This window comes from Rhinolophus hipposideros, assembly GCF_964194185.1.
Source record: "Rhinolophus hipposideros genome assembly, chromosome: 17".
In the NCBI taxonomy this organism is placed as follows: domain Eukaryota; kingdom Metazoa; phylum Chordata; class Mammalia; order Chiroptera; family Rhinolophidae; genus Rhinolophus; species Rhinolophus hipposideros.
In genome coordinates this window covers 5,658,926-5,902,718 of record NC_138063.1, presented here as the reverse complement: position 1 = coordinate 5,902,718, position 243,793 = coordinate 5,658,926, and the positions used below count along the sequence as shown (strand labels likewise).

General features: G+C 40.1%; 2 protein-coding genes across 6 annotated transcripts; one reads left to right on the top strand and one right to left on the bottom strand.

Moving 5' to 3' along the window:
* Positions 1 to 446: 446 nt before the first annotated feature.
* RTTN (rotatin) lies at positions 447 to 132,681 on the bottom strand. 4 transcript variants are annotated; one of them, XR_013995298.1, is made up of 50 exons: positions 132,429 to 132,681; positions 131,918 to 132,105; positions 130,898 to 131,075; positions 129,141 to 129,230; positions 126,843 to 126,933; positions 125,426 to 125,540; positions 124,393 to 124,543; positions 121,435 to 121,600; positions 119,405 to 119,583; positions 116,887 to 117,002; positions 110,087 to 110,257; positions 104,318 to 104,530; positions 103,013 to 103,125; positions 101,774 to 101,900; positions 99,473 to 99,598; positions 98,816 to 98,932; positions 97,685 to 97,824; positions 94,797 to 94,968; positions 93,348 to 93,447; positions 91,161 to 91,249; positions 90,641 to 90,758; positions 87,623 to 87,719; positions 86,912 to 86,980; positions 82,988 to 83,176; positions 82,115 to 82,354; positions 80,805 to 80,949; positions 77,468 to 77,622; positions 73,531 to 73,750; positions 69,220 to 69,348; positions 68,646 to 68,756; positions 66,724 to 66,882; positions 65,431 to 65,502; positions 55,707 to 55,896; positions 54,208 to 54,299; positions 46,090 to 46,183; positions 42,073 to 42,265; positions 41,000 to 41,090; positions 37,649 to 37,802; positions 34,946 to 35,083; positions 32,301 to 32,518; positions 25,716 to 25,821; positions 24,925 to 25,022; positions 23,710 to 23,787; positions 20,491 to 20,617; positions 17,912 to 18,114; positions 14,304 to 14,571; positions 10,166 to 10,269; positions 9,032 to 9,101; positions 7,765 to 8,032; positions 447 to 1,115 (listed from the first exon to the last, which is right to left on the bottom strand). XR_013995298.1 is itself a non-coding variant. In XM_081078984.1 (49 exons), exons 1-49 carry the CDS (start codon positions 132,472 to 132,474, stop codon positions 7,947 to 7,949), a joined length of 6,702 nt encoding a protein of 2,233 aa, XP_080935110.1. In that variant the 5' UTR covers positions 132,475 to 132,681; the 3' UTR covers positions 6,281 to 7,946. The 4 variants fall into 4 exon arrangements, 3 of the variants coding, with proteins under 3 accessions (XP_080935110.1, XP_080935111.1, XP_080935112.1); XM_081078984.1 differs by lacking the exon at positions 447 to 1,115 and having other exon boundaries at positions 6,281 to 8,032; XM_081078985.1 differs by lacking the exons at positions 447 to 1,115; positions 65,431 to 65,502 and having other exon boundaries at positions 6,281 to 8,032; positions 132,429 to 132,677.
* A 51,419-nt stretch (positions 132,682 to 184,100) lies between these two features.
* SOCS6 (suppressor of cytokine signaling 6) lies at positions 184,101 to 216,159 on the top strand. 2 transcript variants are annotated; one of them, XM_081078361.1, is made up of 3 exons: positions 184,101 to 184,315; positions 187,888 to 188,066; positions 210,488 to 216,159. In XM_081078361.1, the coding sequence occupies exon 3, from the start codon at positions 210,617 to 210,619 to the stop codon at positions 212,222 to 212,224; it is 1,608 nt and encodes a 535-aa protein (XP_080934487.1). In that variant the 5' UTR covers positions 184,101 to 184,315; positions 187,888 to 188,066; positions 210,488 to 210,616; the 3' UTR covers positions 212,225 to 216,159. The 2 variants fall into 2 exon arrangements, with proteins under 2 accessions (XP_080934487.1, XP_080934488.1); XM_081078362.1 differs by lacking the exon at positions 184,101 to 184,315 and adding an exon at positions 187,522 to 187,775.
* The last annotated feature ends 27,634 nt before the right edge of the window (positions 216,160 to 243,793 follow it).

Sequence of the window (243,793 nt, the reverse complement as noted above, 5' to 3'; positions counted from 1 at the left end):
CCCTGGGAACTTCAGGCGAATACAGTGAAGGCCAGCCCGTAGTCTGTATGAGCCACAGACAGCTCGGTGGTGGGGGGCGGTGGGGAGTCCTGGGCACAGTCCACCACAGGCAGCCGCTTCTCACTCCAAAAACACCCCCAGGCGGTCATCACCCTTCGTTCCCCCGTGAGAAGCAGTGTTAGGAAGAGACACTGTTGAGACTGCAGTGCCTCGGCCTGGGCGTGTGACGTGACAGGGAACAGAAGGGCATGGTGGGCATCAGTGAGCTCTACCTGTGATCCAGTGGTATCGCACCATTCTCCTTCCACCCTGGGAGTGGATTCTGCAGGAGGGATCAGCAATCCTGATAGTTCAGCAATTTGGTTAGTACTGGCCCCTGTGGGTTTTTTTTTTGTTGTTGTTGTTTGTTTTTAGAGTGACTTGAATAAGGATAAGTTTTTTTTTTAATTCATTAAATATTTAATTTATTTATTCACAAATATGAAACAATCCTGACAAAATATTGAAAGTTTAATTAACTAAACTGTTATTTTATACAATAAGATATATTTTCCATTTTCCCCTGTGTGTTCAACAATTTCAAATCTTTAAATCATACAGGCAAATGCTATACATGTTGGATTAGACTCTGTACACTTAGTTTCCCTACCTGGATCAAAACTCACAATCACTGTGCAGGCGCTATGGCAGGCTCACCTTGCAGACGGAGCTGTGGGTGATCAGCGTGGAGAAGACATGGGCATGGAAGATTTACAGGGATGCAATCAGACGTCATTCCCTACTGCAATGGTACCAGTAGAAAAGCCTTCTCCCCAGTTCTCATGAAGTCAAACTATGAAAATTGCCTTTCGGCCTCTCCCACTGCCGCCTCTTCTAGTTCTGTGCACAGCAATGTCACATTTCTGTGAACTGAAGTCAGGCTCCTTCAATGTCTGCTACTGCCAAATGTGGGCACTAAGAAACAGGAGCTGGGAGGAAGCTTGCAGGTTATACGTTGATTTGTGCTTTCCACACAGCATCGCTGATGCAACCTGGCTTCTGTTTTTTCCACACTGCTGGAGTTGCAGCTTACACAATTTTCAGAATTTACAGTTCAGGTATCAAAAAGCTGGTACCTAAAAAAATAAAATAAAATAAGTTCATCCAAAAAAAAAAAAAAAGCTGGTACCTATACTCTATCTCCCAAAAAGAATGTCCTGAGGAAGATTCCTAGTAAGCAGTGGATCTTGAAAGTTTAGATTAGTATCTTTGTTTCATGTCGGTGCTGGTTATATTTTCAAATCATATCTAAAATATTTTTTTCTCTTTCTCTACTGTATTAAAAATATTCTAAGAATTTTAATGCATTTTTAAGCAGTGCTTTTTGGCTTTTGTTCTTTATGTTTATAACTTAACAAAAACCTATTCTCAAAAAAGAAGTATTTATGGATGTGCATATTTGGACAAAGTCAATATAATTTTTTAGCCTAACATTCATTGATTCATTCATTCATTCATTCAAAATAATATAAATTGAGCACCTGCTTTGTGCAAGGCATTGTGGGAGGCAGTTACAAGTTGAATCAGAAGTCACGTCAAGCAGATGGTGGGAACAATGACTATATGCAAATCAGTGTAATAAAAGGGGGAAAGGACTGATATAAAAGCTTAAAAAAAACTAAGCTAAACTGAACTGAACTGGTGTGAAAACTCAAAGACTAAAGAATTTCCTCCCAGCTGGGGAATCTGACACAGCTTCATGGGAAAGGTGACATTTGATCTTGGCCTTTTAAAACAGGCAGAAAGGAAATGTGAAGGTGGGTGGGGGCACACTGGTGGAGGAAAGTTAGAGAATTAAGTCACAGAGGTAGAAGAAAGGGCATGGATTAGCAAGCTAGAGGATGTGAAGAAGGTAGGTGAGTCGAGAATGACATCTGAGCAAGTACATATATACCCTGGCAACCTTTGTTCCTAATAATCAAGCCCAGCAAGAATGAGCCACAAAAACAAACCAGAAGTTCAAGGTTTCAAGACGTCTTACAAGCTCAGAGTGTAATAGAACCTCTCTTGATTGGCCACCCCTTTAATGAATTTGCTAAGATTGAACAATTCTCTCCATTCTCCCAATAAACACACTGGCTGATGCCAGACATGTGAACTCGGGGGCTGGCGGAGGCGAGTTTCATGCTGACCGAGATCTGGGTGGACTTTTTCCTAAACCGTTGGTACCACTCAGGCTGGAATTACAGAATTTGGTTAAATACTGACGAAAAGTAATTCTGTAAGAACTAAGCTGGCCTCTTTGCAAAGAACTGGTAACAAAGGAGTCACAAATTGTTGTTGAATTTGGTGCAGTGAGTTAACTATAAAGTCAGAAACAGTAGAAATCTGAGGAACCCCTGGATAAAATAGCAAAAAAGAAAAGTGGGAAGAGGTTGGAGTTTTGATTGCTTCATAACTGTCTTAGTTTTTGCTCCACTTCTAGAAACTGAAACTGGAAGTTGTCCAGATACATTAGGTGTGATTTATGCCAAAAAAAAAACCACTGTGAACACCACAGGAAATATATTCAGAAAAGGCACCAGACCTTAAACAAGAGATGAGATACTGAATACACATTTACATATTTGAAATAAAATGCTAAAGGCACACATATTCATTTTTCAATTCATTTTATTTTTCAATTAGCCAGGTTTTCGTTACTGTCTTTGAGAGTGCCGGGGTCTGCCTTCCCAGCCATGTTCCTCCACAATACGCCAATGAGTTCTGACAGCTGAGGCTTCCATGTTGTGGGGATGAAATCCACACAAGAGTGTCCGGCTTCACATTGGAAACTCATCTTACTTCATTCTCTGACATTAATTTTTCTAGTTCTAAGTGCACCTAGAATTAATCACCAATTTTACCCCAAATTATATCATATGTTGTTCTATTAAATTAAGTGGAACGTGGGCCCCTGGGGCAGAGATGCGTGGTTCCCTGATGGAGCGCCCATCCCTTTTCGACCAGCCTGCACTACTGGATGTGGCAGGGAGCCCAGGTAAGGCCTACAATCCTTGGAGTGACCACACGACTGTGTTCTGTCCAAGAAGACACGAGGGCAGGTTATTGGACCAGTGTTTCGGGGAAGGCTCCTTAAAAGGGCAACAGAGCCGGGTAAATCCTCTTCTGTCCTTTTCCTTCCGCCATCCACAAGGTATGTAACTGAAGGAATCATCAATGATTCCAATGAAGGTACATCGATGATGGCAGAGCAGAAAGATGGGTGCTTGAGTCCCTGAGGACATCGTCAGCTAAGGACTGCCCCCGGGGGCTTTCCTGGCTGTGGAAAAAGCAACCAAAGAGAAAAAAGAAAAAGAAATTTCTCTTTTACTGAAGCCGTTATTATTCTAGGCTTTCTACTCTGTGCAATCATGGCTTCGCCTTTACAGATATAAAAGGTAACTTTAACCAGGTGTCATACCCATAAACTGATTCTTTGCAATCCCATCTTTGTATCATCAGAAAGCGATTAAAAACAGTAGTTTTCCATTTTATAATGTCTTTTCCCATGGTAAGCCAAAGGAAGAATGTTCCAATAGCGTATCTGAAGAAATCACATTTCAGGCTTTGCCCAGAGCTGCGAGCAGTCTGCTACGAGAATGGGGACTGTCGCTGCCCAGATGAACCCAGCCACGGGCAGAGGTAAAACCGTAGGGGAAGCCTCACTGAGGAAGGAGAAATGCATGGGAAACTTACTGCCTTGGAATAGACATTAAAGCACATATTTTTCTCTTGGCTTTTATGCAAAATGAGAATTTATTGAATGTTACTTTATTGATCCTTTGTGGACCATCGTTTTGAAAGAGCAGATTTTTTTTTTTTTTCCTGAAGCCTATTTCACAAATGCAGAAGAAACAGACGAAGCACAAAGATGAACGTCGTCGGGAACATCTCACACAGGATCAGGCTGAGGATCAGTGCTCGGCTCTGGCTGCCAAGTCTCAAACTCCCCGGGTCTTGGCACAGACTCCCGCACACCCCGAGCCTCAAGCCCAGCGCACTCTCCAGTCCCAGCTGACTTCCTACTTGGGTTTTGTAAGAATTTTCCTGTGAGGAATAACTCTGAACTCAGGAAAAAGAAACTCTTAGTTCCCCTGAACTAAGTGTCCTAATCACAGGAACAAGAGCATTTTATCACCCCTTCCCCTTACGTGTGTGGAGCACACAGGTCAACAACACGTGGAGACAGGAAGATGGCTACTCCCAAGCAGAACGATTCTTTAAACTCGGGTTTTCTTTGGGTTACTAAGGTTATCATTTGTTGTCTTTTCCATCTCCACAATTCAAATGGACACAGCGCGATATTCTACCAACTGACAATCAAGACAACCTGACAAGCAGAAGAATAAAATGTACCAAGTCACCTAAGTGCATTTAGCACAGGGCGCAGGCCCTCCATGCCGACCTGCTGTGAGCCAGCAGGGACCTGAGGACAGTGGCCACACGCATCCGCCAGAAACTGACCATCCTTTCGTCACATGGGGACCTGTGTTCCGACCACACAACTCACTTCCCAACACAGCGCCCTCCCCACAGGGATAGAGGATGTCAGGACGCAAAAGATTAACATTTTAATCAAAGAGGATGAATTTTTGAGAACTTTACAGGAACAATTACTATTGATCACCTAAGGGGCAATCCACCATGTCCCAGGTAGAACTTACAAGGCAGGCATCCTTCTCCCCAGGGACAGTGGAAGACACGGTCTCCATGGCTGTGTGCGGGAGGGCAGGGCTGAGTCCAGGTCCACAGGACTCCAGAGCCCACAACCCTCACCACTCCACTACCATGTCCCGCTCCCTGCGAGGGCACCTCGTTATGGCAGGAGCAGGGGTGCTGGTCACTTCGTTCCCCATCAGCCTGGCAAATTGGAGGAACCTTATGGTTCCTCATGGGTCAAGAAGCAGATCTCGGGAAAAGAGAGACACACAAGGCGCAGCCACAAAGACTAATGACGGAAAATTATTGCAGATGATGAATATATTTCACACTACAAAGGAAAATCGGTGACCTGCAGTTAAATGGGCGAGTTCTATTTTTTACCCATTCTTTACAGAACACCAAAGAAAAGTATATCCAGTATTCATTTTCGAAAGCGATTTTAGGAAGAGTGGGGAAAGGCTTTAGCTAGGTCGCTATTCTACTTGTTTCCTCTATTTTCAACAGCAGTGGCTGCCTCCTCCCCCAAACTGCTCCAGCTGAAATCCAGCGGCCTCAGTCTGTGTACGTTCCTTGTGTGAGTGCATCCCTAGCTGAGACACCCAGGAACCCAGCCAAGCCAAGACGCCAGGAAATGGGAACTCTGCAGACCCTAAGGCATGAACTACCGTGTTTCCCCGAAAACAAGACGCAGCCGGACCATCAGCTCTGAGTCAGAGCAAAAATTAATATAAGACCCGGTCTTATTTTGCTATAATTTTACTATCTAATGTAATAATAAATATAATATTAATATATAATACTGGGTCTTAAGTTTTGCTCCAAAAGATGCATTAGAGCTGATTGCCTGGCTGGGTCTTATTTTCAGGGAAACACAGTAGGCCCCTTCCCGTTTTCTGGCTTTTCGCCTAAACTAGGGGTGTACGATAACATTCGGGAGACCCACATTCAAGTCCTGATTTTATCACCGAGTGGTTGAGTGACAGGAAGTGATTTTCATGTTCTAAGCAGTTTTCTGCAAAGTCAGGGGGATTCATCAATGGTTCTCAAACCGTGGGGTGTAAAGCTTACCTGGGAGTCTGCTAACCATTCTCCTGGACATTATGACTGTGGTCTGGTGGGCCCACGCATCTATCTGCCTTTCAACAAACATTGAGGGGGGGCTTTTCTGAGGCTGTTGGGTCCCCAGGGGAGCACCGTGGCAGCTGGGGGATGGTGGGCCAGTCACTGCAGGGCCCTCTGCTTACCGGATCCCCATGGACTAGCTGGACATGGTCTGAAGAGACACAGGTTGTAAGGACCAACATCCTCGACCTAGAGCACAACGTGCCTGAGGTTCATGTCCCTGGACACCAACAGAGGTACATGCAAGTCTCCAGAAGCCGTTACCTCTCTCCTCTTTCCAGGGGCGGTGGTCCTTCTTGGCAGCACAGGTCCCTGCTCTGACTGCTGGGTTCCAAACCCCTCTGTGGCACTATCTCAGACTGCTATGGAAAATGATAAATTACAGTTCTTCCTAATTCCAGAGACATGAGGCCACACATGCCCCGATATGTAAATCAACCAACCAATCAATGAACCATAAAGGAAATGACCATTTCCCTGAAGAAGAGACCCAAGTTTTATTTAAAAAATGGTGTGTCATCTGTAAGATCCAAACACAAAGGCAGGAATTTCAATGAGGAAAAAAGAAAAGGAGGAAGCATAGCACAGTGGTTTAAAAACATCGGGCTTATTAGCAGTGACCCTGGGTTCCAATCTCAACCTCATATTCACCAGCCACAAACATATCACCCAGCCACTCTGAGCCTCCGTTTATTCACCTCTAACATAGGGATAACAGAAGCATTTTAGAGGAAAATTGGTTAAATTATAAACATTCTCAGATTAGTGCCAGTCACATAAAAAGAGCTCTTGAAATGGAAGTTACAGAGAAATCCAGCACATTATTCACCAGTGAGGGCTTACAAGGTAATATCAAGAAAATGACATAAAATGTAAGAAACCAGGAGAAAAGGCAGAAATAATTCCTAAGATTCCTGCTCTTAGAACTGGTGAATTTTTCAGACTACAGGCATGTCTTCTGTTTCAAATTAACTTGGGCTTCCCAGAAACCTCTGAACCTCCTAATCCTATTTTTCAGATCTCTAATCAATAATTTTCAGACACTACAAATTTATCTGCTTCAATTTCAGTATTTAACATATATTTTGTCCTCATGCTTCCAGCTTAAATAACATCACCTGGCTTATCTTATTAATGACAGCAATTTGCTAACAGCACTTAATAAAAAAATATTGATTTTTTTTCTTGTTACCATAATTCAATTAGAAAACTTCTTCCTAAATGAATGTGTGTATCTGTGTGACACACAGATACACACACGTATCAGCTTTTATTTTTCATTTCTTAGACACAATTATCTCACTTTCCAAAGTGTTAGGAAACCTGCTGAAAGTGATTACTGATTGATTTGATTTTGATTTAAGTTCTGAGTTCTACACAACATGCTAGTTCAGAGGGACGTCACAGAGTACTCGGCTGATCTGCTGCTGCTGGATTTTTCAGTCTCGTTCCTATTTTGGGCTGAGCTAGAATTTGAACCCAGACCCATAAACACTATTCCTTCCTTCTTCATTACACAGCATTTCAGAAGTTGAAAGGTAAAAAGAATAAAATAGAACAGATTTACAGATTGAATGGAAGGAGTTAATCACTAGAAACTACAGAAAAAAGCTACTCACAAAATTATACACATTTACATACAAATATCCCTTCACCACTATGTATGTTCTGGACAGTGTAAAGGTTCGAAAACTAAGCACTTGTATTGACAAGAGCCAAATTTCATGGAAAAAAATTTTTAAAAAAGAATATCAGAACATGGTGTTTTATTTCAATTCCTAAAGTTTATATTTATGACACTGATAAAAGTCTGCAACGATTAGCCAATTTTCAGTTTCTAAAAATAGTTTATTAAATAACTGTTAAATAGGATTTTTACAAAGCAAGGTGCATAGAAAAGGGTAAAAATGTCTATGTTCCCAGAACTTTCTATGCCTTTTTGCATCATCTTCTAGTCACCTGCTCTGACTCGGAGAGCTGGTCCGAAATGAAGGTGCAGAGCTGGACGTCACCAGGCCACTTCTCGTCAGGAAGGAGTAAGGCACCCCCGCTTGCAGAGGCTTGGCCTGTCTTCAGGCAGCAGCTGTGCACGACGCTCGCGTCTGGACGGCTCATCTGTCTGTGGTGGGCAGCCCGGGTCCTCAGGAAGAATTCAGCTGTTGGGCGAGGCTTTCGAGACATTTCAAATAATAGGCATTCAGAGGGTTTTCTTCCGAGCTTGAAAAAGCTGAGAGAAAAATAAGAATATGGAAGAAAGAGTTTATTAAACTTAGTACTACATGTACGTGTGGAAACACATACACCAACATACATCAACAGGATTTACACGTAACTTCAAGTTCTATTTAACGTCTTGATGTACTAGCATTATAGGAATACTGTACATTGTAAAAAAATTAAGAAATCTCAAAATTTGTATTTATTTTTTATTAATGGTGTGGCCGAAGAGCATAAACAAAAATAAATGCAGCTCCATAATGGATCCCATTATCTATAATCCCAAAGGAATGCCTGCTTCTTTTATGTACCATTCCTCCTAACACATAAACGCTAACATAACTCAGTGACTCACTACCTCCAGAAGTTCATCATCACAGCTAGAAACAAAACAAAAAAGCCCACAAGACACTTATGAAAAATCGGACTATAGACCCCACATCCAGTACAGCACAGGAAAGACACAGCTCAGTGTATCAGCATTAAAAAGGTTCAGAGAATCATGTTCACTGAAAACGTGTCACTTAAAATGAAAAATGCACTTTGAGAGGAAAACCCTGCCTCATTGTGATTATGTCACTTGGGGGGATGGATTCTGGGGAGATGGGATCTATTTTTGGAAGATTGTGACTCAATCCCCGGATGTTAGACCCCAGTCTTCCGTCCAAGGTCAGTGCTATTGGGGCCGGCTCTTATCACCTGAGAACACACTTTAGCAGAGTGGTAGCCATCGGCAAAGCAAGTTTCGTACAAGAGAAAAATGACTTGGAGAAAGATGACAGACATGTTTTGAGAAACTATTATATTTTATTATATTGATGAAAAGCACAGACCAAATACCGGCTCACAGTACAATGCTTCAACAAAAAAGCTCTCGCACATCAGTGTAAACCGTCAATGTAGAAAACTGTCCTTTTGCTGTGAACTGTCCAGCAGACATTTCATTAATCCAAGAACGCACTGAACAGCTCCCAAGTTTAACTGCAATGCCTTTCATAATGACACTTACTTTTCTTTGCTAAGGAATACGCTTCATCCACTCTTCTTTTTATTGATGGGTTTTTCAAAGTCGTTTTTGCCTGGAGATAACAGAACAATCCATTCATTAGGTCTGTTTCTATGTGTTAGGGATCAGGAGACCACGTTGCTCATTCTGCCACTGCTGACTACAGTGTAAACAGGATATTAAAAGCTCTAAGGACGTCGCTAGAGAATTCAGATTAGCACGTCCTGACCGTCCATCGCCACATCCTTCCCTAACTTGATTCTCTCCTTACCGTCCCATTTTCTTTCTTCCCTCTCCTCTTACCCCTTCTCGCCCAGCCTCAATTTACTATTTTAAACTTATTACCTTATTTCATATTCAACCTCAGATTTCAGATCAAGTATATCAAACATTACCAGTCGGTCAACAAATATTTACTCAGTGACTACAAAGTGCCAAATCCTGTGCTAAGCCCTGAGGGACCCTGGGTGAAAGGGATAGCAGCAGCCTCTGTCCCCGTGTGCAGATGCCATCCAGCGGGGAGAAGGCGCTGTGCAGATGAGGGACAACTCGCTGAGGGCACCATCAGGGAGGGCTATCTATCCTAACATTGTCACTTGGCCACTGTTTAATCACTAGACACACGCGGGCACTTCTCTCAGGAGTGACATGTCTGCAATGAAAGAGAAGACCAGAGGCCTGGGAGAAAGCAGGTGCCGAGTCCCCACCTGCCTGCGGGTCCCCCAGGGAGGGTTGGGTGCTGCAGCCCAAGACCTGAGCATATGTCAGTGATGACACGTACTAGGGAAAGGCAAATCACACAATGGGATAAGATTCTGTTACTTGGTTTTCTTTCAGGATGCATTTTTCCTTGACACATCTTGTAGTAGAAATAATCTACAATAACATAACACCAATACGGCAGATCAATTTATATTCACAGGGAACATTCACTCACTCAAAAGAGAGACACTTCTGAAATGAGACAGTCTGTTGAAATTAATCAAAACGATGTCAACGGAAGGTTTACTAATTGTATGAACTCACAGGGCAATATGGGTCTTTGACTTCCTTTTTTTCTCTTGCTGATGCTCCTCTGAGGTCCCTGGATACGTCCTCAGAGGCTTCCCAGATATGACAAAGCTTTTAAAAACTGACCTTTTGGTAATTGTGAACGAGAGCCCAAAGCGCGGCAGCTCCAATCCTCTGAGCATTTTGATTCTCGCTTTCCAGACAGGCAGCTAGCACACTAACGACTTTTTCTAATAATAAGCACATAAAAAAAAAAAAAAAAGTTCAGTCGCAGACATTCAGTGCATTCTTACCTTAGACGCATCAGACAGTCGTTTGGTACCCCATCACAGAACATACAAAGCTGGTGTCACTGGACTACAACAAAAAAACAGTTTTACACCGTGTGCTACGTGGGAGGACAACTTCAAAACAAACTGCTGTCCTGATGGGCAGAGACTGTCAGGGAAGCAGCAGCTGCCTCATTTGTTCTGCCCCTAATTCAACAATGGTACACTCATTTAAAGACAACAATAGTGGAGAAGTAAGTAATTACACAATGAGTTATATTAATGAGCTCTTCAATTATGGCTCATATTTTGGTGTGCAGGAAAACAGATTGGCTCTTGTGATACATTATAAAGGCTGTTATATGAACCTATCAATTGGATGAGCTACTGAATAAAACAGCCATCAAGAAATACCATGTGCGGTCAGTCTTTAAAAAAGAGTATTAAACATTTTAGAGAAATGTGTGTATGTGTGTTTGTGTATGTGTGTGTGTAAAAAGTGATTTAAACGCATGTCAACACACAAGATGCGTCTCTTTTTCTGCAAAGCTAACCAGAGTGTGAAATCAAGACTTGGAAATTACCTGCAGCAGCCTACTCATTTCTAAATGAAGATGGAGAAGTCTAGTCCCAAGCAGTTGGTCACGATGTTTCAGAACAACATATGAACCTACATTATTATTTATTTTTTATACCATTAAACTACCAAATTATTTTTCCTCTATGTGATTTTAAAATCGTGTTGCATTCTTAAGGGTGAAACCCTTGTTACTGGGAACTCTCTCACACACGTTAACCACTTCCCACCCACTGGATGCCTCTAATTATACTGTCACCTGGTTGAGGGCAGCCTGTGTCCGCTGTGGTGGATATTCCAACCACAGTGGCAGTTTATTTTAGGGGCTCAAAAATACTAGTTTGGTGAAAGACTCTATAATTAAAGCAAACAAAAATGCTGTTTAAGTGATTTTATTTCGATTTTTTATATACATTTTAAGGAATTTAAAATCTCTTACAGAAAAAGAAGCTGCTCTGTGAGCTGTGTAGTGGAGAGACAGTGTGGGGCCGCAGTTTTCCTACCAGCACCCCTGCTGCCTGACCACCTCAGCTGCACCCTCTGGTCCCCTGCTTCTCCTGTGTCACACACTAGCCCATATAGTCAGCTGGTCAATTCATCATGTGAGCTTACAGGTGGCGGCTGATACTCTTAGGGCTCATCATCAAACGGTGTGTTCTATCTGATAGTATTATCGAGGGATATTTTTATATATCGTCCGACACTCAGAACATATTCCCCATGATCAAAGAAGTTCATGACAACTCCTCTTGCCAGTTACTAGCTCTCAAAAACTTTTAAAAAGTACATATATAGGTCAATTAATGTGCTGCCCCTTTGGATAATGCAAGGCGATCAATTTTTAAAAATTTTTAAAAATGTATTATATTTCACACATTTAATGTGAAATATAACACATATACAAAATGCACATAAACATGAAACTAATGATATTGTACGTCAACTATACTTCAAGTTTTTTAGAAAAGCACAGAAAACATTTTTAAGTTTAACAAACAAGTATGAAGTAAACTCCCACATAATCTCGAGAGAGTAGATAATAGTAAAACGTAGTTAAATAATTAGGAAGTGAAGGCTTTTGAATATGTATTACCTTTCTTCTTAATGATATTGATTAATTATAAGGTTAGGGACGTCATGTTGATAGCCTGAAATTAACTACAGTAAGAGTATTTACACCATGAAAATCAACAAATGCTACAAACCAGAGATGAATTAGGGCTAAAGCTACAAGAGGTTTCAGTTTTATGAATGTTTCTTTGCATCAGGGCAAGAGAGCATTTTAACAATACAGTATACAGTATCCGATACAGTACAATATCGGATTTAACGACAGTAAGTTTCTTGGGAGAAGAGCAGATTGGGATGCAGTTCCATTTGTCAAATCATGATTGAACTGCAACCGCAGACTGGCTACGAATACGAGAGTCCAGCTGAAGTCAATGCAGGTATTTTGTGAGAATGAGCTGGCCATACAGAATTGACAACAAAGAGTATCACATGCTGTACCATAATCTGTTAAATTGTATGCTTTAAACCAGTACAATTTATCAATTTATATATTCATATAGTATAGACAAAGTAAAATTTCTACATATTCAATATACATCCAACTCTCTCTTCACCCACCAAGAGCAAGTAGTGAAACATCCAGCAAAAGTCGTTGGTGTCCTGGTCAGGTTTTACTAACAGCGTTCTGCCAGCTTCACAAAAGGAGCGACTACCGCCTCTCTGTCCCCCCTCTGTAAGAGTTGGGGTCTGTTTGGAATTACCTGTTGCTAAAACGTTAGGTAGAACTCACTTGGTGAAGCCATCGGGACCTAGGGTTTTCTATGTAGTTAGATTTCCGACTAATACAACGTCTTTCATAGTTATTAGACTTTGGGTTTTTTGTGGTTTTTTTCTCCTAAATAAATTTTTCTAAGGGCAAGTGTCCATTTCGTCTTTTTTCCTTTAGCTTTTTTTGCTATCTCACTGCCCTACGAGGCAGGGCCCATGATCGTCTTCATTTAACAACTGTGGAAACTGAGGCAGACCCAGGGAAGGGGGATGACACAAAGGCCGTAAAGCACGCCCCACGGGGCCTCGGAGCCAGGTGTGGGGTGGGGGGAGCGGCATGCAGAGCTGCAGTTCATCTCGTCAGTTAAAAGCTGACCAGACTTCTAAACCCTTTCCCTGCGTTTCTAGCGTTTAATAATGATTATCAGAAAAACAGGATCACGACCACACCCATCGCAGAGTGGAAGCAGTCATTTCTATCCACTTGGAAAACTCCGTGTTTCATAGAAAAACACTTCTAAGGAAAGGTTAAGTGAAACATATGAAAGGAAAAGATAGTATTAAATGGCACATCTGAGATGTCCTCTAAACTGCGCTCGGTGCTTTGCGTGTGTTTCCCAACTCATCTCTACCAGAACCAGTCCAGGAGGGATTCCTTTACAGGTGCAGAGCGGGAACCAGAGAAGCTGCCCCAGGTGACGCAGGCGTGAGCACCGAAGGGCCTGGCGTGCAGCACTGGCTGTGGGGTCTAGAGCCCACCTCGTCTTCCTTTACAATAACACAGCGTCTGCTATGAAAGTCACAGTCCTCACCGAAGCAGCACGGTTCCAGAAACAGATCTTTCCGTTTCTGTCTGTTGCAGTGTTTCCGGCTGCTCGCCAGTGCACACCCATCCAGCCTGCGTCTCAGAGAAAGTCTCCCTAAGGCTAACTGCCCCCTGCGGTTTTGGCTCTGACAGTTCCTCCCTGGTCAGAATCTCAACCAAACATCACTGAGAGCTCACGCGTGACAGACAGTTCTAAGTGCCACAAATAAACGTGAACAAAAGAGACAAAACCTCTTGGCCTTGTTAGAGCTTCTGCTCTAGTGTGGGCAGACTGGGAACACACACACATACCGAAAACACATACTGTATGAGCTGGTGGAAAAGCTGTGGAGGAAAATTAAGGAGATAAGAGAGTGAGAGAGAAGGGAGAGGAGGCTGGAAGGGCATGGCGGCCATTACAGCTTCCACCGACCGGGCAGCATCTGCTCAGAGACGCAGAGGAGCAAGGGGAGGAGTGGAGTGAAACCACAAAGCGCCCGCTCACGCTCCTCCTCCCGCCAACTCCTGGATCCAGTGGGCTCCTCAGTGACGTGACCTGTTAACCCTGGGAGACTCCTGGCAGCTCCTTGATGGCTGGAGCCACGTCTGGCTCATCTCTGGGGACAAGAGTCCGCCTGATTCATTCTCAGCCTCTGCCCCCCACAGTGCCTTGAACACAATGGGTGCTTAATAAGTAAGCACCTGGTGAATTAGTTATAAAACCATTTTGTATTTTCATATGAGTAGAGTACGCTGTGAATAACCACACGTGGAAATGGGCGTGTGTGTGTGTGTGTGTGTGTGTGTGTGTGTGGTGTAAACGCGAACACTCACCGTTAGCCAGGACCTTGGGCTTATTGGCAGGACTGAAACAAATGTTATGAAAAATGAGGAGAGGCAGGTGAGGGCTGCTCTTCTGCTTGAACTTGCTCAGCTCTGTAAGCAAGTCCAAGCAGCCATCGAGCCTCAGGATCATCTGCTGCCCATCTTCTCGCAGGGACATATTCAGGAGCAACTTCAACCAAAGGACAGCCAGGTTACTGAGATGTCTGTTTTCTCCTTTTGGCAATGTTACAGACAGAAAGTTCTGTAAGAAGTTACTCTGCGGGGAACAGAGAGAACGTCATTTTCTTCTTGAGTCTTGGCATTATTTTCCTAGTCCCCTGGAGACCAATCAACCAGCACTCTGCTCTTTTCCTCAACTGTAATGTCTCCTTCCCCCAACCCCTTCCAAATACTCCACCGATACTGTTTCCAGGTACAAGTGGAAAAGCTAAGGAGAACAAAACAGTACTCCCATTCTAACTCTTCCTCATTCTTTTCTGATGATGGATAAAGTAACCATAGTTCACTCTTAATTACTTAGGATTGATAATTCAGTTTGGGAATTATGTCAAGCCTCCCGAGTTTTCTCTATCTATTTGCCTTCTGGCCATTTTGCTGCTCATTAAAAGCTATCCTGTAGGGAGGAAAAATAAGTAAACCCACTGATGGTTGCCCCAGGGGAGGCGGGCGAGAGGATGGGTGAAAAGGTGAAGGGGAATAAGAGGTAGAAGCTTCCAGTTATAAAATAAATAAGCCACAGGGGTGTAACGTTCAGCACCGGGAAAACAATCTAAACTATCGTAGTAACTACGCCTGGTGACAGAGCGTGGTGATCATGTCACAGGGTATATAAATGTCAGCTCCCTGCAGCGTCCACCTGAAACTAATATTACACTGTGTGTCGACTACACTTTAATACAAAAATAAATGAAAGATAGATAAATAAAAGTTTATTTTAAAAACTCACTAAAAATGTATTAATAAAAAAATTATTAAAAATGTTATTAAAAAAGAAACATAATCCAAGTAAACCGTCAGCCCCAGTTAACCACTCTGGCAGTACTGAGGATGTTTGAATCTACAAGTGTGCTGAAAAGTAATCTGTGGGTGCGCCTTGTAGTCAATGTATCCCAGCCGCTTATCATTACAGATGACTTCTCAGGGCTACATGTCATTCTAGTAAACTTACAGATGCGACAAGTCTATTCCTGGAACTCTAAGAGTCATTTCAGTGTCCAAATAATACCCCTCCACAAAACCCCGCCGAACTCTTATGTAGCTGAAAGACAGTAACGTACTGCCTTGAATAATCTGTATGCAAACAAAGAAAGAAAGCAGGAAGGGACAATATCCAGAAGGAGTCCAGGGAGTGTGGCAACCCCAGCCATGTACACGTCTCATCAGGAAGCGAAATGTGACAACTGAAGTCTCCTAACTGTCGAAGAGATCTCTCTCTCCCGGTTTCATAACCTATCTGGCTTCGTTCTTGGGTTCTCCTGCACTTAAATCAAGACGATGGCTCGAATCTACGATATAAATTTAACACTTGTATGTGAAGGGCTCTGAGCACACGGATGAAGCAACCTACAGAAACAGCAGCAGCATTTCCCAGCAACAAAGGAACCATCCACTGTGTGCCCTGCACGTGCCGCCACCCAAACCCACCGCCCACCTGTCCGCCCAGACTAGTGCTTTTGGGATCCATCCCTTGTTTTTCCCATTCAGCTAGATTCTCCAGGGTACAGGCACTGTGGGGTTGACAAGAGTGATAAAATACATGACAGTGCTTTACACTGTGAATATGCTGTGGGCGCTCCTTCTTGCTGCTGGGCCGCAAGATGCACTGAAATGATTTCCTACACCAGGTAGAACGTGGCCATGGCAAAGAGAAACCAGGCCTTTGGGAATCTCAGTTGTACGACAGCGTCAGCTACGTTTTCTAACGTCGGCAGACGAGTAACCGAGCGGTACCAAAGTGTCCAGGGCTCATTGTAACTCAGTGCAGCAGAGAAGGATCAGGGGGTTCATCTTTAGGGCAGACGAAACAGAGTCTGACCCCCTTATGTCAAAATTGGCTTCAGTACAGTTCCAGAATCAGAAATGGGGACTTCAAGATGCTAAAGCGGTCATTTTGTGTAACCTAAAAATGAAGGAACTGAAGCTTACAAAGAGTCAGTCTCCAGCTCAAAGTCACACCTGAGCCCAAGGCTGGCACTTACATTGCATTTGGGCGTTCCTACTTTGCTCCCTACCAATGTGCTTTGGAAGGAAGCGACCAAGAGCACTGCCCCTGCCCCAGTTTGGGCGTACTCGCTCTCTCTCTCTCTCTCTCTCTCTCTCTCTCTCCCTTTCTCCTTCTCTCTCTCTCTCTCTCACTCCTCTCTCTCCTTCTCTCGCTCTCTCCTCTCTCTCTCTCCTTCTCTCTCGCTCTCTCCTCTCTCTCTCTCTCTCTCCCCTTCTCTCTCTCTCTCTCTCTCTCTCTCTCTCTCTCTCTCTCTCTCTCTCACACACACACACACACACACACACACACACACACACACACACACGAAGAAGACATCAGCTGTGTGCTGGTAAGTAGACGGCTAGCTCCAGTGAGAGGAGTCAGCCCTGATTTGCACCTTTTGCCTATTAACCCGGTGTGACGATCACTATGGCTGATTTCAAGACACCGTGGTGATGCCAACCGGCTTACAAAATTCCTGAAAATTAACGCCGACACTCCTGAGCCCACATGCGCTAGCTCCAACACACCACTGAAAAGATCTTCCCGGAGTCAGCCTGCTATTTATTTGGCAATTGCCCTCAAAGTGCTTTGTTGTTTTTTTGTTTGCTTTTTGCTCGGTGGGGGTGGAGATGATGCAGCAGAGGAAAAGGACACTCAATTCTTATGAATACTGCAAACTTTTGCACTTTATCTTGGCTTTTATGCGAAAGAAACAAAAGTACTCAAATAACCATGTTCTAGTACGTAATAGGTAATCTAATCATTAAAATTTTAAGGGATCTTCCAAATTAGGGGTTCTGTTGACACACACCTAAATACAGTCTAACTGAATAGCTGTACTAGAATTTGACTCAACCAGTCAATCCCTTTTGAAGGACCCTAAGATAAAATCAGTGATAGGAAGTCGAGTTTGGGTGCCGGGGACTGATAAAATCGCCTAGTATGCCATAAGGAAGTTAGGTCTAACTTGGAGAAAAGGGCTGTGATTGGATTTCATAAACCACTTTGACAATGTAAAGGGAACTAAAAATATAACTGTTCAGTGTGGTCTTGTTTAAAGGCCAATATATTACTTTTATGATTTCAAATAAGCGGAAGACAGCTGTCTTTCTAAAACGCTCATTTTTGAGAGTGATAAAATATAATCCAAAGCTAAGAAGATAAACTAAAAGAAATGGTTTGATCGTATTCTACCTTCTGTCACTTGTCATGTCCCAAATGGCTTTAAACAAAGTGAACCTCTTAATCCTTTTGCAATCCTTTAAAATAAAATGTCTTGAAATCATAATAAATGAATCCTAGAAAATGAGTTCTAGGCGTTTCACATATATCCTTGATTGGAAGTATTTTACTATCCTTTTTATGATATGAAGGAAGTTTCAGTACTTACTTTTTGAATCACTCCTTTGCAGTCGTGAGAGAAAGCCACGTTTGAAAGACACAGAAAAACCGTGTGCTGCACGGCAGTGTTCTCGAGCGGTGTCTGGGAGGCCAGCCTCAGGACACACAGCATCAGGGAGCTGCCGGACGCTCCTCGGCCGACAGCTTGCAGAGGATACTGTCCAGAACTTGAGCAACAAAGAGAACTGCAACCTTGAAAAAGAACAGCCTATCACAAGGTCCTCTCAGTTTCACTGCTTAGTTAGAAAAGAATCAAAGTGGTAAAGCCTATCAGTGTATCAGATGACCTGTGAACTGCAAATTAGCACCGAAGGCTACTGGTGAGGAGCACATTCCCATAATGGATGGACTGTCCTCATTAACGGCCTAGTGACCACAAGAAAGCATTGAAAAACACTAGGTTTATTTTTTTTAAATAATAAAACAAACATAATAGGGTTTTTAATAGTTCCTAAAGAAGACATCTAATTAAAGGCCTATATGGAAGAACAGAATTTTAGAAATGGGAGGTAACTTGGTCTAATGCCTTCATTTTACAAAGGGAATAAAAAAATAAGAAACAATAATTCTGGGGTGGGAAGATGGACAAATGCTACCAGCCACATGTGCCAGATGAAGGTACAGAGCTCAGAGAAATCAGTGACTTGCTCAAGGTCAGAGAGCTCACAAGAAGCAAGAACCAGCAGTGGTGTCTACTGGTTTTCCAAAGTCTAGTGTCTTCTCAGTAAATTAAACCATAGGGGATTTACCAAGGGAGAAGGATAATCACAGAAGAGTTAGAAATACATGTGAGTGTATTGAAATGTAAACCAAAGCTGTCCTTAACTTGGGGAAGTCCATGCAGCAGAGGCCAGCTTAAGTATAACTAGATTAGAATCAAATACATTCTGTAAAATAAACTCACAAAACACAAGTAAACACAAATAAATACAGTAAGCTTTCTTGTACATTATATAAAAGTATCCAAATACCGCTGTATGCATAAAGTATTACTTAAAACTGTCACTAACACTGCGATTTTGGTTGCAAACAAACCAGACAGGAGGGTAGAAAGTTTCTTCCTCCATTTAGTAACCTCATCACATACTAGTAGTTATATCAATTCTAAGAATAAAAGTAACATAGATAATAGTTTGAAAAGGTTTAGATACTAAATGTTTCCTCTGCTCAGTACTTAGCAACGGATTATTTTTCCTCCTTATTTCCCTAAACCCTAAACTAAGGAGTGAAGGGCGGGGTACAGAAGAACCATGTGCAGACACGCTTCAGGGGCAGCCACCCTGGCCTGCTATGCTGCAGGAGAGGAGGGCGCCGCCTAGGGGGGTGGGGACAAATGGTGCAGAAGCAGGGGGGGCACAAGGCCCCTGCACTGTGGTGCATACCACACCCAGCAGTGCCAGCTCCGAGGCGCCAGGAGCCTGAAGGACTGCTGACGTCACGTCATCCAGGCGGGACACAGCTGAGGGGCTACAGAAATGGACAGCTCCCGAGTGGAGGCCAAGGCTGGTGCCCAACCATCAGGAGGAAGCTGAAGCCAGCACAGGCAGGGGACTGACGACCTGGGCCCTGACCTGTTCCCAGGTTCAGTCCTTTCTCTGTCGTCGCTATACTGGAGAGCCCAGGTGCTGAGCTGCTGAGTTTGCTGGGGGAAAGCACACACACCTGCAGACCAGTTAAGTCTTAAATTTATGCCCGTGAGTTTGTTTTTTTTTAAGATTTTTACATTTCTCAGTGACAGTGGACAACAACATTACATTAGTTTCAGGTGTACAGCGTAGTGGTTAGACATGAATATAACTTACGAAGCAATCACCCCGGTGAGTCCAGTACCACTGACACGGTACCCAGTCATTACAATCTTACTGATTAGATACCCTGGGCTGTACCTGATGCCCCGGGGCTGTTTTTATAACTGGCGTTTTGTATCTCGCTGAGTTTTCAATGGGAAATTAACACCACCAGCAGACCTATTTCATCTCCCTAGCAGGCTTGCTTTTTCCCTCCGCTCCAGCAGCCCTTTCACACCTTCTCCTCTCTCCTCAAATCACCTCTGTGCCCAAATCACCCTTCTCTGTGCTCACTCTCAGCTGTTGGCCTCTAAACATGCAAGGCCCACAGTAGGTCCTCAAGAAAATGTCTGTCAGATGAATGAGTGAAAGAGGCACCCCAATGACACCCGCTGTCACCAAACCAACCGTCTCCAGACCACCTTTCATCGTGCCAGTCTGCTGCTCTACAATCTAGGAGTTTTAACCTTTACCTGGTTTTTAAGGTCTTACCATCATAATTTTCACTCTCTCCATTTTCCTACCAAATTTAATTTCCCACTGAAACAATCAGGCCAGTTTCTTCCTCTCTACTTCCTGAGCTGTGTAAAGATCCTTCCTATCTCAAGAAACTTACTAATGTACGTTACAAGAAAGTGCAGCTTTAACCACCATACCCTCAATTAGCAGGAGAAACACTTCAAACTCTGTATTCATTTCTGCAGTCCATTTTAACAACATTACATAAAACCGGCACGTGAGTGTATTATGTGACTGGAAGGCAGCACTGGGTTCCCCTTACCATTGGGAAAATTTGCAGTATAGACACAAAGTAGCTGCAGGGCGATGTGCATTAGTGAATCATCCATCAGAAGCCACGGCCAGAGCGAGTGCAGGACAGGGACGAGGTGCGCTTCCAGGGCTGCTTCCTGCACAGGAAGGAAGTAAGGACAGCCTTAGTCTGACTCTATGAAAATGTAAAATTAGAATCAAAGCCAAAACCATCGTCACGAACACAAGGAGAAAAACTGAGTTTGTGTGTTCTGGTCAGTGCGAGCTGCCATCCACCCCCTTGGGCGGCCTGAGCACCTTGCCCAGGTGCCAGGTGAGCCTGGCCAGTGTCAGAAAGTCCCTTCCACACAGGGGTGGCCAGGACATACGACTTAGGTAAGAATGTAGAAAACCAGCTTCTGAACATGGAAGCCAAAGCAAGACAGGGCTAGCTCACAAACTGAATCAACGGTAAATACTCTGATATGGCTAAGAAACGGGGTTTTCTGGTTAATCCAAGGTCCTCACCAACTCTGAGCTCCCCCTTGCGCCCTGTCTCTCCCTGTGTGTGTGTTCATACAGCTGGTATATGTGGACAGACAGAAAAGGATCCATCAGAGGTAGGTTACTGTTCTTAAATAATCTGAATACAGCAAAATTCAGTCAAAGGTGATATTGAATCAATAAACTCTTAAGTAACTCGTAGTCTCTATTAAGCAGATCAGTTACCACATGGACAATATTATAGATAAAACTATAACTATCTGCAATAAATGCAGCGACTTTAAATGAACAGTCATGGATAGACATTTGCAGACCCACGGGCACGGCACACCTGTGGGCCCTGCACGGCTTTACGAAGCATCAACGGCAGAAGAGAATGGAGAGCCCTTCCCCAAGTTCCCCACACTCTCCACGAGCCCGGAAGTCATGCCCAGTGTTATTCCCAAAGTCCTTCCCCTTGCCCCCGCCCCTCCATAAGCTTGGATCACAGCCCTGCGACTGCAGCAGACGGCCTTGCTTCCGGCTCCACAGAGAAGACAGAAACAATGACGTGAGAGCTCCTTCTCTCCTCTCCCATTCTGTCCAGAGTTTGCCTGTGTTTCCACCCACTCAGCCTCCTGCCCAGTAGTGAGGGCAGCTGTTCCCTATGTTGGACACCTGTATGTCCATCTGGGCTCTGGAACACATCCCCGCTCGCACCTTCGGGGAGGCTGGTCTGTCCATTAGTGCTTTTCTTCCTGTCTCTTTAGTAACTAGTCCCCAGCTTGCTCATTTCTGTTTACACTCAAGCCGTTTACAGGTGAGGAGAAACAAACACGGTCTTATGTTAATTTTTGCTCCAAAGACGCATTAGAGCTCATGGCCTGGCCATGTCTTATTTTCAGGGAAACACCGTAATATCCTGTTTCACCCCTCCGAGCCCCAGATCCATGTAATCTACTGATTACCAGCCATTTTCCACTGGGATATCCCAACCCAAACATTAGGCTCTCATACTTAACGCTCTGCTCTATTAGGCACTCTTGCATTAAACTAGAGCCTGGGAGTTATTCCCCATTTCTCTGCCTTCTCCTCCATATCTCAGATTTACTCTCCCCTCCTTCCGCTTTCCAGCTGCCCTGGCTAGGGTCTCCTCTCTTGCCTGGACCGTGCTTGCACCACAGTCGCCTTCCTCTAACCTTACCCAGCATTCAATTCATTAACTCACAGCCACCAGGATCTCCCCAGTATGAAAACTCCTCAATGTCACACAAACACAGACACTGGGGCGGTGTGGGAGTGGGTTACTCGGGTACTTTGCACAAGAGGGACCAACAATGAGTAATGGGACCGTCATAAAGCTCAGGTAAGTGGGGGCAGAAAAAAGAAATTAAGAATCTTTGCCCCATCAGACTGCATTTATACTCAAGAGTAATCTAAACATTCTTCTTTGGATTTACTCCTTATCAACAACTTGGAAATGCAGAAATGCTTTGACTGATTGAGAGATTACGCTTTTATAGACATCTCATGTGTTACAAACACGAACACTACATTTATAACCATTACCCAAGCTAGCATCTCATAAACCTAGAGAAGCAGATCCCACCTAGAAAGTGTTCCAGTTAGCTGTATTATTTAATAACAGCTGAAAAATAAATATTGTTGGTTAAAAAAAAACAAAACAAAACAAAAAAGACAGTGTTCCAGAGTATTCCCTGAGTAAGGTGCCATGGAAGAAGGAAGAATATTAACTGTATCCAGTCACAAGGATACTATTTAGCACAAGGGATCGTAAATTTAGTAAATGATAGAATATTCTGAGTAAAAAGTTTATACTTGGGGAATTTTAATGAAATGTATAAATAGTTAATTCCCATCAAACTTTTGAAATATAAATTGTTAGTCATATGTCTTGCACAAATCATTTAACACAGCTTAAGGAATATGTGTTCAAGATATTTATTTGCAGAGACAGTATGTTTTTTTTCCAGTTTTATCATAAGTAAAAGCAAAAATTATAAGAATTTTTTTTAAAGGAAGCTTTTATCATTTCTCTTTGTCTTACTCATTTTCTACATTAGTTGTGTGAAAATCAGTGCTTCAAAAGTGTTGTAATACTGTGACAAGCAAATCAAAGTGTTCCAGACGTTATATCCTGTATAAGGGTTAACACAGTGCTTTTAAAGGACGACATCAAAGCTCACAGAAAACAGACAACGCAAAACACGTCCGTGGTTCCCAGGCAGAGCGGCTGAGCGCAGGGGCCCCAGGAGCGGGCAGAGCTGGAAGTGGAGCCTGGCTCCCTGAGATGGACGGGGCCACACTAGGCAAGAACTGAGGGTATTCTGACACACTCAAATTCTTTCCTTATGAACACAGACACCTGCACTTACCCCCGTGGACAGCTGTCTGACAACCACCTCTGAAAACAGCCTGTCTCAAAAGACACACACAGCCATCCATTCCATCTTCGTAGAAAAGCTGAAGAGCAGAAAGAAGCTCAAGAATGCTTGAGCTGCCCAAAGTCAGTTTCAGGGACAAAGCTAACATGCTGACTGAAACAAGAAATGTACCAGTGTTGAAGAATAACTAGATTAAGTGCACTGATTTCGAGAATTAACACTGATTCTGAGGAACAATCAACTGTGCATCTAAAACAAAATCCAAACAGTTTTCCATTTTCCCTCCTACATTATCTCACATGGAAATTAAAGTGCTCAGTGCCAGCACCGCTGTCAACATTTGGAGAAGGAACTCTACTTACCTTACATTCTTCGTTTTGATAAAGACAGTTTCTTAGAAGCTGCATGGCAATGCTTAACTCTTTAATAAAACCATCCTCCTGTTTAAACAAAAAGCAGGTGAAAGACGTGAACACATGGCATATCCCACTTTTCACAGATAGTAGTTCCTTTCCTCTGGCTCCCATGACAGTGAGCCATGCTCTGTGCACCTGGACAGCGTAACTGGGAGTGGACTGACAAGCTAATGATCTCTGAAAGATGAGCATATCTCAAGAAGCGCAGCCACCGTGAAAAAGCTATCTCTGTTCTATCAAGCATGGAGGAACTGAGATATATTACAAGCTCCAAGTTTCATCTCTATAAAGTGAGGCAGGTACTGACTGTTTTTCAATCACATCAGGAGCTGCTTATTTTCTCAGTGATGAAGGGCCTTTGCCAAGAGAAGAAAAGAGGCAAGAAAAGAACTGAAAAGCATGTGACCCCCTGCGTCAATGAAATTATTAATATGGCTTTTTCTTGGTTGCTAATCAAATGCAGCAGAAACTAGTTATGGCACAGATCACTGCTCTGTGGCCTGCGCTACGTACACAGAAACACGCAGGCACATTCATTTTCCCGGTAAGCCGTGTGGCGGGTCTTTTTAACCATAGTTACTATTGTTAAGCACTGCTTTACATAAAAACTGTGTTATTTACAGTTTCCATGAACATGCAGTTTGAACGTGAGTCCAGCAGACTCTATGCTAGAAAGAGACATTCAGAAGTCACAGAAGGAAAGAATCAACCACCCAGCTCTGGGCAAATACTGGCTTTATGAATTACCAGTTAAAGGACTGCACTGTCCTAAGTGTACGTGAGATAATAAACATGAAATGTTTACAGCAGCACTTGGCATGGAGAAAACACTACTTTCTCTCATTCCTGGGGCACCTCTGCTCGCTTTGGAAGCCTTTCATTTTGTAGCATATAAAATTTATGATGCACACTCCGGAATGTTTATTAACAACCAACATGTAATATACAAATTTCATTTAAAGTTATTCACGGGAGAACTAAGACACACAACCCCGAACCCCAAACCTGCTAATGTGGAAATCCTATTCAACTTCTCTGGCTGCCTTTCTTCTAAATCAGGCCCTCATGTCAACCCCACATCGGTCATTCACAAGCGTCCACACATGAGAGCGACGATCTGGGAGTGGCCCTCCGTCCGTCCCAGAAGTCCCCGCTGCTCACCTTCTTCCTGAGTGCAGCCTTCCCAGGCCTCAGAGTGTCCAGGCTCAGCTGTGCGTTAATGTGCTTCATCCGCTCCATGCAGCTGTCTATCAGGGCAGCTAAGAAGCAACACCAGCACAATAAAAGGAAACTCCGTCTCCAAGTCAGTTCAAACCACATGCAGCGATCACACTCTCAAAAAAATGTTTTACATTTCTGACCAATTTCATTTTCATATTTTCGGTGAGATTAATGAACCAGAGCAAAAAGCTGTGCGAGAACCAAAAATGCTAAAACCTACTTGTTTTCAGGTTGGTACAATCCTCCCAACATCTAAGTTACATTTTGAGGCACGTACACTTTGTGGGAGGAGCAAATCACAACTGAAATTAATGGACCTGACATTGCTGTTACTCTGATTCCAGATGAGAAATTATAACACTTTATGGGGGAAATTGATATAAAAATATAGGATCATCTATTGTTATTACTATCAAAACTATGTTCTTTTTCAGGTATGCCACACGTGCGCGTAGTTATTAAGATTTAATTATTATAGAATTAAGTGATGTGTTTTTAAGCCTCTATAACATTTAGATATATATTTTCTAGAACAGCAATCATTGCACAAAAATAATCTACATGTATCTTTTTATTTTAGAAGTAATACATGTTTGACTATTTTTAGCGACCCTGAGAGTATAAGCTTTTTTACATTTTGAGTCCAAAGAAAACTAAAATGAAAAAGCAGTAAAGTCTCTGAACTGAAAATAGACCACAAAAGCATCTGACGCATCCGTCATGTGGCTCACCTTCCAAAGCGAGCTTCTGGGCTCTTCTACTGACCGCCAAGAGTGACAGCAGTGCATTCACAGCGACTCTTCTCAGAGTATCTCTGCCGGATTTCCCTTCATAGCTCTGCAAAGAATACATATCAAACTGCCTTGAAGGAAAGCTTACTCAGAAGCAAGAGCGTTGTGAATAAGAGATGTGTTCTATTTAAAAGGTATTGCTAGGTTTAGACTAGTCCATGGAACCCACTGGAATCTGGTCAATCATTCAGATTTAAGAATGCTCTGTGTGGATAAGACTGACTAAGAAACTTACAATATGGCTAAGACCAACAATCAGTCTCAAAGACTTATCATCTAAAGAAAAAAGCTACATTTTAGTATAACACAGAGCAAGTCCCTGCACTTACTCAAACTGACCAGAGAATATACATACACATGTTTAACTTATTTTAAAGGGTCCTTGGAAAACTGCTGAGCAGGAGAACCGTCATCACATTGCCCTCCCTCGGTTTCCACCCAATGTACCCCTGTACCTCAGGTGATTTGGTTCTTGCCATCTTTCATTTCTACAGTAACACTTACCTGTCATGTGATACATTTTTCAAAAAAGCATTATTTCTTAATATTTTTACTCTAATGTAAATGAAAAGTTACTCGTAATTTTGAAAATACTAATATATTTTGATATATTTCCTTTATGCATTTGAATTTATGAGTTTAAATTTTGTTTCATTACAAAAAATTCTTATAACAAATATGTTATAAGAGCAGAGAAAACAGAGTAACAAACCTCCATACTGTCTTTTAAAATATTTTTGGTTGAAGTATTTTAAAGTGGCACATTCCAGTATATATAACCATAAAGCCAACATTATGCTTAACATAATTAACAAAATTTCTTGGTATTAATTAATATCCAGTCCAAATTCAGATTTTCTCTTTTGCTCAAAAATGTTTTCTCACAATTGGTGTATTGGAATCAGGACCCAGTGAAATCCGCATATCATATCTGCGTGTCTTATCTCCCCCAGAGAGTGAAGGGAGGTTGTTTGAAAAATCTCTGAAAAGAAGTTAGATAACCAGATTCTGCCCACCACCCACCAATCTCTGTGCAGCCAAGACACTCTTCCTCCTCAACCCTTAAAATGACTGGAGGTTCAGTATCTGAAGAGGATGAGTTAGAAGGATTCTATGCTGGCAGAGGTCAAGCTCATTTGTGGGTGAGGGTATTCTACTGAAAACAGGAAGGATTAAGTGAAATTCTGCAAATTAAATCCTAATACCCTAGCTCTCTTCTCCTACTTTGCTGCAAAACACTTGACAGGAGGGTTTTCACCTCCATTCTGGAGGTTGGGAAATTCTTCTCTAGGGAATCTGAGAAGCTCAAAGGAAACAGTCATAGAACAACCCAGTACAGCTTACGGGTGACCAGTTCCACTCATGCTCAGCTTCCAACCTGTGGTTAAGTCTCCCAGTTTTGAATACAGCAGTCATCCAAGGTGACTAGAACCCGAGAGAAGCCCCTAATCAGAAAACAGAAACAAAAATAGAGGAAAAAGAAGAAAAGAGAGACTCTCTAGGAAGAAGCAAACCTAAGAGGACTTGCAAACATACACAGCACACAAAGTGGAGGAAATGTCAGGTAATTACGGTGGAAAGAGACCAGCACAAGGGATAAAAAGACACCCATTCCACACCTAGGCACTTCATCAGGAACGTGTACAACATTAGAGACCAAAAAAAAAAAAAAAAGATTCTGAAAACTTCCAGGAGAGAGAAACCAGGGATCGTGACGGCGTCAGAATTCTCTGCAGTAACCAGAGAAGTGAAAGGGAACAGACAGTGCCTCCTGAATTCTGAAGTGAATGAGCTCCAGCCTAGAACGCTCACGTGACCCAAGTCTAAAATGTGAGGGCAGATGAGGACGCCCAGACGCCTACATCTCAAAAAAGCCTCCTCTGCAGGCTCTGGAAGAGGCTGGAGGACGGGCTCTCCCAAAAGGGAGCCCCGGGACATGGCACACAGGAGACTGCACAAGACAGTACAGACTAAAGGGACTCCCCAGGAAAAAGGGGAACGGGACCCCGGATGACACCGGGCACCATGCAGTCAGAAGGAACTGGGAGACTTCTTCCAGGATATGAGCTGATGTCAGTTCTGGCATTTCTAAACACACTGAGAGGATATTCGATGGCTGGCAAAGAACAGGAGCTTAGAAAAAGAAACGTAAGCATCGCAACGGGGTTCAACGGTGTACATTGTTTTCACGGATTTACCACCACGTGCTGTGTGATCCCTAGGCAACGTGAAGATACATAACACAGGGGTAATAAGAAGAAACCCACTGTGGTGGGGTAGGTGGGGGGGAGGTGGAAAGATGGTTCCAGTCTCCTTTTCCACAGAAGGAACAGATCATGTCCAAAACTGAATAACCCCGCTAGAGAAATGTAAGTACGTTATCTGGAGACACAGAAGGGAAACTGGCAAACAATAAGCTCAAAGAGGTGTAAGGAGTAGCCTCTGAGATGAGGAAAGTGAGAAAGGAAATGAGAAAATACCCTACTTTGGCTAACAAAACTTATAAAACTGTATACATGGTAAACCTGACATGAAAGCCCCAAACTAAAAACAAACAAGAAATAAACAGGACTGACCTATAAGAAATCTACACACTTTTCAACGTATGCTGAAGGTCAGAGCATAGGATTTAATTCCTATGGTTTTCCACCTAGTACGTAGCACAGACTGAAAATTAGGTCTGAGCGTCAGTGCAGAGCAGGCACTGTACAGCGAGTGGGAGCAGCCTGGAGGCGGGACGTGGAGGCTAGGAGCCCACGTCCAATTAACAGCTGAAGTCACAGACCACTAACTACTGGAGGATGCACTAAGAAAATACATCCAGAGGATACAGAGCAAGAAACAATACGTCTTTGTGTTAACCATAGGTAGAAAGCAAATAAGAAGACTCAATGTAATTTAAATGTTAGGCTCTTTAATCCAATCCCGTCTGTACACTAAGGGATCTTGGAATTCTAGGTCAAGACTTTCTGCTTTCTTTCCAAAGGATACTAAGATAAAGAAGAGGCTCTTCAATTACAGTAAACATTCATTAACACAGCAGGATCTCAAGTACATACGCCTTATCTCTAACAGATTTACTCTAGAAATTTTATCACTCACTAAACACTAATGCAAAATATACCTCCTAAGTTGGGACGTAAGAGTTTGTTTCCTTGCATTACTTTCCTTGGATATTAGAGCAAATATAAATAGTAAAAATCCGACATCTCAGTTACAGACAAAACTCATCAAGATCGTGTTAATCTTGTTATCTCTACGTATTTGCAAATGAAATGTATTGAGTATCTCACTAGGGAAGGCAAAATCCCCCATTAAGTCAACTGTGTTCAATATTTTGTGGTCAAAACACAGCTAATAGTTTCTTAGAGAATATTCAAATCCTGTAAAACTGAATTATGAAAAAATAGAATTATGCATTATTTAAAATATAACTATCAAAAGCAAACTTCGAACATGTATCCCCAATAGGATACGCTGTAAAGCAGCCATCGAAAAGATTCTATGCCAAGACAGCTTAATTCAAGTTATAGTACAATAATTGATTAGGAGATGGGAGAATTTTGGAGCCAGCCGAAGCTTAGCAATAATGCCATACAGACCTCTCATTTTTGCATTCTGAAAAACTGAATCAGAAGAGCTTAAGTGATATACGTCTAGGGTCACACATCTACCATGTTTTAGCACATTTTACAGAGGATTTAAATATTCCTTTGAAGGGCACCAATTTTGGAATACTTTATCTCTTCTGCTAATTTAAAGACACTAGTTTACTTTGCTTCGCATAACACCTGGCACTATCCAGGTGTATATTAAGAAACGTATATTAAGAAACACAATGTGTGGCTCTTTAATGTAGTCTAATAATATTTTAATTCACATATCACGTTTATATAGGGCAGAGCAAAGAAAACAGTGTTTGCAGCCAAATAAGCTCATTCGTGAGCGTCCGTTTTCCGTCAGGCATACATTTCCTCCCACGTGTGTCGTAGGTCCCATTCCCATCTTTACTTTCTTTGTCTTAAACTCGCCTGTGCCCTGCTAACAAACACTGCATGTCCCATAGTCTCCTGTTTCCATGAACAAGAAGAGTATGATTTATTAGGAAACACAGTATAAATAATTGGTTAACGTCTCCATATTCACACAGAATATTTTCTATCTTTTGCAATTTGTAATAAATGAAGAGGAAAATTAGCAAGTCATTAGGAAAATCACGGAGATACCCTGTGGCTCATTTTCCTGGGCCAAGGCAGGTAACAGAGAAAGATTATAGACAATAACTTTTATAATAAATAATATTGTAAACTATTAGGGAAAAATAAGGGCAAGGTAAATATAGCAAAATCCGGTGGCAGTCTTTCATACATACACTATTTTAATCTGGTTCGTCATCCCTACGTGGACCCACATTTACCACAAGTTGAACTGTGGTTCCTTGAAACACAGCACCAATGACAAGCAAGATAAAACAGGAGGGAAATCAGACACCGTGGCTTGGCCTGAGTGGAGGGAGGCCTGGAAACTTCACGAGGTCCAGAACTGGCTGCAGGAACCATGGCCATAGCTGTGGTCTGGCTCCCAGAGCTGCTGGGCATTCTGGCCCAGGCAGAGAGGGGGCAGGCACCGGCCTCCCTGAGGGAAGGAAATAGATGGGGGCTCCACGATTCATTTAAGTTCCCTGAAGAGAAAAGCACCTGGAGAGCAAAGGCCCCTCCCGGAAGAAAAGCATTCCACCAGAGCCAATTAGGAACTTGGTAACACTGTGGACTGGGGCTGGGGAGGGCTTTTTAAAGGTGTGAATTTGAGTTTTCTTCTTACAGTATTCCTTAAAGTGTAAAACAGGGCTCAGTCAACCACCGGGGGAACAAAGCCTGATGTTCTGAGGGTGAATGAGAACACTGGGACAGTGTCCAGTTTGGGCACTAAACTAGGAAAAGCTCAGTGAATGAGAATAGGGTGGTAGCTATTGGGAAGCTCTGGCCTCCCAAGAAGTGACTTCGAGAAATGCTTTAAGGACATTTTTCCCTACAGATCCAGCTTCTGAAGGACCTGCTGGAGACAGCGGAGAAAATGACGGGGGATGCCTTATCAGGGCTGGGAAAGCAACTACCACCTGTTAGGCAGGGAGGCAACACTGCCCGCTTGCTCAGGCAGGTTGGAGCAGCCCAGGCAGCTGTCCTGGCCTCCACCAGCCGTGTCTGCATGCCAGCATCATCAGGGCTGCTGGGCAAACGCACAAAGGGTCAGGTCAGAAAGAGGTGTATTGCCATGAGTCTCACAGGCAGAAAAGCGCAAAAATCCCCAAATCTGGAGCAGCAAAGCGACAGTTACAAGTCAGAGGCCAGGAAGAACGTTGTCTGTAAAATGCAGAAACAAATCCTTCAATGTACAAGCCTACCATTTTCCACCTTTCAGTGAGAAGACAAAAACCAGGAAGCCATATGATTATTAAAAAGGACAACTGTGAATATTGAAAAAAATCTAGTAGGGGCGGACAGGTGGCTCAGTTGGTTAGAGCGCGAGCTCTGGGCAACAGGGCTGCAGGTTTGACTCCCACATGGGCCAATAAGCTGCGCCCTCCACTACTAGAATGAAGTCAATGAGCTGCCGCTCAGCTCCCAGGTGGCCAGATGGCTCAGTTGTTGGAGCGCCAGCTCTCAACCACAAGGTTGCCAGTTCAACTCCTTGACTCCCACAAGGGATGGTGGGCAGCGCTCCCTGCAACTAACAATGACAACTGGACCTGGAGCTGAGCTGCGCCCTCCACAACCAAGACTGAAATTACAACAACTTGACTTGTAAAAGTCCCAGAAGTACACACTGTTCCCCAATAAAGTCCTGTTCCCCTTCCCCAATAAAATCTTTTAAAAAAAAGAAAGAAAAAAAATCTAGTAATATTCCTATTTGTAAAAAATAATTCTGCAACTTAGGAAACAATTCTGTGGTTTTTTATTATTGTTAATCTATTTATGAAATAATACTTTAGTGATTTCATAATGTTTTTTGATGAAACAAAAATCTTGGTTCATATTTTAGGAGTGAAAAAAATAAGTTAGATAAAATAGGCCTCAGGGCTTGGAAAGGGGACATTTTCTCACAAATGTGACAACATAGGTCTGCCTACCTCTATATACATAACCACCTTAAATATAGGTAACTCGTTTCTATAAATTAAATGTCACTGAGGTGAACACATTTTCAAAGATGTAAACTGTCTTTAAAATGGCAGTAAATTATTAATTATACCTGCATTCCTGAAATCCAACCAATTTGGTCATGATATGAAACACTATTTTGATAAACTGATGGACTTAGATTATTAATATTTAATTTTGAATTTTTACATCATATTCTGGTCAACATCAGAGGGAAAAGATGGGAGAGGAGATGGTTCATTTAACTTGACATTTTCTTCTAGTATGTAAATGGTCAAAACAAGCATTATTTTTTAATTCAAATGATTGAAAAAAATTTTTTACAACACCAACACTGAAAGTTTTAAAAAATCAAGAAATCACATACCTGAATAATTACTTCATTAAATCGTTCTAGAGATTTCTGATTTTCCTGCGTTTTATCAAGAAGTGAAGCTATTGTTGGACTGTGACATGAATTCGTCTTATCCTTATCCCGCAGACATCTTTTTGCTTCTTCAGTCAAGAGAATAGAAAGGAACTGCAGGCTGGCAGTATACAGGGAGGGGCATGTGGTAGACAGCCCCACACAACTGCAGAACATATCTAGAAGAGGAAGAATTCCATATGTAAATGTTTGAAAGTTTCCTCAAAATAATAGCAGTGGTTCAATTATCACAAGAATAACCTCCAGTGTTTAAAGGCAATTTAAACAGCACTAAGACAACATACTGAATGAAGGAATGTATTTCATTTTCCTTTTTATAGAGTTATTTTTTATATGAATAGGGGTGTGTGCGTGTGTGTGTGCACCCAACATGTACGAATGCACATGTACACGATATCGGCTAAGACTCAAAATAAGAGGATTATGTACAGATGAGCATTGATCCATCTGGGATATACAAAGTCTCTATAGAGTTTTCAACTGCTTAATTTTTATTTCAGTGCTAATCTAAAAAATAGTAATGTAACTGTAGTCTGGATTACCTAGATTACCACCTCGTAAGTGTGACTGTGCCTCTGCTTCAAACAAGTTGATGGCAAACTACTGGGAATAGGGCTTAGCGTGCAGTGTCGGCACGCTGGAGAAGAATGGCGTTGTGGCATTTCCGAGACAGAGCGCGAGTGGTGATGAACCAAATTGCAAATATAACCGAGCGGGAAGAATAGGCCAACCAGTATAAAAGAATCTGCACTGAATCACTCATTCATTTCCTGTTGTGAGCACGGATCTCAGGGAATCAAAAGAACATTTGCTGCATTACAGTCATTTTATTAATTTGATAGCACTGGTTTATAATTTTGTTTTATTTTTATATTATTTTGGATTCATACTTGTGTTAGAGTTATAACCAGAGAGTTTCTGCCTAGATTTAGGTTACAGAAATTCTTATGTTCTTAAGTAATGGGAGAAAAATAACTTAGTCAGCATGAGGTTTCAGGAGAATTATGTTCATTTAAATGTCTAAATATTAGTCAAGTTTGAGAAAATATTGTTATACATAACCTAAGTTACAGAGTGACCTTATGATATTTTAGACGTGTATGGGGATGAAAAATAAGAAAAACAAAAAACAAGTAACTCCATGGCAAGGAATATCAATGATCATTTTTATTAGTTATGTTTTCATTAACATGACTTATCAAAGCTAACTGTTTATGCAGTAGGTTATTTTTGATTGGCACCATTATTATATAAAACTGTGTGCGTGTTGCATAGATTTTGAATTTAATATGTCTTTATTTCATCACTAGGAAAATAGTGTTGGGTCAACAGGTTGAAATCAGGGGCCAACACCCTTTTCCTGCAAAGAGCCAAAGAGTAAATAAATACTTTATGCTTTGTGGGTCACAGGCCTTCGTCACAAGTATTCAACTCCACCACTGTGACATGATAGCAGCCCTGGGCAGTAAGTAAATGAATCAGTGTGGTCATGTTCCAATAAAACTGGGTTTACCAAAACAGGCAGTGGACCAAGTGTGACCAGTTGGCTGAGGTGTCCCATGAGTCCCATTAAGCATCTTGCTTCACAAGACTATCCCTCCCCAACATGATGCAAGAAGAAAATCTCAATTTCAATCACTCAGTCAATCTCTTTCCATTTTAATCTCTTTTTACAAAATAATGATCTCTAAATGGATATATTTCCCCTTAGAATAAACTCAGAACTCCTATATCCAGCCACCTAACAATTGTTTCTTGTTCAACCTGTGATTTCCCCATAAATCTTACTTCATAACTCTCACTCTGGTTATAAGATATATCATACATCTAATTTATAGAATGACCAAATGATAAAATAAAATTGGGAAAAAGTTAACTGAATAGTGAATTAGTGAAACTTAAAAAACCTCAATTCTGAATACATTTAAACTGGTTATTTTTTAAAAAGTAACATACATTTTTTAAATAAACATTACTGTAAAAAAAGGCTTTTGCTATGCTAAAATTTAGAAGAAACTATGAAAAATTAAAGACAGCTAAAAAATCATGTTACAAAATAATTTGTTTATTCTAGCAGGCAACTAGTACATGGAAAACATACAAATCATTAACTACACTGTACTCATTTCTGTGCTGTAAGAAAAGCCCTGTGTCTTGAGACAAGACACTATTTCGACTGTAACCTCCCACGTCATCATGTACACAGGCTCTGATATTTGCGGATTCACCCACTCGCAATAAGCGCACACCTGGGAAGAAAGAGACTGGTTTCTACGCCAACATAAGAAAATCGACCTCCTTGTTTCATAATCATATCATACGTATCATCATTATACCACAGGCTTCTCTTACCTGTTTTTATGGTATCTTGAAATGGATTTCAATTTTTCAAAATTTACACTTTTTGGGCTCCTCAAGTGCACTGCAAAATCTCAGAGCAAGTACCTGGTTTCTCTTTTATATGCCATACCGTAAATACTTAATGTTAGAGACTATACCCTATCTAAAATCATAAATAATGCTTATCTTAACTTTTATTTTTTATTAGCAGACAAACCCAGAGCCTGGCGAAAGAATCTTCTTACCAATCACTGCCACCCAGTGCTTGGCCAGGCCCATCGTAATCGACAGGAGAGAGGCAGCACCAGCCTTCCTCAGGAGTGTGGCCAGAAGGTTAAATAAGTGTGTCCACATCTGATAAAATGCCGATATTAACTCTACATCTATAAAATGAACCAAAACATTTCAAGTTATTAACACAAAGAAGAAAAAGAGCCTTTTAAAATACAAAACTCACTCGACATTTCATTACACTTAAAATAAAAAGTATGTACTTGTCAAATGAACACAAATGTTTTTAGCAAATCCAAAATTTACTTCAATTACTTTTCCATTGCTTCTTAAAGAAATCTCCCACCACCCTCCTTTAGACAAATACACATTCATACATTCTCTTCTTATTAAATCATATTCAACAACAAACAGAAAGTGTGATAAACTGAATATTAAGCCATAACTTCAGAATTACATTTTGTAAACCACTGTAAAAACAAGTCACTGTTTGTGTGACTTCTATAAAAGTCAAGTTTCTCCTGTTTTCTTTATCCCCTCTAGCAACTTTGAGCAGGGATGAGAGAGGAAAACACACTGTGCCCTGGTCATGGCAGAAGAGAATTTCCTTAAAGAATCAAGGAGAGTATTGCCCCACAAGGGAAACCGATACAAAAGAGGATTCTGCAGCTCTGCCCAGGGCTGAAGATGCAGCCATTACCCTTCGAGGATACGGACAGCTTTGCCCTTCTCTGTGCTTGGCCAACGGGAGCTGAGGGCACTCGCAGTCTTAGGACTGCCCTCTGCGTCCACATCTGCCAGCTTTTGTCAAACTCCATCGTCACGCAGACCAAAGACTCACCTCCGAGTTCGTCAGCACCTACGAGGCACCTGACAACAGTACCTTCCAGGGAGCTTGGATTATAACAGTTCTTGGTGTTTCTCAGCCTTTTTGTTATTATCGGCTCCGTAAGTCTTTTAGACATGTTTTCTCATCCCCAGCCCCATGAAATGTTAATTCCACAGATATCCTGTATCTGTTTATATAATCGACGGGAGAGAGACAGCACCAGCTTTCTCTACCAACAAACACCTATATGTCTGTACTTTACATGTAAAAACAGTACGTGTAAAGCTTACTGATGATATACAATACAGGCTTAAGAGGGCCAAACAAAATATTTAAGTTGGAAGTTAAATTGAAAGTTCAAAAGCTATTAACATTTAACTTTATAACTGTGCTTGCTGACTAACTTCTAATGTAATTTATTTATTCATATACATTAAAATGTAGCAAATTATATATGAAAATTGCAAGTCATATAAATATATATACTAGAAATATAATCAATTTTTTATAAAATTATTCAAAACTTTTTTCAAGAAAAAAATAATTTCTTAAAAAATATTTCAGTGAACTTTTAACTTCTGCTAGATATGAGAAAATAACTTTGAACCACTTACTAGATATACATTCAGATATCAGTTTTCTTTTCAGCACTTGACATGATTAATGATGAGTTAAATGCTTTTACATAACTAAATAATAAAATATACACTACTTTTGTATGTGGTTTTTATGTAATTCTCAAAGCCCAAGTCACACACAAAAGCAACAGAATCAATGAAAACATCCACAAGGCAGTCAATGGCCAAGCAATACAGGCCACTCTTGCCATGTGGCTCTGGGATCAAGCATTGACTCAAAATTCCTCCAGTGACAGCCATCAAACTTTTAGCACTGATCTTGCACATTTCTTGTGTACCTTCCATGGGTGCAATGTCAATGCTTCTCTAGGATAACCAAGAAAACCCAACAAGAGAAATTAAGTGCTAAGGAGTAAGATGCCATTGGGTAGAGCTGCGCTTTGGGGGGCCACAGACCACTGTGACAGCTAGGATATTGTCCCCTGTCCCTTTCCCCCAAGAGTCAATTTCTGCTCGTTTGGGGGTGCTATCACCCTGGTAGCGAATGCACGGCCTAAGCTAACCTAACTAGCTCAATTAGGACACCACTGCTGCTTATAAAATCTCCCAGTAAAGAATTCCCGTGCTTCTATTATAGCACTGGGATAATTTTTAACACTGGTGAGACACTGAGGACCGGCTTTGCTGAGCATCATAAAACATTTCACTTACCAGGCCTAACGCCAAGCAAATCCATAACATTCAAAGGACTACATAAGAGTGAACTGACAGGCAAAGAGAATTACCAAATGATCAACTATTTCATTATAAACTATTTTAGACAATTGTAATACGTTAATCTTGATAAAGATCCCACATTGTTTCTACTACTAAGCACCATATTCAACTTTTCATCAGTTTATCTTTCAATAATTTCAGACCTTAGGAAATCTTTGATATTATATGCTAGATTTGCTTACCCTTGTTATTGCAAATGAGTTACTAGCATGTCATCTGGCCTTAGCCATAATTTATAAGAATAGTTAACACCTACATTTCATTGTACATTCTAACACTGCACGAAGAACTTCCCCCTCATTTAAGCTGACAGCACAGGGGAAGGTGTTTCATGATACTACACACTAACCTCAAATGGTCTCCTGGAACCACTTATAACATCCAAACTACAAAATACACTATAAAACCTTCCAAAATATTGGCAAAGAACATGAATGTAAAACATAACCCTGAAGTGAATGTCTGGTGCAAAGTAAGATTTTTCTTCCTCAGTATTATTTACGTCCACCCCAAACTAAACTAGTAAAGCTTACCTAACAGGTCTTTGGTGCATATGGTGAGAAGTCCAATGATGTTTGTGGTGAGAGGTTTCAGAAGCTCGTCCTGAATCACAAGGTCAGGATCTACCAACAAACACGACTGCAGAAGCCGGAACAAGGAGCACAGGTATTCAAGGAGAAAAGAGACCTATTGGGAAAAGAAGATGAAGGAAAACAGACATATCATTGGAAAAGGCCATCTCAGTGACAAAGGATTTTACTTTTCTATGCATTATAATCACTCACTCCTTTGTCACTTAATAAAAAAATTAATAAAACATGAATTGTAATTTTTAAAGACCAAATGAATACATAGAAAAAAGAAGCATTATTTTTCTTATAAGCGTGTCATTAATGGCCACATAAACACCACCAACTATAATATTAATGATATCAAACCAAGGAATATTTTCAAAGCTAAATTTTGAATTCTATTCAGCAAAAGAAAGGCTTATAAAAGGCTTATAAATTTAATTTTTCAAATAGCTATATTGTGGAATCAATATTCTGGAAAAAGCAGAAAAGGGCATTCCAAAGCCATAAAGCCTACAATTTTGTAAAGAAAGGAAGAAAGGTTACAAAATACTCTTCCAAGGGCACAACTGGGTGGTGGGGGAAGCTGGCCTAACAGCCTCATTATTGCTACAAATAAAATGCAGATTGTTCCACATTTGCCCTCAACTATCCTTCAGCATAAAAATACTACTCTTAAGTATAAAAGGAAAAATCCGTTTTACCCACTATTGCCAATAAAACCAACTCTTGATACTAATATTATAACAAGTATTAACTGGCAAATGTACTTAAAAAAGATAATTTCCTGAATAATATAGAAAAAGCTGTGATTTATCCATTATCTTCAGGCAGTAAGAGAGTCCATAAAATCAAATTTAGAGAGATATTCTAAACCTTCTCCCTCTGTGTACACAAGTGTGTACACACACACACACACACACACACACACACACACTTTTCCTCCCATCGTATTATTCTGCAGTGGTGTAAGTCAGGGGCTGTTATGAATTCACGGAGGGACATGCACCTCTAACATAAGTGGCCTCAGACTATTTCAAAATACAGTTCTGTACTACTTCTCTGAATGCATATGTCTCCCCCTTCATTTAATCTGCCCAATTAAATTACATAAACGTGCAGATGGCTCTACACTTCCCCTCTTAGGGAAAATGTGAAACTTAATTTCCTTACTGCTGTGAAATCTTCTGTGATCCCTTCATATTCTACACTATTGAACTTACAGCAAGTCTGATCTCTGGATGTATGAAGTGCTACCATAAATACATAAACCATAGAAAGTGAGAGCCAATAAGGAGCATCAGAGAGACAGAACCGCTGAATTGTTAAAGATTCTTTTGTAAATTACCATGTTGAAGATTTAATAAAATATTGGTACAGTTCACAAAGGAGCTCTTTATGTCTGAAATGCTTTCGTGAGTAAAACAGACCCCTAACCAACCACATACTGCAGCACGCACGAACCTGGGCTGACAGGTCACCACCGTGAGGAGTTCTGCCCACACTCTGCCCAAGCCACCCACACCGGTTTCCTCCCTCTTCAGGTCTCTGTTCAAATCTCACCTTCATGAGGCCTTTTCCGACTACCCCATCAAAAATAAACAAGCTCTCCCACTTCTACCCATCCTCATTTATTGTTTTCCACACCACCTGTCACCATCTAATAAAATACTTCACATTTTAATGACCGTTAACTGTCTCCGGCACCTACGACACAGACGTCCTGTAGAGGGGGGGGTGTTTGCTTTGCTCAGATGCACTAGCACCAACAACACCATCTGGCAAAACAGACGCTCCAGAATTTTTCTGGAATGAATGAATGATCTCGTGTAAGGAAAAAAGGCCAAGAAGCAATGAGGCTACATAAAACCAGGTAGTGAAGAGTGTGTTCTGGAACCAGCCTGTGTGGGCTGGAATCCTGGACCTGCCTCTTACTGTGCGAGCAGCCCTGAACAAGTTACTCATCTATGGACGCCAGTCATTTCCTTTACAAAATGAGGCTGCTAACGGCACTTCATGTGACTGTCTGGAGGCTTCCATGAATTCATACAAACAAGCACCCCGTAAATGCTTATTGCTGCTACTCTCCATCATCCCACGAGCACTGAATGAGCACCTGTCCCTGGGCTGGCACTCGACACTCAGGATGCCATGGCCATGCCCTGCCCTCATGGTGCCCATTGTGCCCTCTGACCTCCCCTCCCCTCACGGAATCCGCGCCAGCCACTCTGACCTCCCTGCTGTCTCTCACAGAGGCCAAATAGACCCCAATCCCGGGCCCTGCTATGGCCGATAGGACCGGCTTCGTCACTTCTTCAGGTCACAGGTCACTGTGTGAAAGACCCTCTTCTTCTTACGTGGAAAAACCCTACCCTCCCAACACTAACGTCACTTCCTGTCCCCGCTTTAGTTTCTCTCTATCTAAGATGTCATCAGGCATACATGGATTTGCTCATGGTCTGCACTCCCAACTTGAGGGAAGAATCTTAGCTTTATTCCCTTAGGGAAGAACCTGGTATACGGTAGGGCCTTGATAACAACTGTTGGCTGGACAGACAGGAAAATGGAGGGCATCACCATTATGCAACAAGCAGACACAAATGAGAACACTGCACTGGGACACATGCTTCAACGATGACCGCATAGTATCCCCCAGCCTTGTAAGAGGGGGTCTCCCTTATTCAGAGAGCTCAAAGAAGACATCACCAAGCAAGAGATACTGGTCTAGTCCACCTTTACTTAGCACCCCAAATAAAGCTTGTAGCCCTTCTTAAAATTTGATTTTGAGGTAACATTTCTGTTAGCAACGGTTAAACACACTTTACAGACAGACTCTAGCTATAGGCCAGGACTTAAAAATACTTGTGAAGGAACAAAAGTTAATGTAGTCTTATTAGACTGGGTTTTGAAGAGACACAGAACTTAGTCACTAAGTATTTTAACAACTCCAATGTGGGTGAAAATGACAGAGATAGCCTAAAATCACAGAAGGGTAAGGGAGGGGGGCTACACAATGCCCCCCCTTTTTTAATATAGTGCTCAAAGTTAGCTGTTTAAACATCTATCACTGGTTAACGATGGAATCAGGAATATAATCTAGGTCTTCAAACCCCACTGCTCTTTTCTCCCATCCAAAGGTGTCTCATTGAAATGTTAAGTAACCTATATCAAATAACCTCATCATACCACGTATATCCTGAGAGACTTCCCCCCGTCTCCTATGGTTAGTGTATCCTCAGCAGAATTTATGTTTCTGCCACACAGCAAACAGACACACAGACAGGAGGCCACAGGGAGAGGGGAGACGCTCACCTGAGCCTGAGTGTGTTCAACGGGCAGTGACGAAGGCAGCGGGACCCTGAGTTCCTGGACACGTGCCGCTATGAAGGTGGCATCTGCAATACTGTGGAGGGCAGAGAAAGAACACCCTTCCGACGATTAGTAGGCTTCTAATTAAAGATTAATAAATCAGAATCTGAAGTTTGGATGTAACCTTGAATAGAATTCAAGAGCACGGATTTTTATAAATAAAGACAATGTTTATGAAAAAATATCCTATTGCAGTTTAAAAGGTTAAAAGCAATTGCAAAAACTGCAATTACTTTTGCACCAACCTAATACTATCCAACACGGAAAAATCTTATCAGATACATGCGGGAAGAATTCTGAAGAAAAAATACCTAATGAAACCTTATGAAAAGCATCACTTTTAGTCCTCGCAGTAAGCTCATTAAGTAGGTGCTATCAGGGACACTCCTGAAATTAAAGTTAACTTTCCCAGGGCTGCAACACAAGTGAGTGAATGACCTATAACTAGATCTTAGGTTGGACTGAAATCAGTATCTAAGGCCTTTTTCACTACAGCATATCATCAATGACAAAATCAGAAAGAGTTATGTCAGAGGCTTGTTCATATCAGACACTGAAAAAACCCAATCATGATTTTCCTAAATTTTACCAGAATACGTTGTAATAAAAAGCTCAGTTTCCTATTACTAAATAACTCCAAATGAATTTTTAAAATGATTTTTCAATCATGGACATAATTCTGGAATGACCACGAGGGAGATAAATCCCCAAATTCCTTCACTTCCGTTTGGAATGACCAAGGGGACTGAATAGTCCCTAAGTGAGCGGGAGGACAAACAAGGTTTAGAACCTCTGCATTTCAAGAACTCAGGATTTTTCGAGGGGAGGTGGGGGGGGCCTTACCAGTCAACACAGCAAACCAATACAAGCAATTTAACAGCTCTGAAATAAAAGCTGTCGAGACGATTGTGGCAGAGCCAAGCCTGCCGTGGAGTGAGCCTACACGAGGATAGACCAGCACGTCTGGAGGTGACCAGAGCCTGTCCATGCCATGGCTCTGGGAGCACTCGTCTTACCTGCACAGATGCTCCACCAGCCGCGCGTGCCGGACAGCTTTTGCCGTGTCTCCTGGGGCGACCACCAAGAGGCTGTCGAGGAGGCTGCACACGGCGGAAAGGAGCGGCGGGGTGACCAGGACACACTGTCTGGGCAGAGGAGCAGCCAGGCATGGGTCGTGAGCAAGCCGTGGACACGCAGTTTCGCGCTGACCTAGTGTTGAAGATGAGCATACACACGTCACTATGCTTTTACCTCATGGTTACGTACAATATTCCCGAGTGCTGACAATCAGAGGCAAGACCCTGACCATGCCCACAAGAGACGGCTGGGCAATTCCCCGAGTGCTCGCCTCATCTCAACCCTGTGGCCAGGAGCTGGACGCCCCGTCCTCCACTACGTGTCTGTGTGTCTGTGTCTGTGTGTGTGTGTGTGTGTGTGCCAGTGTATGTGCACACGTGTGTGTCTGCCTCGGGTGCAAGTGCCAACACCTAGACAAAAAGGGCAGAGCACAGTTTTGTGTCTCAAGCATTCAGACACTGAGGAACAAACAGACGGTCCACAATCCTTCTTCTGAAACTCTGGGGGCCAGAGTGTTTCGGAATTCAAAATGTTTTTGGATTTGAGAAAAATACTAAGGTGCACATAGCATACATTAATGAATACCTCCAATGGGGTCTTGGGCAACTCCCCACAGTACAATCATTATTTCTGCAGTGTAGCATATGCACAACCACAGTAAGATGATGACCAAAGAAGCAAAAGCAACCAAACCAGTATTGGTCAGGTGTTGCAACCAGATGTCTTCCGGTATGGGCAAGGGTTACTACCGAGTGAGTTTGAGGAAACTTTCAGTCTTCAAGATTCTGGTTTTAGAACTGAAGATAGGGACTGTGGGCCTTTTTTAGAAGACAGCAGGGGACTGCTAACATGAGCTGCTCTGCCTCAGACCTTCCTTCGTGACCCTCACTCATCACGTCTCTTTTAAAGAAATATTATATTTTGAATAAATTGAGACTTACAAAAAGTACAAAGAATTCCCACATACCTTCACCCAGATCCCGAAATATTAGTATTTTATCCCATTTTAGCTATCTACCTACCTTCTTATGAACTATTTGTAAGTTGCAGTTTAATGTCCCTTTAACCCTAAGTTAATCTCCTAAATAGGGACTCTGTCTTTTATAATCACAGTACAGTTATCAAAACTAGGCAATTAAGACGGATGCAGTGGCCTTATCTAATCTATGGACCTTTTCCAAATGCTGTACATTGTCCCACTACTGCCCTTTAGAGCAAAGCAAAAAAGTTCTTTTTCTTGTTTGGCTCCAATTCAGGATCACACTTTGCATCACGCTGCCCTGTCTCTTTGGGTTCTAACCTGGAAGGTTCCTCAGACTTGCTTTGTCTTTCAGCACCCTCATATTCTATGAAGAACACAGGCCAGCTGCTTTGTAGGATGTGTGACATTTGGTGTTTCCTCATGATCAGCTCTTCGTAGCATGACATCAGGAGAAACATGACTCTTATCTGTCCCACTGCTGGCGGTGTTCACCTTGACCATTTGATTAAGGTGCTATCTACTACGCTTCTCCATTGTAAATGATCACCTTTCCCTCTGTAATTAACGAATTACCTGGGCAGGGGTGGGGGGCACTCTGGGACGATATATTGTCAAGAAAGATTTGATATTTGAAACCAAATTAAACCGGGAAAATCCAATTTAGGTAATTCCACAGAACTAGTTCAAATGGTTTTAAGGAAAAAATTTAAATACTACTCACACAATATGTATTACATGTCTTCAGCATTTCTAGGGCAACCATATAGAAGGAAAGAATACCAGTAAAGGGGGAAGAGCACAGCATTTAGGAAATTCAAACTCATTCAATACATTCAATATAATTTTTATATTTTATCTGGAGAGAATGATCCCAGTTACTTCTATGTATAGGATTCAAATATACTAACATTTTTATTTGGTAATGATTCAACTTTGTAAATCAAATGTAGCTTTATAAATCATGAGAAACCTGTGAAAGGTTCTCTTATAACATAAAGGAATTTTTCTTTTATAAAAGTTAGAAACTAATTTCAAAATGAAAAGTTGGATGTCTAAAGTGGCCCTAATGTACATGCGAGAGAAAATTCTTCTTATCCTGTTTTAAGTCGCTTTGGGATGTGATGATTCCCAAGTTAATCAAGAATTAACGGAATAAGATGAGAAAGGAGTAACCAGCTTCACTGGGAAATCCTGCTAGATGTTCCAGTGGAGAGAACGAAAATCTCATTATCACCAAAAATAATTACATCTAAATGTTACTGTAAAGAGATGGAATTCAGAAAGACATCTAACAAGACAACAAATTCGCTCTAGTCTTAAGGCTCATCAACAACATAAATTTAACACTATCCACCACTGTGCAAAGATGTGTGGCAGGTTCAACAAAAAGACTAAAATGCTTTTTTTTTTAAATCAAATACACACAATAAAATGATAATCAGTAAAACTGTGCATAAATATACATTCTAAGCATAATCCTTGAAAATAAAATAAATCCAAGAGTCATAAAAACAAAAAACTCCATGAAAGTGTATGTACACAAAAATCTGTACATAGATATTCATAAATTATTCATAATAGCCAAAAAGTAAAAAAAAAAATCCAAAAGTCCATCACTGATGAATGGGTAAATAAGATGTGGTCTTATCCATGCAGTGGAATATTATTTAGTAATAAAAAAAAAAAATGAAGTACTGATATATGCTACAACATGGATGAATCTTAAAAACATGTAAAGTGAAAGAAGCCAGTCACAAAACAATGTATGATTCTATTCATAGCAAATGTCCAAAACAGTCAAATCTATAAAGAGGAAAAGTAGATTAGTGATTGCTTAGGGCTGAGGAGAATGGGGTGCACAAGAGTGACTGCTAATTAGGGTACAGGGTTTTGTTTCAGGGTGATGGAAATGTTCTAAAATTGATTGTGCTGGTGGTTGTGCAACTCTGTGAACATACTAAATGGGTGAGTTGTGTGGTATGTGAGTTATATCTCAATAAAGCTGTTCAAAAAAGAATAATGTAACATACTTCTAGAGATAAATGTTCCTGAAATTTGTTACCAAATTTCATTTCATGCCCTGTGTCTGCAGCTATATAAACGAATCTGAGTTTGCTCCTTTTGTTCTTAAGAGAATGGAGTAAGTACTTTCACAATTAAACATGTTTGTATATTGACAATATAAATTACTAAAAACCAAAATGGGACGTTTAGGAAGGTATGGAATATTGTAATGAAAATTCAGAGTAAAGACTTAATGAAGCAAGTATTTCTGAAGTTTTAGAAAGCACTTTCTCTGTAGATGCTTATACTTCAGTGTTTAAAATTACCTTCTTTTTAGATAGTCTATTCGTTACAGTTAGGAATTGAATACTATGTTGTAACCTTCAAATATAATTGTGTGTGTGTGTGTGTGTGTGTGTGTGTAAGCATAATAGAGTTGGAAGCAGTCCCTAATACAAAGTGTAAAATTTATATACTGCCATTAATAAAAATAAATCCTACACGACTCATCATGTATTTGTGATAAAATAAAGACTCAATACGTTCTGTGTACTTTAAAATGGAAGCATAGCTTTTGAAAAATACTCAGGACCAAATTCTCTTCAGTTTCAAGTGGACTACTATGATAAATTGAAGTGTTTTCCCAAAAGAGGGGAGAAAATGAAGTTAACTAATATCCATCAGTTCCCCGAGTCAAACACCAAATATCTATGCTTAACTGATAAAGAACCATATGGCAATCAGACTACTTATCTGCGGGCCAAATTCCTGTTTGTTAGTTAAGAGGATTTGTTTTGTTACTTTCTGATATATTTATTCTAATTTATTCTATCATGTTCCGTGACATTTCATTTTGTTCTTATCTAGACATTTTGTTCTGTGACTTATTTAATTTTGTTCTTTCAAAATATCTGTCTGGACCGGCTTGTCATTTTCCATTTTGAAAGTAAAATATCTCCTAGAAGAATACCTTGAGCCACAAACTGGTCATGTGAGACTTCAGGGAGAGGTGCTGCTGAGGGCACAAGGGGTGAAAATTCTGCACTCCCGGATGAAGGCGTCACCTATGGATCAGCAAAAAAATTTCTTTACTCACAACAATCACTCAGTGTTACATGGAAAATGAAACACAACTAATACATACTAATTCATGCACACTGACAATATACAGGAAAGATATCCCTAAACAGGTTTATAACAAAACCACACCCGTTAGTCTAACTGGAAAACATTCCATATCGTGATAGTTCTAATAGTTTTTGAATGGCATTGTCTACTTCTTCTTATAGGATATGATAAGTTTATGTAAATCAGTAACTCAAAGGAGTGAGGTTCTAATTTGAAACCCACTAAGGATATTAAGGTCCCAATAAGGCCTATTTTATTACCCAAATGTTGAATAACTAAAATATACTACTTTTAACTATCATTCACTGTGTCCTTGAGATATTTTTCATTTTATTTTTTATAAGCTAATTAGTTTATTTATTTATTTATTCATTCATTTTTAGGCTCCACAAATAAGAGACATCACATGGTATTTGTCTTTCTCTGTCTGACTTATTTCACTCAGCATAATATCCTCTCGGTCTATCCATGTTGTTGCAGATGGCAAGATTTCATTTTTTAGGGCTGAATCATATTCCATCATATGTATAATTACATTTTATTTATCCATTAATTCCTCGATGGACACTTAGGTTTTCATATCTTGGCTATTGTAAATAATGCTGCAATAAACATTGGGGTACAGATATCTTTTCAAGCTAATGTTTTCATTTTCTTTGGATAAATTTCTTGCATTTCTTGACGCCTAATAAGAGTTTTTTAAAGTTTCAAACGGCAAACACAAATTTTAATAGTGCCTATGAAAAAATTAACAGCACTATTAAAAAAATGTTTCTCTACTTCTCCCCATATCGCAAAAGTGTTTAAAAAAGTAAGCCATATGCCGACACTGCAAAATGCAACATTTTTTTAAAACATTAAACACAACAGAAATTCTGTAGAAGGCAAACAGTTTCACTACAGGTTTATAGATGAGCAGACTGTGTGGTCTCCTAAAACTGCAAAAACCCAAACTGATGGGTTGGGCACCTCCTCTGTGAAAAAAATACCTTATTTAGAGGGGTGATATCACTCTTTCTTACCATCAGTTTGTTTTCTCTGAGATGGCATGAACTTCCCACACCTGGGTAAGGTCCAGGTCAGTGGGTGCCACAGCAGGGGCTGTCAAATGAACTTTTGAATCAGCCCTACACAAACTCAGATACTCTACTGTGCATAATATTTGTATAGATTGCATATTTATCCCAAAACTTAAGTAGGGTATCTTAGATTAATATAATAGAATGAAAGCGAAACCAAGGTTATTTTCATTTGCAGTTTCTGATAGTAAAAAAAATATAAATTTCAAGAAAATGGGAGATGAAATTAATAGACAGCTTTTCAAATCCTTCTTTCAGCTTAAGGCCTTAATCATCTCTCACCACTTAAAGTATATGCTACAATAACAAGAAATAAGTGAAGAAAAGTGTAGTCAAAAAAAGTAAGCTAAGTATATAAACTCATCTAAAAAGTAAATCTAGATAAATTTCAGTCTAAATAAATAACTCATAAGCAGGAATGTATTATATATGCTTTATTTTATATATTAGATCCACATAATAGAAAAAAACACCTAAAATTTTCTTTTTTAATTATATTTGCTTACAATTGGCTATAAGAGATCTATAAATATACATATTGGTTATATATATATAGCGGCCAACAGACGTGCAGATAATTTTACAATCATACACCCAGATGGATAGCAGAAGATCTGCAGGAGCTCACTAACATATTTGGCTCCTGCCACCCAAGCTCCTTTGCTTGTATAAGAAAATTTAAGACAGTGAGGCTGGAATCCTTTATCTTTTCAGGGAGCATCCTTTCAAATGACAAACACATGAGCAGTCTTCACTATTGACAAAAACAGAGACAGCATCTAAAGCAGGAAGAGAAGTGTTAAAGGGCCCATGAGAAACCTGGCTCGTTAGAAGAAAGCAAAGTTGTGATTCGTGACCGAAGGTCAAGCATTAAGAAAAGTTGTGATTTCCCTTTACAGGCCAATGAAGGGATACACAAATTTAGAAAATAGGATTCTAGAAAGCACCTAATAGTTGTATTATAACTTATCCCACATGGTTGAGATAACGGAAGGACTTCTTTATAGAGCAATGTACTGTTTTAAAAATTGATTATGTGTGATTTATATTTCTACGAGCCATCCACATTTTTAATTTGCTGTATTAGTATATTTTAATAAGACAAAAAATATTAAACTGAACTCTAGTTTTATGCTCAAATCCTTGCTTGTCTGAAAATAATCTTCAGTGGATATGTATTTGATTATATTTAACAATACGCATTGATATGTAAATATCTTGTCACCTTGAAATCCAGGTAACAATTAGTCAATTTTGAAATTCAAGTATTAGCTGCTGGAAGGTGGAGGTTCAAATGAGTGTCCAATGCCACAGGTAGACAAGACCTGATCTAGTCCAGGTCCTCATTCAGAGGTAAGGATGACAAGTAAGGGACGTGCCCAAATGTAAACTCTAATTAGGATTCTGAGACCAGGGCTGTAATCGTGACAGCACAAACTTCCTCCAGTCAGAGGAGGCCCTCAGACACACCTGCAGAATGCTGGCCAGCCTTGTTCGAGAGGACATGCTTCTTTCTCCCCAGTCTCCTCCTTCCATGTAGAAACTTCAGCGAGACTGAGTTCCAGCCTCATTACCAGGTGGAGGACTTGGGCGTTGGCTCAGTTTAAGAGCAAACTGAGCACGTTCAGTCATCCCTCCTCTTCCCCACAGCGGAGAACACGCATTCTCATTTGCTCTCTACCCCACAGAAAGTACGAAGCCCCATGTGGGGAGCCAGGGTTGTCCTTTTGTAACAGTGAGTCTAAGTCCTGTTTTATCACCTGCTCTACTCATTCAAACGGCCCCAGTGCAAAATCGCAATCTCGATTTTTCCCTCACTTTCACATATGCCACAGGACACATCCTGAGATTTTCAATTTATGTTCCCTTGATCAGACAAATAACACTGAGCCTTATCAATACCTCCTGGTATTACAGAAGGCAAAAAAAGCCTGTTAGTGCAGATAGATTGATACTGACACTACTTCAAGCTACTGTCTTTAAAACAGTCTCCAATTTTGCTCATAAAAACTAAAAAAGATAACCTTTTTGTCAATGTGTTTATAGATTTGATAACTAAAGAAGCTTTCTAAATCATGCTTCATTGTAAAATATGCAGTTATAATTTTAAGAGTTGCTTTGAAATAGCAGGAAGTAACAAAGTCATTTACCATATCAAAGTAGAATTTGAGTTTAAAGTTTTTTTTCTTTCATCTAAACAAACTACATCAAATGTTCAAAGATAATTTTCTTTGTATTCTGCCTTGCAGAAACAAAAGAGTTCACTAGATACTTTAAAGTATTTTGAAAGTTAATTTAGGAGTTGCATATTTTATTTGTCAGAATGACTTTATAATACCTTCCATCCTCTTTCATCAGAAACAGTATTGGTGCCTAAACTGGCAGTTTGATTTTTTTTTTTAATTAAAAGAGAACAAAGGAAGAAAATGAGGATTTGTGGTATAAATAAAAGAATAAAATCTACTCACATTTTTAACACATAGCAAAAATAAGGTATAAGAAGTTTCTAGGGGATTTTAGGTCTGCTTCCCAACTTATAATCGTTAATTCTAACCAAATTGTAAGAAGTTCAAATCACTTTAGTTGTGCAGATTCATGATTCAAATTAGACTGTGTACAATATAAAATTTAAAACAAGCTCAGAAAAACACCACTGAAGGAAGGAGCAGACGATGACAGAAGCTTCTTGCCTGCCTAAGGCTAAGATCGCTTCCTCACAGGCAGCGGTTATGACCGGGACGCTGCCCTGGGCCCCTCAGCTGGACTGCACCAACTTAAGAGAACGCATTTCCTAGCGCTGCTCCTATCCCACCCCTACTGGCTTTGTGATCTCAGGCCACACAGGAAGTGCTCTAAGACACGGTTTCTCCATGTGTGACAGGGCACCGCACTCAAATGGTGCAGGCTGGACTGAACCCATCTGTGGCAGGTCACAGGGGCTGCAGGTCACAGCAAAGCAGCGGGTGTCGTCATCTGAGCTCTAACAGCCAAGACGCCGGCTCTCTCCACACGTTAACATTTCCTATATGAAATAATTGATTTTTACCCAAATTAAGAAAGTATATTTTAGTCCAAATACATAATGAGACTCAAAGCCATTTTACTTCAGTCACAGTCTCTGCAGAATATTACTGTTGATATCTAGTTCAAAACATTCTGATCGGCTTCTTAACTCTTTGCGCTTGACAGAAAGTGCTATCAGTCGATAGTAACTCAGTTTGGAAAGCTTCACACACACCAAAGTGAGTACCACATACAGAAAAAGACAAAAAAAAATATTGTTTGCTCCTTCTAATAATTTTTTAAAGACTATTTATAGACTAGTATGTGCTATGCACAAGGAACAGAATAATACCCTATTCTTATCTGCCATCGTATTCATTCTAATGTCACATACAAAAAATTATATTAGAAAAAAAAATATTGAGGTATCACTAAACATCAATACCTAAGCTTTATTAATACACTTGAGGTTTCATACCAAAAACAAATCACTTGTTAATTTTCACTGTACTACAGCCCAGGAGCCTGTATTACCAACACTTAGAAACTAGAATCTCACTTGATTTTTCTTTTAACAAAAATACGCAGGTTCTTAGATCCCAGGTAATCTGTAGGCAGTTGAAATTTATTTAAACAAATACATTATTGTCTTTCTCTCTCTCCATTCTCATGCAAACTGCCATCTCCCCAGGATTTCCTGGGGTCACCACACTGGAGGTATGTACAGGCCCTATCGCTGACCCCTACGTCAAAACTACTTTCCCTGTCATATCCCCGTGGCAATATTGTAGTTACCAATTTATGCTGTCTAATCCTTTCCCCTTCTCCCTCATCCCCACTCTTTTCCCTTCTAGTAACCATTTGGGGAATATAACTAATAATGTTGTAAAGATTTTGTAGGGTGTCTGAGGGGCACATGTCTTATTAGGGAGACCACTTCAGGGACGGTGCAGATGCCTGACCACTGAGCTGTACACCTGAGGCTGAGGTTGAATAACATTGAATCTCAACTATAATTTATTATATATAGTCACAGGATATGGAGTACAGCATGGGGAATAATAGAGTCAACGGAATTGTAATAGATATATACGATGTCAGAAGAGAAATAGGTTGGGAGAGGGGGCTTATCACTTTGTGAGGGGTGAAACGTCTATTGCATTGTTTTGTACACCTGAAACTAATAAAGAAAACAAAACACAAAACAACAAAAAACTGCTTTCCCTTGTAAAAGCCTCTTAGATCCATCCTTGCCGTAACTGTCCTCAACCTACTCTCCATTCTATAACAAACTTTCAGCTATCACCAAACAAGTGTCCATTGTAATGTTTCATGCCATGTTACTCTGCTGAAATATCTTTAGATCTTTATAGCTATTATCTTTTACCTCTTCATACCCAAAAATAGACAGCTCTCCTGGCTAATCCCCATCTCAAATTCCTCAGAAACTTTTCATACCCCATATTTTGCCATGTTTTAAGTATGGGAGTAGATTTGTACCCTACCTTTTTCCATAGTACAAATCCTTATTTTCTTCCTTTGTTCTCTCTTAATGTATTTTTTAAAAGACTACATTTTGGTCACAGAGCTGTCGCTGCACACTGGTATGTGCTGGGCATAAACACCTATCTAGTCTGGGTATTCTGAGAACCGGAAATGAGATTTCAGGAGGAAAACAACTAACGCCTGACCCTACTGGGGAAGGAGAGATTTGGTTGGATGGAGGCCTCTGAAGAGCTTCTTTACAAGGGCGATGCCCCCAAGGTGACAATGACACTCCTTACTCTATTTGTAATTGACAAAACATACAAGTGGCATCCATGCAGAGCTTGCCAAACAATTGAACCAATATTCAGTAGCTAGACCATTCAAGTCCCTACAGTGGCATCTGCAGCAGACAATGGATAATGACCCAGCACACTGGAGGACAGGACGCAAACCAAAACACTACGCTTTTCTTGGAAAGACAAAATAGAAACACAAACTAACCACTCAACAAATTGCATCTTTTCTCAATCCTAGGAGATACACAAAATAATTATATAAATAAACAGATGAGTGTATTAGGAAATTTACATCCACTCAACTGATAGCTCAGTTTGTAATTTCAACATTTTCTTATACCTGAGAAAGTTTAGTTGGTCTGGGTACTGACAGTTGAGGTTAGAAGTAATATGGGTATAATAAATAAATTCTCTATATTTTTCTCCTGTTGGGACAAAGGTACATAGTGTCTCTGGCACAGAGAGGAAAACATTGACAATTAGAACTGGTGTAATTAGACTACGTTTGTGACTAAAAGTCACCAATTTGGTGAATTTGGTGAAGCCACCATTGCGAAAACTATTCTGTTTGGAATCAAAAAAAAAACAAAGAAAAAAAAGAGTTGACTATAAAAATTCTAATAGATAATACTAGTCTTTTGAGGAACTACAAAAAATAAATCTTACATAAAACTATATATATAACAATTCCAAAAAACAGATTTCATTAGTATATTTCTAAAAGTGTATGTGACATCCTAACCCGAATTAAAGACATCTACATTAATAGAGGTGCTTCTATTTTCATCATAGTTACAAGAAATAACATTTTCTTGGAAAATCTAGTATCCTTGTCTATAATATTTATATATTATTATAAAGAAATACAAAAGTTCGGTTTGCTTTTTCTTTTTGTACTTCAGCCTTCTTGTATAGGATAAATACAACTTGATACCTACAAAATAGCTAAGATAGCTCGGAGTTAATTACAGCAATTGCTTTCTACTGAGTACCTACTATAAGCAAAGAATTGAAGAATGTAAAGATTTCCAGGTTAGTCAATAGCCCCTTACACAAACAAGGTAATCTAAGAATTACTTTTAAGCATATGTTAATACTGTCGTTCTGTGAACTAAATAACCATCACTCCTTTTTGCACTTAATCATATCATTATTTCTCTTACTGAGACAAAGATATATACTGTTTCTAGCTTGGAAAGGAAAGCATGACATCTAGTGGAACTGGAGTAATGATTCTATTTTTCCAAATAAAGGTTCAGGCACTCAAAACAAAACAATGTATTTATTTAGAATGTTCAAAAACTCTTCTGAGTCTAGAAAAAAATAAAGACTTTTAAAACTGTAGCAGAAAGTACCAGCCTCTTGAGAAGCTGTAGTAAGTGCGTGTAATTAACCACTGTATATTCTTTATTCTCAGTCTATTTTTGCTCCTGGAAGCAGGGGTGCCTTCCTAATAGGTTCTACAACACAGTAACAATGTTCCAAAAACACTTTACACTTCAGTAATGTTTCCCAGTTGAGAATAAATGATTTTGTATGCTTGTAAAAGGAATGAAACCAGGTATCAGTTATTATTTACAAATACTTAGTGTCTCAAACTTTTCAGAACAAAGTAACTTATGAATGAAAAGAAAAAGGAAAAAAAAGACAAGCAGAGACACATAAATTTCAGGTGTTTCACATAATCAAGACGAGCTTTCTATCTGATGCTGTAGAATTAGAAACGTGTTCATCAGTACCATAGCAGAATCACTGAAATGGGAACTTTCTCCAAAGTGCCTTGTCCTTAAGCAAAATTTCAGGGTAATCAAACATTAAAACCACATGAGATCTGTTTTCTTCTTCAACTACTACTGATAAACATTTTTAACTTTTGAGTCTATCCAAAAAGGTAGGGACAGGGTTGAAAACCCATCTGAAAGGATACTGGGTTGACGGTACCAGCAAGGGAGGCCCTAGTTCTGCAGACAGCACTTGAAATAGATCACAGCCGTTATCAGCGGACCTTATGCTTCCTGTCCATTCTCATCTCTCCACTGTGTGGACTGAAACTGTCAGATTCACCACGAAGCACTATGAATTCTTTGGAAGTACCATTGTCTCCGAGGTGGAGAGAGAACTTGGAGCTGGATCTTGATTGGACATCCTCGATGGAGCCCTCCAAAACTTGAATGACTCATCTAAACCTGTGACAACAGGAAAACTGTCAGCATGAATAGTCTCCTGGGGACTGTAACAATTAACAGAAAAAACACTCATTACTTGAAACCAATCAATAACTAAGGCAAGAGGTTTGCTAATTTTTATTTTCTTAATCAATTCATATATAAAATTTGTTTCACAAAAAGTTTAATGACAATTAGTTGACTGTGCTTTAGCTTACTCTTACGCAATTCTTCAAGAGCACCAGCTCCCAAAAACTAATGTGCATGAGAACCACACAGCTTGTGAAAACAGTGCCTGGGTCCTATTCCCAGAAATGCATTTCCCCCAAACCAGTGTGGGCGCCATAAATGTGCATTTCTAACAAGCTCACAGCAGATTTCAATGCTGTTGGTTCAAGGGCCATGCTCTGAATAACACAGACAAACAATTAAATGGGTCCCTTTCCTAATAGGGGCACTTATTCCGAATGTTCAAACAGTTCATCAAATGTCATTTTCCTTTTAATTCCCCCAAGAAGTAAGGAGAAAAGTGAATTAGAAATTTACACTTAAATATTTCAGAGTAAAGGAATTTCATGTCTGCAATTTACTCTTTAACAGTTCACACACATATATACATACACAGATACATGCACATAAATAAACTTTATTTATACACACATACACATATACATACATACACCTGGCATGGAGGGGCAAAAATAGTAAAATGTGAACATTTGGGAATTCTCTGTACTATTCTTGTGTTTTTTCTGTAAGTGTAAAATAACATCAAGATTTTTAATAATTACTTTAAAAATTAATTTTAAAATTCAATTTATTTTTATTAAATTATTATCAATTATTATAAGACATAATTATTATTATATGTGCTAAGATCTCATACTTGGGAAATCCAAAGGACTCCAAAACAGAAATTAAAAGGTTTCAGCAAGATATTTTGACAAATGAGTAACATGACAAATACAAACAACTCTTCATTAGGAAAACAATTAGAAAATTTAGTAGGAAAAGGTCTCATTCTTGATTGCCTAGAAGGAACCTTCCCAAAGTTCAAGATAATAATAGAGAACAAAACTATAGAACTTTGCTGAAGGGCATGAAATAACTTATGAAACATTTATATGATTTCAAAAATGGTTTCCATGAAGAATTTATAACATAGAAAAGTGCTGAGGCAATGTTTGTGAAAATGTACATAAGATGTGAACACAATTATGCAAAACAAACAAAAGCTATACAGAGAAAGAAGAGTGGAAGAAAATACACCTAAGTTAGCCAAGGTAACCTCTGGGTAGTGGGACTAGGGATGAATGCTTTTCGTATGCACTTGCCACTATTTTGCAAATATTTTGTAACAAACACATGGGTCTTTAACTGTTTAAAAAAATGTTACATGTTTTAGAAATGTAAATATAATGTACTTACCATTTAAATCACTGCCTTCCGAAGTTCCATTAAGAGCAGAACAATTCAAATCAAATGTATACCGTCCCAGGTAACAATGTTTTACCATCTGATTCAAATGTTCATAAAAACGGCAGTGATAGAAAAGAGCCTGAAGGGCAGGTTTTCCCACGAGTGACAGGCCAGAGTCCTCGTCATGCACGCAGGGGCCCTACAGGAAGGAGGAAGAAAAAGAGAGACACGGTGATTCATGACAGAATTCCTTCGCAAAGACCCACAGGAGCCCGACATCCCCCAGGCCCCCTTCACCTGCCTCCAGCCCTCTACACTGGCAGCAGCCTGATGAGGGCATTATCTCACAGGAGCCTAAAAATCTAGGGCTTTGAGCCTAAAAATCCACTGAAGGCAGAAGGCTGATCTGTCTCCCGAGGGGCCATTTAGTTTTAAATTTTTCTATGAAATGGCACAGCTTTTAAACAATTACATACTTGAGCCACATATACAATAAAAGCAATATTCTGTAACCTACACAGAACAATAAGTATTAAAATATCTGAAATACTATAGTCTAAGTAATTATATTCAAAAGTATTTTTATACCTATCAATAAGCTAGATAAGATGTAAAGCCTCATCAATATCCAAGTCTGTTTGTCACTTTACTTCCCACCGAATGAACTCTGCAAAGGAAACGACCACAATGCACGCACATCAGACACACTTTCCACCAGGAGGTTGAAAAGAATCTGTCATTACTCAATTTTAACCTCTTTGTACTTTTCTTCAAATAACTTTTTGCACTGCTAGTCACTACTTTTCTTGGAATATCCAACAGTTAAAAAGTCAAGCAACAGGATTAGTTTCAAGTTTGCAAATAATCCCAAATGCTTATAAATATTTCTATTTCTTGGAAAATAAAGATTTTAAGACAGACAATAAGGGAGAGAAAAGTAAAAGAAAACAAATCTAAGTGCCAACAGGAAAGGTATGGTCAAAACATATTCAAAATTTATCATTAACTGTCAAATTTGTGTAAGTGTCTCTACTTTCATGCCTCCTTTGTCACCAAGGAAAGATGGGCATTAAAACTTACTATCCAGGAAGACAAAATAATTTACAAGTTAAAGGTAGAATTACATTAATAAGATTATTTCAGTTAACCCTCTTTTCAAAGATACTATCATTAAAATTAATATTAAATACCTTTTATGGTTTTGAATGTTATTGTTCTGTTCTAATAAACCTATCCAATACTATGAGCGTACTCTTTATAAGTAGAGGAATTTACATAATTAAGAAGAAATAAGACTATTTCCTGGGCAGCCAGCACGTGATGGTCACTGTGTAACTTTCACAATGCTGAGGTCCAGAAGAAGCAGGTAAAACAGAGAGAAGGACAGGAGAACAGGGTTGCGTACTCCCAATTATTATGTTCCAGGCAGCGGGGCCCTTTCCTGCATCACCTTAGCTAATTACCCAGGATGAAGTAAGCCATGCACAACCTCCGAGCAATTCTAACAGTCAGAGCTTCAAAACGTCCCATCTTTACAGCCACTTACAACATCCTTAAACGTATAAAACACGTCAAACACACAAGAGATTCACAATAGTTGCCAAACACCACACTCATTGTTATAATTCAGGGAAGGACTTCACCACAAAATGAGAATTATAAATATTTCCACTAAGTTTACTAGCTTACCTCTCACCACATAACAAACCTCAGAAAATCAATAAAATAAAATTGTGAAACAAAGTAGTGCAACACTAGTTTTCTAAATATATTTCATAATATGCCTAGAAGAATGTGAAAATATTTGATTACATAGATTATGTGAAATTATTCAGAACTTTTCCATTTACAAAATTGTCTATAGAATTGCTTCCTGGATGAGTTACAGCCACAGTCCAAAATTCACAAGGGTTTAAGAAAAATAGATGAAGGAATGCAAACTGTCAAAAGCAAGCTCTTCAAAAGCTCTTAAATCTGCTGATCCTTTATTCCATAAAGGCCTGCAGAGGCCGGGGGTTACACCCTCTGCTGAAAGGACAGCAAACCCACTGTCGTCTAAAACCCATCTTTATATATGAGCTTAATGGACGAGAAGCAAGAGAAATGAAGAAAGACACACAATCACAAAATTCTACAACATCTCAGAGAAAGACAATGTGGCGAAAGAAAAAGTGAGCCATGAAGAGGTAAGAAGCAGACAGGTATCCAACTTCTCAGCAGCAGCACCGAATGTCAGAAGACAATGAAGCAAAATTCTCATAAGCACCAATTTTAATCTAATACCTGGTAACTGGCCCAAACTGTCACTTCACTGAAGTTGAATACATTTTCAAATATGCAAGCACTCCGCAAGCTTATCACTCCTGCATTTGTTTTAAGTGTAGAAATACACTTATTTTGTGTATTTTGTGTAGAAACACACTTACTTTGAGAATAATTACTAGGAAATGAAATTCAAACTAAAGAGAAAGGATGCTTAAGGGCGTAGAAAAGCTTGAGATATAACATGGATTAACAATGCAAGAAAAAATAAATAGAAACTCTAAGGGGAAAAAAATCACCCAAATTAAAATTTTTAATACACACACGCATGCATGCGTGCAATATATACTCATGTATGTACATAAATACCAGGACTCTTCATCTGCGTGCCAGAGGGCTCAAGGTCCAGGAAGCAGAGATAACAAAGTGTAACACAGCCCACCAAATGGCTCTGTAGGGAACTGCTGGTTTTCACTTTTTAAAATCAACCTCTCTGTAGATAAATGGAGGCTGTGGAAGATAATGTGAATGTACTCATCCTTCACAAAGTAAAAGTAAGAATAAAACTGGCAAAGATGAGCAGAGTGGGGAGGAGATACGATGAAAGGATAGCAACAGCTTAGCCACATGTTATCTTGTACACGAAGAGCCAAGAAATAAGATCCACAGAGAACACGAGCAGAGACAGCAGGGATGACCAGTGGAGAAACTAAGAAAGGTAACAACGATATTGGCAGGACATTGTTTAAACGAGATAAATACGATGTATGGACACAGTAAAGGAGCAAACATATTATTGCAAACATACTGAAGAATTAAAATCCGTCAGAGGTACAGCTGTCTCTGTGAATGCAGAAGGGTAGTGAATTTCATTATAAGCTATATGAGCTTTTGTAAGCATATGTATTTATCACTCGAAAAAAATAATTTCTTTTAAAAATTCAAAACATCCATTCAAAATATTTTCAACTTCTCCAAGAAAACCACATGATCTGGACGATATACATACTGCATAACCATTACTTATTTTTTATTTGATTTTTTTTAACTAAGCATGAAACCTGGATCCCCACTCTCCACATGCCCACGCTTCCTACTAGCAATGGCCTATTAGCACCAGAGCCTGACTTATGGCAGTGCAGCCAAGCCTAGCATATGCACAAAAGATGGTCTGAATCAAGCTTTGCACAGATGACTAATGGTCCAAGGGCCGGAACAATAAAGTCCTTCACGCACAAGCCAGGCTCCACTCCGCAACCATCAGGAATGGAAGGGGCTGTCTCCCAGCGTAGTGGGGAACTCAGCATGGTCTAATTACTGTGTCAAGATGTCTCCATCCTTACCAGCTTTGCCCTCAGGTGAGTGCTGCGGCTGCCAGATCACCCACAAAACTGCCAGGGAGAGCTGAGGAGGACAGTGTACAAAGAAAGGAAACTCTTCAAATCATTACAAATTTGCAAAGAAAACAGCAAATTAAGTAGGTCATAGAACACTCCAATTAATTTTAAAATATTGTTCTCAAGGATGCAATAAGCTATAATGTTCATTTTCAAACATGTATTTTACTCCTAGTGTCAGAGTACTAATATAGCCATTAGCTATGATTCAAAAGATACTAGAAGCAAAATGAAAATTACATTTAAGAAGTATAAATTAATATTTTCAAGAACAAAAAAGAAATACTTTGATATGTAACAAAGTTTTTAAATGCTGTAATGTAATCCAGACAGAGGGGGAAAAAATGACACTAGTTACAGAAGAAATCCTTAACTACATACAAATTACGAATGTAGTTAAAATGATATTGCTTCTCAGACACCAAGTATTTATTGTTTTGTGAAATCAATACTCCGGATGATTCATGATGAACACATCAAAAGGTGAAAAATATTCATTGGTAGTTATCACATCAAATGTGAAAATGACGTATCGCTATAAATGAGTCAACAGGCACACACATGCCGACAGTGTGAAGCCGAGGCCACTGGGAGCGCACGGACACAGTGACCCCCAGTACAATGAGCATTTACAGACCCCAGCTCTCACTCCAGAGTACCATTCTGCACTGAAAGAAATCAGGGCGTAAGAGAGCGTCTGATTCCAGGCTGGGACCGGGCCGTGCAGCTCACCCTGCCATGCCGGACGGCAAGGAGATGCTGCGAGACTGATGAAGACGTGCTACAAGGACACGTCTTCACGGCGGCCCCTCCTCGCTAAATCTGGGACAGTGGGAACATGTAAACAAATACTGACGGACAACAGATTCTAACCCATGCAACAAACCAAGTTTTCTTGAGTCCATACTAGTGTAAATTTAAAGAGTGAATAAATAAATAAATACATAAAGGGGGAAGAATAGAAAGCTCTTCCTTACAGTAAAACAGAATAAATGTAGAAGAAATGATGGAATTAGAAAATCATCATTCGGCAATCATTCTGTAATAATTGTTTCAGACAAGAATCGTGAATGGAAGTTAAAACTAGTGAAAGAAGGTTGATGAGAGATAGATATTTAGTCTCCAAGTGTCTCCCTGCACAGGAAAAACTATAGCTCCACAATGATGAAAACAGGCAGGCTTTACCTGAACCAAGTAAGCAAAGCTAGTATCACCAGTGATGGGACAGAGACATTGCATGTCTCCCCATACGATGCAGTAAGAAGAATGCACCGGCCAAAAATGCATAACCTGAGTCTAATCATGAGGAAACAGAAGAACCTAATTAAAGGCATATTATGGGAGTCGGCCCGGTGGCTCAGGCGGTTAGAGCTCCGTGCTCCTAACTCCGAAGGCTGCCGGTTCGATTCCCACGTGGGCCAGTGGGCTCTTGCTGTTCAATTCCTCGAGTCCCACAAGGGATGGTGGTCAGCGCCCCCTGCAACTAAGATTGAACACGACACCTTGAGCTGAGCTGCCTCCCTGCCTCCCAGATGGCTCAGGTAGTTAGAGCACGGGCTCTCAACCACAAGGTTGCCAGCTCGATTCCTCGAGTCCCACAAGGGATGGTGGGCAGCGCCCCCTGCAACTAGCAAGGGCAACTGGACCTGGAGCTGAGCTGTGCCCTCCACAACTAAGACTGAAAGGACAACAACTTGAAGCTGAATCGCACCCTCCACAACTAAGACTGAAAGGACAACAACTTGACTTGGAAAAAAGTCCTGGAAGTACACACTCTTCCCCAATAAAAGTCCTGTTCCCTTCCCCCCCCCCCAAAAAAAGCATATTACAGAAACAATTTAAATACCATGCACACCTCAAAAATGTTGAGGTCATAAATGCTAGAGATTTAGGAGCTATTTTAGATGAAAGAAACCATACATACATTCTTGTATCCGATCCTAGATTCTGACTGGGGCTTTTTTTTCTGCTTTTTTCTATTATATAAAGGACAGCAGTGGGATAATCGGAAAAATTTGAATAATTTCCTAGTTTTGATAATTATATGGTGATTTTGTAATAAAATGTCCTTGTTTTCAAGACACTCATACTTAAGTGTTTATGAGGGGAAAAAGTGTTATGTCTGCAACTGAAACACTTCCGAAAAAAGATATTAGATAGAGCTAAAGGAAATTTGGTAAAATTATAACATTTGGGCAATCTGAATGAAGGGTACATAAAAATTGTACTGTTTCTACAACTTTTTCATAAGTCTAATATTTTTCAAAATAAAATTTAAAAAAATACATGTGTCAAGTCAAAATCCTATCACAAACATGAAAAGGAACTAAATAAAGCAAAAACAAGTATATTTATATCACAAACTGACAATTCACTATATTACTTAAATGCATGAAATTACCTTCACATTTAAATGTGGTACAATTTTCAAATAGAAAGAACAACTTTCATAAACAAAAGCTGCACGTAAACTACTACCATCACACTGAAACAGTGTAGTGATGGTCCCTGGGCATGTATGTCTTGCCCCACCCGCCGTAAACCCCAGAGCATTAAATCTGATCATCGGTAAGTCCCCAATATTCAGGTACTCAACAAAGGTTTAGAGAAATGAACTGAAACAAACTACACAGATAATTCCTATCTACCAACAGACTCCTTGCATAAGCAACTCCAAAATTCTATGCTGGTTGTTAAAGTTGCAGGGACCTGGACTTGCGACAATGGTCCCCAAACAAAACCCAGCAGTACGAAATCCACGTCAGACCGTGGGAAACCGATTTAAAAGACTCTAGGCCTGTGGGTCACATGACACAGTACAGGGTCCCTTAGACAATGTCTCTGCTTTTTCTCCCTGAGAGAGGAACGCAGCCTTGAACGAAGAAAGACCGGTATTTATAAACACCACTCTGGACAAAGCGCCCCGAATAGAAAAGATGTGTGGTGACCACGGGCTGAGGCACCAGAGCTGGTTCTCAGGCAGCAGGAGCCTGGTCTCCAGACCCCCATTAGGGACGCCAGCACCAAGGGAGGCAGTGCTACGACGGGCTTCTACTGGCCCCTACTCTCTGGGATCACCCACCTCGAATACGTTTCGGCATCCATGAAAAAAATAAATGGAGGATTGTGCTATTACAAAAATTAGGACCCAGTTTTTAACTTTATTTACTTAGCAACATCAAAGACTAATGGGCTAAATGGAATGCTTTGCACATTTTCAGGCATTAGCAAAGACTGATGGAGCACTATCTTCTCTGCAGTGGGGCTGAGAGAAACACTTACAAAACATATTAAAGATATGGTCCTGAAACATACATTCTACTTAGAAAGATTAAATTAAATGGTAAGAAAAAAGGCTGTAAAGGTAACACATGGAAAGGAACCACTTGAATGGTGTAGACACTAAATGCTAGTGCCTTTCAAAGAAGACGAAGAGTAGGGTGGATTATAGCAGCTAAACATTTTTAATAAATATATGTTTTTAATTTTTAAAAGTTTAAAATGACTTATGTCTCACCTTGTTCCAGAAAAGATTTAGGGCCTATTATGAGGAAAGGTAAATCATAACTCGACTGAAAAAGTACAGCAGGGATGAAAGAAAGAAAAACAAAGGTATGACAACACTGGAACCAGGAATAAAGCAAAAAAAGCCTAAATAGGAGAAGAGCCACATTGGATAGGAAGCCTGTAAACTTCCAGCACTCAACAATAAAAGAAAACCCATTATGTAAATTACCTAACTCACAGTTTATATATGCAAATTATTACCACCGAGAAGTATAGTCCCAGACAGTGACACAGATGGAGATGTACATGGGGGAAGAAGTGGGAAGGGCAGTCACAAAGAGGACACTGCAGAGTGCCCCGTGGGGCGAGGGACAGGAGTACAGAGGCCATCGGTTTAGACTCCACCGAAACTGTGCAAAGCAGTTAACAGCAATTCTCGGTAAAACCGTTCATCAAATATCTACCTCAACCAAATAAAATATTTACAAGGCTCGTAGATACTGGTGCTACTTCCTGCTATGTCCTCCAAAATACTGGGAAATGTCCACCGAGGTAAGTTAATGAAATATTGTGTAGAATAAGATTTTGCATCGTTCCACCAAAGATAGTTTCAATTTTAGAGTACTGGATATGTAGTACCTTCTTTCTGGCTGTATAAACTGGCAAAGGTCACAACTTCCTAGCGACGATAAAATTCCATTATCTAGCTTTGAGGACTACCATTCTCCTTTCTTAGAGCAGCTGTTTCCACTTTGGGATTTAAAGTTTCACTACATGTGTTTCAAAATTGGGGGACAAATACGAGGTTACCAGTTATTTATACTGCTAAGTGAGGACACTTAAAAACAAAAAATAACTACAAAGAGCTCAAAAAAGGAAGAAAACAAATCTAAATTTATTAAAAACACTTTCAATGAGTAGACTTATTTTTCTAATTGTGCTTCAGATTAGCAAAAGTGTCACCAGCATCATCAAGCGCTGTGTGGGGTAAGAGTAGTTCTCAAACATTTTTGATTCTGGCCAACAGGCAAAGCAGAAGACTCCAAAAGCTCACTTAAATCAACTTTTTAGTAGAAAATTAATTCTGGGATGAACAACTGGAGATGAACCAAACCCACGAGCTGCAGTAAGCATGTTGGCAGCAACACAGAGGAGCTGTACAGTCTTTAACTTGTAAGAGAATATGATCATCTACATGTGGTTCTATGGTGTCGTGTCCCAAGAGCTTTCCCAGAACCCACAGATCTTAGTACCTTGCCTTTATAGTCCATTTCCTTGAAGAATACAACATTCGTTGGCAGTACATCACCAAGCTTAGAGTATACAAGTGTCAGCAGTTTAACAAGGGGAATAGCAATGATGTGTATATGAGCTAAAAACAACACATGCTTTAAGATTTAGTTATTGGGTAACGGGCAGCAAAACTACCACACTGTTAATATAAATATTAATCCTGTGTACCCCTTCCGGTTTTGTCTCCGATGGTTGTATTACAACACAGACTGTGAATAAGCAATCATGATCAGAAGGCAATGCTGAACAAATTAGAGAAACCTGCGGACAAGTGGCCTGGCATTTTCAGTAAGTGACGGAGATGCCCTGGGTTTGGAAAAGTTTGGAAAAGTGAACCTCCCCAGAGCTAAGTAAGATCCGGGCCTGACAACCACCAGGGTTCACGCTGCAGGTGACTGCCTGGCAGGCTGCTTTCACCGCACCGCCACTAGATTCAGAAAGTCCTCCAGATACACTCTAAGAAAATCTGAACAGAAACCTTTGATTTGTCTGGGACCCTGGGGAGTGAGATACAACCGTGTGATAAATACACACACATAGAGGATGAGGATCGATGGACAGGAAATGGGGTAAGGAAAAAACCACGTGTCTCATCTCCCCAGGGAGAGCACTTTTCTATCCTCCAAATGATCTAAAAAGTAGCAGGCTGTTAAAAGTACCACTAGACTTGATATTCAGGACGTGAAACAAAAAATTAATCCAGTAGGAACCAAAGAAAGATTATCACCTGAACTGTGCACTCACCCAGAAAAGGAAAAAAGATGCCAATATCAATGCATTTTTAACCATAAACACATTTGTTATTATTAAATTAGAGAGGCAACATAGTGAATGGGTAAAAAAGAGTATACCCAGCATGACAGCAAAGGTGTGTGATTCAGGGCAAACAATTTAAACCCTCTGTGCTAAAGTTTCTTTAGCTACAAAATGAGGATAATAATGGTTCACAATCAGTTACACAAGCTAATACTAGTTAAGCTCCTAGAAGAGTGCCTAGTATATAGTAAACACCATGACAGCTATTACTAATTCCACTTAAAATTATTTTGAACACTACAGAATTTATAAATGAATTTATAAATGAATGAATTTATAAATCTGATCAAGCATAAAAAAATTCCTATATTTTCTTTTGAGATCCTGTTGCCCTGTATAAAATTTAATCAGTAATTAAATATATATATACTCAATTAAACTCAAATTAATCATAATTAATCTCAACTTATCATTAATTAATCTTAAAAATCTAGGCTGATAATTGTTTAGTCACCCACCTGCCAAGTATAATCCTTTACAATTACTGAAGGCATTGGAATTACAAGGAGATTCTGAAGAATGAATGCAGCCTGAAATATATTTAAAAAAAAAAAAGTCAATACTGCCATCTTGTTGTCATCTCTGAAATAACCAATATATTATAATTTAATAAAAACTTATCACTGGCCAACTGCCCATGCTGACACGTCATTATGAGAATGGCCAAACTGCACTTCTTGTTAGGTAATGACCTAACAAGATAAATTGTTTCATCAGAAAGTATAGTTCTTCCTATTCCAGAATTTTGTTTTTCCAAAACTGATGTGTAAAATATAAACTGTTCTGGTGGCATTTAGGAAATACATTTTTATGTTGCTTTCATCCCCTACAGACCACACACATACTCCTTCTCTCTCTCTCTCTCTCTCTCTCTCTCTCTCTCTCTCTCTCTCTCTCTCTCTCTCTCTCTCTCTCCCTCTCTCATACAAAGGCCTCTGAAATAAAAATATTTGTTAACTAGAAATATAAAACACAAATGTTCCACTAAACCTCCTAGGTCCTAAAGATGACCAAATTAAATAATCATAAAAAGTACGAACACTGTCTATTTAGTGAAAGATTGTAATATAATGGGAGAATAACAGGTAACAAGGGATCCAAAGAGAGTGAAATTTTCAACCATCTTAACTGGAAGTCAATAGATAAACTTTAAAGTTGGTCAATCAGGAGGATACTACAATTTCAAGCACTGCATTAAAAAACAAACACAGCCTTTGTATTTTGAACCAGAAAGTGGCTAATGATGGCCCAGGATCTGCTGTTGTCTTTTATATGACTCCAAGCATGGTTTAGTTACTGTTTTTAAAACTATTTGTATCACTCATCACTTTGATAAAAGAATTAGAATAGGGTTTACTTTTCCTTTTACATGGCACGTGATAAATACTATAGAGTATTTGGACAGCCCCTTATCTTAACTAAAGCTTTATAAACATTAGAGACTGATAGATACTGAGATAATATAAAAGATTTTTTTCTGTGAACTACTTTTCAATGTGTAATAAAAGAGAAGGGCTCATATTAAAATATACCACATTCTGCTTTAACCTTATCAGAATAAAGGACTCTAGTACTTACTGTGAATACCTTTTTCATTCCCTACCACCATTTTATTTGGGGTTTTTGCAGGCAGAAGAGACAAAGGACAGTGGCTAGTCCACCGTGTTGAACAGGGCGTGGGGTGGTTTATGAGGCCCCGCCCAGGGATTTCCAGGGGAGCGAGGACATCGGTGCCAAGCACACAGGCATACCTCCCGGCGCACCATGCTGCACTCCCACTGGTCCAGGAGGATGTTCACCACAGTTCCCCAGAGCCCACCTGAAATGTTCTGACAACTATTCGCCAAGGCCGCACAGCCAGATTCAAGGGTGGTCAGTGCTGATCCTAATCCCAGGGACGTGAACCTCACCTGTCCAAGTTAAAGAAAAGGCTGTCATATCAAAGAATGGGATTTCCTAACGTAAATTATTAATGTTTATGGTATATAAAATATCATAGTCTAATGATATTGTCTTGATGATCCTAAATTATAGAAAACAGTAATAGAAAACAGTGTCCTATAAGTTTATTAATGAATAAAATTCTATTCCACAATTCAAGAAAGCAATAGTATAGAAAATAAAAAAGTTAAATAAAAGCAAATGTCACAAAAAGTCAAAATCAGCTATAAAAATTATACCTCACAAGCTTTTTCTATGGAAAGCATAGAGCACTTATATATCTTTTTATAAACCTAGTCCTATTCATTTCTCATTTTTAAAGAGAATATCTATCATTTTGTTCTCCTTAATTTTTTAGTGTTTCTTGCAAATGGTTTTAACTTTTTTGAAGCTTCTTTTCAAAAGGAAGTAATGGAATTATCTTTCTATAAAACATTTAGCATTATCCCAAAAATTATTTTAAAGGAAAACAAATGTTTCAAATAAAATTGGCATGGTGTAATACATCTGCATAGTGCCACAGCCGCATTTTGGTAAACGCATTTTGGTAAACTTCTGAATCCTGATACCAAAATAGAGTTTCACTATTGCTATAAGAAAACAAAAAATAATGTAGTCAGAATATAGTCAAGCAACAAGTCCAAATTCAATCTGTCTGGAGAATGTAACCTCTAGGTTCAAATGAAATAATATTTCTACAAATCAAGGCTTTATTATAATAGGATCTAATCATTTCTTGCTTAGAAATTAATGGACTGTGTATACAGTTAACAGTACTGTATTAGGTACTTAAAAATTTGCTCAGCGAGAAGATGCTATGTTAAGTGTTTTAATCACAAAAATAAACAAACAAATAAAGAAGGCAGAAGGAAGCTTTTGGAAGTGAAGGATATTGTTCATGGCATTCATTGCAGTGATGCTTTCAGGGGTGAATACTTATCTCCAAGGTTAAATATGTACAACTTTTTGCATGTCAATCATACGCCAATAAAGTGGTTTGTTTAAAAAAAAAGAAAGAAAAAAAAATGGTGCACAAATGGCTAAAACTGGAAAATTCATTAATAATATAAAACTGCACTGTAATGGTATTATTCTACTAAACGACGCTCAAATGTCACTTGGCAGCTGTCCTAAATTGTTTGAAAAAGGCTGGGCTTTTCCAATAATTTTTCACTGTCCTTTCAAAAAAGTGATTCTATAATCTTTTTCTATTTTTAATCTGTACTCTAAGGAGTCTGACTAAAGAGAGGGTGCTATAAATGAATTGTGTCCCCCAAAATCCATACACTGAAGCCCTCACCCTCAATGAGACAGTATCTGAGGTTAGGGTTTTTAGGAGGTCATGAGACTTGAATGAGGCCATACAGGTGGGGTCCTGATCCAATAGGATTGGTGGCCCTATAAGAAGAGGAAGAGGGGAAAGGTTACACGGGCTACACTGAGAAGGAGAACGACTGAAAGCCAGAAAAAGAGCCCTCACTAGAACCTAACCATGGTGACATCTTGATCTCGGACTTCAAGACTCCAGAACTGTGAGAAAATAAACTTTTGTCATTCAAGTCCCCCATGCCAAGTCTATTTGTTATAGCAGCCCAAGGGGGTAAATAAAGCTTAAGGCAGAGTCACTAAAATAGTCTCGTTTCGGAGAATATGAACATGTACCTGCATGTATGTTTTGTTTCATTTGTTGTGTAATCTACACGTAACGGATTTGATTTTTCTTCACACTGACCTCTGGGTCTCGATCAACCCATAACGGAATTAACCAGGCCAATCCTTGTTGAGTAGGAGTGTGTTCTTCACTGTGACTACCCAAAGGCAAGAACCAAAGTGACATCCACTCCTAGAACACACAAAAAGGAAACAGAAACACAGTAAGTTTCTAAGGATAAAATACAGGGAGTTTTAAATAACTCTGAATTTTTAAAAATCCAAGCAAAGTAAAAAATGTACTTAAGACTTGGTTATAATTCATTATTGAGCCAAAACAAGGCAAACGAAAATCTCAACTTCTTATTAAAAAGTTAAATATAACGCTTTTTCTTCAGAACAGCTATTTTCCAGATCAGATTTAGAAAAAAAACTGTAGCCTACAATGCAGATTTCAATCAAAATAAACTTCAAATAAAATTCAGAGTTGTGCAACATACAACTTCTAAGAAATGTCTTTGTAAAAAATCATTTTTGTCTCCTAAAAAGAAAAGTCCAAAGAGACATTTTCACACAGCAAACTTGAAATGTGTTAGACATCGCACATTCTTTTTCTAGCAACTGTTCGGAAGACAGGCAGCCTTTGGCGCTCTCACCGTGCTCTGGTCCTGGGCCATCATCTCATGGGATAAGTGAAGCAAGCAAAGAATCGTGCTCTTGGTGACACCTTTCCCCATGAAGGACATGGCATTTCCTCCTCGTTCCACATAAAAAGAAGTAATGACCTGCAAAACAAGTGTAAACAATTTCATGGTGGCTTTACTCTGAGGGGTAAATAAGGATAAATATACCACTTTCTACTGACTTGTCTAAATTGAATCCTAACCACATAAAGTATCCCAGTATATGATTCTCAGTTTATACATTTAAAAATGGTTAAGATGGTAAATTTTATGCTATGTTATTTTATGACAATTAAAATATTCTTAGCTTAAAATGTTTTCCCATTGCAATTTATACAAAAAAATGTGTGCTGTCCTAGATTTTTGTGATTTAGAATATGCTCATAACATTCTTCAAATATTACAGTATCCTTTTAGTAAAAGAGTTTACAAATCTTGTTGAAAAGTATACTTAAAAATGATTAGCTATGTAAAACTCTTATTTACTACCAAGGTTAGGATAGATTTTCCAGAATTATGGTTTAAATGTAAATGAATATTTTTCCCACTTCTGAGCAATCTTAGATTTCTAATCCATATTTAAGTATACATTTATTTAAATCATTAGTTGTCAACTTTTTCTCTCCCCCATATCTGAGCCTGAGGGATCTGACACATTTCCATCAGTAATAATAAATGCTATAAATCAGGTACTTGTAAATTGATTTATATTTTAAATGTATTAGATGACCTTACTTTTTCAAAAAATATTATATCTTTAGCTAATATCCATTCTAAAAATTCATACATTTCTGATCACGGACATCTGGAAGCATGGGATAACTAATTAATATACTGACAGTATGCCCTTTTTCAGCATTCATAATTATTCAGGAGAAAAAAATTTATTTTGTTAGAGTAGTTACACTAAAATTCATATTAAATTTTATAGTTCAGCTAAGAGTATTTAGAATTTTGAATTCTTAAAAAGCAAGATCTACTCTGGGGAAGAAATTCTAGATATCATCTGAAGCATGATTTATAGCTGAATATAAAAACATCATCCAAAGCAAGATTTAATAATGAAAGCACAAAAATTTATACTCATTTATGTCACATTCCAGTTATTTAAACTGCATTCTAATTTAAAAACCATATGTAAGACAATACAAATTAAAATTTGTTACCTGTCTACTATGTTCAAATCACTGTGCTAGGCTAATGAGGAGCTATGGGACAGTGCAAACGATCCAAAGATGATTCTTACAAGCTCAGATTCTAATCACTCAATTCATAAAACAAAATAAGAATACAACATATCGAGCACCATAACAGTGGTACATTCTAGCTGCCGCAGGTACATAATCTATAGAAAAGACCAGTTAGTCAAGTAATATATCCTGAGTGTCTATGTCTGAAAGTATAAAACAAGCCTTACTAAAGGAAGGTAAATGAATCAGTGAGATCTTAAACTTTGTGTAGAGATTGTCAATCCCTCCCCCAAATAAAGAAAGGAAACTATATGAAGGAAATAGATCTTTAAGTAAGCTTTTTTTATATAATGAGAATATCCAAATATAACTGAAACTTCAAGAGATATGAAAAAAAATTAAAATGGAGATTAAGACTCAAAATACAAGATTATAAAGAGTCTTATACACTTGAAAAAGGATGTTTGAACTTAAAGGTTTGTTTTTGAAGGATAATCTGGTAGGGACAGAGAAGGTTTGACAGCAAGTGGTAACGTGCAGCATGACAAAGACAGGAAGATGTCAATACTTTTGGTAAATCATCCCACGACTGGAACACCCATGACTACCGATCAGTTCCTTTATCTTTCAGAACCTATCTCTACCCCACCTCCTCCAAGAGCCCTTCCTGAACTCCTAACACAGTTACCAGTCCCTCTCTGTCATTCAACCACTGGCTGTCACTGAACCCAAGCAGGCAGTAATGAAACAAGCAGCCATGTTTAGAATGAGACAGTTCGTTACAGCAAAGCAAGAGCAGCCAAAAGTGCCAGCTCCCAGTGTCCCTTGTACAGCAACATAGATGGTGGGGCACTCCTGCAGCTGTCCCCCAAGAGAGTCAGGCAGAAAGCACCCACCTCCTCCCTGCCAATCAGAACCCAGGGGCAAAGGAAACAGGCTCATGACAGACTTCCTACCAGAGAGTGATGCAAACGAGAAAAGGCTTTGTAGAACTTCCTCGCAAGCCTCTAATGTTCCAGAAGGATTACAGAAAGTTCTGCCAAGACTTAGACGTGCTGCAGTTAGCCCTGCCTCTGTGGACTGCGTGCATTCATGTGAGGCTGGCAGGGCCCCGTGGCAAAGCTGCTCTCTTACAGAACCCCACCTTTGTTACACTTACGACATCAGACTGAAAACATACCCAACAAAATGATGATGGAAATGGGGCATTTCAGAATGTGAGGCGTAAAGTTAATGTCATGCTTAGAAGGTAGTTAGAGCTGAAAATGGATATTTGAGAAAAGCTAAAAAAAAAAAAAAAAAAAAAAAATCAATGAAGACTTCACCTTAAAATGTTAGGAAAAGAGCCATAAATTAAATCAAAATGAGAAGTAGTACAAGCAGAAATTAATAAAATGGGAAAACGTTAAGGAAGGGATCTACAAAGCCATAGGCTCATTTTCTGAAAGGACATATAAGCCACTAGTAAAACCAATCAACAAAACAGAGAGAAGAAATAATTAATGTCTGGAATGAAGTGGCACCTCACTACAAATCTAACAGATATTTTGAAAATCAGATGATCTGACGAATAATTTTAGGGCAATGAATTTGAAAGTTCAGGTAAAAATCAAGAAAAACGTAATTTACTAAGACTGACACAAAAAAATAAAAAATCTGAATAATTCTAGATTTAAAAAATTCAACTCATTTACAATCTTCCTAAAAAGAAAACTCCATGACTAGATTGCTTCACCATCTAATTCTCCTAAACATTTAAGAAACAAGACCAACTCAAATAAACTCTTCCAAAGACAAAAAACGTTATATAAAGGAAAAGAGAAAATAATATACATATAAGAGTGGAATGATTTTTGATATTAAAACCTAACAGAAGTGTTATAAGAAAACAAGATGCAATAATTCCAAAAACATTATTTGTGTAAGAAAATAGGCAGAATAATTCTTAAAATATTAACAAAATTGTTAATATGTAAAACGAGTAATACATCACAGCCTAGTTGAAATTTTTTCCAGAAATGCAAAGTTAACATTTTAAAATCCATCATCTTAATGGAATAATAGAGGAAAAATCATCTAATTATTTTAAAAGATACAGAAAAAGCAATATATATTTATGATTTAAAAAACCTTAGCAAGATAGGACCAGAATTAAACTTCATAAATTTGATTTTTGTTTAACTAACTGAAAAAAACTACCATAAAGAGCATAATGAAAAGTGAAAAATTAAAGCCTTTCCTTTGTGGAAACAAGGATTGTTGGTACATGTTAATGTGTAAAAACTGAGTGTATTTCCACAGATCAACAATAGTTTGAAAACAAAATTACAAAACTTCATTTTCACTGACAGCCAAGAATGTTCACAGCAGCAACATCCAAAACCTCTCTAAGAAAAAGAAAAACCAAATGTCCTTTAACATGGGAGTAGGAAATACTCCACAAAAATGACATTAAACTAACTCCACCTACAGGCAGCAAAGTGAACAACTCTGATAAGCATGAGGATGACAGGAGCCAGACATGCGATTCCACTTTACAAAATCAAACAAATTAGCAATTGTTGTTTATATACAGACACAAAATTAAGTGGCAAAACTACTAAGAAATGCCAAGAAGTGATTAGCATAAAGCTCACATACTAAAACCCTTCAGGAGAGGAGCAGAGGTTGGTGGGTGCTGGTTATGTTTAGTTTGGGCTGGGGGTGGTTATATGGGAATCACTGTGTGCTAAGTGATTGAGCTATGTATTTACATTTTATGGATTTCCTGCATAATATGTGTTGTATTTCACAAATAAAACTGTTAAACAATGTAAGTAAATGAACAAACTACCCTAATGAGAAGACTTAAATGTAAGCATCAGTCTATTTTTCCTGAAAATGAGTGCATCGTAAGTGATCTTACATTAAAAATCGTTAAAACATTTAACCATTATGATGGGTCATATAAACACTGACTAATAACCTACATTAAATACAGTCATATAATAATGCACTTGTGCCTGGCACACAGGAAGCAAGCAATAAACAGAAAACAATTATTATTTAGGGGTGTTTATTATCGTTGCTATCGTCATTGGTTATTGTTCCTTACCTCCAGAAGCCCCGACAAGTACTTCACACAAACTTCCAGTGGCTTCGTGAGAGGAGAATGTGAGCTCCAACCCGGAAGTGCTGTGAGGTGAGCCATCCCACGTAAGGTCCTCTGGAGGGAAGGCAGGCCATAGAAGTGAGGAGCGTCCGTGACTCTCAGACACTGGAGTAGCTTCAGAGCCAGCTGCGTTTGGAAAACGTAAAAGAGTTCCAAGCATTTCCTGCATATGTAAAGAAGGAAAGAATCAACCACAGGACAAGTATGATGGGCTTAATGGGTGGTTGTCTTGCTGGCAGTAGAGGATTCCTAACAACTTTCTGTATCAGAAAAGTATCATCTCGGAGAAAAGGCAGAGGATATTCCGTCTCAGAGCAGAACTTTTCAAACAAAACACAGTTAAAACACCATCTGGGGTATATGATGTAAAATACCAGTAATAATTGCACTGAAATACTACATAAATGGATACTGGAGTTGGAATGAAAAATTAAATGCATATTATAAGTGAGTTTAATTGGCACGTATTAAACCTATACTTTAATCATTCAGTATCATTAAAAAATTGAATTTTTAATTGGCTAAAATATATTTTTTTCCAGAAAGCTAAGATAAAAGGAAAAGAAAGATTTTAATGAGTTTGACACATAATTTATACAAAACTGTCAGAACAATCAAGAGACATATTCTATTAGAAAACAAAATTTCTGAAATTAAGTAGCTAGGCATGGATCCAAAGATGTAATTCCTGGAAGAAGTGATATCATTGTATATCATTGAATAAAATCTAAAACTTCTTCAGTTTTACAGATCTTTAGACTCCAAAACTGATAACTACTAAATATATTATTTCCTATTTCAACCCAATATTATGTGTATAGATATATGATATTTAGAGATCATAATTTTTATATACCTGTCATCCAGACTTTTCAAGTTTTAGAAATGCTTATATAAATTCATATATCTCACAGGTCAACAACAAAGTAATCTAATTAATACCACTAAAAATGTTCTTAGTTTAAAACATGTAATATGCATATATTAATATACGAATCAGTCTCATTTTCTCCTTACCTTAATCAGCACAGGAGAATAACCATACAACCAAAGGCTTCGGTGCTACTGCGATGCCTAACCTCCAACCCCAGGTAAATTCTGGCATGTCTGTAATGAGCTCCCGCTCCTGGTCCCTGCAAACTTTCCCCAAGCTCCACAACCACCCTGTTTTCATCCCCATGCAAGGTCCGCTCTTGGCAACTGGCCTTGCCTTCCATCTCATAGAGAAAAATGAAATTACCAGACGTTAACTCCCTGACCCATCTTATCCCATATTTGTCTTTATTCCATACTCTTTTCTAATGCACTGCTCAATTCTGTCTCTCCTCAATATACATCTCTCCCCGCCCCTCATTTGCTCGCTTTCTCTCCTCTTACCTGCCTCTCTACTTACCTACCTACCTGCCTCTTCTTCCTTCCACCTTTTTCCTCTAATTTCCCCTTACAATAGGCACCTGACCAACAACCTATAAGCATACATACATATCTTCCACCCTAAAACAAACAAAAATCCTAACTGCTCTTGACCAACACAAGAGAAGGTGTCTCACACATTCCTTTCCTTGACATCAAAACTCACCTAAAGAACAGTGCATATCATTTCTCAAAGTCTAGGCCAACGATCGCCTAATACTTATTTAATATGCAGATTCCTGAGCAACAGATGTTAATATTTTAACAAATCCCCGAGGAGAGTCTTACACATTCTAGGTCCAGATGCACAGACTCTATCATCCTTGGATTCGCTTTGTTCTTGTCTTCAGAACTTTATTGAGGCATAATTTGCATGCAGCAAAATTCACAAATTTTATGTGCACACTACATGATCATTTACATATGTATATAATCATGTAATCAAGCATATTACAAGCATTACAAGCATAACAAGATATGACACATTCTCAATACCACGAATGATTCCCAGGTGTCCCTCTCTAGTGAAATTTGTACTGACTTGTGTTCTGAATTCACTAATTCTCTTCTACTGTGTCTAGTCTGCTGTTAAGCCGATGCGATTGTTTACTTTAGACATTGTTATCTCTCAGTTATACAATTTGCACTTAGTTTTTTTCAGCCTCTATTTCTCTGCTGCTGATATTCTCCATATTTTTATTAATCCTGCCCATCTTTCCCTCTACTATCTATTTTATTTATTGTTTAAAATATCATTATTTATAATGGTAGTTTTAAAGTTCTCATATTTGACATCTGTGGACCTGTTTCTAGTGACTTTTTTCTCTTAATCATGGGAGATGTGGTCCTGCTTCTTCACAATTCTCTTCCTTTGTGACTGTCTATCAAACATTTGTATAAAAGAGCACTGAGCATGAAGTACCTAATAATTTCTCACAGAAATGGCTTGCCCTTTGGTCCTAACACTTGGGTTAGGGGCTGATCTTCTGGATCCAATCAGGTGTTGAGCTGAATTAGGGCTGTTTTGACACTTCAGTTGGTTTAAAATGTCATGTGTGTGGGATCAGGTCTTCCCTCCAGCACAGTTTTGGGATTTAAGCACAGGAAGATCTCATCAAATAAGGAACTTTTGTGCATCAAAGGACACTATCAAGAGAGTGAAAGACAACCTACAGAATTAGAAAAAATTTTGCAAATCATATTTAATAAAGCATTAATAATGTCCAGAGTATATAAAGAAACTCAACAATAACAACAAAAAAACCTAGTTCAAAAATAGGAAAAGGACTGGAATAGATGATTCTCTAAAGACTTAATAACAACAAGCCTTGGTAAGGATATGGAAAAATTAGAATACTCATACATTGCTGGTGGGAATGTAAAATGGTATAAACAGGGGTGACCAGTTAGCTCAGTTGGTTAGAGCGTGGTGCTGATAACACCATGGTTGCTGGTTCAATCCCCACAAAGGCTACTGTGAGCTGCACGCTCTTTAAAAATAAATAAAAAAAGAAACAAACAAATAAATAAATAAAACGGTATAAATGCTGTGGAAAAAAGTTTGGCTTTTCCTCAAAAGTGAAACATAGTGACCACATGAATTAACAGTTCCAGTCCTAGGTATATACTCGAGAACAGAAAACATGTTCCTACAAAAACCTGTATACGAATGTTCATAGCAGCACTATTCAAAATAGTCAAAGACGGAAACGACTCAAACGTCCACCAAGAGATAAATGAATAAACAAAATGTGGTCTATCCATACATGGGATTACATTTAGTCATAGGAAGAAATAAGCACTGGTATGTGCTACAACATAGATGGACCTTGAACACAATGTTATGTAAAAAGAGTCAAACACAAAAGGCCATATATTGTTTAATTCCATTCATATAAAATTTCCAGAACTGCCAAATCCATAAACACAGGAAGAAGATTAGTGGTTGTCAGGGGCCTGGATAATAGGTGATTAGGGAGGGACGCCTTAATGGACACAGTTTCTTTTTGGGGTAATAAAAACGTCTGGAATTAAACAGTGATAGTTGCACAACATAGTGAAAATACCAAAAGACTTCAGTGAAAATACCAAAAGACATCAATGGTTAAAACATAGATATTTTATCTAATTTTAAAACCTAAAAAAAAAAAAGAAGTCAGAACCACAGATATACATTTGAAAATCAGTAATGCAAAACTAATCTATGAAGTCATAGAAATGGATATGACTACTCAGGTAAATATGAAGAGAATTAAGAGAGGACCAAGAACTAAAACCTAGAGAACAACAAAATGCTCTGTGTGTGAAACTGTAAACAGGCCACGTCAGAAACAGACCCCCACAACTGATCAGTATTCAAGTCTTTCCTCCTCTTCATTTGAAGCAACTGAAAAGTAAAAACTCTTTGGAAATCAAAAGAAAACTCAGTTCTATAGCTGTCCCAGAACCTTCCAAGTCACAAGGGTACCTGTCAGTAACGGCCGTGAAACTGAGCAGCAAGGTGCTGAAAAGAGCAATCAGTTCTTTCTGGAGCTGTTGCCTGACAGCAGTCCGGATGTCATCTGTTTCCTCTCGTGCCTGTGGCTCTGTCAGAACCAGCAGGTCTAACAGTGGGTTTGGACTCTAAGAAAATGAAATTGGTAAAAAAATATCTTTACTCTCAATTGAGCTATACTTTGTTCCCAATACAGGTTTTTATTGCTAATCATGGTCTGGATTAATTGAGAGTTTTATTACCTAACTAGTAGGTGTGGATCTGTACTGCATTAAAGGAGAGTTCTAAACTCAAAAGGTGTGTCATATGTCACCTCAACAAAAGGAAAGCATATCTGATACAGAAAACGATGGAAAATACAGAGACACACAATGAGAAAACAAAAACGCCCATAATCACATGTCACTGAGATGGCAGCTTTCAGTATACTGGTACACACTCCTCTTTTCTATGTGTGTGAGTATAAATGAACATAATGTAATTCTGTATTTTTAACAAAACTGAGATCTAGTGAAAAAAATCCACTATAACCATTTCTTACTTAAAGTTATTATCAGTAGTTCTTCAAAAACATTTTAATACCTGATTGCTGTGCAACCATGAGGATTTCCCACACCAGCCACTGGGTAATGAGTGACTTCCGATTTCACTGAGCTGCAGCACTCAGCGCTCAAGCCCGACTAGGTCCTGTGTAATCTCTAAGCAATGAAATGACTACATCGAAACACTGTAACAGTTTCATGCTGTCCATATATAGTGCCAAATTGTCCCTGCCAAACGTGCACTAGTACACGCAGCTAAGCAGGGTGTGACGAGGTCCACAGCATCCAATCAAGGCTGAGGATTATGACTCGTAATCTTTGCCAACTTGATAACCTAAAATATAAATAAAACTAATGCTATTTAAAATTTTTCCTGTTTTCCATTTTTAAAAATGTGGTACGATTATTTCTAATATTTAGAATAGAAAACATTATATTAACCCCCAGCATCGACTGATACACGGAATATTAACCGTCATAATGGCACAGGCAGTGTGCTAAAAGGAGAAAGATTTCATGTAACTTTTTGATTAAACTAGACGATTTGCATTTTCTTATTTTACACGTGGGCAAATGAAGGTTTCTAAAGAGGTTAAGTAATTTGTCCAAAGCCATAAGAATGAACAGAGCAAGGACTTCATCTCAGAACCATTTTACTTCAAAGCTAGTTAATGTTCTCTCTCCAGCATTATGTCACATCAGTAGTGCATATTACAACATATAAAGAGAGATAAAGCCAAAATTTTATCACTGCTGTTACAAAATCCTTCACCTAAAGAATTCAACTCAAAAATAACCACGTTCTCTTTCGGGAAAAGAAATGAAAAAAATGGGAAGAAAATTCCAAGTTGTTTACATTATATAGTATGTAGCGTTATACTTCAATCAGGCACACACAATTACAAATAATATATTTGAGAGCCTTTGCAAAGTATTGGGGAGAGATGTTGTGCTTGTTAACTTACATTACTGTTTCACCCCCAAGCATCTTTGTTTTTCCAGCTTTTCCTTTCATCTTGAACAAGAACTGCCTCATTTGGATCAAGTAAAATTAGATGAAACACAACTACAACTTCCATGTTTCATACATGAATGAAACAACCAACATACACATTTAATAAAATCATAAAAATATATATTCTATAGCCTCACAAAGCTAAAAGCTGACTTCCACCCACTCACACTCCCTCCAATTCCCGTAACACTGACAAAATGAATAAGCTGCTTTTAATGTAAATCCTATGTTGGTAAAATATAATTATATTACCCAGAATTACTCATTCTGATACACAGATAAAAAAATAAATAGAAGCTACTGATTCCTACATGAACATATTGATGCAGTATGTATATACCTAAAATTAAGACTCCTCCCAAAAATCTCATTCTAGTCGTAACTTGTTGCTTGTAAATTGTTGAGACATGTCCCCTTGATGACATGTTAATTAACATTCGGAACCTTAGCAACATCACTTCTAAAATAGGGGATGAACTGCCATCCCTCAAGTACAGTAGAGAGTGGAACAGATGTCTCTACTGATGGCTAATAATCTCAAGTGCTTAATTAAGTCTGAAGGTTTTGTCTTCAGACAGTGGTAGTCAGTCCTAATTTTACGCCAACTACTTGGCCCACTATTTTGTCGCTGCTAACCTCCCAAAGGCAGCCATTTCTGTAATGATGGCTCATTTTCTTCAAGCACACAGGTACCACTCATCGAACCCAGCTCTCCATCCACCAGCAACCCACAACAGGAGGATGTGCGATGCCCCCCATGGACTCTAAGTGTGCATGTGTCTGTGACAGGCGGCCAGAAAAGAGACAAACGCAGTGTCAGTGTCGTTTGGAATAGCCTCCCACCAAAAGGTTATGGCCTCACTCTATGAACTGCCACCGAAAAAGAATTCTGTAAAAAAAGTACTCAAACTCACTACTTCTAGGTTATTCTACATATGAACCAAGTATTATTACATTAAAATATAGATTAGTGGTACAACAAATTCCTAAAATGCCTAAGAATTAAAATGTTTGTAATAAATGAATATTTTGGTAAAACACATAAACAAAATTTTCATAACAGAAAGTTCCTAAATGTTCCCTCAGTAAGTTACCTGGTTTTCTTTAGGAAAAGCTTCACAGAGATTCTTTTAATAACATTTTAGTGCTCAGGCTGTGTTTTTTTCATGATTACTTGTACAAAGGTTTATCTTTGCAAGATTAAGTAAATACATATGGTATTCACACACACACAAACAGACCAACAGTGGATAGTGAGCCAGCTTCTTAGCACCTTCTTAGAACAAAGTCCGCTAAACCCGTTGAGGAGTGGGCGCTGCAAGTATTTACTGCAGTAAAGTGCCACGCAGTCCGAGCACTGTTGGACTTATCCTTCCCACCTGCCCATCATTTACCCCTCACTCCTCCATCTGCCCTGCTCCCCCTCCTCTCCACAGTCCTATCTGTACTACCCCCATCTCGAGGTCCCCACTTAAAAACACAGTGGCAGCAGAAAACTCACACACAGAATAATAGGTTTTGTTAAACACCCAGACAGACGGTCTCATTCATTCTGCAGATTTTTAGTAATAAGCCTAGTCACGATCCCATCAAGAAGGCCATGTTGCTGTGAGCTATCTCTTACAACACGAGAACTACTTTACTCAGCACACGTTATATAAAAAGGATACCTTTCCATAATGTAGTATTAATGATTTTCAAATAAACCACTCATCAAACCTAAAACCCAAATACCTCAATGACACTTACTTACATGTCTAAGAAGTAATTCTAGAAGCCAGGTTAGAAGTTCCACTGATGAATTTTTCCTTTGTTCCTTCAATAACTTATTTAAAAAATGTATGATATCTATTAGCAGTTTCTCATCCTCGGTGCAAGCAGGAAGCACTTGTAAAAACCTACAATAAAGAAGACCAAAATTGTGGTTTCTAGCTCTTAGAGTGCTATGGTATATTAATAAATATGGAACACGACTGAGGAACGGGGTGCTGATTTGCTGTTTGCCAATTCCCATAGTGTAAATATCCCCAGGGCCGACTGCAAGCCCCCATGTGACAGAGTCGTGGCGAGATGCACAGTAGCACACTGTTCATAGCAGTTCTGCAACACAGCTGCATAACAGATACAAACTACCTCCAGAGTACAGAGCTGTAAAATAATTAGGAGGAACAACGTCTGCATAATCATTACCTTTATTTTCATATCATTTAATTGTAAGTTCACATAATTTAATTTTAAAGAATGGCTCTGTGTAAACCAACTAACTTTCAAAATTCCTGACAATTTAACCACCAGCCAGGGTGGCTGGCTCCAGCCCACCACTGGAAAAGCCAAGTCAGAAGTCTAAATGGCGAGAGCTCACCTAAATCAACGAGTTAACATTTCGGAAACTCATTTAACCTCGAATTTTGAAAACTGCACACTTCTTTATTTAATAAGAAAGTTACACATTTTATAACAGAGTTACATGAAGACTAAAATGTAACACTGCTGCCAACCACTGCGTGTCAGTCTTATTTGTTTCAAAGGCAACAACCCTCTGCTGCCAGGGACAAGCTAGAGCCTTTTCCATAGCTACTCATGGACCTCCACATGGTAATCAACGTCATGAAATTCAAAGTAAAAAGAAAAATGAGATGATTTATTTATGGAATAAAAACAAAAGCAAAACAAAACAGTCTGCTGCAGGGGCACCAAGCCTGCTAGCCAATCTACTGCTGTCCTGGGTCGTTTGTAATACGAACAAAAATAAACATTCAGTTTGCTCATTCATGTCTTATCCTAGTCATTTACCTTTATAAAAGTTTCCATGATAGGATATTTTTTAAATATGTTTATTAATAATTCCTTCCAAAATGCAGAGATTAAGTTAAAATTGTTCTTTTTTGCTATTATTAGATAGTTATTACAGATAACTATCATGGGGTTTTTCTTTCTATAAAAACATTTCTCTCATGATATCAACAGTAAGAATTCATGCTCTTATGGTCAGAGGTATGGAGACGAACCCAAACACAATTCAATCCGGGTCTTTGAAACTGGCAGACGTGCGCTTACACTGACCTGTTCAATGTGGTGTGCCAAGCCAGGGACTGCAAGGTAACGCCACACAGGCCAGTGCCACCCTTTAGAGACAATCTGTCGTTCAGAAAATAAAAACTCATCCTTGTGACAGCAGCCCTTACTTCCCTGTGGGCTGCAGCCTGCACAATGGCATGGAGACAGTCCTTCAATCCACTGGCTGTGTGTGTCACCTTCAGAGCAAGCGTGTCCTCTGAGGACAATGTCAACGCATCTAAAAATCTAAACAAATAGAAAAAAAGAAAGGAACATGAAGCTAAGTAAGTAAAAGCTCACTTTTATTCATAAGCTCTCGCCCAAAAATTGTTTCATCTTCATTTTCTTTTAATTAAAGGTTGACTCATAGCCAAAAGAGTCAATATTAAGTGTATACCTATCAATATGAGGCTTTTACACCAACATCTTAAGAGTTCATACTGACATTTTCCTGGTTGCACAGATATAATTTTCATCCTAATAAGAAAGTACTGACAGATTAGACTATTAAGATATTCAGAAGTATTCATCATTATCATCACAGTTATGATAACATTTGTACATATAGTTACTGACCTTTTACTCTAATCCAAAACACTCTTCCTAGTGATTTATATCTATTAACTAACTAAACATTATATAATCTCTAAAATAGCATAGGTGAACTGTTTTTTAATTTCCTTGTGTGAGAGTTTTTAAAAAGTAATGAACACCTGTAATCTTTAAAACAAAGTAAAAATTATAATCTTCAGTGCAAAAGCAGAATCAGGTAAGTAAAAAAAAAAAACTACTTGACCTAAAGGAAACATAAAACCTAACTAATTAATTATGACTAGTTAAATATGAATGCTTTTTCAACTACTATACGTAACAGCTTACTCTTGGATTTTTGTTTCGGAGCTCATTTGCTTCAACAGATTGTCACTCCCATGATACCATGACAGGTTCCAAGCTATTCTCAGCATATCTGAGACGGGCTTCAAGGCTAAACAATCAGCGGATAACGGCAAAACTATGGCATAAGGACTCACAGCATGGTGGCCAAGTACATGGACTGGCAGGTGATACCTAAAGAAAATGTATAAAACAATTACCAACTGTTAAATTTTTAAATGCTACTCAAAAGGATGAGCCACAATGAGGGCTAAGTTCTATGCCTCCCATTCTATAACATGCAAAGATCTCTCATGGTCCCCATTTTTAATAGTTATCATGCTTTATTTATCTATATACTATTTCAACTATTCTTTTGTCATCCACTAAACTCCCCAAAACACTTTATTAACTCTTACCTGAGGACCTACCATATTCTACGTTGTACCAGAGTTGTTTGCCAAGATGACTAACACCCCTTGAAACCAAGACCCACAGCTACAGTGAAAGGTGTTCAGCTAAAACATGAACGCCCACTTTATACCAAACACTGTATGTTATTTATCATTCATTCAGTTACATGGCATATCAACAAGGTACCCATTTTACAGAAGATGAAAATGAGTCTAACAGAGGCTACATCAATTGCCTAAGTGCACTGCATCACTCAGTGACAGAATCACAATTTACCATTTTCACATGATAACACAGTTGCATGATCAATATGCTTGATCACTGTGTGTCACCAAGAGAACCCAGGAGCATTTTTTAAACCAAAAACAGATTTAATAGCCGTATCTTTTAAACCAGTCAAAATTAATTTAACAGTGTTTAACAGGACAGCAATGTCTACTAGTATGTTCAAATGTTAAAAAATATTGCTAATAAAACATATCCCAAACCCCTAATTCACACATCTGTGACTAATGTTAGATAAATACTAAAGATTTCTATGGGCAAATTTAGTGTTGCTTTTCCATTTCATGCATGTCAATAAACGAGGCTAAGGTAGAGTTCTATATACAAATCAGGATGCATAATTTAAGTAAAGATAATACTTTTTAAAAATTGGAATATTCAGACAACAATATAGTGGTTACCAGAGAGAAAGGGGGAAGAGGGAAAGTAGAAAGGGTAAAAGGTGATGGAAGGAGACTTGGCTTTAGGTGGTGAGCACACAATGCAATATACAGATGATGTATTATAGAATTGTACACTTGAAATCTATGTAATTTTATTAACGCATGTCACCTCAATAATTTTTTTTAAAAATTGGAATTATCCACAAATGTAACCAGGGCTCCTTAGAGAAATGGTTAATGCTAGGTCTGAGACTGAGAAATCAAAGGTGAACCCTGGACATCTCTTTGTCCCAGAAAGCAAGAGAGTATGAAAAAATTCATGGGGCTATGTCAAAAGGACAAGACAGGCGCCTACTTGGAAGGACTTGCACTAAATGGAAAGAGGTAAGACTATCAATCAACAGTCAATCCTTTAATAAGTTAGAAAATAACTACAAATTAAGCCTAAAGAACAAAGAAGGAAGAAAATAATAACAAGCAAAGAGTACCAGAAACCAGTGCACATCCACCAGATGGGCAGCGATTATAAAAATGACAACATCACAGTGTGTGAAGCAATAGCAAAACCCTTTAGTCCCCCTGGGGACAGATACGGTCTTGCATAAAACTCTCTGGCTCTTTCCCCCAGGACAACCAAACAGATATGGATACGGACAAGGTCACAAGCTGCTGTGCTCAATAAGAATGGCCCTGCGTGTGGCCTGGGAGGTGTGGGAACCGTGTAAATGCACTGGGAGGCCACAGCGGAGCACGCCCCAGTGCTGTGCTCGGGTGACGCAGTCTGTGGGCCCTGGACACTCACTGGGGATCACGTTTCCTACTGGACGTGGGGCTTCTCAGCCAAGGCAGCTCCAGCACCCACCCGTGTCATCTCATCCCCAGCACGACCTCCTGTCGTCGTGTTGTATTAGCCAAACCTGAAGACGATGAAGACCGGGCCATGTCTACAACCAAGGAATGCATCCAAGAGGAACTCTTACACGCATACACCCAGAGACACATACAATAATGTTTGCAGGCGTGCAAACAGGGGCAAAAACCCAGAATCAACCCAAGTATCCTTTGACAGGAGAATCAACAAACTGTGGTACAGTCTAACAATAGAATATTATAGGCAATGAAAATGGTTATACTGTATGTAATATATCTGCTAAGCAATGAAATGTTATTTTTAAATTAATCAGTTTTCTTAAGATTTTACACAGATTTTAAGTGGACAGCCTGATGAATTTTTATATTATATATGTATTCACGTGTAACCACCACCCAGAATAAAATACAGGACATTTCCGTCCCTTCAGAGTGTCTTTGTCTCCTTTCCTTGTCAATCACTCTCTTCACCTTCCTGCAAGAGGTAACTACTATTCTGACTTCTCTCACCATGGATCAATTGATCTGTTGAGAAACTTTAAGTAAATGGAAATGTATGTTCTTTTGTGGCTTCCTTCAGTCAACACTATGTCTATGAAACTCATGCCACTGTGAGACGAGTAGTTTTTAAAGATTGTGTAGTAATTCGTTGTATGAACATAGCACCGTTCATTTATCAGTTCTCCCTGTTGTTGGACATGGGGATGTTTCTAGCTTGTGATGACTGTACATAAAGCTGTTACGGATGTTCTTACACAAAGACAACCAGAGTGGGTGATGCAAGCACCAGGGCTGGGGAGGGTGGAGCAGCTGGTACTGGTGCTGTCACACAGCTGCTGGGATTCAAAGCAGCACAGCCACTTGGAAGACTGTGGAAGCGTCTACTACATAGAGAAATACCCTCTGACTCTGTGTGTCGAGGATGCTCTTAGTCATTTGTTCGCTTTAGCTCCAAACCGGAAACAAAGCACACGTCCATCCGCGACAGGACGGACAGTAAAGCAGGGCTGCCCATTCCTACACTGGACACTACGCAGCCATGACAATGACCCAACTACTGCTTCATGCGATGACACACAAATCTCTTCAAGTGAGCAGAAGAAACCAAATACAAAAGTATACTCCATTTATAAAGCCCGAAAGCCAGCAAAAATAATGTACAGTAACAAAACTTAAAATAGAATTACCTCTGGCAATGGTAGAAAGTAATAAAGAAGTCTGAAAGGGTTTCCTGGCATGCTAGTAAGACTGTGTCTCTTAATCTGTATAGTAGTTACATGCGTGGATTTCTTTGGAAAAATTTATGAACAATACTCTTATGATTTTTATACTTTGTATGTGCTATACTTCACTAAAAACAATTCACTTTTTAAAAAGTCTCAAAAGAGACGGAAACCAAATGCAATTCAGGACCTTGATTAGATCCTGCATTTTAAAAAAAAATCTATACAGAATATTTGGGGTATAACAGGAGAAACTGAATCATGTTACAGAATTATGTTTAATCTTCTTACATGAAATCCTGCATAGTATAGTGGTTATGTAGGAAAGTGTACCTTAATTTAAGATTTAAGCAGGTACATGCTAGAACAATTAGGAAGAAAGTAAAATTATGTCTGAAACTTATTTTCCAATGAGTCAGGAGAAAAAATTATATATAAATAAATAGGTATATTGAGAGAGAGACAGAAAAAAGGCCCATGAGTTAACAACTGCTGATTCTAGGATGAGGATATATGCCGGTGCTCATGTGTAGTTCTTCCAACTTTTCTGTAGACGCAAATGATACCAAAATAAACACTTGGTGGTGGGGACATACACCCACTGAACTCTGCAAAGCACCACTAGAAGGGGGCATTAAAACACTACAAGTCATGTGGTTTAAATGCTATACAAAAACTATCACAAATTATAGATTCTGATATCCATTTCCGTAACAATAGTTTACTTTCAAGAAAATCAAAGAAATAAATGTTACCTTCTAAAAACTGAAACAGGCAAACTGAAGACTGATGGTGAAGAAGGTTTACTGGGAGGATTAACAGACCTATTTCATGAAAGAAAAAAAAAACACACATACACACACAAAAGGAAAGAAACAACTGAGTGAAGCAGAGCTTTGTCCAACAAATACAACTTGTTTCACTCCCCTGACTGAAACTCAAATCACGAGTTGCAATTGGTGGTACCATTTCCTACAGTCAGAACGTGTTTGCTGCTACCTGGATTTGCTTATGAAAAGTAAATTACGCTTTTCTTTGGGAAGTCTATATAATGAAGGACTCACGATGAGGGTGGATCTGTGCCCTCCCCCCAAAATGATCCTGCTCACGGTCACTGTAAATCAGGTATTGTCATCCTAAACATCTTCCTAAAGGTTTTTTTAAATAAGATATTAAAGAAAATGCATGCAAACTTGAAAGTATGGACGAAAAATGTATTACTGACAAAAATTACTGCAATGTTTAAATTTGTACTTAGTAATGTTCAAAAATACAAGTTCAGGAAGATTTTTTTCAGCCAATGGGCTTTTCAATGCTGCGTACTCGACCAAAAATCATACCGTGGTGTATCCACCTTCGACAGCATAAGCTGCGTAAGTCAGAGATTTCCATGCGTCATGTAAGATTGCATCAGAAACCTCAGATAAATCATTGAGAGTAAAAACGTTTTAAGTCTTAGAGCTCACCACATATCCATTCTTGATACTTCATCAAATAAAAGAAGGCAAAATAATGCTCCGACCTCAGTCACGATGGTACAATCCTCGTGAAATATCAAGGAAACTGGGAAATAAAAAGAAGCATAACTTCATGAAATGTTTTTACCTCTAGAAAAAATGAACTTCCAATTTCAAATATCTTAACTCGAAGGGAAGGCACGCCATACTCATTAACCCAGGTAAACTGACATCACTAAAACAGTGGCTCTCAAATTTCCAAGTCCATGTGAATCATCAGACCGGCTTATGCCACACAGAGCTGCTGTCCCGTGGGTGTGGGTGGGGCCGTGAGGCCCAGAGGACCAGACCCATTCACCAGATACCGCCTGGTTTCAGTTCACCAGAGACGCACACTGACCCAGCGTCTAGGAAGGATTTGCCAAGTCATCTAACTAGCTAAAGTTCGCTCACTGAAAGCTCTCCTTATTTTATAATATCTGCCCTTTCCTATACATATAATCCTAGAACGTGGCACTGACTTTAAAAGGAGCTTGCGCTGGTGATGTTGTTTCAGTTTGTATGTCCTGTTTATTACAATGAGCTGATGGAAAACGAAAGTTGTCTAAACTAATACACATAGTGTGGGTACCAACCACTTCCTATTCAGCTAAGCGGCCTGGTCAAATCCTTGACATTAATAAGCCTCAGTTTTCACCTCTGTAACATTCCCAGTGCCACCATTTCCCAGTGTTTGAAACTTAAGAAATTCTAACCAAATACGTATGGTGATTAAACCAATCATGCAGGAATGGCAACATGACACAGTTAGCAAATACAGGGAAGCCACAAAAAAATTAGTTTTGAAAGAAGGTACTTTTCCTAACTACAAGGAAAGGAAAACATCGTTATATCATTGGCATAATTAAAAATAGCAATGAAATCAAAAGTAAAGAAACAGAGATACATGTACGAAATTGTGATAAAGTACATTTCATATCAGTGGAAACAGAATGAGCCATATATCCAAATACATAAGAAATTATTGCAATACAACTGCCTACAATATGGAAAAAATAGATTCAGATCCCTGCCTTACACTATATACCAAAATCGATTTGAAGGAGACTAACGATGTTTTTTAAACAACACTATAAACATAGTACGAGAAAGTACAGAAGCATATTTGGAATTTTGAATTTGGAATCAGAGTCGGCCCTCCTTTCAGAGCATGACGAAAGCCCCACTTGCTGTAACAGAAAAGCTTTATATATTTCCATAAAATATTTAAAGTTAAAAATATACTAAATACATTTTAAAAGATAGAAAAGTTAGGAGAAAATAGTCACATAAAATCAGGCATAGGTTTTCTATTTATGTTACAAAAGAAATCCTGTAAGTCACTAAAAACAAATTAAATTTCTTACTTTTCTCTTATATTTAATTTCTGAAATTCCAGCTTAGATGTCACATTTCCCAGAAGCATTCTCTGATGTTTCCCCACCACCCCGTCTACTGAGGAGCACTTCCACTGGGTACATGAATTCCACTATTATAGGTATTATTATTACACTGCATTATGTAGTTATTTTTCAGTCTCCACGAGGGTCACTTACCAGGCTCATCAAACTATCCCAAGGGTCTAATGTTGCCCCTAACACAAGGTATGTGCTCAATAAATGTTTCCCAAGGAATGCATTTTCCTGGGTGAGCAGCTGGCTGAAAACTAGTTTGGGGGAACACACGGTCTTCTGCATCCAGCCCCGCTGCTGCTGCTGTTGCTTCTGGAATGGGCTTCACACCCCAGGACATAGCCCTTTTTCTGGCAAGCATTGAGCTCAATAAACCCTTTCTTTTAGGGGAAAAGAACAACAAATTAACTAAATTTACCCTAAAACTAAATCCATTAATGAGAGATACTGTAACCCATTTTCAGACTCACTCATTTTTGCAAACATCAACGAGACAGAAAAATTGTTAAATACCCAAAGGGCAAATGATGGTGCCTCAGGAAGAGACTCTGACTCTAGTAGGTGCTCCTAAGAAGTAATTACTCACAGAATTCAAGAAAACCAGATACTGAAAGCTGCTACTCTTCCAGATCGATCTATAAAATAATTATAAAATTTTACACTCTATTCAAAATGTTATGAGTCTGAACGCACTAAGTCTGTGTAGAACTTTATCTGGTTTGGATTTTTACCAATGCTCTTAAATAAACTGTGTCCTGTTCACTTGGCAAGCAGAAACCATTAGAAGAAAATGCTTAAATAAAATCACTATGTTCTAATCCATATTCTGATAATATTTTGGACCATACAAGTAAATCATTTAGCTCTCACATATCTGACAATTGGTAAGGTTAAGCCTATTGAGACCCTTGATCAAGATGTCCCTTTCAGAATATTTAAAAGCAGCGGCCTAAACTTCTAGGGAAAAAAAGAGCCAAAAATGTTACCAAGCTCTCTATTGAGAATAGTCAGAAGAAAAGAATAACAAAATTGCATGGAGTTTTTCAATCTTAACACATTATTAAATTATAGCCAAACCACAATAAATAAAAATAATCACACTTCACAAAATGTAGTAAATAAATGAATGCTCAGAGTCATTCACTTTGGTCCAGTCCTCACTCCTTACAGATTGGGTCTACTCTAGGCCAGTTTAACAACAGAATCATGTATCATACCAAAGGGTCAGGACATAGAGGCACAAGCAAAACAAGAATGAGGAAACATGCTAGAGAGAAGGCAGTAATGACAGCAGCTGCACTTTCCTCTTTACAGATAACAGTTAACTGAGCACCAAACTAGCTCCATCGAAGCACAAAGAACAATGGGGCTTTAGCCTTTCTCAGCTCAAAGGTCTACTCAGTAAGAGGATTGTCAGGAAACTTCCACAAAAGTGGGAAACATTTTCTATTGCGATGGCTTTTTAGTGACTAAAAACTTTGCTATTCTGTTAGGAAAATGGAAGTAAATGTTAGCTACAGGTAAAGAACACTTAAAGCTCAACACTGATTGCATTAGAAGAATGTGTTTTGTTCACCTCTAAATAACAGGCTCAGGAGAGAAGACTGTTGTGAGAGGGAAGCACGCAGGCCAGGGTCGCCACAAAGAACTTTCCTCAGGAGCGTGAGGCTCGGCTGTACTAAACAGTCTACGACCTGGCCAAGAGGGGAAAACACCGTTATTTTATTGACATCTGTTCTAAGGTGAGATAAAATATGCTATAATGTCTGTACATTACATTCTTATTATACTTTTATTCTAAATTTTATGCTTTTATCAAAACTGTGTGAAACAAAAATGCAAATAAATATTAAGAATTATTTTTCACTGAAAATAAGCTTTGTATATACTTCTGCTACGTATGTATTTTATAGAAACGTTAAGATTAGTTTTGCTTTACAGAGAACCTACTCTTAAAAAAAAAAAAAAAAAAAAGAACAAGGCACTGGGTGTTATTAAGGATTTAAACTGCCACGTACTTACCCAAATGCAGCTGAATTCACTTTCAGCTCTGATTTTAAAAAATAAAAATCTGTAAAAATACACATTAGTCTTACCTCACCATCCTGACCCACACATTCATTTAAATACTCAATTATCTTGTCAATTAAGCGTAACTTTTTCACCACAGCATGCATTTTAATATCTGTAGACAAAAAAAGTGACTAAAGGTTAAAGAACATTTTCTGTTGTTTTAAAAATACAGAACAGATATCCACATAATTTTCAAACTATTAAAAAGTTACACCTGATGCTGAAATTAGAGGATGAAACTTTAAACTTTTTACCTAATATACATCTGAACAATTTGAAAACTTTAAAGTAACAAGCACATCTTACTCCTATAATGTAAACAATAAAACTGTTAAAAGAGAAAAATGAACTAGTTGACTCTGAAAAGTACTAGAATTTTACGTATACAAATGAATCCTTTTATTTGTATATGACAAATTATTTTCTTTATATTGTTTCATTAACAATTCTCTTTTCTAAATCCATCACCTCAAAATGTTTAGAATTCTCCAGTTAATGTGTAAATACATGTACTACTTGCAACATGATCATTTTTCTATTACTAAAAGATCACTAACCTCAAACTATCAGTAGCAAAAAAAAAAAAAAGGCGGGGGATTGTAACATACTCTATATACTTCTGAAGAATTGAATTCTTTTTATAAGCACATACGTGTATCTGTACATTGCTATGGACTGAATGTTTATGTCTCCCCGAAATTCATACATAGAAACCTAATTTCCAACGTGGTGGTACAGGAGGCGGGGCCTTTGGGAGGTGGTGGGGTCATGAGGGTGGAGTCCTCGTGAATGAAATCAGTGCCCTTAAAAAAGAGACCCCAGAGAGTTTTCCTGCCCCTTCTCCATCTTTTCCAGGGAGAAGTAGACCCTCAGCAGACACCAAATCTACTGGCACCTTCTTCTTGGCCTTCAGCCTCCAGAACTAAGAGAAATAAATTTCTGTTGTTTATAAACCACCCCGGCTATGGTATTCTAGTATAGCAGCCTGAACAGACTAAGACATAAACTAACTAACTAACTAAATAACTAAATAACTAACTTTCTCTCTCTCTCTCCCTCTCGCTCGCTCTCTCGCTCTCTCACTCGATATTACTGGCTCCAAATACTCTAGTTGCTTATGGATTAGTTACAAGTATTCAAAAACTTGCAGACAAATTTTCTTAATTTGTTCTCCTATATTCCCAATGAATACATACATTAAGAAAAACATATACAAATGTACATACTCATATTGAATTAGAAACTATCACTGTAACTACCTTTAGCTGCCACTTTAACAAAAGAAGTTTCCCCTGCCCCCCAGTGTAGCACATACCAAAGGTATACACTGTATTTTTGAAATGCTAACACTTAAAGAATATTACCTAAAACAATTTTTTGATACTTTGAGCCAAGGCTCTCCACATTTTCTAGAGCCTTATTGTCTGTAGTCTGTATTATTGTTATTAAAGCCAAAAACATATTGCATATACTTTGTCAAATTACTCTCTCATTGCAGTTTCCACTAATTCCAGGATAGAAAGGTTAACCATGCTCCATCTTCCAAGTTAGAAAAAAATATTTTTATGTAAGTACAAAGCTATCATTTCTCTCAAACAGTAAAGATAAATTACATACATCACATATAAGGAAAAATAAAAAGCAACCCAAAGAATGGAATAACCTAGGGAATAACAACACTACAAAGTTAACAGTATGTTTTTCACAAGGTGTTTTTAACAATAAGCCTTTAAATGAAATACATAGTTATAGTACATTCTTTTTATTTTACCCACCCACAAACTATTGTTTGATTGATTTCTCTAAGCAAGAAGAACAAACTGAAAACATGTACTAGGTAAACTGAGAAAGGAATATGCAATTTACTATATCAATATTTTAGAAGGAAGATAATTCTATCAAATGGCATTCTACAGCTCAAATAATGATAATGAAGACCCGGAGTCAACAAACTTTTTCTGTAAAGATCTAGATAATAAATGGGTTAAGCTCTCCTGGCTATAGATGGTCTTTGTAGCATATTCTTTGTTTTTGTTTTTTTAACAAAACTCTTCAAAAATGTAAAAACCATTCTTAACTCAAGAGCTGTAAGAAAGACTGGCCACAGGCCAGCTCTGGGCCACAAAGCCTGGCTCGCCCACCTGATACTACCACACAGCAATCTAAAATCCCACTGTCAACAGGGCAGCCATTGTTTTAGAAGACATTACCTTGCATAATCACAGCTAACTGTTCCGCGGCCGACTTTCTCAAAACAAGGTCAACATCATCTGAGACAAAGATTTCATACACCTTTTCAACAGCCTCCAACTGCAAATCAAAAACAAAATAAATTTTTTTCATCTACTTCCAATTTCCCAATAAAATTTTATAGTTCATACCCTAAGAAGAAAAGCTCAAAAAGTTAACTTATTTAAGTAATTGATATATTTACATATAAACTTGCAACAATGATGTGCTAGGTCAGGGAGGAAGTTAGGACCTAAACCAAAGAGCCATCCTGTCAAATGAGCCTCTGCTGATGTATATTTTTACTAGGAAGTCATTCCTAAGCCATTAGCCACCTACATACACAGGTTACATCTGCAGGTAGTAAGTACCATGCAACCCTGAAACCAGCAACCGCAGACATGTGACTCGGAACTTTCTGCTGCTCCAGGAAGCCGCCAGCTGGAACACCCTTGGCCCTCTCGCTTTCCTCCCTCTTAGAGACCACGCAGCAGGCAGATCTCTGGAACACGTTGCCAGCAGGCCCACCTAGCCACCCCCAGTACCAGTCCCTGACTGTCTGTTCATGCCAGGACAGAGCCTGAGGTGGCAAAACTCGGGGGCAAAGTAGAGAAGAGAACAAAGACCACACTGCTCCTTTCTCGGCCCCACTGCTATCTGCTGGCCCTCACATGGACTCACAAGGCAGTCCTAGAACAGCCCCTCCCCGCCTTCCTCTCTACCACACACAGTGCACAGGAGTGATGACCAGTGCTGAGCGCTCAGGGAGTCCCCAACAGGATCTGGTATGTGGTCGGGGGAAGGTTCTGCAGGCCTCCTGCCAAGGCTGTCACATGGCCCCAAACATCGAGTAGAAGCACACTGAATGTGTTTCCCATTCTTAAAAATCCACTGTGTCCCATGAGGCTCCACAGTACTGCCACAGGCTGGGGGGCTGGTCTGCACCTAAAAGAGAACCTGCCTTTGCCGGCGTAATTTGTTTTCCACTCATAATGAAGAGGCTGAAAATTTTTATCATAGAAACCTTTCCTTTTTTGCTGTTATAGGCAATTTCCAACATAATAACAAGAAGAATCCCCAATAGTTTTATGTGAGGGACAGGTATTTTTAAGAGTCATCACAGAATTTCTTCCCACTAGGTTAGCTTTATGTTGAACCTCAGATACTGTTCCAATTCATTGCATGAATGAAATGGGACATACTGCCTGTCACAGAGCAGGCACTCAAGTAATAGCTGTTTCACACATAAGTGTACCCAGAAGCCAAACAGTGTCAGAGCGCAGTTTCTAACTAGCCATGAATAACCACCCTTGAAGCGACCACTGCTTTCCCTCCCTGGTGCAACCACCCACTGAAGAACGAAACGTAATGTACAGCACATACAAATGTATCAAACAACCACACAGTACAAACTCAGAAGGCACAGTCACCTTAATAATCAGTTCTCTTCTGTCATCCAATTTGAGTTCAATAGGTTTTTTCACAATAAATAAATTAGTAACTCGGGAGAGAACTCGGGCACCGATTAAAGGGCGCTTTTTATCAGCCCCGTCTTCCCCCGTGAGATGGCATGCTAGAAGCTTCAATGCCAGCGAACGGACCCTGAAGAAACAAAGTACGTAAGTCAGCATTCTGTAACATACAAACGTCTATGAGTTAGAAAGCCCCGTAATCACTACAACACAATAATTAGCCATACTTATACTATTACTGCTAAGATTTCACCTCTTCTTTGAAAATATTTAGTGTATAACTACAATTATTCTTTCAGTTTTATATTTACAAATAAACATCAGGAATAAAGACCACTCAATAATTACAAATAAAGAGACAGACTCCCTGAGTATCACTGTGAACTTCATGAAGCCAACCTGCAAACTAAAGTGTAACTCCTCACGCCAAGGCTAGTGATCTGTGTCAGTCATGAAAATTACCACCGGCCCATGAACAGAGTCTAAACATGAGGCTGAACCTCCAGGGCAGTAATCACACTGACAACTACAGTGTGATATCACAACAATGTATAAAAATGTGACATTGGAGATCAAATAGATTCCCTCAAATAGGAAAATGGAAATACTTTTGATTCCCATCAAAATTCTATTTTATCTGGAATGGATCAGGATTAAGGTCAGTTGAGTGCAAGGTGGGAGATTTCAAAAAAAATTAAATACTGCATGACATCAGACAATGAGAGAAAAACAAAAAACCCATCAAGTGGACAAAGGGCACTGAGCTGGAAGCTACTGAGAGAACCAGTCACCTATCACTCCTCTGACAGGTTCTTGAACTACATGGAAACTGAGCAAATTTTAAGAGATAATCCAAGTTCTGGTTTTTAACTACCACTTATAAGACAACAATTAAAACCCGGATGCCCAGGGAGGCTCCGCCACCACAGCCACGGCTGGGTCACCTTGCTGTGTCCTGTCACCCTATCATAACACTGTTGTGAAGTCACCCTGTCACAACACTGATCTCGCTTTACTGCAATGACTCGAGTCTAACTGCTAAGCTTTCTCTTCTGAATTACACTCCCCATTCAGGAAGGGCAGTGCCTCCTGCTCTGTTCCTACAGCCAATCACAGCTCCTAGGTACACAGTAGACACTCGATAAGTGTGGCCGAAATCTAAGCAGTAATTTACTATAATATTAATATCAACTTCAGAGGACTAATATTTACTCCAAGAGGGTGTGGGAAGTCAGGCAAACTCTCTCCCTCTCCCATTTGCTGTTACCTCCTGCAAGCTCAGAACAGCTAACACCTACATAATGCTCTGCCTTTGTGCCTTTCATTATAAGCCAAACCTATCTGTACTAAAATCTGAGGTTTAGGGACAGCCACCACCCCCAGTAAGACAGCTAGAGAGGGATATGTAAAGCATGTATTTAGGCATCTCCTCCACTGAATGCAAATTTAGGGTCTTTTTAGGTTTAGCCTAAGGCACCAGAGGCCGGTTACTCCTTTACACTTAGTTCTTTCCACGACTATGTTTGGAGTATATTTATGTCCAAGGTAGTCTGCAGTGCTGAGGATGTAAAGATTAGCCAATGGACAGGGTTCCTGTGTAACGGAGTTTATGGTCAGGTGGGCTGGGGGAGAATTCATCAAATAATGAAAAGAAAGACAGAATTCATGTTGTCCCAGTTGTGTGTAATAGAGCCGTGCCAAAGAGAGGTCTGGCCTCGCCCTCAGCTCCTGCGAGGGATCCCCAAGTCCCTGGACCATCCTGCCTGATAACAACGTCTGTATTTACCTGGACACCTTGGGCCCTCAAAGGTGAACAGGAAATTAACTTCTATTGGACTCAATCACCAAATTTCAGGTAGGACGTACTGCAGAGGCACCTCGCTGAGGGTGCCACCCAGGCCCCGGGGCGCACTCACTCCACCTGGCCTGCTGCTTCCTGCGTCCCCCATAACTGCACTCTACACGCCAGGCGCTTTTACACTCTCTCCTTTCAGCTTTCCTCCTCCCATTCTCTTAAGATTTTATTTTCTTTCCACCTACTTCCTTTTTTCAGTCTGATCATCTACTTATAAATAAGCCGCTGTGTTACCCTGATGTGAGGACTGGAGAGAACAAAATTGCCCATTGTCAAAAGAACAGCTATGTGTTCCTCCTAGCCTTTTCTACCGACTCTTCTCTTTCTCCGTCTTGACTCTAAGTTTTGTTTCTCTTCTCAGTGAGGGAAAATCTAACCACTGTTAACGGAAAGAGAGTACCAGAGAACATTCATGCTGCACTCACAGAGAGAGAGGAAGACAACATGCTTCTCCTTTTCTTTTAGTTCAAACGATGCTTACATTACACTAATGGTGGTGGAAAGGACACTTTTTCAGTGTCCTCAAATAAGAGGACAAGCCAAACGAGATTAAACTACCTGCGTCCTCTGGGATAGGAGGCAACTGGTCCACTACCCTTTTATGAAAAACTTAATTTTCAGAACAAATATTTAGAAAAGGATCCCTCCGGAGGCTAACAATTTCTAAAGAGAAGAGCCAAGACGAATGCTCTAATATAATTTCGCAATCGGTTTGCCTCCTGGCTCTCCGCCTGCCCACAGCACTCCGGAGCTGCACTGAGCCCTGCTGTAACTCCCTGATCTGACAACTGGGCTGGAAGACGCAGGCACGTGGCAGGAAACGTGCAAAGCCCCTGGATCTGTTTACAACCTCACACACGGGTGTCCTCTGGTCTCACAGTGGAGACTCACGTTCCTTTACCGTCTGCAGTCCTGCTGCCTCAGGTTGACACAACGGCCATGCTGCACCTTCTTAGACTCTCTTACACTCAGAAGACTCTGCGGTACTTACAACGGCTTCTTCACTAGCAGGAGTCGCAGCAGGGACTTGAACTGGGTGGTACAGGGGAGAATCCCCTCGCCTCCCTCCGAACTCGCTTTGCTTAGAAGAAGAATGCAGTTACCCAAAGGGTCTTCTGTGTCAGCGTAGCCCTAACATTTCACACAAACACAAAACACCATTTGATCTGATACATTATTTCTTAACTTCTTAACTTGAAAATAAGACTTTTATTCAGTTGTCCGGTAACTCAAATTTCTCTCAATTCAGTTGAAAAGTCACTTTTCAAAATAACCTACGAGGTAAGAAGCCTACCTAAAATTGTATTTAGAAAATAATAATGAAGAACTTCAGGAAAACATGCCAACTCTCTTGATACTTGTCAATTTTTCTGTTTTCCAAGATTCTAGAGGTGGCACTTTCCCGAGCTGAGGTACTGCCCACATGTGCAGACCTGTGTCCACAGCACAAACGTGGAGTCTCCAGACGCATCCTCGTGGAGCTGAGCCCAGTGGGCGTCACCGCAAAAGGCCCGGCTCTTCTAAAGTTAGGACCACTCCTATAATGGCGTTTCCCACCTCCACCTTCTCATCCAAGTGGGGAGGGACCTGACTTCCCTCACTCCTTTAGTGCCCAGAAGAACTGCTAAAAAAGCTGTTTCATCCGAGAGTTTATTCCTCAAAGTATCACTCTAGTCACACAGACGCTCGGGCAGAATTCACGAAGCAAGTTCAGTTATGTCAAGTCTGCGCAGAAAGCACTGTTAGCTTTGCCCGAAAGCCTTCGTATAACGCTGAATTCTACTTCTCCCAGTCACTGCTAAATGCCTGAGCGCATTCCTTAACCTCATGCCCAGATGACTGGGTGTGACTTAGCAGTGACTGGGAAAAGTAGAACTCAGCCTTGTATGAAGGCTTTCGGGCAAAGCTAACAGTGCACGTAGCTGATATACGGTGCACACAAATCAGCTACCCTGGTCTAACCTCCTGCCAGAAACATGACAGCCATCTACTTCCTGTTCACTTTTCCAGGGTGCCTTCATAGCTTCTCCCCCAACAGGACAGCTCTGATGTTTGCTGCACTTACACCCATCACACTCACCAAGAATAACTGGCGTTATAGCCAAGGAACGGCAGAGAGTACCTGTAGCACAGGAACGACGGGACAGAGAGCCTCAATAAACTTGTTCCAGGTCGGAGCTGTCATCACCAACCGTCCCTGCAGCAGGTAGAGCAGGATGGCCTTGGCGGCAGCATTCACCTGCACAACGACACAGAATAACCAATGGAACGATGGGTCCCACCGAGTCACCTTACGTATCTGGAACACCATACAAAATCTGGAAAGCTGCCATAATTAATATCTGTTCCTTCAAATGTTCATATTGCCATAGCACCAGCTTACATCCTGCTCTCAACCAGTCTCTCCCCCCTTCATGATTTCCTTTTTTTACCTTTAAGGTATATTGTTTACTGAATAAAAATGTCACTCAATGACATAAACTGATTATTATAATTACCATATAGTTTTCTACATCTTAGGTGAAAAACATAAGTAAACAGTTTCATCTGAATTCTTTGAGAACAAGTATGCCCTGTATTTTGATTCTCACATTTTCTTTAGCATTTCTTTTTCTTAAAAAAACAAACAAAAAAAACACCTCAACTAAACCCATGCATCAAAGGCAAGTTTCTTTTCCATTTCTCATCATATTATCTAATTATATTAGGATATTACCTTGATTTAGCTGAGTATCTAAAGAATTATGAAGTTTTGGCACTTACTTTAAACAAGCCATACCTCATTTTTGGGCTCTTGAATGCCGAATGCAGAGATTTCATACAGAACTTTTGGGTGGAGTAGAAAATGAATTCCATTACAAAGTGAAGACACAGGTTTAGCGACAGTATGGACACCTAAACATTCCTATAAAATAAAACAAAAAGTTTTTAAAAATCAGTGTCACTGATTATTTTGAAAGAATTCCTATCTTCTGTTTATAATTCAATTCCAATTTTACTTCTGACTTCACTGAAACTTTTCTTTTACCTCAAGAGGAGGAAAAGATTCTCTTGCCTAACAGTTTTTGAGTCTATATGAGATATGCATTATGTTACTTTCTGCCAACAAGCAGAGTTTTGATAAGTTAAATAACCAAACTGCTGAGACAATCATCTTAAAGTTGTTCATAATATTAGACATAAAAGAAATAAAAAACATAAACTATATACTCAAAAGAATCAGAGCAGGAACTCAAACAGATATTTGTGCACTCATGTTCACAGAAGCATTGTTCACAATACCCAAAAGATGGAAATAATCCCTATGTCCACCAACAGATGAAAGGATAAACAAAATGTGGTATATACATATTAGGGTGGTGCAAAAGTAATTGGGGTTTTTGCAATTATTTTTAACCTTTTGAACCACACTTTTTCACCAACCTAATACAACAGAATATTATTCAGCCTTAAAATAAAATGCAATTCTAATCTATGCTATAACATGGATGAACCTTGAAGATATTATGTTAAGTGAAATAAACCAGACACAAAAAGACAGAATTATATGATTCTACTTAGATGAGACACCTATAATAGTCAAATTCAGATAAAAAGTAGAATGGTGGTTGTCAGTACCTGGGGAAAGGAGGAACGAGGAGCTATTGTTTAATGGGTACAGTTTCAATTTCGGAAAATTGAAAAGTTCTGGAGATGAATAATGTTGATGGTTGCACAACAGTGTGAATGTACTTAATGCCGCTTAACTGTACACTTAAAAATGGTTAAAATGGTAAATTGTATGTTATGTATATTTTACCACAATTTTTAAAAAGCATATTAAACATAGCTGAGGAAATAAATAGTGTACTGAATGACAGCACTGAGAAATCCCATCCAAACAAAACAAGACCAGAGACAAGTAAAAGATCTTAAAAGCAACTAGGAAAAAATATATAAGAAATCATAATTTAACTGATAGCAGACTTCTCAACAATGGTAGAAGCTGAACAAGGACAAAGCAGTATCAACAAAGTGCTAAGGGAAAATAGCAGCCAATCTATAATTCTATATCCAGCTATACTATCATTCAAGAGTAAAGGAAAATCAAAACATTTTCAAACACATATACCATTAGTCATTGAAAATATTGAAAAATTTATTTCAGTAAAAAGTAGATTGAACCTAAATATGTATCAATAAAGGAAGTATATTCAAACTAAAGAGCAGTTAAAATAAATGACCTAGATAAATATCAAATCCTACTAAATGAAAGGAATAGGCAGCAAAAATGTATATACAGTATGAAAAAAATCCCTTTTTTTAAAAGACAAAACAATAATATATATTATTTATAAAGACATGTATATATAGTAAATAATCTATGAAACAATGGATGGAAAGAGCGAACACCAACTTTAAAAGGGTGGTTATCTTGGTAGAAGAAGAAGGAAGAGAAAGAAGATTCAGTTATAACTGTAATATTTTTTATTTCTCTGAACAAAAAAGGATCAGAAGTAAAAATGGCAAAATGTAAACATTTGTTATATATAGCTAGTACTTACAAGAGAATTAAATGCAAAAGGACAATTTCAAGAGTACATAGGAACATATATAATTTTCAATATTGTCCCATGTACAATGTTCTTTTCAATATTCAAACAGTTGATATTCGATGTACTATTCTACAATGCAATATTTTATTTAAAAACACAGAAAATATGTTTCAAAAGAAAAAGAAAAGTATTACTAAGAAAACAGACCTGAAACTATAAAATTTAACACATAATAATCTAAAACATTTCCTGAGCATAGAGATCACTTTTGAATACCTGGTAGAAGTCAACTTTTACTTACAATTTTTCCATCATTAAATAGCACAACATAAATGTAATTCTTAATAAAACTTCTAATAAAGCAACTCAATTGCTAGACTTACTAAGGGAATTTAACAGAAATTTCTCAGAGTTGACTAATAATTACCACCTGTTTTTATGGTAACAGTTCTTATAGCTCATCCAAAAGGTCAAGTAGTTTAATTTTGGAGTTATAAGAGAATTCACTGTTAAAAAAAAAAAAAAAAAAAAAAAAAAAAACTTACCTTAATAATTTCCAGACAGCAGTTGTAAGTTTCAACTTTCACTTGCAGCAATGGGTGAGACAACATACGTAGAAACACCTTCTGACTTTCTCCTTGTAGTAATGGACTAGCCTGTGCAGATTTCGAGCTGGTGAAAAGATAAAACATCCAAAACCTCTAAGGCAAGGAAGTTACTACACAAAAGACGTTGAAAAGCATAATAGAAGGGATTTCTTCCTATTCCAGTTTATCCAACTGTGATATTATGTAACTCACCCAATATTACTATTTACCCAAGCACACGCTTGTTTCAAGGCAGACTATTCTCTCAAAGGGTACCAAAAAAAAAATATTTTTAAAAATCAGTGTCTGGAATGTAAACTGGTATAGCCATTATGGAAAACATACAAAGGTTCCTCAAAAAATTAAAAATAGAATGATGTGATCTAGCAATCCCACTTCTGGATACACATCCAAAGGAAATAAAATCAGGATGTTGAAGGCATACTTGTACCCCCATGTTCACTGCAGCACTATTCACGATAGCAAGATATGGAAACAACCCATGTGTCCATCCATGGGGGATTAAGAAAATATGGTGTGTACACACAATGGAATATTATTCAGCCTTAAAAAAAATTAAAAAATAAAAAATAAAGGAAATCTTTTTATTTGTGACATGAATGAAACCAGAGGACATGGTGCCAAGTAAAATAGGCCAGACACAGAAAAATAAATGATGCATGATCTCACTTATATGTGGATCTAAAACAGTCAAATCCATAAAAGCAGAGGGTAGAATGTAATTGCCAGGGGCAGGGGGTTTATCAATTAAAAGATAAGCAAATAATCAAATGTTCTTGAATACTTGGCTTGAATGCATATCAAAACAAAAGTATAAAAATCCAAGGATAATTCATTTTGATTAGAGGATGACACTTTTAAAGTTTACTCTTGAATAAAACAGTTAACTGTCCTAGTGCATGTGTACATGTACAGTTGGAAGGTCAGACACAAAAAAATTTAAATTGGAATATAATCATAATAAAATTTAAGACCAGTTTGAATTTCATTGCTCCTAAATTCACACACACACGCACGCACTATAATAACACTGCTGACCCTTGAACAATTCAGGGGTTAGAATCACCCACAACCCACTCAGTCGAAAATCTGCCTGTAACTTAAGTTGGCCCTTCACATATGCAATTCCCAACTGTGGATTGAAAGCACATAATCATATTAAGAAAAAAATATTACATCTTTGAACAAATGCAGATGATTTCCTTTATTAGGGGGAAATGCTGATGATAGGAAAAGCTACGCAAGGCTTGGTCTGCCAGCTCCACTAATTCTAAGAGATTCTTCTCTCCCTAAAAAAGAATAAAATGGTAAATGTCAAGTTCATGTACAACAAAATTCTCTACAGCTAACTAAGCAGCTGCAAGAAATTAGATCATTCAGAGACCCTGAGATTGTTCACATTTGCTTAAATCCACTTTTTCAACAAGCAAACTAAAAATGTCAGCCCAGGAAGGAAAATGTGCTATTATTTACCTCTAAGAAGCTTCGAGTTACAACCAAGTGGACTGATCCTTTGACTACTTATGTGTAGCCCTATCTCCCTACTAACTATAGCTCAAGACAGGGCTCAGGTTTGTATGATCCATTTCCCCCTTCTAACATCCTGACCTTTTCTAAGGACAAAAGGACAATCATATATGTATGGTTATTTGACAATGCAGAATGACACAGAAAGAATTCAACTTAAAGACAATTCAAAATTCTATCATGAAGGAAAACAAGAAATCAGTGGCATCAAGATGTGGCAAAAAGAAAAAAGTGAGTAAATAAAGGAAAATTAGAAATATGAGGTTCAGATAGACTCCATGTAGAGTACAAGAGAAGTAATCATTTTGTCCCCAATTTTTCAAGATTTTCAGGGCCCATTTTGGTATTTTCAGACAGTAAACAACTATTGCAGTCAATGTTTAGGACTCATTAAGCCTTTCATTGATACTAAATAATATCCTAACGGTATCTCTAAAAGGAATAAAGAATTATGCATAATTATTGCTATAATATTGCACCTAAAGTCACCCTACTACCTTACAACCTTTAATTTTAATTTTAAAAATCATAACTTTAATTTTAAAAATCAGGCTTTGTGTGTGAGTTATAAGGGCCTATAAAATGTTAAAGGAAAGATGTGTCTATAAGTAAGCAATGGCTCTTATAATTCTGTTTATATCAACTGTCACTCTATTCATACATAGTAAGCCATTTCGAAGAAGAGAACTCGCTGTAAAATATTACGACACTAATAATTACTACTGTTTTTAATACCACTGGCCTCACTAATATATACTACTCATTAATCTGAAGTCTTCATTTTACTGTTATACAAATCCTAGTCTTTAATCTGATAATTAACCCACTCTGTAATAAGGTATCCCATCTCTAACAATTCAACAATTGTCTGTCCATCAATTTGAAGAGTATAGGTTAAATTTTCTAAATATTTTATCAAAGAAACGGAAAAGAAACATTAGCAAAATGTTTTACCTCCTTCCCAACATCAGACAAGAAGTTACAAGTACATTCAATTGAATAAACAGCCTCGGCAGTTTGTTTATAAATACTGTAGTTTTCAGAATTCAGCTGTTCCAAATAGGCCACAACAGCATCATGAATATTTGGATACTCCAAAGAAATAGGCATGTCCAAAGAAACAAGAAACAACGCTGCTGACAGAGGCTCTGGTATAAAGTGGCTTGCCTTGATAAATTAAAAAAAAAAATTTTTTGTTAAATTTCTTTTAGAAAAACAGTTTTAAATAAACATGGTAAACTATAATCTTAACGTGGTTCAACTTTATTAATAATTCTCTATCACAAAGTCTATTCTTTTCCAAAGAAAATTATCTTCCCGAACACATCATCTATCTTTATGCTTTTGTTCACTGCGATTTTTCTCTGCCCAGAATATCTCAAATGCAAATTTCAATTCTTTCCCAAAGCCTGGGATACAGGACACTTCATTCTTCCCCATACCAACACCCAGGACTCTCTCCCCCGAGGCCGTGTATCCTGTTCATACCTCTGCTGCTGAACTTAAGTTACAGGCCTTTTTCTCCAAGTATTTGGTACATATGCACACAAAGCGCCAAAAAATGCAATAAACTCCTGAGGACAAGAACAGCTCCTCACCACAGCTGAACATGTGACCCAGGGCTTAACAACTACACATTGAATTGAATAATACTCAATCAGTATAACTAAAGATTGATTTGAACAGTATAACTGAATCAAGTATAACTAAAGATTGATTTGAACAGAAATTGATTTTTTATTTGGTTTTGTTTGTGTTTTAGAGGGGAAAGGGGAAATTTAACATAATATTTAAAACAGCTCTAGAACATCAGAGAAGACTGACCCTTAATTAGTATAAAATCAACAGGCCCGTTGAAATATTATATCTTTTATAACCTTAAATCCATTGATTTAAACTGGAAGACTGTTTGGTTTGTTTTTTTCTTTTTTAATAATTCTAGCTTCATGAGAGGATTCTATGTATCAATTAAGACAATGAAAAGGATTAAACATTCAACATTCAGAGAAAATCACTTGGCAGAGCTCACTATTATGTCTGAAACATTATCTTTATTAAAGTAAGTTTGGGCATGACTTAATTCATAGATAACCTATTTCACAGATAATCATTAACTGCCTGCAAGTCTAAAATTAAGAGCTGAATCAGCTTTTAATTCAAATAAAGTTGCCAAATGACATATCACATACAGGAATCAAATTTTTAGGTTGCAATATATATATATATGTGTGTGTATATATACACACACATGTATATATACATACACACACATATATAAAGACTATTAAGACAGCAGCTATCAGAAAGGCAAGAGAAATTTCATTATTCTGTGAAGAACTCTCCTACTAGGAAAAAAAGAGAGAAACTGAATGACCTGATCACCTATTATCCGCTCACCCGGCAGGCAAACACGTATTGGGTCCCTGCTGTATGCCAGGGACCATTCCAGATCCCAAGAAACACCAGAGGAAGCAAAACAGAACTTCTGCCCTCATGAAGCTGACACTCCAGGGGAGAAGACAGAGTAAACCACTACACTTCATAAGATGTCAGGTGTGCTTAGGGGTGGAGAACATTTTCACACAGGATGGGAGAGATGGAGAGAAACAGAGATGTGATGGGGAGTGGGCAGGCCCTCTGATGAGGCAGCATTGAGTAGAGACCTGAGGGAGTCGGCCTTGGGCGTATGAGAGGGAAGAGCAAGTACAAAGGCTCAGAGATACAGCATATTAGGCAGCAAGAAGGTCAAGGAGCTAGAGCTGAGGGACGGAGGCGGGGGCAGTGATGGTCAGATCAGGTAAGGCTTCCGGTCATCATAAGGACTTGTCCTTGAGAAAGTATGGCAAGGTTTCAAGCAAGTGTAAGGGTCAGTCTGAAGAAAGTAGATGGGTGGAAGCTGAGAGACCACTAAGGAAGTTAGTACAATAATCTAGGCAACGTAGGATGGTGGCTTGAACTCAGTAAGAGTGGACATGGTGAGAAGTTCAGATTCTGGACAGATGTTCAAGGAGAAATAAATTTTGCAGGGGATCTAAGTGTGTGTGAAAGACAGGAATCAAGGATGACTTTCAGGTTTCTGCTCGATGAACCATCCACTGGAATGAAGGTGCAGTTTACTGATACAGGGAAGATTACAGGAAGAACACACGGTGAGGGAAGTAAAGAATTTGGTTTGAGATAAGTTAATTGGGAGACATCAACTGTTTCCAAGTGAAGATGTCAAAGAGAATGGGGCATACATATGAGCTTGGGGATCCGATGACAAGTGTGACCTGGACATACAAATTCGGGGTGTCAGCAGAGAGATGGCACTTAAAAACTATAACTTAAAAACTTAAAAACTCTTAAGTGGGATGGTATTTCATGAGGGCCCTGGGCAGTCCTGGGGTCCTCCCCTTTAAGAGGTTAGGAAAACAAATAGGAATTAGCAAAGGAGACTTAGTGAGTTGGGCACTGTGCTAAGACAGTAAATCTTCATGCATCTAACTCCAAGGCACTGTGTTCTGCTTTAAAAGAGCTTTCTCTGAGTCCCGTCAGAAAAATAAGAATGGCTAATGTGAGGATTCAACAAGCACTGAGCAGGGCGTCTGGCATATCACACTCAATAAATACCAACTTCCTTTCTTTCCTCTTCTCCCACCTCTGAGGACTTCTGCCGTTTTCACTCCGCACACCTTATCTGACACTCTGTCCTCTCAGCAACTCCCAGGGCCATGCTATGGTCCTATGTCTAATCCTTGCATGGCCCCATGGACTGCCCACAGTTTACGCCACAGACTGAAGACAGCTGTCCTACGTTATAGGCATTCGTCATATTCAGTTGGGACTGAAAGTGAAGCTATCTCAGTGCAAATCGATCACCACTATTGGATAAAAAAAAGAGTCAACAGCATCATCTCATGTGTGTTGGAGGGGAGAGAGATAGATGTTGTGTTTTCTCTAAATCTTGCCACTCACCACCCACGGCATTCTCTAAGGGCTTGTTAGAAATGCAGACTCTCAAGCCCTAGCCCAGACCTACCTAATGGATCAGAATAAGCAAGTATATTCGCAAGAGCTCTAGGTGACCAGGTTGTACATTACACTTTGAAAAGTGCTGCTCTGAATCAGTCAGCTTTACCAAATTAATAGATTTTATAGACCTCACTGCAAAAGCCACAGCCTTGAAGAATACCTCCTGACCCTCAGTCGGACTGGCTAGCTGAAAGGGTCACAAAGACTCCTGGATGACGCCCTGGGATCCCGCTTCCAGCACAGGACCTGTATTTTTACCCCTTAATTCCCAGATGTTTCCCCCAAATAAAGTTCCCTTCATTTGTTTTACCAATTGGGTTTATCCAACCAGAATATTTATATTACCAATGCACTATTTTCACCTGTATATGGGTATTCTCCAAAATCATTTAAAGTGAGTAATTATCAATTTCAGAACAGGCCTTTTAAGGTCACTTTCAAACTCAGGAAATCTTCACATAGATTCATATTATTATTTTCCACCATCCAAATTACATACTTGATAAGTGGCAACTCAAATATTTAAAAACCACTTTCATAGTAGAAAGTTTCACAGTCCAAATTCTACTTCAATTTTTGGTGGGTTAGCAACAGGCAGAGGGCAGCATAACCCTGTATTTATATAAACTGAAGGAGAAATTTTAACAGCAATGAAATAGCATTTTTGTTTAGATCTCATTTTAAAGTTAATCAAGTTTAGCAATTATAATCATTATAAATCAATACCTTAATTACAATCTTTTCAATGACCTTATCTACTTTTCTAATGAATTTCCAAGTTATATATTTAAAAGAGCTACCAAAGATTACAGATACTGATTTGCCTTCAAAAACAGAAATAAATAAATAAATAAATAAATAAATAAATAAATAAATAAAAACAACTACCTTAAAAAAAAAAGTATGGAGAATTGACTTTACATTTTTCTAACACTAAAGTAAGTCAAAATAAATTATTGATTTCTATATAACTGATTCCTGTCCAAATAAGCACATAGATGAAAAAAAATCTAAAATCAAAAAAGTAATAGGGGCGGCCTGTTAACTCAGTTGGTTAGAGCCTGGTGCTCTTATAACAAGGTTGCCGGTTCGATCCCCACATGGGCCACTACGAGCTGCACCCTCCACAACTAGACTGAAAATACTACTTGACTTGGTGCTGATGGGTCCTGGAAAAGCACACTTAAAATAAATAAAAAGTTTTTTTAAAAAGCAATAAATAAGCTACAGGATACAATAGGTAAGTTTTCCATCAATACTTCAACCTATAGATAATTGGATCATTTATAATACAAAATAACAAGTTATTGTAGCACTACTAATTAGCACGACTAATTTTTCAGTTATATATTATTATGTTTCAGTTACATATTACTATGTAAAGTGAAAAACCTATATTTTAAGTGGAATTCCTGTCTTATATGACTAGAACTCTTCAATTTATAATACTTATGCCTTATATCACTCCTTAAAACAGAAAAATTCTTCAAAAACATGAACAATGAATAAAAGTTAAAAATTAAAATTAACATAAATGTCATTTTCCCTAAAGCAAAATACTGTATTTAAAACTTAATGTTTTATCCTTGTTTTCTCAGATGACCTGATAATATTTCATACGTAACTGTTATTAAAAGGTGGAGTTTAGGGCGGCCAGGTGGCTGTTGGGTAGAGTAGGAGCTCTCAACAACAAGGTTGCCGGTTCAATTCCCTCATGGAATGGTGGGCTACGTCCCCTGCAACTAAAGATTGAAAAGGCTTCTGGACTTGGAGCTGAGCTGCGCCCTCCACAAACAGATTGAAGGACAACGACTTGGAGCTGATGGGCCCTGGAGAAACAACACACTGTTCCCCAATATTCCCCAATAAAATTTTTTTAAAAAATGGAGTTTAGACTCTCTGCTCTGCAGAATCCTAGGAAACAAAAGGGCAAATGGCTACAACAAAGGGCAACAAAACACACAGGAAACAGTTCTTTAGTTGCAGTAATGTAAGCATGCCACACCTTTCTTTTTGCAATAAGTATACTACCAAACACTTGTCATTTCACATATTTTTACTACTAACATTCAAATTCAGAGATATAATCTACATTTAAAAATACAGTCAATAAGACAATTTTAAAGAATTATTTACACTTATTAAAATCACCTTTAAGATAAAGTCATCTAATGGAATAATATTTTGCAATAAAAATAAACAACTGCTACAAGCAATAACAGTGATGAATCTCAAAAAAAAATGTCTTGTGTGAGTACAAACTTTATAGTTCCATTTGTATAATGTTCAAAAACAGACAAATGATCTATTGTGACAGAAGTCAGAAAGAAAGAATTCCCTCTGAGAGAGGAAGGAGAGGTAAGGTACGGGAAGGGGCCTTTGAAATGCCAGTAATAGTCTATTTCACATTCCAGGGGGTGTCACTTTTTAAACACAGATATATTCACTGAGTAAAAACACACTGAACTGTGTTCCTTTCTAAATATATGTTACACTGCAATTTTTTAAAGTTCCTAAAAAAAAACTAAAAAAACTCTTTACCGAATTGTTTTTCCCTATCAAGTGATTTGTTAAAAATGTTAGTCATTTATCAACGTCCACATTTCCAATGTAATCTTTGTACACTGTGAAATGATCAGAAGGAATTTACAACAGAGCACTTACTGTAACATTCAGTAAACTACAAGTAAGCAACATCACCTGCCTTACCTTTTCCACTGGGAGAAGCGTCTGCAGCAGCCGAACGGCCAACAGAGAAATGCTGACAAAGGCCGTCCTGTGGTGAACCAGCACTGCCTCCGGGTGTTCCAAACTCACACTGCTTTTGTGGTGGCACATGGCTTCTCCAAGGGACCCCAACACCATGAGCAGTCTCTCTTTCTGCAAACATTTAAACACCAAACAGGAAAACAACCAATTTTAGGGGCCAGTAGGTAAAGGTCCTAGAGAACAAATTTTGAATATTATCGTTAAATAACAGAAACAAACCAAAATACAAATTTATTCTCTCTGTAAGAATAGCCAATACCTGCTGATATAATTTTAAAAGTACAAAAGAATAATAAGCATACCTAATTTTTTTTAAAAAAAACAGCAATTTTTAAGTATTTAATATGACTTCTAATAATGAATAGAAATAAAATACAAAAGCTTAATGAACCATAAATTTCTCCTAGTTTTCTGTGTTTAATTGTTCCAATTTTAAACATTTACATGTAAATCTCTCAATCAAATATTTATTAAGCTTACTGTTTAACACAGTGAGTGGCAGGTATAATGGGAAAAACCCATACTAGTACATACAAGACATGACCCCTGCCCCCAAAGTGATCCCCAAATTACTAAAGAGATGAAACAGGGAAAATCAAATAAATAAAAAGCAATTAAATATCAAATTGTATGAGTTCTCTCTCGTCAAGTATTAAGGTTGTTTCATCATGAATTTCTAGATAACTTACTACTTAAATAGAAGTTATATTTTTAAATTGAAAGGCATAAAATATAAAGAAAAAGCTAAAGTGTTGTAGACTAACTTGCAAGTCATAACAGCATAGACCAAAATATATCCTAGATATGCTGACATGCCCCATAAACTAGCTGGTAAAAGGACAGCACCAGTGAGATACTAGAACAAAAAGAGCACTGGAGTTCTCACTTTCACCTTTCCATTGAACACACATGGAAATAAAAATGGGATCTAACTTGTAGACTAAGGATGCAAAGAGTGTATGCCAGAAATTTTTTTATTCAAGGATAAACCTACAGGAAGCAAACCTAAAAGGTAGGAGCCCTATCAAAATTACATCAAGGATCAAAGACACAATGAGACACCACTTCACATCCATTAGGATAACTAGAAATTAACGGGAAATCATCTTTGTGCATAAAAGGCTAAAAATTAAATGTGTAGTGAAATATTAACAAAACATCTATGAAATGTGAATAATAATTTAATAATTCGGGGCAAAAAAATTGGATAAAGGGGGTCATTTTCTATTGACGAAATGAATTAAGAAAAAGACCCATTATGAATGAGACTTTGTGGACCAAATAACACAAATAAGACCTGTTATTGAAATGAAGATGGATTTTACCAGTTTTAACTCAGTCTTTTCGAACCTAATTAATAAAATAGATATAAACTTTGAACATTTCAAAGAATACAACTCCTCAAGTTTCCAAAGACATTGACAAAAACTAACCATTTACCTAACTAACTGCAAAGAAAACTTCAATATATATTTAAGGCTATATTCTCTGATCCCAAGGAAATAAAAACAAAAATGTAAACCAAAAAAAAGTAGGGCAACCTGTACAAAATTAAAACAGAAAAATTTAATAGCCATTATATTAATAACTACTGGGTTAGAGAAAACAATTTAGAAACACAGTGACAGTTATATTGACAGGCAATTCTTCCACAGTATTAATCCATTAAAATAACATTTTTATATACCTACAACAACATATCTCTGTTATTCAAGATGAAATTGGACAATTCACAATCTAAAGCAATGAACAGATTTAAGATCTCAGTATTGCAGGGCTTTTACTAGAAGTCTGTGTACTTATGAAATTATTTCAAATAACCTTGCTGATCCTAATGATGAACTGAGTGTTTCTCAAAATAGTATGAAAAGGAAGAACTAGTATTATGTGAATCAGCCTTGTGATTTTCACTATATCCAAGCCAAATAAAAGTGGGTTTGTTTTTCAATGTTTTAAGAAAAGAAAGATCAAAAAAAATAATAAGTGGTCCAGTTTTAATTCATTGGGCTGAAAAATGTTTAAATTCCTGTGAAGTAGTTGATGAGGGTGGCAGTTTTCAGAGAATATTTACAGCTTTTACAAAAGAAGGTACAGAATGAAAATATCATATTACCTAAATATTCCCAATAAAACAGAATTTATAGTACACACATAATTTCTCCACTATGTGCACATTACAAAACAGACTGTGATTCCGTAAAGTAGCTGAAGTCCACGACTGGCACAGGCTCTCCCCCACGTTTCCAGTTGCACACGCAGCACCCCGCCCCACACACTGCAGCCCATGCTGTAGCAAGTGCAAACCTCACCAGACCCTCCCTGCTAAGGACAGGCTCACCCTCCCTTCAGAACGCCAGCGGATGGCCCAGCTCCTCAGCACCATGTGCAAGAGAGAAAGCAGAGCCTGGCCAAGCGCAGCAGCCTCCCTCATCACTGCTAGCTCTCGCACATGCCGCGCTCCAGTTGTTTGCATCCCCCACTAGCCCTACGCTGCACCACCAGCCAGCACTACCCACTCCCCCTCCTCATTCTCCTCCCATCTGCTAGATTAGAAAGCTTACCTTTACTTGCTTAGCCAAGTCATAATCATAACATAAAACTCAGTTCAGTCATGACATACAAAAAGCCCTCCCTGAGATCCTACGTTGGGAGTGTTTTCAAGCATCCTTGGCAATAAAACATGATTAAAAACATAGCAGTGACCTTGAAAAAGAACCTGTGTCTCCATTGCCTCATCTATAAATGGGTCATCTGCCTTACAGGGTCATGATGATTAAATGACCCCATAAACACAGAGCGCTTGAGGTCTATGACACAGTAAGCACTACATTTAAACTATGACTGTTTAACTATCCTTCCTCTCTGCTTCCGTCTGTTTTACTCATGTCACAATGAAAGTATCTCCCACAAGAGTTAAAACTGCCGCTTATTCACCTTGTACCCTCAGCGCCTACCATATAACAGGCAATCAAACAATGGTGAACGAAATTAACTGCGGACTGTGGCAATAGGAGGGAAGGCGTATGCTAGTTAGAGATCCCACTCACCCAATTATAAACTTGCAATCTAGTCCAATCACCCTTACTGAGCCCTTACTGGATACAAAGCCCTTCCTCTAGATGCTTTCACAACCCTCTGGGCCCCACTTGAACTCCAACCAGCAATTCTTCCAACATGTCTGGTATCTAAGTTACCAGCTCACCGCAGGTCAGATGGAAATTTAGAAGCAGCGAGTCATAAAGACGACGAAAAGGCTGCTTTTCATGACATTTTAATGACAGGGGTGACAGAGAGAAGGCAAAAAATGAATAGAACACGGCCCCAGGAGTCTGGGGTTATGTGCACGGTTGAAGATTCTTCCTCCTTGAACCTCACTTACCATGTGAACAAGGAAACACCAGACTTGATCTCATAGGGAAGCAAAGAAGCGGTGACATACTTCAGGTCAACCTAACTTTCACAAGCGTTTACCAATAAATATTTTAACAAAATATAAAAATTTCAGTAAAAATATTTTTTCTTTTATTTACGTCAAGTGAAATAACAAAATATTTAGTTGGGGGGTGGATTTATTTGACTATGCTTACACAAACTGAGTTAAGAGTTCCAGACGTGAGTGTTATTACCCTGTTTCCCCGAAAATAAGACCTAGCCGGACAATCAGTTCTAATGTGTCTTTTGGAGCAAAAATTAGTATGAGACCAGGTCTTATGTTAATTTTATATTATAGTAAAAATAAGACCGGGTCATATTAATTTTTGCTCCAAAAGACGCATTAGAGCTGATTGTCCAGCCAGGTCTTATTTTTGGGGAAACACGGTAGCAGTATTTTTGAAAGATCTAGAGATTTGATTCTATATGCTCAGGTATTTAATTTCTGAATTGGTAACACCACACTTATCATTTTGTCCCTTTAATGACTCCCCAAAAATAGTGCTTCTTCCTTTTTAAACTTGGCAATAGTAAGAAATTCTGTTTGTTTCTTTTTATTGATATAGTCAACATAATGAGATTTTTTTTTCTAGGAGGCATTTTTTCTTTTAAACAAGTAAAAGTAAATCAAAAATAGTTTCAAGCAGTACTGTTTTATTTAACATTTCTAACATACCAATTGGCACTTGTACCACAGATTTAACCTTTAAAGTAAAAATAATTCATTGAATCATAAAAGATCAGCAGCCAAAAGCTAAAAGTGAATGACTAACTTTTACAGATAAATGTTCTGGCCAAGAAAATTTAAGTTAATTTAAGAAGCAACTGATAAAACAGTCTTCACACTTCTAAGGAAAAAAATCACTTGTTGAAAACCTTCAATATGTGAAAATCTACTAAAAGTACTAAAAAATAGTGTGATAATCTTAAGGACTACAGAGAAACTAAGATTAAGAAATATCATCCCTATTTTATAGATAAAAAAATTGAAAGACTTGAAACAATATACCTATTATAAAATATTTAATTTGTTTCTCTACTCAAGAAATTTGTGTTATTAAAAAAAAGTTTGAGGGCGGCCGGATGGCTCAGTTGGTTACAGCACAAGCTCTCAACAAGGTTGCCGTTCAATTCCCGCATGGGATGGTGGGCTGCACCCCCTGCAACTAAAGATTCCAAACGATGATTGGACTTGGAGCTGAGCTGCGCCCTCCACAATTAGATTGAAGGACAACGACTTGACTTGGAGCTGATGGGCCCTGGAGAAACACACTGTTCCCCAATATTCCCCAATAAAATTTTTTTAAAAAGTTTGGGTTTTTCACACATGGATACTGGTATCAGGTAAATATCAGTATTTTGTTTATTTTTCATGTTCTAATCTCTATTCACAGGGATTTCAGGCAGCCTATAATAAAGTTTAATAAAACACAGACAGACCTAGGTCAAAACAACATAAAGAGAAAAAATTAGGTAATCATGAGAGTCAAGATATATTTTTATGACTAAATAAATTTTGCTTCCACTTCTCGGACAATGGAAGGGAGGGAAGAAGGGGAATTAGTCACTAATTTACATTAAAAGACAGAACACCAGTTCTTCAATGAAAGCGAGTCTATCAGATGGTAATTTCAAAATAGATATAAAATGACAAATGATTTATGATGCATTTAAATGTAAAAAAGGATTTGATTTACAATTCTATGGAGACATACTCTGATAGGTCACAGATTCCTTAAATATTATGTTGTAATATCCCTAAGGCTCTTGTACATGTGTTAATTAATCATGCAAAATATTACATATCAAAACACTTCAAAAAAATAAAATACAATGCCATATTTTCCAAAAATATCTTCTCTAGTGAAATACCAATAGCAAAGAACAAGGCTATCCAACAATAAAATGAACCACTAATAAATTCAACATGGCTATATCTCAAAGTAATCATACTGAAAGTAAAAAATGAGACAAAAAAGCATACAAACAATGAGTTCATTCATCAAATTCTAGAAAAATGCAAATTAATCTATATCCTGGGTGTACCCATTGTCAAAATGTATGCACAAACTTTAAAAAACATATGCAGCTTAGTATATGTCAATTATACATCAATAAAGCCATTAAATGTCCACATAAATATCTTTATATACACAAATATGAATGAACAATAAGAAATGTGCAAAAGCTATATGAGGAAAATATTCCTGAGACAAAAACTTCAAGACTTCAAAAAATGGAAAGATACAGCATATTTTTCCCAAAGTGTAAAGAGTATCTTTCTAACAATGATTCAAAATCCAGAACCAAGTTTTTAAAAAGAAAGGAACTGATAAATCCAACTACATAAAAATAAATAAATAAAAGCTTTTGCATGACCAAAAGTATCATTAGGAGAGTAAAACACAAACAAAAAAACTACCAGGGGAAAAAATTGCAACTTGTTTCAGAAAGCCAATATCCTTAATATATAAAGAGCCTAATATATAAAGAGCTTAATATATATATATAATACATTAATATTATATTAACATATATTAATATAAAGCTTAATATATAAAGAGCTCTTAGAAATCCAGAAGGAGAACAAATGACCAATCAATGATGCAAGAAAAAAATGGATAAAGGCTTGGACAATTTAGAAAAAAAGAAAGAGAAAACAATTCCCAAAAGTGAAAATAAACTGAAACAAATCTGACTGTATATTGTATGTTGTGTTGGTAACACAGAATTCTTCCAAGGAGTTTAAGACACAGTGTTTTGACTATATATTCTTAGTTTGATTTACTCTAAGTCATAAAGAACTGCAGGAAAATCTTGAACTTTATTACTTATGGACCATACTAATATTAGTATTGCTATTCTGAAACTACTTAATGTATCCTGAGGGTAAAGCTAATAAGCAATTATGTTGATATTGCTAAAATCAGACTTTCTATCAGCGACAGTACAAGTACAATCAAAAAACTACAAGTTTACAATCAGAGAAATAGCAATTTAAACTCATAACTCTTTAAAAATACGTATTTTCTAGTTCTATTATGAGAAGGAAAGAATGATATAACAGTAAGTAAAAGCAGCTACATTGGCCTGTTTTAGTCTTGATGTGCATTCCCCCACTGAAAGTAACCAGACTCTGAAAAAATGGCCTGTTCCAGACTATATACAAAATAAGCTTGGGACATACTGTGTCTAAAAGAAAGAAAGCTTTTAAAGGCTAATGAGACAATGATACAACCTTAAAAAAACCAAAGTAAAATGAAATGTAATGCTATTACCCACATCCCAAGGAAAACATGGACTCTCACCATATCTATAGCAAAAAGGCTGTTGTCATCCCAGATATCTGCCGAAATTGCTTCACCAATAAGTATCACATCCTCTGCAAGCAATTCCAGAACTCGTATTATCATCTGTCTACTACCTAGGAAAACAAACAGGAGAGAAAAGAAAAAAAAGTGAACTTTCAAATAAACAGCTGAATATCACACTGCTCAATCCTCTAGTCACACCCTCAAATTATTATTTCTCTTGATGTTTTTAGAATTGTTGAAAGAGATGAATAGGAAAGTCACAGTCTACAACTACCATTAAAGATTTCGTTCTGATCATTACAGTATTTAACTACAGCAAATCAAATGTGCTCATAAATGGGAAAGACGCTCGAGAGTAGCAGGGCGACCGGTTAGCTCAGTTGGTTAGAGCCTGGTGCTCTTAACAAGGTTGCCGATTCGATCCCCACATGGGCCACTGTGAGCTGCACCCTCCACAACTAGATTGAAACAACTACGTGACTTGGAGCTGATGGGTCCTGGAAAAACACACTTAGAAAAAAAAAAAAATAGAAGAGTAGCAATAATCTAAGACAAATTAAAATATTTTTTCATATTCAGAGACCATCCACATTACATATAATACTCGTATGTGACAAAGCACCAGGTCAGTCAGAAAATGTATTCTAAGAATTTCCTATTTAGTACTGAAGGCTTAATTAAGTCTCACCATAAAATAGTATTTTCTCACACAGGAATTGCCTGGGAAGCTAAGCTTGGACTGGAGCGACTAAAGTATAAATATCCATGCTGGCATTTGCTGAAGAAACGTCAAGAAATTCCATCTGAAACAGGTTCTCAAGCCTATATTCACCTTCAGCTCTAAAAAAAGTCCAAAAGAAACTGCTCAGTCACACACCAGAGCCATCTCCTTTCTCTATAGAGATAGAGTGACAAAGGCATACCACGGTTCCTAATTCTAAGGGAGGAGAACATTCAATCAAGACCTTCCTGTCCCACATTCAAAGGTCAATTTCTAATGAATAAAAGTAAAATAAACTACCCGATCAAAAGGCTCCAGATTGTGTCATTAGAGCAGCTGGAGAAAGTTCTTTTAGAAATCGCTTATGATTTTGAACAATTACAAATTATGCAATAATTTACTACAAAAGGGCAAGAGAACATTTATAAAATTTAATGGACCAAGGTACAGCTTTATAATTATCAATCTGACTTTTTACAGCAAATTAAGAAAAGGTTAAATGCAAAATCATTAAATCTAAAAACATTCTTCTCAGTACACCATGCTGACAAACATATACATAATACATATGTATACATAAATATATATATTTATGTATATATTTACGTACTTCATGATGCCACAGTTCAAATTTTCCTTCACCACCTTTTTAGTACGTGTACTTAGCCTCCTAACTCCCGGAAGCAGTCAGTGAGAAGTCAGGGTACACAGCTTTCCTCAGGATGGAAAAATCGGAACACTTCCCAAATAAATACCTACCTCCTGCTTTCCTGCCCATCGCCCTCAAGCGGGACTTAAAAGAACCATACCCATTCAATGTATTTTGAACTCAGCCAGTATAAACAAAAAAAGGCAAAACTCATCTATCTTGCATTTCTATTTTATCTTCAAAATGCTACGTGCTCAAGAGCATGGACTTTGGCTTCAGAAGCACCTTGGTTCAAGTCTCTGTCCTTAGCTGTCTGACTCTGGATACATCAGGAAACCACTCTAAACCTGTTTCCTCATTTGTAAAATGGGAATAAAAGCAGTAACCATCACTGATGGAAGGATAAAATGGGTTGGTGGGAGGAGTACATTAAATAATGCCCACGAAACTACGTACAAGAGCCGCGCACAGCAGAAACGCAACACACGGTAACCATTGTTTGATTACTAGGCTGCTGGGCATTGGCCACTGTGCTACCATTCTTAATCCTCTTTACTAACATTACAACGATAATCCAGTGAATAATGAAGTACAGCTTTCCTACTTTACCTGGCACATTTGAAAGACAATGTAAAACGTTCCAGTTTTTTTAATTTTGTTAAGAAAAATTACTGCAAAGGTAAGAATCCAGTTGTAGCCTCGTTTTTAGCATGTTTCATAGCTTAAGTAACAACCGAGTAGGAAGAATGAACAACTCAAAAAGTTTCTAAAGAGCAAAAGCCAGCCTGTTTTTATCCTGGTCTACTCATGCCGCTCCACCTTCTCCCCCTTACTGGAGCTGCACTGACTTTTCCGTGCTTCCATTTAAAACAGCACACAGACGGGAGTGAGGCCTGTGCAGAAAAAGCCATAAACGGGCGGGGTGGGGGGGACGACTCAATGTGAACAGTGCTCCACGGCACTCACGTTTCACTAAGAGATTAAATTAAACACCGTGTTAGGTTCTTAGGAACTGGTAACCCAACAGATAAGGGAATATACATCCGAACGGTCCTAACACAGATGGTGAAAAAAAGAATCCTAGAAACTGCAAAACAAACACAAATTATGTAAAAAGAACTATGACGTCCAAAACAACTCACCTGTTAAGAGAGGGGCTGCTGCTTCCAGGATGGAGACACAGAACTGGGGGAGGCTGAGCTGCTGGAATTGCAGTTGCAGGGTGTCCTCGGTTTCCAGCTCCGGAAGATCTATGTGCGTCATCTCCAAGGGCGAAGGGACCGAGATCCTGGAGTTCACGTGAGCGTGACTGCTGCTCCCACTGCAAAAGAAACAATGACAACCCTGGGACACGGAAACAGTCCACACACACGTTCCCTGCATCTGCTGCCTGGTGCAGTGCAAGCCTCATGGTGGACACAGCTAGACTGCTTCCTGTGACAATTCTGGCCAGATATGCAGAAACAATGACGAATTTATGAGATTAAAACCACGAAGAGGGCTCCAAATTCTAAAGGAAACCAAAAATGCATTTCTATTTTGCTTTTCAAACTGATGTTCTCGACATGTGCCAGCATTCCTGTGCAGCAGTCAACATTAGCACTAACCATCGTGCAGTGACTCTCACCAAATGTGAGAGTCCAAGCAAGGCAATGTCAACAAATGAAGAATGCTAGAAAATGCCAGAAAAAAATGATGAGAAATAGATTACTTTATTTAATACCTTCAATATCACGTGATTTGGAAAATACACCAAAAACTGGAACATCCCATCCTTCTTGGCTTTCTTCATAAAAATATTTCCCCTTGTGTATAAAGTGGTGGGGTGGGGATAAAAGTGCTACCGAAAGGCTGGAATCTCACATTTACCAAGAACCTAAAATTTTGACTTTTGATGCCATCCACAATTGAAGCTGAGTCACAGGGATAGACTAATGCTATTGAACACGTAGCATTCCCAACATGTAATACGTTTTGTCATTTCTTCCTTTTTCACACACCAAGTACCCCATAATATGCAAATGAGCCAAGCTCCTCTGAAATTCTGAAAGGCCCGGTAAGGACGTTGTTCACTCAGGAGTGAAAAGTCACAAGCAGGCAGCACTCTGGATAGAGTGTAGAGAGTGAGGTAGGAAGGCTTTCTAAGAAGCAAGAGAAAAGCCATGCACGATGCACAGCAGCTACCAGAGAAGAATTAGGAGACAGGCTTCAGATCCTTCTGTCCACAGCCCGCCCTGCTCTCTACCAACTGTGCAAACTAGGGTAAGGCTTGTGGCCTCTCCAAACCTCAAGTCTGCCTGTGAAACGACCATCGTCATCATCATCATCACCAGTCCTACCTCGGGATTAGTTTGAGGACGACTAAAGGAGATAAAGGACAGCACTTGGTCTGACGCCAAGCAACAGGAAGCATGAATCAGGGTTAGTTTACAGCAATGTCACAGGAAAATGATGGAGCCAACAGACATTTATTAGAATGACACCAAAGAGAGTAACGATTTTAAAATGCTTGTAGCCTAAAGATATGGTAACAAACACCATGCCAATCCCTTTAAGAAAAGCTGATATATAAAAATCTGCATTTACACAAACAAATAAGTAAAATACCATAAATTGTACACTTTGAAGAAGTCTTTGTTTTACAGATTCTCCAATCATTCTCTTTAATAGTAAACACTGATGCATTTAAATTATTAGATTTACAAAAATGGGTTTAAAATATTATCAAAATGTATCTATCACTTAAAGCTGTAATTTTAAACTAAATCACATTCCATTTGGATCTGGTAAAAACAATTTAGTGGGTCAGAATCATCATTCCTTTTTTAATGAAATAGAATGGACAGAAAATGCCACTCTCTTCGTAGCACATGGAATCTGTACTATTTTGTGAACATTTTGTTTTGGTGGACACACTCACAGGCACACGCAGGTACACACACGTACACAGACGTACACACACACATACACAGAGTATGTGTCTATGTACTGGGGACTGAGTTACAATGTAATATTTACTTCTCGCTGAGGGTCATGGTCAACAAAGTATGAAAGCCGTGGATTTAACACAAGGCGGAACCTGTGGTAATGTTTCAAAAGAGAAGACAGAAAAATAATGATCTCCGTCAGAAAGTAAAACACACACACTAGTTAACGAGGCTTGTCTGGTCACCTGGAAGACGCTGCATCCCAATCCTGGCCATCTCCTCTGGGTCGCTGGCCTGAGCGTCCAACCACAGACGGCCGGGGGCTGCTGCTCCCAGGAGAAGGATTCTGAGAATGGCGAGTAACTCTGGCGTCATGACAATAAGACACAGAAGAATTCTGAGAAACTGTGTCTGGGAAAAGAAAAAGAAGAATGTTATCCCTTAGTAGAGACAGATTACTGATTATGTAGTATTTCTAACAATATTAAGAGAGTAGAAGCACTTCTATAGCGGTAAAAGTAAAGGTCAACATTTTCTGCAAGTATTCACTTAGCACATTTAGGTTTATATTTAAGTAACCTGATTATACAGAACCTTCTAGCCAATACTATTTGCTTATACAGTAGAGACTGACAAGGCAAGAAACCCAACCTCAACCATATGCAAAACTTAACTCAAAATGGATCAATAATCTAAAGGCGAGTTAAAATCATAAAGCTCTTAGAGGAAACTATAGGAGTAAATCTTCATGACCTTGGGTTCTTAGATATGACACCAAAGGCACAAACAACCAAAGTAAACATACAGAAATGGACTTCATCAAAATTAAAAATGTCCATACATCAAAAGACATCAAGAAAGTCACAACCTACACAAGAAGAGAAAGTATTTACAAATCACATATCTGATAAGGATTTAATAATATCCACGATATATAAAGAACTCCTAAAACTCAACAACAGCAACAACAACAACAAAAATAACCCAATTGAAAAATGGGCAAAGGACTTTAATAGCCATTTTTTCAAAGATGATATATGAATGGCCAATAAGCCAACATGAAAAATCACTAGGGAATAACTAGTCATTAATTAGTAGTCATTAGTGAAATGCTAATCAAAACCACAACGAGATCCCACTTCACAACGACAAGGATGACAATGATTAAAAAAAGCAAAGAAACAGTGTTGGTGAGGAGGTGGAGAAATTCGAAGTCTCACACATTGCTGGTGGGACTGTACAACGGTGCAGCCACTGTGGAAAACAGTGTAGCAGTTCCTCAGAAAGCTCTTCACAGAATTAACATCTGACCCAACAATTCCACTCTTCGGTACATACCCAAAAGAATGGAAAACAAGAGCTTAAACAGATATGTCAGTGTTCACTGAAGCGTTATTCACAACAACCAAAAGGTGGGAACAACGTAAGTGCCCACTGACACATAAATGAATAAACAGAATGTGGAATGGACATACAATGGAACACTATTCAACCATAAAAAGGAGTGAAGTTCTGACGTGCTACAACATAGAAGAACCTTGAAAACATTACGCTAAGTAAAATAAGCCAGACATAAAAGGGCAAATATTGTAAGATTCCACCTGTATGAGGTACCTAGAATAGACAAATTTAGAGACAGGAAGTAGATTAGAGGTTATCACAGCTGCAGGGGAAGGAACAATGGGGAGTACTGCTTAATGGTTACAGAGTTTCTGTAGTGGTCAAAAAAGTTGGCAAACAGATAATAGTTATGGTTGTGCAACAGTGTGAATGCAATTAATGCCACCAAATTGCACATTAAAAATGGTTACAATGACATATTTTGTTAGATATATTTTACCATAATTTTTTTAAGTAGGTAAAATAAAGCCATTTAATTAGGTAAAATAAAGGCGAAAAACCAACTCTCCAAAAGCTTCTCACTGCACTTCAAAGAAAATACAAAGTCCTACCGAGACCTACAAGTCCCAGTACACTCTGACCCGGTACCTCTCTGATTTCCCCTCACTGCCCTCTCTACACCCCCACCCACCCCAGGTTTACTATTCTCCACTCACACCGGCCTAATTTCTGTTCCTCAAGAATGTCTCCCTCATTGCTGAGGCCCTGATCTCCTGGAAGACTCCTCCTGCAGCTCTTGAAGTGGGTGGTTCCTTCTCACCCTTCAGATCTGCTCGGACAGGCTTTCCCTGACCTTCCTATCCACGTAAGCCACGTTTCCCTGGTCATGTTCTGTCAGTCATCCTTTATTTCCTTCATACACTTCTCCTTATCTGAAACAAATCTGTTTATTACCTGTCCCAAGTTTCTAAAATATAAGTTCATAAAGGCTGGAACCTCATCCCAGTTTTGTTTTGTGTTATCCCCCCCCCCAAAATTGGCATATAGTAGGTGACAAATAAGTATTTAATTCCTGGATAAATCTTCAGAGATTTAATCTATTTTTATCAACATTATAACTCTTTTTCGGATGAAGTATAGGGTACCTGGCAGCTCTCTGTTATCAGTCATTTGCAGAATGCTATATCTCAAGGACAATGAGGAAACCCCATACCCTAAGATCTGTAATAAAGCTAATGTAAAGTATAAATATTGAAGTAGCATAGGATCAGTGAAACTCTCAACAGAACAGCGATTAACTGTGAAGCATGATGACAAATCCCTGTAATTTAATATCCAACTTTCAATGCATACTGTGTAAGTGCACAGAAGCCCTAAATTATAAACAGGTTTGACAAGGAAAGCATAGTGCTCTATTTGGCCATTAGGTGGTGCTTTTTCCCTGAAAAGTGGGGTCCTGTGATCATGCAATATTGACAGCATCACAAGTTACAGCGTTTTCATACAATACAAATTGGCATTTTTCAACTGAAGCAATTTATTAACATAACATATAACTTGCTGACATAGCCCAAATCCCACATAAATAGCTGGATTGAGAATCCTAGTCCCTAACTTCCAGCACTATGTACACATGGAGGAAAAAGATAAACCCCTTACAGATGTCTCTTATCAAAAAGAGAGGGGGGCAAGGGGGTTGGCTCATGAGTGGTTCTGTCATGCAGTTTGTTTTCAAAGCTGATGATTTGATTACATCAAGGAATGGGGAATTTGCCTTGTGAAAAATCATACATAGTAAGTGTAACAGGGCTCTCAGAAGAATCTGGAAACATCGCCAGTGACAAATAAATAAACATCAATACCTTGTTTACTAGAGAAAAACCCTGGGTCTCGGTGGAAGTTAAGTCTGTTTCTTAAATAGGCGCACAGCTGCTGCAGGCAGGATGCTGACTGCAGGGCCAGGCGATGTTTCCCATCTCCTCCGAAGGCCAGTTTCAGCAGAAACAAGAGGCTCTGAAGTGAACGAGAGCAGTGTCAACCATCAGGGAAAGAAGACTGGGCTTCAGAGAAGGATGTGCAGCTTAAGTACGGAAGCAAGTTGCCAAATTTTATAAGACATAAGAAATAGACGATTTAGCATCATGCAAGAAGATGGGTCAAAACAAGATACAATTTAAATACAACAGCAGTGTTGCATATACTCAAATCTGTTAGGTGAGGACCTTTTCTGAGAACACAGGAATTAGTTCCCATTGGAGACATTAAGTTTCAAGTACTTTTCAGCAATCACACCAAGGCTTCTGCATCGCAAACAGCTGCATTTTAGTAACAGCACTGACAACGGCCACCTATGGACTAAGCTGCCACTCACTGGCTTGCTTTTCAGCGCTGTGATGGCAGAGCCAGGGTGCTGAGCCCTGCCTAGATGCTGTGGATATACCCCATCCCCGACCCTGGGTCCCAATGGCTCTACTGTATCAGCAGCAGACTAGACTGCAAGGAATCCAGCTCTGCTGCTCAGAACCACCATCTGGTTCTTCCACAGCCGCCAGCACCAGCTGTACATGTGCCAGACACACACAGATGCTACTCTTAATGTTCAGAGGGGTTACTGCTGCCCAACCTCAATCTCTCAAGTCTGTTCTCCCCTTGAGGTGACCCAGAACGGTCAATTCAAGGGGTATAATTGGACTGCATGTGTCCAGTGAGACCACCTCCCGTCAGAACTACCACTTCCCAAATAAGTTAGACAATAAGTGGTTTAAATCACCCAATACTTCAGTTTTTAAATATGGTAGTTCACAGGTCCTGCCTGAGGACACCTATATTGCAAATTTGTTTCCTTGCTAAAAGTTCTCTATTTCAAAGCTGAAAACAATTACAGACGATACATACCTGAACGATTTTTGGCCTTTGAAGGAAAATCTCAGCAGGAAAATCTTGCATGATGACATCCTTTAATAGTTCACAGGTGTTCCAGATTAAAGTGTGGTTACTACTTCTCAGCGAGCTACAAAACACAGTATTATTCATTTGCAGGGTTTCCCTGTACCAGATTCTAGGTAACCGAGTGGCGTGATGACTCTGTTCAGATCCTTTGGGTCTCAGCTGAGACATCACTTCCCCTGGGAAGCCTTCCTAGATCTCTTCCCTAATCAATAAACAACTCTGGGGTAGGTGCTTCTTCCATAGGCCTAGCGTGTATTTGGTACCATGGTAACTACACATTCACTCTGTACCCCCCATTAGAGCCTCCTTGAAAACAGGGACCACGTAGCAGCCCAGAAACTATCACAGAATCCAATGGAATCCGCTAAACGAGTTAGGAAATAAGCCAGAAAAAAATCTTAGTAAGTATAGAGTAAAATCCTAGGAATTAGATTCCTTACTGTTCTTCCCTATTCTGGTAAATCACACTGGGACACCCCTCAATATTGCCCTACTAGGGACATAGCAGTTGTTCATCCCCCACCCAAGACACTGAACCCCCTGCCTCAGCCCAGCTCCAGCCCACTACCCACCACCCACCACCCACTACCCACCACCCACCACCCACCACCCACCGGAGTGCACCACAGATCACGTGTGTCCCTCAGGGACTGACTCACACTGACCCACTGTGTCCGTCCTGCCCCTCCCCCATGTACACGCCACCTCTTCATGATGTTGCTCCAAGAGAACATACTGAGCCCTCGGAAGTGCCACCATCAAAAACCATTCATCAGCATCACCTGTCTCTGGCCCTACCTCTAGCAAGTTGCTCTTTATTTTCCAGATTCTCACCAAGAAAAGACACACTCATTTGTTGTGGAATTCACATAAATTAAAAGTTTCAGCAAAAAAATGAAACTAGACATTTAGACACTCTAAATGTCTATAAATCCACTATCTACTTTGGGGGGTAACAACCAACTAACATCCATTACTTGAGATCACTGGTCCCAACCTGATCACAGAACGCACGTTTTAAAATGTACTGTCTACTAAAAATACTGCATTTATGTTTAATTTTTCCATTTTTCTTAAGCAAAGGCATCGCAATGGCCAATCAGAGACTCTGGTAAGAGATGCCTCATGTCACCAAGGAGCACATAAGATTCCAACCACAGAAAAGAAACTCCATGTGTGACCTGATTAAGGCAAACAAATTTTCTGGCTTGCTCTCGAAATACTGAAAATCATTCCCATGTTCCCATCACTACCTTTCACAGCCACTTAGTATCTTTTTGACTGGTGAAAATGAATAGAATTAACAACCAGATTTGATGGCTATCAATGAACCCAAATACCTGAAATACATCAGGTACCGTACCTTTCATTAGAGGAGAGAACGTGTCTATCAGTTGTGGTCAGAGGTAGCCAAGGAAACGTAGAAAACTTCAAACACTTCACAGTCTGACTCACTGTTAATGGAAGAGCAAAACTTACTCCAAAGAAGACACTGTTGACAGACGCACAATGCTAAGAGTAAGGCTTCTGCTTTAAAATAAGTCCCCAAATAAAGTTACCTCGTACAGTAACTAAAATGTGTGAAACAAGTCAGCTGCGCATTTATTCCCTCACAGGATAAATAACAGAGCTCTTTTTTCTCAATTTAAACAGAACTCAATATTATTATGAGAAGAAAAGCATTCAAAACAAACCAGTGTTGAATAACATCTAGAGTTTCAATTACATTTTCTATTTTACTGGTGGCCCAGAACAGAGCTTAAATTTAACATAAAAGGAACTGGCATTTGGAGATCTTTAACTGGAGAAATTAAAAATGATATAAACATAATCATACACTATATTTCATTAGTTATGTTCAAGTATCCTAAATGGTGTTAGATGTTTACAATTCTTTGACGACAACTTGAAGACAATAAGGCTGAAGATTAAACATCAATGCACCAAATTTAAGAGAAATCAACACAATCCTAAATGACTACTGTTCACATTACTTTTTAACAGGTTTTCCACACACCTCCCCCCCCAGTTTATTGAGATATATCTGACATATAACTGTATAAGTTGAAGATGTACAACCCGATGATTTGATTCACTCACATACTACAAAATGATTATCACAGTAGTTAGTCAACATCTCCATCCTCTCACATAACTACCAACTTTTTCTTATGGTAAGAACACTGAAGGTCTACTCTCTTAGCATTTTAACAATCTTAGATTGCACGAGTTAAGGTGGCAACACTGAGAAATAGTACCTACATAAGCCCTTCGAAATGACAGTCTTTCTGACAAATGCTTTGAAAAGAGCATGGTATCATTAAATTCAGATAACAGTACTATAAACTTCCCAAATACAGCACAGTGGCTTCTTTCAAAAATGCTAACATAAAAGCAAGGTTTCCTTTCTAAGGGCAAAGCAAGAGGCGTGAAGGGAAGGGCAGGCTTACGGTGCACACATAGAGGTGTGTTCCAAACAAGCCATAGCATCAATCCACAAGCTGCAACTCAGAACAAAGCATTACCATCTCACATGTCCATACTGTTTTCAACAGCTTCACTCCAATACCCACGTTCCCATCCCTGGAGATACTCGATCCCTTCAGAAATCTCTCACTGTCACTCAGGGAAGCCTCTTGGCCACATACACAAAGAACTACTGTCTCAAAACCGAAGCCTCACAAAACTTTTCCAGAAAGGAAAGACAGAGCATTTTAACAGCTGAACAAGCTTTCTGGTCTTTCTTATACTGTTATTCAACCTGACAGTTTCTAAAAAAATTTTAATAACAGAGGGCTTCCAATGTGAATTAAATTCAATCCCTGACATCAGGCAGATGTACCTTGAACACAACCTGTTCGTTTCAACTTCGCAGGCAATAAACTGTGAAGTGTGTGCTTACTTAACCATTGCCTAACTGTGTCCCCTAGGAGAAAGGTTTCACCCTTTCTAAGCCTCGGTTTCCCCAACAGTAAAATGGGGATACTGATACTATCAACCTCACTTATTCAAAGAATATATACTGAGTACCTAAGTCCTTTTTGGCCTTGTTCTGCACGTGGGGGATAAAGCAGTGTTTGCAGCTATCACTACGCTTATAATGAGGGAAACAAGAAGTAAATACGAAACTTCAGATCACAGTATCTGTTAGGAAGCAAACTAAGCACAGATAGTTCTCAGGAAGCTCTCTTTAAGGAGGTGGCATGTGAGCGGAGACTGGACACAGCCACGCACGGAAAGAACTGGATGAGATCTCTTAAATCAGAACTCTAGAATCGACTGGATGTTGGGGTACAAATGAAGAAACGAAAATGCCCCTGAGTCTTTGACTCCAGTGACTGGATGGACAGTATACTGAGTGAGCTGGAGAATGAGATGACAAATGCAGACTGCACAGCACAGCGCCTGACAAAGAATCTGTGTTGACTAAGCACTAAGTACTACTGCCACCATTTCCATGCACCTAGGTGGTTGCTCAAATGCACTTCAAATAACATTTTACCACTTAGACTCTATATTCTAAACTAATTTGAGGAAATGGAAACATTCAGTTCAGTGCTGAGGCATTTGAGTTTGACCACAGTATAGCTACACAATGAGGAAAAGTACATTCATTTCTGACTTACCAGGTCAACAGACCTACGTCCCTACATATACATACCCACTGGCCGTGGAGGCACTTCCGTCTGCTGGAAATTACTTTTGTCTTGAGGAAAATATCCCGTTAAGATTTCTGGTGGTTGTAACAATTCTGAAAAATATATACATATTACTACATTATTATTTGATAAAAGAAAAATTTATTCTTTTCAAACATTAATGTTTTCTCTTGAGGTTTTGAATTATTTTAAAAATGAGAAAAATAATCCAGTGTTTTTTCTCTGAATAGCCTGTCTTCCTAAAGAGAATGAAATGTGAATGCTGAGTGAATTTCAAATTGAGGGTTTTTGTTGGTTTTTTTTCCCTGTTTTACTGTTAAGTAAATACGATTATTAGGATGAAAATATCCACAGTGACATAAGGAATCTGTTACAAAGCATCTATTCAAGGAGACTGTTCACCTCTGCTTCTAAGGCCAACTCCTTCCTCTCTTTTACTCCAATTATATAGTTCCTGGTCACCTCAGTTTTCATTAATATCTTTTTTGAAAAGTTGTCAAAGACAAAAGAGCCCAGCACTATCTTCCAATACCTTTGGCGACTCCGTCACACATGATACATATTCAGCACTTCAGATGCAATGCAATGAGAATAAGAATGAGAAAAAGGCTCAAACTAAATTTCCTAACTTTCTGTTTGAAGTGTTCATACTAGTTCTTAATACTAATAATACAGATAAAAATTAGCCCTAGACCATAGCTCTAATCTCACCTGCAAGGAACTAGGTGGAAAATTCATAATTCTGGATTCTACTTTGTTGTGGCTTAGACAGAAATTGTAAAAGGCATTGTTAAAAATCACAATCACACAAGAAGTCCATAAACGCCACCAGCTACTGGTCTTCCTGTGAACAGTGGCACCAACAGTCACAGCAGTAGCACAACAGCATTGGTATAGAGAAAACCATGGTCCAACAGATTAGGCGGGCGAAACCCGTTCTTTCATACTTTTACTTCTCAATCACATACATTTCATTAGCCTTTTCTTTTCTTCACATCAATTCAAATGCCTCCATGTGCAAGGCATTACACTCAACACAAAATAACAAGAACACAAAAGCAGCCGCCCACAATGCTGTGCCTGGGTAATATACGCTAGGCCTTGTGCTGAGCTCTCTACAGGCACTGCCTCATTTAATCCTCACAACAGTTTTACAAGATGTTCTTTGGGACAAAAATATTGTCCCAAATTTTTGGCTGAGAAAACTAAAGCCTGGAGGGGCGAAGTACCTTAGCCAAAGTCACACAACTAATGGTAGAACTGGGACTTAAACCCACATCTCCTTGACGCCGAGTACAACCAGTATACCATGTGTAGCTCATTTTGATTGAACCCCGCCCCACACACACATCCCCCAAAAAGATCATGAGCTGAGGCAGATACCACCACCCCCCTAGATGAAGAACACAGTCCGAAATGCACGCAGAAAACATTTAGAACGACATCTGGCACATAGTAATGAGTGAGCAGTGAAAAGTTATTGTTAAAGAAATGATCTGTCAAACTGGTCTCACAAAAAGAAAATCGCTGGCATCTTTTAGGCCCCCTGACCAAAACACCAATAAATACAAATGTATCCTCCTCTAAAAAGCAGTGGAGGAGGGGGGAAAGGTCAGGCTCCTGTAAGTTAACAAGAAAAATAAGTTCGGGGCGGTGGGGGGGGTTGGCGTTAAGCTAAGGCCCCTTTCCTCAGAATTAATCAATAGAAGCAATATGTTTATATTTTAACCAATGAACCAGATTGATTGCAAAGAGTTACCAGTTTGATTCGTTGGGTACGATGCAGAACACGGAGCAGGACCTTCCGAAGGGAGAATGAAAAGTGCGTCCAGGATGCCATCGATTTCGGCCTGCAGAGCTGGCTCCACGTCAGCACGAAGTGTAGACAAGAATTCAACGGCGCCAAGATCAAGTAAGTGCTGACCGGCCGGGGGGTACTGGAACAAGAGCAGGAGAGGCCTGAGCATAACTTGGAGCAGCACCAGCTCTAGACTCTACGTTCCCGCAGCCCAAACACAAAAGTGCTTGCGGTGGACCAGACGTTCCTTTATAAGACAGTAAGTCGTGTGCTGATACGCCCAATAAAGGACGTTCACGAACAGGACACGGATTACAGAGCCATACATGAAACACGGGATACCATTTGTGAGAGAGGAGCCCAGAAGCCGCACAACAGCAATGCACATGACCGGTTCATACTTTTATTATTAAAAGGTCACTACTCCCCACTGACACTCAGCCGGTCCCCTCCTGCAACCAGTCACACCGTGTCAAACAGTCGCCCAGGCCCGAGTCGCACTTCGCAGTGTTGAAAGGTCCCATTTGCTTTGACACCTGACAACCAACTAGTCTCAACTTAGGCGGAAGAAGACACGCCTGAAACACAGCCGAGGGAAAGGCGACGTAACACCCTGGTGCCATCTGTTAACCACGGTCTGCCGCCGTTTCTTGAAACGTGTTCTCTCCCACGCCCACGCCCACACATGCAACTTTTAACGTGTGAATAACCGAACCCGGAGCAAAGCAGAATGCCCGACAGTCACGTGCCGGGACGCCCCCGGACTCGGGGCCTCGGGGTCGTCTCAGCGCCCAGACCCCGTGCGGGTTCACGTCACCCACGAGGGGGAAAGATGGGCGTTCAACCACCCGAAGGCCTTTGCAACTTCCCCAGTTGTTTTAAACAATAACAATACTTTTTTTTCGACTGGCTTTGCAACCGACGCCCCAGCGACACGCGCGGGAGACGGCCGCGCCCGGCTCCGCGCGCCGGCGCCCCCACCTTCGCCAGGCTGCTCAGCAGGCTCAGCACCTCCTCCTTCATGGGCGCGGACGGGAAGCGGAACCAGCGCAGCAGGTGCAGGAAGAGCGGCGCGTGGTGCGCGAGGTCGGCGGGCCCGAGCAGGCCGCGCTCCAGCTTGCGCAGGAGGCTCCCGAGCGCGCGCTCCCGGATCTCCGCCAGCCGGTGCCCTGCGGGGAAGCCCGCTCAGCGTCCGGCCCGGCCCGCGCCCGGCCCGGCGCCCACCCTCCCGCCCCTCGTCCAGCTCGAGGCCAGCGCGGGCTTCCCAGGGGGACAACCGAGGCTTTCTCCTCTGGCGAAGCCCCGTGCACCCGGGATGCGGGCGGCGGAGCTGACGCCCAGCCCGAGAGGGGCCCCGGGGGCTGCCCTGGAGGAGCCAGGGCGAGAAACGGAGCCGTCCTGGGGGGGCCCGCACTCGGAAACGGGACACGTCCACGCCCGGCCAGTGGACAGGACAGGGGAGCGCCTCCCGCGAGGGGCAACGCAGAGTTACCGAGTTTCCCGATGAGCCCACTCAGGACCATGTCTTCCCGCTTCATCGCCCGCCGTCGCCGGAGAATTAAACGGCCGCGCCACAGCGTCGGGCCGCCATTAACGTCCCCCCGGAAACAGGGGCAGTCGGACAGCGGGTTCCGCGAAGCCGGGACGAACCACCCAACGAGGGAGAGGCATTCCGGGCGCTGTGCCCGGCCCCCGCACCGCGAGAGAAGCCTACTGTCTCTCTATAATTACTACCTACCACGCAGTGACTAGACAATAGTTTCTGAGCTAAGAACCGGAACGAGACGAACACGGGGAGAGACTGCTTCAGCCGCGGTGCACGTCGGGAGTTGAAGTCTTGGCGCAGCCGTGCTCCCTCCCCGGAATTCCGGACCCGCCACCGCGCCCGCCTGGCTGGGGTTCCCGGGTCGGAGCGCGGGCTCCTGCGCGGGTTTCGGACGCCCGCATCCGGCGCTCCATCCTCGCTCTGCGGGGGCTTCCTCTGTGACCCTGCCGACCTGCATTCTGAGGTCCCAGAACTTCACAATTGAGAATGCAGCAATTTTTTTGGTGTGGTTTGGTGTCGATGCCCCCATCCCACGTTACTAAAGGACTTACCCTCTAAGTGTGAAACGTACCTGCAAAGTCAAGCATGGGAGTGGGCGGAGAGGGAAGGCAGGGGGCGAACAGAAGAGAAACGCGGGGACTTTGGAAAGAAGAACGTGTGGGGGAGGGCTCGAAGTAGTGTGTGAACGCGCCGCACTTGACTTTTGCGCTGCGGTTGATCGGAATAAATGGGGGGGGGGGGATCTAAGCAATGGAAGAGTAACAATGACAAAACCGAAGGGGTGAAATAGTTTGCATTTCAGAGAACGTTCTATCTCACTGATCTTTTCAATCTCCCCGGGGATGGGACGTCCAGGCAGCTCTTCCCATTTCTATTTTGCAAAAACAAACGGGAACTTAAAATCTCAAAGTAGTGACTCGCCCAAGGTCCTATCAACTAGGAAGTGGTGGGTTAGGGCCCTAACCTTCATTTTCCTTGTGACATTGTTGGTCGTTCTCCATCCTTCTTCAGCCTCTTGGATCCATGGATCCATGGCAGTCATCTGCCGGGTCACACCATTCAGATTGGATGAGGATATTTTGGCCCCAAGTCACAAATATTCAGTTACCCTGGGGAGTCAAAGGGCTGCCCCCTTGGCTCCTTCCCGTTTTATCTTTACTGTCTTATCTTTACCGAGCTAAGAACTCATATTCCTCTCTGTGGGGTTTTATGGAGAAAAATGATGCCTTGTTTTCTCTTGGAGAAGTCCATTTTTGCTCTTCCTCATAATTTGGACATGAATTTTAATATTTGGGGTCATGGACAGTAGTTCTATGAGTTGACATCATAGGCATTTCATACCCTTCAGTTCTGTTACTTGACTAAATATAAAATATCTGCCTCACAGCCCTGTAAGCTAAACAAGGTACTGAAGAGAGCACAGACTTTGGAGCCAGACAGGCATAGATTTAACACTAGCTTTGCAACCGTCTCAATTTCGTGTGTGTGAGCTAACTTTTTTCTTGCGAATGATAAAGGTCTAACTCAAACAGGTAAGAAAAAATGAGTTATCATCTCACGCTAGGAAAGGATCTGGCCTCAGAGACTCCAAAAATATCAATATTCTTTTTCTCGGTTCTTGGTTTTCATTCTCTCAGTGTTTGTCTCATCCTCTTGTGGTACTGGCAGGATTCTCCCACGCTGTAGGGGAAGAGATGATTGTGGTCCAGGCTTCCTCTTTCCGTGTAATGACCCTAGAAGGAAAAAAAAGCTTCCCTCTCAACACCTGGATATAAAATCCACGGTAAAGTCCCCATCAGAATCGTCATTAGGAGATGACCCGATCCTAGGTGACTTGTTCACACTCTGACCCATGCCAGAAGTTCAGGGAGTTGCACAGAATAGTTCTGTTAAGGAATGAGGTGCTAGCAACAGAAAATAGGGGGGAGGGAAGAAATTTGGGTACAAAAAAAAAAAAAACAATGCCTCTATAACCTCTAAGCCTCAGCTTCTATCTTTTTTTAAAAAAATTTATTGGGGAACAGTGTGTTTTTCCAGGGCCCATCAGCTCCAAGTGGTTGTCCTTAATCTAGTTGTGGAGGGCGCAGCTCAGCTCCAAGTCCAGTCCCCATTTTCAACCTTAGTTGCAGGGGGCACAGCCCATCATCCCTTGGGGGGAATTGAACTGGCAACCCTTTTGTTCAGAGCTCCCACACTAACCAACTGAGCCATCCGGCCACCCGCAGCTGTGCGGCAGCTCATTGTCTTCAATTTAGTTGCGCAGGGTGCAGTTCACTGACCCATGTGGGAATGAACCGGCAACCCTGTTATTCAGAGCTCGCACTCTAACCAACTGAGCCATCCAGCTGCCCCTAAACCTCAGCTTCTACAAGTAGAACTGGGATTAATAAAACTGCCTACGGATAGGATTGTTTGAGGTTTAAAGGAGATAACTTAGAGAAAACACTTATCCCAAACCTCCATAGTAGGTAGTTACTAAAAATAATAGCTGTTTTAGAGTCTGTCAAACTTAATAATGCCTCTTTGCTAAGGACTGAATGTTTGTGCCCCACCCACCCCCACCCCCTCGCCCAGAATTCATATGTTAAAATCTAATCCCCATTGGTATTAGTTGATGGGGCCTTTGGGGGGTAATTAAGTCAGGAGGGTAGAGCCCTCATGAATGAGACTAGTGCTCCTATAAAAGGGACCCCAAAGAGTTTCCTCCCCACTTCTGCCATCTGAGGACACGGAAAAGAGACTGCCATCTATGAACTGGGAAGCAGGTCCTCACCAGATACTGAATCTGCTGGCACCTTGATCTTGAGCTTCCCAGCCTCTAGAACTGTGAGAAGTAAATGTCTGTTGTTCATAGAGCACGCAGTCTGTGGTATTTTGTTATAGTAGCTGGAAAGTACTAAAATAACCCTCTTTCTAGGAATCAAATGCAATGTCCAACCACATCTCAGTACTGGTTACAAGTGTAGCCACAGGTAGTAGCCCCTCCTCTCGTGGGAGGGATTCTAGGGCCCAGAAATGGCCTTTCCGGTCAGTGAGAGCCTGACAGCCGTCAAAGACAGAAGCGCTACAGCCTTTGTGCAGCCTATCCAGGCAAAATTTCCAGCCAAAAAAGGGAGTGCTCTGACCCTTTCGTCCTCATTTTTCAGAAGGAAGAAATTATTGGCCCAAGAAGGAAATCCTTTTATAAGCTACTTGTACATTTAATTGGGATACTAATTTATTTATGAAGACAATGTATAAAAAGAACAAGCAAGCAGGATTCCTAAACAAAGAGGGATCAATCCAATAGATGTGTGGAAGTTATTCATGGTCCCCGAAGGCAGGCAAACATTTTGTGTGCTTTCCCAGAAAGTCACCTGGACCATAGTCTGTCTTATTTCAAAATAAAGATCATGATTATTAATAATTCTGATCTCTAAGAAGGAAAAAATGGTTGTGGCCCAAGGTTTTGTTCCCCACTTATGAATTTTCCTAATCATACTTCATAACATTGTCCCATGAATTTACATAATATTTCATTTTTAAGGAAATTATAAAATTCTAGTTTATCTTCCCAATACCAAACTAGGAAGTTAATAAACATTTTATGCACTTTTAGAGTGGAAGGATTGAAACAAGGTATATTCATGTCCCATTTCAAATAGCACAGGAACATGAATTTGAAATCTGTTCTCTTTGCACAGTTTAATAAATAAGGGTCTTAATTATAGCAGTGGAGAAGTGGACAAGGGTGTCTGCCGTCACCATTTCTGCTCAACACTATACTGGAAGTTTTATTCAGGGTAGTCAGGCAAGAAAACAATAATAAATGACATCCAGATTAGACAGGAAGAGTAAACCGATTTCTATTTGCAGTTGAGATTACTTTATATATAGGAAATCCTAAGAGATCCACAAAGATAAATTATTAGAGCAAAGAAAAGACTTGAACAAGGTTGCAAATTACAAAATCAATATGCAAAATTAATTCTGTTTCTATACACTAGCGATAAACAATCCAAAAATAAGAAAAATAATTCCATTTACAATAACATCAAAAAGACTAAAATATTTAGGAATAAATTTAGCACAATAAATGAAATACTTCTACACTGAAAATTACAAAACATGATTGAAAGGAATTAAAGACCTAAATAAAATAGAAAGACATACTGTGTCGTGGATTGGAAGATTTTTGTATTATTAAGACAGCAATACTCCCAAATTGATGTACATATTTAAAGCAATCCCTATCAAATACCCAGCTGCTTTTGAAAATAAATTGATGTTTATCCATCTGGAAATATTAATATTATATACATATGGAAATCAAGGGAATCAGACTGGCCAAAACAATCTTCAGAAAGACCAAAGTTGAAAGCTCACTTCCTGATTTTAAACCTATTACAAAACTACACTCAACATTGTGTGGTACTGGCCTAAGGACAGACATATAGACTAATGGAATAGACTTCAAAGTCCAGAAACAATCACATTTACAGTCAATTGATTGGCAAACAATTTGCCAAGATAATTCAGTGACAAAAGAATAGTCTTGTTCTACAAATGGGACAACTGGGTATCCACATGCAAAGAATTAATTTGGATCCATACCTCACATCATATAAAAAATTAACTCAAAATGGTTCAAAGACCTAAATGCAAGAGCTAAAACTAGAAAATTCTCAGAATAGAACATAGGCATGAATCTTCATGAACATGAATTAGGCAATGGTTTCTTAGACATGGAAGCAAAAACACAAGCAAAAAAATAAATAAATTGGACATCATCCAAATTTAAAACTTTTGTGCTTCTAAGAATACTATTAAGAAAGTGAAAAGAAGCCAGCATTGCAAGAAATACTAAAAGGACTTCTGTAAATAGAAGAAAGATGAAAACAATTTACTACAAATCTAAAAATGGCAATAACTATGTACCTATCAATAATCACTTTAAATGTAAATGGATTAAACGCTCCAATCAAGAGACATAGGGTGGCTGAGTGGATAAGGAAACAAGACCCTTGTATATGCTGTATACAAGAGACTCATTTCAGATCAAAAGACACACACAGGCTGAAAGTGAAGGGTTGGAGTAACATATTTCATGCAAATGGAAGCAAAAAAAAAGCTGGAGTTGCAATACTTATATCTGACAAAATAGACTTTAAAATGAAAAAAATATTAAAAGACAAAGATGGGCACTATATAATAATAAAGGGATCAATCCGACAAGAGGACATAACCCTAGTAAACATCTATGCACCTAACATAGGAGCACCTAAATATATAAAACAGGTACTGATGGACATAAAGACAGAGATCAACAGCAACACTATCATAGTAGGGGACTTCAACACACCTCTGACAACAAGGGACAGGTCCTCCAGACAGAAAATCAATATGGAAACAACAGCCTTAAATGATACTTTGGAGCAGTTGGACTTAATTGATATTTTCAGAGCATTTCACCCCAATGCTGCAGAATACACGTTCTTCTCAAGTGCTCATGGAACATTTTCTAAAATAGATCATATGTTAGGACACAAGACAAGCCTCGATAAATTTAAGAAAATTGAAATCATACCAATTGTCTTCTCTGACCACAGTGCTATGAAATTAGAAATGAACTACAGGGGAAAAAAACCAGGAAGATACACCAATTCATGGAGGCTGAATAACATGTTGCTAAATAATGAATGGGTCAAGCAGCAGATCAAAGAAGAAATCAAAAGATATCTTGAGACAAATGAGAATGAGAACACGACGACCCAAAATCTATGGGATGCTGCGAAAGCAGTCCTAAGAGGGAAGTTCATAGCACTGCAGGCCTACCTAAAGAAACAAGAAACATCACTAATTGACAGTTTATCTTCACACTTAAGGGATCTGGAAAAAGAACAGCAAAATAAACCCAAAGGGAGCACAAGGAAGGAGATAATAAGGATCAGAGCAGAAATAAATGAAATAGAAACCAGAAAAACAATACAAAAGATCAATGAATCCAAGAGTTGGTTCTTAGAGAAGATAAACAAAATTGACAAACCTTTAGCCAGACTCATTAAAAAAAGGAGAGAGAGGACCCAAATTAATAAAATCAGAAATGAAAGAGGAGAAGTGACAACAGACACCACAGAAATACAAAAAATTGTAAGAAATTACTATGAGCAACTATATGCCAACAAATTTGACAACCTTGAAGAAATGGACAATTTTCTAGAGGCGCACAACCTTCCAAAGCTAACTCAAGAAGAAACAGAAAGCCTGAACAGTCTGATTACCACCAGGGAAATTGAATCAGTAATCAATAATCTCCCAACAAACAAAAGCCCTGGACCAGATGGCTTTACAGGTGAATTTTTCAAAACGTTCAAAAAAGAATTATCACCTATTCTCCTCAAGCTCTTCCAAAAAATCCAGAAGGAAGGAAGACTCCCAAACACTTTTTACGAAGCCACTATCACCCTGATCCCAAAAGCAGACAAAGACACCACAAAGAAAGAAAACTACAGGCCGATATCTCTAATGAACATAGATGCAAAAATTCTCAACAAATTATTAGCAAACAGAATTCAGCAATACATTAAAAAGATCATACACCATGATCAAGTGGGATTCATCCCTGGTATGCAGGGGTGGTTCAACATCCGCAAATCAATTAATGTGATACACCACATTAACAAAATGAAAAATAAAAATCACATGATCATATCAATAGATGCAGAAAAAGCATTTGATAAAATACAGCAACCTTTTATGATAAAAACCCTTAAGAAAGTGGGAATAGAGGGATCATATCTTAACATAATAAAGGCCATATATGACAAACCCACAGCTAACATCATACTCAATGGGGAAAAGCTAAAACCATTCCCCCTAAGATCAGGAACAAGACAAGGTTGCCCACTTTCTCCACTTCTATTCAACATAGTGCTGGAAGTTCTAGCCACAGCAATCAGACAAGAGAAAGAAATAAAAGGCATCCAAATTGGTAAGGAGGAAGTAAAATTATCATTATATGCAGATGATATGATACTATATATAGAGAACCCTAAAGACTCCACCAAGAAACTATTAGAACTGATAGATGAATTTAGTAAAGTGGCAGGATATAAAATTAATATTCGGAAATCAGTTGCATTTGTATATACCAATGATAAAATAGCAGAAGGAGAAATTAAAAAAACAATTCCATTTACAATTGCTCCAAAGACTATAAAATATCTGGGAATAAATCTAACCAAAGATGTAAAGGATCTGTACTCAGAAAATTATACAACACTGAAGAAAGAAATGAAAGAAGACATAAATAGATGGAAACACATTCCATGTTCATGGATAGGAAGAATTAATATAATTAAAATGTCCATACTGCCTAAGGCAATATACATATTCAACGCAATTCCTATCAAACTACCAACGACGTTTTTCACAGAAATAGAACATATAATCCTAAAATTTATATGGGACCATAAAAGACCCCGGATAGCCTCAGCAATCTTGAGAAATAAGAACAAAGTGGGAGGTATAACGATACCTGATTTCAAACTATACTACAAGGCTACAGTAATCAAAACAACATGGTACTGGCATAAAAATAGATACATAGATCAATGGAACAGAATAGAGAGTCCAGACATAAATCCATGCCTATATGCCCATCTAATCTACGACAATGGAAGCAAGAATGTACGATGGGGTAAAGATAGTCTGTTCAATAAGTGGTGTTGGGAAACCTGGACGGACACATGCAAGAAAATGAAGCTGGACCACCTCCTTACACCATATACAAAAACAAATTCAAAATGGCTTAAAGACTTAAATGTAAGATCTGAAACCATAAAATATCTAGAAGAAAATATAGGAAGAAACTTCATGGACATTACCCGGAGTAAGATTTTCACTGATATATCCCCTCGCGCGAGCGAAGTAAGAGAAAAAATAAACATGTGGGATTACATCAAACTAAAAAGTTTTTTCACAGCAAAGGAAACCATCAATAAAACAAAAAGGGATCCTACTGTATGGGAAAAGATATTTGCCAATGATATATCTGATAAGGGATTAATATCACAAATCTATAAAAAACTTACTCAACTCAACTCCAAAAAAACAAACAACCCAATTAAAAAATGGGCAGAGGACTTGGGGAGACATTTCTCTAAGAAGGACATACAGAAGGCAAGAAGACATATGAAGAAATGCTCAACCTCACTAACCATCAGAGAAATGCAAATAAAAACCACAATGAGATACCACCTCACTCCAGTCAAAATGGCTATTATCAATAAATCAACAAACAACAAATGCTGGCGCGGATGTGGAGAAAAGGGAACGCTAGTGCACTGTTGGTGGGACTGCAGATTAGTGCAGCCACTATGGAAAACAGTATGGAGGTATCTCAGGAATCTGAAAATGGAACTACCCTATGATCCAGTAATTCCACTCCTAGGCATCTACCCGGAGAAATCCAAAACTCCAATTCAAAAATCTGTATGCACTCCTATGTTTATTGCAGCACTTTACACAATAGCCAAGATATGGAAACAACCAAAATGCCCATCGGTAGATGACTGGATTAAGAAGCTGTGGTACATTTATACAATGGAGTATTACGCAGCCATAAAGAAGAAAGAAATCTTATCATTTGCAGCAACATGGATGGATCTAGAGAACATTATGTTAAGTGAAATAAGTCAGAAAGAGAAAGACAAGTACCATATGATCTCACTTATATATGGAATCTAAAGAAAAGACTATGTGAATGAACTAATCAGAGTCAGTTTTGGGGACGCAGAGAAAAAACCGAGAGTGGTTAGATGGGTGTGTGGGAGGGGGTTGGGGATAAGGGGAAAGGTGAAGGGATTTGGAAGCAGCTGGTAACCACAAGATGGCCTCAGGGTTTTTCTTTTGAAAATTAATTTGGGGAAGGTATTCTATAATGTTGTAAAGATTTTGTTGGGTATCCGATGGACATGCGTCCTATTTGGGAGACCACCTCAGGGATACTGTGGATACCTGATCATGGCATTGTACATCAGAAGCTAAACATTAATGAATGCCAACTATAATTTTATATATATAATGTGATGGTTCAGTGTGAGGTCGGAGGGATAGTGGATGGGGGGAGGGGGGTTCACAGTATGAGGGATATAAATGATGAACGTCTAAGTATTACCTTGTTTTGTACACCTGAAACTAATAAATTAATTAATTAATAAAAAAAAAAAAAGAAAAAAAAAAAAAAAAAAAAAAGAAAGTGAAAAGACAACCTGAGAATAGGAGAAAATATTTGCAAATCATATATTTAGTAAGAGTCTATTATCCAGAATATATCCAAAACATTTACAACTCAAGAGTAAAAAGAAATGATCAATTTAAAAATGTGCAAAGGATCTGAATAGAAGAAGGTGTATAAATGGCTAATAAACACAAGAAAAGATCCTAAACAGCATTACTCATCAAGGAAATGCAAATAAAAAAACCAGAATGAGATGCCACTAGGATAACTATGGTCAAAAACAGGGGAAAGAAGGTGGCCAGATGGCTCAGCTGGCTAGGTCTGGAGCTCTCAACAAGGTTGCAGGTTCAATTCCCACATGGGATGGTGGGCTGTGCCCCCTGCAACTCAAGATTGAAAATGGCTACTGGACTTGGAGCTGAGCTGCGCCCTCCACAACTAGGTTGAAGGACAACGACTTGGAGTTGATGGGCCCTGGAAAAACACACTGTTCCCCAATATTACCCGATAAAAAAAATAGGGGAAAGAATTTTGAGGGCGAGGATGTGGAGAAATTGAAAACCTCATACATTACTGTTGGGAATGTAAAGCAGTGCATCTTTATGGAAAACATGCTGGAAGTTCCTCAAAAAGTTAAACCTAGAATTAACTTTGACCCAGCAATTCCTAGGTATATGTCCTAGATGTATACCCAAAAGCATTGAAAATGGTTTTTCAAGCAAATACATGCATGTAAGTATTCATAGCAGCACAGTTTATAACAGCCAAAGGTGGAAAGAATCCAGATGTCCACCAGTAGAGAAATGGATAAACAAAATGTAGAGTATCCATACAACTGAAACTATTCAGCCTTAAAAAAGAATGAAGTAGTGTGTGATACATGCTACAACATACATGAACTTTGAAAATATATTAAGTGAAAGAAGCAAGTCACAATAGGCCACATATTGTACAATTCCATTTATCTATGTATGAGTCTGCTCAGGCTGCTATAATAAAATGCCAGAGGCTGGGTGGCTCAAATAACAGAAATTTGTTTTTGCACAGTTCTGGAGGCTGGAAATCCAACATCAAGGTGCCGGGAAATTTGATTTCTGATGAGAGCCTGCTTCCTGGCTTGTAAGGGGACAGCCTTCTATCTGTGTCCTCACATGACCTTTCCACTGTGTGTGCATGGAGGGAGAGAAAGGTCTCTCTGGTGACTCCTCCTCTTCTTACAAAGTCTCCAATCCTATTGGATTAGGGCCCCACCTTTATGACCCCATTTAACCTTCATTCCATTCTGAAAGGCACTCTCTCCAAATACAGTCACATTGGGAATTAGGGCTTCAATGTATGAATTTTGTGGGAGACACAGTTCAGTCCATAAGAGTATGAAACACCCCAAATGGGCAAACCCAGATAGCCAGAAAACAGATTGTTAGTTGCTAAGGGCTTGTGGGAGGGGGCATGGGGATTGACTGGTAAATGGGTACAAAGTCTTCTGAGGGTGATGAAAATATTTTGGACCTATATAAAGGAGATGGTCGCACGCATTGTGAATGTACTAAAACCTGCTGAACTGTACACTTTAACATTTTAATTTTATTTTATGTGAATGTCCCCTTAATAAAAACAATTCATTGAAAAATTTTTTAAGACGTCAGAGAATGACACGTGTTGGCCAGGATGTGGAGAAATCAGAACCCTTATACGGTGAAATATGAAATGTTGCAGCAACTGTAGAAAATAGTAAACAGTTTCTAAAAAAGTGAAACATAGAGTTACTGTCTGACCCAGAGATTCCAATTCAAGGAATATGCCCCCCAAAATGAAAGCATATGTACTCACAAGAGCTTGTACATGAATGCTCAGAGCAGCATTATTCTTAAGCCAAAATGTAGAAACCATCCAAATGTCCAAAAGTTCATGAAGGGATAAACAATGGGGGGTGGAATAGGTAAATCATATCTGTGCAATAAAATGTTATATAATTTTTAAAAGGAAAGAAATACTCATAGTACTATAAAACATGGATGAACTTTGAAAACATTATGCCAAGTGACAGAAGCCAGACACAAAAGACCACATATTATATGACTTCATTTAAATAACATGTCCAGAATAGGCAAATCTATATATAGAGAAAGTGGTTGATCAGATATGGGGGTCTTTGCACAGAATCTTCAAAGTGTGGCTATATTACTAGGTGGACAGGTGACAAATGGGTGATAAGAATTATTTTACAAATAACAGTAGGCAAGTGTCCTTTGATGTTTATTTGTAAGATTCATTCCAATTTCAGGAACATAAATGCAATAATAGTAATAGTAATAAATAAGAGAAAACCAGTCAAGTGTTTCACATTCTCACACTAAAATCTACAAAATTTAATTATGAACTTTAGCATTACCAACTCAGCAAAAACTAAGACAGGGAAGAGAAGTGGGGAAGGGTAAATGCACACAAAAAATTATGTAAACATATGAGTTAAAAAAGAGAGAAAGAGGGGCTGGCCCGGTGGCTCAGGCAGTTAGAGCTCCATGCTTCTAATTCCGAACGCTGCCGGTTCAATTCCCACATGGGCCAGTGGGCTCTCAACCACAAGGTTGCCAGTTCGATTCCTTGAGTCCCACAAGGGATGGTGGGCAGCGCCCCCTGCAACTAAAATTGAACACGGCACCTTGAACTGAGCTGCCGCTGAAATGCCGCTGAGCTGCCAGATGGCTCAGTTGGTTGGAGCACGTCCTCTCAACCACAAGGTTGCCGGTTCCACTCCCTCAAGGGATGGTGGGCAGCGCCCCCTGCAACTAACGACGGCAACTGGACCTGGAGCTGAGCTGCGCCCTCCACAACTAAGATTGAAAGGACAACAACTTGACTTGGAAAAAAGGCCTGGAATTACACACTCTTCCCCAATAAAGTCCTGTTCCCCTTCCCTAATAAAATCTTTAAAAGAGAGAGAGAGAGAGAGAGAGAGAGAGAGAGAGAGAGAGAGAGAGAGAGAGAGAGAGAGAAAGAATTTAAATAGACATTTCTCTAACGAAGTACAAATGGCAAACACATGAAAAGATGCTCAACATAATTTAGTCATTGGGGAAATTCAAATCAAACCCACAATGAGATACTACCTCACATGCATTAAGATGGCTATTATAAAAAAAGCACAGAAAATAACAAGTGTTGACGAAGATACTTTTGCGCTATTGGTGGGAATGCACAATGGTGCAGCTGCTATGAAACATAGCGTTGAATTACCACATGATCCAGCAAGCCTACTTCTGAATCCCCAAGTAAACAAAAGCAGGGGCTTGAACAGTTATTTGTACACACTGTTCACAGCCGCATTATTGACAATAGCCAACATGTAGAAGCAACCCAAGTGTCGTGAATGGATGAATAAACAAAATGTGGCTCCTATATACAATGAAATATTGGTCGGCCTTAAAAAGGAATGAAATTTTCACACATATTACAACACGAATGAACCTTGAAGACATTATGGTAAGTAAAGCCAGACACAGGAAGACAAATACTACATGATTCCATTTATATGAGGTACCTAATCAAATTTACAGAGACAGAAAGTAAAATGGTGTTTGCCAAAAGCTGGACAGATGAGGAGTTATTGCTTAATGGGTGCAGAGTTTCAATTTGGGAAGACGAAAAAGCTCTAGAGATGGCTGGTGGTGATGGTTACACAACAATGTGAATGGATGTAGGCCACGGAGCTGTACACTTAAAAATGGTTAAGATGGTAAACTTTATTTAATGTATACTTTGCCATTTTTTAAATATTTTTTTAAAAAGAGACATACATTTCAAAAGTGAAAACAAAAAGGGGCAATGAGAGGGCCTTGTACTGTCTCATCACAGTTTCATGATTTTGTCCAAATATGACCGTTTACAGTAAACGAATGGAGAAACAAACATGTGACAGCATCACACAGGAATGAGGCATGAGGGACATATCAGTACTGAGGACATTCAGATCAGGTCAAAAACCTGGATGAAGAGGTTAGAATCACAGAATGTAAGACTGCAAAATGAATTTAGAGATCGCGTTCATGGTTTTGTTTGCTTATTTTCACCCAAGTGGGCATGAACCCCCGAGTTGTCGTCATTCCCTCGTTTTTGTATATAATCTTTTTTTATCTGCACAGGAGCACTATTCTAAGGAGAATGGTTTTACCTGCAGAAAATAAACACATCTAGTCCACTGTCACCTTTTTCAGAGGTGAAAACTGGGATCTGAAGAAGTGCGGCTTCAAGCCCAAGGTCACGGAGTTAGCTATAGTAGATTCCGCTTCTCTTTCTTACTAAGGTATTTTGAGTTTCAGGTGACTTCCCCTGTGGGAGCATTTCCAATTTTAAGAGGCACCGTTGGCACTAGCTGTCCTTGGAACAAAGGAACGGATTGTGGTACAATCCCTGACTGTGCTGGTCCTGCCTTAACTGCTTCCAGTGGGAGTCCTTTAACGAGGCAAGGAGAGGGATGGTCAGAATAGAAGCAGTAAAAGGATACAGTGTTTGCTGACAGCAGTGGGGCAGGGGGAGGGTGGACTGTAAGTCTTTGGATGTCCTTTGGCCTAAATGACTCCCCTGAGATGGAGGCAGGAACTAGAACAATTGAACTCCTATCAGAGCACAATCTAGATGCGGGGCTAGGCACAGCAGGGTCCAGCTTCCGAGAGGGATGATGGAGAGCTATTCACAGCGGGACCTTCCCAGAACAAAAGGAGAAGGAAGACATTTGGACTCCGCACAAGGACCACAAAGACCAAACAGGCAGTCTGATAAAGCATCAAGCCAGCCAAAGAAACGTAAGCCCTCTTCTTGGCAAGAACTAGCTGTGTTTTAGTAATAAGATCCTTTCTCAGGAAAGCAGGTGCTTTGTGGGCAATTTGTCTAAATGAACACACATCAATAGGTTTGGCTGTAAAACCTCACAATACCAAAGAACAGAATAGTTCAATAAGGAAGGTACCAGAGAGGTTCAGTAAATGAAGGCCCATTGCCCGGAAACTACACTTTTCCAATAAGTCTCAAAGGTGTTGTGCCAAGTGACACCAAAGAAGTGGTAGTTAAATTAGTTGACTAGAATTGTCCTCCAGCTACACTGTGGGGCATAGTCTTTCTAGCAAGAAGCGGTAGCCAGCAGCAAAGAGCCTATTCCAGTTAGCAGGGAGCAGTGGCGTTCATGGGATGGGGGTGAGCTCAGACCATGCTCACTCATGCTCCACGCTCTCCAGAGTCAACTCGTAGGACTCACTCAGGGAAGGTGAGAGACATGGTCCACGAATGTGGAAGATTCCAGCAATGTCATTTTCCTATACAGGACTACAAATCTGCCTTTTTCAGGCACTGCAGACAGCAAATGTAAGAGATGCTGGTTTGTTTTTTCTTGTCTCCATGAAATGAACAGTCAGGTGGTCTGGGGCATAATAGTTGATTGTCCTCACAATGACCTGTATGCTGCAGCCAGAATTTGAATTATTTATTCCATGAAAAATAAACATTATTTTCCTGTGATGTCAAATGTACAGGTTTCTGTTGATATAATTTTTTAAAAGTCGTGTAGTGACTATTGGGCTATCTACGGATTATCTATAATAATGTATAGCACGAATAAACTTTGGTGAGGAATAAAAAAGAAACGAAAAATCTATATGTAAAAAGAATCTACTAAGTAGTATATAAATATAATTTGTATCTAAACACCATATAAATAAATGTTAACTCAAGATGCTTAGCATGAGAAACTGCAAAAATCTTATGTGACTTTTGACAATCATGTCAAATTAATTGCTGTTAATTTGATAGCAAATACAGCAATTTTATTATTAGCATCATAAGACTAAATGTACAATAAGCTCTCAAAAAGGATGTATCATAAATAGTCTGGTCTGGTTATTTTAAACATCCAAATAATTCAAGACTGTTGGATTTTAAAAAATTATATGTTTGGAGTTTTTACTATAAAAACAATCATCATTAAAGACATGTTTGAAATTACAAAAAGGTAGGAAAAGAGAAAAATTACTTTTAGTTAGAGCTTCTATCTACAGGTTTCTTTATTTAGGGAGTACATAGTCACAGTTTTACAATGAACATAATGTGTTATTCTTATTTTTTTACCTTAAATGATAGTCATATTCCAATATTATTATACTTTACTTCTAATGATAACTTCAGTTATTATACTATATTTTCTAAATTCCATTTTTAATAGTTGCATAATATCCCACTAGTTATTATTTATAATAGCATCAGAAATATGTTGGAATAAATTTAACAAAATAGATGTAAAATTTGTACACTGAAAATTTTTAAATGCTATTGAAAAAACTTTTAAAGACCTAAATAAATGGAAAGACATCCCGTGTCATGAGTTGGAAGACTCAGTATTGTTAAGGTGGCACTATTCCCAAATTGATCAAATTGATCTCTAGATGCAGTGCAGTCCCTACCAAAATTCCAACTGCCCTTTCTACAGAAACAGACAAGGTTGGTCCTAAAGTTCACTGAACAGAGACTCGGAGACACAGTGAAGATGCTGAAATCACATGGCTTATTAATCAGCTCAAAACACTGAGACACAGTGCAGTGGGGGTTGGAGTACTTTAACACTGTGTGAAGGACAAGCAGGGTGAAAGAACCCCCCTCCCCCTCTCGTAGTCACACGTACTAGAGTTGAGGATGGATAACATGGGCTTCATCCATTAGAACACAGGGGCTGACACTCCTGGCCACCCCCATACTGTAGCTTCCCAATTGGCCTGCTGGGCAGCCATGGTTTTGCCTGCATTTTTTTTTTCGTTTTTTTTTTTTTTTGTCTGCACTTCTTAAGCAGAGCACAAATGGAGCCAGGATGGGTCCAAGTGAGTAGCAAACTTAGGGATGATTACTGTCAATCTAAAAGTGACACAATCTGTACCATATGACTTGGTCATCTCACATTTTTCTTTCTATAAACACACACTTTTGCTGCATTCACCCTATTTATTAGATAACAAGTTTTGAATGTTAACTAATGTACTGTCTATATTCAACATATGAATCTTGCTTCTGTTTTTCAAGCTACTGTTTCACCCATTTTCGATTTTTACCATATCCTGTGAGTTTTACCTGTAACTCATAAGCTACTAGCTTATTTATTAGCTCTGCCTAACACTTACCAACTTCGTTCATCCCTTTTTGCGACGGTTAATTTTATGTGTCAACTTGCTTGGACTACAGGACGCCCAGATAGCTTTATCTCTGGATGAGTCTGCAAGGGTGTCTCTAGAAAAGGTGAGCATCTGAATCAGATTAAGTAAAAAAGTCCCACCCTTACCAAGCGGATGGCATTATCCAATGCATTGAGGGCCTCAGTGGAACAAAAAGGAGGAAGGAGAGCGAATCTCAAGCCGGGCCCGCCATCTTTTCCTGCTCTCAGGCATCAATATTGGTGCTCCTGGTGCTCAAGATTTCAGACTCAGGCTGGAACTTACAGCTGGATTCTCAGACTTTTGGATTCAGCCTGGACTGTATCACTGGCTTTCCTGGGTCTCCAGCTTGCAGAAGGCAATTTGTGGGACTTCTTGGCCTCCATAACCACATGTGCCAGTTTCTAGTTCATACACACACACACACACACACACATACACACATGTACACACATACACACATACACACATAATACATACATACACACATATACACACATACACACATACACACATATACACATAACACACATACATACACACACATACACACATACACATAACACACATACATACACACACACATACATATTTCCTATTGGCTCTGTTTCTCTTGAGAACCCTAATATACCATTTGTCTCTTGTGTAGCAGAATTAAATATTTATAAATAGTATAGCACACTCACATTACAAAGATTGAGAAAAACTGCTGGATTCAGTCTATTTTGAGAGTACTGTCATGCACGGTGTCATGCGGGGTCTCTGGTCCCGCTCCCCACATAAGAATGCAGGACATGGTGAGGCCAAAAAGGAACACCCACGGAGCCATAGGTAGGGGAGTCATACTACTATATTCTCGCTGGAGGCTGGGTTGGAGACACAGGAAGCAGGAGCCACACTATCCGCAACCTGTTATCCACTTCTCTCTGCCAACCAATTCTACTTGCTAACTGCAATCTGCACTTGCCAGCCACCATCTTCTTGCTAGCCCCCATTTTTTCTGCTAGCATAGCCATAGCAGTTATATTAGTGGCCAATGGCTCACAATGGCCAATGGTTATAGCTGACGGCCAACTAGCCACAGCTGATGGCCATCCAATCACAGTTGATGGCCATTTACTACCTGAGCCAGCACCTTTCTATGTGAGGCCGAGAGCCTGGAAACTGTACTCCTGGCCCTTCCCTACAGTACTTTCACATTACTCCCTCTTCGCAAAATATTATAGACTTTAGCCATTTGAACTTCAAAGCAAATGCGGACCTGTGTAAAGCACTAGCCCTATTAGTCGACTGATTTTTATAGTTGAGTCTTCATCCCTTTCCTCTTAATACAACTGTCAGTCAAGAGACAGAAATTATAGGAATTATTTTAACATAGATAATTTAATATAAAGGGTCAATAACTAGGAATAAATAATTGTTAACTATGTTTTAAAATGCTGAAAATGTAAAAAAGAGAACACTAAAAAACCACAGAGGTAGCCACTGTGAGAAACAGATAGTCCCCCTCTTTTTGGGGGACAAAAGAGAAGCACGGAGGATGTATCTCACAGAGTCAAATCCCAGGCCTCTGAGAAGGGGGTGCCCTGTGGCCCCGGCAGCTGGATTTCTATGACCCAGTTAATGCTCGTGTCTCTTGAGCAGATATATGGAGTCCAGTGCTTCAGGGGTTAGAAAATCTGCAAAGTGGCTTTACCTTCACCCCATTACCAGTTGCCGTTGTTGGAGTGAAGAAAGACGGCTGGGGTGAGGCTCAGAGCAACAGGAAGCCCGTGGGAAGAAGAAGCCCCCTCCCCAACACTGCAACCTCCCTAGAGCCCCCACTCCCACCCCATGGCAGAACCCACAGGCATCCTGTGGGCCGAGCAGAAACCCAGAGACATAGCGCCTCCGTCACAAAGCCTAGTAGAGAGAGGGGTTTGTTGCCGAGGGGCAATGATTTATAACTGGCACAGCAACCCTGACCAATGTACTTCATTTGTTATATGGCATTATCACTGAAAAACAGGTGGCAATTCCTCACCATCATCAGAGCTACATTTGGACTGCCACCATGGAGTGAATTTTTGTTTCTGTGTGTGGTCTATTCTAGGTGAAGCCTAAGAGGAGATCCCCCAAAGAGTAACCTATCTCTTCCCATGTGAATGGGGAAACTAACCTGAATTATCATTATCAGCTAGTGGTCACTATTTTATCCTCCTGAATATTTCATGTATACCCCATAGTTTTACCAGGCTTTCAGAAAGGTTTATTTGGTGATTCCTCTGAGGATATAATGATATTTCTAAACATTAAACCTCTAGTTATTGCCCCATTCCCTACAAATCTACAAAGGCTCACTCTCAATTGCCATGTAAATTTGTATCTCTATTCCACAGGGTATAAACTTGGCTGTAAATTCTGTCCTCTGTTCCATCCTCTTACTAAAATACTTCAACTATGATTTAAAATGAGTCCCATTCAAGATATATTTTATACTGGTTGTGTTTAGTTACTTCTGAAGAGCAAAGCTAAGTTTAACTATCAAGGGAAATACACCAACACATTCATCACAGAGGTACATCTTGAATTGTTTCTGAATATCAACAGAAACTCATGACTATATTGAAGTTTCAATAATTAATCAGAAATATGCAATGTTAATAACGCTGTCGTGCGGGGTGTCCGGCGGGGCGGCCTGCGGGGTCTCTGCTCCCGCTCCCCACATAAGAACGCAGGACATGGTGAGGCCAAAAAGGAACCCCCATGGAGTCATACCACTATGGTCTCACTGGAGGCTGGGTTTATACAACGTGCAACCTGCTGTCTGCTTTGCTGCCAACCGACCAACTCTCCTCGACTCTCCTTGACTTTCCTTCACTCTCCTCCTTCACTCTCCTCGGCTCCCCTCCGTAGCCGCGGCAGTTATATCAGTGACCAATGGCTTAATGGCTACAGCTGATGGCCAACCAGCCACAGCTGACGGCCATCCACCATCCGAGCCAGCGCCTCTCCACATGAGGCCGAGAGCCTGGAAACTGCTTTCTGGGGCTCTGTCCCCACGAAAGCTTAATGTACTCTGTATGACTTGTTACAACAGAGCCCGGACATGGAAAAGCATCCATCAGACAATTTAAAGGAGACCACAGAGTTGGGAAAAACCCACTACTCATTGAGGTAACATCTCCCCTGTTTTCATGTAAAGCAGGTTTGCATCATAATATTGAAGTCAAACATAGGATTGGCCACGAAGATCTATTCACTGCATACTGCAAAATGTTTTCAAAGTAATATTATTAATATCAACATAATATTCTTTGGTATTATATAGCTGGTAACTAAAATAACAACATTTTTAAAAGTCTGTGGTAGTAGAAGAATATGCAAGAATTGCCTACTATAGCAAGAGAAATTCTTCTCACAAAGAATATAATTAGGAATGATACATGTTTTATTTATGAAAATATTTTCGAAAGATGCATGTCCAGATTTTAACTTTTTTATACATTTGAAATAACAATCATGATGTATTTAGCAACTGGCCCATTCCAAACTTCTTTTTGAAGAGATACAGACATAAATAAGTTATTGCCCTTGCCTCAGTGGAACTTAGCGTTCAGTAAAATCTCAGATTTTAGCTCGATCCCTAGTGTGCATTTATCTTTTTTATGTTTGATATAATCGCTGACCTGCTTTCAGATTGAGGTGTAACATTTGCAGATTTTCTAATGGTGTATCCATTGGTTTAATCTCTGGTGGTTTAATCTCTGCATCTTGTCTTAATGAGCCTATCATGTTATTCATTTAAATAACATGTTCAAAGACCGTTTAAAGAATATACAGAGGGTCACATAAAAAGTTAAAGCACTTTTCCAGGTCAGTAAAGCCATACCACTCTCTGGACCTATCCTGACAGTATGCAATCCAGCCTCACGCTAGAGGTCTTTCCAGAGATATTCTTCTATGCACCTCAAATTCCTAATGTAACTCTGCTGTGTCCAATTTCCCTACAGCTGTCAATTTACTCTCTGCTCAGGATTCAATTGCTACGTATTGTTAGGTGTTGGTTATTACTCATGAATTGAACCCTCTCAGAGGTCTGCAAGGTCCAGAAGCTAGATAAACCTTTGATCCATCTCTAGTATCAACCACTATACCTGACACATAGTACAATGTGTTGAATGGATGAGTAAGTGAATGAATGGAAGGATGTCACAATGACAAGGGAAAAGTTATTATTTGGAATTCACTCAAAGTTTGCTTGGCAACCAAGGTGAGGGAGAGAAGCACCATCTCTATTGCATTCTTCCTGTCCATCTCTTTCGGACACTTGCTCATTTGTTCTGCTGGAGTTCTTAGAGACACCACCCCCAAATATTTCTCTTTTGCTGACCCACCCCCACAGAGATACCCTTCTATTGATTAGGGAGTGCATACAAAAATCAGTATATCGTTTCTAAAGTGTAGTGGTGGGCTGCAAATGCTGAACGACTGGCTGGAGTCAGCAAAAGTCACAATGGAAGAGTCGTGCAGACTCTTGAGAGAATGTAAAAGCCTAAAATTTTAGAACTAAAAGACCGTTGGAAGTTATCTAATCCAATGCCTTTTCTGTTTTACAAGAAAAATCTGAGATCCAGCAAAAAGTAACCCCTCACAGTCGCAGAGTTAGTGGCAAAGCCAGGAGTACCAGTCAGGTCCCGCACATCTCACCCTTTTGGTGGTTCCCAAATGTGGGTCCACCATATTGCACACTGGCGTCATATTCCACAACATGTCACAAAAGAAGCTAAGCATGTTCACTTATTTTCATGGATGTAGCACTTCTCTTCCGCATGAATATCATGAAATTAAGACATCCCATCCTCTTCACATTGGAGAATATTCCAATTCCACACTTCATGACCATGCCTATCATGATTCTTTTAATTAAAGTCAGTACTAGGTCTGAAGTGAAAGTCAATCACCAAGATGGAAAATGAATAAAACTATGCCAGTGTTGGGACAAAGCCCCAAAAAGCAGTTTCCAGGCTCTCGGCCTCACATAGAAAGGTGCTGGCTCGGGTAGTAAATGGCCATCAACTGTGATCAGATGCCAGCATCTGTGGCTAGTTGGCCGTCAGCTGTAACCCGTAAGCCATTGGCCACTAATATAACGGCTGTGGCTATGCTAGCAAAAAGTGGAATGGGGGCTAGCAAGAAGATGGTGGCTGGCAAGTGCGGACTGCTTTTAGGCAGATTATGTAGATCCTGCTTCCTGTGTCTCCAGCCTAACCGCCAGCGAGAATATATTGGTTTGACTCCCCTATCTATGGCTCCATGGGTGTTCCTTTTTGGCCTTACCGTGTCCTGCGTTCTTGGGCGGGGAGTGGAAGCTGAGACCCTGCACAACAAATGGTGCAGTGAGCAGGGTCTCCTGCGTGACAGCCAGTGTCTGGTAACATCTATCCTTGACGTTGAGTAATCTAAGGTTAGGCCTGTCGTGGTACTTTTCACAACTCTAAGGCAGTTTTTCTGCCTCCACCAGAAAAAGCAAGGATCAGCTTCTACCTATCAACAAAACAAGCATGAGAGTTCCCGAAGTTGTCTCACGACCACTTCTAGATTCTAAATCACTTACAGATTTAGGAAAGAAACCCCCGTATTCACTTTCCCTATTTACGACAACATTCCTTCTGGTCAGAAGCACATCCACTTACTCTAAAAGAACAGATTGCCGAGGCCAAAGATTTAAATTTACGATGTATCTCTGCCACCTCTGGGCTGGGAAGCTCGATGTCTCTGGACCTCCATGTCCATCTGTAGAGTGGAAATGATATGAACACTTCATTTTTCAGTATTAATTGTGGAAATCAGAAGTGGTGACGCATGAGAAAAGGCCTGATAAATCTATTGCTTTTGTATTTACCAATATACCTTACAGAGAGGAAGGTATCTTTAAAATAGACCTACCTGTAGAGAATAAGTCTAGACAGATTTGTTGATAACCTGCTTGTGAAGTACACTAGTTTCCAATTTTGAGAATTGACCATCACAGAGAAGACGAGCAAAATATGATATGTCTGTCTAAATCAGATCTAAAGTTGTTTAGGTCAGGTCACTCTCCTTTTGTCAAATATAGGCAAGTAGTAGTAATTTCCTTAGCAGTTTCCAGATTTTACAAAGATCTTACAAAAATAAGTGTAGGAAGAATTCAAATTGTTTTTGACAATATGGTTAAAGTATTACTGCTTTCTTCACAATGATTATATTTTTAGGTTTGAAAAAAATCATGGAAAACAACCCAAGAAAGGGAAAGTGACTTTAAGATTTAAAAACTGAGTAAATGTGTATTGAATGATGTATAAGTCCCTTCGTGACCACGTCGATAGTTTACGCAGTGTCACTTTGCATTAAAGAACCGAAACCCTCGTATTTCCCAATCGCAGTCTCTAAAATTCTGTGGCTATTTTTAGACAAGCTTTTCATGGCTTATTCACCTTTCTTCACACAGAGTAATAAGGGAATGAATAAGGTGTTGATCCTGATGGAAAAGTTGTCTCTCAAAACAGTGTTGCATCATTGGCTATTACTAAGTATTTAAGGAAGAATAATGACCTTCTTTTTCAAGTTTCAGTGATCCCATTAAACTATGCTTTTCACTTGGAAGTATTTATCAGTTTGGGCAGGGAATCCTGTTGTGCTAGGGTGTTTATTTCACTGCAGAAAAACCACCTTTCACTTGGAAACTGTTATCCTTCTTCCTGAAGCAAGTTAAATTCGGTAACACATGGTTAAAAAAAAAAAAGTGCATTATGTGGAGCTGCCAAGTAGATGCATGCTGTCTAATAAGACTTAATCACTGTGCATTTTTACTGCCTGCCTGTATTTTCTCTTCTTTCGGTCCTAAGTGCCTGGCTAACGAATATCACATATATCTATTTGAATGAATATCAATACTGCGTGGTTTCTGGGGTTTTCTTTTAAGTTTTTTCATCTTTCTTCTGCTGTGTGTGTGTATGTGTGTGTAATTGTTGGGAGGTGAAGGGAACCAAAGTTTTGCCACCCTGAAGCTGCTTTTGAGGATATTGATTTTTAAGCTGTTTGTTAAGAACAGCCTCAAAAAGAAGCTTTAATCCCCTCCCCCTCCCTTTCCTGCCCAAGAGATTCAGACAGAAAAATCTGCTTCAGGAAGGGAGCCTGGGCTTGACCATCTTAAGAATCTTCACCCTAGCATTAGTCAGGAAGATTCCAGGCCTGTAAGCGAGATACCCTCTGTGTCACACTGTGTCTGAATGGTCTAGCAAAAAAAAATTTTCCCCCAGGTATGTTCTGCAACTACTTGTAAATTGCCCATTCTCACTTCTGAAATCTAATGCTCCTCCCCCACCCTTCACTTTTGTCCAAAAATGTCATATATATTCATGTTGCCTCACTGTCTTGGGAATTTTCATGCTTATGTGAATTCCCCATGTGCATGTATTAAAACTTGATTTTCTCCTGTAAATCTATCTCTGTTAATTTGATCATTAGCCCAGCTAGAACTTAGAAGGTAGAAACAAAAGTAGTAATTTTTTTAGCTCCCACAGAAGAATCAGTAACATGGATGAGAAGGGGCACTGTCTCTCCCTGCCCGAAGCAGAGGGTTAAGGATATTGCGCTGGTGTGGAGAACCTGTGAATTCCGGGGACATCTCCCCTTAGGCACAACGTACATCCTGCCTGTTCTCTCTGGGTTAAAGGAACAAGTGGGTAGAACATTTAGCAAAACCTGAAAAATAAAATAAAATAAATAAAATAAAATAAAACTCTGTAAATTCAGTTTGTAAACCCTGCCTCCTGGCCATCTTAACTCCAACTTGTTAGGAAACAAAATTTAATCTGAGATAAAAATCTCTTTGAAGGCCATTTTCAATAAATGAATGAAGGTATTTGGGAAAGTGCTATTCCTATTTGAACGTTTACAGCTTTTTCAAACAACTGCTCTTTCATGAGAATAAACAAGAAATTATTATTTATTCATTACAGCTTTAGTCAATTGCTTAAACAGCCTGCGCAATGGTAAGATTTTACAACAAGGAAAAAATGACAGTACATCCTGCATACTTTCCAAAGGTGTGTCTTTGTTTCTAAAGACTGAGGGTGTGGTAGAGACCACAGTCAGTGTGAAGTTAAAGGCTTATAAAAACAAAAGCAATAGAGGACTCCTCATTCACAGACAATGGAAAACTTGCAAATTAATGAGCTGCTTACTCTGATGTTCAGATTGCAGCCAGAAACAAATAAAAAATAGTCTTGTTGAAAGTTTTGAAGTAATTTTTTAAAGGCTTTATTCTCTGTTTAATAATGATAGATTTCTTTACACAGATTTGTAGGGCATTACAATGCAAAGCAACACATTGGCCAAGCTTGAAGGAATTCCAAATAATACAGCTGCTTGAATTTGTGTGAAAACCAGTGATTAACAGTGAATACCAAGAAATGACGTTGTTCACTAACGTGGCCACCCAGGAAAACTTGATGGAATCTGCCTCATCATTGTGAAAGGAACTGTCCTGTTTACCTTTTCTAGATCCAGAAGCAAAAGCTCACACATGATTTAATTGTGTTTACAAATAAAATACTTGGTGCTTTATTTCTTTGCTTATTCAAAATTATTTTTCCCATACTTAATTGTGATGCTACATAAAACACAAGTGTACAGCATAATATTCACTCACTGCCACTGTAGCAAAAAGTTTTAAAGAAAGGAAAAACATCACAGGAATTTCTGACAATGTTTTTGGGAAAAAATGTGATGTTTTTCAAGTGGTAATGGAATGTTGTTTTAGTGGGTGGAAACAGTAACAACAGAAGTGTACCTATTTTTTTATTTAGTGGAAAAAGGCTTTCCAAACATATTGTAGTTGATCTATAGAAAAATCAACATACAGAAAAATGAAATGTATTGGTCTTTTTCAGAATTAAAAAAAATCAGCAAAGACTTAAGAAACTTTATTTATGGATAATGTATTAAAAATTAATGTAAGTCAATATTTTTTAACATAGTGATTGTGTTAAGGTTGTCTGGCAATTAGTGCTTTTCTTTGTTTTTACAAACATGATATAGCTATGTAGAGATAGACATAGGTAGATAGATAATTGACAGGTAGATAGATAGATGATAAACATAAAAATGAACCAATTTACATCAATGGTTTTCCATATGTATATTTTAAGTAGGAGAGTGCATTTAAAAATAATCATTTATTTAACTTAAAAAGCTGTGTTGTATGTATCATCAACTGTAATACATTGCTTGGGATCACAGGTAGATTGTGGATATAACTATCAGTATCTATTAAATGTCCACAGTACTCTATAAAAAAAAGTACTCAGACACTTTTTTTTATAACCTTTTTTTTTTTTTTTTTTAAGATTTTGTTGGGGAAGGGGAACAGGACTTTATTAGGGAACAGTGTGTACTTCCAGGACTTTTTTTATTTTTCCCAAGTCAAGTTGTTCTCCTTTCAATCTTAGTTGTGGAGGGTGCTGTTCAGCTTCAAGTCTTAGTTGTGGAGGGCACAGTTCAGCTCCTTATATCCAGGTCCAGTTCCCGTTGCTATAGCTAGTTGCTAGATGGTGGCTAGTTGCCACCATCCTTTGCGGGAGTCGAACTGGCAACCTTGTGGTTGAAAGCCCACTGGTCCATGTGGGAATCGAACCGGCAGCCTTCGGAGTTAGGAGCATGGAGCTCTAACCGCCTGAGCCACGGGGCTGGCCCAGTACTCAGACTCTTTTATGCCAAAAATGTACTACATAAAAAAAAATCAAGATTTCCGAGCCTACCATTTCCTTTTTGCAACACCGTCCTTGCCGTAATATCATACAGGAAGATTTCCACAGAATTCTTTTCATCTGACCATGCAGCCTTTGCTGTAATTTCTATCATAGCCAATAGTTCAATATTTTGTTGAGAGGAGGACACAGAAATTAGATAGTGGCCAGTGGTTCCAAGTCTAGTTGGACATCAGAACTATATTAGGAGCTGATAAACTATGAATATTTTTACTATAGATGTGTCCCAAATATTGTATTTATACTTATATGTAAAATTGTATGTTGTTTTCCTGAAATTCAAATTCACTGGGGACTCCTATATTTTATCGGGCAACCCCGGTTGTATGACTATTGGTAAAACCAGTTCAACATACGAGCAATCCCTACTTTTTACTTGAATGCATTTATGAAAATCGTATCAGAGAACTACAAAATAAAGATCATTTTAATCTTACTAAACATAAGCTTCTACTTACCCAGAAATCACCATTTGTATTACCATATACCACTGTACTTTGGTCAATTAAAATGCAAATTGAGGCTCTTTTTCCTGATGAATATACTTCAGAGATGGATAAAACTCATGAATAACTGATTAATGGTGAAAAATGATATGTGGGTTTTAATGGCACTGTTAGATAAGTCAATCAGTGGAATTGGAAACAGAAAAGGAATAAATGGTTGTATAATTATAAGATGCTCTATGGATTACACAGCAGCCAGACATCTCCTTAGGGGAATTTCATACACAGGGCGATTTCTAGGAAGTATTGGGGCACACATAATCATATTATGTGCTTCCTTCTCTTCTCAACCATCAATTTTGTCCAGCTGGAATCTAGTTAAATAAATTTCTAAGGCTCCCTTGAGGAAAGAGAAAGGCCACAAAAAGGCAAAGGGGAAATTGTTTCCTCTTTTGGTTCAGAAATTTGGGGGGAGAATGTAGAGTGAGTGTATGTGCCGATCAATTTAGCAGTAACCAATGGGGAGAAGAGGTGAAAAAAAATTGAATCAACCTCTTTATTTTCCCGTGCACTGCTCCAACAATGGGCCCCTCTAAAACAGAGGACTTAGGCCATAGGACGACCTAGGGATGGCTTCAAACTTGAAATCAAGAAACTATAAAATATGGTCATCTATCATTTATTATATAACTGAGATGTCAGAGTTCTAGGAACTGCAGATTTTAGGGAGCAAGAGATAAGTCATTTGTTACTTAAAAATAAGACACATACCTTGACACTCAACAATGTGAAGAAGATTCATCTGCAAGATGTCAGTTCGTGGAATTCTCTCCCCATGGCTTTTCGATGACCTCTCCTAATTGTCTCCCCTTCACTCTCCCACCCTGGCCTCAGACACAACCAGAACCAGGCATCACTTGTCACTCCCTTAATCACAGCCCAATCTGGACTCCATGAGACAGAAGTCAAGTGAATTACATGAATATTTTGTTCTGAGTAAAAATTAGAATGGAACAATTTGTTTTCTAATTTTGACTAGATTGGTCATCAACTTTCAAGACTGGGAGATCTCGTGTTTAAATGGTCTTAGATTTATGTAAACAAAAGTCTACTTTCCTTTTATTGATAGAGAAAACATAAATGATTAACAATTTGAAAAGAAGTCAAAGTATAGAAAAAACAAAGCCCTACCAGTGGTTAAGAGCTGTAATAAAATCACAGGTGGCTGTGATGTGGTTATAGTTTATCATACTTGGTTTCGAAGCTAAAGCAAGAGTAAAATCAGATTTGTATGATATAGGCCACATAACTAGTACGTTTCCCGAATGACATTGTCTTACTTTGCTCGTTCAAAAAGAATCCATATTATTAACAACATGAATATGTTTTTATTTAAGATAAACAGTCGTTTTCCTCTGACATACAGTAATCTCAATTGAGATGGAGGGAACTTGGAGCAGAGCAGCTGGGGGCAAGACTTATGTATTGTTGCCCAAGAGAAGAGCAGCAGGCCATGACTCCTCAATTCTTCTCTTATTTTGTACAAACATATTCATCGATTCAGTCTTTGTTTTACTTTAACAAATTGTTTCTAAAAGTATTTGCTCATATTCACACCAATGCTGCAGTCCCTCAGAATACTTTATCATCCTAGGTTTCACATTCTTTATCATCCTAGGTTTCACATGAAGAAATAGTTTCTTTATTGCCTTTCAACACAATTTTCTGAAGCCCATTGTTCAATGAGGGGAAGCTATACATTTTAATACCAGACACTTATTGACTTAACAGTAATGAGTCTAGTTTGTTTCCGGAAAACAAAATTGAATGTATACCAGGGGTGCAAAAAAATGTATACACTTGTTAAGAGATGTTATCTATGCTCAAGCAGTAGTTCACAGTAAGCAGAAGTGTATGGATGCTGATGGAAACCACTTTGAGCACCTCTTGTAATTGCAGAAGTCAAATGTGACTTGTATTCATCTTTCGTTATCAGTATATATTGAGTATTACAATTAATACAGGTTTTTCCTTTCTTAAAATATGTGTACCTTTTTTGACACCCTCTGTATATAACATTCAAAATTTACATGGAAATTTCAAATAGGAGGAGACCACAAAAATTATATTTCACCTGACATGCCGTTATCAATAACAGCTACTTTCCAACCCTCTCATTCACCTTTTGGGTTGTTTTATTAATTTTTTCAACTATTTATTGTTAAAATTTTAAAACAAATTTTAAATAATAGTACGGTGAATCACCACACTGCACACTTTGACATTTTACTTCAATTTCAACATGCATCTAAAAAAGGATATTCTTCTGTATAATCACAATACCATTATCACACCTAAGAAAATTAACAATAATTCCCTAATACTGTTTTGAAATTTCTTTGATTTTCTGCAAATACTTTTTATAGCTGGTTTTATTTTAGTTTTTTGTTTTCAAATGAAATGTAATATTTGTACTAACTGAAAATTCTATGCCAATCTTGTATGTGAATGTATAAATATATATTCAATTTTTTATATAAGTGTAAAAGCTTGATTCGATGCCATTTACATATTTCCAGCTATTTTATAGGTGATGTGTGTACTTCAGCCTGCATGCCTTAAAGAAGTATATAATATCAGATTACCATAAGACATTCCATATAAGGCAGAGATAGATCACGATATTGCAGGTACTTTTAACCAGTGTGACAAAGAAGTAATGTGAGTCATTTATGACTCAAAAAATGTGCTCCTAGAAATCATCAGCTATGCAAACTTGTGAAATAAAAGCCACAGGGTTTATGATGAAAATGGGGCAGAGACATGAATTACAAAATCTTCATCAGTGACACACACACACACACACACACACACACACACGCAAAAGCACTAGGGGAAATAAAGAAACCCAATAAAATGGTCGCACAGTTTTACACGTTAAATGGTTAAAGAATACATTAACACTATATAAATAAGGCATTTTCTCCTGAAAAGACCTGAAGTTTGCCTGTGAGTGTCAGGATGACTCTGGTGAATGAACTCATGCATGAGCAAGTGTGAAATTTGTGGTATGCTCACACTGTCTCCTAGTATATTAATCACACTGGAATTGAAATGTGGTTTTAAAACAAGCATTATAAGCAGAATGTCATCTGCGGGTTGTTACATTGACACCATATGAATTCCCGGTTTCTCACCAACCTTTCTCTTCCTGGTTTTAGCACCCATTGATTATCCCTGTCTGAGTCAATGGTTTCAATGGCAGTTGCAAAGTGGTGACTTTCAAATTCCATCAATCCTACATTTATAAGCTAATATTGATCTGTACAAAGAACGTTTCCTCTTCTCTATGGTTTGTTACACCTTTGGAATTTGCACAAGTCTAATCCTTCTGTTCTTAACCATCCTTCCAGTGTTTTAAAGCCATGGTTTTAGATTCCCTCAGTCTTCTTGTCTACCAATTAAAACATTCCCATTTCTTTAGCTGTTTCTCATATCACATGCTTTGGAATTCCTGCACCATTCTGGTCACTGTCTTTTGAATAAGCTCCAATTTACACTGAGAAAATATAGTTTCTTAGTGAGGTATGACGAATGGATTGAGACAATTGCCTTCTTCAAACTGCACATGATAGTTCTAGTAATACAGCCCAAAGTCAGCATAGTTTCGCTAAGGTCACATCTTACTGTTGATTCATATCTTCACTAAAATTGCTGAGCTAAATTTCCTCCAACCATACTTGTTCAATTTTGTTAAGACCAAGAATCAAGAACTTGTGTTAAACTCCATCTTAGAAAATTCAACCCAGTTGTCCAGATCTTTCTATTCAATTTTTTATACTAACTATAAATGTAAAGGGCTCTATATTTATATCCAAGTCATTAATAAATTTGATCAGCAAAGGGCCAAAGACATAGCTTGCCCTTGATTATGATCGTTTGACATCTGTTCATTCTGATCATTCATCCAGAGCTCAGCTCTTGGCTCTAGCTAACAGTTCTCCATTGACTCTTCAAAGATATCATATGAGAGACCTTGTCTAATGCTTTGCTGAAGACTAAACACCCTAAATCTATAGCATGTCCCTGAATTACCCCTTTGGTCACACTGTCTAAAAAAGAAATACGGTTAGCGTGACATCACTTGTTTTTAGTGAAACCATGCCATAGTCTTATGACTCTGGCTTCTTTTCCAAGGAGTTCCCAGACTGCTGAATACCAAGCCATTCAGTTATCAATGTAAAAAGAGATCTTTCTAAAAAGTAAATATGAAATATGTTCAGGGAGAGTTATCTTAAACTTCAGATAAAATATTAAATTGTAAAACTGGCTTATTTAAAATTTTCTAAATTTCTACTGTGCTCTGATCACAGATGAATTTTGTAGAAGTGTGAAAATATAATCAGTGGCAATAAGAATGATTAGTTTCAAAAGAGAGCCTTTTGTTTGTATTTTTGACGCATCCCTTACGTTTAATTGTAAGAGTTTTTAACAAGTTCTCATTATCTTCAAGGGTTTGCAATTTTCTAAAGGGGAAAAAAAAATGTTCAAGTCAGTCCTATTCTCCAAACCTGCTTTTAAAATTTTAATATTAGTTTGTAACAGTGCTGTGCAGCCACATTCAATAACATTTCTCCATCACTAGCTTTATACGATGTCTGATAGGTCTATAAATCTATCTAAACAGAGTGAGGAAGAATCAATTAACAAGGTCCAACCGAAGGGATCACTCAGTAATTTCATGGCAGGCAATCCAAAAAATAGATTGGTCTGTGTTAAAATTTTAGCATTCCAAGTTATATTCTGGCTTGAAAAATTCACGCTGTAGAGTCGACATAACATTACTTCATAAAATTAAAATATGAGTGAGAAAAAGTCCAATGACTATTTTTGTATAGACTTAGAAAACTGAAGAAGTGTTTCTGGCAATACATTTTCCTAGATCTGAAACAGCACTGTCTTTGTCTTCGAATTCATGTAGGAAAATCAGTCAGTAGTGAAACACCCAAAACTTCCCTTGTGACTTACTGTTGCTGAAAACCAACAGAGTAAGGTACGCAGTCGAAATTTTAGAGACATATAAATACACTCGGACTGATGCACTTACTTTTTTTTTCTAAAGGTATTAACACACTTAAAGAGCGGACATCCATACTTATGTTTGGGGGAATTGACAGTGAATATAGAAATAACTTGATATGGACCAGAATGCTAGTCATCTAATCCAAAGAAAAGAATATGCTCAATATTATCACAATATGTAAGAGGATCATTTCATTGTTACAAAATAGAAAATACTGAAGTCAAATAATATCAATTCAAAAGTAAGTTTTTAAAAATCCTCTTTAAAAAAGGATTATTTAATTCCTTCATTTTCCTGAAAAGGAAATTTGCACCTTACCTTCATTTATAGGATTTCCACTAGGAATTCTGGATCTAAATATTACTTGGTAATTTTCATCTTCTGTTGAAATATCAATCTTTTTACCCCTAGATGTCCAATTGTCACATCAAGCAACAAATAAAATAGAAACTGAGCCAAGACTTTCTTCTAATTTAAAAAATTATTTTCTAAATCAAATGCATACATTGATCTCTTCCTTTCTCTCCACATTGAAAATAAAACAGAAATTGTCTGCTTCTTTTTCAGTGACTGTTTTTAAATCTAGGTAATTAGTAAGGTTTTGGTATTGTTTAGCATGATAACCTATAGTTTAGAAAATTATGGAATATATATCATACAAATGAAATCAATTTGTTGGTAGTAAATTATAAACAGTATATTTTACTATGGAAAGTTTAATGTTAATTTCATATGGACTTTCTATGAGTTTATTTCCCTTCTCTCCCCTCACGCCATCTAAACATTCTTTATGTTCATTACAAACCAAGTTCTGACTCAGGTTTTCTGCTCCTGCTTTTCACTCATTTATAGTGAGCTCCACAGGACTATAAAATAAGTGGAATAGAACACTGTCCAGGTCTGTGCCAATTACTTTTAAAATATATCATTTAACTAAAATGAACACTGTGCCAATATGTGTATTTGATTTAGAAAATAATTTTTTTTAATTAGAAAAAATTTTAGTTTCTTCATTAGTTTCTATAATGGTCTAATATTACCGAGTCCATTATCTTCTTTAGATGTGGATGGCATTTAATTAAATAAGAAAATGCATATTCTTATTAATATGAATGTTCTTATTTATCTTAGAGGGAGCTTGCATAGTAAAGAAAGTCACATTTTACTGGTTATATTAAATAATATTTTTCAGACTGGTGAATATAAAAGGCCTGTGAAGTATAATTGTTTTCTAAATATTTATTGTGTTATATTCAATTACTCAATATTGTGTTAATTTCACAAATTGATAAAGATTTTGTTTTTTTCCCTTTTTTTGAAATAAACAAAAGGTCTGGTGATTCTTAGATATGCTGGTCATGTTTATTATCCTTATCTTTATGAAAATAAACTTTTTCCCTTTTATAATATAAAAATATTTGTGTACAATCCACAATATTACATGATCCACAAAAAGAGAGGCATTCATAGAAAAGAAAGTCCTCACATAATTTGTTCTGAGAGTTATTACCTAATGTTACGTCTCATTTTCTATCAGATATGGATATCAGATAGGGAACATTTTCTATGCATTAATCTTAACTTTGAAGAATAAATTCCAAAATAAGAAAACAAGAATGTAGCCACTTCGAGAACACACACACAAGTAGACTAATTAGGACACTTTGTTTCACACACACAGAGGACATGGGTGACATAATAATGAGTTCAAATATGTGAAAAAAAATCTATAAGAAGAATATGGAAAATTTGTGTGTTTGCAACAAATGTCACAATCTGAAATGGGCTTATGTGGAGGAATTTGTATTGGCCAATGAAAGAAGATCTTTACCATCCATTGATAAAACACTGGAATGAAGGTTTACTAGAAGTAGTTTAATAAAAGAAAAAATAACACCGTTTTCCGACCAATTTAGGCTTTGGTAAACCAAAGAGAAAAAGAGAGAGAGAAAGAATGGAATTAATATGGATAAATGAAATGTACAGGTAACTTAAAATTTATGTTAGTGATTTTAAAAATAATTTTACAAACCTAATAATCATATAATAGAGAAATAACAAAAATAGCTCATTTGAATTTTAGTTTAATTTCCAAATCTTAACCTCTGTGAGGATGCGAGGGACCTCAAAGCTGGCATCCAGATTGACACGAATTAGTTAATTACGTTCTCAATAAGAATACGATTTCACAGTGTTATTTCTAAGATATTTGAGAAGGTAATGAGGCTCTGAAATTATAGTTGAAATAGCATTAATAAAGAAGATAAAGTTTTTTAACATGTTTTGTACATATGGGAAGATAAAAGAATGGTGGTACAACTAACTACGTGAGGGTTTTCCTGGAGACACAGAACCACTACGTGTGTTATCATACAGATATTGATATACGGCTTGACCTTACACAATCATGGGAACTGGTTAGGCAGTCTCTGTCAGGCTGGAGTCTTTCCGTTTAGTGTTTGACCTTCAGAGGGCAGGGCCAGAAGCAGGAAGGGAAAATGGTGAAATGTGGAGGAGAATAAGGGAAACTGAAACCCCTGAGGCTGAAGGGGAGCCCACAAAGACAGACTGGTGAGTCTCTCATCGCTTCCAACGTTGGTTGGTGATACGGTGCCCTGCAGGGGAAGCTGGCACTTTTCCTCTTAGAGCCAAACACACTCCTGGCCCAGGCATCAGAGAATGGCAATGAGGAGGGTGTGGGGGTGTGGTGGAGCAGGTCCAGGCCCAGGTACTGCCCACACAGACCAGGTGAGTGGCAGGTAAATGACAACATGCGTCGGCTGCCACAATACCTGAGCTTCTCCACTGATATACGAGCAGCATAAGAGCAATACAATTGTGACTCCACTTTCCCTTCTCAAATGTCTCTTGGCCCACCCTAGCTAGAAATATACAGGGCCAAGAATTCTGAGACACGTTGTCCAGCCTCGCCAATTTAGCATATTGCCAGGCCACTAGCCAACGCTTAGGGATTACCCAGAAAATTAAATGACAACCCAGTTGTAAAACATATGCTCCAATGAAACTCCTCCAAGCTACAAACCTGAATCGCATCTATCTGCCTGCTGTGAAGAAGGGGTTGCTGTATCAATCAGAGTGCTGGCAGAAACAGAAGGTGGACCCAAAGGGCTTAACCCCAGAAAGTTTGAGAAAGGGACAGTGCACAGACTGGTGAGCAGAGTTAAGGACTAACAAGGGATGGTGACACCAGAACTAGTGACAGTGGGAAGCCATTCCCACCTGAAGTGGCCGCATTGGGCAGGAGGAGGGAGCAGCTCCAGTGAGAAGGAGTCGCAGCTGAGCGGCATCACTAAGAGACCTAGAGCCAAGGAAGGCAGCCTGTGTCCAAACTGCAGCCCCTCAGGGAGGGGTCGGGGGACAAGCGCCCTGACTTCTCGCTGCTCCCCAGCTCCACTCACACAGTGTTTCCTAACACAGCTGGACTTACTTGGACACTGGCGGATGGAAGCCCCCAGGAAGCCTCCACAGAGGGCAGCACCCTAGAACACATCACTGAGCAGAGAAGGGAGGGGAGTAGATATGAGAGGAAAACAGAGTAAGAAGCACAAGTGATCAATCTGAAACAAAACGGCTCTTTCATAAGCAGACTTTTATTTTAAAAGGACGTTTGCTGATCCTATTGAGGTTGCCAGCCAAACAGATTCACGTAATGGTTATTATTTCTGGGAAATGCTAACTTACTCAAAAGGTAATCGTTCCTAAGGGTCTATCCCTCTACCCACCATGGTGGTTTTTGTTTGCTATTTAACATCATGTTCCCTCAGTACCAGGACACTTGCAGAGCAAGTGCAGACCCTCACAGATGCTCCCCACCCCCTGCGTGATGCACCTGCAGCTCACCAACTGCCAGCTCCCTCCACAGCTCACCTCACCCCACCAGACTCCACCATCAAACCAACAAACCTTGCATGGGCTGGGGGGAAAGAAACCAAGGCAGCATCTCTCCTGCCCACGGGCCTGCTGCCCTCTCCAAGATAGTACAGCTTCCACCAAAGGATGTACACTTGTGTCAGGCGGGGTCTCAGCTCCCGCTCCCCACATAAGAACGCAGGACATAAGGAGGCGAAAAGGAACATCCACTGAGCCATAGGTGGGGGAGTCATACCACTATATTTCCAATGGCAGCTGGTTGAGACACAAAAGCAAACATCCGCCAGTACCCCAACTAGGGGTCTTCCTGAACCCGTCTCGCTGGTGGCCAAGCGAGACACGAGAAGTAGGATCAACACGACCGCAATCCACAACCCGCTTGCTCACGCACTTGCTAGCTGCAATCTGCCCTTGCTCGCTCAGCCATGGCAGTTGTATCAGTGGCTAATGGCTCACTGGTTACAGCTGATGTCACAGCTGACCGCCATCTACTACCGGAGCCAGCACTTTTCCATGTGAGGCCGAGACCTGGAAACTGCTCTCCTGGCTCAGTCCCCACACTAGGTACCTGGAAGGAGGGAGGGGAAGAGCCTTGCCCCGTGTCCATCTCCCTTGAGGAGTCCTGATGCTGCCGGCCGAGGTGGCGGCAGGTTTCGCCAAGGCCCACACCGAGATGCTGAGCTCATGTGCCTTTAGCCTGTCCCTTCTCCCACATCAGTGCCCAGGTGGACACTAGGCAGCCAGGAGGGGGCAAACAGGTGGGTCCCGGGGCCAGGGGCCTAGACCAGCTGACTTAGACCCTGACGGGTGGGAGCTGAGGCTCCAACCCCCAGATCACGCTCCATTGTCCCATGGGACTTCCCATACAAGACTAATTCAAGCAGATAGACTCAGAATTCCACAGCGGAGCACTAAGCCACGGTGTGGGACCCTTTTGACTGTGGGAACCTGGGCAGCTGCGCTGGTCCCAAGCACGTGACGCCAGGCCTGGGAAGAGCTTTAGAGAATTTTGTTTTTTTCCTAGACATTCTCTCAGGAATTTTTCACCATGGTTAAAATGAAGCCAGTTTCCTGTGTCCGGGACGTCTTGCAGATATTCATGAAATGAAACTCGAATTGTTGAATTGTTGAATGTCTTGAACCTTGAGATAAAGATTTTCTTGTTTTAATTTTTTTCTAATTTAGTGGCCGGGTTTTCTATTTATTTATTAGTCACCAAGTGGTGTTTTCTTGTAATCTGGCTATATTTCCAATAACAAGAAATTATTAATACTGCCATAGAATGAGAAAGATTTTTTTCTTGAAAGACAATCTGGATTCTTGTGACCCTGGGTGGCTTTGAAAAGCAGTTGGGAGATACTTTACAGAACTACAGTTTTAATTTTATACTCTAAAAAAACAACCCCACCCTACACCCACTCCCCAGAAAACAAAACACCATTTGGCTTCTTTCCAAATGTTAAGTTTTGAAATTTTTATTCTGACATTGATAAAGTTAATTACTACTCTTGGACAAATATTTGACTCTTTTTAAAATATTTGAATCTTCTTTAAAAAAAGAAGATTCCATGTGAGGCTTTCTACAACCTACTTGAGTTTCTCATAGCTAAGCTATGAGTATCAATTAATTTAATTAGAACTGAATGTCAACTTCACAGTGTATTTCCATTAATTTCATAAACTGAAAGGAATTGTCAAAATTTTGCCTACTATTCTTTTATTTTTAGTTAAAAAAAAATTACAGGAAAGCCCTGGTCTTGCCTTATAAAGTATGAATTAGTGTAAAAAAAAATTGCAATTTTTCTTTCCTCTGTTGGAGTAATTACTTAGGAAACACTTCATTCTTGTAACAGTCCTGAATTACAAAATAGAATTTTAAAAAATACATATCAGGTAATCGATCAAGTAATTGATTTAAGAGCCTCTGATGTAAAATACTAAATGTCATAAATAAAAGTAGGGAGGAAAATATCTTTTAGCTACTTCTATTTCCTGATTTAAAGTAAAATAAATATTCAAACAAAACATGTTGCAACAATAGTTCATTCTAAATGCACACTTTAATGCTAAAATATTTAATCATAGTATTTCTGACAATTAACTGTTATTTAAACCTGCATTTGTATTTCTTTATCTTTATTATATAAATCTTCATCTCCTTTTTCAAAATAAGAATACCAAAGTATATAGTAAACAAGAAACAGTAAATAAGTTCTAGAAAATATAAAGAGAATTAATTTCACCTCACAGAGAATGTCTGGGTTGTGTGCTGTTTTACAACTGCTTTACAAAGGTTTTAGGGTAAAATGTTTGCCATGTTAAAGCACAGGTTTGAAATTGGGGCCTTTCCTTGCTTGTCGCTATGACAGCAGAAGTAAAACATTAAAGGGTCTGTGGCCCTTCTCTCAGGAAGGCTGTGGGATAACCCATGGGCCAAGGTAGGAAGACTCTTCTATTTAGATCTCTGTCTAATTTTTCAACTTTTGCATGAACTCATGGTGGGCCTACCCCTCGACCTATCTAAAAGTAAGCCTATTTCTCTGCACCATCTGGACTTACAATAAAGACTTACATACACTCCAGCCAGTTGTTGGGAATAAATGTCCATCCCGTTGCCATTTAATTTTTTGCAGGGACTCAGAGGAGGAGAGATACTCTATTTTGGGCGATAACCCCCAGGGATCCACTGAGTCCTCTGGAAAGGAGAGCTAAGTACTTGGACTGACGTTGTCTGCACCAGCATCTCCGGAGAATTGTTTTCAAACAAAACTGAACCTGAAAATAGTTAGTGACAGAAGGAAATCTGAATCACGCCAATGTTTCCTTAATAGCTCCCTAGGTCTTTTGTTGCTTTCTCTTTTCAAGTTAAATCCTGGAGGCGCTGGATTCTTCGTGAGTTTACATGTACACTCAGCAATATTTTAAAGGGAGAATCTATTAGAAAACTATTCTAGATCGCAGTCAAAATTGCCCACTGTTTTTAACAGATGTTATTAGTTTGCTATTAGAATGAAGTATACACTATATGCCAATGAAGATGTAATATTCAAATAGGTATTTATTGGTAGGCATTCATCTATTTCCTACATAATGAAGAACTGTCTTTTGCCAAGTGCTTTTCCTAAATTGGTGCCCAGCCTCTCCTGCTTCTGGGTCTCATTTGAAGTCACATTTTTTTCATGATGAGCACCTAGAGGTAATAAAAGGAGATGGGAAAGATGCAGGTGGCTGACTCAGCACTTAACTTGCTGTGATAACTGCTAATATACAGCTAAACCTGGATTCCACCTTCCAGTTATCCCCAGGTCCTCTTGATCAAAAGTTTAGGAATGAGATAGCATTGAAAACTGGTTTGATCCCCCCTCCCTTTTTCATGTAATTGTTGCATATCTTCCCTACAACATATGGTTACCATGGACATGGCAAGGGGATTATTCTGGTTTAAAGAGAAAACAGGGAGAGAGAGCAAGGATATGGTCAGTGTATGGTTTCTTTTTATGAGGACACGGGATTTAGATATTAAGCAGTTTACATATTTTGAACCCTCACCAGTGGGTGTCAGATGTTATTTTCTTAAAATGTTAATAGTTCGTTATGTTGTTCAAATGAAACATCTAGTCTATTACCAATTCAATTTTAATCCAAGTTAATATTAATGGAGAATAGAGGCAAATCAGGCTAAAAGAAATTATCCTTCCATACACACACAAAAAAAATTAATGAAGAGAGCACAGAAGAATCTTTATTATAAAATATTCAGTTATCATCAGTTTCTGAATACATTCAAATACATGTAATAGTTACAATATAACCATCAGTGTTGCCACGCAGCAGCTCACCCCTCTGTCTCCTCATACCTGCCGCTAAAGAAAGGAGAGTCTGTGAGATGGATCTTTTCAGGCACTTTGCTTTACCTTTGTGCTTGCACCTTATGTCTCCCTGTTTGGCCCCAGAAAGATGGCTGGTCAGCCAATGATGAGTAAGATTCCCCACACGGGGGACAACTCAATCAGGCACAGTGGCGTGAGGACCAACAAGAGAATCCAGGGGGTTCACAGAGGTGGGCACAGCCCCCCCCCCCATCTTCCCCTGGCTAAGGAGAACCTCTGCCTCTGTGCTGCATTCCTTCCCACAACCTGCAAGGGAGGTGACTCAATGATGTGCTCTCCATCTATTCATATACATAAAGGTTTTGTCCCTTTGGGGAAGGACATACATCCTGAGACTTACAGTTCCGCTGCCTGCAGGCAAGGGTGATTGGCTTGAATCAGTTTCCTATTACAATGTATAGGATTCACAGATCTTGAGATTGACAAGCTTTATCCTCACCTAACTAATAACAGCTAATGCGTAGGCCCGATTCGGGGCTCAGTCCTTTGAGGCTGGAGTCCCTTGGCCCTGCTTGCACACTATTCTTGGCTACTGTCTTTAACCCTGCTCCACCCCCTGTCCTCCCCACAACCCTCGTCGGTGGGACGCAACACATCAGTACTTTCCGGTCACTGTTGCTGTGAACTTAAAACTCTGCTAAAAATAAAGTCTTTAAAATTCTGGGGGAAGAAAATTGGGTATACTCATGCACCTGTTGGCCACATGGAACTCCTGTTCCTCCCCATTCTGACCATCACGCCTCAGTTTCTTTAAGGGGTAGAGGCCTAGTGTGTAATGGTTATGGAGGGGTGCTCACGCAGAGGTGTGAGTGCAAATCCTGGTTTTGCCACTGTTAGCTGCATGACACTGGGCAAGTTATTTAAACTCCCTCCTCACTTGTAAAGTGGGGGATATTGGTTGTCTAGTACTGCATAACAAAGGTGGTGAAGCAGGGCCCAGTTGGGCCCCTTGTACTCAGAATGCCTCCAGGATGCCCTGCCCCCACCCAGGTGGCTTCACACCCCCGTGGCTGAGCTCAGAATGCCTCCGGGATGCCTTGTCCTGGTTCTGGCTTCTTATCTTAGAAATTCACCTTGTAGATGCTTGCTAATTACAAACTCTATCCCTTGCATTTCCCCTAGTTACTCCCCCTCCATTCCCAGACCACTGGCCCCTTAAGAGATACATGACACAGGGGCATCCTGAAATGAGAACAGACATGCAGCCTCTGGGAGAATGCCCTGATTTTCCCTTAAATACTCCCAGCTGGTCTAAGAATGGAAGGCAGTTTTTCTGAGGTGTTTACCCGCTGCCCTCTTGGACCACCGGTGCTCTGATAATAAACGCTTAGTCTACGACCCAGCTTCTGTGTTGGTCTATTGGCTGAGTGGCACAGGCAGCACGAGCCCCGAACGCCTTTGGCCTTCGGTTACAGTAGTGGGCTTTGAAACACTAAACACATAGTATGGGACAGTTTCTTTAGGCTGTTCAGAATTCAGAAGCAGCTTAGTTGGGTGGCTCTGGTTTGGGGTCACTTTTAAAGTTTCATTCAAGGTGTGGGCTGGGCTGCTGTCATTTAAAGGCTTATCTGGAGCTAGGGTTTCCAGATGGCTCACACACGCAGAGCCTTTAGTTGGCAGGAGGCCTCCATTCCTGCCCATGTGGGCTTCTCCAGGCTACTCGAGTCTCCTAGCAAGAGGGTGATGGTTTAGCAAGAATCCTCCTACCTTTCCTGTCTCCTCTTAGTGATTTTCCATCCACTGACCTCCCCTCACTCTGCTGGTTGGCTATAAATCCCCAGCTGTCTTTCCTGTATTCAGAGGTAAGCCCACTCTCCTCTTCCTATTGGAATAGTCTCAGAACCTATCACAATGCAGTCTTCCTCACATAGCCCCAGCGCAGGTTTGCAGGTACACAGAGCCCACAGGTGTCTGCTGGGCCTGCCCCATGCCAGGTGTTGGCCTGTCTCCATTCTGCTGCTGGATCAGAGCAGCTCTAATCAGTCTCTATTTTTCAGCATTTTTCATGTGTGAGCCTGACATCTGGCCCCCACAATTCAAATACTGAGGGCATAGTGAAGTTCTCCCTCTGGTTTTCTTGAAACTTCCCATCCTTTGGCTCAAAATGGGGAGGAAACAACTCATTCTCTAGCTCCTTGGAGTACGGGCCACACAGCCTCCTCTCTTGTGTACCCTGAAGCTAGGTGGGTTGGTTAATTCAAGCAAAACAGGTTTTGGAGCCACTGCTTTTGCAAGTCTGGCATTGTTGAGCACTTAATACAAGGGTGCTTAGCACCTATTGTTCCCAACCTCTGCCAAAACTCTGAGCCAACTGGGACATTAAAATGGGTCCTGGCAGGAAAGCCATTCACTGAAAAGGCTTTCAGAGTACTTCTTTCAAAGAGAGTGCCTTTGAATCTCAAGTCCTTTGCTGCCATGTGATTCCCATAGGAAATTCACACACACCATACCACAGGTATGTTTGTTATTGGTATGCAACAAGACATGGGAATGACCAACGTTTTGTCTTGGCCTAGCACAAATCTCACACTTTCCAAATATGTCTGCTGTTAATCGAAAAGAGTAAAACTAGTTTATATATAAATTATACTCAAGCTTTAAAGCTATTGATTGGTGGTAAGCATCACTGTTTCCATTCTACATATCTGTCTTGGGTTGCTCATTAGCTGATGTAACACTACATTATTACAGGTGCAATGTCTGCCCCTTTACAGTAGTATTTCCTCTAATGAGATAAATCTGACTTTTGGCACAATTAAGGTACTTCGTAACCTGAGATTAGTTTCATTCTTAAGAATGTATCTGAATGGTAAATTCAAAGACAACTACCCTAAAATAATTGTTGCCAATCAAGCAGTTTTTAGCTTGTGAAGGGGATCAGTATATGCCTCTCCAAAACATGCCAAGTTGGCATACTGATTATTTTGAGCTGAAGGCAATTGGGAAACAACAGCAGACACAAGTAGAACTCTCTATCATCCTGCTTTCTGTCTAAAAGCAGGGCATAAAGGTGACATAAATTTCCATTTATAAAGGTATTCCCCTGTCCAGGAAAACTGAGATGAATCTGCGTAACAAATCTTACTAAACAACCTTTAATTACCATTCATTTCCTAGTCATTTTCCCACCAATTACTGCCCCTGGAACCCAAAGACCCTTTTCCTTTGTCTAGTCACTTATATAATTTGTCGCCCTCTCTTGAAATTGTATATAAGCCCCCAAGTCTAACTGCTTTTTTGGGTTTTCACTTTTTTTTTTTTAACTTCTATTTCCATCAGCTCCAAGTCACGTAGTTGTTTCAATCTAGTTATGGAAGGCGCAGCTCACAGTGGCCCATGTGGGGATTGAACCGGCAACCTAGTTAAGAGCACTGAGCTCTAACCAACTGGCTGCCTCAGTTTTCACTTTTTTTCTGTGAAGCCCCTGTGCACATAAAATACTAATATCAATAAAAATAAATTGCATGACTTTTCTTCTGTTAATTGGTCTTTGTCAGTTTAATTTGCATGCCTCAGTGACAGAACTTAAAGAGATGAGAAGTTTTTCTTCTATCTTTTGGGTTACTATGCTCTGAAAAATAACAGTGAAACAAATAAAGGGAATTGGGTTTTTATTGATGAAGCTCAGGACATGTTACCTCAAAATATGGCACCCCAACATATTGAATAGTTCAGGCTGAGGGAATTTGATGTGCAGGAAGGAGTGTCTGACTTTTCCCTGAAGCAGGTCATAAAAGCTAGGAAAGATTTTCTGACCTACCTATGAAGCAGGTCAAACTTCTTTTTATTTCCGGAGAAAAAGAACATCTTTACCTCCAAAGACAAACGGACACAGAGGGGAATCTGAAACCACTTTGCTAAGTTTCCTCAGTTTACTACACTTAACTCAAACTCTGTCCTATTGTATTTTCCTACCACTTTCCACTCTTCATCAAACCTAGTATGAAAACACTCAGGTTTAAACAGTTCCTCAGATCTTATTTCTTTCATGAAGGCGCACGTGTCACATAAAACTTAAATAAATGTGTATGCATTTCGTGGGTATAAAATGAATTATAACAGTCAGCTAGGATTCAAGGGAAGGGGACACACAAAAAGGAGTGTCAAAGAACTTCTGGATACGTTTTACAATCACAACTTCTTCACCTTGCTCTTAAATTGCTGTACTCACTTGTTAAACTTTAACTCCAACCAAATCCATTCCCTTTACTTCTGTGACCTCTACCCTGGCCCAAACTGCCATCACCTCTCCCCTGGGCTCTTACCTCCTCCCTTTACTTCCAAATTTGTTCTACTAAAATCCATTCTCCATTCAGACAAGGAAAGAGATCTTTTAAAAATGTAAACTAGTTTGCATCATCTCCTGATTAAAATACTTGTTACTTCCCTTTACTCTTAGAATAAGAATGAAACTCCTTTTACTGCTAAGGCCTGACATGACTTGGCCCTGCTCCATTCTGACTTCATCTCCTAACTACTCATTACTTTCCACGTGTCCCAGCCATACCTGTTTTCTTTCTTCCTCAAATGACAAGTTCTGTCACAACTCAGAGATTTTCCTAGAATGCTTCCCCGCCCAAACCTTTGCACTGTTGTCTCATCCTCAATCCTTCAATCCTTCCTCATAGTGGCCTTCCTGGATTAAGTCACGTAAGTGCCACCAACCCCTCCTCCAGTTACTATTTACCTCATCCCGCTCTTTCCTCCACAGCATATTTATAATTTTTGTTCCTTGGCTTAATAATTTGATGTTGCGTCTTCCCTCCCCTTTCTTCCCTATTCCTATTAAATTAATTTCTTTCAGGGCAGGTAACCTGATCTGCTCTGCTCATCCCTTTACACCCTGCACCTAGAACAATGCTTGGAACATAGAAGATACTCAATAAATACTTGTTGACCATTGATAAATGCAAGTTGCAATGTTACTCCATGAGTCTCACCAGTCTACTGATTTGGTTTCTGCCTTCTTAAATGAGATGGCATGCTAAGCCAGCGGTATTCATTTCCTGGGGCTGCTGTAATAAAGTGCCACTAACTGGGTGGCTTAAAACAACAGAAATATATTCTCTGGCAGTTCTGGAAGCTAGACATCTGAAATCAAAGTGTCGCAGGGCCATACTCCCTGAGAAGGTTACAGGGGAGAATTCTTCCCTGCCTCTTCCAGGATCTAGTGGCGGTTAGCAGTTCTTGGCATGCCTTTGCTTGCAGCTGCAGCCCTCCCATCTCTGCCTCCATCTTCTTAGGCCATTCTCCCTGTGTGTCTTTGACAAATATTGCTCTTTTAAGGAATCAGTCAGTGACTAGGGCCTGCTCAATCCAGTATGACCTCATTTTAAGTTGATTACATCTGCAAAGAGCCTAATTCCAAATAAAGTCCCACTCAAAGGTTTGGCAGTTAGGACTTCAACATATCTTTTGGGTGGTACAATTCAACCCACAACAGTACTTATACTGGGGGCTCCAAAGGGAAGTTTCCTCTCAACTTTGACTTTTCTGTGAGCCCCTACTTTAGATTCCCTGCTTAGACTGCAAGCCAGCCCCAGGAAGTTTACTTATCCGAGGCTCTGATACCCTCCCAAACCCCACCTCGTGGGGGCTGAAACCTGGTATGTTGAGAGTTCTGATTGAACCCCCTGGTTGCCAATTGCTAGTCATTTCTGAAGAGCCTGCCACCAACGCAGTGGAATAGCTTTCACACAAAGCTATCCCTGTTTCTAGTAGGGATCCCATGTTGGATTAATAGAAAGATTTAATATTCATTCTAGCAGTATAATTTAATTGTTTTATACAATTATTGGGTAGAGGAGCTAATCTGGGAATCCAATGACCATTTATAACGTTGCAATCTACATTGCATTGTAAATTGAATTTAAAATCAAAATTACAAAGAAACTCGGAATGAAATTGCATAGGCAAGCTGGGGAACAATTAGACATAAAAAGTTAAAAATGATGCTAGAATCAAGTACCAATATAATAGTAATACATGACCCTGGGTAATGAACAACTCATGACACCTAAAAGTGCTATTGCTTCTAGCGAGCTATTTGTACTTTAATAATTCTGAACCTAAAGTTTTAGTCAATGCCATAGGAGGTAACATACCTCCTTTCTTCTTTCTATCTAAATTGTCAGGCCTTCCTGTTGCTTTAGAATTACACGCACGGGTAGAAATTTGTTTTATCTGTAAATGCTGACCCTGCTAGGGAGTTCTGGCTTTTGAATTCAGTGAGCTAACAACTCACTCCATCTTACCATAAAAAAGGGAACTTTAAGAAATGGGGTTCTACTCAGGTAGCAGTCCTGCTGGGAAGAGATGGTAGTTCAAGGCCGCCCTGAGCTGGCCAGGGAGCTCTGGCTCTCTGCCAACTGGAGGGAAGAATTCCAATACTCTCTTCCCTTGTTGAATTAAGGAGGGGGGGGGAAGATTTTATGTGATGTTATTCTCTACTCTAGGACATACCTCCTCGTAAGTTTCCAGAAGAGGCAAACACGTGCCACGAACCCCTCATAAAGGTACTGGCATGATTGCTGTGCCCTAAGTAAACAGGGTGACCTTACAGAGTGAAAGGCGGACTCTGTCCCAGGCCTGGATCCTGGAAGGAGAGAAGGCAGACAAGAGTGAGGTTTTTAATTGTCTGCAGATAAAAATCTTTGATCTGAAATGTTACGAGAGTGTGAAGCTGGGCCTGAGGTACCAGGGAGTCTTGTCTTGCCACCTTTCTGAGTAAACAAGCAGGTTCGCACACACCTTGTGCCAGGTCTTACAAATCCTCAGAGCGCATTGTTCTGGGAGGTAGGCATCATTCCTTGGACTGCAGCTTGTCAGCTAGCAGAGGCACACTGCTGATCCAAATAGCACATGTTTCTCTTACTAATACCTGGAAATCAGGTATTTCTCACTTCCCAAAAGACAAACCAGCCACCCTTACTCTCAAAGTGCATCTCTGACCACTTTGAAAGCCTACTTATCACCAGGCTCCTCTTGAATAGATGGAGAGAGGCATGGAAGATTCACATTTATGCATCAAGCATGTCGAGTCCCTAGCGCGCACAACACTATGATGAATAAAGCATCTGCATTCAAAGGAGGGGAGGGGCGGATTGCAGCCATCAGGGCAGAGCATGCAGTGTGCTCTGAAGGAGGCTGACCTCGGTGGGGTTTCTAAGTAGGACAACGTCAGCTTTGATGGGGCGGATCTGAACCTTGACTGATGATGGAAGAGATTTTAATATATTATAGACACAATCTAGGGTGGGGGTGAGATGGAAGAACATTCTAGACAGGGAGAAAAACATGAACGGAGGCACAGGGCCAGGATTGTGTGGAGATGAAGTTACCCAGCTTGGCTCGGTGAAATGTAATATAAGGAAGAAAGCATTGGATTGTGAAGATGGGGAGGCAGGTAGGGTCCAACTCTTGGAGAGCTGTGAATGCCAGGTAACCGAGTCACTATTTTACACTCTAGGTGGAAGGCAGAGTGAACACAGGATTTATTATTTGAACTGGAACAATTTGGAGATGAAAGGTGGAACTATTAATGTTTGTGCCAGAACAACAGTTATAACCTGGTACTGTCCTGGGCAAACTGAGACCTATGGTGACACTAGTAAATGGGAAACTGCAAAGAGCAGCTTTGATTGGGAGGAGACTTCATTACAGAGGAATGGCACTTGGGGTGGGAGGGGTGCGGCTAGGGGGGCGGGCAGGCCTCGCAGAACTGTTACTTCCCTATGGCTGCCAGCACAGAGCACCACAAACTGGGTGCTTAACACAATAGAAATCCATGCTCTGATGGTTCTGGAGGCTAGAGTCCAAGGTCAAGGTGTTGGTAGGGCCAGGCTCTCTCTGAAGGCTCCACAGGGGAGGATCCTTCCTGGCCCCTCCTAGCTTCTGGTGTTGGAGGCAGTCCTTGTCATTCCTTGGTTTGTGGATGCGTCACCACAATCTCTGTTCGTGGTGTTCTCCGAGTCTTTAGACGGTCTTCCTGCTGCATGTCTGTCTCTGTGTCTCTTTTCCTTTTATAAAGACACAGTCATACTGGATCCAGGTCCCACTCTACTCCAGAATGCCTTATAACCAACTTAATTATATCTGCAAAGACCCCACTTCCACACAAGGTCATAGTCAGAGGTTCCAGGAGGACACAAATCTTGGGGCACACTCCTCAACCCAGTACGTGTACCAAACAGGGAAGTTTGGATGGGTGGATGGCTTGTGATCCCCAGACAGGAGAAGGGAGGCAGCCAAGGGCAATGGACAGGCCAGGGAGAAGTGGAGGCTGTGGAATTTTGCTTGCTTGGCAGGTTTCCCCAGGGGCCCTGAGGGTGCTTTGAACAGAAATGTCAGGACAAGGTAGCAAGGCTACCCACTGTATCCATTTTGTTTCCACTCAGTTTTCTCAAGTCTGGGCTCCTCTCTTTTCTCCTTCTGGAAGAAGGGAAGACATTTAATACAAGAAATCAAGCCAGACTTGAATTGGGGAGATAGCAGTACAAGTCATGACTCAGCTGCTTTTAACTTTGTCACCTTGGGCATCACCTGATCTCTGAGTCTGTTTCCTCCGCTCTAAAATGAGGATGTTCAGGATGATTGATAAGGCTCCTTCTGGCTCTATAATCTATGACGTTAGGAGGAAGAGAACTGCACTCCACTGCCCTTGTTGGGTACTTTTTTGTTTTGTTTTGTTTTTAAAGATTTTACTGGGGAAGGGGAACAGGACTTTACTGGGGAACAGTGTGTACTTCCAGGATTCTTCTCAAGTCAAGTTGTCTTTTCAATCGTCGTTGTGGAGGGCACAGTTTGGCTCCTGGTCCAGTTGCTGTTGTTAGTTGCAGGGGGCACAGCCCACCATCCCTTGGGGGATGAACGGGCAACCTTGTGGTTGAGAGCCCACTGGCTCATGTGGGAATCGAACCGCAGTCTTCGGCGTTAGGAGCACGGAGCTCCAATCGCCTGAGCCACCGGGCTGGCCCAGGTACTTTCAATAAGATCCTTTACCATCCCCATCGTTCAGCAAGTGTATCAGACAGCACTTGTGGTTGCATATAACAGAAATTGATTATCTCGAGCAAAACAGGGTTTATAAGTCTCTTGGGGACTGGCACCAAGAACAGTCTGGGGGATTTGGTCCCCCCTCTCTTCCACATCCATTTTTGCATCTCTTGCTCAAGGGTCAGAGTCCAGGGTGAGAGTCTCATCCACAGGCAATCCTTTCAGCTGTGTTGGGTGTGGGTGGAGCAAACATAAAATTTCCCCAAAGGGAGACTGAGTTGCTGATAAAAGGAAGGGTTGGAGAATGGACAGCCATGAGAACACATGTCTAAGGCCAAGGAGTGTTTGGAATTCAGCCAAGCCTGGAGACTTTTTTTTTTTAATTTTTATTTATTTTAAGTGTGTTTTTCCAGGACCCATCAGCTCCAAGTCAAGTGGTTGTTTCAATCTAGTTGTGGAGGGCGCAGCTCACAGTGGCCCATGTGGGGATCGAACCGGCAACCTTGTTAACAGCACCGTGCTCTAACCAACTGAGTTAACGGGCTGCCCCAAGCCTGGAGATTTTAATCGTGAATCTAGCCACTAGTATATCTACACTAAAGTTGTTGCCGTATTATTATATCGTTATCACTGTTATTTTAGTTTAGTAGTTAGGAGCCCATATTCTGGAATCATAGAAACCTAAGTCTGAATTCCAGCTCTGCCCCATAGGAGCTGCTTATCCTTATGTACAAGGAGCCTGTTTCCTCATCTGTAATGTGGGGGATGATAATACTGATTTTATAGATAGATTATTGTTAAAATTAAAGGAGATAATATATACTAAAGAGCTTAATGCAATGCCTGGCCCCTAAAATATACATTACCTAGTAATAATAATCATTATGGACCACCTCCATGTTAAGTAGTTTTTGTGCATTCTTTCACAGTGTTTTGGTACAGGTAATAAATATCAAGCCCCCCCTCCCACCCTACCCCTCTCCCACCGTACCCCCCTTTCTTCGAAAGTAGAAACTGAGAAATGTGGTTAAAGTTACACAACTACATGAATTGTCAAAGCAGAGATGCCAGACCCGCTCTGCCAGACTCAGAAGCCCAGGGTCCTCATCGTGTCTCCTGCTAAGCTCAGCCCATTACTAGCTTAGTCTGCTGAAACTTCCTCCTCCTGGTCTTGAGATCAGGTAAGGGGACGCTGGTGTCCCTGATACTACCATCTGTCCCATGGTTCTGCTGTCAGGGCTTAAAACAAGAGATGGTGGGGTTGAAAAGTTTGCTTCTTTTCGAATTACTATCTGTCACCACTAACCTTTCTGACCATTCTGTTTTAATCTACATGCTCTGTGATTACCGTATTTCTCCAAAAATAAGACTGGGTCTTATGATAATTTTTGCTCCAAAAGATGCATTAGAGCTTACGTTCAGGGGATATCATCCTGAAAAATCATGCTAGGGCTTATTTTTTGGCTAGGTTTTATTTTCAGGGAAACACGGTAGTTATTTGTGAATTGAGTTGCATTTAAATCAGGGTTAACAGTAATGGTGAGATTTATTAACAAATTATAAACTGAAGATGACAGTGGTCTGGCGAATCACACGACAAATGACATCGACCTTAAATATACTATTCAGTCACACAATCCAATTTTTAAATTATGAAAGTAGATTTTGTGTTTAGGTAAGTATGGTATATCAGACATTTGTTGGAATTAAGATCGATTACTTAAACTTTTCTTTTTTCTTTTTTTAATTAAAATTTATTGGGGCGACAACGGTTAGTAAAATTACACAGGTTTCAAGTGTACAATTCTGTAACACATCATCTACTCATCACATTGTGTGTTCACCAACCTAAACTTTTCTTAACCAGCAGCTTTGAAGTATAGTATAATTCAGATATAAATTCACACGTGAACAACTTGAAGACTTTTTTACCCCTAGCGTATGTTTCCTTTTTTAAAAGGTCCACACTATTCAAGACACACAACTTTTCAAGTCCACAATGCTTAAGTTAGATTTTCATACGTACCTCTAATCGCTTTTCATCAAAAGAGAAATAAAATTTCCTGTTGATTTTCATTGACAAGTCAAATTTGCTGTTATTGCGACACAGTAGTAGCACCTTCAGCCAATTCCCAAAGAAACGAGTGACGTTACCAAACACCAACTTCACATCACACTTCCTTGTGGCTCCGCGGCACAGACCGTAGTGAAAGGGGCTAAAAAGGGCTTAAACGGAAAAGTACATGGCTTGAAACAATAAGTTTCCTTTCAACAAGCAAATGCGACGATCGAGCCAGAGGAGGCTTGGGGAAGGGCTTCTCCTCGGCGGCCCCGCTCCCGCGTGCGTGCTGGGGAGTCCCCGCTCTCTCCGTCCCTGCAGGGACACCGCGGGGTCGCCGGCGCCGGAGGCCCGCGTGGACTGTCCTTACCGCGTGAGCCAGGGCCCCCGGAGAGGGGAGCACAAGGGGACAACTAACGGGAAGCGGCCTGCAGGAGGGGGCCCGACGGCCTGGCCACCGCACCCTCCTCCGCGGCGGGGCGCCCCCGACCCGGAGGCCCCCAACCCCGACGCCCCCCGCCCCCTGCCGGGACGTTCCCGCCCCCCCGCACATTCCCGCCCTCGCCCCCCCCCCGCACGTTCCCGCCCCCGCCCCCCCCGCACGTTGTCGCCCCCCGCCCCCCCGCACGTTCTCGCCCCCCGCCCCCCCCGCACGTTCCCGCCCCCCCCGCACGTTCCCGCCCCGCCCCCCCCGCACGTTCCCGCCCCGCCCCCCCCGCACGTTCCCGCCCCCGCCCCCCCCCGCACGTTCCCGCCCCCCCCGCACGTTCCCGCCCTCGCCCCCCCCCGCACGTCCCCGCCCCCCGCCCCCCCTGCACGTTCCCGCCCCCCCCGCACGTTCCCGCCCCCCCCCGCACGTTCCCGCCCTCGCCCCCCCCCGCACGTTCCCTCCCCCCGTCCCCCCCCCCCCCCGCCCCGCACGTCCCCGCCCCCCCGCACGTTCCCGCCCCCCCCCGCACGTTCCCGCCCTCGCCCCCCCCCGCACGTTCCCGCCCCCCCGCACGTTCCCTCCCCCCGTCCCGCCCCCCCTCACCCGCCCCGCACGTCCCCGCCCCCCGCCTCCGCGCCGGGACGCCCGCCTGCGCCGCGGGCCGAGTGTTGGGCGCGGGGCGGCCCGCTCGGCTCCGCCGCAGTCGCGCCCCTCGGGAGGAGGAGGAGGAGGAGGAGGAGGAGGCAGGCGGCGGGAGGAGGAGGAGGAGGAGTTGCGGGAGAGGCCGGCGGGCGCCGCATTCGCGCCGGAGCTGGGCGAGGACGCGGAGCGGCGGCTGCCGGGTGAGCGCCCGTGGGGCCGAGTCGGGCCGGGGCTGCGCCGGGCTTCCTGCTCCGTCCCGGGGACCGGGCCGCCGGCCGCGGGCGCCCCTTCCCCTCGGGCGGCGGGGCCGGGGCGGGGGCGGGCGGGCGGCGGGGCCGGGCCGGGCCGCGGGGGCCGGGCCGCGGGGCCTGCAGCCGCCGGAGGCCGAGGCCTGCTTCCGCCGCCCGCCCGCCCGCGGCCTCCGGGCCCGCGCCGCCGCCTTTGTTGCCCGCAGCCCGCCGAGGGGAGGCCGAGGCTCGGCGCGGCCTGGGGCGGCGGCGCGGGGCCTGCGCGCTCCTCCGCCCTGGGGCCCGGGGCCAGGGCCGGTGGGCGGCGGGTCGGCAGGGCCCGGCCGCGCCCGCGGCGTCCCCGGCGCAGCCGGAGGTGGCGGCCGCCGCCCGCAGCCCGCTGTCGGCGGGAGGTGCTGCGGGGTGCGGGGTGCCGGCGTGTCACGCGGCCCGGGACCGACACGGGCCCCGAGTCCCCGTTTGTTGCAGGACTTGGCAACTTCAGGGACCCCGTGGTGGCCCGGGGCAGCAGGGCCAGCGGCATCGCTCCGTGCAGGTCCTGGCACGGAACTTGGATGTGTGCACGCGCGTGTGTGCCAACTTCACGTGTAGTGGGAACGTGCAGTCGGGGGTTCCCGGCGCCACGCGGTGGAAGTAAGGCCCGGGTGGGAATGGGTGGGAGAACTCGGGCCTCCGGGAGTGAAGTCCATCCCGTGGGATCCAGGTCGGCCCGGTGTCCCGACCGGCTTGCCCTGGCGGAGGCTGCAGGCGCTGGGGAGGGGACCTGGTGACGGCAGTCCTGTGAATGGGCACAGAGCGTTTCCCAAAGGCAGGTCTCCTCGGATGTGCGCCCTGGAGTGAAAACATAATTACCCCGAGGTGAACAGCCATCTAACGTCAAATGAAATCTCCGAGGTGTTCTCAACCGCAAGAGGTTCATACATTGAGCTTGAGGTTTTTTTTTTTTTTTTCTTAACCCACCAAATACCACAACATGCAATACGCCCGGCTTACGGCTTACAGGAATGAATGAATGGTAAACGGAGTATTGAGGGCTCTGGAGAGTCAGCGTTGCTTAAAACCGTGAGTGGCACTGGTGACCAAGTTTCACAGGTAAAACCCCAGAACGTGGCCTGTGACACATACTTTCTCAGTGCTTGCTCCTTCGTCGAGTGCTGCATCACCTGGCCTGGATATGGTGTAGAGTCTCCAGCTGTAAATGAAATAGGTGGCCTCACCCCTTTGGTTGCAACACTGTCCTGAGAATGTTTCCTTGCTCTCTTTGGCAAGCCGGCTCGCTGATGGGGGACCATCAGCATTCTCAGAAGAACTGACTGGGTTCCCCAAGTGCTTTGCACTGTTGGGTCTGGGGAAGGGTCAGACAGGTTACTCACCTGAACTTTACCTTTTTGGGGGCTCTCTTGTGCAACTCTTCAAAACACATTTCCCCTTCTTAGCCTTTATTAGGATCTTTAAATACCTTCTGAGTTAATGGGAAGCACAGAGCCTTTCGCTGCCCCCCCCCCCTTTAAAAAATTTGTATTTATTTTAAATGTGTTTTTCCAGGACCCATCAGCTCCGAGTCAAGTAGTTGTTTCAGTCTAGTTGTGGAGGGCCTGCAGGCCTTAAACAAGACCCCCCCAGGATCCAGGGGCACACCCCCCAGGTGTCACCTGGTGCCCTTTCAACAGCACCTTGCAGGGAGGGAGCGTTATGGAAGGGGTTTGGGTGCCATTGACCTGGGCTGCAGCCAACCTGGGCTGTGCTATGACCTGGGAGGAAAAGCTCTGCTGTGCTGACTGGATTCCTACTCATTTTCCCGTCCTCAGTGTTCCTTTTAATGGCCCTCATTTTAGGGAACAGAAGGAAGTATCTTAGGACTGTCTTGTCATGTAACATCACTTCTCAGAAAACTGGTAGTTTTCTTCGCTGTGATCGGCTTTTGGGAAACTTGTGTTACTAGTAGTATCTTTTATTTTGCTCATAGAAGTAGTTGTGTGATCTTATTTGAAAGTCATAATATACTCTGAAAAAAGGAAATGTCATGTCCATTTCAGAGTTTGTGGCGATTACTGGTATTACTCCTTTCAAAATATGCAGTCATGTGAAATGGGTTGGTACACAGACACACACACACACACACACACACACACACACACACCCCTGTGTCGAAGCATGAGGTCAAATACCCCATGTTACTGATAACCTAATATAACTAATTCTTTACAAGGGTAGATAGTAAATGACCTAGAGTTGAGTTCATCTTCTTGCCTCTGTTACTGGAAGTGAAGATTGTCTATTTCAGCTCTCTCCTCCTCCCTAACCTCTTCCAGTTTAGGGAACGCTGCATCTGTGGTGCCTGAGTACCTTTGTAAAATTATTCCTCCTACGGGGCAGGAACTTGAAATACTAGTATATGTCATAAAAAGGAGAAACTTTTTTGTATGACTAGATTGATCTGAAGAGTTGTGCAGGGGGTAAAATAGAAACAGCAGTGGGACATGTTTTGAATTGTACCGAGAGTGAAATTGTCATTAATGTTTTTTATGGCTAATTTATTACGCTGTATAGCATGTTGGTTTAGCTAGTAAGTATGAAGGCTTAAGGACTGAGGGCACATTTTACTTTAAATTGAGTGTCTTTGGGGATTCATACAAACATCACATTTTACTTATTTGGGAGTTGTATTTAGGTGACTGTTGGTCTTGTTGATGTTTCAAGAATAGACATACTTAGGTAAAGTCATTGAAGATTTCAGTTCTCGCGTTGCACACACAGGACGTTTGGGACATGTTAGATCTTTAGGAAAGAGGGTACACTACTAGCTTTGTGACCTTGAACACAGTTTATATCCCCTCTTATTCCTTATATGGGGCTAAAGGAGGGGTAATAATCCACTTAACAGTTATTGAGAGTACATATTTTGTTTAAAGTAAAATGCAAGCTCTTTACCTTGGGGCTACCAGATTTCTGCCTGGTTCTGCAGAAATTCATAGGGTAGTTTTTTAAATAATCTGTAAATCTTGTTTGTGTTTTCTGTAAACTCATGCCTTTCTCAGCATTGGGGTGAAAATTAAATGAGATAGTGCTTGTAGGTGAATGAGTTCAGTGCCTGGAATATAACACGTACTAATAATATGATAACAATTAGTTTAAACTAGACTGATCAGTTAAAAGGAGTATTCTGGTTTATCAGCAATGTCTATATAAGACTTGGTTTTTCTTGTTAAGTAAGCCGTTTGTGAGGGAAGGGTGAGAGACCAACGAGACAAGAAAACTGGAAGTAAAAGAGGGGAGAGAAGGGGAGTCAACAAGTATTTATGGGGCCAGTCACTAGACGTGTGAGGATTGCAGATGGTTGCGGTGAACAGGGATTGGGTCGCTTGGCACTGGGTCACTGCATTCGGTTGCTGGGAGATCTAGAAACAAAAAGGTACCACATCTGGCCTTGCAAGGCCCATGCTCTTGTTTTCATACTGTTTTAATATTGTTTTATCATTCTTAACAACTATCACACTGAAATTTTTTCTTAAAATTATTAAAAGGGCATCACAGTTGGAGACTATGTTTGGGGAGCAGTGGCTATCCCATTGTCCCTGGGAGCAGACTATCGAGTAGAGGAGAAGAAAGAAGACAAAACTGACCCTCTGAAGATCTGGGAGACAGTCATCTGAGCATCATGAATCCCTGAAGGTGTCACTGCCATCCTGAAATCTCCCAACAGGTAAATTGGGTTATCTGAAGAGGTATCTGTCTATATACAGCACTTTAGTGGCAATTGGAGATAATATTTAACATACACACTTGTGTTTAAGGTATTTTTTCAGAAGGCAGAGGAATATATGGCTCCTATTAGATAAGAGTTTCTTCCAAAACAATTTTAGGAGTTTCATGTTGTTCTTTAGAACTGTTTAGAAGAGGTGCAGTCACGAAGTTCTCCAGATAGCCTGCGACTTGGTTCTGCTTATACTGGTAGTGCTAGTTGTTATTCTGGCCACACCAGTAACAGACACTTCTAAAGTAAGATAAATTGTTACTGGTAGACTTGCTACTTTGTATGGTTTTCATTTTGTGAATTTTGTTTTGGTGTTTATAATAATGAAAGTGTGTGTTATTAAAGCTTAATTTTGGTTTTAAAGGAAATAATATCCCTTCAACAATAGTCATTTTTGTCTATTGACATTGCTTTTAAAGTGAAAATACACACACACACACACACACACACACACACACAATAACATTAGCACTAAATATCATAGACTGTCATAATATGTAAGCATGTACCAAACAGAATTGTATTAGTATTTTGGTGGTTTTGTACATTTGCAGAATTACTGCATTGTAGAATTAGAAGGACCCTTCTGATTATTAACCAGCTTCATTTTTACACATGATGAGGAAATTGAGACTAAGAGTGGTGACGTAATTGGCCCAAACTCACATACTACAGTACAGATTTCAGAATGGAGTCTGGTGTATGTTACCCTTCTTGCCATTGATGCAGGATGTTTTCATTTACTCCTGGGAGCTAGGGAATTTCATGGAGGGTGTCACAGTTGAGCTGGCTCTTGGAGGGTGGCCTGTATGTGACTGGGAAGCGGTAGAGATGGCAGGGACGTTATGTCAAACAGGCTGAACAACAACAGTTATATATATCATCAACCTAGAGATTCTTTTCCTCTCTTAAGTGGGGTTGCCTGTTTTCTGTTTCTTAGTTTACTTCCTTGATTTGATGGAGCTCATCCTCCTACTAACTTCCTAGACAGGTGATGGGGAGTTTTGTGTGTGTGTGTGGCCTTGCGTGCCACAGAACATCTGTATTCTAAATATTTGATTTCTAGTCTGGCTGTGTAGAATTCTAGGTTACTGTTTAATCAGCATAGGATAGGTTATGCTGCCGTGGCAGAGAAACTCCGAAATCTCAGTACAGAAGTAAAGCTTTATTTCTTGCTGTCAAGTCTGCTGTGAGCCCGGGGATCTTCTGGTGCCTTCCTTTGGCTCCAGTCTGCTTTTACCTTCACTTCCCCCCTCACATCATCCCGTGGCTCCAGGTTTCCACAGTACATGCAAAGAAAGCTGACAGGTCACAGGCTGGCACTTAAATATTTGGAGCAGAAGCGACACATCAGTTTGGCTCACAGTGCATTGGCCAGAAGCAGTCTGACGCCCCTGCGAGGATGCGGAGAAAGATGGCAGCACACGAGAAGTCATTGACCATATCATGTGCCACGTTGAAAGTAATTTCCTGTTGGAATTTTGAAGGCATTGCTCCACTAGCTTTCAGCTTTTATTGCTGCTGCTAAGTCATTTGCCATCCGCATCCCAATCATTTATATGTAATTTTTTCTCTCTTTCTGGAAGCTTTATAGTACTTTTGTATTATCTCCTAAATTCTAAAATTTTACCGGGATGTGCCTGATTTTTTTTTCTCCTTTGGACATACTGAGATTCCTTGGATCCTTTTTAATCTATAAACTTGTATTGTTCAGTTCTGGGAAAATTAAAAATTTTTTTTTATAATTACTTCCCCTTAAATTTTTTTCTTTTCCTGACTGAAGCTCTTTGTTGGATGTTGGACCTCCTGACTTGATCATAAAATTTAAATTTTTTAGCTTTCTTTTAATCAAGTTTTTTTTTTTTTAACTCAGCCTTTTTGTTCTTTTCTTGCGGGAGGGGGGATTTTCTGTTTTTCTTTTGAATTTTTAATTTTGGCTGGGAGTTTTTGTTTTCTAACTGTTCCCTCCGCACTTTTAAAAATAAATAACATATGACTCTTGTTTCAGATTTGTGATACCTTTTCTTAAGACTTGTTTTTTTTTATTTTGTCTTCCCTCTCCGAGGGTTAGATTGCAGCTTTCTCCAGTTTTTCTAAGCCAGTTAACATTATTGTTATCTTCTGTCATTTGCTTTTCCAGTTTTCATTGCCCTGGTGTGTTTTTTTTTTTTTTTTTTTTTTTTTGGATAGAGGAGATAAAGAAGTGTTTCATAAGAAGCTCATCCAAAGTTATTTTGTTCTTTTTAATAATTTTTGTTTCTTTTGCTAGCATTAGTGAATATGAAAACCTTTTACTTTGGGGGAACCCCCATTTATTTTTTCTTTAAATAAAGGTTTTCAGTTAGTGTTGTCACGAAGGCACATCTGTGTCACTGAACTCCGTGTGACTTAATATGAAATGCTTGCTGATCATCTGTAGTGGGTAACACAAGCTGTTTTTAAAAAGATTGTATTGGGGGAAGGGAACAGGACTTTATTGGGGAACAGTGTACTTCCAGGACTTTCTTTTTTCCAAGTCAAGTTGTCCTTTCAATCTTAGTTGTGAAGGGCGCAGCTCAGCTCCAGCTCCAGTTGTTGTTGCTAGTTGCAGGGGGCGCAGCCCACCATCCCTTGTGGGAGTTGAACCCGGCAACCTTGTGGTTGAGAGCCCGCGCTCCAAGCAACAACTGAGCCATCCGGCAGGTAGCTCAGCTCAAGGTGCCGTGTTCAATCTTAGTTGCAGGGGGCACAGCCCACCATCCCTTGCGGGAGTCGAGGAATTGAACCAGCAACCGTGTGGTTGAGAGCCCACTGGCCCATGTGGGCATCGAACCGGCAGCCTTCGGAGTTAGGAGCATGGAGCTCCAACCACCTGAGCCACCGGGCTGGCCCCACAAATTGTTTTAAGTTGGATCATTTTAAAATCATGAAGCGATCCCATGTTTGGCCAGCTCTAAGTGATTACTTCCGACAGTTATTTTACTGTACATATAATATTTCCCATTTTGTAAGCTTTTGCATTATTTGCTCACTGGGGCTGTGTTAGGAATTTGAATAATTACTGCTCTCCAGGATTCACCTTGTCTCTAAAGTTCAGTGAATGAGGTTTACGTTTTGCTCTTAATATACATTTACTAAATCTTAGGTGGATTATGTTTGTATCCTAAATCTGCTGTTCTTAATTTCAGTGCACTTATAGAACACGAGGAAAGATGTTTTCTCCTGACAGCTTATATTCTCTAATGCAAACTGAATGAACAACTCATATGTTCTGTGCAAAAGCATTTGAATAACTGATAAATTGCTTTTCATTTTGAGCTTTTGTGTTAAGATCTAAAGGCTGAGAGCATTCAAAGCAATTGAGTCGAGTTTCAGTTATTTTTATGTGCATGTTGCCTTTAGAAGTTAAAAAATTTTGATTTAGTCGTTCCACATATTGAAGAGGTTATATGTATAAACAAATTACTAAAAATGTTGAATGAAAAGTAGTGAAGGAACTTGAGCATTGTACTGTTCCATACAGCATGCCCACCACAGAATGAAAACAAAACAGCAAACAGATCTTTGGGTCATACTTAATTGTCAGCATTTGTGAGAAATTCTCAGAGGATCTTACTCCATAGTTTAAACAGTGAGGTCATTCTTTCTCATAGGCAGTGAAAGGAGTGAGGTTGTTTAGGGCACATGCTACCTTTTTAGCTAAAATATTTGCAAGTGCCTAGAATGGTGGAAAAATATATACATTAAAACTTTAATATGCATATATATAAAGACAGTGATGATTTGTTACATAGGTGTACTACTTTTAAATCTGACATGTTAAAAATGTAAATTAGGAAATTAAGGAGTGAGTATTTCATTAATTCGTATAAGCCAGCTTCATTGACATTTAAATGAGTTTATGAACATTTGTTTCATATTCAATTTAATAGGAATGTATTGAACACATTGGAAAAGATGCTTAGAAATGCTCGCGTAAAAGTTCTCTGCAGGTTAAATTTCTAAGTATCTGCGTGTTTTTATTTTCCTTGAATCGGGTACTTTTAGAGCTGGATGTGTTTGAGGACTCAGCCTCTGTGTGCGGGAAAACAGATTTGGGAGACTCAGCGTCACACGGCAAACTCAGGGCTACCTGTCCTGTGTTTTCACGTCAGTAGCCTACACAGTGGGCGTGAATCACTTCAAAATTTATTAGTACTTTTGCTGTAGTTATAAATTCATTGTTAATTTATTACATTTTAAATTGTACGACAGCTTTAAATCCATTTTACTTTACTTGGTTATCGTTAAACTTCTTTATCCACCTGTAACCATACAAGTATTCATATTGCTTTTCAAAATAAAGCTTATTGGGGTAAGATCCAGAGGTCCTAAAAGAAGCCAAAGTGATTCTGTTGCACTCACTATGTTTCAGTTATTCTTATTTGCATGTAGTTGTCCAGAAGGTGAAGCAGCGCAGATTTCACCCTATGTGCAGACTAACTAGTTAGCCTGAAACAGTTACTTGGTTGCTGCCACAAGACGTGATACTCCTGAGTCCCAGATAAAGGACCTTCTTCAGGACACTGTCAGTAGCCAGGGTGTCAGTGTTTGTGCCAGTTCCCTGAGCACCACTGCCAAGCTGACAAAGGATGGAAAGCATGGAAGTAAGGAAGAGGCGGATGCAGGAAAGCTTGGATCAGTGCGGTGGCAAAACATGATTGGATTCTGCATGAGATTGGGATTTTGTGACGTGCTGAATGTGGAGTGTGAGAGGATGAGAGGAGCCACTGGTTATCGGAGCAGTTGAATGCATGGAGTGGCCGTCAGTGAAAGTGGGAAAGATGACAAGAAGAACAGGTGCGGCGATGGTAAGGGCAAGAGTCTTGTTTTGAACATGTCACTTCTGGGACATCTAGAAGAACAATGTGGCAGTGTCAGGAAGGGAGTTGACTGTGATTAGGGTAAGTAAAGACAGAGAGATTTGGGAGTGGATGACATGCCTGCGAACGAGTGAAGTTGCTAAGGGGCACGAGGAGATGGAGAAGAGATCACCGAAGTCCAGTGCTGGGGAGCCCCCACATGAAGAGACGTGGAGGCAGGCTGAGGAGTGATCCGCTGCGTCCCACGCTGCTGCCGAGCACCTCCGTGGGGACAGAATCGGGGCTGCACTGCAGTGTGGACGTTACAGCGACTGGGCAGCGTGGTGCGGCGGGTCTCCAGTGGGTTTCCCCCCACACTGGGAATTGCAGGTCTCGCGGATGCATGCTTCTCCTCAAGTGTTCTGCTGCAGAGGGATTTCCCACCCACAGCTGGTGGGAAAGTGGAGTCGAGGCATTTGTTTACACACGTGAGAAATGACATTTTTAGGAGTGGTCGAGGAGAGGGGGCAGTCGTTGGGAGGTGATGACCAGGTACCCACTGGGAGGGGAGCCTTTGGAAAGGCATGTGCGTCTGTGCAGTAAGGATGGAAACGGACGTGGAGACCAGTGTCACCGTGTCGGTATAAGTGGTGTTGGAGTTGGACGTTTTCTTGTGATCTTTTTAATTTGCTCAGTGGAACAGGAAGCTGGGCTAGCAGCTGAGATTGAGGTTGGAGGAGTAAGTGTTATAGGGATGAGGAAAGATGTGAAATGGTCAGCCAGGACAGTGAGAGCACAAATGGATCAGGGAACTGGCGTGTGATTTGCGGGCAGCATTAGGGCTCCACCTGAAGTTCCTGCTCGACTATAAAGGGAGCCAATCAGCGGTGATGGGTTTCTCCAGCCACATTCCCCTGTAAGGACGGGTACAGGCGTGGCACAGGCAGAGTTGGATTTAACCAATGTTGTGGTTTTGCCAAGAGTTTTTCGGCGTGAGAGTGAGGAAAGGGAATTAAGGGTATGTGCTAGAGAATGATTATGATTAATCGTGGAAAATAAGGGGAGTAAGGAGGGCAAAAGGGACCATGAAAAGTTGGTGGGGTTATTATTCTTGTCTTTTTTTAGACTTTGACTATTTCAGCCCCACCAAACAAAATGTCAGATGTGCAAAAAGTTATTTTGGCTGGGGTGAGGAGAAAAGAGAAGGCTGGATAGGTTCTAATAAAATAAAAGTAATATAGTATTCTTATCTGTTAATTTATATTTTTGTTTGGCTGTCATGGCTTAACTGAAAGCCAAGAAAAGGTCTTGTATTTTGCTTTAACCTAATGGATTTACTTAGCCATTCCCTTTAAAAAATACCTTAAAAACAAACAAATTCAGATTCTGTTATAAAAACACCCATCTTTATTATAGAATATTTTGAAACTAAAGTATCGATAATGATACTTGCAAAAATTTCTGCAATCCAGTAGACATTTCTGCTGTTTTCCTCCCTATTCTTTCTACATAATCAAGACCATACTTTACATACAATTTTGTTTCCTGTGTTTTTGCACTTAACAAATGAACAATATGAAATTTTCCCCCATGTTATTTATAGCTCTGGATAAATATCGGTTTTAGTGGTTCCCTAAAGTTCCATTGTGTAGATGTGCCAGAATTTTGTTTACAATTGTCATACTGTTAGAAATTAGGATTCTTTTGATACTTAGAAGTTAAATTTATTTTTTATCATATACAGTAATGCAGGGGACTTTATACTTTGGTTTCATATTATTTCTTTTAAGATTTATAAACAGCATTATTGGGTCAGAGTATGAATATTTTTCAGAGTTGCATATATAACCAAGTTATATTTTTACAACTAGGTTAAGACATTTTCATGTAATGACTATTGTTATTTAGAAAAATCTTTGCTGATTTCACTTGTGAAAAATCATTACTATTTTAATTAGCATGTCTTTGAGTCTTATGGGGATCAGTATTTTTCTGGAAATATGTTGAGCCAATTGGTTGTTTATGTGGAAAAATTCATATTAATTCCTGCCTCACACATAAGTTAGTACTATATTAATGAAGGACTTACATGTGAAAAGCACAACTTCTGTACTTTTATAGGAAATACAGGAAAATATATGCTTTCAAGTGTCAGAGGAATTCTTAAGACAATAGAAGGGGCAAACAAGAAAGGAAGACTGACAAATTTGACTAAAATAAAACGAGAAACTTCTCTTCCGCAAGATTCCACAAAAAGGATAAAACATCAAGACACAAGTACTATCTATAGCTGGAGAAAAAGGAAAGTAGGTCTGTTTGAGCTGATGTGGAGGGATTTCTAGAAGTCTGAAATGTACCTGCCGTATTCTTAAGTGTTTTTGTTCTACATATTGGACCACGCATTTAAATCATTTTTCCACAGAAGAAAAAAAGAAAAAATGTTGATTGAAAGCCGACTGACTTTGCATTCCCACCAGCAATGTCTGAGTGGTTCAGTTTTCCTACCTTCCTGCTAACACCAAATTTCATCACTCTGATGGGTATGTAGTGGTGTCTCACTGTGGTTTAAATTTACATTTTCCTGATGACCAGTAGGTCCTGTCAAGTCCCTTTTCGGACTTTTTCTCAGTAGTCATTTGTATGTTTAAATTTGGTAAAAGGTCTATTCAAGTCTTTTGCCCATTTAAAAAACCGGGTTATTTGTCATATAATTCAGTTGTAAGAGTTCTTTATGTTCTGGGTACAAATCCTGTATCAGATATGTGATATGCAAATATTTCCTCCCAGTGTGTGGCTTGTCTTTCTCTTAAAGATGCTGTTTGGAGCACAAAAGTTTGGAATTTTAATGAAGTCCCCAAGTTCAGTGGCTGTCATGAATGAGTTGTCAGTGGATGCTGTTTGTCTCCGAACTGCTGACGTGGTTGCTTTGGACAGTTTGGCCCAGCTTTAGAGTTGTGTTTTGCAGAGAGGGTTTATCGGCCTCTTAGTAGCTCCAGAGTGTAGGTAGCCACAGTGGCAGGACACCTGCCCGCCTCCTGGTGTGACAGGCATCTCCTCTGCATGATGGTAGCATCCTAAACATCTTTCTTTTACAGCCCTTCTCTTACATAGTCTTCAAGTCTTACAATGTTTGCTGCCTTATATTCTGTGCTAGCATCCAAGGTCCTTGAGGTTAGTTTAAGGACTTGATCTTTCAAGCCTGTGTTTTCACTGTGGCTTTTCAAGGAACTGGAGTGTTTTATCAGTGTCAAGACAGGACTATGACCTGGAGTGATAAGACAGGAGAGGCAGGCTATGAGTAGGTGGGCGGAAGGTAAGCAAATGTGCAGAAAGTGTGGTGCGTGATGAGAACACCTGCTGTACGGGGTGACTGCGGATGCCAGGATTGTTAGGTGTCAGGCACTTGGATACGGTGTTCATCCTCGGTGCCCACAGGGAGCTGAGCCAGCAGAAGAGTCTGGGTTGTGGAAGGGAAGTGAGGTCCCTGGAGTCAGGCAGGTGTGGAGGGGACGACTTGACATCGTCAGGTCGGAAGCTAGAAGCATGGCAAACAGTGGGAAGGTTTCGGGCGAAGGATTAGGCAGGCGGTTGAGACCTCTGACCCCGAGGGCGTCAGAGTCCTGCCTTTCATGATTCCAGGTGGCTGAAACAGACACATGCTTGTACCTGGACTGCCTGTTTTCTTCTGTAAGTGTGGTAGGGTGGTTGTTTTGTAGTAAAGTAAATCGTGTTCAGTGGTTACAGAAAGATCTACTATAGAAAATACATGTCTACTGGACCCCCTGATCCCTCTTCCTGTTCACTGCCGGTGTAATCACTATTTGGATATCCTTTGACACATTTACTCCACGTATTTAGGCGTACAAATACATACACAATGGGACCATATTTGCATTCCGTTTTGTAGCTTGCCTTTTTCCAGTAATGTATCTTGGACCTCTTTCTTTATCTGCATAGTATTTCATTGTATGGATGGATTATAGCTTACTAAACTAGACTACTGGTTTTTGATGTGTGTTATTGTCGTTTCCTAATATTTAGGTTAATTCCACATTTTTACCAAAATGAATTATGCAGTAAAAGTCTAGGGTACTGATTGAGTGGGCTCATTCTATAGAATCAGTTGTGTGATTTTAGGCAAGAGCATTAATCCCTGCCTCAGTTACCCCATCTATACAATGGGAATATTACAACTGCTGTTCCACAAGAACCTACATAGCCTACTACGTGCTAGACGGTTCTTAAAGGACATCACATACAGGTATTAACCCATTTTAACCTCACAACTAACTTGAGTGATCGATACTGTTATTTCTAAGATCACACAATGTTAAATGGTGGAGCTGGGATATCCGAGAACTCACGCATTCGGGTTCCAGAGGAGTGCTCCCTCTGTGTTACACTTCTTCGTGCATAGCAGTGAATTGCAGGGTTGTCACGGTTCCATGAGACGCACTGTATTCAGATGGCTTCAAACAAGGCCCAGCACATACTTGGCCTGTGTGTGGTCTATTTTTACCAGGCATAGGCCAGTACTAGGGAAACGATCGAGTAATATTAGCCTTTTTAAAAATGAATGCTGTAGGCACATCATTTTCCTTATGTCCTTGTTCTTGGTGGGAGTATATATCCCAAAGGCAAGTTCCTAGTCGCATAATTACTTGGTTAAAACATATGCAAATTTAAAATTTTAATAAGTATTTTCAAATAATCCTCCACAAATTGTCCCAGTTTACACTTCAACAATTAGTTATGAGTGCCCAGTTCCTCATACCCGTGCCAACATTGTTACTGATTCACTTTTCACACTCATCGGCTAAATATACCTTGTTTTGTTTTCAATTTCCTTCTCAGTGGTTTTAAAGTTGAGGCACAGTTTCCATACAGTGAAAATCACCCTTTATGGGTTACTGTTGAATTTATCCAGTGCATTCAGTCATGCAACCACCACCACACCCGAGATTTAGAACAGTTCCCATCACCCCCAAATTCCGTTGCTTTCTGTGAGATTAACTAGTTGAGAACCTTCTAGGGTGTTCATTGGTCACTGGAATTAGTTTTCTCCCTCTCTCGCTTGTTCTCTCTTTCTTCTGTCATTCTTTTTTGTGTGAACTGTTTGTATATTTTGCCCATTTGCTATTAGGGTTGTGTGCCTTTCTCACTGATTTCTAGAGCATAGACTATGTTGTCATAGGTATTTGCAGTTTTTCTCCAGTTTATCTTTTGGCTTTATGCCATTTTTTGGCTACCTAGAAATTTATAAATTTTGTGTTAGACTCAATTGATCTTTTCCTTTATGGATTCAAGATTTTATGTTATGTATAGAAAGGCTTTCTGCAGTGCAAGATTTGTTTTTTAATATTTTTCCCAACTTTTAAAAATGTTTGCATATTTGATCCTCCTGGAATTTATTTTCATAAAATAAAGTACAAGCCTTGCTTTCCCTTCCACTCCCAAATGGTTATCCAGCTCACTCGTCATCATTTCTTTCCGGCAGCAGTGCAGTGTGTCCTTGGTGACATCCTCGTTTGATACGTATCTTGGTTTATTTCTTGACTTTCTAGTCTTTTCCCCCTCCAGTATAAGCTGATACAGTATGTTTTAAAATTTTGTACAGTTCATTGTTCCTCATTTGTGCTTTAGAATTTTTTTTACTCTTCATTGTTTATATGTCAGAGTTAGCTTCAATATCATTTTGTCAGGTTTCTTGCAAAACCATTGTTGATGTTTTATTGGAATCTGGAGTTTGTATTTTGACAGGGATTGAATTGTTTTATCTAACAGCAAGGTCTCTGTCTCTCTCTCTCTCTCTCTCTCTCTCTCTCTCTCTCTCTCTCTCTCTCTCTCTCTTTTTCCTCTTTCTCTCTCCTCTCCTGCCCCCCAGAACTTCTGATCCTCTGAGGAGTTTTCAAGTTTTTCATGTAGTTTTGAACATTTTTAAATTCAATCTTTCTTGAAACTATTTAAATAGAATGTCTTTTATTATAGTTTCTTACCAGCTTTTTAAAATTAATTACTAAGTGATTTTTACCTGTAAATTTTATAATCAGTTCCTTGACCAGGTTCTTTCTCTTTTTTTCCCCCTGATAGTTGTTCAGTTACATGACAGTTATGTCTCCTCCTTTCTAATATTTATACTTACTTCTTACTCTTATCTAATTAACTGGCTCATATGTTGAAAATAATGCTAATTAATGGTATTGATAATTGGCATCCTTATTGCTGGTTTTCAGCATTTCTTCATTACTTATGGCTCTTAATTTTGTTTTGTGTATCATCTATTTTACAGTTTTTTACAGTTTTTTAGGGAGGGGTTCATGAATTGATGTTTGAATTTTGTGTGTTTGTGTGTGTGGTAGCTGTGATAATACGATTTTGCTTTTTTGATCTATGATATATTACTGTTTACAAATATACAGCCGTGCTAGGGATATATCTGGAATTGTTTCCTCCCACCAATGTGATTTCTAGTTGGGCCCTTCTTTTAAATAGAGTTAGAAGTGAATCATATTTGCAAAACAATCTTTGTGCAAAGGCCTAGGTGGCAGTGTTTTTTTTGTTTTTTGTTTGTTTTTAGTAATGTTTTACTTGTCTTTTAGTGTGGTTTTACCACACCTAATTCCACAGAAAATTTTTTTAGCCATCTGCATTTGTTTGGTGTTTACAAATCACTTAACTGTTTTTATAGCAAGAACTTTAAAAACATATACTTATTTGTTTGCATGTTTAAATCATGCCATACATTTAGAAAAGTTTGGATGAGCACCAGCCATGCCCAGGAATTGTTCTAGGTACTGGGGATATAACAAGTGACCGAGACCCATGATGTTTCTCATCTCCAGTAGAATACAACTGGATATAATTCACTGATAAAATAAGAGAATCACAGGCACGCTATGGAGAGGACAGCCAATAGAGATTTTGTGGCATTTTTGACTTTCTGAAACAATTGGTTTTAGTGTGGCATTTCCATATAGTATGATTGGATTTTTAAAACCAGATCTGAAAATCTTTCTTCCCCCCTAATAGTTTATCCCATTCATGTTTATTGGTGTGACAAACATTGGGACCTAAATTCTATCATGTTTCATGTTATGTTGGCCATTGCCCTTCTTTTCTTTTTCATTATAAGGTCTTTACCTTTCCCTCCTTTCTACTTCTCCTTTTCTGGCAAGGCTTTAATATCTATTCTTTATTTTTACTTTTTTGTGAAGGTAATGGCAACAGTGGACTGGCAGGTTCGGGGACACTGGAGTAGGATCCAGGGAACCGAAAGGGGAGGGCACGAACCAGGGCTCACATCTGGCTCAGAAACTGGCAGTGCCACCTTTAGTGCAGAAGGACATGGACGACAGCATCTCTCTTGCTAACTTTCTCTTTTTTCAAAGTTTATTGGGGTGACAATTGTTAGTAAAGTTACATAGGTTTCAGGTGTACGATTCGATAATGCATCATCTACATCTCACATTGTGTGTTCACCACCCAGAGTCAGTTCTCCTTCCGTCAGCATATATTTGACCCCGTTTACCCTCTTCTAGAGTCCCCCTCCCCCTTTGCCTTCTGGTAACCACTAAACTATTATCTGTGTCTGAGTTTTTGTTCCTTCATTTGTCTTGTCCTTTTGTTGTTTATGGTTTATATCCCACATATCAGTGAAATCATGTGGTTCTCTACTTTTTCTATCTGACTTAATTTCGCTTAGCATTATAATCTCAAGATCCATCAATGTTGTCACAAATGGTACTATTTCATCTTTTCTTACCACCGAATAGTATTCCGTTGTGTATATATAGTATAATTTCTTTATCCATTCATCTATCAAAGGACATTTTGGTTTCCTTGTCTTGGCCACCGTAAATAAAGCTGTCTTGCTAACTTTTTATATGGATGCTTTTCTTACATTAAAAGTCTTTCTCTTTGTTCTTTTAAACTGTCTTCACAGATTATTTAAGCTAGCAGTTTTCAGAGTGTGGTCTCTGGATCCTCTTTAATGCTAAAACATAATAATGCTAAGACATTATTCGCCTTTTCCACTGTGTTGCCGTTGTCACTGAGGGTACACAAGCAGTGATGATAAAACCGATGGTGCCTGACCACTGAGAAGGCACCAGCTGTAACAGTAGTAAATCTCCACGATAGTCATGTGCTCTTTACCTCCAAGCACTTGTAGTAAAAAGAACATTCTGATTACATTTAAGAATGTCATTGGTGAAGCTGTAAAAATTATTTATTGTATTAAATCTTGATGCTGGGTACACGTGTTTTCAAAATCTTTATGCAGAAATGGAAGTGTGTAGAAAGCCGTTTCCATCACATACCAAAGAAAGGTGTCTCAAGGGGGAACTTGTGTCATTGCTTGAGTTGCTAGCTGAGATAGCTGCTTTTTCATGAAACACTGCTTTTACCTAAAGGAACAATTGATAGACAAACTATGGTTGTTCAGCTTGAGTTTTTAGTAGTTATTATCTCATAAATGATCAAAGTAAGCCTGTCACTTCACTGACAGTATTGATGCCAATGGTAAATTCAAACTTTCAAGCACAAATCAGGATTGTGGAAAGCTTGTATCTGTACTGTCAGCTAAACTGCTTCCCAGTTCTAATGAGATTAGTGGTGATACAACAAATGTAAGCTTTTCATATTGTATGATGAAATAACTAATACCGTGTTTCCCGAAAAGTAAGACTGGGTCTGATGTTAATTTTTGCTCCAAAAGACGCATTAGAACTTATGTTCAGGGGATTTCATCCTGAAAACTCATGCTAGGGCTTGTTTTCCAGCTAGGTCTTATTTTCGGGGAACACGGTATGTGATGTTACAGAAACAGGCATGCAGAAAAGATTCAAAATGCAAGCTAGACTAACAGATTTGAAAGTAATAACTTTCAAAGTAAAATTAATATGGTCTCAGATTTCTCAGTGCAGCTAACTGGTAAGATACTGTCACTTGTTGATTTTTCGTATGGTATCACAGGAAAATGTCCACACTCATGTGAAAAGGTTATTGCACAAAACGTTCCTCCGGTTCCCAGCTATATATCTGTAGGAGGTTGAATTTTCTTCTGATGCTTTAACTGAAACAACATATTGGAACAGATTGAAAGCAGAGGTAGACCTGAGAGTCCAGCTGTTTCTGCCACACAGAAAAAAGATGTACAATGATATAGAACACTACCACTTCTCACAGTGAATTTTTTTTTTAAATTTTATTGGGGAATATTGAGGAACAGTGCGTATATTGAGGAATATTGAGGAACAGGGCCCATCAGCTCCAAGTAGTTGTCCTTCAATCTGTTTGTGGAGGGCGCAGCTCAGCTCCAAGTCCAGTTGCCGTTTTCAGTCTTTAGTTGCAGGTGGTGCAGCCCACCATCCCATGTGGGAATTGAACCGGCAACCCTATTGTTCAGAGCTCTCGCTCTAACCAGCTGAGCCATCTGTCCCCCCACAATGAATTTTTATTGTTTGAGAAGATGTATTTATTTTTCATTAAAGTTTTCTTAATGTGTAATGAGTATATTGTCATTTTTAAATGAATTAGCAATTAAATATTTTTGTCTTCTACAAAATATTTCGATTTAATTTCTAATAGGATAAATTTCAACAGGTATAACCCACTTAGATCTTTTTATGGTCTTCAGTCATTTGTAAGAGATTAAAGGGGTGCTGAGTCCAGAAAGTTTGGGAGCCACTGATGTAAGCAGTAGACCACCCAGCAAGCAGCTTGTTACAGTGGAAGGATGTGAGTTTTGGTGGTAGCAGCCAGGTTCAGATTCTGGACTTGCTGTTTCCTAGTGGCAAATTATTTAACGTGGTTGGGCAAATTTTATTCTCTCTGAGACCCAGTTTTTTCACTTGTAAAATGATAATAAGCTGTTTTATTCATTGAAAGTTAAGTAGTTTGATGTTGTCAAAAAGTTTTTCATTAGGTATTACAGTGACAGGCATGGCTCCATCCAATCACTTCTTAAAAAAGAGATTTTAAAATTACTTGAAGATGTTACCTTCTAACCATATGAATAAAACATACACGTCTAAAACCTATCCCTTGAACCTTTATACACATTTTCAAGTATATGTGTAAACTTAAAATTTTACAATTAGAAAAGCAGTAAAACTAATTCAGAACATTTACTTAGGCATGAGGAGACAGATGGTAATCCTATAAAAAGATGGCATATATTTTTGGAAGTGCAACAGTAAAACAGATACTCTTAAAAATTCCAGAGTAATCTTTGCCTAGAAAATGAAGGGAAGAGATAGAAGACCATATGGCCTAATAGAACTTTTTATGGTTTCTAAGGTCTAGAGTTGAATTTTGTTTATTTAATGTTAGTATTGAGTTGCATGTGGATTGGTAGTTGAAAAAAGAATAATTATCCAGTAGATAATTACCAGGCACTTTTCCTGTGGTTATCAATCTCATTTTCTATGAAGTGAATACAGCAGTGGGAAGCAGCACCACGTGGACCCCAGGTGTAGGGAGGTTACCTGTCGTCGTGGCGCAGTGTTCTTCTCATTCCGTTCACTCCATTTTCATTCAGCACGTGCTTACTGAGTACCTTTTTTGGGCCAGGTATGAGCTAGGTGTTGGGGGCAAAATGTTGAGACAAAAAATTGACAGTCTCTGATTTCATGTCGATTACAGTCAAATAATGATACAGATACGTCGAAGCACACTTACCGATGGAAGGTCTAGGCAGCACAGGTCCGCAGTCTTCTCAGAGCCTGCGGTTGGGGAGTTTCACCTGCGCAGCAGGAGCAGGCTGTGGCTGGGGAGGAACTGACCGGTGAGCTGAGGTCTGAACAAGTTAATCAGAGAAGAATGAAAAAGGACACATTGCAGATTAAAGGGCCAGCGTTTTAAAAAGGTCCATGTGAGGAGATTGTGAAGATGAATGCTTGCAGCGTGACTGGAGCAGACACCACCAAGTAGAGAACCTTCCCGGCCCTGCGATGTAAGGCCTTTCATGACTTTATCCTAAATGACCACAAATTATTCCTTGAGGCGAGGCGGGGAGTGAGGGAGGTGGAGGTGGCAGGGTATCTCATCACTGTACCGATGGGATCACATGTCTAAAATTCAGTTAGTCATAATTACTGAGCACCTCGACGCCCTTGGGACGCTCCTGTACTCTTGGGAGACATTAGTGGCTAAAGCACAGTTAAAATCCCGCTTTTGTAAAGCTTAAATTCTTTAATAAAAAGGGGGAGAAAGACAAAGAACATAATAAATCAGAAAACCCTATTGTATGCTGGAAAAAAAGAACACAACACGGTGAGAGGGTTTGTGCTGCAGCTTAAATGGCCCGATCAGGGCAGGGCTCCTTGGGAAAGTGACAGTTGAGCAAAGACTTGAGGGAAGTGAGGGGATTAGCTGTGTGACACTGGCAGCCGGCACAAGCCCGAATGGCAGCACATTGTGGTTTTGTCAGAGCTTCACAGGGGCAGTGGAGAGGGAAGGGAACACTGGTGTCGGGGCGGGAGAGTCCCATCATGGGGGCCCGCGGGCCTTTGTAGGGGGCTTCCTTACAGTCTGTAAAGACTGGCTTTTCACTGAGTGCCATGGAAAGCTATTTGGAATTTTGCTCTTCCTGAAGTTTGGCTGTTGGATTTGAGAAAGACCAGAGCGATGTGGGCAGGAGAGGAGGCTCTTGCCTTCTGACGGGCTGCCCAGAGCCTCCACGGTACTCTTCGCATTCAGACCGGCTTTCCACATCACACTCTGGGTCTTTAGCCTCTGTACCTACTTCTCAGAGCTTACCTAATTGGGGATCTTACTGTATGTGGCGTGTGCTCCGTGTGTTTTCCACCCAAGCCTGAGATGAGTCTGTATGTATTCCTAGCTGCATTGTCAGTGTCTACACACACACATCTAAGGTAATGACTAGTATGCCTGGAAGGGTCTGCATCTACAGCTGTCTCCTACCAACTGGCATGTTTCCACCGATTAATTATTCTAATGGAAGTTGAACATTCATTACTTTAGTGTCACTAAAATTATATCACAAAACTGGGGCATTATGGAGAATTACTTGCAAGTGGGAATCAGGTATGAATAAAATTTTCATACTCAGTTGCCTCATTTTTGAGTCTTTCCAGTGAGTCTATGTTGAACTTGAACTCTCAACCCAACCATTGTTAGAAAGATTTAAGAGGCCTGTGGCCTGTTAAGGAAACTTGAGTAGTACTCACCTAGTGATTGTTTTAACATTTTACATTTTATTAAGGAATTGTTCGTCTTTTTTTTAAACAAGGCAATTTGAAACCCCTGGGTTTCGGGGTAGGGGGTGGTCATCAGAGTTACATTCTTGGTATTGAAGAGGATCTGTGGGCTCAAAACTGGGAAGTGTGCTTGTAAACTAGACCGCGTTGATACTGAAAACCTTTTAATTCTCATTGCCCTTGGCATCACACCCAAATACTTTAAGTTGGCCGTCATGTGCCCCGCTCATCCTTCACACCCAGGCTTCAGGCACTTTGGGCTTCTCAGTGTTTGCACCTGCAGTTTCCTCCTTCAGGGCTTCTGTACACGTCTTCCACCTCAACCTTCGCTTTGCATAACTGGTTCCTTCTCTCCAGTCCCGCGCTGTCCTAAATACTGGCTTGTCAGAGAGGCCAAGGAGGGGTCTTAGGTGTTCGTGGAATCTAGAGTAGGGACCCCAATATTCTTCGATCACCTTCTCCTTCATGGGTCTGTCACAGTGACCAGTCATCATGTCCTCCTTGGTTTACTTGTTTTGTGTCTGCACTGCCCAGACGACCTGTCCCAGGAAATGGTGATCAGTGATGGCAAGGGCTGTTGCGTTGTTACCACCAAGGAGCCTTCTTCCCACTTAACTAAGTTTTCTCTGAAGATAGACCTTTCTGCGGGTCAAGACTGCTTTGAGGATCGGACAATGATGGATGAGAAAAGAACATAGACTGTAGAGTCTCTGAATTCAGGGGTTCACAGGGACTTGAAGACGTGCTCATGCTTTTACCCACACCCTATCATTCAGCGGGTAGGGGGCAATTGGAAGCAAAGTCACAAATCATCGTATCTTCCCCTATGTCTTTATTTATAATCTGGTCTGATTTATACCACAGCTTGTAGTCTTTTGTCATGTCAGGATTTACTGCTTAAGAATACTTTATCAGATTGTCTCTGTCCAGCATTTTCCTGTCATTTCTTTGACCTGTCTCGCAGCCTGCAATTTCTTATCTCTTAGTTTTGCATCAAATATCTTAACTCCTCTTGGATTTTGTAAAATATTTTACAAACGGAGCAGGAAAATGGCGGTAGAGGGCTTTATGAAAAATGGCTGATATGCAGAAATTACAGTCTATAACATTTACTGTAATATTCGGATACTTAGTGCAATCTTCTGTTTCTGTTGGTTCCTGCTGCCAACGTGTCCCGGTTGGAGGTAGTGCCATAGCTACTCTACTCTACATCCATCTTCGACTTTGGGAATCAAAGATAATTTTTATTTTTAGATGTACTTATACAACTACATAGTACTAAGTATTTGGGGGGTTGGTTATTTAATATATTTCCTTCTCTTTACTGGTATTTATTTGGTAGAACTTTGGTAGTCTTTACTTGTCTGAACACATACCACGTGAAAGTATGGGAATAGATGATGTGTTAACTGATAAGCAAGGGTTTCACGTGTGACCTTTGTGGATGGAATTGTTAATCTTTGATCAATTGTAATAATGACTTTTGATTTTTATAGGAGACAGATTGCTTCATTTTGATAAGAAGAGATTTAGCCAGTTTTGTACAACTTGGATTTTCCTGTCTATTCATTTTACTTGATAGTCAAGGAATATTTATTTGGTATCAAAAAATTTTAGCAATACATATTAAGGATCTAATGAATGGTATTTCCTGGTTAAGAATATACAAATGAATAAGACATTTCCAGTATCACCATCTGGTTGGGGAGATAATATGACTAGACTGCAGTCAGTGAGTTCTAAGTCACTATGTGACGTACTGTTGAAGCGGTACAGATTGAGTATTTGGAGTCCAGAGAAGGGAGAGAGAACTCCCTTTTGGCTGCGTGATCAGAGCAGATTTCAGGACAAAATGGATCTTTTTTAAGTAATGCCCTCAAAGGTGGATTAAGAAAGAGGAAAAGACCATTTATCAGGAGGAGGGAGTAGGGTAACCCAGGTACAAACAGGAAAACGAAAGCCTTTGTAATTAAGATCGAAACTGAACTAGCATTTTGTTCATTCCTAGAGAGTTTGCTGGGCCTGACCCTTTTGGTGAAGCTTTAGGTTGATTTATGTGCTTGAGTCGTGGAGATGCTGGGTGACACTCCAGACTGACCATGTATAAGCCATTCCAGATATTGATCCATTGATCTCGTGTGTCGAGAACTTGCTGATTTTCGATGATTATAAACAATACTTTCTTTGTAACATCCCTGTTATTGGGACTAAACATGTTTGTTTTCTCTTTTACTCACATGCTTTGGTTTTATGGATATTGGTAATTAAGTTTTCTTAAGCTCTGTGTGAATTGATGCCCAATTTTTGGTGGATAAAATTGGATTCATTGCTAATGAGCCAGAAAATTATCGCGTAATACACAGAGGTTTTATTAATCCTTCAGTTCACCATTTTCAGCCTGTTAAGACAAATACTACTAGTTTCTACTACTACGAAGAACTGTGCTTCAAAGTTCTCTCTGATTAAGGAAAGTTAATGAAGCTTTTGTTGTACTTAGGTTGTCCTGTTTTTTCCTAGTTTCACAAAAGAATTTGACACGTGAAATCTCAGTCCCTTTGTGGCATCTTTTGATCTGAAGTTTTATTGTTTATACTTTCTGTGCCTTGTTTAAAAAAGTTTTAAAGACAATTTTATATTTTATTCTAACTAAACTTAAGATTTTCACAGTAAGATCTTTAATATACATATAACTTATTTTCATTTATGGTGTGAGGTATGGAATCCACTTTTATTATTTTTCCAGGTATGTAACCAGTTGTCTTGGTACCATCTATTAACTAGTATCAGTTTTTCCATTGGCCTGCCTTCTGTCTTCAGGTTCCCATGTATGCATGGGTCTGCTTCTGTGTGTGACGGTGTTTTCTTTGTTCACAATGATTTCTACAAATATTTCCATGATAGACATATTTGTAACATTACACAATGATTTTGTATTACTTTAGACCATCATTTAGTTGCAGCAGAATTTGTCACTGACTTTCAAACATTTTAAAAGCTTCATTTTATTACGAAGGGGTTTGAACATGCAATGTGCAGGTTTTCATGAAGATATTATACCTTCCTAAAATATTTCTGTAGGAAAGCAAATTGATACGAAGTTAGTATGTAAATGCTCAGTGTGGTAAGTTGTGGCAAGTCTTGCTTGACACCCCTAGGATCGGCCACGCGGGGGGTGGGACACGGTGGTGAGGCTCCGGGGGCTTGCTCAGCCACAGGCTTCCAGGTCTGGCGCACATGACACAAATACCTTGTACAGATTTTTACCAGAAAGCCAATGTGTTCATTTTTACTTACATTATTTATTTACTTCCTTGTCTCCTACTATTTCTGTTTATTTTTTTTCTGTTGACTTTAAAATTTCAACATAATTTTATAGGTATTGTTATTCCCAAGTGAACGATTATTTTACTTATATTTTATATAAGCTGCTTTCTAATGGCAGGTAGTAATTCATGTTAATCATGTATCAGCAAAATATCTAAATTCCATTACATGATGGTTTTACCTTTACAGATGTACTTATCACATCCACGGTGTATGGCATTTTATTCTTGTCTAAAACATTAGATTGGGATCTCGTGTACTTTGAGTGTGAAACCTACACTGTCTACTTAGGAGCAGTGACTCGCCAGCTAAAGTATATTATCATTGTATTATCTCCTTCATGTTTATGAATGGCCATGTTTTTTCAAGCAGTCTGTGTTGATAACTTAAATGTTACATCTTGATGCTTGCGTAGAAGATAATAGTACGTGCATAGTGAGGTCATCTGATACACAATTACGTTTAAAATAACTTGTGCTCCAAATATTTATATTTATTTTATTTCTTACAACTTGATCAAAAACGTACTACATGATAGTTAAGATTTTTTAAAATTGCTTCTTCCTTTATGAAAATGATACTACTGATCGCCTAATAGGTTGTTTGATCTGAATGGTTTTTAGTACAGATTTCATGTAGGTTCTGTCTACACAGTAAGCAAATCCTGTCTATAACTGAAGTAAACATTTGTAAGAGCTCTGTCTCCTCCTAACTCCCACCGTCTGTTAATCACTACATTCCTAATGGGTTTGTATTGCAATATATCCATTCACAGATCTCTCTCCTGCTGAATTATGAAGCCAGAAACACTTTATTATAAAATCCGCATATGCAGTGCTGGGTATATAGTAGGGGCTTCGTAAGTACATGGTGAATTAATGAATGTCATCACCGTTAGAGCTGTCGTCTTTTGCCAAAAAACTGAGTGGAGTTTAACTGGTGGGTAGGGATCAGACTCCTGGTCTTCGTTTTACTTTGCTCAAGTTCAGGCTAATGATCTTGTTTTGACATTATACTTCCATGATTGCACAACTGCAGAAAATGACCACAGAGGAAAGAAAGTCTGCGTAATTTAAGCACAATGTTTTTGCAAAGCAGTCATTCCTGTCATCAATGAGGACAAAAGTTTTCCTCAGAAATGACTTTCAGAAAGTCTACAGAATTGAAATCCTATCATTTCAGTGATGGAAAAAGTTTAGAAATTATATTTCTCGATACAGAAGTAAAACTTTGCCATGGGAAATTGCAAAAGAAGAAGAGGAAGACATAATAATTCTGGAAATATGCGTCATAATCTTCTTCCAAATAATCTCCACTAGACATACCTAGTTGTTATGGGAGAGCCCCAGCCATGACGGTCAGCTGCAAGTGTTCTCTCTCTCTCCTCCCCACGCTTCCTCCCAAGCTGCCCCTAAGCTCTGGGGATGTGAAGGTGAATGGCCCCTATTCTCAGTGAACTTGCAGGGCTAGAGGGACATGGCTAGGCTTTAGCCAGATACCTTATTCCAGATTGTGGAATGCTTTTTATTCATTTTTACAGATGTTTACGTTTTTAAAAATGTGTACAAGTTGTTGAGGGATCAGCCAGATTTGTTACTGTCCCACTTCAGCGTAGTGCCTCCTTGGAGTGGTTGCTGTTCATGGGACGCAGACTGGTAGCTGGGCCCTGTGTGGGTTAGTGCTGAAGAGGTGTGCAAGGAAAGCTGGGCACTCTGACTGATAACTAAGGAGAAAACCAAAGGCAGGTGCAAAAAGAAAGCAGGGAGGTTTGGGTGTGTGCTTTCAGGCATTCTCCAACATTTGTCCAATGCTGATCGTGTCGTAAGCAGTGACGCACTGTCTGGGTGAAACGGAAAAACCCTGTGAGTTAACTGACCCTCTTAGGGGCGTACATACTCAGGTGTCCTTGTTCAGACGCTAAGGACTTAAAACTGAGTAAAGTAAAACTTTTGTGGAGTTTTTTTTCATGTGCCCTTTTTAAAAAATTTATTTTGTTTCTTTTTAGAAAATGGCTCCAAAGGGTAAATGAAGCTGGAGAAATATGTAGATGCAGCATTACGTGCAGCCTACCCGGATGTTTGAGGCTGATATTCCGGAGAGAAATTGACCGCCTTGGATTAGGGAATTAGTCATAATGAAGAAAATTAGTCTGAAGACCTTCCGGAAGTCTTTCAACTTAAATAAAAGTAAAGAAGAAACGGATTTCATGGTAGTGCAACAGCCCTCACTAGCCAGTGATTTTGGAAAAGATGACTCCTTATTTGGTAGCTGCTATGGGAAAGAGATGACCAGCTGCGATATCAACAGTGAAGATGAAAAAGGTGGAAAAACGCGCTCCAAAAGTGAAAGCCTCATGGGTACGTTAAAGAGACGGCTCTCTGCCAAGCAGAAGCACAAGGGCAAGGGCAGTGCCCCGCCTGGGAGCTCCGCCGATGAGGACACCTTCTCGTCCTCCTCGGCACCGCTGGTCTTTAAGGACGTGAGAGCTCAGAGGCCCATGCGGTCCACCTCCCTCCGCACCCATCACTACAGCCCCACGCCGTGGCCCCTGCGGCCCACCAACTCCGAGGAGACGTGCATCAAGATGGAGGTGAGAGTCAAAGCCCTGGTTCACTCCGCCAGCCCCAGCCCAGCACTGAACGGGGTCCGTAAGGACTTCCACGACCTTCAGTCTGAGAGTGTGTGCCCAGAGCCAGGCCACTCACTGAAGAGCTCTGAGTCCCCCAGTGGGGACCTGCACCTCCACCTCGAGGAACATGTGCCTGTCGTCTTTGGACTTATGCCTCAGGACTACATCCAGTACACTGTGCCTTTAGACGAGGGGATGTACCCTCTGGAAGGCTCGCGCAGCTACTGTCTGGACAGCTCCTCTCCCATGGAGGTCTCTGCAGTCCCTGCCCCGGTGGACGGCGGCTCCTTCCCCGAGGACGAAACTCAGGGGGACCAGGACCTTGTCGTGGCCCCCGAGATCTTCGTGGATCAGTCGGTGAACGGCTTGTTGATCGGCACCACGGGAGTCATGCTGCAGAGCCCCAGAGCGAGTCGCGATGACGTCCCTCCACTCTCTCCGTTGCTACCTCCAATGCAGACGAATCAGATCCAAAGGAACTTCAGTGGGCTCACCGGCACAGATGCCCACGTGGCCGAAAGTGTGCGCTGTCATTTGAATTTTGATCCTAACTCTGCCCCTGGGGTTGCAAGAGTTTATGACTCAGTGCAGAGTAGTGGGCCCATGGTTGTGACAAGCCTTACAGAGGAGCTGAAAAAACTTGCGAAACAAGGATGGTACTGGGGACCAATCACACGCTGGGAGGCAGAAGGGAAACTAGCCAGTGTGCCAGATGGTTCTTTCCTTGTGCGGGATAGTTCTGATGATCGTTACCTTTTAAGCTTGAGCTTTCGCTCCCATGGCAAAACACTTCACACTAGAATTGAACATTCAAATGGTAGGTTTAGCTTTTACGAACAGCCAGATGTGGAAGGACATACTTCTATAGTTGATCTAATTGAGCATTCAATCAGGGACTCTGAAAATGGAGCTTTTTGTTATTCCAGGTCTCGGTTGCCTGGATCCGCAACCTACCCGGTCAGGCTGACCAACCCGGTGTCACGGTTCATGCAGGTGCGCTCTCTGCAGTACCTGTGTCGTTTTGTTATACGTCAGTACACCAGAATAGACCTAATTCAGAAACTGCCTTTGCCAAACAAAATGAAGGATTATTTACAGGAGAAGCACTACTGAAAGATGATGAGAACCCTGCATCTTGCACTTTGGGAATAAGAAAAAGAGATTGAAATACAGTTTACAAACTTTCATCGCTATCAAAATCTTTTGCTGCCATACTATTTCAGTTTTCTTTTGTGAAAGAGTTATCAGTTTGTTTCGGGGCAGGGAAACGAGCAAGGTGTCGTGAGTTTATTTTGGTTCTTTAAAAAGGGAAGTCTTGAGGTTTTAGACGTGTGAATTCTCTTTCATCGTCGTGCAGAATAATCACAATGTGAATTGTCAGATTCTCCTTAACCTCCCTCCCCGTCCTTTGCTGCTATCCACTGTGATTTTTATGCATTAAAGCACATTTCATGTGTATTCAACCCTAAGTAAAGTTGAATGAAACTTATAGAATGAAAATTGTTATGTCTCTTTAAATGGCCCATATTTTCAAAGATAGTGTTGAGTAAACATACCCATGTGATAAAACACAGAATTTACACATACACTGAAAATGATTTTTAATCTCAACTTTAGGAAGATTTGTTTAGCATTATGAATTGACATCATCTTGGGTAATGGAATGCAGATTTGCCACATATCTCTTACAACACTCATTTCTAAATTCTTTTTAAAATTGTGCTGTTTTCTGTTTAATTTTTTTTTTTCTGGTTGTGGAAAGTTGAATTTTTTTGTTGCCTTCATTTTCATCTTGTGGTTTGTCTGTTTTAATAAATGGCCTTACATTAAAAAATTGTAAAGAGATGTATACCACCAATTTAGAAATTGTTGCCTTTTCTGTCATTTAGCTCTGCTACAAATTGGCATAACATATAAAGACCTATGGAACTAGAACTATTATTAAAGAAATACTAGATGCTCATAGTTTCCTGTGATAGCAATGTTTTGTGTTACCTATATTTTCCTTTGGTAAAATGTTTTATCTGTGATTTCTTTAGCTTAGTCAACATTTTCTTGGGTAAATTGGATGTAGAACTGGTTTTCATAAATGGACTAGATTCTCTTGAAACATTAAAGTTTATACAAAATTCTAACTTTAATTTGAATAGAGAGAAAACATTGTTTTAAAGTTGCATTTATGTTTTTCTTTTGTGTAGTCACTGTTAAGATGTGCTAGATTTGACTCTATGTTCATCCCACTGGAAAAAAATAAAAAAAAACCCAAACCCCATGACTTCAGCTGAAAAATTGTGGAAATTGTGGAACACCATGTAAGAAAAATATTAAAATCATGTCATACGTGGAAGTCTTATTGCCTACCATACATACTACCATTTAAAAATAGGTTTTCTATTTGTTTCTTTTTTAATATAGCTAAGTCTTAAGTAAATTGGCATCATTAGTTATTTTATCTTTTTGATTCAGTCCTTTTTTGGGGGGGAGGTGTTATCCCCGTAGTTTTTAGTTGTTTTGAAATGTAGTATTTACTCCACAGTTCTTTAGTGTCGTATTTTAGGATTGTCCCAACCAGAAAATGTTTCCAGCTATACCGTTTCAAAGGAAAATGTTTCCATCTCAGATGATATATATAATTTAAGACATTTCTTTCTTTGTCACTCAGTTTTCCTAGTAGCTCTTACCTCCATTTAAGAATAAGAGTAAAGGTCGTAGGTCAAACTTAATGGCTTTTTTTATTCACACCAGTATCCCTGTTTTTTGCTCTATTTGTTTTTTTGAGGTTGGAACTGAGGATTAAGAAGAAAAGGCACAAAGCCACAATTATCATATTATGGTGTTTTGACTTCAAGGGGAAAAGGTACTTAATTTTGGTGGAATGTTGACTGTACCTTGTTACAGAGACTCCTCTTTCACTTTCTGATGTGTTTTCACCTAATAAGATGGAATAGTGAGTATACTGTAATAATATAATTTAAGTGTTCACTATAAGCTATTTGGATTAAGAACTATTACAGAGTTGTAAACCTATCAAATTAATGCAAGACCTTTAAACTATTTTTTTGCAAAACTATTTATTTTTAAACAATTTAAAATATATCTAGGGTGAGTTACAAGCCCCTGTGCGTCTATATTAGATGGCAGGTATTGTCACAGAGTCTCTGTGTGTGAATGATAAGTGTTGAAATAGCTCCTCCATGTTTCTAGAAGCATTTACATGTACGCTTGGCGAGACCACGGTGCACAGAGGCCTTTGGACTGCCCCGAACCCCGTTTCAGCATGTGGGCATAGCCTGTCCTCCACGTTTTCCTCATGGGAATGTGTTAAAGATCTAGTCTTTTAGTTTCCAGTTAAGATTATTCTGATTTTCATCCGAATGTTTTTAAAATTGTGTTTTGTGTTTTTATGGAGGGCAAGTCTTGGTACTGTTCTAATTTAGAAAGCCAAAATCTGTGTGCATTTGTATATTCGGACTATTAAAGATTTTAAAGTAAAATGCCCTACTCTAATCCAATTTGAAATGGGTAGGGTCTGATAGTGTATCGATAAAAATAAGAAGTATTTGCCAAGAAATTATTTATAAGCAAAGGAGTGTTGCGACAGTTTCTGCTTTTGCATAGAGAGGACCGTTTGGCATGGGCAGCAGAACGTAATGTGACGATTGGCTTTCTAGGGCCCTGAAAACGGAGTTAAAATGGAAAGGTTCCAGGAAAAAGAGGTAAACCTTCATCTTACACTTCAGTCTAGATACAATTTGGGTAAATTTCTGGATTCTATTGAACGGTGGCTTAGGTGACAGGGACACGACCTGTGAATGATTTTTGAATATGTGCTTCTGAAAATCTGAGCTCAAGGAGAGAAAAAGAAGACAGGAAAGTTTTATCCTTTTGCCGTAATAAATGAATCAGAGTTATGTGTTTTTTTAAATCAACTATTTCATCACAAAACATGACGGAGGCCAGAAGCTATTTCCAGGCTTACTAGGACACTATGCATTTTTATAAAAAGACAGCATGGAAAGTACTTTAAAAATATCTCCCTCTCTCTTTCTAAGGAAAACTGCTCTCTTTCTACTTGGTGCAATAATCTGAAGATTTAGAAGGACAAAAATATTATATCACAGGAAATGATCATAGAACTAAAAAATAGTTTTTAAGGAAACCAGCTACACAGGGCAACCATCTTGCTGTTGAAGAAAATCGTGTGCCAAAAGGCTAAATCGTTGGCATATAGGTAATAAAGCGAAGTATACATTATAATTTCTGAGCCAGTATTACTGAAACAGGATATAAAAGTTACTAAAATCTTACATAGGTTTTATGCAGTGTCTTCTGCTCATGCTACAAGTCTAAATATCTTATTAGCAGTGCTTTTGGAAACACCAGTGTTAATCATTGTGCATTTCACATTGTATATGAGAGATACTTTATGAATGGTTCAAATAATATATTTTCAATCTTAATGGCTTTTCATCGAATGTGAAGTCTTAATTTGAAAATGAAATCACTACCAGCAATAGACAGTTTCGTTGAAAACTCTAATAAGGAACAATCACCAGTTCCATAAATAACTTTAAAATTCTAAAGTATTGGTACGCTAGTAATCACAAATTTGGTTTCTTTGAATACTTTTTTAATCCTGTAAGGAAGGTTTTTTATAAACATCCTTTTTATTAGTCACAACATGGCAAATGTATAGTTGCTGTTTCTGAAAAGTGATCCAAACTCCAGAAATGAAGAATCCTTACAAAGTTTTGTAATAAGTATCCATGTTGGGTTAAAGAAATTTTATAGTCGTTGGAGTGCCATAAAATTAATACTTGCGATCCAGATTGCTGTAGTTTACATTTTTTTCTGTATGTTTCAAATCAGGTGTGTATCATTTGTACTGAGAACACCACAGAATGAAGTATCCAAAGTCCATTGATTTTAATACGTGTTTTGGTTTGTAAACAAATTATAGTAATTTCTTGCACATTTTTGGAAATTAATTGTATAAGAATTTATGTATCTGCTTCTAGATACAGTGTGTAAATAAAAATTTCGTTCACAAGATCTGCTTTGTAGTCTATTTAATACCCGGATGCAGATTTCATTTAGTATAAGGTGAGCTAGATTATTTCTGGATGTCCCATAAACTGGGCAGAGCATGGAGGGTAGGGACTAGCAAGTTTTAGTAAAAAGGGAAAAGTGAAGTGTCATTCGTGGGAGACATTGAATAAACCAGGAAGCCGCTGATGTTGCTAATATCCTTATGCCTCCGACATAAAGGCTGGAGCAGTTGGCTGAGCCTCTAAACAAAGCTCATTTAAATTAACAGTCATAAAACCTCACCAAACAAAGATTAGAGTGAAAAAAGTTTGGATCATAACATTTTGAAAAACATTAATGGTATTTCATAGATCTGGAACCAGGTTATCAAAGTGCATTGTGTAGAAGTCATTTAGAAATTCATAGATTAGCATGATTTCACACATCCACTGGATTTTAATGATACACTTTTAAAGTTCCTAAAACACCACATTGGGTGAAACGTTCACTTGAAAATTTCATTGTTCTACTTTTTAACAGGTCCTTTGTTTATCCTAGGTAATTCAAAGATAAATTTTAAAATGACCTTGTTCAGAGTATCACAAATTGTGACTTGAATAGAATCCAGATAACGTGACGTTCTGATGTTCCAGAGCTGGTGTCAGCTGGCAGCACTGACTCCATTTAATGTCCTGCTTAATCCGTCTGCTGGTGGCGATGCTAATGGGAAATTGTGGGAAGAATGGTCAGGCTTCAAGAATTGTGTAAAAGCTGGACTTGCCAAACTTACACCATAGTCAGGTAAACACGTTTTGATCCTCATCGACCCCTTCTTGAGGGTCATTCTACAAGGTGGAGCAATGGCAGGTGTGCTGAGGCCAGTGGGTTCCCTGTAGGTGCTGCTGCCCGTGGGTCAGAAAGCCCAGTTCAGAGGAGGAAAAGGTTTCCAGTACACGTGTGTGCACACACAGACACACTCATCCAGTCTTCACATGTGAATAAAGGTAAAAGGACATTTAAGGTGCTCAAACTATTCCATTAAAAGTAGAAATCTACAACCTCTCCTTTGGTACAGCACTGCTTTTCCTTAGGGATCTCCAAACGAAGCCATTTTAATGAAAAAAAAAAAAAAAGGCAAAGCACAAGGCAAACTTACAAATCAGTACTTTTTTTTTTTTTTTACTATGTCCGAGGAAGTAGTTTTTCACTGTTTAGAATTTAAAGACAATTGGAATCCAGAAATTCAGCCAGTGTCAACTAAAAGGGGAAATCTGAACTTGAGTTTTTAGAACAATTTGAACAAGATACTGATTGTTTTTTTCTGTTCTGCTTTATATACTGCAATACCTAGACACCTATTTCTACTCATTTGTAGCTTTTCATGCTGTCTCTTTTTGCCATGTGAAGGGAAGATTAAATTCAATTCTGCATTTAACTAAGTAAATAATTTGAGTTGTTAGTTCAAGGCTTGAAAGAGTTCATCTAACTCTATTAACTATGTAACATTTATCAACTCCTACCTTGCTAAACTTCATCATTAATTGATAGAATCTTGGATTTTAACTTTGAGGTTAACCTGTTTCAGTTGGAAGGATTTTTCTATAGGAGCTGGGTGATAAGGCTGCAGGGTGGGAGTCTATTGTTCACAGAGGAAGTTAAAATGCATGATGTCTAAGTCTAAAAGTTCAAATAATTAAAAACTCCTAAGTAAAATTCTGGGTCAAAGAAATACATGTACTGTTTTTTTTCAGATTCCATTTTCATGTTAGCCTTAAGGTAAAAATTCCACTTTAATAATCATCATGTTTGTTTTTATTAAGAACTTGTGCTAGAAATGAATATGCTTGGACCCAGAAGTTGAAGATGTATTAAAGTAATCCGTTTGAATTTTAGTATGACTTTTTCAATTGCATATCTCACAAACTTACAGCTTACTGTGTTTCCCTGAAAATAAGACCTAGCCGGACAATCAGCTCCAATGTGTCTTTTGGAATAATAATATAAGACCCGGTATTATATTATATTAATTATATTAGACCGGGTCTTACCGGGTCTTATATTATTACTCCAAAAGACACATTGAAGCTGATTGTCCGGCTAGGTCTTATTTTCAGGAAAACACGGTAGTAAATTTTATTTTTATCTAAATAGATTACAGGATAAAGTTTTGGAGCCAATTTCCTAATAGCCTAGGTCTTTCGTGATACTGAATTGATTATTGGATGTTTATAGCCCTCATTTTAGCAGTTAACCATAGACTAAATGTTCGCTATATAACTCTGGTTTCCACAAAGAGATTATAAACACCTGGAAAATAAGGTTATAACATTGCCATAATATCCAGTGTCTAGGACTTGATTACTTTCTTTAAAATGTTGCTACAATTAGAAATAAATTTTCATTAGCAGGCACGTATGTTCATAGTAAAGGTTTGGGTGATTAGAAGTCTTTCTTCCTTATCTTGAATTCTTAATCATGAATCTTTAAAAAAATAATCTTTTAAAAAATCTATAGTTATATATCTTAAAAATTCTTCATAGGTAGCAAAGGTTTCCAACATAAATTTAGAAAGGAAAAATAAGAAAGGAAAATCGTGATCATTGATCATTATAGTTGAGGATTCTAGACTAGACCAGTTTGAGTTTTTGAACATCAGAATCACAAAGAGGTCATTCAACTGCTTTTACCTCTGTTCTCTAGCACGGAGGGAGAATGTGATACAGAAGAAATAGCTAAAGCTCTTTGTTTTCTGTCCTGAGGGATGGTAAGTAAAAAAGAGAGTGAGAAAGCCAGGGTTTTTATGTCTCTCTACTCCTTGGGTCTCTTCCAGGAAGAGTTGATGCTTTCGAATTGCAGTCTTCAAATTGGGCTAAGGGTATGAAAGTCTAGAGGTTAAGTGCATGAAAACTCTCCTAAAATGTGCGGGCATGGATAGTTTATGGGAATCATTCCCCAGATCCTCCAGTATCAGGTCTACTCTAACAGTGGTCTGTTCGAGAACATGCTTGTGGTGGACACTGCTTCACTGGCTAACTCCCCTTCACAGTTGTCCTCTGTTACTCCATTGCAACAGGATGCCATGTAGACTGCTCTTCACACCATCCTCACTCAAATCTCAACATCACTTTGGAGATGGGGAGAAAGATTTCCAACCCAGCATAGTTTATAGAGCCTAACCATTAAATAAATGTGAGGAGGGTAGAGTAAAACCGTTTTTTAAGATATGCAATCTAAAAAACAATGAAGCACCTTTTCTCAGCTACTGGAGAATGCGCCAACAAAAAGAGGGAGCCCAGTAAGAGATAGGTGACCCTCACCATAGGAGAAATGTAAAGGGAATCCTGGAAGTGACACCAATAGAATATCTCCAGGTCAAAGGCTACAGTAGATTCAAGAACAATCAATCCAAGTTCCCAAGAAAGGGAATAAGACCAAGGAGGGATGTTTTCCAGCAAAGAGAAAAATTTAATGTCTTGAGAACTGACTTCCAATTCTGATGAAAACTTCAAAGATGATAAATACATAAAAATTAATTGAAAGAAATGAGACAAGTAATGACTGCAGTTATACAGGACAAAAACTAATAGCATAATACATGTTTTAGTTATAAAAATATTTACTTGCTTACAATAATGTAAACACCTGGTTAATGACTTAGCAAAAAATTGTGATAAACTATTGGGAGAATGGGGGAAGGAATGAGTATGTGTGTGAATGCGTGGGCACGTACAAGAGTTAAATTATCTTCTTAATGTTAAGGCTTAAACTAAACAAGAAAATTGAGAAATACTAGTATATACTGGTAATATAGCAAAAACAAGAAAAGACTTTGGAATTGGAGTGAAGAGTAGTGCGTGTGATAGACAGGCCCCCCAACCCCCCATTGATGTTCATCACTAGTCCCCAGAACATGTTAGTAGTAGGTTGGTGCAAAAGAAATTGCAGTGTTTGCAAATTTTTTTTTCATTGGGGATCATTGGGGAACAGTGTGTTTCTCCAGGACCCAGCAGCTCCAAGTCGTCCCTCAGACTATTGTGGAGGGTGCAGCTCACAGTGGCCCGTGAGGGGATCGAATGACCATGCTGTTTCTGCCTCATTCACTCCTGGAATCCTGAGCCAGCAGGTACGATGCCTGACTACACTGCCGTCGCTGTGTGCTGGGACGTCACATGTTGTGCTCCATTCAGCAGACCCAGCTATGCTGGTTCTTCAGCCGTCCTTGCCTGGGCAAAGGCTTCCTGTGCATGAAGCCATGTGGTACCCTCCAGGGCAGCCCATCTGCCCGTTGAATGACAGCGTCGTCCTTCATCCTTGCCAACCCCACACAAGACAGAAGTATCAGCCAGCTGATCCCTACCCAAGTTCCAGACCCACAAATTCATGAGATATATTCACCTGGGTTTTGTCCTAAGTCCACAATGTGAAGTTTTGGCATAGGTTGTTATGTAACAATAGATGTCTATAGCAATATTTTATTAGAAGGCAATTTGTAATGGTGGCTTCCACAGCGACAACATCACGTTGGTGCTTGCGGATCTCGGCTGAAGCTCCAAAACCCAGGGTGCTCAGGTCTCTACTGGGGGCGGAGAAGCCAGCCTGCAGCCCAGGTCATCCACCTACAGAAACCCTCAACCAGCCCCCAGGAAGGGCCACATTCTTCTCACCCTCAGAACAAGACTCATCTCCCCAAATGTGGCTCACAAACATGTTAGCTCCTCTCTAGGCAAGGAATCCAGAACTCAAGGACCTTCAGACCAACTACCTTACTGAGAAAAGAAAAGAGGAAATTTTCTCACATATGCATGGCAGGAAAAATGACCACCAATAACCAATTCCCCACCCCCATAAAACAAGATGTCTTACTCAGTGGTGGCGGACTGGAGTGGGGAGGCGGGGGGTTTAAATTTTACCAATTAAAAATGATTAATTGGTTACTTATTGCACTATGGCCAGAGAATTTTTTTTTTTTTACAAAAGGATTAACTTTATTAAACATACAAATTCAAGAACATTCGAGTTTGTTTTTTTAAACGTTTACAGTATAAGACAGAGCAGATCAATGGTAATGGTTTATATATACATCTGTTAGGCTTACCAAATTGAGTAGGTAGATGTACTGACTTCAATGTTCAAAATAACAAAATGAATGTTCTATATCCCTAAGTTTTTCTATACTCGACGACTAATAAATGGGAAACTTCTCAGCAGATTGACATCCCCAGACTTGTTTCCCATAGGAAGTCTGATATGCTGTCTGTCATTGCTATATATCATTTTGGAATGCAGAAATCCATAAACCTCTCTCACTGGTTCTTTCCTACCAGAGAATGTTTTATGTCACATAATTTTTATAATTTATTGAAATGTTCTTAGAGTCCTAAGATAGGATCAGTTTTTTAAATCTTCCAAATGTTTATATTAAATACACATATATGTGAATATTGTTAAAAACTATCTGGTAATTATGTTATTCAATTCTTCTAATAATAAAAAACAATTACATACTCCAACAATCTCTTACTGAATGCATTTAGACCGTTGATATTCAAAGTGATATTGATACAGTTGGATTAGTACCTACCGTATTTATGACTGTTAACCTTTTTTTTTGTTCCTGTTTTTGTCTTCTCCTTATCAGACTTTTTTGGTTTTAATTGAACATTGTGGGGACAAAACCCCAAAAAACAGTTTCCAGGCTCTCGGCCTCACAATAGAAAGGTGCTGGCTCGGGTAGTAAATGGCCATCAACTGTGATCAGATGGCCAGCAGCTGGGCTAGTTGGCTGTCAGCTGTAACCCGTAAGCCATTGGCCACTAATATAACGGCTGTGGCTACGCTAGCAGAAAAAATGGGGGCTAGCAAGAAGGTGGTGGCTGGCAAGCGGGACTGCTGTTAGGCAGATTATGTAGATCCTGCTTCCTGTGTCTCCAGCCCAGCTGCCAGCGAGAATATATTGGTTTGACTCTCCCCTATCTATGGCTCTGTGGGTGTTCCTTTTTGGCCTTACAGTGTCCTGCGTTCTTATGTGGGGAGCGGGCCCAGAGACCCTGCCTGACACCCGGCATGACAAATGGCGCAGCGAGCAGGGTCCCCTGCACGACAAACATTGTATGTGATTCCATTTTCTCTCCGTAGCATAGCGATTATCCTTTTTTTAAGTGATTGCCCTAGAGTTTGCAATATATACTTACAACTTACTCAAGTCCACCTTTAAATGACACTACATCATTTCACTGATAGTGTGAGGGCCTTATAAAAACAAAATAGTCCTAATTCTTCTCTTCTGTCCCTTGCATCATTGCTGTCATTTATTTCTTACATCGGTACATGTCCACACATAAACATATGTAATTGAATAAATTATTGCTATCAATATTTTGAACAAACTGTTATCTGTTAGATCAATTAAGAATAAAAAAGAAAACTTTTTATTTTACCTCCTCTTATTCCTTCTTTGATGCTCTTTCTTCCTTTACGTAGATCTGAGTTTCTGGTTTAGATTATTTTTTTTCTCTCTAAAGAACTCCTTTTAACATTTCTTGCAAGGCTGGTGTGTGGGTAACATATTTCCTCACACTTTGTCTCAGAAAGTGTTTATTTCATTTTCACTTTCGAAGGATAATTTCTCCAGGTACAGAATTCTAGTTTGGTGGAGTGTTTTCTCCCAGTACTTTAGATCTGTCTCTTTACTCTCTTCCTGCCCCGTGATTTCTGAGGAGAAGTGAGATGTAATTGTCTTTGTTTCTCTATAGGTAAGGGAACGCCCCCACCCCTCAGCTTCTTGCAGAATTTTCTCTTTGTCTGTGATTCTCTGTAGTTTGAAAATTATATGTGTAGGTGTAAGTTTTTGTTTTTGTGCTTTGGCATTTATCCTGCTTGGTGTTCTCTGAACTTCCTCTGAAAAATTAATCTTAAATGAGGTAAGAGCCCTTTGAGGCTGGTGCCATCATTGATCCCATGTAGGGTTTCCAGGTGGGAATTCCCGCCCGTTCTCAGGAATTTTTTTTTGCTTTCCTGTTCCCGAATCCTGAGATACAAACTGTTTTCTGTTCTCCATGATGAATCATTTCCACAAAGTGACAGCCGATACTACCAACCACTGGGGTACAAGAAGCCAATTTTCCCGATTTCCCGACCAACTCGTCTCAGGATTCGGGATCGGGAAAGCAGAAAAAAAATTCCTGAGAACAGGCAGGAACTCCCACCTGGAAACACTAATCCTATGGTAAACTTGATCGGTAAACTTGAGGACATGAGAGGTTATGTCACACGGCTAACGATTTGCACCCGGGCAGTATTATTTGTATTTTAAAGGCCCTCTGGTTTCTGTAGATTTTATTTCAAGCCACCTCACATATTTTGAAAGAGTTGTAGTATGCCTTATTAACAAATGAAAATAACATGCTGACTTAGTCTCAGTGAACTCTCAAATAGTAGTACTTAATATAGTTCTAAAATATTTCTTCCCTCTCTGCTGCTCCTATTTATTCCATTTTTGCTTGTTTTGTAGACATTACTTGAAAATCTCTCTGACTTTTAAGAGTTCTTGTGTATTCCTTTGTATTGTCACTTTCATTATACTTTTGTTCCTCTTTCCTTTTTTTTTTTTTTTTTTTTAATCCCAAAGGTTTAGAAGTCAGAACGTGAGTAGGGTGCATTAATTACCGTGAAGTGAATGAGCTGGTTTGACTTGCCTTTTCCGTCTGTGTCCTCTCTGTCTTAGCCTCATTCCTGAGAGGTGCAAGGGCTGAGCAGCTCCCTTGGATCATGTGTTGTGTCATCATCAGGAAAGTGCCTGAGGGACAGAGGCTAGATTGGGATTTAAGACCTCTGGAATCCAACCTCGGCTGGTTTACTGGCTGTTCTACATGGGGCTACATTTTGGCTATGGTTTAAAGGTAGTCACTTCCTTTCATGTTCTTTGTATCCTTTCCCCTCTAAAACTGCAGCAATTATCCTTTATCCCTCCTCCTCCCCACCAGGATATTGCAAAGATTCATTATTATTAAAACAAAATGAAATTATCAATCTCTCCAGAGAGGTTTGCTCTATAAATACAAAAAACAATTCTCATAATTTCCTTGGTCTTATGCCTGGGCCTGTAGGACATGTAAGCACTTTCTCAATGAACGGGGTGCAATTCCTTTCAGAGAAGTCTGGCATTTATTCTAAATTGACCTTGAGGCAGAGGAGTCTTGGAATTGTTCCAGCTGATTCTTACTCTGCCAGGTAAATATTTCCATGAATGAACAAACTGTTTTAGACTGGTTATTCAAGGATTTGGCTGTTACTGTTGCCTTGTTCTTGAGTTACTTTGGTCTTATATTGTCAGAACCCCTACGACTTTGTAGGTCCCAATACTAAGTCTGAGTCAGTATGTGCTTTTGTTAGATGTAGAATACTAGACTGGGTGGAACAATCTACCTCTTAAGAAAGGACATTTATTGTACCCTCGGTAAGATGTTTTGAGGTCGGTGTTTCCAGGTAGGTTGGTGACTTCCTGTCGTGGGGGTGCCGTTTGTTTCCTTTCCTTCCACTCCCTATCAGTAGCACATTTAGTTTGTGTCTGTCGTTTTGTGGCATCACGGTCATTGGATGGTTACCACACCTACAGATAGCAAATTTTTGCATGACCTTGTACAACTGTAGAAGTAGGGGGTCTGTCATGATGGCAAGAGGAAAGAACACGCCTTCTCCTTTTATCCAGAAACAAATCTTTCCCAGATGTCCCTCCACCATCCATCTGTTTGGGCAGAAAGGGGTCTTATGGCCTCTGAGATGCAAGGGTCGCAGGACAAGGGAGCACCTTCCTTTTACAGTAATTACTTTGGAAGGTGGGCAAGGAGACAGAGGGGGAATCAGCAATCAAAGCGTTTGTCACAACTGACTGGCTCTATTTCTTTCTTCCCTTTCTACTCCGTTCACAGAAATCATTGCCTGCCAACGCTTCCTAAAGGCTTGGAGATGGACTCTGACAAACTCACCATTGCGACAGTTGACAGTTCTGTCTAGGATGGAAGAATGGGGTTCCGAACTTTCTTATACAATTTTGGAAAGGTAATCAGCTCCTGTACATGAGTGGATAAACATATCTATTTAAATTTCTTTGAAGTTTGCTCAGCACAGCACTACAAAACTGTGCAAGCTGAGGGATAGAGGGGGGAAATCATACTGGGTTCGATCCATTTCTCGTCACTGCCGAGTGAAGGAGACAGGTAACCATTATTAATACTACTGATTTGGTAAATGAGGGATGAGCAGTGAAAGGGCTAACGATTCTAATTCTAGGAACTGGATGTGAAAACTTTCATTTCTGGGCACTGAATAACCAAAGGTGCCTGAACTGTAAGTTTTCTGTCCAAAGCACATTTGGTGTAGGTCTATTGATAGCTGGAGTCCATCTGAAATACATGGGTCTCTCCTTTTAATTATTTCCTTGCTTTTACCTTGATTTCTCTGATTTCCTTGCTTTTATGTTGAAATTTGTGTTTTGTTGGCTCTAAATAGTTGAAGAATGGTGTGGGATAACCATGTGGTCAGACAACATACAATACAATCAACTCGATGTATTAATTTTCGAATAGTTTCCTATTGACAAGAATATAGGAAACATATACTGGCATCATTATCAGGGACATTTCTCTTTGTTTTTGTTGTAGTCAATAAGATACTGAATTTGGTAGCTCATCTTGGAAGAGAAGTGTGATGAAGTCACTATCGTTTAGTTTCACCTTTGTCATCACAATGACGGGACCCCAAACCTGTCTTTCTCCTCATGGGTCTGGTGGTTGCAGTGAAGGCCACCAGCACGTCTTTCTCTTTCATCTAAAAACAAAGGGAACAATTTGATGTGAATAAAACCCAGAGAAGTTTGGACAATGTTGGTGTTTCTTGATCTACACTCTCTACTTGGGATTGCTTTCACTGAGAGTGACAAACTTGGTACTATTAAACAAATAAGGGGTTTATTTTTTCTTGCAAAAAGAATGGAGGTTGTCATTTCAGGGCCAGTGCAGTGGCTCCCAGGCCAGGCTCATTTTACGTTTCTGTTTTGCTGTCTTTCATGAATAACTACTGAACATCTAAGAATGATGTCAGCATTGGAGGAACAAAGAAGATGAAGGAGGAAGGATAAGGCTATATGAAGTTTGGAACATTTCCAGAAACCCCAGTAAACATACATCTGGTTGCCCCAAACCATATGCCCCTGCCACCTTTAGCTGTAAGAGAGTCTGGTGGACTGTAGGTTTTTACCTGGACATATGGCCATTCCTGTAAACATTGAAATTCTCTGCGTGAGGATCAAATAGGGAAATGATATTACCGAAACAACTGGCAGTTACCCCACACCCTTCACAGGCCGGCCAATTATCGTGTATGTTTCATTTGTTAGTCACTGCTTTCAACATCTATTGCCGTAGCAAACAGAAGTAAAAATGATTAGATGTCAGAAATGAATCTACCACTTTATTTTCTTTTGCGACTAAGCAACAGTAGCCGTCTCCTTCGTGTTTACTTCTGAGCAGCACTGAAGTTTGTTTTCTTGTTTTATGTGTACAGTTTTACATCTATTCCCATTTTTGGTGAGGAAGGGAAGGTTCGTTTGGATGACAAGTGCATTTAGGAGGACAGAAATCATTGGATTGTCAGAGGGCTCTTAGATTCATCCTGGGGGTGCTGTGTTCCCCGCTTCAGGGCCTGAACCTCCTGGCTTCCTGTTTAGAATTAGCCCTCAGCTCTGACCCGACCTGGAGACGATTTGAGCTTAAGGCTGAGGAATAACTTCTGAGTCACCAGGTGGCGCATTTGGTGCTGTGCCTGACCCAGCTGGTCTGGCGGGGTCTGTGGGAACACTCCTGATGGTGTCATAGGCCACAGGTCAACAGTGTACTCAAACAGAGCCACAGAAATGCTGTATGCACAGCCCCATTGCATCAGCAGCCCAAGGTTTTTATTCTGGGAACCGAAAGTGTAACAGGCATTCCAAACCAGTGGACTCACAGGGGGCAGGCTTTTTCAATCATGATATAATGGGAACATATTTTTTCTCCTAACTTCTCCACCCCCATTCTTTCTTTCTTTTTCTGTATTTATGTTTTGTCTTAGAAACCTTATTCAAATTTTCAAGTTGGAAAGACTTAGAGAAGTCACCTCTTCTAACTTCCCAGCTGTAGGGGATCCCAGTAGACCCCCTCTAGATTCTTTGTATGGACATTCAAAGACAAGAGACTGATCTCGTAAGTCAGCCAGTTCCGAATAACATGTCAGAAAGGTGTTGCTTGTATTAAGCTGATACCTCCTATTGGATTTCATAACCTCATACCAACAGTGAAACTCCAAAGCCTTATTTCACAAAATGACAGAAAGGACCTCCGCACTGACTGGGCATTGCAGTGCTAGGTCTTTGTTTTTGTAAAAGCGTTGTTGATTCAGTATTGAGTGATGGTTCACAAGTATCTGTTAGGAACTTTGGAGAAACAGTGTGCAGGAAGCACAGCAGCAATTCTGTGTAAACGCTGAGAAATGTGATGGGGTGTGAAAGAGAGAGAAACTGACCAGTGGTATATGCCATTCTGACTGTCATCTTTCGAATTAAAATGTGGAGGATACATCCTTGTCAGGAGTTTTGCTCATATTCCTCTTCATTTTCAGCAAGACTCTAAAACAGGTTTATCTTCCTTTTTTCCTTCTTCCCTCCTTTCCTGTTTTTCTCCCCTCTTCCTCCCTTTCTTTCCTTCTTTCTAAGGCTTGTAACTATAAGAATTTCAAGGGGAGTTTAATCAGTTTGATTTGGTATGATGAGAGCAGGCTTGAATTAATTGTGAAGAATGAGTAGCTGAGGTCAGATGGGATGGGAGCGATTGAAGAAAGACAGATGGACCAATGCAATACTTTTTATTGAGTCTGCTGGAGTGACTCAGTCTGTGATCATTCAGGCCGCTGTTTCACAATGTTAATACACAGCCATTACTGTGGGGAGGGCAATGCATTGACTAACACACTGAGGTAGAATTAAAGTTGAATACTCAGCAATCTTCAATGTTTTCCCCAGGAGACACACATTACAGAACTTCCTAAGCAAGACACGCCCAAGGAGACACCCTGGGTTCTGTGCACGCTCCCTTTTTCTTTTGAAAGTAAACTGCAATACAAAGGAGTGTGGAATTACAGGGAAAAACAAATACCGGTGCCATATCTGATTTTGAGTTGTCATGACTGACGTTAACTAACCATGTAGATGCCGGAAGTTGAGGATTATCGAAAGGTTGAAGGCCACCTACAGAGTTCACCAAAGCCTGTTTACTCAGTTTTCTGTACAGATGCTCCTCGACTAACAATGGGGTTTCATCCCCTTCCACCCACGTAAGTTGAAAATACCATAAGTCTAAAAAAGCATTTAACACACCTAACATAGTAAACACCAGAGCTGAGCCCAGGCCCCCTTACACGTGCTCAGAACACTTCCTTTACCCACAGTCCCATCTCAAGAGTAACTGCCTTCCTCTTGTCACCAGAAGCGGGAGTCGCAGCTGAGCGTTTTGTAGACGCGATGGGATACCAAAAAACAGCACATGGTACCCATGAAACGCTGGCAACACAGTGCACTTGTGTACCCACGGGATATCCTGGCTGCCTGGGAGCTGAGCTCGCAGCCACTGCCCAGCATCACGAGAGAGTCTCGGGCTGCATCTCACGGGCCCAGGAAAAGATCACAATGTAAAATTCCAACTATGGTTTCTCCTGCATGCATATTGCTTTTACAGGAACCATCTGTAGTAAGGGTGTCAGCGATTATTGCATTCCTTCTGCTAGAGACTCAAAGGACTTGAAAGGACAGTGAGTTTTATAGAGCAAAAGGAGGAAGTCTTAAGACAGGCTTTGATTGATTAGTGTCCTACTTGGGTGGGACTTTCTCTTAGGGTAGGATTTTTGGAAGTGCTGTGGAGGTAGTAGGAGTGGGGAATGGGGAGTGGGGAGGGGAGAGGGAACTTTCTGGTTGGCTTTCAAATTCAGGTAACAATCTTGTGGTTCATCAGCAGCAGCAGGCACATTGGTGCCAACAAAATGTATACACATTTTAAAAAAAAAAAAATGTATTGGGGAAGGGGAACAGGACTTTATTGGGGAACAGTGTGTACTTCCAGGACTTTTTTCCAAGTCAAGTTGTTGTCCTTTCAGTCTTAGTTGTGGATGGCGCAGCTCAGCTCCAAGTCCAGTTGCTGTTGCTAGTTGCAGGAGGCGCAGCCCACCATCCCTTGCGGGAGTCGAAAAGGTAACCTTGTGGTTGAGAGGATGCGCTCCAACCAACTGAGCCATCCGGGAGCTCACAGTTTCTTATTATTATGTTTCTTACCTGACTCTTGTTGACGAAAAACATCCAGCCTAAGAGAAAACTTGTAAGAGTTTATTTGAACCAAACTGATGACAATTGCCGGGAAGAAAATCTCAACGGATTGAGAAAATGCTCCAGAAAATGACCATTTTGCAACTTATTTTATACATTAGAATCAAAGGAGGAGGGTTACATGAAATCCATTGGTTGTAGATTAAGGGGGTGGGAGAAACAAAAGTTGGGGGGAAATCCTTGGGATTGGATAAAGAGCAAAATGGAGAGACACACACTTACATTGCTAGGTATAGGACAGTTGATAGCATTTTATAGCACATGGAGATAATATTTGGGGAACAAGATAATAATGAGGGATTTTGTAGTCTCCTGCTCTGGTTTGGTGGGTTGTGTCCCCTGGGGGGTCTGGAGAAAGAGATTTCTCTGATATTCCAAGAGTATGTTGTCTTTGATGCAAAAAGACCACAGACAGGCTCACTTAAGGTAAAGACTGACCTTTGTGAAGGAAGCTACAGGCCAAGGGTGTGACTACTGGCCATGACTCACTTTTAGTTAGAACATTTTATGGTTCAGACCATCTTATGTGTTTGTTTAAAGTCGCCTGAGCTTGTCAGGTTTAACATGTGGCCCCTTTTCCATCCATACTGTCTTTGCTACATGAAATCCTGTAAGGCAGGGATTTTCATCTGTTATGACCACACGTGTATCCTCAGGGCCCAAGTAGGAGGTGGTACATAGAGGCCCCCGGTATTTATCCAGCAGATTAATGGATCAAAGAGGAGGCCTCCTTCTCCCCACGACGTGGAGCAGGGAATTGCTGGGACAGGCAGGGCCCAGGGACAGGCTCAGGAGGCCGAGGGCCGTGCCTGAGGAAGCTGGCTGGCAGTGGGCTCTGAGGGCGGGTGGTTCCTTTTCTGGGAAGATCTAGAAATACCTGGAGGAAACTTCCAGGGCTGGAGGACATGAATAGCTTATACAAATATAAAGTAATAAGTACCCTAGCAGAAAAATTGCTGTGAGAGTTCCGATGGTCCGAGAGAGTGAGAAATCACTTCCAAATGGAGTCTGGCCTGGGAGAAGGGGGACCAGGGAGCCCAGCAGTGAAGAGACTGCTGGTGAGGGCAGGTTGTGCGAGAAACTGGAGGAAAGTTCTGGAAATGTCTGGAAACAGCACAATGTAATGGTGGCCGAGCACACGGCTCTGGAGATGACCTGAAGGTTTAGGTTTTATAGTTAATTCAGGTTTTATAGGTAACAGCTGTGTGATCACAGGCAGTTTTTCAGCCTTTTGCTTCTTGCTTTCCTCATCTGTGAAATAGTACCTTTCTTACGGGGGTCCTGTGAGGGTTCAGTGAATTCATAAATCGACAGAACTTAGAGCAATGCTAAGTGTACGGTGAATACTGTAATTGTTGGTCAGAAGCTGATAGGAGAGTGTCCTGCTGTGGGTGCCAAGTACCTAGGTAATTTGGTCCCAGTCAGCCTCAGTTACAGAGGCATTTCTTTTCCTTCCCTTTCCCTCCCCTGTCCTCTTAAGGAATCAGTTAAAATAAACATCAAGGAAAATACAGAGTCAAGGAAGCAGAGGAGATGGGTGTGGAAAGGGAGAGGCCGAGTGGGGTTCTAATAATTTCCTCTTTCTGACTCCCAGGGCGTTTTTCGAATTTGTTTTAAATTTAGAGAAGTTGTGGTGGATGTAAGCATTGACATGAAGAACTTGACCATGCAAGAATAGATAGGCTGTGGGGAGAGGGGGAGAGGGAAGATGAAGGGGGGAGAGACAGGAGCCAAAAGAGACTGAAGTTTTGAGCCTGCATGACCTCAGAGAATGTGTGGCCATTGACACGATAAGGAAATCTGAGGGACAAGTGACTTCATGAGGATAAGAGAAGCTTGAGCTTCTCTCCACCTCATAATGACAAGCTTGCTTTCAGATAAGTAGGAGATCCAGATGGGTGACGTAAATGACCTGAGGTCAGTGGGAGATACGAAACTGGGCTTGAACAGAGGGGTCGGGGCAGAAGAAAAGTCTCTTCACAGTTCTCCTGGCCCCTGATCTCTACCCTCTGTTTTATTCTCTACGTTGCATCCAGCCTGATCTTTGCAAAATGCAAGTCTGGTCAGGTCACACCCCCGTGTATCTAGGAAATTTATTACTCTCTCTGGCTTTATATCTTTGATGGACTACTTGCAGCTTCTTGAAGATAGCAGTAAGGATGAGCACGTTTTCTTTGTTTTCCTTTCTCCGTCCTTCTCCAGATAGGATGCTGGTTTATCAGGGAAGATGCATGTCTTTGATTGCCAAAATAATGGGTTTAGATGGATGTCACAAAAAGCAGGTTAAAAAACTCCTCAATGGGAGTAACTGTGAGGATTACGTGAGTCGAAGTAACACAACAACATAATGGGTATTCTAGAAATTGTATCTTGGATTATTTATAGCTTCTCCAGAATCAGGTGGTTGCTAATAGAACAAACCCCGCACGGTCTTTGCGTCCTGGGAGCGTCAAGCTCGGGAGAATTGTTCGGGTGACACCAGGGAGTCAGTGTCACTCACAATCGTGTTCGGAGGAAGTTTTGAGTGTGTGCTCATCTTCTGCCACAGCCTGTCGCTCTGTCCCATTCTGTGCTTTGAGCTCTTCTCCACCTTATTCCTTCTGGATTTGCTGGGACAAACAACCAAGGCGGGAATTTCACTACGTTTCCGTTTTGGGCTTCGGAAGCTTAGACATCGGCTTTCCACCCTGTAGGATTTTTTGTCTTCAATATTTTTTAATAGTTACAACAGTTTGTGCCCTAAGTTTGTCTTTGTGATTCTGAAATCCCTCATGGCCCTGATTAGATTTGAGAAGTCTACAGTACATATCCCTGGTGTGTTTGGACTTTGGGTGTCTGATTGGCTCATAAGTGAGACCACTTGGGGTTTCTCTGGAGGTGGAGGGAATCACAGAATTTAAAGATGGAAAGACATTAAAGTTTTTCCAACGTAACATCTCAACACACACACACACACACACACACACACACACACACACGCACACACTGGAATGACAACCCTATGAAAAGATTATCAACCTCTGGTTAAACATTCCTGTTCTACTAGCATTAAGATATTTATTACAGTCCCATTTATAATAGTAAAACAGTGAGAGTAACCAAAATATCTAGTACAGTACAGAAATAAGTCACTATTATAAAACAATTATACCCATGAACATTTATGAAAATGTTGTGATTTTAAATGAAAAAAGAGCAGAATATAAACTTGCACTTACAGTATGTTTAAAACTAACTGTGGACAAGAAGATGGAAAAATATGCAAAAATAAAATGACTTATGCTTGGGCTATGAGGGTAATTTTTCTTTTAAACATTTTTAAGTAGTCTATAATTTTGCTTATACATTGTTTTTATCTCAAACTGATAAAAAACCGGAAGTTGGTTTTACATTTTTTTTTCTGCTTGAAAACAGATAAAGTAAAAAGGGGGATAATATTTGTTATGAAGACAGAGATTTACAGTGGCATTCTCTGAAGGTCAGAGGCAAGGAGCCATAGATAGAGAGATAGGTGGATAGATGGTAGATAGATGATAGATAGATAGATAGATAGATAGATAGATAGATAGATAGATAGATAGATGATAGATAGATGGATGGATGGATGGATGGATGGATGGATGGATGGATGGATAGATAGATAGATTCTAGTTTATTTAGTGAAACAAGCAAACATTCCAGGCCTCCCATTCCTTTTTAAAACCATTGTAATTATTTGTTGAATTTATGTTTGCAATTTTATATGAGCCAGGGGATCATATTAAAAAGGGGAACAGTTTGACGAGAAACCACAGCATGAGAGAAAAACTCGAGCCAGTTCTTGGAACCTAATTACATTTTTACTTACATCCCGAGAAAAAGCGTTACCCTGCACCACACAGCTGATGAGCAGAAAGTTTCCCTACCTGAGTGAACTCTTTCGGCTCCTTCTCGTGTGTCCTTATTGCTTAGACCTTTGCAGGTATGTGTTTAGGTGCAGACATGCACCATTTTTCACAGCTGTGCCTTCTGTTGTCTGGAGACCCCTCCAATCCATGTTGACAGGAGCAGCATTTTCTGCTGCTTATTTGCCTGTCATTTAATAGTGTGATTGGTGCTGGTGAATTATTGCAGTCCATAGAGGATAATGTCCCTTATCTTAGGATGCAGATTGTCCAATAGAGAAGACTCTAAGGTTAGTGGATGAAAAACGTCAACCCCAGCAAACTCCATTTGAAATAACCTTAAAAACAATTTTGGTGTCATGTGGAATGACAGAAAATATATTTAATTTTAGCTTCTTGGACAGTTCATGAAAATTAACATTAACATTTTAAAAACTAGCTTAAACATACCAATAAGAGTTTTACCGACATGAGAAAAAATACCTTTACATATGTAAGATTTTTTTTTATATATGTTTACTGATATGTTACTTAGCACCAAAAGATTCATGATTATAATATCTTTGTCGTGGTATTTTTTTTTTTTATTACCGAACAACCTTCTGACTTTCGGTATTAAATTCCATGTTATGTTTTATTCATATCGCTATTCTTACATCATTTTTGTGTGTGTGTGTGTTTTCCTGATAAGTCACCGCCTATCCCTTTATTTTCAACCCATTTCTATAGCTCCCATTTCAACATTTCCACAATGGCTACCACACATCACTGATCTAGTAACTCCACCTTGACCTCACCTCTCTCCAAAGCAACCGGGGTGTTGTGCCATCAGCAGACAGGGAAACTCAGCCTCACCTTGTCTGGTACAGAACGCACTGAGGGTCCTGTGAGCCCCCGATTTTCTCTGCGGAAGTGAGGGACTTGCTGGATTATATGAAGAGCACAGTACGTGGGGTGTTCCTTCCAGATGAATCCTTTGCCACGTTGGATGCTGCTAAAGAGAAAGAAGTTTCTTTCTTTCTAGTCCCATGCCTTGGACAACTGATTTGTGACTCAGTTTGTCAGGGGAGCCTGGGTGGGTGCAGATGGGCCCCACCCAGGGCCAGCCCACACTATCCTACTTGCTTCTGATGTTGTGATTATGGCTTCCAGAAAGGAGCAGAGCTTCCCGGTACTCAGATACTTCTGAAAAGTGTACAGAATGCACCAGATAGGGTGTTTGTCTGTAAACAAACATTCAAAATCCGTGAAGGAGAGCTGTAAGTTACAGGGTGACATCCCTTATCTGTAAGGCGAGGAGACAAATTCCTGAGGATTGAAATGTAAAGACCATAGCAAACGTTGGCTTAATTTAATATTGGGTAATGAATTGAGGTGCCTTTCCTGGTCTGCCCTAGGGGCCACCTCCTCTGCCAGGACTGGTTGCCACCTACTCATCTGTCATCTTGCTCAATTGTCACCTCCACAAAGCGTTTCTTTCTTCTCCCAGGCAGTGCCAGTGGCTTCCTCCTCTGGGCCCCTCAGCCCTTTCTGTGCACTCTATTTAAAACTAAACAAATTGTCCTGTAATGATTTATTTATATATCTGTCTCTCCCAAGGGGTGAGGAGCTCCCCGGAGCCAGGGACTGTGTCCTCTTAATTTTTATACACCTATCTCTTTGCTTCAATGCACCTTTGAATCCCTTCCCAACTTTTTCTGAACTCCTTTCAGTGATTACCATTGTCATGGCACAAACTGCAAACTGCACTTGTGTTTCTTGCCTCAGCCTCATCAGAACGAACATTACTCTCCCCTGAGCAGGCTGGGCTCTCTCTCCCCTCTCTTCACCGATAACGTCCCCTCAGCTTGGAACGAATCTCCCCAAACATCAAACCCTTTCCTGGCTCTGGGTTAAGTTTTCCTCATTCTCCAGACTGTCTAGGAGCACACACCGGGTGTTCCTTTCGTATTCTGTGCTTTTCCCAGCACGTGATTAAACACACATTACTGGGATCACCTGCTTGCGTGTCTCCATTACTCCCTAGACTGAAGGATCCTTGAGCAGCGAGCCTGGGACTCAGTAAATATTTGCAGATTATGGTTCTCACAAAATCCATGTTACGTGTCATGAAACTTCGTAATAATAAAGTAGAACAAATATATAATCGGAAGGTAGGAAACTTGAGTTCTTGTCTAGGTTCTGCTTTTTACACTCTGGGAGGATTATAAAATATAGAAGCTTGCCGAATTGTAAGAGTGCTTTCACAAAAAGTACACATAAACAAAGAAACACAGGCCCTGCCAGGAAGTAGGACCCACAGTACAAGGCCAGTGAAAAACCCAGCCGAGTCAGCTTAGCAGAAACGGGTGATTGAGATCCAGTGGAAAGGGAACTCTTCATGTCACAGTGACAGTGCAGGAACCGGGACAGGCCTGTGCCCAGGCAGACTGGCACCGAGATTGCCCTAGGGACTAAAGGAAAGAATTTATATCCTGGGTTTGGATATAAATAGGACTTCATGTTTATTTATTCATGCGCATGTCTGCCATTTATTCCTCTGCTGAAGCTACTGGGTCGAATGAATCTGTCAGCCGAAGGCCTGACTGTTTGGAAGGAAGATGGTGGAGCTCAGGCCTTGGCGAGGCTTGTGACATGGCTGGAATGTGACAGCTGCCTGGACTGCGCCAGGGGCCTTGTCCACACAGACGACCTGTGTGAGAGGATGCGGGTCATGCAGAATCTCAGCCTGAGGATCTTTCTCTATAAAAACGAGGATATGTACTTCCATTATGAATCTTAGGCAATAAGTAGCCTTGAAAATTGTAGGAATGTGTCTTGTGTCCCCTGTGCCACCACTGAACTGTCCAACTCGGCTGTCACACACACTAGATATTTTAAAATGTAATTTATGCTGACAAATGTAGAGCCACTTCTCTTTAAATCTCTCTCCCTCTCTCTCTCTCTCTCTCTCTGTCTCTGTCTCTCTGGGGGTTAGTTACCTCAAGCCCATGTTTTCATACCTTCTTCCTTTTTAGTGTTCTCAGGTAACAGAGATGACACAGGTGTGTCCGTCGTCGGTGTCAGGACCGACAGGAAGTCCACGGAGAACACAGGACTTGGCACTGCTGTTCTGCTCACAGGAGTGGCCATGATTGAGGCTGATGGATTGCAGTTTACAAGGAGGAGCACATTTTGAGGGCCTGGTTTCATCCGGGCTTGGCATTCGAAAGGCAGCGGTGGAGACACGGCGTGGGCTCTGGAGTCAGGCTGCCTTCTCCCCTCGCGCTGCCTCTCAGTGACCGTGTGTCTCTGAGCAAGTTACTTATGTCTCCAAACCTCAGTTTCCTGCCCGTGGGATGAGGATGACAAGCTGCCAGCTTCATTCGGTTGATAGGAGGCCACAGGGACCATGCCTCCCAGCCCAGACATGCTCAGCACACGTGGCTGCCATTATTATTTGTTCCTTGCTGAGTTCTGACATCCACTTGGGTTACTCCTATCCCTCCTGAACGTGTGAAGAGAACGAATGTTAGCCAGCTTACATAAATTAAGGTGACATTTTCCATTAAGTGGCTGCTTTGGACTCTGAACCCAGTTCTTTCGGACCTCAATGAAAGGGACTCTTTCCACAGTGCCGTGTTGTGGCCCAGAGGTGGTCTGTCACGCAGGAGACCCTGCTCGCTGCGCCATTTGTCGTGCGGGGTCTCAGCTCCCACTCCCCGCCCAAGAACGCAGGACACGGTAAGGCCAAAAAGGAACACCCATGGAGCCATAAGTAGGGGAGTCAAACCAATATATTCTCGCTGGCGGCTGGGCTGGAGACACAGGAAGCAGGATCTACATAATCTGCCTAACAGCAGTCCGCGCTTGCCAGCCACCATCTTCTTGCTAGCCCCCATTCCATTCCTGCTAGCGTAGCCACAGCCGTTATATTAGTGGCCAATGGCCTACGGGTTACAGCTGACGGCCAACTAGCCACAGCTGCTGGCATCTGATCACAGTTGATGGCCATTTACTACCCGAGCCAGCACCTTTCTATGTGAGGCCGAGAGCCTGGAAACTGCTTTTTGGGGTTTTGTCCCCACACTCCACCCCTACAGGGTCTCGCCTCACAATCTACGCGACAAGCGTCTTCTGCGAGGGGCCCTGTGCAAGGAGCCTGGAGGTAAATGCACTATCCTGAACACAGCCAGGCTCTCTGGGCACAGCCAGGGTTTCTCAGGGCACCACCACAGTACTTCTGGGCACAGCCAGACATCCTGGGCTTCTTAGGGTACCACCTGTCTCCCCGGGCACAGCCAGGTTTTCTCAGGGGACCACCACAGTACTTCTGGTCACAGCCAGACTTCCTGGGCTTCTTAGGGTACCACCTGTCTCCCCGGGCACAGCCAGAGTTTCTCAGGGCACTGCCACTCTCTCTGGACACAGCCAGACTTCCTGGACTCAGCCAGGGCCTCAGGGCACTGCCACTCTCTCTGGGCACAGCCAGACTTCCTGGACACAGCCAGGGCCTCTCAGGGCACTGCCACTCTCTGGACACAGCCAGACTTCCTGGACACAGCCAGGGCCTCAGGGCACTGCCACTCTCTCTGGACACAGCCAGACTTCCTGGACACAGCCAGGGCTCTCAGGGCACTGCCACTCTCTCTCTGGGCCTCTCGGGGTACTGTGCTGGAACAACAGCGGCTCACATCAAGGTGCTTACATATTATCAATGGCGGCCAGTCAAGACACAAAAGCAAACATCAACCAGTCCCACTACATGATGGTATGTTCCCAAACAGTCAAGCGTCCATTAAATTAGGGATAGAAGGCAATTCCCCATAGTCCATAGTCATTCGCCAGGGCTGTCCTGGGGGTGAGGGATGACCTTGACCTCACCCTCATCTCCCACGGAGGACTCAGCAAGCGTTTCCTCCTGGGACTAAAAGTCCTGCATCCGGGCCTCAGCAAGCAGTTCCCAGCCCCCAAGGCGGCAACAACCTTCGCTTTCTCCGCTTTCTCCGGCCTCTGCTGGTTGGGGAACCATCCACATCTTTCCACCCCTCCACGGGGGTCCAGCTCTCCGGCAGCTGCTCCTCCTGGTCTTCCTCAGACCGAGCTTTCATACGCACAAACTGCTCCACTGCCCTTCGGAAAGCTTTGGCCAGCACCGTATCCTGCCGACTATGCCATGTGTCGCGCAGGAGACCCTGCTCGCTGCGCCATTTGTCGTGCGGGGTCTCAGCTCCCACTCCCCGCCCAAGAACGCAGGACACGGTAAGGCCAAAAAGGAACACCCATGGAGCCATAAGTAGGGGAGTCAAACCAATATATTCTCGCTGGCGGCTGGGCTGGAGACACAGGAAGCAGGATCTACATAATCTGCCTAACAGCAGTCCGCGCTTGCCAGCCACCATCTTCTTGCTAGCCCCCATTCCATTCCTGCTAGCGTAGCCACAGCCGTTATATTAGTGGCCAATGGCCTACGGGTTACAGCTGACGGCCAACTAGCCACAGCTGCTGGCATCTGATCACAGTTGATGGCCATTTACTACCCGAGCCAGCACCTTTCTATGTGAGGCCGAGAGCCTGGAAACTGCTTTTTGGGGTTTTGTCCCCACATGGTCCTTAAGCTTAAGGGACTTTCTTTTGATTGGTGGCAAGTCCCCTGTTTTTCTCTTATTCCTCGCCTTCGACCCAATGTGTCGTCAGCCTGCCCCCTTTCTCCTTTCTAACAGCGTTCCCTCCCTCGTGGCCCAGAACTCAGGGCAGAAATCCCATGACTTCAAGGCCATCGTCGTCACCACATCCCTCTGGGTGAGCAGGCTCATGGCGGGCTCCTGGAGGTCGTAGGGGAGAGGTGGAATGTTCTGGAGAAGTTTCATAAGTCTATGAAAGAAACACAGCTGGGAAGGACTGGCCAGAGTGATGGAGAGAATCTGAACCCTTGAAATTGTTACTCAGCAACTCTATCTGTTATTATGCCTCAGAATAAGAGTTGCTGTTGTGAGACAGGATAACATGTACTCGTATTAAAGTTATTTAGAATAGGAACTTTTGTTACTTATAGCCAAAAGAATTTAAATGGTCTATCAGCCAAAAGGATCTTAATGATCTTATCTCCACGTGAATTAATCAAGATGGTGAATTAATCAAGCTGCTTTTATCACTGAACACTCCTGGAAGCTTTTCCTATAAAAATTAATACAGATCGTGGGAAAATGAATTTAGCGTAATCTTACTGACATCCAAAGAAATGTCCAAACCTGTAGAGAATTTTTATGAATGTATTTGAGCCAAACTGACCACATATGCCGGGAACGAGATCTTAAAAGCTCCCAAGAAGAAGTTTTGAGGCTTCTTTTGTGTTTAGAATTCAGGAGGGGACTTAAGAAAGATTGGAAACAGCCAGACGGGATCGTATTACAGGCTAGTTAAGATTACCCGTAAATGCAATCATACAGTAGATAGCCTTTCAGAATTGGCTGTTTTCACATAATTGCCTGGAGATTCAGCTGGGGCACGTTTGTTCCTTTCTATTGCTGAGAAGTTTTCCGTGGTGTGGATGGTGTAACCATTCACCTATCAAAGGACATTTCGGTAGTTTCCAATTTTCACCTTTTACAACTAAAGCATCCATGGACATTCATATACAACTTCCTGTGTGAACACTCGTCTTCATTTTTCTGGGATAAATGTCCAGATTGCAATTGTTGGGTTGTGTGGTAAGAGTGTTTTTAATTTTGAAAGGAACTGCTGACCTGTTCTCCAGAGCGCCTTATAGAGAGCCATTTATTTAAAATAATCCCATTCGTATGTTTTCATCCCTTTAGAACATCTTTATTTGTCCCCTGCCTAAAAGGTAATTTGTATCTAAGACGTGATATAAATACAAGTTTGATAGTATTCTTTGTGACTTCTTTGCAATTCTACATTTTTTTTTATTGCTCTGTTTATACTTTTTAGCACTTGTTTTCTCAGTTGTTTATCTATTCATGCTTTAATCATGACTCATCACCACCTGGAAAATCAGGAACCTGAGAAATAGAACCTGAGGTGTGAGTGATTTCTGGGGTTTGGCTATGACAAGTACAGCTGCTGTGAATATTTGTGTGCAAGCTGCTGTATGAGCGTGTGCTTTCTTCCCGCTTGGAGTGGAGGTGCTCGGTCCCATGTTCAGTGTGTGGTTAACTTTATAAGATATAGCAGAGCGTTTTCCAGAGTAGCGGCACCATTTTGCGTTCGCACCAGGAATATGGGAGAGTTCCCGTGGCTGTGTGTCCTCTCCAGCACTTGGAATTGTCAGGTTTCTTTCTTCACAGTCTAGTAGATGTATACTGCTGTCTCCTAGTCTTTTCGTGGGCATTCCCTAGTCGCTAATGATGTGATAAGTACATTTTTCAGTGACTTATTACCATCCACATTCCCTCTTGGGTGAAATGTCTATTCAAGTATTTTGCTCACTTTTGCAATTCAGTTGTATTTTCCTACTGTTGAGTTATGAGAGTTCTTCATCTATCCCTTTGTCACACGTGTGATTTGCAAATATTTTCTCCAAGTTTTGTGCATTGTGTTTTCATTCTCTTGACAGTGTTTTCACAGAGCAAGTTTTCATTTTGAAGAAGTCCCATTTATCAGTTTTTTTCTTTTTCTTTTATGGATTGTGTTTTTGGAGTCATATCTACGTAAGAACTCTTTGCTAACCCCAATTACAGAGAGTTTCTTTGTTTTCTTCTAGTTTTGTAGTTTGTATTTACATTTAGGTGTCTGTTTCATTTTGCGTTACTCTTTGTTTAGGGTGTGAAGTTGAGGTTCATTTTTTTTTTCCTTTCTGGTGTATGGATGGCCAGTTGTACAAAGACCTTCATCCATTGAATTGCCTTTGTACCTTCGCCAAAGTTCAGTTGGCTATGTCTGTGTGGGTCTATTTCTGGAATTTATTCTGTTACTTTTTAAAATATGGCTGCCGGAAAATTTTACATTACATATTTAGCCCTCATTCTATTTCTATTGCACACCATGCCTCCAAAGCATGAATGACAGTACAGAGGGCTGACCTTTAGAATCTTCCAGTCAGTTCCTGGCTGAAGGTGACCCTTGGGGGAGGTCATGACCTCCTGGTCATTTTCAGCAGAGATGGCAAACCCCAACACTTGCAGCAACCGGGGCTGGCAAGGACGACTTGGGTGGGGTGCCCACTGTCCACTCTGGTCCTTTTGTCCCGTACCTTTTAGTCTCTTCTCTCTCTTTTCCCTTGTGCTGTGGTGTTTGCAACCTGAGAATTGCAGTTCCGCTTTCTTCATGTTCCATTTTCTCTTTCTTCCTCTTCCTCACATTTATCATGAACATTGTTTATTGTCCTAATTCATGTTCTTTTTTTTGTGCACCTTAAATTACTTCTTTCTCACTTCTTTTTTTTTGCTATTTCCACATTTTTTCTTTATATACCCATAACTTTTACTCACTCGATTTGCTCCTTTTAATATTTAACCTATGGGTACATGTATCATTATCTTCTTCTGACATATTTTCCATCAGCTGTTGTCATAAAAATTTATGACCACTTATAGGTACACAATAATAGTGTAATCTCAGACAGAGAGAAGGGTCACGCCTGTTGTAGCAAGCCGTTCCAACAGGAATAGCATGAACATATTTTTTTAAGTCCTAAGATATTAATTTAAGTCATAGTCAATATACAGTTACAGGCGAATATAATTTGAAAAGTAGCCAGTTATTTACATTCTTTCTGGAATAAATTTACTGTCTTGCTCACATATGTTCTAGTCAATTCAGTGGACACCAATTAAATAAGCATTTATTTTATGTCCTTTCTACCTCCTGCTATAAAATTTTGATGATTATCATAGTAAAATTACGTGTTTGATGTCATTTATATGATCTGATGATATTAGAGTTCATTCATTTTATCTGAGCTCATTTATATAAACAAGATGGTGACATGTGAGAGAATTCTGTTTAGAAGAATTGAAAGGATGAATGTTAAGTTCTGATTGTTATTCCCCAACTAAAGACCTATGGCGACACCTGAACCCCTAAGCACTTGACCCCCCGGTGTACACTGCTGTGGCTTATTTCACGCTGTCTTCTTACCAATAAGAAAATGTAGAATTAAAGCTCACGACCTGACCACACTACAGAGTTAAATGTCAGGAAGAAAAGGCATCTTATCACATGGCTGCTCAAAACTGCAATTTTAGGACTAGCTTTCTTTGTGAAAATCATCTGAGTGTGTAAAATGTGTTTGTATCCTTTGAGGCACGCTGTGATTAACAACATGTTAATTATCAAAATATGCCTTCACATTGTTGAGGTTCCTTTCTTCCATGTCGACACGGAACTGACCTGAGTACTTGTCCTGGTGACTCTTCCAGGCAACGATTTTACTTTTCCGTACATTATGGCTGCCTTAGTGAGTTACTCCACAAAGTGTGGGTCTTACACATACCAGCCGGGAGACACTGGCTGCACCTCGTTTCCAGGAAATCCTCCTGTCTCACAAAGCTTTCCAGTGTCATGGGAGACAAATCCTCTCGGACTAGGTTCTCTCTGCTTTCTGTCCCGGAGGCTTCTCGTGTTCAGGTAGGGGTTTGAGTTTCTCACTTGAACTTCTGATGGTCTAGAGGTACATTGTGATGTACAGCCACCCCAGGAAATGTAACATTTTGGGAGCCTTTGATGGGGGTCTTTTAGAGAAAGTGGGCTGAACTCAGGTCTAAGCCCTAGTCAGCCTGGGTTCAGAATAAAACTTCTTCACACAGTGTTTAACCTTGGGGGTCATCCTTCGGGAAGTCATAGATGGTTTAGTAAAATTGGACAGGCCATTAAACGCACCGACTGCTTCCTAAAGGTTGGCTCCTGGCCCAGCGATGATTCTGTTGGGGATGAAAGGCTACTGATCCATTGCATTTCAATCAGCCTGCACTCCCCAGTCAACAGCAGATGAAGGCCTTTTGGGGAATTTCATCGAAGCAGGAGTTCTTAACTTGAGCTTCATGATGGGATTGGGGCATTTATGAAACCACGTCCACCTCTGTTTTGCAGAATGTGCCGTTTTCTGGGGTAATGAGTATGTGACTCTTAAAGGAATACTAAATAACCCTGCTTCTCAAATAGGAATCCACTGACATGCATTTAAGGAGTGTGCAATGGTCGTGAAAGTATTTTAAAATTGTATGTATTTGGCTATCCTTGGATAATTTATTGGGCTAATAATTTTTCAAAACCCATAGACTTATTCATGCCCATCTGGATGACCTCGCCATGTCCAGGACTACTCTTCAGTTTTAGCTTCTGTATTTGTTTTTTGAATGAACTGATGAGGCTCAGCGGTCATTTAAAGGGATGCTATTTAACTTCTAATGCAATGCTTTGCAGACT

Coding starts and splice junctions, on each gene's coding strand:
- RTTN (XM_081078984.1), bottom strand. CDS start 132,474: ATGAAGCGGGAAGACATGGTCCTGAGTGGGCTCATCGGGAAACTCG. Junction 99,599..101,773: donor GCTGTCTGGAAATTATTAAG/GTAAGTTTTTTT, acceptor TTTATTTTATAG/GAATGTTTAGGTGTCCATAC. Junction 32,519..34,945: donor GCACTGGGTGGCAGTGATTG/GTAAGAAGATTC, acceptor TTCCTCTTCTAG/ATATGTTCTGCAGTTGTGTG.
- SOCS6 (XM_081078361.1), top strand. CDS start 210,617: ATGAAGAAAATTAGTCTGAAGACCTTCCGGAAGTCTTTCAACTTAAAT.